This window comes from Schistocerca cancellata, chromosome 12 (assembly GCF_023864275.1).
Source record: "Schistocerca cancellata isolate TAMUIC-IGC-003103 chromosome 12, iqSchCanc2.1, whole genome shotgun sequence".
Lineage (NCBI taxonomy): Eukaryota > Metazoa > Arthropoda > Insecta > Orthoptera > Acrididae > Schistocerca > Schistocerca cancellata.
The window spans coordinates 121,849,921-122,138,278 of NC_064637.1; the positions used below are offsets into that span (position 1 = coordinate 121,849,921).

General features: G+C 40.2%; 3 protein-coding genes across 4 annotated transcripts in view; all 3 read right to left on the reverse strand.

Moving 5' to 3' along the window:
* Positions 1 to 1,416: 1,416 nt before the first annotated feature.
* LOC126109506 (serine-rich adhesin for platelets-like) lies at positions 1,417 to 163,138 on the reverse strand. The gene is made up of 7 exons (XM_049914528.1): positions 162,922 to 163,138; positions 145,604 to 145,845; positions 114,593 to 114,858; positions 92,788 to 93,634; positions 87,971 to 91,244; positions 61,818 to 62,564; positions 1,417 to 1,536 (listed from the first exon to the last, which is right to left on the reverse strand). The coding sequence occupies exons 1-7, from the start codon at positions 162,988 to 162,990 to the stop codon at positions 1,417 to 1,419; spliced, it is 5,565 nt and encodes a 1,854-aa protein (XP_049770485.1). The 5' UTR covers positions 162,991 to 163,138.
* On the reverse strand, positions 163,098 to 219,253 carry LOC126109507 (midasin-like). The gene is made up of 7 exons (XM_049914529.1): positions 219,195 to 219,253; positions 200,220 to 200,481; positions 192,853 to 193,122; positions 181,881 to 182,337; positions 173,970 to 174,421; positions 163,205 to 164,785; positions 163,098 to 163,136 (listed from the first exon to the last, which is right to left on the reverse strand). Exons 1-7 carry the CDS (start codon positions 219,251 to 219,253, stop codon positions 163,098 to 163,100), a joined length of 3,120 nt encoding a protein of 1,039 aa, XP_049770486.1.
* A 45,889-nt stretch (positions 219,254 to 265,142) lies between these two features.
* The window catches only part of LOC126109570 (cleavage and polyadenylation specificity factor subunit 6-like), an 84,357-nt gene continuing 61,141 nt past the window's right edge, over positions 265,143 to 288,358 (reverse strand). For both annotated transcript variants that reach the window (XM_049914591.1, XM_049914592.1), the window contains 3 exons: positions 279,116 to 279,345; positions 268,070 to 268,290; positions 265,143 to 265,413 (listed from right to left, as the gene is read on the reverse strand). In XM_049914591.1, the coding sequence (XP_049770548.1) occupies positions 265,401 to 265,413; positions 268,070 to 268,290; positions 279,116 to 279,345 (464 nt within the window). In that variant the 3' untranslated portion in view covers positions 265,143 to 265,400. The remainder of the gene's footprint in view (positions 265,414 to 268,069; positions 268,291 to 279,115; positions 279,346 to 288,358) is intronic.

The window sequence follows — 288,358 nt, forward strand, 5'->3', positions numbered from 1 at the left end:
TATTGGTGACTAGTTTAGAATACAGTGTTCGTGTGCAAACCATTACCTGTACTTTGATAATGAGGGTCATCTTGAAGTAATGCAACAAAAGTTATTAACAGTTCACTTTTGTGAGCTCTGTCTCTCTTGTCAGGTGGCCAGCTGCAGAAAAGCTCATAATGCTACATACATGAAACTTACAAATGTGAACAGTTCATAACTCTTCTATTCAGTTACTATGATCACACAATTAAGTCTCAGGTAATATCTGAAAATGACCATTTTATCCTCATATAGTCAACAATAAATTTGAATGCGAATGCAACTTTATCAGACAATGATTGCTATTCTTCCAATAATTATTACAAAAATAATTAATATAATGAAAGCATAGGCAATTATCTGGCATATAATACTAAATAAATACAAGAGGTTAAACAAATTAAAAAGGATCTTCACATGGAGAGTGATACACAGTGTCACACAGAAGCAGACAATGGGATGCAATATATTAGATTACAACTGAATTTGATTCCCTTGCAAATGACTACACTGTCAAGTACATAAAGGATCCCTTAAACTGTGGTTTTAACGCATTTGCTGGCCTGCTTTTTCCATACTTTCAACTTAACAAGAGGATATTGATTTTAGGCATATTTCTGTATATGGTGGTGCCTCTTTTCTCTTAAGGCTACCTCTGAGTGAGTGTGTGTGTGTGTGTGTGTGTGTGTAAAAGGAGGGGGGGGGGGGGGGGGGAAATCTGAAGAATCACTGTGTACATGAAAGACACACAATTTTTTATGCTTTTATGAATTCTTGTCTGCTGCTCACTGCCTCTTCTGCTTCGTGAGTAGAAATCCATTCTCATTTGCAAAGTGTTTAATGTTCCACTGATGATTAATGTTAATTTAGATACACAAATGCGTGATGTTTAAATTACTTTTTGTTATTAGCTATGAATAGTTCTGATCTTAGTCATCATGTTATTCTTTTTAAATAACAACATTGTGTTTTGAAAAGACTTAACCTATTGTTATACTCAATTCTAATGCATCTGAACAAACTAAATGAATAATTTGAACAGTACATCTAACATTGTTAATGATTAGGTGCATTTAATTTTTGTTTGCAGAATTCAGAATCCATGCAGCCTGCGAACTACTAAAGCTGCAAGAATGTAGACAGCTGGTATGGATATGTTGCTGAGCCATGCTCGGGAGAAATAGCCCAGGGCCTCCCAAAGTTGGAAACTAATTTTTTCCTCTCGTTTTTCTGTCAGTGTCGATTCAATCACCTTGTGCATCACCTTCGGTTGCCACATTAGATTTTTGTATTGCAGGGTTGTATTTGCCTCATACAGTTCTGCTGTCTCAAAGTATGACAGATGGCTGATGGGAACTGAATTTAGGAACACTGGTGAAAGGAAGTGTGCAATATTCAAACATGCAATGTTTTCTCTGACTGTACCGTCATCGTAGATGGTGGTGGCTCCTGAGGTGGTGGTGGAGGTGGAGGGGGAGGCAGTTCTGCTGGTACTACTTGTAACACATTGCCAACCTGAAAAAAAAAAAAAACATTTTTGTGACACCTACAACTACAATCCCATTACCAAATTGCTGTGGAAGGCCTCAAAATGTATTAAGATATATATATATATAATAGAAGGAAACATTCCACGAAGGAAAAATATACCTAAAAACAAAGATGATGTGACTTACCAAATGAAAGTGCTGGCAGGTCGACAGACACACAAACGAACACAAACATACACACAAAATTCAAGCTTTCGCAACAAACTGTTGCCTCATCAGGAAAGAGGGAAGGAGAGGGAAAGACGAAAGGATGTGGGTTTTAAGGGAGAGGGTAAGGAGTCATTCCAGTCTCGGGAGCGGAAAGACTTACCTTAGGGGGAAAAAAGGACGGGTATATACTTGCACACACACACATATCCATCCACACATATACAGACACAAGCAGACATATTTAAAGACAAAGAGTTTATGTGTGGATGGATATGTGTGTGTGTGCAAGTATATACCCGTCCTTTTTTCCCCCTAAGGTAAGTCTTTCCGCTCCCGGGACTGGAATGACTCCTTACCCTCTCCCTTAAAACCCACATCCTTTCGTCTTTCCCTCTCCTTCCCTCTTTCCTGATGAGGCAACAGTTTGTTGCGAAAGCTTGAATTTTGTGTGTATGTTTGTGTTCGTTTGTGTGTCTGTCGACCTGCCAGCACTTTCATTTGGTAAGTCACATCATCTTTGTTTTTGGATATATATATATATATATATATATATATATATATATATATATATATACACCTAAAAACAAAGATGATGTGACTTACCAAATGAAAGTGCTGGCAGGTCGACAGACACACAAACGAACACAAACATACACACAAAATTCAAGCTTTCGCAACAAACTGTTGCCTCATCAGGAAAGAGGGAAGGAGAGGGAAAGACGAAAGGATGTGGGTTTTAAGGGAGAGGGTAAGGAGTCATTCCAATCCCGGGAGCGGAAAGACTTACCTTAGGGGGAAAAAAGGACAGGTATACACTCGCACACACACACATATCCATCCGCATATACACAGACACAAGCAGACATTTGTAAAGGCAAAGAAATCCTCCCCACTCCACCAAGGTGTACACGATCAAAGGCAGAGCCACGTGTGAAAGCACCCACGTGATTTACCAACTGACCTGCCTACACTGTGAAGCGTTCTATGTGGGAATGACCAGCAACAAACTGTCCATTCGCATGAATGGACACAGGCAGACAGTGTTTGTTGGTAATGAGGATCACCCTGTGGCTAAACATGCCTTGGTGCACGGCCAGCACATCTTGGCACAGTGTTACACCGTCCGGGTTATCTGGATACTTCCCACTAACACCAACCTGTCTGAACTCCGGAGATGGGAACTTGCCCTTCAGCATATCCTCTCTTCTCGCTATCCGCCAGGCCTCAATCTCCGCTAATTTCTAATTTCTAATTTCAATCTGCCGCCGCTCATACCTCACCTGTCTTTCAACATCATCTTTGCCTCTGTACTTCCGTCCCGACTGACATCTCTGCCCAAACTCTTTGCCTTTACAAATGTCTGCTTGTGTCTGTGTATATGCGGATGGATATGTGTGTGTGTGCAAGTGTATACCTGTCCTTTTTTCCCCCTAAGGTAAGTCTTTCCGCTCCCGGGATTGGAATGACTCCTTACCCTCTCCCTTAAAACCCATATCCTTTTGTCTTTCCTTCTCCTTCCCTCTTTCCTGACGAGGCAACCGTTGGTTGCGAAAGCTAGATTTTTGTGTGTATGTTTGTGTGTCTATCGACCTGCCAGCGCTTTTGTTTGGTAAGTCTCATCATCTTTCTTTTTATATATATATATATATATATATATATATATATATATATGGTTATAATAGAAGGAAACATTCCACGAAGGAAAAATATACCTAAAAACAAAGACGATGTGACTTACCAAATGAAAGTGCTGGCAGGTCGACAGACACACAAACGAACACAAACATACACACAAAATTCAAGCTTTCTTTCCCTCTCCTTCCCTCTTACCTGATGAGGCAACAGTTTGTTGCGAAAGCTTGAATTTTGTGTGTATGTTTGTGTTCGTTTGTGTGTCTGTCGACCTGCCAGCACTTTCATTTGGTAAGTCACATCGTCTTTGTTTTTATATATATATATATTTAGAGAGAGAGAGAGAGAGAGAGAGAGAGAGAGAGAGAGAGGAGGAGAATACTGTTCACTGGTTCCAATATAAAAATATTAAAATTTATGTAATTAATGTAGGACATCATGCATTTCAGGAAATAATTCTCCTTCTCAAGTATACAGGGTGAGGTCACTAACTATTGCCTCCTAGAGTAACTCCGAAAGCATGATAGCAGCTGAAAAGTTTGTGGGACAAACATTGCATGGCACAATTGGGGCCATAATATGACGTTGGTTTTTTGTTGCTAGGTGGGATCACATCAGAGGTATGTAGGTCTAATTTTTTTTTTTTTTTTTTTTTTTTTTTTTTTTTTTTTTTTTTTTTTTAATGGGATGTTATAGTTTGGTACTTATTTTCTGATAGCAGCTATCGGAACGAATCCAATGATGTGTAACAGTAAGGTCTTTGAAGGTCAACAAAGGTCACAAAGGTGGCTTGAACGTCCATTTACAGAGGGTGTTCGAATTGATGACCATTGGTATCAATGCAGTGCTGCAATCTTCTTATCATGGACTGAGTGGTATTCCTTATCACTGCAGCATTTATCGAAGCAAATGCTCTGACAATTCTCTCTCATGTATTGTGCAAATAGTAAATATTTGCTGAATACAGTGCATCCATCTAACGTGCCATTCGACGGTTTCGCAATAGAACAATAATAGGAATGGTAAGACTAGTACTGTCAAATCAAACGAATGTGAATGATGTATTCTCTCGAAACACAAGTCGATATGCTTTTCATTTATGGAGAATGCCAACAAAATTCAATGAGAGTTAGAGCCTTATATGCTGAAAGATATCCTCAAATTATCCCCCCCTTACATGTCGTATATTTAAATATGTGTATGGTAAATTGAGAACAACTAGATCTTTAATGCATCGGAAACATATCCAGTGAAGGAAAGTTACTAATGAGGAAACAGAAATTCGTACTCTTGGCACTGTGGTTTGAGATCCTAGTGTTAGTTCACATCAAATTGGAAGAGAATCTGGCATGGGCCGGAGTAGTGTTGTTTGTGTTCTGCATTGCCACAAATATCATCCTTACCATATCAGTCTCCACCAAGAATTAACTGGTACGGATTGTATGCATCACACTGAATTCTGCCGATGGGCTCAACTTCAGATTCTGAGGGATGACACATTTATTAATTTGATTTTATTTACTGATGAGGCTACATTCATGAACCATAGAAATGTTAATTTGCATAACATGCATAATTGGGCAACTGAAAATCCATGTTGGCTGTGGCAAGTAGCACACCAAAAACTGTAATCATTGAATGTATGGTGTGGGATTCTCGAGGACAGAATTATAGGCCTCTAGTTCATCGAAGGAAATCTTAATGGTAGGAAGTACACCACATTCTTCCAAGAAACATTAGGTCTGTTAATGGAAGAAATACCTCTGGGTTTTTTCTTGTGGGGATTCATAAAAGACATTATTTATTAAGACTTTCCAACTACACCTGAAGATACACAATAGATAATTGTCAGAGCATGTGCATCAATAAGTGCTGATGTGATAAGCAATATCACTCAATCCATGATAAGAAGATTGGAGCACTGCATTGATGCCAATGGTCATCACTTGGAACACCTTCTGCAAATGGACGTTCATGCTGCCTTTGTGTCTTTCGCTGACCTTCAAAGACCATACTGTTACACATCATTGGATTCGTCTCGATACCCGCTATCAGAAAATGAGTACCAAACTATAACATTCCACTTAAAGGAACAAAGTTGAGCTTCGTATCTCTGAAGCGACCCCACCTATGAACAAAAAACCAACGTCATATCATGGCCCCTGTTGTCCCATGCAACTTTTGTCCCACAAACGTTTCAGCTTCTATCATACTTTTCGAGTTACTCTTGGTGGAAACAATTAGTGACTCACCCTGTATAAATTTATTACAATATGTGACAGGGGCCTGAAAAATCCTTACATAAAATGTGCTTGTACATTTCACAGTACATTAAGAAGAAGAAATGTCACAACAGCACAGAAATGTGTACTCTCAGTCAAGTTATGCATGATGCAGCATCTGACACATGCCATAAGAAAAAAGTGCTTGATAATGTAAGTTACTTTAAAAACACGCACAGACTATGCTTATCGTTTTAGGTAGAAATAGTGACAGTCTTGTATTTTATTTATTATAATTTTGTATTTCAGTCACAGGCCATATAGATGTTTTCGTTATACCTTTCAGTTATTACCAAGTATTCATCAGACAATCTGTTTAAAAAGAAGGAAAAACAGAGGGGATGGGGGGGGGGGATAGTAAAATACTAGGAAACTAAAGTACAAATCAGACTAACTCCTGTAAATTACTAGTTGATGAGTTACTACAGAATGTATTCAAGCAAATATAGCTGTGGACAGAAATTACCTTGATTTGTAGTTCAGTTTTACATTATTTTACCATCCACGTGTTTTTTAGTTCTTTTTAAACATCATCATATGATGATGACTTGATAGTATCTTGAAAGATATGCTGATAACACCTGTATGACTGGAGACAAATATATAATAAAAGGCTTCTAAAAAAAATGAGGAAACATACTGACCACAAAGCAAACTAAGTATATAAAAATCAAAATACTGGTTTCTGATTTAAAAAATGGACTCATCATAAATATGAAATTAAAAGGAAAGTATTCATTTTTATGCCACGTTAAAATAACACCACGCCTTTGTATCGTAATCAATATATTTGACAGCAAAAGAAAGCTGTAAAAAATTTTAAAAACCTAGAAAATTTCATTCCATTCAAAAGTGAAATTTCTGAAAGGGCAAAGGGAAAGGGAGAAGGTGCAACAGCTCCCAAATTTACTGCTGAACAACACTTAGATGCTTCAACATACAGCTGCAAAAAGCTGAGAGGAAAAAGTATAAGATGGGAAAATGACATTCATTCAAGTTGTAAACAGGTAGTGAGTGATCATGAAGTAGGAGAAATATCTTATGTTGTATTCCAATGAAAATAATAAATTTTTGAAAACATAATAATAGATAGATAGATACAATATATACTCACCAAGCGGTGGCAGCAGAACACACACATATGAAGTTTAAGGGAATTTGCAAGCTCTTGGGGCCAGTGGGACCTTCTTCTGGCAGGAGGATTGCAGGGGAAGGAAGAAAAAGGGGTGGGGGGGAAGAAAGAAAGAGAGAGAGAGAGAGAGAGAGAGAGAGAGAGAGAGAGAGAGAGAGGGAGAGAGAGAGAGAGAGAGAGAGAGAGAGAGAGAGAGAGAGAAAGGTCCAGTGAGGTTTAGGAAATGGTGAGCGTTTGGGAAAGTCACCCAGAACCATGGGTCGTGGGAGACTTACTGGATGGGATGAGAAGGGAAAACTGATTGTTGGGGGCTGCACTGAATGAGATCGGAAAACCTAAGAGCTTAGAGGTCGATGATAAGGTAATAAGCATGACAAAACACCGTATGATAGTTAGATCAGCAGTTCTGGCCTATGCAGAACAGTGTGTTACTATTTGCCCTCCTCCACATTCTGCAAAACATAATGTATTTCTTTGCTTTGTTCAGAAAAAATAAACACATCACTTTGTGTAGTAGATGTACTTCAAAAAACCAAAATTTAATTTGCCAACTTAAAAAAATATTAGCAGTAGCTTCCAACATCAATACAATGACTATTTATTTTGTGATTAACACATGAAGAATTAAGGATGGAATATTAGGGTTTAAAGTCCTATTGACAATGAAGTCTTTTGACATGGAACACGAGCTTGTAGTGTGTTCGAGATGGGCTATGAGATTGTATGTGTTCTAAAAGGATCATTTCGGCATTTGCCTGGAGTTTTTTTAGGGAAAGCACTGAAAATCCAAGGGGGTCGGATGAAGATGTGAATAATCATCCTCCCTAATGGGAGTCCAATGAGCTAAACACAGTGCCACCTTGCACAGTGACTAAGGTTTGTGTTATACTATACTGCACAACAACATCTACGTACATACTATGCAAGCAATCATATGGTGTGTAGCGGAGTGTACCCTGTACCACTAGTCATTTCCTTTCCTGTTCCACTTACAAACAGAGTGAGGGGACACAACTTTCTATAAAGATCCATGAAAGTCCTAATCTCTCTATTCTTATATTCATGTGCCTTACGTGAAATATATGTCAGTGGCAGTAAAATATCTCTGCAGTCAGCATCCAATGCTGGATCTCTAAATTTTCTCAATAATGTTCCTCATATAGAATGTCATGTGCCCTCCAGTAATTCCATTTGAGTCCCGATGTATCTCTGTAATACTTGCATGTTGTTCAAACCTACCAGTAACAAATTTACAAGGCCACCTCTGAATTGCTCCAATGACTTCCTTTAATCCAGTCTGGTGCAGAACCCAAATACTCAAACAGTACTCAACAATGGGTTGCACTAGTGTCCTATATGTGGTCTCTTTTACAGATGAGCCACTCTTCCCTTAAATTCTCCCAATAAACCTAAGTCAACCATTTGGCTTCCCTACTACAATCCTTACATTCTTATTCCATTTCACACTGCTTAGCAACAAAACATTTAGATATTTAACTGACGTGACTGTATCAAGCAACACAATACTAATTGTGTACTCAAGATTATGGGTTTGTTTTTTCTACTCATCTGCATTAACTTAAATTTTTTTACATTTACAGCTAGCTGCCAATCATCATTCTGACTGGAAATTCTGTCTACGTCATTTTGTATACTGCTACAGTCACTCAACTTTGACACCTTCCCATACACCACAGCATCACCAGCAAACAGCCGCATATTGCTGCCCGACCTGTCTGCCAGATCATTTATGTATATAGAAAATAACAGTGGTCCTATCACGTTTCTCTGGGGCACTCGTGACAATACCCTTGTCTCTGATGAACACCTGCTGTTGAAGACAACTGGGTTCTGCTACTTAAGAAGTCTTCAGGCCACTTACATACCTCAGATCCTATTCCACACACTTGGAACTTTGTTTACAGTCAGCAGTGTAGTATTGTGTCAAATGCTTTATGGAGATCTACAAATACAGAATCCCCCTGTTGCCCTTCATCCTTGGTTTGCAGGATCTCTTGTGAGAAATGGGCTGATCTGTATCCTTGAGTAGAGAATCTGACAAACTTCAGAAAGTCAATAACTTTGTTATGAAGGGTACCTTGAGTTTTGGGGGTCTATGCTATTACAGCTTGGTTTTTGCAGTTGTTGAAGAAGTTAAAGTTAAATGCATTAATTTCTTGCCTCAATTTTGTGTTGAGCGTGAAATTATAACCTAGCTGCTGCTACTACTGCTACTTTAAAGAACACTGCTTCTAATATCCAACGAACTTCGTCTTTCTCGACCATGACTGCAGTTGGATGATACACTTACTCGCCGTCGTCACAGTGGTGTGCCAGGTGGGGTTTCAGCGCTTGTCACTTTTTTCCACCATCAAAGGAAATACACAGGCCTACAGATGGTTACCAAAATAATAGAAGTGAGCAAGCTGACTCAGTTGTGAGGAGGATCAACAATCATTCACGAGGACAATGGTTCAAACATCAGTCTGGCCATCTAGACTTAAGTTTTCTGCAGTTTCCTTATGGAAAAGGCTGGGATGGTTCCTTCAAAAAAGACAAATTCAGTTGTCTTCCCCACATCAACATTGTGCTTTGTCTCTAATTCCCTCATCATCAATGTGCTGTTAAACCTTTTATCTTCCTTCCTTCCTTCAAAATAATGGAGACGATATGTTCCATAATACTGCATCATAAATCAACCAAACTTAAAGGCTGTCGATTCAACTAAACACCCAGGGATTACAAATAAGATCAACTTCAGTTATAGCTATCAGGCAGAAAATGTTAAGATGAAGACAAACCAAAGACTGCTTTTTATGGCGGAACACTTAGAAGGTTAGAAGGTATGACAAATATACTAAAAGAGTGTGACTGTACTACATTTGTCCATCCTCTTCTCAAGTATTCCTGCACAGTAGGAGATCCTCACTAGATAGGCTTGATGGATGGCATTGAAAAAGTTCAAAGAAGGCTGGCTTGTTTCGTATTATCACAAAATAGGGGGGAGATGGTTGTGGATACAATAACGGAGCTGGTACGGTGATCATTAGAGTAAAGACTTTTTAAACATTGCTAGAACTTTTCACAAAACTGCAGTCACCAACTTTCTCCTCCGAATGCCAAAACATTTTGTTGACTTTCTACAAAGGCAGAAATGAGAACTGTGAGATAAAATGAGAGAGATCCCAACTTGTATGGAAAAATTTAGGTATTCATTTTTCCCACGTACTATTTGAGAGTGGAACTTAGAAAAATAGTCTGAAAGTGGTTCTATGAACACATCTGTGTGAACTGCAGAGTAATGAGGTAGACATAGGGCTGCACGGCACGCAAATACTTATCAATCGTGTGCTGCAACTCCTTTTGTTATTCTAGTGTACTGTGCTTTGCTGATTTCACACTGTACATTCTGTACTTTTATTATTTTTAGTGTTGACTAGATACTAAACTACAATGCTCTTTTGCAAAAATATCCCAAGAAAGTCCCCAAGTCACATGTATCAGTGCCATAGTGAACTGTAAATGTACAGCAAACTGGTGCTGTATTTCAGTATGTTATTTTTAGTGTTTATCTTGCTCTGTTAACCATCTGTTCAGTGACACCTCTCACAGACTTGGTTATATAGTCGGAAAATTTCTACTTGAGTATTCAAGCCAAACTGAGCAACATCTGGATATTTATCAAATGCAAATAAACAATTATTTTACTGTTATTTGTTGGGGACTGTTAAGTCTTATAGAGTTTACACACCATACAGGTATAACACACTGAAGAACTCTGTGATGCAGCTCTGGCAAACTGTTCAGTGCCAACTGGCTACTGTGTCATCTGCTGCTGTGAGTCATCATTTGGATGCAATCTTCGGGAAAACCAAGTCAGCGCAGCACTTTCCTTCTACTCTCAGCTTCTAAAACTTGGAGCTGCTACTTCACTCGAGTGGCTCACCAATTGGCATCACACGGGAGTATGGGGACCTCAACCTGTGTCCTCCACGTGACAGTAACTGACCCCTCCACTATGGAGGCACACTTATGGGCTACACGTTATCTCAACATTGCCGAGCCAGTACACCCGCAGTGTTTTACTCTCAGTAACCTACACGTAGTGCCCTTCACAGTTTGTGTGGTACAAAAATTGCAGTGTTCACAAAGTACGCATAGTAAATTGCACATTACATATTTGTGAATAGAACCACTACAAATACTACAAAAATGAGATGATTCTACACATCTCCAGATGCATCTGCATCTGTAAATGGCTGCTCTTTGTTTCTGTCAGTTTTATTACCATTTCTGCACTTGGAGATATGTCGGTAGATTCCAAACTGGAAACAGTTCAAGAAAATAGGAACTTCATTGTATAAAACCCATTTGTATGTACTGAGGAACAATACTACTACATGAATGGTGCATGAAATGCAGAAATTCACGGACTTATTATTTGATGGTGGTCGATATTAACACAAAACAGCAGAGGTTAATAATGTAGGACAACGTAATGAATAGTAGATGCTTTGAGTTATCAACAGGAACATAAATAAAGCTGAAGACTTGATTGCTTTTAGAAGAATCCTTTTTCAAGCTATAACACACCTCTACACACACACACACACACACACACACACACACACACACACTCACTCACTCACTCACTCACTCTGTACAGCTACATTGTGCCAGCTGTATACACAATGCAGGTACTGAGGTACTGCAGTTTTATGTCTACATCAATACTCCTCAAGCCACCTGACAGCATGTGGCAGAGAGTATTTTTGGTACCACTAACTGACTTCCCCCCACCCCTCCCCCCTCTTCCATGTTCCACTCAAGAATGGCATGCAATAGGTCTCTGCCTTAAGTCTAATTTCTTGAATCTTCTCATTGTGGTCATTTCACGAGACATATGTGGGAGGAAATAGTAAATCTTTCTGCGATGCAAAATGCCTCTCTTGTAGCATCAGCCACTGGAGTTTGCTGAGCATCTCTGTTATACTCTCACACTGATTGAACAATCCTGTGACAAAATGTGCCACTCTTCGTTGGATCTTCTCTATCACTGTTATCAGTTCTACTTGGTAAGGGTCCCACAGTGATGAATGATATTCAAGAATCATTAGAACAACTACCTTGTATGCCATTTCTTTTATAGATAAGTCGTATTTTCTTAAAATTCTTCCTATGAATCACAGTATTTTCCTACTATTTATTTTATGTGATCATTCCACTTCAGATCACTCCAGATAGATACTCCTACATATTTTACAATAGTCATTGTTTTCAGCAATTTGTCATCAACAGTGTAGTTGCACAGTACTGGATTTCTTTTTCAATGTACGTGCCAGCTCCTGCACCCTCATCAATCCTCTGTAGATTCATCTGCAAATCGTTACTGTCTTTTGATGTCTTACAGATGACCGTATCATCTTTGAGCAGCATTAAAGAGCTTCTGACCATTCTACTAGGTCATTTATATACACAAACAGATCCTTTACATCTGTGAATTTTGTTCAGTTAAGAGTGACATGTTGAGTTCTACCTGCAAGGAAGTCTCAGATTCAGTTGCAAATCTGGTGCAATAGTTCATACTTTTTTTTCAGCTAAAAGCAGGGTGGGACAGTTTCAAATGCCTTCCTGAAGTCGAGAAACATGGCAGCAATCTGAGCACCAATGTCTACAGCACTGTGGATCTACATCTACATCTACATTTATACTCCAACGGTGTGTGGCAGAGTTTGGCAAGATCTCTGTTTTTGGCATCCTTGTTGATTTTTGTAGAGTTCTGCAGGTTTACTGTGGTGAGGGATTGTGTCGGATGTGGTGGGTGAGAGGAGAAAAGACAAGTGGAGCAGGAGGGAGGGTTGGGAAGGGTAGCTGATGACTCAGAGAAGGCAGAAGGTGTACAAGATACGAATGCATGAGAAGAGCTTACAGGAGTACAGGATAGGAATGTGACACACAGGTACCAGTACTGGTGAGTTAGTGCAGTACACAATGACGACAAGTTGGAGGACTGGATTAGGCGATGGAGGTGGGGAGAAGGAGAGAGGATAGAATAGAGGATCGGGAGATTGTTGGGGAGAGGATGTGGGTGCAGGATGAGTGAAATTACGGTCCGGGGGAAGAGATGGTGATGGGTGTAGTGCAGGATCTACCTGACACAGGTCAAAGGATTATGGGAACAAAGGATAAGTTGTTAGAACAGCTCCCATTTACACAATTTATGAAAGATGATGCTGACGGGAAAGATCCAGATGGCACAGGTTGTGAAGTAGCCACTGAAATCAAACACACTGCATTTGGCAGTTTGTTCTGTCACTATGTGGTCAACTCTGCTCTCGCCCACAATTTGGGGATGGCCATTCAATCTGGTGGACAGGCGATTAGTGGTTGTTCACACATAAAATGTCATGCAGCAGAGCTGGTGTATGACACAGCTGCCTTCATGGGCCTGCCTCTGGTGGGATAGGTTAAATTGGTGATGGGACTGGAGTAGGATGTGCCAGGTGTGAATTGAGCAGGTCTCAGACATGGATCTACCACAGGGATAAGGTCTGTGTGGCAAAAGGTTGGGAGTGAGAGTGATATAGGAATGGATCCAACAGCTCCAACCTTCTTAACCTGAAATACATGTGTAGAACTAGTATTTTCTACTGTGTTCATTTTAAAACTATAATCTTTTTCTATAAAAAAGCTAAACATGGATTTAATTAATTATTGATCGAATTAAGCTGCACAGTGAAACTACAAATGCTCTATTAAATTCCTCAGTCCAATTTCATAGAATGAACTGTCATTTGTTAAACTTGAAGGGAAATTTTACTTCGGGGTAACAGCTATTTTTGGAGATTATCAGTGTTGTAATTTGTGTTGGGGCCATCAGATTTATTGTAACAAAATCTGTTCAACTGCAATCACTTCAAAGAGATCAAAGAGATTGTGACTGCTTTTCTGCTAGGTGGCTACTAGGACCCGTATCTGCCCAACCTCTCCGGCACGACGTGTTCAGCAGTGTCGCGTCTGTTGTTTGACGTTGACTGGCTATTACTGGGGTAACCCAGTACTTGATGCAGATGTACAGTGCCCAAGAGATGAAGTGTAAACACGGCACATGAGCACTGAAAAGATTGCACAGTTTGAATTGGGCTACCTGCAGTCATATCACAGTGTGCCTTGCAATGATGTGAGGAGACATTGCATCACTGATATTTGAGAAGTGAGGAATCTTCACACTAAATAGTAGCATGTCACTCACTGAGGGTACATTGTGCTACTACTAATGCAATAAAGTCAGATGACAAAGTAAGTAGAGGAAGTTTATCATACGAGGCTAGAGCAATACAATCCCTATTTGGAGAAGTTGCCATTCATAAGATAATTAACACAACTACCGACCCAATATTGAGAAAAATTTTTGTGCATACAGGTTTCAGAACTTCAATGAGGAATTCTGGTAAGGGTTTTGCAACTGATGCAGGCGTTATAGCGATAAAGGCTGAAACATGTATACATCACAGAAAAGGGCAGTAAAAATGAGCTGCATGTTCCTTCTGTAGTGCGTTCCTGGAAGCAGACAGCCCTAGCTGCAATAAGATGTTTATCAGAAACTGTTTTATACATATGTGTCTCAAGAAGGCAATGAACTAATGGTGTGTTATTACTATCTCAAAGTTGTAAGTTGTAAGGCATTTCTGGTACTCCTCAGACACTCTCGTACTTATACAGCTACGTACATACTCCTCAGGAAAACGTACATGCATGGGAGAGAGGTCTTGGTATTATTACTAGTCATTCCTTATCTTGTTCCACTCATAAAAGCAGAGACGGGAAATTATATGCCTCTATATCTCTGTATGACCCCAAATGACACCTATTTTGTCCTCAGAATCCTTATGTGAAATGAGCTTTGGAGGTGGTAAATCATTCTGCAGACTTCTTCAATAGTGTTTCGTGCAAAGATCATTTTCTTCCTCACAAGGCTACTCATATAAGTTCACAGAGCATATCCATAAGGCTTCTGGGTCAATCAAATTGAATGGCTACAAGTCTAGCGGCATGCCTCTGAACTGCATCAATGTTTTCCTTTAATCTAACCGGGAGGGAATCCCAATGCATTGCAATTGAGAATGCATTGCACTTGTGTTCTATACACAGTCTTCTTTATAGATGACTTACACTTTCTTAAAATTCTCTCAATAACTAGAGGTAAACCGTTCATCTTCCCTGCAACTGGCCTTTCTTTCTCATTTCATTTCATGTCATTTCACAATGTTAAACCTAGATATTTAATTGATATGACTAGATCAAGAAGCATACCATTTTAATATGTGTTCAAATATTACAGGATTGTTTTCCTAATCACCTGCATTAACTTACATGCTTCCCACATTTAGAGCAAGCTGTCATTCATCAGACCAAATAAAAATTCTGTCCAAGTAAACCTGTAACCTCTTAGTCACTCAACGAAGACACTTTTTGTACACTACAGCATCATCAACATACAGTCACAGATCTCTGTCTACCCTATGACAGATGCTTTACGTGTACAAGAGTGATCCTATCACGCTCACACGGGGCAACCCTCATGCTACTCTTGTCTCTGATGAACACTCACTGTACAGCCAAAGTACTGGGTTCTATCACTCAAAAAGTCCTTTGAGTCAGTCACATATTTGAGAAATTATTCATTATGTTTGGACCTCTGTCAACAACATACATTGTGGGACAGTACTGAATGCTTATACTTGGTTGAAAAACTGTGTAATTAAAAGACCAACTCAAAAACTTCGTGCAGACAAAGGAAGCAATTGAAAGAATTTTCAGGTGTGCATGCAGAATAAGTAATATAACCACTACTTAACATTGTGCACTTTCACTCATTTGACCAGTTCTAAAGCATTGTTTGCAGCCTGCGATCATTTAAAGATGGATAATATCTAAACGTGTTAACCCTATGTGGACAGTAGAAATTTTTAACTAATACAATCTACCTGTAGCCATCCGATGCACAGAGCACAGTAAAACATAACAGTAAACAGCATTCACACTAGCTTTCGAGGACTAGCTCTTCTTCTAGCAATAGCTTCTTCTAGCGCACACACACACACACACACACACACACACACACACACTCCTGAGGCCACAGCAAAACTAATTACTGATAGTCGATTATTGAAATCAGTTCCCTGATCTGATGGAGGTGCGAAGGGGTTAGGTGGGGACCCAAGTAGAGTGCAGAGGGAAACAGGCAGTTCTTTCAACAGGAAGAAAGGCAAACCCACATTCATAGCATTTGTAGACTTAGGGAAATCTTCTGACAATATTGACTGGAATACTCTCTTTGAAATTCTTAAGGTAGCAAGGATAAAATACAGGAAGCAAAAGGCTATTTTAAATACTTTTACTGATGGCAGTTATAAGAGGCCAGGCGTGTGAAAGGGCAAGAAGGGTTGAGAAGGGAGTAAGACAGGATTGTAGCATATTGTCAATGTTACTCAATCTGTACATTCAGCAAGTAGTAAAGGAAACCAAGGAAAAATTTGGAGTAGGAATTAAAGTTCAGGAGAACGAAATAAAAATTTTTAGCTTTGCCAAAGGCATTGTAAATCCGTCAAGAGACAGCAAAGGACTTGGAAGAGCAGCTCAATGGAATGGACAGTGTCTTGAAAGGAGGATATAAGATGAGCATTAACAAATGCAAAACGAGGATAATGAAATGTAATCCAATTAAACCAGGCAATGCTGACGGAATGAGATCAAGAAATGAGGCACTAAAAGTAGTATATAAGTTTGCTATTTGGGCAGCAAAATAAATGACGATGGTCGATGTAGAGAGGATATAAAATGCACACCGGCAATGACAAAGAAAGCATTTCTGAAGAAGAGGAATTTGTTAACATTAAATATAGATTTAAGTGTTGGAAAGACTTTTCTGGAAATATTTGTATGGAATTTAGCAACATGTGGAAGTGAAAGATGGACGATAAACAGTTTAGATAAAAGAGAATAGAAGCTTTTGAAATGTGGTGCTACAAAAGAATGCTGGAAATCAGATGGGTAGATCGAGTCACTAACGAGGAGGTAGTGAAGAGAATTGGTGAGAAAAATTTTTTTTAGCACAATGTGACTAGAAGAAGGGATTGTTTGATAGGACACATTCTGAGTCCTCAAGGAATAACCAATTTATTATTGGAGGGAAGTGTAGGGGATAAAAATCATAGAGGGAGATCCAGAGACGAATACAGTAAGCAGATTTAGAAGGATGTAAGTTGTAGCAGTTACTCAGAGATGAAGTAGCCTGCACAGGTCGGTTAGGATGAAGAGCTGCATCACACCAGTCTTCCGACTGAAGACAACAACAACAACAACACACAGTACTTAATGAACGTCAAATTATAACATGTCTCTGGGATGATAGTACAAGCCTTTCTACAAACTCTGTGCATTTATGTTCAGAGTTGTGTGTGTGTGTGTGTGTGTGTGTGTGTGTGAGAGAGAGAGAGAGAGAGAGAGAGAGAGAGAGTTCAGAGTCCTGTTGTCACATCTTCTGTACATCATGACTCAGTAAAAAAAAAAAAAACAAGAAGAAAAAGAGGAAATGCAAATATTTGATGTTTAATGTTGCATCAACACGAAGATCATTTGTCTAATGATTTCAGGAAACAATGGAAAGCTAAATCTCCATCTCATTTTTCTTGAACATGCGCTGATTCTCTTTGGTGCATTTTTTGTTTGTTCTTCAATATAAGGAAAAGACAGATTGCTACTCACAGTAAAGATGAGATGTTGAGTTTCAGACAGGCACAACGAAAAGACACTTACTCATTAGCTTCTGGCCACTGCCTTCATCAGAAAAGGAAACACACACACACACACACACACACACACACACACACACACACACACACATCCACACAAGCAAGCACACCTCATACACCCATGACCACCATCACCAGCAGCTCGGACTGTAATACAACTGTCACGTAGAATGGAACAACTACCTTGGGGTGGGGAGGGGGGGGGGGGCAGAAAATGGAAGGGACAGGAAGATATGGTGGGGAAAGAGAAGAGCATTGTCTGGCAGAGCCTGCAGTTACTAGACTGCCAACAGGCGTTGCATTGGGAGGCTGTAGGGCAGGGAGGTGGGATGGGAAGGTGCACAAAAAGGGTGGGACATGAGAATAGGGAGGAGGTGATTAGACAAGAGCAGGTGGAAACCGTTGGGTGGAGGGTTTGGGGATAGTAAGTTAACTTAGGTTAACGCAAAGATAATTCCACCAAAATCCTTAGCCCCACAAAAGTTCTACTCCCACCAAAAGGTCCTTGTCAAAGACCTACACTTCTTCTTGCAATCACTGTAATGGAAACAGTTCTTTGCCACCAATCCCTGCAACCAAATTCAACCTAATCATAACATTGAACCCTGACTTCTTCAGTTCACACTGCCATCCAACCGTGATCCCCCCCTCTGTCTCCAACCTACCCACCCCCTGGAGACTTTCTGGGAATTCCATACCTCCAACTTGACCTCACCATCCTTCTCCATGTCCTCTCCTCAGAATATCAACCTTTCAGTAGAAGAAAGGATAGCCACATACAACCTCACAACAAATCCTGACCTAATCATACGAGGGTTGACTGAAAAGTAATGCCTCGGCCTTCGTAACTCTTCAACAGTTGGCAGCATTGGTATGTGGCAGGTACTGGCTTGTTGCATAGCCTCTTCTCTACAGCTCCAGATGGTGGGAAGATTGAACGGTAGTGTTGTTACAGTGTAGAATATGGAACCCTGCGCAGATGATCAGTCAATGCGATTTAAGCAGTGTGCAGTCTTTGGATTCTTGACAGCAGAAGGTGTCACCCCAAAATAGATTCATCAGAAAATGAAAGCAGTTTATGGTGTTTGTGTTGATGTGAGTACTGTGCATCATAGGGTGAGTAAGTTCAAAGATGTTGAGGTGGGAACATCTGACCTGCGTGACAAACAAAGAGTTAGACATCCTGTGACAGCAACCACTGAGTTTCACAAGCAAAATGTTGACAGATTGATTCAGGGCAATCGTCATACCACTCAGGGAGAAATTGCAGGCACACTCGGCATTTCCTGCAGTATGACAATGTCAACCACACATTTCACGTTCCACCACAGCAGAATTTCAGAGACTGAATCCCACCACCGGACGGCATCCTCCATATAGTCCACATTTAGCACCGTCTGACTTCCATCTCTTCCTGCCAATAAAGACGATCTGTGGGGACATCATTATGCTTCTGATGGAGATGTAGAGAAAACTGTGAGACTTTGGTTGCAGAAACAGAGTGTCAACTTCTTCCATGATGGCTTCAGAAAACTTGTTCATCGTTGGCAGAAATGTATCCAATTGGCTGGTGATTATGTGGAAAAGTGAATATTGGTAATTAAAGATCACATTCTAACAATTATTTCTGCATTTGATTCATTAAAATATTCCCATCCAAACCCAATTAACAAAGGTGGAGGCATTACTTTTCATTCAACCCTCGTACTATCAGCAGACAATGGTTCCACCACTTTTTTTATGAATCACAGTGACATCATAGTGGCTGCCTGGTAGAGGGCTCCACCAGTTGTCTGACTCGTCCACCTATAAACTCTGCCACAGTGATCCCATTGCCCAAATCCAACATAACCACCAATCACTGCTTAAAACCTTAGACTCTTCCCTGAATGAGGTTCCTCATCCCTACAATAACCCATACATTCACTTTCTACATGCTGCCCAAAATTCACAAACCAAACAATCCTGTACAACCCACTGTAGCTGGTTACTGTGCCCCCACAGAAAGAATTTTGGCCCTCACTGACCAACTCCTCCAACGAATTGCCTGCAACCTAGCCTCTCACATCAAAGATACTAGCCACTTTCTTCACTGACTCTCCACCATCCCCAACCCTTTACCTCCCGGCTCCCTACTCATCACTGTTCACACTACTTCCCTATAAACCAACATGCCTTGTTCCAATGGTCTTACTGCTATTGATACACATCCTTTACGAATGTCCTTCAGATTCAAAACCCACTAGCACATTCATCATACACCCCACTAACTTGATCCTAACTCACAGCCGCTTCTCCTTTGAAGGGAAGGTATACAAACAAATCTGCGGCACCTGCATGGCAACCTCCTACACCAGTCTGGTTATCGGCTATCTAGAGGAGACCTTTCTAGCCTCTCAAAATGCCAAACACCTAGTCTGGTTCAGGCTCATTCACTATACCTTCTTGATCTGGACTCAGGGCTAAGATATGCTATCTTCTCAACACCTTCCCTCCCATCCGCTTCACCTGGCACTCCTTAACCCAGCATGCCACCTTCCTGGAAGCTGACCACCTCTCTCTGATGGGTCACTCCATACACCTGTCCACATTAAACCCATCAACAGTACCTGCATTTTGATGGCTGTCATTCCTTCCACACCAAAAAATCCCTCTCAGACAGCTTGGCCACTCAGGGACAGCGTATCTGCAGTGATAAGAACTCTCTTGCTCAGTAGAGGCCGAGGCCTCACCAACATCTTCACAGACAAACACTATTCCCCAGACCTAGTCCACAAACATCTCTCCCGTACCCTTTCCCCTCACACTCCCAATACTCCCACCATCCCCACGAACCAATGACAAAGGGCGTGGCCCCTTCTGTCACCCATACCACCCCTGACTGGAATGAATGAACCACATCCTTATTCTCCCCATCCATCCTAAAGTGGTGTTCCGTTTCCCATCAAAGCTCCATGACATCATAGTACATCCCTAGGTCACTCCCTATCACAACCACTTGCCACAGGGATCATATTCCTGTGGAAGACCCATCTGCAAAACCTGCCCAGCCCACCCACCCAGCACTTCCTATTGCAATCCTGTCATGGGCATACCCTACCCTATCAGACGTTGAGCCACCTGCGAAAACAGCCATGTCAGATACCAGCTCTGCTGCAATCATTGCACAGCTTTCTATATTGGTATGTCTATCAACCAACTGTCTGCCAGGATGAAAGGCCACTGCCAAACTGTGGTCAAGAGCAAAGTGGACCACCCTGTGGCACAAAATGCAGCTGAACATAACACACTTGATTTCAATGGCTTCTTCGCTACCCGAGCCATCTGGATCCTTTCCTCCACCAACCAGCTTTTCTGAACTGCGCAGATGGAAGGTATCCTTTCAACACATTCTCTGCTCCTGTGATTGTCCTGACCTCAACCCACACCAACCTAATGTCCCCATACCCTCCACCCATCAGTTTCCATTCCCATGTTCGACAACGTTCCCCCAGCTCTTATCTCCAAACCTCTCTGCGTATCATATTCTGCCAATTCCTGACTTTCCTCTTTCCTGCTTCTCTCCTTTTTCGCTCACCAATTCCCTCCCCCATCTCTCTGCTGCACAGCTTCCCAACACTGCATCTGTTGGCATACTAGACCCTGAAGGCTCCACCAGACAGCACTCTTCTCTTCCCCCACCCATACCTGCTATTCCTTCCCCTTCCCCACCACCTTCAGACTGCTGCTTTCGTTCTGTGTGACAGGTGCATTCCCATTCAAGGTGACAGAAATGGCGGTCATGTATGCATGACATTTGCTTTCTTGTGTGTGTGTGTGTGTGTGTGTGTTTTCTTTTCTGACAAAGACTTTGGCTGAAAGCTAATGTGTAAGTGTCTTTTCACTGTGCCTGTCTGCAATGCCTCTTTTTTTACGGTGAGTAGCACTATGTTTTTCTTACATTGTCGACATTCCAACCTTGCATTTCCACTGTTTGTTCTTTAAATTTTTAATCCCTGACTATCAGGAATGCTGTCTCACTGCCTAAGCCTGTGTTCATACACTGTGATGTACTTTCAGACACTTTAGTTTGAATATGTGGTCACAACTTTTGCTGTTTCAGATGCTAACGATGTTTTCACATTTTCAGGGGCTCTTCCTTCAGCCACCATCCAATATTTCAGTCACATCATTCTGAAATTAACTATTCCTTTAGGTACTCACACTGCACAAACCTCAATGTTAATTCACTTGCCTCCTGGGAACTTTCTTTATAAATCAGCATTTACCCTTGCCAATCCAGTTCGAAAACTTCAACACTTCCCTTCCAGATGATTTGTCAACTTCTTGTGACCATCTGATAGACTTTACAGACTTCCTGGTTCAAAAAAGAAAGCTGCAATTTGCTGATGCAGCCAAATTGTGGTGGCATGTGTAGCATAATTAAAAAAGCCTGCATTCAGCAATTACAAAGATGGATGATGACAACCCGAAATGGAACGCTTAAATCAATTGAGTGGGACATTTAAAACAGAAATTAAGAGATGGGCTTTAGTCCAAGCTTGATACATTGACTCTGCCATGTCTTGATCATTGTGGTCAATATTTACATCCCCTCTTAACTTACCTTCTATGTAATTTATTTTTATATTGAAGCATTATCGCCTAGTCATTAGTATGAATCCATACATTGTAGGTGTTTGCGGGAATACTGAAGTAGTAAAGAAGGTGCCTCTTCTTCCACCAGCATACTACATGTGCCCTAGTGTGCCTGTATGACATGCGGTATAGATGCAAGTGTCGTGGCGGTTGTGACAACCCATCCCCAAAGAACATTATACTAGAAGCAGCAACCACCCCCCCCCCCCCAAATAACATGACTGTGTATCAATAGTTTGCACAAATGTGTTCACAATCGTTGAGCCAAGTGAAATAATGATGAAGGTGGATACACGTTTTGATTTTATGTTGTATAAATCACGAAACTTCAGGATTTGTTGCTATTGTACTCTTAGTTCTTAAATAAATTGCATGATACATGCACTTCTCACATTTTTGGAAGAATAGTTTTGAAATGATGTATTTTTCTGAATTTCAGTTTCTTGGAAGTTACACAAAACGATATACACTGACAGAAAATAAGGAAGAAAATAGCATCAACAAGGAGTTGTGTGACATAAACAAAGGTTAGTAGGCATGTTTCTACATCTGAAAGATGGTATCAATTCAAATTTTGCAACAGTTGCATAAGAGTGGCACTAGTAATGCAACTATGAGGGTGCAAATCAGGTTTGCTTTCAACACACACTATAACATTCATGAGTGTTAGTTACCTTTAAGATTGGATGTGGTGTGTTGATGTTAGTCAAGAAAGCCTTTAAGGTGACAAAGATTACGATCATCACCTCACTGAGTTTGAACACGGTCGTGTAATGGGGCTATGAGAAGACGGGTGTTCCTTCTGCGATACGGCAGAGGAACCTGGGAGGAATGTAGCCACAGTAACAGTACACGACTGCTGGGAGCGGCGATCACCAAAATGTACGGCCGCAAGAAGATTGGGCTCCAGATGGTCACGTGGCACTACAGAGAGTGAAGACCATCATGTTTGGCATATGTCTCTGGTGCATTGTACTGCTTCTGCAGCAGCAATCTGAGCAATAGTTGGCACCACAGTGACACAATAAACTGTTACAAAATGGTTACTTCAAGGACAGCTCTGCATTCCACTTATCCAAATCACCACCATTTGCGATTTGTTGTGCCAAGCGAGAGCTCATTGGAGGGCACGATGGAAGTCTGTTGTTTTCTGATGAAGCTGGTTCTGACCAAACGACAGTGATGGCCATGAGTTGGTTAGGAAGAGGCCACTTGAGGGCCTGCAACCGACCTGTCTGTGTGCTAGACAAACTGGACCTACACCTGAAGTTATTACCCAGCATGCAATTTCGTATACCGTAACACCAGGAGCACTCTTGTGGTTATCCTAGGCACCCTGACTGCAGAACAGTGCATCAGTCTAGTGATATGACCTTTCATCCTGTCATTCAACAGCAATCCAGGGGGTGTTTTCCAACAGGATAACATCTGCCCAAATGCCACTGTAGTAGCACAGTACACTCTACAGAGTGTCGACATGTTGCGTCAGCCTGCTTGGTCACGAGATCTGCCTCCAGTCGAACACATATTGGACAGCATTGGATGACAACCGCATCATCATCCACAATCAGCATTAACAGTTCCTGTATTGACTAAGTGCAACAGGCACGGAACTCCATCCCACAAACTGACATCTGACACCAGTACGACACAACACAAGCACTTGGCATGCTTGCATTCAACAGTCTGGCAGTTACACTGGTTATTAATGTACCAGTAATTCACATTTGCAATGGCTTATCTCACTCTTACATTAACCTGTGATCTTGCAATGTTGATCACTTAAATATGCTATCTAGACATATGTATTGTCAATATTTCATTACTCTACATTAATTATTTTTTGGTGTTGTGATTTTTTCCAATAGTATATTACATACCAATGTAAACACATTATTATAAGAATATTAAAACATTTTATACAGGTTATTGCTGTTATTAATAAGAACTTGCACATGTTAAAAGTACAAATGGACACCACTAAACTGTGGCCGAGAACAGAGTTGACTCCCTAGTGGTGGAACACGATGCCGAGTAGAATATGGTCAATTTCAATGGCTGCATCACAGTCTGTGCCATCTGGCGCCTCCTGCCCACCACCAGCTCTTATAAACGATGTTGTCCTCACAACACATTCTTCATTTCCTTAATACTGCTGGCCTCAATCTCTGCTAACACTCTGCCTCACACCCACCATCACATCTCAAGACCCTGACTTCACTTATCCCCCAACCACACCCTGTTCCCCCTTTCCCCTGTTCAGTCACCAACTCCCAATCTCCTCCAATTCATCTTCATTGCAAACTCACTAGTGCCGATGCCCTCGTGTCACATTCTGGTTCCATGGGCCTCAAGAAATGTAGATCCCGAGGATGGAAACAAAAAATAATACCTGAGAAATGGTTAAAAGTGAACATCATTCCTGTTTAGAAGAAGGATGACAGGAGTGAGTATGAAAATTTGGGAGTTACAGTTTGCTATACAATGCCTACAAAATATGCTCCAGAATAATAGGCTCGAGGACACAGCAGACACTATTGTCAGCGAAGAACAGCTGGGGTTTAGATGGGACCGCTCTATATTGGATGGCATTTTTGTAATGAAATAAATGATTGAGAAATGAAGTGAATTCAATTTGTAAACTCACGACGACTTCACTGATTTTCAAGAGGCATTTGACAGCCCGAATAGAGATATGCTCTGGGAAATTTTTATCAAAAAATCTTTAGCTGATATTATAGTAAAAATGATCAGAAGTCCATATCAAAATGCTACTGTCTTTACTGACACAGGGAAGCAGCTAAAAGCACCAGTAAAAACAAATAAAGTAGTTAGAAAAGGATACTGTCTCTCCCCAACACTTTTAATATCTATGTGGATGAGGTCATGAAGTCACAGTAAGGTGGGAACAAATTTTCAAGTGTGGTATAATGATGTTTAGATTAAATAGTAATTTATAAGCAAATGATGATGATCTCATGTGACAGACAGAAGGTAATTTAGAAAGGGGGCCATACAACTTAAGAAATATAGCAGAACAATATGGACTTCTAAATAGCTTCACATATATCAAAAGTTATAGTATTTCTGGGGAAAAACAGAAAAAGATATAAAACTGTGATAAATGGCAAAAATTTAACTAGCTCAGATGTGATCCCCAACAATAAATTGTGACATAAAAACAAAAACTTGCCAATTTAAACATGTATGTGGAGCAATTCACAGAATTCTGAAATATAAAATCACATAGGAAACTAAACTGATGCTTTATAAAACAATGTCGGTACCAATATTATTGTGTGAAAATGAGACATGGGTACTATCTTGAAAGACAGGAGGAAAATTACATCTGCTGATATGAAATTTCTCAGGGCTGTCCGAGGTTGCACGCTGATGGACACAACATAAAAAATAGAAATAAGACAAGAGCTACAGATTTTCATTTTGGAAAGCAACATTTAAAAAAATATATATATAAGGTCAACTGGTGTATCAATTTAGAAAGAATACAGCAAGATTGTCTGCCTAGAATCACCATGAACTCCAAGCCCACTGACAGCAGAGTGCCAAAGCAGGCTTTGCAGTCTGTTCCATGAAGTGGATGACGATGATGGCCGCTAAACTGAGAATTAATTTCATTTGTTGAGCACAGTATATGTGAGAAAATGGTACAGCTCTAAGACAGGCCACAAGTATACCACATGTAATTACTTCCCAGCTGGATAAGAACTGACGGCATAACTTTTCAGTGTATTTTATTGACACCCTATGCTGCTCTTGTAACATGTCATTTTTATGCAGCAAAGAAAAATTACAGTCAGTCTGCTAAATGCTACTTCTCAATACTTGCTGATGAAATCTGTTGCAGTCACAAAAACCTTTTTACTAATTAGCAGCTGAGTTCATAGAATCAAGAATAAATGTAAGTACAGAAATGGGTCACAACCTTTTCACGCAAATTGTGCCACCTGCCAATTTAATTCTTTTATCGAAGTCACAATCTACTGGCTCGCCATAGCATTTTTCCATAAGTTTAACAAATACAACAGGTACACACAACAGAGACTTTAGTCATTAATATTATGTTCTTCTTCACTATTTGCAACAGTCTGCCAATGCTGGGGAAACTTGTCGATGCCGCGACTGTAGAAATCACGTCTTTTGAGGCAAAGAATTTGTCGAGCCATGTTTGGAGTGCATTTTTATCTGGAAAGGAAGTTCCCTGAAGGTTGTCCGATAGACAGCGGAAAAGATGAAAATCTGAAAGCACAAGATCAGGTGCATAAGATGGGAGCACAATGACTTCCCAACCCAACTCCTGTATAGCAGTGCTTTTCGTCAGTCTAGCAGAATTCGGGCAGGTGTTATCATGGAGTAGCATCATTTCATATAGTCTTCTTGCTCACTGTTCTTGAACTGCATCTGCGAGACATTTCAGGTGTTGACAATAAATGTCAGCAGTGGTGGTAACACCTTGGGAAGCAATTTGTAGTACAGCACACCATTGCTGTTCCACCATATACATAGCATTATCTTTTGTGAGTGCACGCAGGTCTTTGTATGGGGGAATAGCTGCTTTGCTTGTGCTCAACCACGCCTTTTTTGCCCCTATGTTAGCATAAAGACACCATTTCTTGTCACCAGTAACAATACATGATAGAAACAGTTGGTGGTGTTTACAAGCAAACTGATTACAAGCAGGCAGAGAGGCACACCTGCAGATTTTTGTGATTTTGGCTTAGGGCATGCAGTACCTCCACAGATGATTTTTGAACCTTGCCACCACATGCAAATCTGGCATAATGATGGGATGATCACAGTTCATCACATTTGCCAGTTCTTGAGTACACTGACATGGCTCCTTGTGGATTAAAGTGTCTAAACGATCTTCATCAAAACCCAAGGTCTTCCTGAATGTGTATAGTCACTAATGTCAAAACAGTCCTCCTTAAAACAAGAAAACCATTTTCTTGGCATGGTCTGTCCAATGGTATTATCCCCACACATGGCACAAATGTTTCTGGCTGCTTCCACTGCTGTCACCCCTCTACTGAACTCATATAGAAGAATTTGTCATCCGAAATGTTCCGATTTCTCCATATGGCACTCCATTTTCTAGCATCCATGGCTCCACTTGCTCTCTTTAAATGTCGAAATGATTATATGTAAGCTCAAATAGCAACAGAGCTACAAATAAAAAAATGACAACTGACAAATACACCAATAGCAACTGGAATATCAACATACAAAACTAAAACACTACAAACTTTGCATCAACTTAATATTCCAGAATGTTTGGACATTGATTTGAGTTCATACAATCAATATTAAGAAGCAGTACACTCCTCCCATGTATAACATAGCTTCAAATGTCTGATTACTTTACAAATGAGTTAATGTGTTACATATTTGACATTAAGCGTGTAGGTAAGAAAAAGTTTTGTAAACATTTGAAATTACCTGTAAAATTTGTTGGAAGTCACTAAGTGCTATCAGTTTAAAATGCTGGATGAAAGAAGTCTGAGTATTTGCACATTGTCAGTCATGCAGCATCAACATGAACACAGTTTCTTACTGTAATACTTGACTTGGTGTGTTAAACTTTTAACATAAGTTTATACCTCCATTGAGCAGATTATGAGAGCAGTTTAAATTTTTAAATTCAGTTAATAAATACATGAAATATAGAAAATCAAATTTTTGTTGCCCTGGAAAGGTGTTACTACACAACTTCCGCATGGTACTTGGTGCTGGGATAGTCCACTAGTAATATAGGTTGGTATCAGTTACACAAATACTTGAAGTTGATTACTTTGGTTCTAAAAGGCACTATTCATTAGCATGCCTTTCCAATAGCATGCTAAGAAGTACAAGCAGTTTATAGATGCTAATGAAATAGAATTTAACAGTGTAAAGTATTAACTGGTGGGCAACTATTGCTGCTACTACATCAACTGGTCTGTTAACAGAACAAATGGATGTACACTGTCAATAATGTGGCACAATGTAATTTGACATAATAAACAACATCCGAGAACCTTAAACAGAAATTTATACTGCAAACTGTATTTTTATTAATATTTTAATCTCTGTTCTTTTGAGAACACTTGGCTACAACAGCCTAGGAATCATTTTATCGACTTCATCATTTATACGTTTATATGTTTATAACAATTATTTTATTTCCAGAATGAATCATGCACCCTACAGTGGAGGGCCTTTGTGTTTCGCGGCAAGTGTTCGACTGACTGGGTCATCCAAGCGCAACTCATGACCCATCCTCACAGCTGCGTTTCCATAGGTACCTCTCCCCTACCTCTCAAATTCAACAGATCTCCTATGCCTTGCAGGACTAGCAAGTCATGCTCAGACTGCTTGGTTAAAAAAAAGCACTACCCTTGATGGGTAAGATTGGGGTTCATGTCCTGGTCAAGTAAAACATGTTAATCTGTCAGGAAGTTTCAATTATTTTATTACTTTGTAAATGAAAGTGTTTTCCGCTATTTTTATCTTTACTCTGCCCATGAAGATCAGATACTTCAACCACAATCTGTGGAAAGAGCATCAAATCTAATTAGGTAATAATATTACAAAATTTTTTTCTGATAAATTTTGTCTTCACAAGGGTCTCCTACTTCAAGAAATTATCACTTAGTGTCCCATTAACAAAGAGGTCATTACAATAGGACCACTCCAAGAAGACTCTCATTGAAGTAGATAGTACAAGAAACTGAATAAACAGAAATCAAATGACACTGACCAGAGCTGTATGCATTCTAAGCACAACAAACATCAATTAGCACATAGAGTTTATTGCAGCTAACATGTCGATAAATAAATTATACTCAAATTCAATTATATGTAATAATCAACTGACTGTTTACTCTTCAAGTCACTTCTCTTCCCCAGATATAGGTGCTTTGAAAAGAGTATTATTTGTTGGTTACTGTTGGTAGAACTCAGTGGTCATTGTCATTCAATTTCTATCAATTCAGCCATCCATTGTACCAAGAGTTTTCTTGAAGTGCATGTATGGTAGAGATGAAGCACAAGCTCAGATTGGATATGGATGCAGAAGGAAACAGTCACTGACATTCTCGTATAACCACCTGAACATAGCCTCATTACTGTGTGTCTATAAAGGAATTAGGAACTCATGTATCTAATCCTAACTGTGATTACGAAGGAAACTGATAAGATGATGGAGCTGCACTATCTGATTGAAAGTATCTGGACACCCCTACGTAATACAGAACTGAGCACTAGATGTCAAGAGAGGTGGACCCACCAATATAAATGGAAGCGGCAAGTATTGTGTCATCAGTAGCAAACCAGTAACAGCAGAATAGGCTGGACAGGAAAACTCAGTGATTAAGAATGTGATCTAGTTACTGGAGGTCACTACAGCAATAAATCCATTACAGACTCTTGTAAAGCTGCCACAGTTGACTGTTCGTGAGGTGACTGTGAAGTGGAAATGCAAAGGAACAACCACAGCTAAATAGAAACCAGGTACACCTCATGTGCTGGCGGATAGGGGGCCGTCATGCACTGAAATCAGCAGAAGTAATCATTTGTGAGGTGAAAAGTGCTACCTGAAGACCAACCAGCACAATGACTGTGCATAGGGTATTAAAAAGAATGAGGTAGAATGGTTGAGCAGCTCCCCATAAACCACACATTTCTATTGGCAATGCCAAGCAACACTTGAAGTTGTGTAAGAAGTGATGCCACTGCTGACAGTGGACAACTGGAAACCAGTGATTTGGAGAGATGAATCATGCTATAACCTGTGGCAATTCCAATGAAAGGGGGATTGGTTTGGTGAATGCCTGGAGAAGCAGGATCAGTGCCAAAAGTGAAGTGTGGAGGTGGAGGTGTTACAATATGGGGATATTTTTCATGGTCAGGATGTGGTCCTCTTATTGTGCTCAGGAAAATGCTAAATGCAGAAGAATACAAAAACATTTTACAGCATTCTATACTGTGTACAATAAAGGAGGAGTTTAGAAATGATTACTGAATGTAATAGCATGACAATGCACCCTGTCATAATTCAGGATATCTGAGGCAATGGTGTGTGAAAATAACATTCTTGAAATGACTTGGACTGCCTGGAGACCCAACCTGAACCCAAACAGAACATTTTTGGGAAGAGTCAGCAAGTCAGCTTCGCTCCAGACCCCTATATTCAATGTCACTACTTTGTATGGTTTCAGCCCTTGAGAAAGGAATGCTGCCATTCCTCCATAGACACCCCCATGAAAGTGTCCTCAACAGAGTTCAATCAGTCTTAAAGATGTCCACTAACACATGTCCAGATACTTTGGATCAGATAGCGTACAAATAGTGAAGGCATCAAAGTTGATGACTAAACAAAGAACAAAGAATAAGCAAAGAATATGACATCACAGAGGGCAATAAGTTTAGTTAAAAGCATGCAGTAGTAGAATCATTTTGTGTCCAACATTAATCTCCTTTAATAATAACATGTCCTAACACTTCCAACTAAAAAGTCAAAAAAAGTTTTGCATACCTCAGTTCCAAGAGTTCTGAAAACTGTACAGAAAATTGGACTAGAGATCAACATAAACATTGTTTCCACCCTTTTTAGTGCTCACGAAAACCACACATTGTATGTTGTACCACAATACAGCGAGACCTTCGGAGGTGGTGGGCCAGATTGCTGTACAAACCAGTACCTCTAATACCCAGTAGCATGTCATCTTGCATTGATGCATTCCTGTATCTGTAGTGGCATACTATCCAACAAATTCATCAAGGCACTGTTTGGTCCAGATTGTACCACTCCTCAAGGGTGATTTGGTGTCGATCCCTCAGTGTGGTTGGTGGGTCACGTCACCCATAAACAGTCCTTTTCAATCTATCCCAGGTATGTTCGATAGGGTTCACATCTGGAGAACATGCTGGCCACTCTGGTCGAGCGACGTCATTATCCTGAAGGAAGTCATTCACAAGATGTGCACGATGGGGGCGCGAATTGTTGTCCATGAAGATGAATGCCTCACCAATATGTTGCCGATATGGTTGCACTATCGGTCGGAGGATGGCATTCACGTATTTTGCAGCCATTACTGCACCTTCCAGGACCACCAGCGGCGTATATAGGCCCTACATAATGCCACCCCAAAACGGCAGGGAACCTCCACTTTGCTGCAATTGCTGGACAGTGTGTCTAAGGCATTTAGCCTGACCGGTCTGACTCCAAACACATCTCCAATGATTGTCTGGTTGAAGGCATATGTGACACTCATCAGTGAAGAGAATATGATGCCAATCCAATTCGGCATGTTGCGCCATGGAAGTCGGGCACAAAGTTATGTATCGTGCAGCCTATTGCGCACAGTTTTAGTTGTAACACAATGTCCTGTGGCTGCACGAAAAGCATTATTCAACATGGTGGCATTGCTGTCAGGGTTTCTCCGAACCATAATCCGGTCATCCACTGCAGTAGTAGCCCTTGGGTGACCTGAGTAAGGCATGTCATCGACAGTTCCTGTCTCTCTGTATCTCCTCCAAGTACAAGCATCATCACTTTGGTTCATTCCAAGATGCCTGGACGCTTCAGTTGTTGGGAGCCCCTCCTGGCACAAAGTAACTATGCAGATGCGATCGAACCAAGGTATTGACCATCTAGGCATGTTTGAAGTACAGACAACACAAGCCGTGTACCTCCTTCCTCGTAGAATGACTGGAATTGATCGGCTGTCGGACCCCCTGCATGTAATAGGTGTTGCTCATGCACAGTTGTTTACATCTTTGGGCGGGTTTAGTGACATCTCTGAACAGTCAAAGGGACTGTGTCTGTGTTACAATATCCACAATCAACATCTATCTTCAGGAGTTCTGGGAATCGGGGCGATGAAAAACTTTTTTTGATGTGTGTATATGACATCCTTTGATGAGCTTATTGTTTCACTAAACTCAATTCTCTCCATATTTTGAAAAGGGGTGATACAGATAAAGAGTTGATATGAATGGACACGTAACATATTGTGCCAATTGGCACTGAGGGAAATGCCACAATGTGCTGGAAGACCCAAAGGACTATTACAGAGAGAGAAACTGCTGCCTGTATGACACTGGCAACAGCTACAGTACAGCAAAGAAGTTAAGTGAAAGAATATGCAGTGAGATGGGCAAAAATGACACTGTTCTTCACAGACAATAAAAACACTGAGGTCACCGCTATTTACACTGGTCTCCTGAACATTACAAATGGCACGATATGTTTTTTAATAGGACACATGGTCAACACGTATGGTAATGCACACTCAGCAGCATGCTCGTGTGCTGGCCACAAGGTTCGTAAGAAAGTGTCACGGTAGATCGTTCCATTCCTCCAACAGCTGGGCAGTTGTTAGCGCATGTCGACATTCTGTAATATGTCTCCCCAACCCATCCTGCAGATGTTCGATGTGACTTTTGGTTGGGGGAATGGGCAGGCGGGTCCATTTGCCAAATATCCTCTCGCTCCTAGAGATCCTCCAACTGAACCATTTGACACATTCGCATACTGTCATCCATGAAAACGACATGTGTATGGGGAAGGAGTAAAGTGCCATACTAATATTGGCCAGAGTGTGTACAATGTTCAAAGATTTGCAACTGTGTCAAGAGCATAGGTATTGAACCAAAAGGGAGTGTGTGCGTGTTCTCTTCCTGGGTGCAACCAGATTCCGTCCTGAATAGTGATTCTGGACATAATCTCAAATGGTGAGCGGTGGTAACACATAATGCATGCAAAAACATTGTCGGACATTAATGTGTTTGTTCTCCAGATGCTATGGTGTGAGGAGGCTGACCACCAAATCTTTGAATGTGGTTCATCACCAGTCAGTATTATTGTGACACTGTACTTCTTCCCCGTGTGTATGTTTTCAGAGCTACGTTACAGCCCAAGATAATTTTTATGAATGACACTGTGCAATCACATCAAACAACTAGTGTGGAGCAGCTCTTGGAATGAGAGGATACTTGGCGAATTAACCAGACTGCCCATTTCCCCAACCTAAGTCCCACTGAGCATGTGTGGGATGTGCAAGGGAGATATGCTGCAGCATGACCAAATGCACCAATGACCATCCCTTAGGTGTCATGTCAACAATTCTGGTGAAGGAATGGAATGCCTTACCAAAATAACTCCTTACCGACCTTGTGGGCAACAGGGGAGCACATTGCAAAGCATGCATAGTCATCATTAGTGATCACACACCCTATTAAGAGCAGTTGTCCTGCCATTTGTAATGTCCATGGGACCATCATGAATTGGGGTGACTTCTGTGTAATTATTGACTTTGAATAAAAATGTCATTTCTGTCCATCTGTTTGTGTATTCCTTTCAGTGACCTTCTGTAGTTGTTTCTACATATGGTCCACGTTTCATGGTGCTGAGTTACTTGGCAGTGACACATCATGCAAAAGTTACTTTTGTCCTTAGGTTTTGCACGCCAGTGTACTACGCGTGATTACATACAAAACAGGTGAAAAAAGCTAATAAGTTGTGCAGCTCATGCAAACTGGTAAAAATTCCCAGCAGAATATCTGGGTAGTATGTCAGCAGTAATGATATCAACTAACGGGTTATTTCCTCAACTGTCTCTCCAAGTCAATGTTTTAAAAGTACCATTGTTCATTAACTCAGCTTATAGTTCTACGTAATTGAGTTCGCAGAGGAGAAAAAGGGTTCTTATTTTATTTTTTAAATATTTTTCGTACCCTCAAATTAATTCTCAATTTTTTTTTACCAAAACTTCGCAGAGTTTCCAGAAAAACTTTATTACATTTAATAACATTCTAGTGTTACAGGTATCTGGAAAAGAACACACAGACACTCACACAGTTACGCAGAATTTACAGAACGTAAGTTTTAACAACAATGTTTCTTATTTCTTTTTGAACCGAGGATAACATTAAACATAACTGGAAGATAGTGTGTTAGGTACAAGTCGATTTATGTCTCGAAATTATCATCAATGATATTTCTACAAGTTCACATGTAATTGGTTACGTACACAGAAAGCCTAAAATCAACATTTTTGTGTTACACTGACACAAAAGCAAATGAAGAACAGCAGTAGATGTTGAAACAGCACATGCATATAAAAAGGTTACTCCCAGGTATTGTCCCATTTGCACTTCAACAACCTGACTGCACACATCACACACCAGTGTTAGTTTCCGTTCGACAGGAACTGTTAACGTGCGAGAAAAGCAGCTTAGTCTAGTCTCTTCAGCACAAGCCAAACACCTCCACCTGACTTTCAGCAGGATCACATCTACGGAAACAATTGTGACACTGTGAGAAACAGTTCAGAGAAATGAGGCATACACAAAGATTTATGCATAGTGCTAACACATCATGAAAAAAGAATAACTCATCTTTTAACACCTGTAGGAAAGCAAAACAGGCACAGAAACTTCTTTTTTGCTCAGTGTCATGCAATATGTCACACAAGATTTATAATATTCAATACAATTTATTATCCAAAGCCCTAATCTCACAAGGAACAAAAAATTGTGGTAGAATAGACAACAAAAACATTTCTGCTTTTAATTAAACACATGGATGCCAAAGGAGCAGGTTGATAATGTTTTGAACAAACATGTCAAAGGTAACACCTCCAAAATTTGGTCTCTAGGCATACTGGATATCTTTCATTTAATACTTTCATAAACTATGTAAATAGTTGTCTGATCAGAAAGTATCACCACTAAAGCTAACCAACCAGTAACAATAACAAAAACTTTCTCAGACTGATCTTACTGTATGCATAAATATGCCTCATTCACAATTCCAAACAAATAACTGATTATGCAGAATATTGTGTTATTTACTGATCACTCATCTTGCATAATGTTGTCTCAGTACAATGCTAACTGATAATGATGAGAGCAGGGAGGGATTTTTGATAGTATTGACAAATGAAAAAAACACAGTAGTAAATAAATTGGTAACAAAAATGAGTACCACTTTAAGAAGGTGATCAGAGAGATATCAATAACTAACAATCTGTTTCATTGCTGGCATCATTCTCCTTAGCAAATCACAGTTGGGCTTCAGAAGGATTGCTCTATTGAGGATGCCAATTATACATTCACTCACCAGATTTTACAAGCATTAAATAATAAAATAGTGCTAGTTGGTATTTTCTGCAATCTCTCCAAGGCATTCGACTATGTGAATCACAGTATTCTCCTAGATAAACTGGCGTTTTATGGCACTGATGCTATAGCCAACCACTGGATAATGTCATATCTAACCAAAAGAATGCAGAAAGTTGTACATGGTAATTCATGCAATATAGTCCAGGGGCTTAATTCTGACTGGAGAGAAATCACATATGGGGTTCCCCAGGCTCCAATCTTAGGTCCACTGCTGTTTCTCGTATATGTAAACCATCTTCCGTCTAGTACAAAATGAGTAGAGTTAGTTCTTTTTGCAGACGACACTAGTATTGTAATCAATCCAAGCATATGCATAGAAACAGAAGAAATGGTAAACAAAGTATCACTAACTGGTTTTCTGTGGATGCTCTCACCCTCAGTTTTAAAAGGCACAACATACTCAGTTCTGCATATCTACAGGTACTACACCACCAATACGTGTAACAAATGGCGAGGAAATAATAAATAGGGTGGAAAATTTAAAATTCTTAATGGTACATCTTGATGAGAATTTAAATTGGAAAAAATACATTTTGAATTCGTGAAACAACTTAGTTCAGCCACATTTGCACTCACAATCATTCAAATCTTGGGAAAGAGACAAATCAGTAAGTTGGCATATTTTGCATATTTTCATTCAATAATGTCATATGGAATAATGTTCTGGGATAACTCATATTTAAGAAAGAAAGCTTTCACTGTGCAAAAGTGAGCAGTAAAAATAATATGTGTTGCTCACTCATGATCATCTTGTAGACATCTGTTTAAGGAGTTGGGCATTCTGACTGCTGCTTCACAGTATATTTGGTCCCTCGTGAAGTTTGATGTAAATAATCTACTACAGTTCAAAAGGAACAATGAGATACATAATTACAATACTAGAAGGAAAATGACATCCACAACTCCACATGAAGGTTGTCTTTAGTAGAAAAAGAGGTGCGTAATGCTGAACAAAAATTTTTGATCACTTACCAGTGATATAAAATGTCTGAGAGATAGCAAAGTAAAATTTGACAGCAAACTGAGAAAGTTTCAGAATGTAACCATATGTACAAACTAATTTGCGATGTGAATGTAAAATGACACATTCCACATCATTACGATCGACAGTGCAAAATGATCCATGGAACACATAACTTGCCTATCTACATAACTAACTTTCATGAAGAAAGACGTTGAGACACAATACATAGTAGTGAGTGGTCTAAGACAGACAAATTTGGAGAGTACTATGCAATACAAGAACACTGTATTGTAAGAATATTGAAATTTTTAGCTCTGTAGTGATTGAAACAGAAGATCTTTCTATATGATTACAATACAATACAACACAACAATGTTGTATTGTGATCATAATTTTTTTAGCTCTGTAATATTGTAAACACAGGACTAGAGCCCAACTGCCATTCATTTTTAAACTGCTTGGGAGATCGGAAGATGGGCTATCCTTACCAAAAGCTGTCAGTTTGAAATAATAAAAAAAAGTGATCAACAGATGAGAAACATTTTACTTTCTACAAATGAGGAGGATTTGTCTGTGACAAATATGTCCAGTTTTGACATACTGTTAGTCTTGTTGCTATGCCTGTCAACCATTCAACAACCCATCCTCCCTGCAAGGCCAAATGGTTTCTTTAACACCTTCTCTCAGTTCTGTGTGGATGCAAGTTGAAATAGCTAGTTATTGTGCATTATGTGATTGTTTAAAATGAATTGTCCAACAGACTGTCTTGCTGAGTGCAAGATCAGAGGTCTTATCCAATTTTTGAATGCTCGGAAGGTGAAACATACAGAAATATATGATAAAATAAAGGATATGGACGATGACATAGTAACAACAAAAGGCATGTGAGAAAGTGGCATGAAATGTCCAACAATGGACAAATAAATGGGCATAATGCAGATATCCATCATTCGCCACAGACCTTTTGAAGAATCCAGTGAAGAACTAAACTGTGCAAGATACCGTTTCAAGGGGCTCTTGGAATCCCTGTGCAGGAAACATTTTAGAAGTTGTGCAGAGGTGAAGAATGTAGTGCACAAATGAGTCAATGGGCTGGCAGTGGTTGACAATGACACAGGAAATTCTAGAGCTCACTGACAGATATGGTAAGTGCTTAAACAATGGGTGTGATTATGTTGAGAAATAAAGACAGATTTGGTAGGGGATATATATATATATATATATATATATATATCCCCTAAGGTAAGTCTTTCCGCTCCCGGGACTGGAATGACTCCTTACCCTCTCCCTTAAAACCCACATCCTTTCGTCTTTCCCTCTCCTTCCCTCTTTCCTGATGAGGCAACAGTTTGTTGCGAAAGCTTGAATTTTGTGTGTATGTTTGTGTTCGTTTGTGTGTCTGTCGACCTGCCAGCACTTTCATTTGGTAAGTCACATCATCTTTGTTTTTAGATATATTTTTCCTTTGTGGAATGTTTCCTTCTATTATAACCATATATATATATATATATATACTTTTAAAGACAAAGAGTCTTTCTTTTAAAGACAAAGAGTTTCAAACTCTTTGTCTTTAAATATGTCTGCTTGTGTCTGTATATGTGTGGATGGATATATGTGTGTGTGCGAGTGTACACCCGTCCCTTTTTCCCCCTAAGGTAAGTCTTTCCGCTCCCGGGACTGGAATGACTCCTTACCCTCTCCCTTAAAACCCACATCCTTTCGTCTTTCCCTCTCCTTCCCTCTTTCCTGATGAGGCAACAGTTTGTTGCGAAAGCTTGAATTTTGTGTGTATGTTTGTGTTCGTTTGTGTGTCTGTCGACCTGCCAGCACTTTCATTTGGTAAGTCACATCATCTTAAAAAATCTGTTGTCCATCTTATGAAGAAAAAATGTCAGCACCAGTACTAACTTAATTTTTGCTTTGAAAAGGCTAAAAAAATAACTGACAGGGACCACTTAACTTGAATAACCTATTCTACAGACTAATTTTTGGACACCGTTATTGAGTAGTACATGACTTGTAAGATCTTCACAAGTATACTGAATGAAAGGATACAGAAGTGTGCATAAAGCATATTTGGGGAATGTCAGTGCGGTTGTAGACCAGACAGATGATGAAAATGTTCTAGGAACATAATATAGATCTGTACTTCCTATTTACAGATTTCAAATAAGCCTTTGACAGCATCAATCAGCAAGAAATGAAGCAGAGCATTGAGAGAAGTTAGTATGTGTGATTAACTAATATATCTGAATATAATAGAGGGAAACATTCCACATGGGAAAAATATATCTAAAATATATATATAACTAATATATCTAAAAACAAAGATGATGAGACTTACCAAACAAAAGCGCTGGCAGGCCGATAGACACACAGGGATTCCTAGAGCCCCTTGAAACGGTATCTTGCACAGTTTAGTTCTTCACTGGATTCTTCAAAAGGTCTGTGGTGAATGATGGATATCTGTGTGTTTGTTTGTGGTTGTGTTTGTTTGTGTGTCTATCGACCTGCCAGCTCTTTTGTTTGGTAAGTCTCATCATCTTTGTTTTTAGATATATTTTTCCTACGTGGAATGTTTCCCTCTATTATATTCATATAACTAATATATCTAATTGAAATGACACTGACAGAGACAAGAGCTAAAGAAAAAATATTTAACAGGGCAAGTGAAAGCTTTATCTTCAACAGAGGACTGAAGCAATGTGATAGAACCTCCACTGTCTTATTCAATATGGCCTTGCACAGTGTAGTAAGAAAGATAAATAGAAGAGGCACCAAATTTATGAAAACTAGCCAGATATATGCATGGGCCACAGATACTGAAATAGTAGGAAGACATGCCAACATAATTAAAGAAATACGCCTGGCAATGGAAACAGAAGCATTAAAAATTGGCCACATAGTACATGAAAAAACATATGGTAATGTCACACTCAAAGGCCAGAAGAACCCTTAAAAATCCAAACATAAGTGGGAAATGTTTCAAAAGAGCGTGCTCTTTTAGTTACTTGGGAGTCTTAATATCAAACGATAACAGCATTGGAAAGACCACAAAAGGATACAAGCAAATTTACAGCTCCTCAAAAACAGCCTTGTTACAAGAAGAATGGAACTCCTATATATAACTTCATAGTTTGACCTTTTTTCACACATTGTTCAGAAGTACGTGCTCTGACAGAAGATGACAAGAGAGTTCTAAGACCCTTTGAGCAAGAAGTACTATGTAAAATTTATGTTCCATGCTGCTAGATGGAAAGGGAGACCTAGAAGAAGGTGGACTGATGATGTAATAGAAGAAATCACCGGACTGATGATGTAATAGAAGATATCACCAGCATGGGAAGAAGAACTGACTAGTGCAGAGGTATGAAACTTCCTGGCAGATTAAAACTGTGTGCCGGACCGAGACTCGAACGCGGGACCTTTGCCTTTCGCGGGCAAGTGCTAGAGTCATTTGCCACACTGTCTTTATGTTATGTTAAGCAATCAAATAAACCTAAGCACCTATTCTCTGCTAACCTTCACCTAACCACCTCAGTCATAAATTTCATTTTAATTACAACACTTTTTTTAAACTGTACAACAACTTACCTCCTCTCCCTTTACATCTAAGCTCACTGTTTTATTTTAATGTGTTCTGCTGTTGTTCAAGGCTGCACTAAAGAAGATGACTTTTAATCTGTTATCTTCTTTCAAAGTTTTTTTTTACCAGCATGCTATGTTGTTGTCTTTGGCAAGACAAGACTTCACCACTAATACTGGATAAGAAAGCCTGCATTCCCATATTGAATATGGCGTATTTTTAGTGTAGTAATATGATATGTACGGTGTATAGATGCCGAATAAATAAGAAAAGATAAATTTCACTTATGCTATTTATTGACTGCAGGCTAGATTTTCACGTAGAATTTAATTTAAAAATGGATAAAATCCACCTGAGAGGAATTCTGCTGAAACTAAAATCTGTTAAGTTCAATTAGCCTTCACCCAAGAATTGGTGTACAAACAAGTTAGTGGGTTATTCACAATCAATAATTTCTATGTCCAAATGTGGTACCCCAATATTCACAATTTGTGTTTTTCGCTAGATGAAGCAGGTGAAAAGAAGAAGAAGAACATGCGAAATAAAACTAATGTTATATAACTTAGAAGCACTTCTTCAGAATCAGCAGAGCTGTCACTATAATCAGGAAACACCAGTTCGTATGAGACGCAGGTTCCCCACGCTTGGTGAGGTTGGAATGTTAAACTCAGTTGACAGGATCTTGAATTTTGGGACAGGGCTTAGTAGGTGGCATTTGAAATGTTAAACCTGATGGACACTAGTATCCACAAACACACAAATGACAGTTTTGTCACAATAATTTCTTTGTCAATGTTTCAGACAAGATGATAACTTTTGAATGACAACTTAGCCTAAAATCTAGATTGGACTCTGGCACCAGTTACTTCTGTGCTACTGCACTGCTCACAGGTTGAAAGTACGTGAGCTTCGTGTAGCAAATGGGAAGGGGCAGTAAATTTTTGTTTTGTTTTGGTAATTGTGGTATTTTTGGATGGCTTATTTTCCAATCATATTCTCTATTATTTTCATATTTCGCTGCTTTTCAGTCTTATGTTCAAACTGAATATATACCTATCCATTACATTACATTTATTGAAACAGCACAGCTAAACAAAAACTTCAAAAATAACCCACCAGAGAGCAAATAAACCTGCATATAATGTGCCCAAACAATGCTGAAAGTGTTTCAAAAGAAAGCATTCTCATTATTGGGGCATGGATTTTAATGACAAGTCATATTTTTGTCTTGAACTGTAGAGTAAATTTTACAACAATTTATGCACAAATCCAGGTGTTGTAGTGTCGAAGTATTTATTTTTATTGTGCATATAAAGTCACTTTTCTTTTCTTAATAGTATATCATATTTTGGCCAACCTTTGCCAAAAATGCATATATTTGTCGTATCTTACAGGACACAGACATAAAAACAAGAAAATGTTGCTCACAAGTGACGAAAATATATATATACAGGGCTATTACAAATGATTGAAGCAATTTCATAAATTCACTGTAGCTCCATTCATTGACATATGGTCACGACACACTACAGATACGTAGAAAAACTCATAAAGTTTTGTTCGGCTGATGCCGCACTTCAGGTTTCTGGCACCAGAGCGCTCGAGAGCGCAGTGAGACAAAATGGCGACAGGAGCCGAGAAAGCGTATGTCGTGCTTGAAATGCACTCACATCAGTCGGTCATAACAGTGCAACGACACTTCAGGACAAAGTTCAACAAAGATCCACCACCTGCTAACTCCATTCGGCGATGGTATGCGCAGTTTAAAGCTTCTGGATGCCTCTGTATGGGGAAATCAACGGGTCGGCCTGCAATGAGCGAAGAAACGGTTGAACGCGTGCGGCCAAGTTTCACGCGTAGCCCGCGGAAGCCGACAAATAAAGCAAGCAGGGAGCTAAACATACCACAGCCGACAGTTTGGAAAATCTTACGGAAAAGTCTAAAGCAGAAGCCTTACCGTTTACAATTGCTAAAAGTCCTGACACCCGATGACAAAGTCAAGCGCTTTGAATTTTCGGCGCGGTTGCAACAGCTCATGGAAGAGGATGCGTTCAGTGCGAAACTTGTTTTCAGTGATGAAGCAACATTTTTTCTTAATGGTGAAGTGAACAGACACAATGTGCGAATCTGCGCGGTAGAGAATCCTCACGCATTCATGCAGCAAATTCGCAATTCACCAAAAGTTAACGTGTTTTGTGCAATCTCATAGTTTAAAGTTTACGGCCCCTTCCTCTTTTGCGAAAAAAACGTTACAGGACACGTGTATCTGGACATGCTGGAAAATTGGCTCATGCCACAACTGGAGACCGACAGTGCCGACTTCATCTTTCAACAGGATGGTGCTCCACTGTACTTCCATCATGATGTTCGGCATTTCTTAAACAGGATATTGGAAAACCGATGGATCGGTCGTGGTGGAGATCATGATCAGCAATTCATGTCATGGCCTCCACGCTCTCCCGACTTAACCCCATGCGATTTCTTTCTGTGGGGTTATGTGAAAGATTCAGTGTTTAAACCTCCTCTACCAAGAAACGTGCCAGAACTGCGAGCTCACATCAACGATGCTTTCGAACTCATTGATGGGGACATGCTGCGCCGAGTGTGGGAGGAACTTGATTATCGGCTTGATGTCTGCCGAATCACTAAAGGGGCACATATCGAACATTTGTGAATGCCTAAAAACACTTTTGGAGTTTTTGTATGTGTGTGCAAAACACTGTGAAAATATCTCAAATAATAAAGTTATTGTAGAGCTGTGAAATCGCTTCAATCATTTGTAATAACCCTGTATATATTAGTACACGGCACTTTCTACAATGGCTAAATTTAGCATAGCTGTACGTTGCAGAGGCTGTCCTCCTGTTTGTTGGACATGCACTGAGCAAAGGGATCAATCCATACCAAGTGGTCCAAGAAAAAAATAATTGGTTGCTTGACTGTCTCAGAAAAATTTTATATTTGCTGGGTGAATTCCCCAATGTTTGGTAGTCACAAAAATATTTTTTTTTTTAAATTTTGTTGTTTATTATTTTGAAATGGTGGCCATATTTGTTCTAGGCCACATGTTTTTTTTTCTTTTTTTTTTTAGTTGCAAGCATCTACATTGTTTTACAATTATTCAGTAGTGGGCTGTCCTAAGCCTTTCAGATAAAATGCATTTAGTTCATCACACTTTGGGCTACAAATTAACGTCATCATCACTTAGCTGAATGTATTCTTTAATATATTTTTAATAGTTCATAGTTATCAGCCACAAATATAAAAAAACACAATTTTTTAACAGTAGTTTTCCGAAGAAAGATTAATATCTCCCCCCCCCCCCCCCCCCCAGCTTTAATATTTTTTCTGTTATTACACTGTATAGTATAGTTACTTTTTATGGAGTATCAACGGTAAGCAGCTTACACTTAAAAAATTACGCTATTTTAAAAATAGATTCTTTTTAATTGTTCCATTTTGTGGCCTGCAATATCTTTGTTTGGAGACAATCTGAAAATTTCACAGTTAATAAACCTTTATGATATCAAACTTCAGTATAAATTTCAACTCTAAGATTCAATTTGAAGTTATGGAAAAAAAATGACAAACATGAGTCAAAAAAACGTTTTTTAACATCTGCGATATCTAGGCTTATGGAATAAAATATATCCGACACAGCATATAATTTAATCATATCTATGGTTGGTTACTTTTTGTTTATTGAAAATAAGCCTACTAATTGCATCATATTGTTCTCTTGTTATTTGTGTTTAGTACATCGCTCATTGAACATTTGAGAAATCTGTTCACTCAGTTTGGGTGTCAGATTATAAGTTCGCCCAGTCACAGTTGTAAAATCCATAACAGACAGCTTCATCAGTACATTTTTAAGTGGCATCCAAACTTGATCCTTCTCAATTTTTTTAAAAGAAGTCCTTGGTCCTGGAGGGTGATAAAATACAACATGTACATCTTAGTTTTGACAGTCAGTATTACTGTTCATCGTAAAAACAAGCCACTATGTCTTTATTTTGAAGAAACAGTTGTAAAAGTTTTCCACACTGATAAAGTTCACTATCAGGCAAAGTTGATGTGATCTTACACTTCACTAAGCTGTGTGAATGGGGTACAAAACAATGAAAAGATCGAGTGCCTTTAATCTTCTGACAAGTGTTGTACCTTTCCTTCAAGACACTGTCATAGACTTCTTGTATTTCCTCACATTGTACAAAAACATAGGTAATTCCATTGATATGTTTTTTATGGAATTCAAACATTTCTTGAGGTGTTATGATATGATAGTCATCAGTCCACTTGAGACTTGCTTTTGTGACAGCTCGCTTTGTTGTACTCCCGACACCATCACAAGCATTCTTCCCACGGCATGAAGAGAAAAAGTGCCATTCTACATCAAACCCAAAATCTTCTTCATGAAAGGGGGTGTTAATAAAATCTTTTTTTGTTTTCATGTTGACTTGCTGCCCAATCCAAAAAGTAAGTCAGTTTTTTTTTATGTAAAGGTGGTGCTGTTTAATGTATTTTGTTAATTTTAGTAGAAAAATTTGCTCTGCTGTAGTGTTGTGTTCAAGGTAGTCACTTATGACACAAAAGCTGTGGCTCATGAGTTTATCTTCATATTTATAATAGGATACAAATAGATGAACTGTGTCCTGTTTGTACACCTAGTGGTGCCCTCGTACTTCATCTTGCACAACAAAGGAATAATTTTCCGAAAAGTCAGCAAGAACTAAGCATTCACAGTTGCCAAGGTTTGCTTTTTGTCTTTCAAAGATTTACTTTGAACTTTTGCAATAAAATGATGCATTTTCAGGATTTTGATTAAACTTATCCACTATCTCCCCCATGAACCATGGACCTTGCCGTTGGTGGGGAGGCTTGCGTGCCTCAGCGATACAGATGGCCGTACCGTAGGTACAACCACAACGGAGGGGTATCTGTTGAGAGGCCAGACAAACGTGTGGTTCCTGAAGAGGGGCAGCAGCCTTTTCAGTAGTTGCAAGGGCAACAGTCTGGATGATTGACTGATCTGGCCTTGTAACAATAACCAAAACGGCATTGCTGTGCTGGTACTGCGAACGGCTGAAAGCAAGGGGAAACTACGGCCGTAATTTTTCCCGAGGGCATGCAGCTTTACTGTATGATTAAATGATGATGGCGTCCTCTTGGGTAAAATATTCCGGAGGTAAAATAGTCCCCCATTCGGATCTCCGGGCGGGGACTACTCAAGAGGATGTCGTTATCAGGAGAAAGAAAACTGGCGTCCTACGGATCGGAGCGTGGAATGTCAGATCCCTTAATCGGACAGGTAGGTTAGAAAATTTAAAAAGGGAAATGGATAGGTTAAAGTTAGATATAGTGGGAATTAGTGAAGTTCGGTGGCAGGAGGAACAAGACTTCTGGTCAGGTGACTACAGGGTTATAAACACAAAGTCACATAGGGGCAATGCAGGAGTAGGTTTAATAATGAATAGGAAAATAGGAAAGCGGGTAAGCTACTACAAACAGCATAGTGAATGCATAATTGTGGCCAAGATAGACACGAAGCCCACACCTGCTACAGTAGTACAAGTTTATATGCCAACTAGCTCTGCAGATGACGAAGAAATTGAAGAAATGTATGATGATATAAAAGAAATTATTCAGATAGTGAAGAGAGACGAAAATTTAATAGTCATGGGTGACTGGAATTCGAGTGTAGGAAAAGGGAGAGAAGGAAACGTAGTAGGTGAATATGGACTGGGGCTAAGAAATGAAAGAGGAAGCCGCCTGGTAGAATTTTGCACAGAGCACAACTTAATTATAGCTAACACTTGGTTTAAGAATCATAAAAGAAGGTTGTATACATGGAAGAACCCTGGAGATACTAAAAGGTATCAGATAGATTATATAATGGTAAGACAGAGATTTAGGAACCAGGTTTTAAATTGTAAGACATTTCCAGGGGCAGATGTGGACTCTGACCACAATGTATTGGTTATGACCTGTAGATTAAAACTGAAGAAACTGCAAAAAGGTGAGAATTTAAGGAGATGGGACCTGGATAAACTGAAAGAACCAGAGGTTGTACAGAGTTTTAGGGAGAGCGTAAGGGAACAATTGACACGAATGGGGGAAAGAAATACAGTAGAAGAAGAATGGGTAGCTTTGAGGGATGAAGTAATGAAGGCAGCAGAGGATCAAGTAGGTAAAAAGACCAGGGCTCTTAGAAATCCTTGGGTAACAGAAGAAATATTGAATTTAATTGATGAAAGGAGAAAATATAAAAATGCAGTAAATGAAGCAGGCAAAAAGGAATACAAACGTCTCAAAAATGAGATCGACAGGAAGTGCAAAATGGCTAAGCAGGGATGGATAGAGGACAAATGTAAAAATGTAGAGGCTTATTTCACTAGGGATAAGATAGATACTGCCTACAGGAAAATTAAAGAGACCTTTGGAGATAAGAGAACCACTTGTATGAACATCAAGAGCTCAGATGGAAACCCAGTTCTAAGCAAAGAAGGGAAAGCAGAAAGGTGGAAGGAGTATATAGAGGGTCTATACAAGGGCGATGTACTTGAGGACAATATTATGGAATTGGAAGAGGATGTAGATGAAGATGAAATGGGAGATACGATACTGCGTGAAGAGTTTGACAGAGCACTGAAAGACCTGAGTCGAAACAAAGCCCCCGGAGTAGACAACATTCCGTTGGAACTACTGACGGCCTTGGGAGAGCCAGTACTGACAAAACTCTACCATCTGGTGAGCAAGATGTATGAAACAGGCGAAATACCCTCAGACTTCAAGAAGAATATAATAATTCCAATCCCAAAGAAAGCAGGTGTTGACAGATGTGAAAATTACCGAACAATCAGTTTAATAAGTCACAGCTGCAAAATACTAACACGAATTCTTTACAGACGAATGGAAAAACTAGTAGAAGCCGACCTCGGGGAAGATCAGTTTGGATTCCGTAGAAATACTGGAACACGTGAGGCAATACTGACCTTACGACTTATCTTAGAAGAAAGATTAAGGAAAGGCAAACCTACGTTTCTAGCATTTGTAGACTTAGAGAAAGCTTTTGACAATGTTGACTGGAATACTCTCTTTCAAATTCTAAAGGTGGCAGGGGTAAAATACAGGGAGCGAAAGGCTATTTACAATTTGTACAGAAACCAGATGGCAGTTATAAGAGTCGAGGGACATGAAAGGGAAGCAGTGGTTGGGAAGGGAGTAAGACAGGGTTGTAGCCTCTCCCCGATGTTATTCAATCTGTATATCGAGCAAGCAGTAAAGGAAACAAAAGAAAAATTCGGAGTAGGTATTAAAATCCATGGAGAAGAAATAAAAACCTTGAGGTTCGCCGATGACATTGTAATTCTGTCAGAGACAGCAAAGGACCTGGAAGTGCAGTTGAACGGAATGGACAGTGTCTTGAAAGGAGGATATAAGATGAACATCAACAAAAGCAAAACGAGGATAATGGAATGTAGTCGAATTAAGTCGGGTGATGCTGAGGGAATTAGATTAGGAAATGAGACACTTAAAGTAGTAAAGGAGTTTTGCTATTTGGGGAGCAAAATAACTGATGATGGTCGAAGTAGAGAGGACATAAAATGTAGACTGGCAATGGCAAGGAAAGCGTTTCAGAAGAAGAGAAATTTGTTAACATCGAGTATAGATTTAAGTGTCAGGAAGTCATTTCTGAAAGTATTTGTATGGAGTGTAGCCATGTATGGAAGTGAAACATGGACGGTAAATAGTTTGGACAAGAAGAGAATAGAAGCTTTTGAAATGTGGTGCTACAGAAGAATGCTGAAGATTAGATGGGTAGATCACATAACTAATGAGGAAGTATTGAATAGGATTGGGGAGAAGAGAAGTTTGTGGCACAACTTGACCAGAAGAAGGGATCGGTTAGTAGGACATGTTCTGAGGCATCAAGGGATCACCAATTTAGTATTGGAGGGCAGCGTGGAGGGTAAAAATCGTAGGGGGAGACCAAGAGATGAATACACTAAGCAGATTCAGAAGGATGTAGATTGCAGTAGGTACTGGGAGATGAAGAAGCTTGCACAGGATAGAGTAGCATGGAGAGCTGCATCAAACCAGTCTCAGGACTGAAGACCACAACAACAACATTATCCATTATGGATCTGTAAGAACCTGTGAATGCTTGTTCAATGTAAATACATGAAACTGGAACCAATCACTTTTTTGAAATAGTGATTTATTACAGGAGTCGGTTTTTGAACCCTTTCAGACTCATTTTCAGATGGTGTACAGGAAGTTACACAGCTATTTCAAAGCGTAATGCTAAGTGCTGGCTCTGTGACAAGAAGATGGAACATGCTTTAATGCATCATTACGAGTACTGTTTATGAGCCAATATGGATCAAAAATTTAGTTTTGTAGCTACTGTGTTAATAACCATCTGTCTGCTACCAATGTGATGGCCAATTGCCACCACACCTCCACTTTTACAGACTATCTATTCATACACACTGTGATAACGAAACTTTGCCAGCACCCAGTATATGCTGTACAACTGTTACTTGTTACAAAACTCTTCACAAAAAGGTATGACATAGGCCTACTTTACTCAAAGATACTATTTGTTTTTGTTTGTATGTATTAAAGTCAACGTATGGGCAAATACTTTAATCACAACTGGTGTTAATATGAAAGTCAAAATAAAATAAATAAATAAATAAATAAATTAGTACAAGAACAAACTTCCAAGCATTTGGTGTCTTATTTCTTCTTTTATATTAACATATAGTGCAGTCAGTTTATGAGCAACTACTTTAATCAAGATTAGCATTAACATGGATGCCCAGAATTATCAAATTCATAGTTATAGTATCTGCAATGAACTGCAGCTGTTTGTATGACCATGAATTTTATATTTAAAATTTAAAAACAAGAACAAAATTTCAAATGGACTGTTGACTTACTTCTGTTGTTACATTAACATGACCTGGAATATTAGTAAAGGCAGTTCTGTTTATTCCAGCTAATGGTAATTTTTCCTTCAGAATTTCAAAGGTTTTCTAGTCCAAGTCAGTTAATCAATCAACCAACCAACACTGCCCTCCCCCACCCCTCCTCAAATCCTCCTCCTCTTTACATTTTAAATACTTTGGTGTCAATGTAAATATCCTACCACAGAAAAAATGCTGTACTGTATGTCTAAATGTCAAACCCCTCTACTGCTAAAATAAATCAGTACTTTTACACATATTACTTTAAGCTGAAATAAACAGAATCTGCTCTTACTAATGTTCTAGATCATGTTAATATAACAGAAATAATTCAACAGTTTTTCTTTTTAAATTTTAAATATAAGATTCATGATTATACAAACAGCTGCACTGCACTGCATTGCAAATATTATAACTTTGTATTATTTTATTCCTGGATTTTCTTGTTAATGCCAGTCTTTATTAAAGTATTTATTCATAAATTGACTATATTATATGTTAATACGAGGGCAGTTCAATAAGTAATGCAACACATTTTTTTTCTCGGCCAATTTTGGTTGAAAAAACTGGAAATTTCTTGTGGAATATTTTCAAACATTCCCGCTTCGTCTCGTATAGTTTCATTGACTTCCGACAGGTGGCAGCGCTGTACGGAGCTGTTAAAATGGCGTCTGTAATGGATGTGCGTTGCAAACAACGAGCAGTGATCGAGTTTCTTTTGGCGGAAAACCAGGGCATCTCAGATATTCATAGGCGCCTGCAGAATGTCTACGGTGATCTGGCAGTGGACAAAAGCACGGTGAGTCATTGGGCAAAGCGTGTGTCATCATCGCCGCAAGGTCAAGCAAGACTGTCCGATCTCCCGCGTGCGGGTCGGCCGTGCACAGCTGTGACTCCTGCAATGGCGGAGCGTGCGAACACACTCGTTCGAGATGATCGACGGATCACCATCAAACAACTCAGTGCTCAACTTGACATCTCTGTTGGTAGTGCTGTCACAATTGTTCACCAGTTGGGATATTCAAAGGTTTGTTCCCGCTCGGTCCCTCGTTGTCTAACCGAACACCATAAAGAGCAAAGGAGAACCATCTGTGCGGAATTGCTTGCTCGTCATGTGGCTGAGGGTGACAATTTCTTGTCAAAGACTGTTACAGGCGGTGAAACATGGGTTCATCAGTTCGAACCTGAAACAAAACGGCAATCAATGGAGTGGTGCCACACCCACTCCCCTACCAAGAAAAAGTTTAAAGCCATACCCTCAGCCGGTAAAGTCATGGTTACAGTCTTCTGGGACGCTGAAGGGGTTATTCTGTTTGATGTCCTTCCCCATGGTCAAACGATCAACTCTGAAGTGTATTGTGCTACTCTTCAGAAATTGAAGAAATGACTTCAGCGTGTTCGTAAGCACAAAAATCTGAACGAACTTCTCCTTCTTCATGACAACGCAAGACCTCACACAAGTCTTCGCACCTGAGAGGAGCTCACAAAACTTCAGTGGACTGTTCTTCCTCATGCACCCTACAGCCCCGATCTCGCACCGTCGGATTTCCATATGTTTGGCCCAATGAAGGACGCGGATGATGAAGAAGTTATTGATGCAGTACGACGTTGGCTCCGACATTGACCAGTGGAATGGTACCGTGCAGGCATGCAGGCCCTCATTTCAAGGTGGCGTAAGGCCGTAGCATTGAATGGAGATTACGTTGAAAAACAGTGTTGTGTAGCTAAAAGATTGGGGAATGACCTGGTGTATTTCAATGCTGAATAAAACAACCCCTGTTTCAGAAAAAAAATGTGTTGCATTACTTATTGAACTGCCCTCGTATAAGAATAGAAATAAGATATCGATCCTTTGAGGTTTGTTCTTGTACTAATTTATTTATTTTGGCTTTCATGTTAAGGCCAGTTTTGATTTAAGGATTTCCGCATACATCGACTTTAATACTTGAAAACAAAAACAAATAATATCTCTGAGGAACGTAGGCCTATGTCATATCTCTGTGTGAAGATTTTTGTAACAAGTAACAGTTGTATAACACATACTGAATGCTGGCAAAGTTCCATTATTACAGTGTAATGACATATTCTGTAAATGAGAATGATGTGGTACCAACTGGCCATCACAATGGAAGTAGACAGATAGATATTAACAACAAAAGCCACCCATACTGTCACAGTAAGTACAAAACTAAATTTTGGATCAAAATTGGCATATAAACAATACTCAACATACTACATTAAAGCTTGTGCTATCTTCTTGTCACAAAGCCAGCACCCAACATTAGGCTTTGAAATAGCTATGTAACTTCCTGTGCACCATCTGAAGACGAGCCTGTAAAGTGGCTCATGGTTTTATGTATTTACAACCAGTTTTGGTTATATGGATTTTTCAATACCAGTGTAACTGGACTACTAAAACTGCTCAAAATAATTGGTTTCTGAAATAAATGATTTTCAGTTTTTTATTCTTACAATTTCCAGTAATAAATGTAGAAATCGAAAAAAGGTTTAAAAATTTTGACTCATTCAGTTTCAAGATATACAGAATCAAAATATTAAACTAATCAGGCAAATAAAGGAAAACTGGATCTGTCCACCATTTGCTACTTTTTGAGAAAAGTGGTATGTGGTCGAATACCACAAAAAATCACAAGTATTCTCCTATTAATCCTAATTTTTTGGAACTCTGCTAAAAAATTATGTTTTAATTGGGTATCATACCCTTTTTGAACATTGTGAATAGTCAGTGCTCAAAGGTGAAAGCAGAGGGTGAAGAGCTCCTTTTTTCGGATTGATTTGTCTGTTTTCAAGGGCTACAAGCATGTACATATGTACCATCAAATAGATGTCCCAGAAATGCTATATCAAGTCTTATGCTGCGTGCGTGTTGCTCGTTTCTGCTGTCATTGTTATTTTAACGACAGACTGCTTTTCCTATTTTATTTAATAACGCAATATTTCAAAGCAATACAAATTTTTCAAATAAAAATTACTCCTTCTTTTAAAAAGCTTCATTTAAAAATGAAAACTGTTAGCACTGCTGTTATGGCTACTTTTTTTTTTAACTCGGTTATTAGTAAAAAGCACACCTGTTGTAACTGAGATCAAACAAAAACCAAAAAATACCAGTTATTCAGAAATAAAATGCCAGTATCAGTTTTAACCAGTAGCTTTTTCTCATCCCTACTTCTGACGTCATAAACCTTGCATATGTGGTCACTCTCTTCAGTTTGAATACAAACTCAAGTCTGGTACAACATGTCAAAAATAAAGTGCTCCAACAGCTTGAAGTTGTGAGGTTTTGTTTTGTGATTTTGGAGAGAAGTCCTTACACACTGACAGAGAAATATTGTTTTTTTAAATTATTTGAAGTTAAAGTTGGTGGAGAAAAACACTGTAATATCACCAAACACAACAGTCGTGTGATGAGAAGTGCTAAAGATGACAACAGACAAACACTGTTATTTGAGCAACCAGGGCCATCTTCAACCGTGCAAGCACTCTTCAAGGACTTGTGTGAGATGATGGTGTCTTGCATCATCCCATTACAGAATCTGAAGAATACATGGCTCAGGTAGTTCTGGGAGAAGTACACAACACATTCAGTTCCGGATGAATCTATATTAAGAAAGAGCTATTTATCTGTGGCCTGTGATAAGATGCTCAACAAAATATAAATTTGTGTTACTGACCAAAAACTGTCTGGATGTCCATAGATGAAACCACTGATCTGGGTGAGCGTTATGTTCTGAATGACATTGTTGGTGTTCAAACAGCTGAAATGCCTGGAGAAATGTTTCTCCTATGTGAAGCTCTCAAGAGAGTAAACAAATCAACAACTGATGTTGTGTTTGACAACTCTATAACGCTACTGTGGCCAGATGGTGCGAGAAGAGACAATGTTTGCTGCGACTAACAGATGATGCTTCATACATGACTAAAGAAGCCAAGGGGCTTCAGACACTCTATCCCAGTATGAAGTACATCACTTGTCTTGCCCATGTGTTACACAGAATTGCAAAAGAGATGTGATCAAGTTACCCTGACGGGGACAAATTAATTTCTTGTTACAAGAAAATCTGTGTGAAAGTTTTGTTATGGGTGTACAAATTCAAAGAATAAGCACCTTCACTGTTCCTCCCCCCTCAACCTATTCTTACATGATGGGATTCTTGCTTATGTTGGGAGTATAACTGCACCAACTACACTAAAATAAAGGCAATCTTTTATGAGCTTGACAGCAATGAATCAAGAGGTGTTTACAGGTTCCTCTACTGTAAATCTTGTGCAAATCAAAGCCAACTTTTCAATGACATTAAAAACCATCACATGACTAGAAGCTGCTGGTACAAAGATGTTTACAGGTAACTCGACCGTAAATCTTGCACAAATCAACGCCAACGCCAACTTTTCAATTACATCAAAAACCATCATGTGACTAGAAACTGCAGGAACACAGCTGTGTGATGCCCTGTATATTGTGTAACATGTGCAGAAAGATTTGGGTTGAGCTTGTGGTTATAAGGTTGACAAAGTGAACAACATATTGAAAAACGTTCAGTGGAATCCTGGATATTCGACAATATGCAAAATTAGTGACAGTCATTCTGGGATTCCCACAACATTGAAAGCAATGAACCAAAGCTGGCCTGCAGTGACCTCTCCACCTTCAAATACACTTCTGTGGCATCCTGTAATGTAGGCAGGAGTTTTTTCTTATAAAAAATTATCCTCAGCAGTGACAATTGTAGCTCTTCGAATAAGGAAAACCAGAAAATGCACCTTATGATCCAGTGCAACTCTGCAGAAACTGAAGAGGGACACTGTGTGTTAACCAATTTGGCATACTTTACGCAACTGGCGAGCAGTAGAAAAAACACAGTTTTATTGTCTGGATAAGTGGTGGTGTTTTTACTATACTTTCTGCCTCCCCCCCTCCCCACTTTCAGCCTCCAGCAGATATCTCAAAAGTAAGTGCTAGCTGGTTCCAAACACTGCAAAAAGTAAGCACTATACACGCACCTTGTTCAGAAGTGAATTTTGTTTGACACAATATATAAAAAAAAAAAAAAAATAAATCAACAATAATGTTTTTAAATAAACTTGTATAAAGTCATATTTTATTTTTAAAAATCATATTTACATATGTTTTAGCCCACCAGTACTTGCATAGTTTGCTTTTTTAATTTTTTTAGGTCATTAAAATTCAGGCCCTACTCATAACCTCAAATTTCTGTTTGAAGACTATTTGCTGTCAACACTAATACAGGTTGCCTCACTTACCTTGAGCACCACAAGTAATATTTTGTGCAAAAGCAAATATGTTAAGCAAATATTGTTTAACTACCAAGGGAACATTAATCAACATGATTTCCTATTTTGTAGCTTTATTTCAAAGATATGAAAAGTGGTGCATTATTTTTAAGTAGCACAGCTGTCAAACTTGAGACTAGATTGTCAGTAATCACATGACAAATATGAAGGGGCATCCAGTTTCCAGGCAGAAAATTTTAAAAATTACAAGCTAATCCTGATATAGACCCTTAAATGGTATATTTTAGAGATTTTCTAACCCTAAATAAGGAAGATATATTTATTTTTATGTTCATACTAAAATTAATCCAATTATCATTTTCATTAGAGAACACTTCTTCAGACTCACTTCCAGTGAATGTGACAGGAGCATCTGCAATTGGCATCTGATGTTCCCTCTGACACATCCACATTTACTACTGACTGCTGCCTCATATAGACATTCATATCTGCCACATAGAAAGTATCACAATAACCCCCCCCCCCTTTCCCGCCCTTTCTGTTCTTTTGGAAGGTGGCAGCTCACTGAACATGATGACAAAAACTTTTTTCAGAGTCAGGTAACGAATCCTGTTGTTACTGCTGTTACTGCGGTATTGGGAAATGAGAGACTTAATTTTTTTATCTGGCATTGCTGTTGGTGCAAAGTAACACAGCACTTTTTTTTTAGGGAATCAATGCTTCTGTACAATATTTCAATAACTGTGAGTCCAAACAATACAGAGATATTTTTTTTGTCTCATAGAGAGTGACAAAATTCGTAAATTTTGCTTCTTGTCCACTTGTAAAAGAACACACATAAAAACAGCATGCTACACTACAGAACAAAAATAAACACTAGCACTGGGTAGCAGCATTTAGTGGTAGCAGGCCAGGAGTAATGTTAATCTGATTTGTACTGAGACACCCATGGAACCGGGTTTTGTGTTGCCAACACATTGCGAACATTGTCATCCAGTATTAGTCACAAACAATGTTGGGAACATTCGTTACATTCCGCCCAACACTGAAGATTGCGGACCTTGTGGGATCAGTTAAGGACAATCTGTTACTATGAAAGGCCGGGATTTACAAGATACCGTGCCAATGTGGTATGGCGTACATAGGTCAAACCACACGTACCGTGAAAGAACGCTGCACTGAACATCAACGTTACACCCGCCTTTTGCAGCCAAGCAAGTCCGCTATTGCTGAACATTGTATTTCTACTGGACATTCAATGGAGTATGAGAAAACAATGGTTTTCTCCACTGCGACGTCTTTCTGGGACTCCATTATTAAAGAATCCGTAGAAATACGCCTGGCAGAAAATCTGTTAAACCGTGACAGCGGTTGCCAGCTGGACAGTGCATGGAATCCCATCATCTCTACGATTTGCTCAAATTGAAGACGACAGAGTGCGTCGACGGGCGTGGCAAACAGCAACGCAGAGGGCGACTGAGTTCCGCTATTCCACCAGCGAGGGCACTGCCGGCAGGCAGTGTGGTTCATCTATCAAGTTTTTGATGCATGTGCAGCATAGTTACTGTAAGCTATATATTGTGGAAAGGAGGACGTTTTTGCCAGTCTGCGACAGCTCACCTAAAGATGACTGGCAGGTGCCCAGTTGAAATATTGTGCGAAGTATTGAACGACGAAGCCCGAAATTCATTTGAACAGTCAATTCGCCAGGAAAATTTTAAAATTCACAAGGTTGGGAACACGTTTTGAACTCAGTGTAAATGCACCTTTAGTACACCACAGTGACAAAATCAATCATAGACAGATTTACTGTGTACTGAGGAAGGAAATCATTACAATCTATAAAACATTTTAGTAGCATATGTTTAGCAAAATGCAAACAGTACCTTTTCCAATTTTTTTTTTAACATCAAACAGTAAAATGTCTATTTCCATAAATTTTAGTAACTCCTCTTAACTCTAATTAACGTGATGAATCTGCAACGATTATGGATAATCTGGAACAGTTAGCACGCATGAAATAGCGTCCTGTTATTCTTTATTAAATAGCCTCCTGTACTATTTATTCAGTAATCCACTTCCTCTCTTCAAGACTTGTTCAAAAACTTATCAGAGGGTACCATTCATGCAAAAATGATGTTATAAAAAAAGTAACACAAAACTGACTTCAGCTCTCCCGTACTAGCATACAATGAAAAAATGAGGGGTAACTTAAAGTGTCCACTCAATGGAGTCGATGGTAAATGAATGGAAACAGAAGGAAAATTCACACCAGTCACTCAGTCAACTGTCTTCAGTTGAAGGTTGTGCAAGTGCAATGAACACCAGTGAAGTGACTGTACAAATGCTACTCAACTATGGTAGAAGACAAGTTAGTGCAACAGTAATTGTAAAAAGGTGGGTGGTTATCAGCATATCTCTTTCTGTGAAGTTCTGCAGCTTGAGTAACATTGAGATTATCTTCAACCACAACAAAATATATAATGCTGATGCAATTTCTGATCAAGGGTTGCCGTAACTTTACACAACATATCATTTAAAAGTACTATAGTGCTAAACTACATGTACCCTTATTGTAAATAAGAAAACATTATTGTTTTGTTTAGTGTCAACTCCAACAGGTGGGAGAGTTACATTGCTTTGCATACTTCTGTACTGCGTTCCAGTACACAAGAGTTGAAGACAATTTTATGTTGTGTTTTCAACATCATGTTTATATGAATAGTACTTTGTGACGTGTTCCTCAACAGGTCTCAGGTAGAGGAAGGGATTACTAAGTAAAAAATATGGAATGTTTTTTTTTTTGTACTGCTTTTCAAACCTCCGTAGTGAACAAAGTTACAAGAAAGGCAATTGTGTTGGTTAATTAATAATGTGCTTCCATGTCTTCAGCAGACTTGTTTCGATTTTATGTGCAATATTTTGACAACCGACCTAACCATCTTCTTCAGGCACTACCAGTTTAGCAGTTACATGTACTCACTGCCTGAGTTCCAACCAGACTAAACTACTGTCGATTTCGAGCCACTATTTACAGCAGAGTTTGATGCCTTATGCTCTTGTTTTTCGGAGCTTGCACTGATATTATTTTTGAAATTCTAGTTATCTCAGTGTTTCCCAACTCTAGTGGATCTGACAGTTAATGAGATTTTAATAACTCTAGTGCTGGATCCCATTATTTAAATTGAACCATCTGTCCCTGTTTATTAGGTTTTCAGACATCTTTATTTCGATAGCCTCCTTAATTACACTGTCTCAGAAACTTTGCATTTGCACCACGATATATTCCAGTCAGTGCTAGGCAACAGTTCATTTACTTGGTTACTTGGGTATTTTATTGATGTTCCGTGCACATCTTTTTGACTGTTTCGATAGTTTATCCTGTGTAAGGCATGCTATATTCGTATAGAATGTGGTACATACGAAATTTTCACATACATTGTCTAGAAGGAATACTTTTTCTCTTAGCTGAAGGGAATAAAATACACTGGATGTCATAGATCACAAGGAGTCTGGAAGGTAGATAAGTGATTTTTGGATTCTCTTCCTCAGTCTCAGTCTCAACTGCTACACATTTCACAGAATATCAGGACAAGCTCTGAAAAACAAAAGAGCATCAAAAGGTGTGGTGGATGTCAGGAATGGCACTCAGCTATTAATAGCAGCATGAGACCGACAATAGTTCTAAGTCTGGTTTGAATCCAGGCAATGAGTACACTTTACAGCAAAACTAGTAGCACCTGAAGAAGATGGCTCAGTAAGTCATCAAAATATTGTGCACAAAATGGAAACACCACCTCAGCAGAACAACCAGAAAAACAATATTGATCTTCTGGGCTTGAAATTCTTCTAAATGGCTCATCATCAAAGAGTTGATTTTTAAATGAGAGCAAATGCTCTGCGATTTAAGAAATTCATTGACATTCTCGCACATAGTCCATCTTGCGTAAAAGGAAATTTTCTTTGAAAATAACACTTTTTGAACCACAATTCGCAATATTTCCCCACTACCTGTTAGAAATAGATTCATTTCAGCAGTTGCCAGAGAGCACCAGATTAGAGGCGTCACCGCGCTTGTGCAGCTACGGTGGCATAGGAAGCCCGTATGTTCGTACGTGTAGAACACTAAAAGATCTTACTTACATTATGTCATAAAAGAAACAACACATCAGAGGATACTCCAAGAGCATCGGAATTTCACGAACCATAATGAAATGCAAATTCGCCTTAAAGTGCACATTCGTATGCCTCGACCTAATATTAAGCTTTTCGGTGTGGTTTTTGGGACGTAAATTTTCTTGGAGTACCAGTACTGTATTATCTCATGTTTGGTTATTTATTATGGCATAATTCCATATGTGTTAGAAGATGAAAACGTGGACTCAAAACGCAGCGAACAGTTGAAACTAGCCAACAGTGTGGAATTAAACACCTCATTTCAAATAAATTTACTGTCTAAGCAGGAAAGCTTGATAAAAGCCAAATTTCCTTAGCAAACCAACAAAAATAACTTCATTGTTCTGCAAGTTAATTAATGCTTGACTGTCATAAAGATAGAAATAAAATAAAATCTGAAACTAGTAACACATTTTAGCCTTCTGTAATTATGTGAATGTATTTTAATTCACTTGATAGCTCCGAGCCACAGAAATCTGTCTTGTTTTCATTTGATGTGAGAGCAGTAAACAAAGAGGAAACAGAAAAATCACTAAATGTAAACACGGGTCATGTGGAGACTATACCCCCCCGCCCCCCACTATAACTCAGACTGCTCTGTGCATCAAAACGTTTAAAATTAAAAATTAAAAAAATAAAGAGAGAGAGAGAGTGAGAGAGAGAGAGAGAGAGAGAGAGAGAAGACGTTTCAAAAATAAGTTCTTTTGTAGTGCACATCTTTCAGATGAGTCTGATACATAAAACATATATCTTAGAGGAAATGTAAGAGATGTTATTTGGTCTTAAGTGCCCTGCCTCTTCAAACAACATTCTTATACTGCACGTAACTGTATTTCACTCTATGGAATTCAAAGGTATATATTTTGTAATGGATGCCATCAAACTATTTCAGGACAGCAGAAATTAAGAACTCTTCAGAAAATGAGGACTCTTTATTGCCTATTAGCCAATAACTTGCTCTTCTGTGTGACATAAAAGTAAATATAGGATACCTAAAACCAGTAAAGGCAAGAGACAGGCAAGACAGTACACATTTTTTCAATCCTTTGGTCCTCGCGATTTTTCTCTCTAATCTTGCTACAGCTTTATATGGCATGCTTTCCTTTCTGCGAAAGATTAAAAAAAGTTTGTCAAACGTTTTGCTACATGAAAAATCGAAATGTCGTCTAATACTGAAAAAGCTGTTAATACAAATAGTACCAAGACTGGTGTGGTTTCTCGATCTGACTATGTCTATTTTGTCACTGTGTCCTGGATAAAACAAAATAGGCATTTCTAATATTGCAGCAATTGCAACACACACCAAACAAGCGAGACTGTTTTGGCAATAATGATAATTTTTATAGTATGACAATATAATTCACACACATACCAATTTGAAATACCTATTTGGCCTACTTCAGTCAAAAAGCTTTATGTTTGGAAATAGTTCCACATTTTATTCATACGCTCCAGTTTCTCATGCATGAGACTGAAGAGTAGTAGAATAAATTTTTGTATAAATTTGGAATCGTCATACTCTTCCATAATTTGTGTGATGTCCCCGTTTCTTCTCCTTCCTCGTTCCTGCAAGCAATCTTGTCATCACTAATTCTGTAACTATTCCTACTACTGTCTCCATTTAACTTTACTAACCCTGCCACAATAACTGGTTTAGTTACCCAGCGATTATTCTCCGGTTAGGCGTTATTACGTGTTTGTACAATGCATTTTCCACGCTACTCCCAGAATGGAACTTAAGCGGCTGCTAGCTGGGGACTACAACTGGCCCTGTCTAATGTAGCGATATGGCCAAAAATTTCCTGTCAGAATTCTCTTTCTTGAATACACCGAGAAGATAATACATAATCATTCTTACCTGTTATTCCTGTTAGTCATTTATTTCCACTGTGGTAGTCTGAATCTATGGATTTCGTTAGAAATTATAACTACGCTGAACTTTTGTAAACCGAATCAACCACATAAACAAGCAGCAGGTGGCATTCACCAGTTCGGCTTTATTCCGCTCAGTTTGTATAGCCCCGTCGGTTTTGTCTGCAGGAATTCATGTCTAGATGCGACGAGGATTCCCCTGGCAGACACATCACATGCACTATGCACGTTTTCAAAAATAAACTTATAATTCATTCAGAAATCAACTTAGAATCTGTTCAAAAATGTCCAAAAACCAGGAGGGGTGCATTTCAAAATCATATGAATAATCGATAGACTGACGTGCGCTGGATGCTAGGTGCTTTGTAAAAGAAGGTTTTTTTTCCCCTCAAGAATATGAATTTGCCCCCTCGCCCCGAAATTGCTGCCTGGTTCAGATACCATGGTTTGCTGTCCCCCCTCCACTAGATCCGGGCCTGCTGTGCACATGTGAATCTGGCAGCTCGGGCGTGCCAGTAAAATTTTTCCGGATACCCCATATGGCTGGTTGCTGCTACTGCTACTTACACAGCCAACAGCCACATTTCTGTATATAGAAACAGGAGAAGGTATTACTCACATGCAACTCAACTGCAAGTGTGCATGGGCCTGCTCGGAACTGCTTAAATGAATCTAATGTAAACAGTTGTGACATCATGCTCATGGGAGGCAATTTGTTGTTATGTAGCATTGCACAGTCTTCCTAAAGCCTTTGACACATTTTGCTGTTGGCAGATGCTTGTATGTGCACTGTGTTATTTTATATGGTGCATTTCCTTTGAAATTTAAGTTTTATTTTAGTTTTTTTCTCTCGTTCGTGTATTAATGCTGCAGTATTATTCTGCAGTGGCGGGATACGGTATATGTTCTTACCACACAAAATCACAAAAATTTAACTGAAAACTAAAACAACAAAAAATTTCTGGAATTCTAAAAAATTGAAGAGTAGAAAATACATAAAACAGACTTGACAACTCAGCTGTACCCCTCTTGAAACTATACCGTTAAGCATTAAAATTGAACAAATTACTACATGAAGAGTGCTTAAACTGAACAAATTAAAATCATGATAAGGCCTTAAATAAATACCTGACTACCCTGAGCAGAGCCCTTAAACTGAACAAATTACTCTATAATAAGCCACTTGCACTAAGGTGTTCTTACACCAAAACTCTCAGTAAAGAAGCATGATGGTGGATTTAGAACTCATACTGTATATGTGATACACGTATTTGAGGCAAAATTAATGGGAAATATGAATATTCATTTGGTATCTGTTCTCACTGAAAACTGTGGATATCACTGCTGACCAAGTTATAACATTGGAAACAGAAGACTGAACAATGATAATTAATAATTTTAACAAACAGATAATAAATAATTTAAGTTATGATCAAAAAGCTTCAACAATACTGCCAAATAAGAATAAAGCAGTTCAAAGATATTAACAAAATTCAAGACGTACAAAATAATCATCGAGAACAAGAGGCATAATATTGCTAAAGTTAATACAGAAGATTTCCTCACCTGAACAACTCGCGAATTGTGAAAGTGCTGCTGTGGAGGTGTCTGCGGGGGTTGTACAGGAGGAGGAGGTTGTGCCGGAGGTGGAGGTTGCATAGGTGGGGGTTGTACTGGAGGTGGAGGTTGTACGGGAGGTGGGGGTTGTATGGGAGGTGGGGGTTGTGCAGGCGGTGGAGGTGGAGGAGGCGTGCCCCTCATAATGGCCGCCATGGCCTCTGGGCTCGTGTCCCACATCTCCATCCGTGGCCGGAAATGCGTAGGAGTAGGCAGCAATGGCGGCCTCTTATTCTGGATAGGCGGTGGCGGTGTGGTGTAGCGCACGATGGGTGGCGGGGGACAGGTGAACTGAGGACGCCCCTGGCAGTGCAGAGGGTTGAAGCCTTGCTGGAACAGAGGAGCCGGACTGGGAATTTGAGGAGTGTGGGGGCCATAGTAGTTGGGCGGGAATGGGAAATTGTATGGTCCCTGTTGTTGATGAAACTGTGGGACAGGGGCCGGTGACTGCGGTGGTGGAGGTGGCGGCGGCTGCTGCGGCTGCTGCTGCGGCTGCTGCTGCTGCTGCTGCTGCTGTGGTGGTGGTGGTGCTGCCTTGCGAACACCCAGTTCCATCTCAATGCGGTCATCCAGGGATGGGCGCTTGGGTGAAAATTTCAGTGACTTGCTCGCCGGCGGTGGAGATGGAGGCCTTTTTCCGCGTGTGGTCCTAGTTTCTGATCTTGAACTGAAGCTGTAGCCGGCTAAGTGTTCCAACTGCAAACAGAACATAAAATTTGAAAATTACTTAGAAAATTCTGAAACAGAGGAATTTTTCAGTATTATCTAGTAACTGTTAGGAATAATACGGGTCAATAATTATTTTGTAACATGAAACAAAATACCATTGTTGCTTCCCTATTGTAGTAACTACTAAAACATAAATTACTAAGACAGTCATACCATACGAGCTTTTTGTTCTCTTTTGTTTTGTTTTCAGCATCATTGGATTTATTCTGTACTTCGGATTGGAAATTTCTAGTAGTGCAGTTAGCAACACTGATGAGTCATCGGTGGTGGAAATAAGAGATGTTTTGTCACCTGTCAGCTCAGCAAAATTTGCGAATTCAGTTCAGTGGTTAATGAGAATTGTGTTCTCAAGTTCTCAAAAACAGTTTAGTTCTGTAATGGCTACATTAAATCAAAAACCGTCCAATAGATCACTGAATACATTTCATTATATTTGTCATTATTCTGTTTTGAAAGGCCAATAACAAAAGATATGAAAAGACGTATGAAAAGTGTATTTCTTACATTCTCAGTAAGGGTTACGTGATCAAGATAAACAGTGAACTCCACAAGTTTGTTGTGTACATGTGACAAACTCTAATAAGGTGCATGAATGGTAACAGAATTCGATGCCATTTTGCTGCACCTATGTTTTGGGGCGAGTCAATTAACCATTTTGATGACTGTTACTTTTACACAATGAGCACTGAAGGAGATTCCAAAAACCAAAAGAATAAAATTATCTATTTTAATGTGCCATTAGACAAGTTCCACAACACAAGCACATCCATTACAATGGGAAGATACTGAAGTCACAGGATGAAGTGACGACAGAGATTCAATTTAGGATGCTTCTTATAATAATTTTGATCCCATTTAGGAACCTGAAAACTCTAAGGAAGCCCATTTAATCTGGCAACTTAGGCATCTCGAAGCAGCAAGCTGAACTTCTTAGTTCCACTTTACAAGAACAGAATCTGTTATACGAAAATACCACCATAACATCCTTTAGGTAAAGAAATGTTCCTTTGTCAGCATTTGATAAGCAAGAAGGTAATGTCTGCAATTGTTTTGACATTAAAAGGTTACTGAAAGAGCTCAGATTAGATCATGACCAAGGCCGGAAAGCAAACCTAAGACTAAAATTACTTTCTTACTTATCATTTTGATTACAGAAGCTGACTTTGGACATAAAAGAAACACATTAAATACTGACACAAATTTATCATTACAATAGAAGGGTCACAAACATTTTTTTAAAAATCTGGTTTACTCCATCCCCACAGCCAACCAACTAATACCTATTTATTGTTTTGATTGTAACCAGTACATAAAAATATTGCATGTATTGATAATATTATTATTAAAAATAAATAACCAGGAAAATCATTGCACTTGGTTATAATAATACCGACATGTTTCTACTCAGCGTACACACCCACACCCATATGTATCTCTTCTGGAAATATCACTTTGCCACGAAGAAAAATAATCCAAATCCTACTCCTAATGATCCAACTCCCCAAGACACTATCCAAACGGAACCCTGCCTGGAACAGTTCCGTCCTTCATCACAGCGGGACCCACCTCCTCTTCCTCACAATCACCCTCTCCAAACCTTTCAGGAATTTCTCACTTCCAGCCTTGCCTCTCAATCCTTCTTGAAAAACCTTAATCCTACTCCCAACATCACCACAGCTGAAGCCCAGACTATCCGTGGTCTGAAGGCTGACCAATCCATCGTCATTCTTCCGGAGGACAAATGTTCTGTGACCGTGGTACTTGATCGTAGGGAGTATGTGGCTGAGGGACTGCGGCACATGGAATGTTTCCCTCTATTATATACACTCCTGGAAATGGAAAAAAGAACACATTGACACCGGTGTGTCAGACCCACCATACTTGCTCCGGACACTGCGAGAGGGCTGTACAAGCAATGATCACACGCATGGCACAGCGGACACACCAGGAACCGCGGTGTTGGCCGTCGAATGGCGCTAGCTGCGCAGCATTTGTGCGCCGCCGCCGCGACAGCGTGGACGTGAACCGTATGTGCAGTTGACGGACTTTGAGCGAGGGCGTATAGTGGGCATGCGGGAGGCCGGGTGGAAGTACCGCCGAATTGCTCAACACGTGGGGCGTGAGGTCTCCACAGTACATCGATGTTGTCGCCAGTGGTCGGCGGAAGGTGCACGTGCCCGTCGACCTGAGACCGGACCGCAGCGACGCACGGATGCACGCCAAGACCGTAGGATCCTACGCAGTGCCGTAGGGGACCGCACCGCCACTTCCCAGCAAATTAGGGACACTGTTGCTCCTGGGGTATCGGCGAGGACCATTCGCAACCGTCTCCATGAAGCTGGGCTACGGTCCCGCACACCGTTAGGCCGTCTTCCGCTCACGCCCCAACATCGTGCAGCCCGCCTCCAGTGGTGTCGCGACAGGCATGAATGGAGGGACGAATGGAGACGTGTCGTCTTCAGCGATGAGAGTCGCTTCTGTCTTGGTGCCAATGATGGTCGTATGCGTGTTTGGCGCCGTGCAGGTGAGCGCCACAATCAGGACTGCATACGACCGAGGCACACAGGGCCAACACCCGGCATCATGGTGTGGGGAGCGATCTCCTACACTGGCCGTACACCACTGGTGATCGTCGAGGGGACACTGAATAGTGCACGGTACATCCAAACCGTCATCGAACCCATCGTTCTACCATTCCTAGACCGGCAATGGAACTTGCTGTTCCAACAGGACAATGCACGTCCGCATGTATCCCGTGCCACCCAACGTGCTCTAGAAGGTGTAAGTCAACTACCCTGGCCAGCAAGATCTCCGGATCTGTCCCCCATTGAGCATGTTTGGGACTGGATGAAGCGTCGTCTCACGCGGTCTGCACGTCCAGCACGAACGCTGGTCCAACTGAGGCGCCAGGTGGAAATGGCATGGCAAGCCGTTCCACAGGACTACATCCAGCATCTCTACGATCGTCTCCATGGGAGAATAGCAGCCTGCACTGCTGCGAAAGGTGGATATACACTGTACTAGTGCCGACATTGTGCATGCTCTGTTGCCTGTGTCTATGTGCCTGTGGTTCTGTCAGTGTGATCATGTGATGTATCTGACCCCAGGAATGTGTCAATAAAGTTTCCCCTTCCTGGGACAGTGAATTCACGGTGTCCTTATTTCAATTTCCAGGAGTGTATAATATAGGGTGTTACAAAAAGGTATGGCCAAACTTTCAGGAAACATTCCTCACACACAAAGAAAGAAAATATGTTATGTGGACATGTGTCTGGAAACGCTTACTTTCCATTTTATTACTTCTCTTCAAATCACATTAATCATGGAATGGAAACACACAGCAACAGAATGTACCAGCGTGACTTCAAACACTTTGTTACAGGAAATGTTCAAAATGTCCTCCGTTAGCGAGGATACATGCATCCACCCTCCGTCGCATGGAATCCCTGATGCACTGATGCAGCCCTGGAGAATGGCGTATTGTATCACAGCCATCCACAATACAAGCACGAAGAGTCTCTACATTTGGTACCGGGGTTGCGTAGACACGAGCTTTCAAATGCCCCCATAAATGAAAGTCAAGAGGGTTGAGGTCAGGAGAGCGTGGAGGCCATGGAATTGGTCCGCCTCTACCAATCCATCGGTCACTGAATCTGTCGTTGAGAAGCGTACGAACACTTCGACTGGTGCAGGAACTCCATCGTGCATGAACCACATGTTGTGTCGTACTTGTAAAGGCACATGTTTTAGCAGCACAGGTAAAGTATCTCGTGTGAAATCATGATAACGTGCTCCACTGAGTGTAGGTGGAAGAACATGGGGCCCAATCAAGACATCACCAACAATGCCTGCCCAAATGTTCAGAAAAAATTTGTGTTGATGACGTGATTGCACAATTGCGTGCAGATTCTCGTCAGCCCACACATGTTGATTGTGAAAATTTACAATTTGATCATCAGAATCGAGGAATTACAGTACATACTGACGAAACTAAAATGAGCTCTAACATGGAAATTAAGCGTTTCCAGACACATGTCCACATAACATCTTTTCTTTATTTGTGTGTGAGAAATGTTTTCTGAAAGTTTGGCTGTACCTTTTTGTAACACCCTGTGTGTGTCTATATATAAAATAGAGGGAAACATTCCATGTGGGAAATATATATATATATATATATATAGTTATAATGGAAGGAAACATTCCATGAAGGAAAAATATACCTAAAAACAAAGATGATGTGACTTACCAAATGAAAGTTCTGGCAGGTCGACAGACACACAAACGAACACAAACACACACACAAAATTCAAGCTTTCACTGCTTGTGTCTGTATATGTGTGGATGGATATGTGTGTGTGTGTGCGAGTGTATACCCGTCCTTTTTTCCCCATAAGGTAAGTCTTTCCGCTCCCGGGACTGGAATGACTCCTTACCCTCTCCCTTAAAACCCAGATCCTTTCGTCTTTCCCCTCTCCTTCCCCCTTTTCTGAGAGGCAACAGTTTGTTGCGAAAGCTTGAATTTTGTGTGTATGTTTATGTTTGTTTGTGTGTCTATCGACCTGCCAGCGCTTTTGTTTGGTAAGTCTCATCATCTTTCTTTTTAAATATATTTTCCCCACGTGGAATGTTTCCCTCTATTATTATATATATATATATATATATATATATATATATATATATACAAAGATGATGTGACTTACCAAATGAAAGTGCTGGCAGGTCGACAGACACACAAACGGACACAAACATACACATTATAACTATATATATATATATATATATAGTTATAATGTGTATGTTTGTATGTGTATGTATATATATATATATATTTCGAAGGCCAGACATACCAACAATTAAAGGGAACAGCCATGGGTACCAGGATGGCCCCCTCGTACGCCAACCTATTCATGGGTCGCTTAGAGGAAGCCTTCTTGGTTACCCAGGCCTGCCAACCCAAAGTTTGGTACAGATTTATTGATGACATCTTCATGATCTGGACTCACAGTGAAGAAGAACTCCAGAATTTCCTCTCCAACCTCAACTCCTTTGGTTCCATCAGATTCACCTGGTCCTACTCCAAATCCCATGCCACTTTCCTTGATGTTGATCTTCACCTGTCCAATGGCCAGCTTCACACGTCCGTCCACATCAAACCCACCAACAAGCAACAGTACCTCCATTACGACAGCCGCCACCCATTCCACATCAAACGGTCCCTTCCCTACAGCCTAGGTCTTCGTGGCAAACGAATCTGCTCCAGTCTGGAATCCCTGAAGCATTACACCAACAACCTGACAACAGCTTTCGCATCCCGCAACTACCCTCCCGACCTGGTACAGAAGCAAATAACCAGAGCCACTTCCTCATCCTCTCAAACCCAGAACCTCCTACAGAAGAACCACAAAAGTGCCCCACTTGTGACAGGATACTTTCCGGGACTGGATCAGGTTCTGAATGTGGCTCTCCAGCAGGGATACGACTTCCTCAAATCCTGCCCTGAAATGAGATCCATCCTTCATGAAATCCTCCCCACTCCACCAAGAGTGTCTTTCCGCCGTCCACCTAACCTTCGTAACCTCTTAGTTCATCCCTATGAAATCCCCAAACCACCTTCCCTACCCTCTGGCTCCTACCCTTGTAACCGCCCCCGGTGTAAAACCTGTCCCATGCACCCTCCCACCACCACCTACTCCAGTCCTGTAACCCGGAAGGTGTACACAATCAAAGGCAGAGCCACGTGTGAAAGCACCCACGTGATCTACCAACTGACCTGCCTACACTGTGATGCATTCTATGTGGGAATGACCAGCAACAAACTGTCCATTTGCATGAATGGACACAGGCAGACAGTGTTTGTTGGTAATGAGGATCACCCTGTGGCTAAACATGCCTTGGTGCACGACCAGCACATCTTGGCGCAGTGTTACACCGTCCGGGTTATCTGGATACTTCCTACTAACACCAACCTGTCAGAACTCCGGAGATGGGAACTTGCTCTTCAATATATCCTCTCTTCCCGTTATCCACCAGGCCTCAATCTCCGCTAATTTCAAGTTGCCGCCACTCATACCTCACCTGTCATTCAACAACATCTTTGCCTCTGCACTTCTGCCTCGACTGACATCTCTGCCCAAACTCTTTGTCTTTAAATATGTCTGCTTGTGTCTGTATATGTGTGGATGGATGTGTGTGTGTGTGTGTGTGTGTGTGTGTGTGTGTGTGCGCGAGTGTATACCCGTCCTTTTTTCCCCATAAGGTAAGTCTTTCCGCTCCCGGGACTGGAATGACTCCTTACCCACTCCCTTAAAACCCACATCCTTTCGTCTCTCCCTCTCCTTCCCTCTTTCCTGATGAGGCAACAGTTTGTTGCGAAAGCTTGAATTTTGTGTGTATGTTTGTGTTCGTTTGTGTGTCTGTCGACCTGCCAGCACTTTCATTTGGTAAGTCACATCATCTTTGTTTTTAGGTATATTTTTCCTTCATGGAATGTTTCCTTCTATTATAACCATATATATATATATATATATATATATATATATATATATATATAGTTATAATAGAAGGAAACATTCCACGAAGGAAAAATATACCAAATTAATGATATGGTTATAATAGAAGGAAACATTCCACGAAGGAAAAATATACCTATATAGGCGGGATATATATATATATATACCTAAAAACAAAGATGATGTGACTTACCAAATGAAAGTGCTGGCAGGTCGATAGACACACAAACGAACACAAACATACACACAAAATCCAAGCTTTCGCAACAAACTGTTGCCTCATCAGGAAAAAGGGAAGGAGAGGGAAAGACAAAAGGATGTGGGTTTTAAGGGAGAGGGTAAGGAGTCATTCCAGTCCCGGGAGCGGAAAGACTTACCTTAGGGGGAAAAAAGGATATATTTTTCCTTCGTGGAATGTTTCCTTCTATTATAACCATATATATATATATATATATATATATATATATATATATATATATAAACAAAGATGCTGTGACTTACCAAACGAGAAAGTGCTGGTAGATAGACACAATAAAAACACACACACACACACACACACAAATTTGAAGCTTTCGTAACCCAAGGTTGCTTCATCAGGAAAGAGGGAAGGAGAGGGAAAGACGAAAGGATGTGGGTTTTAAGGGAGAGGGTAAGGAGTCATTCCAATAACGGGAGCGGAAAGACTTACTTTGGGGGGACAGCACACACACACACACACACACACACACACACACACACACACACACACATATTCATCCGCACATGTTCAGACACAGGCAGACATATGTAAATACATATGTCTGCCTGTGTCTGTATATGTGCGGATGGATATGGATCTACCAGCGCTTTCTTGTTTGGTAAGTCACAGCATCTTTGTTTTTTTATATATATTTTCCCCACATGGAATGTTTCTAATAGAGGGAAACATTCCACGTAGGAAAAATTTATCTATCTTTGTTGTTGTGTGTGTGTGTGTGTGTGTGTGTGTGTGTGTGTATACCTGTCCCTTTCCCCCTAAGGTAAGTCTTTCCGCTCCCGGGATTGGAATGACTCCTTACCCTCTCCCTTAAAACCCACATCCTTTCGTCTTTCTCTCTCCTTCCCTCTTTCCTGATGAAGCAACCGTGGTTTGTGAAAGCTTGAAATTTGTGTGTGTGTTTGTATGTTTTTTTTATTGTCTCCTATCAACATACCACCAACACTTTCGTTTGGTAAGTTACAGCTTCTTTGTTTTATAAAAGCTTCACAATGCAGCTGTACAGTCCCATTTTCAGAGTAATACTAACAAAATATTTACAACTTCTAATTTAGAAATGTAATGGGGAAAGTTGTATAGCTTTCTTTACAAAATAAAATCAGTAAGTTTCACTCTGTACTTGCTTCTTTGGGAAAGAAGGAGCTATAACACTACTTTTTAGCTATCAACTGCTTTTCTGCACCTTCTCTATGTTTTTAATTTTCTTGCCTTCTTGTTTCTTAACGTTTGTAGCACTTTCCATCAGTGCTTGGGCCGCACTAACTCCAATTAAGTCCTTTTTCTTGGCTGCTTCTTTTAAGCACTCATTTCAATCATCCAGTAATTTGTCGACAGTCCATTTTCCTCTTTTTCTTCTTCCTCCATCTTTTCAGTGCCTGTTCACCAACTGCAGTATTTAAGTTTTCTTTTTGAAACTCATTTGTTTATCACAATTTTTCTTTTTCCTGTTGTTCATTTTTCCTCAGTTTTTACTCACACACTCACTTCTCATCTTGACACTATTGCTTGTACCAGACGAGCACTGTACATGCCAGCTGAAGAAGTTTCTGAGTGATAATTTCAAAGTGAGCCATCACCTCTATAACAATGGAACACTCATAGATGGTCCAGAGGACACCAATTATAACAAGACAGTTCCAAGGGATTTGGTGAGGTCTAGGATTCTTTGTTGAGGAAGGATTCTGTGCGGCTGAAAACGGATCAATAATAGTTCACGATGACCTCTTTATTGAGGCTCGATTACAACTGTTAGTGGACAATGGCAGACTATCACTGTATCTACCCAGTGACGACGGCCTCTGGCTGCTGACTGCAAGTTACATTACTGTATTTTCAGGTTCTTGTGACAGTGCAGCCATCAGCTGGGGCTGTGAGGACGACAGGCTTCATTCTGTTCCAGGGCTTCCATTGGCACCCTGAAAAGGACACAGCTGTTTGCAGCCTCTCGTCCCACTCTCGGGACGGTGGCCAATCGCAGAGCTGCCCCTGGACTCAGATGCTTATGCAACAGGCAGTGGTTTGTGTCCCAACCAAGTCAGAAGCGTCTGCGTTCTAGATCAAGAGTAGCACATTACTGTCCACTTGCTCAATGATGAGGAGACTGCTTCTCTCTGCTGATGTGGTGGTAACATCAACGCTAGCGGCTTTTGCAGTAAGTTCTGGGCTGGAGCTGAGGACCTAGTTGTCATAATTGGGCTGCAATACCTCCGTGAAGGGTTACAGCATTTGCAGGCTGTTGACACATAGGTGGTTGTGAAGCTCCTGAACATGCAGTCCACTTGCCAGCACCAACTGACATTGGCAGTGGCTGGATTCCATCCTGGCATTGCTCTGCTGCTTCTAAGGCCCTTTTAACTTCTTCCCTTTACACTTCAAACACATTCAACACAGCATCTCTTCCAGTCAAATGAACATCCAACATTCTTTCACACACATTTGTGGTGTGTTCATTCGAGATGTTCCTCGACAATGAGAATCCCCTTCCTGCATCTGCACTGGCAAGTGAACATACAAGTGGAGCCCGCACACTTTTCGTAACAGTACACCATTTCTTTTCTCGAGAGGTATATGTTTTCTCAAAAAACTGACTCCAGTAAATGTTCACTGGGTTCTTGTCAACACCCGATTTTTCTGACGCCAACAGTTTCAGTTCTTCATCTAGCACATGTTCGTGTTACTCAACAGGAAGAACTACAGCTACATCTTTTGGGTGCGCTTAGCTTCTTGAGACGTTCACTTTGTATAGTGTTGAACACTATGTTTTTCCATGGCACGTAATACTTATCACAAAATACTTCCAGATTCAGTGGAGCAGCACTAACATAAAATTGATTCATGAGTGTTCTGACAAGGTTTGTAAGCTCATTAGGAATTAGAGGAATTAAAAGATCTCTCTTATGAAAGAAACAGACCTGAAACACAGTCATGAACCTTTCCTCCAGAAGCCTTAGCCCCACAAAAATATCAGTCCCCTCCTTCTCCCGGTCCCTACAGTGGAAACACTTTTTCGCCACCAACCCTACCAACCAAACTCGACCAAGACCAATGTTAAACCGAGCATAACTCAGTTCACTCCTCCATCTAACTGTGATCCACCCCTACTGCCCCCAAATCACCCCCTGTCAACTTTACAGAATTTCTTAAACTTGAACCTTGCCTCACCATCATTCCCCAAATCCCTGAACCAGCAAACTAACCTTACTTCGACCGAAAGAACTGCAGTCCACCATCTAAAAACTGATCCCAATCTTATAATTTTACCTGTGGATAAAGACTCTACCACTGTTGTTTTGAACTTCCCACCTATTTGCTTCACCTAGTCCTACTCAACCCAACAAGCCACCTTCCTAGATGTTGACCTCCACCTCAAAGACAGCTACATCTGTACCTCTATCCATATCAAACCTACTAAACCACCAGCAATACCTCCACTTTGACAGTTGCCATCCATTCCATACCAAGAAGTCCCTTCCATATGGTCTAGCCACATGTTGGTTGGGTTGTTCAGAGGAGGACGGTCTCATCGGATTAGGGAAGAACGGGGAAGGAAGTCAGCCACGCCCTTTCAAAGGAACCATTCCGGCATTTGCCTAGAGCGATTTAGGGAAATCACAGAAAACCTAAATCAGGATGGCTGTACGCAGGATTGAACCGTAGTCGTCCTGAATGCGAGTCCAGTGTGCTAGCCACTGCGCCACCTCACTCGGTCCTAGCCACCTATGGTCATTGCATCTGCAGTTATGAATGGTCCCTCTCAATGGTCTCACTGAAGCCTTCACAAACCGTAATTATCCTCCCAACTTTGTACAAAAACAAATCTCCCATGCATTATCATTCCAGTCTCCCACCACCTCACAAAGTCCCACCATCCAGCCACAGAGGAGCATTCCCCTCGTAACTCGGTACCACCCAGGACTGGAGCAACTGAATTACATTTTCCGTCAGGGTTTTGACTACCTCTCGTTGTACCCTGAAATGAGAAATGTTCTGCCCACTATCCTTCCCACACTGGTATTTCACCTTCCACCGAACCTACGCAATATACTCGTCCCTCCCTACACAACCCCTGCTCCGACCCCTTAACTCATGGTTCATACCCCGGTAATAGACCTAGATGCAAGACCTGTCCTATACATCCTCCCACCACCACCTACTCCAGTCCGGTAACAATTATCACCTATCCCATCAAAGGCAGGGCTACCTGTGAAGTCAGTCATGTGGTCTACAAGCTCAGCTGCAACCAGTGCTGCATCCTATGTGGGCATGACAACCAACAAGCTGTCTGTTCGCATGAATGGCCACTGACAAACTGTGGCCAAGAAGCAAGTGGACCACCCTGTTGCTGAGCATGTTGCCAAACATGACATTCTTCATTTCAGTGACTACTTTACTGCTTATGCCATATGAATCCTTCCCACCAATACCTGCTTTTCTGAATTGCACAGGTGGGAACTTTCCTTGCAGTGTATCCTATGTTCCTGTAACCCTCCTGGCCTTAATGATTGTTATCCAGTTTCCTCTCCCACCCAGCCCCTTCTCTGTTCCCATTCCATCACTACACAGCCCTCATTCCTCCATTGCACCAAGTCTTTTTACTTCCCTCCTAGTGAATCTTGAATACATACGAGCATTTGCACAAGCAAATATAATTTCTGCTTTGGTAGCATTGCCTTTTATAATAATATTCTTGTATTTCAAAAAACTCATCAACCTGATTTTGTATTGGGGTATGAACTGAAGAAAGTTTTTTTTAAAAGTTGAATTATTGTTCTGGAAGTTGCTCTCCAGCAGGTGCTGATGTCAGTAATCTAGAGGATACGTATTTTATAAACCAACAAGATCACATCCAAAGCATTTTCATCACAGTCCTGTGTTCTTTTTTGGAACGTATTATGGATGGGTGTACGTTACATGTGCCAACATTAATCAACTATTTCCTTCTTAACATGACCAGAGAATCATTCTTAAGATGATTCACAGATCTGTTAACATTGGGTCCACCACAACCTATCACCAATAACCCTGAACGAGAAAATTGGGCATTCTCCAAGGCTTCATTTACCTTGGAGTAAATATCATTAACAGTTGCTTTACCAGCAAAGAAAGTCTGCAGATGTCATATCATAATCATTTCTTTGGAATCTGACCAGTAAATTTAACTACAGTCTGATGCCTTTCTCTGAAGTTGCATGCACACTTTCATAAAAACAACAAGAAAAATGTTCCAAACGAAATCCATTGGAATTCGATTACTCAATAAATAGTACAATTCTCAAGGCTGTCAGTTCAACTAAGTACCTGGGTGTTAAAATTAAGAACAACTTCAGTTGGAAAGACCACATAGATAATATTGTGGGGAAGGAGAGCCAAAGGTTGCGTTTCATTGGCAGGACACTTAGAAGATGCAACAAGTCCACTAAAGAGACAGCTTACACTACACTCGTTTGTCCTCTGTTAGAATATTGCTGCGCTGTGTGGGATCCTTACCAGGTGGATTGACGGAGGACATCAAAAGCGTGCAAAAAAGGGCAGCTCGTTTTGTATTATCACGTAGTAGGGGAGAGAGTGTGGCAGATATGATACGCGAATTGGGATGGAAGTCATTACAGCAAAGACGTTTTTCGTCGCGGCAAGGTCTATTTACGAAATTTCAGTCACCAACTTTCTCTTCCGAATGTGAAAATATTTTGTTGAGCTCAACCTACATAGGTAGGAATGATCATCAAAAGAAAATAAGAGAAATCAGAGCTCGAACAGAAAGGTTTAGGTGTTCGGTTTTCCCGCGCGCTGTTCGGGAGTGGAATAGTAGAGAGATAGTATGATTGTGGTTCGACGAACCCTCTGCCAAGCACTTAAATGTGAATTGCAGAGTAGTCATGTAGATGTAGATGTAGATGTAGATATCATACAAATCTTAAAAATAAAATAAAATAAAAATTAAAAAAATAAAGAGACAGGCATAAAGTTGACTTTACGGAAAAAAAGACTTGAACTGACCAAACTGACAAATACTGAATTCTATTGATTTACTGACCATTTTCCATCGATGTTCATGACCCTACAGAATGGTGCCTCTTCCCTGATTCATCAAAAAGATGATGATGATGATGATGATGATGGTTTGTGGGACACTCAACATCATGGCTATCAGTGCCCATACAAGTTCCAAATCTTTCCAGTCTCGGCACTTCCTGTATGATGATGAGGACAACACAAACACCCAATCCTAGGTCCGAGAAAATCCCCAACCTGGCCAGGAATTGAAACTGGGACCCTGTGGTCCAGAACCAGCAATGCTAGCCACTAGACCATGAGCTGTAGACCCCTGATTCATCTAAATATAATGTAAAAGGAGTCAAAAACCATCCATAGAAGGCGCTCATTTAGTTTCAGTGAAAGAGAAATATGGTAATATTGTAATAATTTTATATGGAATGAAGTCTGATTAACTCAAGTGGCTAGTATGAGGGGATTTGAAGGTTGTAACTATTAGGTCTACAACTTTGCTTCTGCCGTTTCGCATGGGGGAAAGTAGTGGTGCAAGTCGTTCGTCATAAGTGTCATACAGTAAACTTAGGCATTTGAGAACATAACACCATCAAAATATCAGTCGATTTTTGATTGCATCATAAAGTTATTCTCGACTGAATACATCAACTTATGAGCCCAATTATTGTCATCTGTGGGAAGTTTTAATTTTCTGCTTTGATATGAAGAACTCTGAAGCTAAAGCTCATAAAAAGCTGGGTAAGACCTACGATGAGACATCTGCTAGTGACAGAACTTTGCAGAAAATGGTTTCCATGCTTCAAGAATGGTGATTTTGACGGCATGGTTGTGAAAGAGAGCACTAAAAGACAAACGGCCACACTACAGTGATAGACATGAAAAAAATGACTTTGCAGCATGACAGTGCACGACCCCATGTCAAAAATCCCATCAAAACATACTTGGAAATGTTGAAATGGGAAGTTCGACCCCAACCGCTGTATTATCCAGATATTCCTGCCTCTGACTGCCACCTTCCTCGATGCATGACACACCACCTAGCTGACTAGCACTTGCGGTCATATGAACAAGTGCAAAATTAGATTGATTTATGGCTACCCTCAAAAGATGCCCAGATTATACACTGCAGGATTCATATGCTGCCCTAAAGCTAGGAGAAAGCAGTGACCAATGATGGCCAATACCTTTTAATCTTAAATTTTTTGGAAGTTTTTTGCAATAAAGTCTCGAACTTCGAGAAAAAACGGCAGAAGCAAAGTTATAGACCTAGTATATGAGTCTGAGGGAAAAGTGGTTTACACAGTATTGTCATTTTTTATCCCTGTGGGACAGTAGAACAACAGAGTGACATTTTGTTAAGAAAGACTGGTAGAAAACAGCCTTGTGGATGTACACACACACACACACACACACACACACACACACACCTTACACATCCTTAGTTGATCACATCCTTAGTTGATCCAAAGACTACACTTCTTCCTCCACTTCATATAAAGCTTGGACTTATGAAAAACTTATTGTGAGCTATGGGTAAGGAAGGCAGAGGTTTTAAGTATCTGAGAGAACTGCATCCTAAAATGAGTAAAGGTAAACTGAAGGAAAGAATTTTCAGTGGACCTGATATGAAAAAAGTGATAAATGACTTGTAATTAGAGAATTAGCTAAATAAACATGAGTAGGTTGTGTGGAAGCATTTGTGGAGTGAGTGAACGGCTTTCTTAGCAAAAACAAGGGGAAAAATATCAATGTGTTGTCAAAACTCTTCTGAGGATATATCAACACCACTGGATGCCGAATGCCTTTGAGACTACACTACTTCTATTCACATGTGAACTATTAACCAGAAAACATAGAGGCAGTTAGTGACAAACAAGGTGAAAGATTCCACCAAGACATTAGAACATTGGAAACCAGATAAAGCCCCTGTTCATAATATTTTCAGTATTTATCAAAACACTCAAACTTCCTTGTATTTCAAAAACTGAATGTATCAAATGATTTTAAGTCTCATATTTGTATTTAAAAAGCCAAAAAACATATGAAATAAATTGGTATACATTACCGATAACTCATTTTTCTTTCTTTCTTTCAACAGTGAAATTTACACTGAAATATGTAGAAGCAGCCATTGCACACGACTGCTTTCTACATCGGACAGCCACTAGCCAGCATCACGGCGACACTGATATGACCTAGCAAAATCTTATATGAATGTTCACTGCATCAGAAACTAGAGCTACAATTACTTCAATACTGTTACTAAAAATGTATGTTCACTGCATCAAAAACTAGAGATACTATTACTTCAATACTATTACTAAAAAATGTATTTGTACTAACTAAAGTAATCTTCACACAGGAAGGAAAGATTATTAGCGTTTAGTGTATAACAGATAAAAGTTGCGATTGCACAGGAAATCAGCGATAGCTATTTCAAAGGAACTATGCCAGCATTCGTTAAAAACAATTTAGGGAAAGCACGGAAACTGAAACCTGCATGCCCAAACAGATATTTGATCTCATGATGCAAGCCCCCTGCCTTAACTACTGTGCCATGTTCTTAGATGTAATCCTTACTGTTAATACACAATGCAATGTATAAAGTTATTATCAATGACTCCATATCCACTGCTGGATAAAGGCATCCTCCAAACTTTCCATCCATTACGGTCTTCATTGGTCCATTTATGTACAGGGGGCAGTCAACTGAAACCAGGGCAGGTGGACAAACGTAAATAAACTGTTATAAAAATGGTAACTCCAGGTTGGAATATCGACAACATAAGGAAAAGATAGATTGTATTTACGGTAAAGATGACACATTTAATAGCAGACAGGTACGATGAAAAGATACATATGCACTAGCTTTCGGCTGAGCTGCCGAAGATGGCAGTCATCTGTGCATGAGGTGTGCTTGCTTGTGTGAATGAATGAGTGTGTGTGTGTGTGTGTGTGTGTGTGTGTGTGTGTGTGTGTTTTCCTTTTCTGATGAAGGGTTTGACTGAAAGCTAATGCGTCTTTTTGTTGTACCTATCTTCAACTCAATGTGTTATTTTTACAGTAAGTAATAAACTTATCCTTTCCTTATATTGTTAAGTAAACTGTCCACTACTTCAAAAGTAATCATCATAACTGTTAAAACATTTATGTCATTGCAAGAGAAGGCAGTCAGTGACATCATGGAAAATGTTTACATTTGCCTACAGAGCTGCAATTGTGCCCCACACACACCTCTTCAACCAAAGCAAATCGACGGCCACGAATTACTTTCTTCAGGACTCCATAAACATGGAAATGGCATGAGAGGAGATTGGGACCATATGGAGGATGTGTAAGGGCTTCCCAGCAAAACTTCTGCAGTGCAGTCAAAACAACCTTGTCAGTAGGTGAGTGGGCATTATCTTGCAACAGAATGATGCCATTATCCAACATTTCTGGTTGTTTCAATTTGATGGTGTGCTTCGATTTTTCCAAAGTGTTGTGCAAGTACTACTGTGCATTAATTGTTGTGTCGTGTTCCAGGTAGTCAATGAGCAGAGGGGCCTTTCAGCCAAAGGAGAAGCTCATCGTGACTTCATCAAAGCTGGTGTGCTACTGTTTTGACTAAGCTGCAGAACTTTCACTGGGAGGCTCTTATTATACAGTCTCCATACAATCATGATGTCTCCCCATGGGATTGCCACATTTTTGGACCCCTGAAGAACGACATTCATGATAGTTGATTTGGTTTGGAAGAAGAGGTACAACTATGTTTCTGTGGGAGACTGCACACATTTTTCCATGAAGGTATTGACTGCCTTGTCGCACAGTGGGATAAATGAATTAGCTGTTACGGCAATTACCTTTTAAGTAATAAACAGTTTACTTACTTTTCTGCCATCTATCTGGATTTCATTTGACTGCCCCGTGCGACAACAGTATTGCCTAGTCTACATTCCACAGCACAACAGCTTTCCTTAACTCTGCACCTCTCAGAAGAAACCTTTCCCTTAGCCCTCAGGTGCAAAAACAGTGTCATTTCATTGAAACAGCATAAAAAATAAAACTACTGAACAGGCGTCTATCACTAGCATGGTTTATGCAGCAACAGTGCACTTGGTTCACATGGTTGCTGCCTACCGTATTTACTGGAATCTAAGCCGCACTCGAATCTAAGCCGCACCTGAAAAATGAGACTCGAAATCAAGGAAAAAAAATTTTCCCAAATCTAAGCCGCACCTGAAATTTGAGACTCGAAATTCAAGGGGAGAGAAGTTTTAGGCCGCACCTCCAAATCGAAACAAAGTTGGTCTATTGTAATATGAGACACAATTTAGGTCAAATGAATGACGATACAGCTACAGTAGTTTCGTTCGAGTCGTAAGCTTAGCAGTTAAGCTTTACCAGGTAGCCATTGCTATGCGTCAGGCGCTCCGTCCGTATTTATACGAATACCCTTCCTTTTTCACGTGCTTCGTCTGGTTTGAAGCGGTTGCTTATTTTGCTTTGATTTGATAAGTGCCGTTCTCTTCGTTATAGGTGTTTACGTCACTCTAAGCTGAATATGCAATATTGTACTGTGTCATGCATTGTTTGTCGCATTCTGATAATGAGTGTTTACGGTTTACGACCTGTCGCCGCTCGCGGCATGGCTTGATTATGTACCACCGCCTAAAAAAAAACAATGGCAAGAGACTACTATTTGTTGTTACTTACACTGCTGCTTTCTTTGATAATGATCAACAAGAACCAAATCATAGACTGCGTATGATAGATATTCTGAACGAGAGTTTTGCTAAAAATTTTCTCCGTTTAAAAATCTTTGCAGACGCCTCTTTTGTACATTACATTCTGCACAGAAATTAGAATCATCTTAGATTTAAAAATCTTGTCAATTGCCGTGCTTCATTTCTGATTGTATCACTATTAGGCATAAGAATAATACGAATATAAACATGACATAATTTGTATATTCTTCCGCATTTGCTGTTGTCTCACACTAGTTTCGTAGGTTATTAGGCAGACAGGATTTAAATGAGATAGCAGCAAACACAAAAGAATACATGGCAAATTGTTTATATTCGTATTATTCTTATGGTGAGGAGAATACTGCATGTGATTCACAATTCATACAAGTTCCTATTAGCAACCATCTCTTCTTACAGGTAGGAAAAAATTCAGAACGTAGAGTTGGCCATATTGACAAATATCGCAAACAGTCTTGCCAGTCGGATTTTCGTAGTACATTGAAATGCTGCTATATTCGAACATGAACAATACGGAATTTGTATTTACTTCGTTGGATAATGTATGAAAATGCAGTGGTCGAAACTCGGGGCGGAGAAAAAAGCTCGTCTTCCACCTTTTTTTTTTAATTTATTTACTGACGCAGATGTTTTGGCGCCAGTATTTATCTTTGTGCCTGCAAAGCTTGCCTGTGTAGCGCTACATATATTCGATGGCAGAAGTTAGTTGTGGTGGCACCTACCAACATTTTTCAGAACTTCCGCTTACTTTGCACTCGATTCTAAGCCGCAGGCAGTTTTTTGGATTACAAAAACCGGAAAAAAAGTGCGGCTTAGATTCGAGTAAATATGGTACATAGCTTACTCATGTTTAACAATAGAGTTTCTGCTGCTACTTCATTATGGTACTATAGGATTTCACACATTGTATAATGTTATATATGCTATCCATGGGAGGAGACCTGTTGTCTAGGGGTAGTGTCTGATTACTAATCAAAACATCCTCTGTTCCAGGTCCGAACCCTGCCAACACTTAAATTTTGAATAAAGAACATCAGCATGGGTGGCCAAAGACTTCCAGCATAAGAAGCCACCCTCATTCTGCCAATGGCCTTCTCAAAGAGGGTGGAGGAGCAGACATTGGTTCAGGGCACTCTCTTGCCCTTGGGATGGGAAAGAGCCCCTAAAGGCAGAAGAATCAGCAACAATCAATGGAACGAGGCTGCAGAAGGCAATGGAAACCACTGCATTAAGAACATATAATGTGTATCCACAGGACATGTCACCTGTAATTGAAAAAGTGTCATAACAATCTCTCCATTGATTCTGGAACAGTGCCCAGTTCATATCTCCAGGAGTGGACTGCCATGGGGAAGGTGGCCGTGAGAAAAGCCAACCAAAGGATAATGTTCTACAAACTGGGGCATGGAATGTCAGCAGATTGAACATGGTACACAAGATAGAAAATCCGAAAGCGAAATGCAAATGCTCAGATTCAGTGAAGTGAAACGGAAAGAAGATAAGGATTGCTGTCAGATGAGCATAGGGTAATATCAACAGCATCAGAAAATGGTGTGAGGGGAGTAGGTCTCATTATGAAAAGGAAGGTAGGGCAGAGAGTGTGCTACTGTGATCAGTTCAGTGATATGGTTGTTCTTATCAGAATCAACAGCAAACCAACACCATCAATGACAGTTTGGGTATACATGCTGCTGTCTCAAGCTGAAGATGAAGAGAAAGGGAAAGTATGTGAGGATATTGAAAGGGCAATACTGTACATAAAAGGAGATGAAAATCTAATAGACAGAGGGGACTGGAATGTGGTTGTAGCAGAATGAGTTGAAGACAGGATTACGTTGGAATATGGGCTTGCTGCTAGGAATGAGATAAGAGAAAGACTAACTGAGTTCTGCAATAGATTTCAGCTAGTAATAGCAAATACTCCATTCAAGAATCACAAGAGGAGGAGGTATACTTGAGAACACAAGAAAAAAAAAAAGCTGTGAAGAAACTATGGGTTACAGAAGAAATACTTCAGTTGATTGATGAAAGAAAGAAGAACAAAAATGTTTAAGGAGACACAAGAATACAGAACTACAAGTCGCTTAGGAATGTAATAAATAGGAAGTGCAGGGAAGCAATGGCAAAATGGCTGCATGAGAAATGTGAAGAAATCGGAAAAAAAATGATTGCTGGAAGGACTGACTCAGCATACAGAAAAGTCAAAGCAACCTTTGGTGAAATTAAAAGCAAGGGTGGTAACATTATGAGTGCATGTAACATTAAGAGCACAATGGGAATATCACTGTTAAAATGCAAAGGAGAGAGCAGACAGGTGGAAAGAGTACACTGAAGGTCTCTGTGAGGGGAAAGACTTGAATGATGTGATAGAGAAAGAAACAGGAGTCTATATAGAATAGATGGGGGTCCACTATTAAAATCACAATTTAAAAGACCATTAGACAAATTAAGATCAAATAAGGCACAGAAATAGATAACATTCAAAAACGATTTCTAAAATTGTTGGGAGAAGTGGCAACAAAATGACTAATTCACATTAATGTGTAGAATGTGTGACCCTGGCGATATGCCATCTGACTTTCAGAAAAATATTATACACCCAATTCTGAAGACTGCAAGAGCTGAAAAGTGCAAGAATTATCATACAATCGGCTTACAGCTCATGCATCCAAGTTGCTGACAAGAATAATGTGGATGTTCTAAACGACAATCAGTTTGGCTTTAGGACAGGTAAAGGCACCAGAGAGGCAGTTCTGATGTTGCAGCTGATAATGAAAGCAAGACTAAAGAAAAATCAAGACATGTTCACAGGATTTATCAATCTGGAAAAAGCATTCAATGATGTCAAATGGTGCAAGATGTTCAAAATTCTGTGGAAAATAGGGGTTAGTTATAAGGCGAGAAGGATAATATACAACATATATAAGAGCCAAGAGGGAATAATAAGAGTGGTAGATCAAGAAAGAAGTGCTCAGATTACAAAGGATGTAAGACAGGGATGTAGTCTTTTCACTCCTACTTTTCAATCCATGGCTTGAACAAGCAATGATGGAAATAAAAGAAAGTTTCAAGAGTAGAATTAAAATTCTAAGTGAAAGGACATTGATGATAATATTTGCTGACGACACTGGAATCCTTGGTGAAAGTGAAGAATTACAGGATATGCACAATGGAATGAACAGTCTAATGGATACAGAATATGGCCTGAGAATAAATTGAAGAAAGACAAAAGTAATGAGAAGAAACAGAAATGAGAACAGCACGAAACTTAACATCAGGACTGATTGTAACGAAGTCGATGAAGTTAAGGAATTCTGCTACCTAGGCAGCAAAATAACCATTGATGGATGGAGGTTGGAGGGCAGTAAAAGAAGAATAGCACTGGCAAAAAAGGCATTTCTAGCTAAGAGAAGTCTACTAGTATCAAACATAGGCCTTAATTTGAGGAAGAAATTTCTGAGAATGTATGTTTTGACACAGCACTGCATGGTAGTGGAACATGGACTGCGGAAAAACTGGAACAGAAGAGAATTGAAGTATTTGAGATTTGATGCTACAGGCAAATGTTGAAAATTAGGTAGACTGGTACGGTAAGGAATGAGGACATTCTATACAGAACTGGAGAGGAAACGAATATGTGGAAAACACTGACAAGGGGAAGGGACAAGATGATACGACATCTGTTAAGATATCAGAAAATAACTTCATTGGTACTACAGCGAGCTGTAGAGGGTAAAAACTGCATAGGAACACAGAGATTGGAATACATTCAGCAAATAATTGAGGACATAAGTTGCAAGTACTACTCTGAGATGAACAGGTTGGCATGGGAGAGGAATTGATAGCGAGCTGCATCAAACCAGTAAGAAGACTGATGACAAAAAAAGGCAGCACCAACTACTATGCATGAAATACATTTATACACTGCCCCCATGTGACTTCATAATAAGATAAAGACTTAAATGAAGAATACCAATGGAAACATATTAATACTGTGATATGTGGCGAACTAATGTTTTCTGTTCCTCTAAGTAAAAATACATTTTGCAATCAAAATCATAATAAAACCTTTGGTCAGAGACTTTTCCTAAAGAGGCCAAACACAAACTACTTCTGTATATCTTTTGCTGTAAAACAAATGATATGGCATTTCATTTCTTCTAGCCATTCTGTGGCATCTTTTCCTGTTTGGCTGCCACAGAGCAAGCACATGTTTATATATACTTTGTCTTTAGATAAAATATAAGATTTATTTTCGAAATGTGTAAGTGTAATTTAATTATAGTATTGGACATGACAATAGATTAGATTAGATTAGTTTTTCGTTCCATAGATCAATCATGTGCAATCTAATAAGCATAACTTTGTATTAATATTTGCATCTTTCTTTTCAAAAGCCGTAAAGAAAGTACGAGCAACGAATTGTTTGACAGTAGAATGACAGAACATGTTGCATGTTCTTTCATTACCTATTCAATGTCGCTAAGCATAACCACCCTGTGATTGAGTTACCGATTTTTTTTCTCATTCCTCATGTACTTTTTTAATGTAAGAATCAGGTTAGTTTGATCAGTCAAATACCTTCGAAGTATGATGTTGGCAGATGCTTCAATGGTTTGATTTATAGTGCTTCACAGTATTGACAGATGGTACGCTCATAATTGTGTGATTTAAATCATTAATTTAATTTATCTATGTTCTTTGCTCAAGTTTGCCATCTATGAACGTTTCTCTCATCTGTCATGGAATTGCATAAGAATCAATATTTTTATTTTCCGTGATGTACATGGAAAGGTTTTCATAATAATTCCAGAAGGAAACGTTTCAGTTGGCAAGCGGGTGCTGAAGCAAATCTGATGTTTGACTCAATGCTTCTCAGTTTGTCGATTTCTGCCAGCTGACTGTGTGATCTGGAGTGTCTCAAAGTGTTTGACAGAATAGCAAATGAAATGGATAACAGATCATACATATACCACACCATTTCATATGAATTTAATTGCCTATATCACACCTTGAAAAATCTGCAGCTGAATAAGGTGCCAAATAAAGCAGCGATGCTGATACTATTACGATAGTGAAATAGTTGCTTCTACGTTCCAGGTGAAAGAACTAATGAAGAGCACTGACAGGACATGCCATTGCTTTTTTCAAAGTATGGAATAAGAAATGCTTATCCAAACATCAAAAAAGCTTTTTGGATATTTATGACAATGTGAGTGACTGAAGGGTCTTCTGAACACAGTTTCAGCACACTCAAGATGACCAAAAAATTACTTAAGGTCAAGCACAGGTGAAAACCATCTGCCAAGTTCAGTTGTTTTATCGACTGACTTTGACACAGCTGCTAAACTTTTCATCAAAGATACTGAGTTTGCTTCATTCAAAGCTAGGAAATGCCAAGAAAAATTAGAATAAAAACACAATTCCTGGACAGAGATATTTTCTCAACTCTTTAATTATGGCCCTTTTTCTTTTCTTTCTGATTAATAATTTATTCACTATTAATATTTTACAATGAGCAAATGTAATATGTTCTTTATTATAAAAAAAAACTAAACTCCTCCCGAACAGGCCATGAGGGCCCAACGGTGTTGACCGGCTGCCGTGTCATCCTCAGCCCACAGGCATGACTAATATGCATCATACCAAAACCAATGTACAGTAGCTGCCATAAAGTAAAATGTATAGATTTTGTTTTTAAATAAAGTTTATCATGATCTGTATTTCATTTACTATAATGATTAATTTACTTTGCTGTGCACAATATTTTTAATCAATATCATTAATTTAAGTAATATTATTCAACAATGCTTCATTTTTATTAAACTTGTTTACAAAATTTGCAAAATCTGCATACAATTTTTTGTAGTAAGGTAGTTTCAGTGTGAAGAGGCAAAGCTGTGACAGTTCTGCCAGGGGCACAAGACCACCTCAGTATGGCTCTGCTTGCGGTTAAATCCCATATTTATTGTTAAAGGAATGAACTGGTTTCTGTGACAAAGCATTTTTCGAAGTTTTTTCTGATTTGTTACAACATCTGTTTTCCCAATTTTTTGCATTTTTCTGTTTTCACTTCCTGCCATCTTGCACTTGTCTAACAGTGGCTTGATTTGGCAGTTCCCTCATAGTGGCTGCTTAGTATACAAATGGGAGCCCCAGAAATTAGTTTACTACTCACTGATTGTCCCTGCACTTCTATATAATCTACTCTGCTTCTATTGTTATGTCTAGCTTACCTACATTAGGACTTACATAATTATTCACCATTTAACACTTTTAGAAAGCTCTCTATCAAAGGCAATTTTACCCTGTGAATAATCTCAATTACATACACTCCTGGAAATGAAAAAAAGAACACATTGACACCGGTGTGTCGGACCCACCATACTTGCTCCGGACACTGCGAGAGGGCTGTACAAGCAATGATCACACGCACGGCACAGCGGACACACCAGGAACCGCGGTGTTGGCCGTCGAATGGCGCTAGCTGCGCAGCATTTGTGCACCGCCGCCGTCAGTGTCAGCCAGTTTGCCGTGGCATACGGAGCTGCATCGCAGTCTTTAACACTGGTAGCATGCCGCGACAGCGTGGACGTGAACCGTATGTGCAGTTGACGGACTTTGAGCGAGGGCGTATAGTGGGCATGCGGGAGGCTGGGTGGACGTACCGCCGAATTGCTCAACACGTGGGGCGTGAGGTCTCCACAGTACATCGATGTTGTCGCCAGTGGTCGGCGGAAGGTGCACGTGCCCGTCGACCTGGGACCGGACTGCAGCGACGCACGGATGCACGCCAAGACCGTAGGATCCTACGTAGTGCCGTAGGGGACCGCACCGCCACTTCCCAGCAAATTAGGGACACTGTTGCTCCTGGGGTATCGGCGAGGACCATTCGCAACCGTCTCCATGAAGCTGGGCTACGGTCCCGCACACCGTTAGGCCGTCTTCCGCTCACGCCCCAACATCGTGCAGCCCGCCTCCAGTGGTGTCGCGACAGGCGTGAATGAAGGGACGAATGGAGACGTGTCGTCTTCAGCGATGAGAGTCGCTTCTGCCTTGGTGCCAATGATGGTCGTATGTGTGTTTGGCGCCGTGCAGGTGAGCGCCACAATCAGGACTGCATACGACCGAGGCACACAGGGCCAACACCCGGCATCATGGTGTGGGGAGCGATCTCCTACACTGGCCGTACACCACTGGTGATCGTCGAGGGGACACTGAATAGTGCACGGTACATCCAAACCGTCATCGAACCCATCGTTCTACCATTCCTAGACCGGCAAGGGAACTTGCTGTTCCAAAAGGACAATGCACGTCCGCATGTATCCCGTGCCACACAACGTGCTCTAGAAGGTGTAAGTCAACTACCCTGGCCAGCAAGGTCTCCGGATCTGTCCCCCATTGAGCATGTTTGGGACTGGATGAAGCGTCGTCTCACGCGGTCTGCACGTCCAGCACGAACGCTGGTCCAACTGAGGCGCCAGGTGGAAATGGCATGGCAAGCCGTTCCACAGGACTACATCCAGCATCTCTACGATCGTCTCCATGGGAGAATAGCAGCCTGCATTGCTGCGAAAGGTGGATATACACTGTACTAGTGCCGACATTGTGCATGCTCTGTTGCCTGTGTCTATGTGCCTGTGGTTCTGTCAGTGTGATCATGTGATGTATCTGACCCCAGGAATGTGTCAATAAAGTTTCCCCTTCCTGGGACAATGAATTCACGGTGTTCTTATTTCAATTTCCAGGAGTGTATTTATGAATTAAAAACTACCATCTCCATTTCATTATGCAGTTGACTGCATTCTGCACTGTACGAAAAATATAATTCATGTTACATAAGAAACCAACCTGTGTAATATTAGCAGATGACAGCTTCGGGTCAACACCAGTGGAGAGTGTGGAGGAACGCTTCTGCCTTCCCTCCCGTGCCTCTGCGGCTGGCGGTGGCTCGTCGTCTGCCCTATATTGGGACCTCCGTTGCTGCCGCAGGGCTGCAGGCAGCGGGATGTCCTCCACACCTCTATGCCGGCGGTCGGGTGACCCGGAACCCCGGCGCTTCCTGGACGATAGGTAGTCCGCAGGACTGGCACTCCGGCTGCGGCTGTCACGCCGCCAGCTCCTCCGCTCTCTCTCCCTCCTGTCTCGTCTGTGTTCCTCTCCCCGCCTCCGATCTCTGTTTTCCCTCCTCTTGTCATCACTCCGATTCTGCCTGTCAGAGTCATCGTGGTGGCGGGAGCTCTTCCTGTGTTTCTCCTCCTGGGTCTTGTAGGAGTCTGGACTCCTCTCTCTCCTGCGTTCATCGTGCCGAGTGGCGGTAGCTGCCTCTCCACTCTTTTCACCCGAACTGTCAGCCTTAATGTCTGTCGAGAGCCCGTGGGTACTGCTCGGAGTGGCAGACTGTGGCTTATTGTGCTCCTCCCCATCGACACTACTAGGCTCCCGAACCCCACTACCACTAAAAGTCATTTCAGCCCTTGATTCAGTCGTGCGGGCCTTTTTCCTGGGAGAGGAGATACTGTCCTGCTCTTCGAAGTCGATGGCAGTGTCCTCTGTGTGGGCACCTTTGGCTTCTTGAGAATCTCTAGCCCTCTTTTGTGCAGGCGATGAGAGGGCATCATTAGACAACTTTTCGTCTGTGTCCTCTCTCTCGAGAATGTGTTGCAGGCTAAAGAGATTGTCAGAAAAACAAACAGGTAAAATCTCCTCATCATCAGACGAATGTGGGCTTCCAGCAGCCAACAGCTCCAACTCAGTACCTAGTGTAATTTCTCCCCTGTCTTTACATTCTATTAATTTACGAAATACATCAGTGACATTCGCAACTTCTTGAAGAGTTTTTTCTTCCTCTTCATCACAATCACTACCACCACCACCACCACCACTCAAACTGGGTTTTACTTCATCTTCCAGTAACCCACTGTCAGCTGCAGACAAATCTGGAGGATTATTAGTCTTGTTTTGTGTGTCTTTTGTATGAATGATGTATTCTTTTCTACAATTACTGATGACATCATCCTCATTTTGTTCATCAAATTTTATTTGGTCATTCTTACTTTCTTTCCACCTTTCAAGAGGAATGTATTCTCGTACTGTTGAACCATGCGATCTTTCATGACTGATCAACGCCTCCCTATTTTCGTGACAAGAGCTCCGATCTACCTCGAAGTCTCTCTCCTCTAGGGAATTGATCACTTCGGAAGGAGTGCTACTGACTTCAGTATTACAAAAAACTTTACCAAAGTGACTGTTGCCATCCACATGACTACCCTCAGCCTTTCCATTCCCATACTCAGAAGAAATCCAACTGTTCTCATCCTTCTGACGGGAGGCCGAGTTATCTCCCTCTTCTCGAGTGGTCTGGTCAAAATCTGATACCTGGGCTCCAGTATTCGAATGTTCACGTTCATGGCCCCAACTGAAATGTATACTCTCGTCATCCTTCTCATCCCAGTACAAACTGTGTGACTTTTTCACGAAGTCAGCATTCAAATTTGATTCCTCTGCAGTTTTTGTAACTGTTTCTTCTTTCTTTTCTCCTTCTGCTTCGGGCACTTTATCAATGTTTCCGTCTGCCAATTTTTTCTGACGCTCTTCGGTTCTTGCTTTCAGCTCCTGCACATTTCTCACTGCAATACGAAATTTCTCCTCCCAGCTGCTCACTGCAGAAATGTCAGACGTAAAATGTACAGGCATTTCACGGTGAAAGAGTCCCAAATTAATTGGAGCTGCACTGCTTCCGAGGGGTAGGCCTTCGGCGAGACACTCGTTGGTGCTTTTCCTATTTTCATGGGCAGAACTAGTGTTCCCCGACTTGGCGCAAGGTTTGCTCTCACTACTAGTGGATGTTTGTGCATTCAGTTGGTAACTATGGACCTGTTTCTCACTTCCACCTGGTTGCTCCAAATTGTTATTCTCTTTGTTACATGCACTCTGAACCACTGATGCACTTGGTGGTTCATCAGCAAACATATCATACATTTCAGGATAAGCATTTGCTTTTTGAGTAAGAGCAGAGGCCTTTTGCTGGGAGGATAGTGTCTGTGGTGGATGTTTATCCAGAAGAGGCACTTCTGCAAGTTGTGCCTCCAGTTGGTTGTTCTGAACAATTGAATTTTCGAGTTCAGCATTGTTACCAATTTCTTCTCTCACATGACTTTTTACAGGTGTGCCATCTTCCGAAGTGTCTTCAGCAGCTCTTCTTTGCGATATGGGACACTCATTTTCCATTCCTACCACTGTGTCCCTCAATTGGCCTCCAATTTCTGCATCATCTACTGTTCCATTCTGGGTCTGCGAGAGAACTGACTCATTCCTTTCTGACAGAGAGACTCTCTCCTGATCAACAGCCACAGCTGTGGCATTATGGCTCGGAGGGATAGCACTGGTTGATGCTTTGGCTGGGGCGTTATGGCTCAGAGGGATAGCACTGGTTGATGCTTTGGCTGGGGCGTTATGGCTCAGAGGGATAGCACTGGTTGATGCTTTGGCTGGGGCGTTATGGCTCAGAGGGATAGCACTGGTTGATGCTTTGGCTGGGGCGTTATGGCTCAGAGGGATAGCACTGGTTGATGCTTTGGCTGGGGCGTTATGGCTCAGAGGGATAGCACTGGTTGATGCTTTGGCTGGGGGGTTATGGCTCAGAAGGATAGCACTGGTTGATGCTTTGGCTGGGGCGTTATGGCTCAGAGGGATAGCACTGGTTGATGTTTTGTTAGCTACAGAACTTTTACCATGTCCCAAACCACTGTCAGAAGCCACCAGCTCAGATTTCTTACACACTTTCGAAGAGCCTGCCTGTTGCCACACTGTGCTGGGAGAGGCAGCTACAGAAGCAGCTGCTAAAGAAGGTTTCGACGGACCCGGCAAGTTCTCTGTTTCTGTGCTCGTGCGTGCACTATTACTCGACTCACTTATCTTTGACGTTCCTGGAGTCTGCTTACTGGAAGGTCCAGCACCCTCATACATAGACGATTTTGAAGTTGACGGGGCACAAAGAATGGGCTCAAGTTTCAGCTCAACTGAGGCCTCATCTTTCGATGTCTGTCTTTCTGCAGACTTATTGAAATTACTGTTCCTGGTTCTGATATGTTCTGGCAGCTCTTGCAGGATGACCAATTTCACACTGAAATTTTACAAACAAAAAGTAAATTTTACAGCGTACACTCTCAAAAATCTGAACAACTGAAAGTCAACAGTTTATAATGTGAATAAACTGATGGATGCAGTTAAAGAATCACTCAAAAAATAGATAAAAATTAGAAACTAGAAAATGGTACTGAAAGCATAAAAATATTTTAGAATTGATATTAAATAACACTGTTAAGTGCTGTTTAAATTATTCTTTAACATGTGGCCAGTTTCTGTTATAACGCAGTCCCTTGTGAAACGCACAGCAGTACTATCTTGTAAGACTCAACGTTGAAGGAACAGGACTACTCAGTACTGACTGTGAAGTAGCAACAAAGTGGTTAAAAAAGGTGACTAGAAATAAAAATACACAGACCAGGCACACTGCCTTAAGGAAACACAAGTGACCATCTTGTAAAAAAAAAAATATTTCACCTTCTGGCTGCACAAATGGTATACTTACCAGTTTTGATTTGTTACCAGTCCATCATCAGATGCTTTGTCAGATAATATGAACCTGTTACACAGTAATTTGTCAACCATATAACATATTCAAATCATTTGATGATGACTCAGTAGTATGTCGAAACTAATGATTATAGCAGGTTGGTTCAAATGGCTCTGAGCACTATGGGACTTAACTTCTGAGGTCATCAGTCCCCTAGAACTTAGAACGACTTAAACCTAACTAACCTAAGGAAATCACACACATCCAAGCCCGGGCAGTATTTGAACCTGCGACCGTAGCAGTTGCGCGGTTCCAGACTGTAGCGCCTAGAACCGTTCGGCCACTCCGGCTGGCATTGTAGCAGGCATGTGGTGCAAGGATGAAATATATAATTTAAAAAAGTTATGAACAAAAAAATGGGAAAAGTAATATGGAGGACATTCCATATTTTGTGTCTGTTCTAAAGTCGAGTTGGACCAGAAGCATTTTGCTTTTATTTAAAGTACCGTAAGCAGTATATGCAACAATTGGAGTTTTGCTTCCAAATCAGTTTACCAAGATCAGAAACAGTTGCCATGTTTAAAATTACTTTCATTACTCATATATTTTGGTTTCTATGTCATCTATATGTGGTCTTCTATAGGCAGGCATTTAAGTTTTAGCACAATGCACTGACATGCACAATATTTTTTTCATTTGGTCATTTTGTTTCAACTGCTGTGTTTGTGTGTGCAAATGAGGAAATATTGTGTGTCAGTGCAGTGTGCTAAAAATCAAATGTCCCTGTGTAGAAGAATGTACAGAGCAAATGTAGGAGCCAAAAAATGTGAGGGATAAAGGAAATTTTAAAAGTGCAAACTGTCTGTGATTTCATTAAAGCCATTTGTTGGCAAAACCACAATTGTTACAATGCCTACTGAAAAAGCTTTGGTTTAAAAAAAAGTGAAACGAGTCCACTTCAAATGAAAATTTGTTATAGCCATAAAAGATGGAATAACGCCCACACTATTCATAAAACAGCGACAGTGGAAGAGAGGCTTCTAAAATGACAGCACGACATTAACACGGTCAGTAAGACATGATTACAAACCCTTCCTTGCTGTCAAATGCCTCGTTCAGCGCGCGCAGGGATTCCGGGTCCCACACCTCTGACTCATCTTCGTCAGAGACTGCCTCCTTCTTGATGCGACTAGGTGACATAATTGACGACACTTCACTCTCATCACTGTCCTCCTCTCCATCTCTGTCCTCATCACCACCATTCTGATTGTCTTCACCATTTTGATTTTCATTGCCGTTTTCATTGTCTACATCATTTCCACTGTCATCATCGTTTTCATCATCTTCATCATCATAGTCATCGTCTGAAGATTCAGAATCTTCTGTATCGTCCTCATCGGCTTCGCCCTCAGCTCCCAAACCGGATGGGAAGAGGGCAGGGCGGGTGTCACCTGTGAGGTCCGCCAGCTCGTCACCATCGTCGCTGTCGCTGACATGCGGCACAGGCAGGTCACAGCTGCTGCTGCTACTGCTGCCAGCACGTGCTTCTGAACTGCTCGAGCTGCTCGTGCTGGGGGTGGAGCTGCTACTGGAGCTCGAACTACTGCTACTCGTGCTGCTACTGCTGGAACTGCTGCTGTCCGAAGCGTCTGAAGAAGAGCTGCTGCTGCCATTGCTGCTGGAACTGTCACTACTGCTCGAACTGCTCCTACTGCTACTGCTGCTGCTACTCCGGCTGCTGCTCGAAGTGACAGATGTTGAGCTGCTGCCAGAACTCGAGTTGCTGACACTCCTCTTCCTACGCACGGCCACAATGCGACTCCTCGAATGTCTGTGGTGCTCATCTTCCTCTTCTTCCCCCTCTCCGTCGGCCTCTTCTTCATCTTCCTCACCTTCAAAATGGGCAGACTTCGTCTTTTCTGAACACCTAGTGGCACCTGTCACAAAATTGTTAATATGGACACACTGAAATATAATAAAGATAAACTTATCTTTATGAAATGATGATAATATTTATTTATTTTTAAAACAAACAATGGGAACTCTATGAAGGGATATCAACAATGTACGAAAAAATATATTGCTAATTACTGTAAAGAAGACACATTAAGTTGCAGACAGGCACAATTGAAAGACACTTACACACTTGGCCACAGCCTTCATCAGCAGAAGAGAAACAGAGAAACACACACCATTCACATACACAAACCTGAGTTGCCAGAATTGGTGGGCATGTATACGTGAGGTGTGCGTTTCTCTGTTTCCCTTTTGCTGATGAAGGCTGTGGCCAATAGTTTTGTGTAAGTGTCTTGTAATTGTGCCTTTCTGCAACTCAGTGTGTCTTCTTTATGGTAAGTAGTGATCTATCTTTTCCTGCATTGTTGTTTATTTATTTATCTACCCATTTCCATGAGGGGTAACATATCACTTTGAAAAAGTGATGTGTTATTCCCTTTACATCTCTAACTGATGAAGGATAGTCATGATATGTAGTGAGAGCGAAAGTAGGTGAAGTGTATCTGGAAGGCAAGGGCAGTGGGCACCTGGATTTCCTGCACATGGAGACACCTGCTGACCAGGAAAGTTATTCCACAAGAACACCATCCTACCTCGGACATTCGCTGCAGACCGCACAACCTTGCCATGCAAGATGATGGTCATGACCTCACTTGTCAATGGAAGCTCATAGAAGGCAGATACAAGCTCTGTGTCTGTGTGTGTGTGTGTGTGTGTGTGTGTGTGTGTTGTGTTACTTTTTTGGGGTAACTTGTGACACTGTACCCAGTGGTCATGGGTTCCTTTCTCTATCGTGGCAAATCACATGTAAATTGTAACATTTTGTAAACAGAAAGCCATCATCCCTGAATGATCATGGCAGTTTCTTCTGAATGAGTCAATACTGTCAACAAAACAGATGGTAGAGCACTTGCCCGCGAAAGGCAAAGGTCCCGAGTTCGAGTCTCGGTCGGGTACACAGTTTTAATCTGCCAGGAAGTTTCATATCAGCGCACACTCCGCTGCAGAGTGAAAATCTCATTCTGGGAACAACAAATCCGTTACGGAATATACATACAGGGACAGCAGGTTACAATTCCTACACCCATGCATGAGGGCCTTCCCAAATTCGAGAGCTGACACTGCGGATCAGTCTCACTGCTCTTTTCTGGCTAAGAGTATTCCTGGTGAATGCACATAGTTCCCCCAAAATACAACAGCATATGAGATGATAATGTAAATGCAAGACTATGCATTTCAGTGTTACAGGCTGTTGTGATCATTCTTATAACAAAGACAGCAGCAGTTTCTGCACAAGCTCTTAAATGTGACAGTTCCAAGGAAGCCTTCCATCCACCATCAGTCCTAAGAATTTCAAATGGTCAAGTTCCCTGCTCTCTGACCATCTCGGGAGAATAAAATAAAACATTTTCTGGAGTCATATCCGTGCGGAACATTTGACAGATACTTTTGAAACATGACACAAAAAAATAACAAGAATGAAGTCTTATAAAGTAACAGCCATCCCCAAATTACCCTACAGAAGTGTGTCTTGGATTGTTAAAGAACAATGTGAAAATTAGATACAAGCAGCTGAAATGGGTTTTTTGGGGCTGTGAAGATTGTAACAAAGAATACAGGAACAGTGATATTAGTGAGGAATTAAACATATTTTAATGTAAGAAAGAAAAATGAAGACAACACAAGAAAATGGATTGAACATCTCAACAGAAATAACCAGGCAGACAATCTTAGGCCTAACTAATACTTGAAGTACAAAAGAAACCCACTCCTCATTCAAGGGAAAAAATTTAAAATACTTTCAGCAGAGGTTATGCAACTGACTGTCTACTTTTATTTACTTATACTGATAGAGGTCAGGCCTGCATTAGCTCGTTTATAGCATTGATAACTGCAGTAAACAACTACGGTAGCCATTAGTGAATATTTGTGTATTTCACTTTGCTTTGTGTTGTTGTTTCATTTTCTTACTTTGAAGTGAGTGTAGAGGTTACTCACAGTCCAACACCAGATTCGAGTACGAGTCCTGTGACCCTGGAGGGACTGGTGACTGCTATCACTGTTTGTAGCTTTTACTTTCAGCAAAGTACACAATGAGTGTGTAAGCTGCTATCCCTTGGAAGAGAGATGCAGTGCTTGTTCCCCTGCACTGTCCATCTTCTTTTGGCAACATAAATTCTCATTTGTTTATGATCACGGCCAAACACCACGTTAAAGTTTGTGCACTACACATTTTCATTACCCAGTGGTCACTGTCGGATGGTCAACAGATAAAAGGAGGAGACAAACAAAGGTTAAAAAATCTTGATTTATCATTATGTAGACAGGTACGTGGTAGATTTAGTAGATTCTATGATGATTTATTGTCTCCTCCTATTATTTAAAAACAGCTAATGAAAAATACAAGTGATACAAAAGAATCACATTGAGAAATGCCATACTAGAAGACACGTCTCAGGGAAATGCGATTCTTTGTAATTACTGTGAAGAAAGCCACCATTTTGGTTACTTGATACATTTTATTAGAATAAACAACTTCAACCTTACATAAAAGTCATTCTGAGATCATTTCATCCAATTACTGCAAAAAACAGCTTGTCAACAGAATGAATATCTACTTCCAAATGAATCCCTGTCCTGATGCCAAACTGTGCTTTATAGTAACTAGACATATCGTTCCTAGGATGACCTTTTTCAAAAGTCAAAACTGTTTATCCAGAAATTGTTAAATGTCTTTATGATTATGTCATGAGTGAATAAAAGACAACCTTCAAATAAATAACTGAAATTTGGCAATTGTTATCACATAAGACATGTAGTGAAACTAAAAAGTTTATCTGAGGAAGGATCACTAATCACTAAACAGAAGAAGTGCTGAGTTGCAAACAAGCTTGTAGGCATGCTAGTGAATTACTTGGCTTTCAGATACATTTCTTCTTCAGAGTTATCTCTCTCTCTCTCTCTCTCTCTCTCTCTCTCTCTCTCTCTCTCTCATTTGGCAGGCAGTTATTTACCCTCATAAAAAGTCATCATTCAGCCTAGTCACCCCTAAAAGTAGTGGCTCAGAGCCAAACATACCTGTGACTCTGAAAAAGGTTTACTTTTACATTATGTAAAAAAGAGACAACACTGATTAATATAATGGTTTCACTGTCACCAACAACCAAAGCCATAATTTCATTACTATATGTTACTGAGGGGTTGCTTCAGGCAAAGAGAATATGTTATAGAGAAATACTAAAATCACTTTTGCCACTAACAGCAGCTGAAGCTAATTAACCAGTCCCCCTGGAGGTTTAGCAACACAAGCACATAGAAGAGAACCAGAAATGGTTGAACCAAATTCTACATACATCAGACAAACTGATTTTTCAGACCCCATTTATGAGAGCACATTAATTTTTCTGGACAAAATAAACCCAACAAACCCACAAAGCAAATGTTCATCATATATGACAACCTATAAATACTCCATATGATAGAAAACTGGAAGAAAAGGAAATGGACATATACATCTATGACTTATACAATAATATAACTGAATGAAATGATGTTTCAAGCCTACACATTTCAACTTAATTTTAATTTGGTACCATTAATGTCAAAAGTTCATACCACACATCCTGTATATTTTATGTTAAAAACATACTCCATACTTTTAATATAAATAACAGAATCAAAACTTACATGATCATATTTCATAAATAATAAATAGTTCTATGTTCAACAACAAAGCAGTTACTAGAAGCATGGACTAGTAAGCTTTGCAGACATTGTCACACTGATTTGCCAGCTAATCCCAATATCGTATCTATTGTCTGTACAGTAATCCTTACACATTGATAACTATCACCAATCCTGAAATATCAACAGAGGGGTACAAATAAAGTTTTGTTTTGGTCTTCCATCTTAGTAAACTGCTAACAAAATACACACGATTTTTGTCAGAATCACCAAACAAAACAATGACAGTGTTCCAAGGAGAATAATGCCGTATAAGAATAGCTCTGACTCTGACAAACAAAGTGAGTGGAACCTTAAATTACTACAGACCATGTAGTGAACTAACACTATCTCAAAGAGATGTGTTTCTACTTCTCCCTGCACACATTATTCAGGCATTCATCAGCAGAAGCCACTAACATAAGTGTTACATAAACTAATGTAGGAATTGTTATCTAGTTATTTCCTTACCAAGATATGCTCTATTTTTCTGCAATTCTGACATGATCTGACACATAGGGTATTCTTTATTGTCCAGATAGGATCATGCCAGAAAAAGATATTTGATGATAGCTGAATGTCTTTTCCCATACATGAGAAGATTTTGAGATACAGACATAAAAAAAAAATAATTAAAACACTGAAGGAATGGAGGGATGGAGGGTCTGTGATATCCCTGGTAAAAGCTGCTGCACAAGCCTTCAACAAAGACAGCTCAGAAATGCCAGCAGCAATGCATGGGAATATGACATGAAGTCACAACTCTCATTTTGCCCTAGTCTTGCAAGGAGGAGGAAGAGTCATAGTAGAAGAAGCCTGATGAATCACTATTTAACACATTGTGGGCAGAACACAAGTAGGTCTCGTGGTGTAGCAGTTAGTCAGATATACAGCAACTGAGTCTCGTTCATGCAGTACATAAAATTCATAGCTGCCAATGCTCTTCCAGTCCTCTGTCAATAACAGTGTAGACTGAATGAAGGTAGGTCTCTGCACTATGCTACTGTGTGGTGTTTGAATTCTGCACAATCTGTGCTCCAAAACAGCACTTTGTATGTTACTGCTCTGTGTTGATAGCCATACTGCATGTGCTCTACATAGTTTTGAAGTGGCAAATTTCAATGAGAGAGATTTTTTCAATACCTTGAAAAAATAAATCAACAATTGCTGTTCAGAAGGAGAAGTTGATGATTCTGATATTGATCCATATTTGTTTGTGGTTGAGTGCTCATATGAGTAACAAATAACAGAAAATAATGTAGTGAAGCATACAAACATTCATAAAACAACTCTGGTTGTAAGAAGTATCGTAATTTGATAGTAGGTGATGAAACTGATGATGCACAGACTACTGATCAATCAACTTCTTCACCGCTATGCCAAAGAGACTCAAGACATAAAATGAGAAAACAGGATAGCATACAGCATCCTATATGTGGTCTCCTTTACAGATGAACCACACATTCCTAGAATCCTCCCAATAATCTGAAGTTGCCCATTCACCTTCCCTACCATAATCCTCACATGGTTGTTCCATTCATATTGCTTGCAAATTTATGCCCATACATTTAAACGACATGACTGTGTCAAGCAGGACACTACTAATGCTGTATCAGAATGTTACAGGTTCGTTTTTCCAGCTCATCCACATTAACTTACATTTTTATAAATTTAGAGCTAGCTGTCATTCATCACAACTACTACAAATTTTGTCTCAGTCATCCTGTATCCTCCTACGGCCACTCAGTTTCGACACCTTATCATAAGCCACAGACCTATCAACAAACAACCACAGATTGCTGACCACCCTGTCTGCCAAATCATTTATGTATACAGTGAGTAATAGCAATTCTATCACACTTCCCTGGGATACTCCTGGCAATACCCTTGTCTCTGATAAACACTAGCCTTCCAGAACAACATACTGTGTTCTACAACTTAAGAAGTCTTCGAGCCACTCGTATCTGCAAACCTAATCCATACACTCAAACCTTTTTTAACAGCACACAATGGGACACAAGTGTCAAATGCTTAGTGGAAATCATGAAATACTGAATCTGCCTGTTGCCTTTCACCCTAGTTTGTAGTAATCATGTGAGAAAAGGGAAAACTGAATTTTGCACAAATGATGCTTTCTACAATCACGCTGACTTGCACACATAAGTTATAGTCTAACTGAGATATGTTCAAAGATTTTCAGCAAACCGACATTCGGGATATTGGTCAATAATTTTGTGGGTCCATTCCTATGCCCTTCCTGAATACAAGAGTCATCTGCACTTTTTTCCAGTCATTTGGGTGGGACTTTGCACGGGATGGAAGATCCACAATAAATGCAACATAATAGGTAAGAAGCCAATACCATAGAATACTTTTTGAAAATCGGAATTGGGATTCCATCCGGACCCGGTGACTTATTTGTTTTCAACTCTTTCAGTTGTTTTTCTACACCAGGGATGCTTATTACTATGTCATCCTGTAACGCCGGAAATGCATATCCTCCTATTTCCATCTATTGCACTGCAAATTTTTTTCCTTATTTTGTCACCTGAAGATATGACATTTCTGTCTCTTTATATATTGTAATTGTTTTACTGTTTGTATATATATATATATATATATATATATATATATATATATATATATATATATATTTATGCATTTATGTTGGTTTGTTTTGTGAATATTATTTGTATTTATATGCTGCGTCTGGCCTAAGGAAAACTATGCTATCGACCGAATACATCGACAGGTCGTGTGGAGAACCAAAGTGTTTAGGATCTTTGGTAGTGTTAACTCTGTCGTGTGGAGCGCGGGCAGAGGGAGAGTCTGGCTGGGGTGGAGCAGTGGAGCAGGTGTGTTGTGTGACACTCCCGTGAGTTGCCGCGCCTTCGGGGTTGGACAGCATGTAATTGTGCTCGACTTGCTATGATAGTTTCTGACACGGTGTCGCGGACGGGAAGCATTAGCTGATGCACATCAAGAGCCAGTTTCGCCTGGTGACCGTGTCGAGAAGAAGGCGCGCCAACATCCAGCTTCTGCAACAGCGACGGCCGACAATGAGTGACTATCGCCACCTCCTCGATCGAAAGAAAGGAGAAAGAAAGGAGAAAGAAGAGGGGTGAAGGATATGGACTGAGAAGGTTCAAGGAAAGGGGTACAGTTTAGAAAAGTCACCCAAAATCCCGGTGAGAAGGAAAGACTGATTGTTGGGGACTGCACGGAAGAGATTTGAAAACCTGTGAGCTTAAAGGTGGAAGGCAGGGTAATATGTAAGACAGAAGTCACTACTGAAACATCGTGCATAAGTTAAAAACAGTGAAAAGCTAAGTGCATTGCATGTAACAAGGGTGGGAATGGAATGGCAAAAATAGAAAAATCAGAAAATGAAAGATGTAGGAAACAAATGGACTAAAGAAAGAAGTAGTTACTGTGAACAAATGCTGAGATAGAAGAAATTAACATAAATTAAGGCCAGGTGGGTGGTGAGAACGAAGGACATGTTGTAGTGCTAGTTCCCAACTGCAGAGTTCTGAAAAACTAGTGTCTGGGGGAAAAATCCAGATGGCACGTTTGGTGAAACAGGCACAGAGGTCGTGACTGTCATGTTGTACAGCATGTTCTGCAACAGGATATTTTGTGTCACCTGTATTCACCCTCTGTCTATGTCTATTCATCCTGACTGATAACTGGGTGGTAGTCATGATGATGTAAGAGGATATTTTTGCAGAAATACACCACCACTCCACCTTTTGGAACTATTCACTTCAGTACTGGCTGAATGTAATTATCCCAACAGCCTAATCCAAAAGAAAATTTCTCTGGCCATCACATCCAATCCTGGTACAACTTTAGGGCACACCACGTGTCACCCAGTATTATCCTGGTCTTGACTGTATCAATCAGCTATGTTGACAAGGCCATGATTTCCTAAACTCATGCTCTGAAAGGAGATCTATTCTGTCCGAGATTTTGACCACCATAGCTTTTTCTATGCACCCTCCTACGACCACCTATTACAGCAACTGGCAAAACATGTACTGTCAAAGGAAAAGCTACCCATGAAATGACACATGCCGTATAGCAGCTGTTATGTAAACACTGTTCAGCCTTTTACATGCATGACTACCCTTTTACATCATCATGACTACCACCCAGTTATCAGTCAGGATGAATGGACATAGACAGAGGGTGTATAAGGCAACACACAATATCCTATTGCAGAGCACGCTGTACAACATGACAGTCACGACCTCTGTGCCTATTTCACCACACATCATCTGGATTCTTCCCCCAGGCACCAGTTTTTCAGAACTCCACACTTGGGAACTAGCACTAAAACATGTCCTTTGTTCTCAACACCATCTGGCCTTAATTTATGTTAATTCCTTCCATCTCAGCATTTATTCACAGTAACTACTCCTTTCTTTAGTCCATTTGTTTTCTACATCTTTCATTTTTTGACTTGTCTACTTTTTGCCGTCCCCACTCTCACCTCTGTTACATACAATGCACTTAGCTTTTAACTGTTTTTAACTTATGCACGATGTTTCAGTAGTGACCTCTGTCTTACATATTACCCTGCTTTCCACCTTTAAGCTCACAGGTTTTCAAATCTCTTCCATGCAGTCCCAAACAATCAGTCTTTCCTTCTCACACGGCATTCTGGGTGACTTTTCTAAACTGTACCCCTTTCCTCACACCTTCTCAGTCCTTATCCTTCACCCCTCTTCTTTCCCCTTCAACTCTTCTACCAGAAAGAGGAGCCAGTGGCTCCAAAAGCTTGTGAAAGTCAAATCATTTTGTGCGTGCGTGCGTGCGTGTGTGTGTGTGTGTGTGTGTGTGTGTGTGTGTGTGTGTGTGTGTGTTGGTGTTCCCTTGCCGACACCTGGTGAGTAGATTTTTTAATCTGTCCATTTACATTATATTATCAATAATTGATTATTTTCACTGTTATAATATGTATCAAGAGATTTATCCTTTTTCAATTCTCGGACTGAGCAGATTTAATGGGCAACATTTTGCCGAAAAGGTACCACCTACTGAGACAAAAATTGCACCTGAAGTGTGTTCCAGTCAGTAAGAGCCAGAAGGAAAAAATGTGGAAAAAACCAACCTGTTGGTATCTAAATTGTAATTAGGCTCTCTGTATGTGATGAGTGTTTCAAACCATACCACACTCATGAAAATAATGTGTAAGAACAGTGTGTACATCTTTCTTTTCCTTCTACAACACAAACATGATTTAGTACAACATTTTGTACATCTGCTTATTTTAATATTTCACAGTAACATTTTTATGACTACATGAATCAGGTCCCATAATTTCAAATTTGAAATGTCCCCTCAAATTAAAATTGTATGCTAGGCTGGGAATCGAACTCGGATTCTCGGAGAATACTCTAGCTGCCAAGCTCTCTGGCACGACTCACGGCCCGCCCTCAACGCTTCACTTCTGCCTGTACCCCATCTCCTACTTCACAAAACTTTACAGATCTTCACCTGCAGACATAACAGGTCTAACACTGCTGTATGAAAGGGCATCACAGAGAAATGGTTCAGCCACAGCCACGGCAGATATGTGGGAGAACTCCTCTGAAGTTAGGAAACTATTGTTTTGTTTCGTTTTAGGGTGCAAAAACAAATAAGGTCATATGGACCCATGTCAGAACATTACAACACTAATACAAAAAAGGAGTTAAAAAGAACTACATGTTACGTCCAATCGATGGGAGGAAAGACAGGTAAGAACAAACACTTCACTTGGAGAAAGATCCGCAAAACTTGCTGTAGAGACAACAGAGGTTCAAAACTAGAAATTAAATGTTCTGCACCATACTGCTACAATGGATAAGAAGTAAAATGCAGTTGACAACCCGCATGTCATTTACTGGACCCATGTGTAATTTGCTAAAACGACCCATAACTTAGACAGAAAACACATATTAAAACGTAAGTGGTTAAAAAAAGGGTATTCTGTCAGGAAATGGTGAAAAGTCAAAGGTTGATGACAATGAGCACAAAGTCGTTGGGGGACCAACACCTAACAAATGGTGATGGCTAAAATGACAGTGTCCAGTATGCAACTCAACTAAAATGATCTCCTTGTGGCGAGAGGGCCCAGAGGAGGTAACCCAAGCCACTGGGAGAGGGTTAATTTCCTGCAGCTTGTTCCCATGAAGGGAAGGACAGTGATGATGCTAATGTGACACCACCTGCTGACAGATGGCAATGCGGAGATATTTGGAACAAATGGAAAAACTAGTGGCCGAGCTAGAAGGACTGCAGCCTTGGCAGCAGCCTCATTTCTCATCAAACTGACGTGACTAGGAACCCACATAAACATCACAGTAGCTCCCTCACGAGTGAGCAAGTGGAAGCTTTCTTGGACCTGTTGCACTAAGGGACACACTGTGTATAGCTAACAGAGGCTCTGAAGGGCACTGAGAGAATTGGAGCATGTGACACAATTGAGAAGCCTGTGTCACTGGATGTACTGCGTAGCCTGATACAGGTTGAAGAGCTCTGCTGTAAATCCTGCGCAGTGTTCCAGAAGCCGATCTGAAAATCATTGATGCCACTGATGGAGGCACATCTGACACCGTGGTCAGTCCAAAAACCATCAGTGTACACAAAGGTCGAGAAACTTACAGCGGTAGATCAAATAAGGAGTAGTTTCCTTAGAAAGTGAATGAAATCCAAGATGAACTAGGGCCACTGAATGAAGCCAGGGTGGTGAAGGGTTCACACTCATCAGGAAAGTGGCAGGTAGCATGCAGTTAAGCTGCCGGAGCAATAGCCGAAATTGAACACCAGGACATAACAGAGAAGATGGACATAACCCATACTGGCAGCTGCAAGAGTCATTGAAGGTGAAGGCATAGGATGGGTGGTCAGGCATGGCAGACAAATGGCATGAATATCCGGTGAACAGAATATCACGCCAGTATGACAGTGATAGTTCAACAGCTCCTGCATAGAGACTCGCAACCGCGCTAGTGTAAAAGGCTCCAGTGACCAAATGGTTTCCACAACATTGGATTGTATTTTGATGGCATGAGATGGATGAACTTGCAGTTGCATATACGAAACACGCATAGTCTAGTTTTGAACAGACAAGGGATCAGTACAAATGGAGGAGGCTGGTCTTATCTGCTCCCCAGGAAATACCCCTTAGGACACATGGGACATTAAGAGACCGGGTACAGCGGGTGGCCAGGTAAAACACATGGAGGACCAACAAAGTTTCCTATTGAGCATGAGTCCCAGGAATTTCATAGGTTCAGCAAATGGAAGAGCAAGAGACTCAATATGTAAAGACGGTGGAAGAAACCCACTGTGCTGCCAGAAATTCATACGAACAGTTTTGTCAGTGGAAGACCAAACCTACTGTCAATGCTCCATAAGTAATGATGATCAACACATTGCTGAAGATGCTGCTTAAGATGACAAGTTTGTGGAGAACTGCAATAGATCACAAAATCGGTAACAGAAACGGAGCCGGAGATGCCCCACGGGAGACAGGACGTAATGGTGTTAATGGCTGTAGCAAAGAGTTCGACCCTCAGGACAGAGCCCCGAGTCACCCCATTTTTCAGGATAAAGGTGCCAAAGGTGCCCGACAATGCATAACTCACACGTACTTTGAAAACTCAGTCTTTTAAAAAAATACTAAAGACAACGGAGCAGCCGACCACGGAAGCGTCATGTGCAGAGTTTATGCGGGATGCCTGTCCTCCAGCATGTGTAGTAGGCTTTCTCCAAATCAAACAACACAGACACGGTCTGGTATTTTCACAGAACATTTCATGACAAGGGTTGACAAAATGACGAGATTGTCAACTGCGGAAAGGCACTGTCAGAATCCACATTGTTTAGTAAATTGAAAGACTTGAGCTACCATACCAGCCAGGCATGAATCATACATTCCATCACCTTGCAAAAATAGCAGGTGAGGGAAATGGGGTGGTAGATAGAAGGAAGGTGTTTCTTCTTATCGGGCTTAGGTATGGGGATGACAGTGGCTTCACGTCAGCATCTGGCAAATGTGCCATTTGCCCAAATGCGATTGTACATATGAAGCAAAAAGTGTTTGCCCACAAGAGAAAAGTGCTGCACAACATCTGGATGTGGACATTGTCCAGCCTTGAGGTGGTAGATCGGGATGAAGTGAGAGTGTGATCTACTTCCCTCATAGCAAAGGCAGCACAGCAGCATTCACGATTCTCAGAGGGGAAGGGTATCAACTCGAGCCTTCCTCCACTCGTTTCTAAGGGAGGGAGGAAGGCAGGGTGATAGCGAATAGAGCTTGAAATCTCCACAAAATAGCAGCCTAAACTGTTGGAGGTAGCAATGGGCGCCCGCAATAAAATAATTTGCTATGGCCGGCCGGAAATCTGGGGATGGACCTTGGTTCCAGAGAGCTGCCCAAAGTTGGCCCATATGGCGGAATAGGGAGTGGAACTGTTAAAAGAACTAGAAATGGGGTGAGGGAGTTGACTGATAAGCTGGAAGAAATCTAGCTAACTTTCTTGGTATCCCAAAAGATGCAACAACACAGTGCATGCAACTGTTTATAACAAATACAGTTCATCATTGTAGGATGATGGTTAAAAACGTGCAAATCTTCATGCCTGAATTGTGTTGTGGCACAGGACATGGTGTGGTAAAGATGAAGTGCAAGGAATGGAATGTTCTGCAGCAATAAGGATAATATTTGTACGGTTTTCTACGTGTTCATCACAACTGGGAAAATAGGAACATGGGTGCTCCAGTGTTAAAGCAGATGAGGTCAGCCAAGAGGGCACCTCTCAGAAAGGTTCTTGAAGGGCTGCAGAGGGCATGGTGTGCATTAAAGTCACCAGGCAGCAAAATGGGGTGAGGGAGTTGACCAATAAGCTGGAAGAAGTCTTCCCTGGTGACAGTGAATGGCGGTGGGATATAGACATTACAAAGACAGAAGGTGAAGAGAGGAAGGAAAATGCAGCCTGCAATAGCATGTTTGACTACAAATGTCATCCTAGATGAGCAGCATGACTCCCTATGAAACGGAATTCCATCCTCAGGGGGAAGGTCAAAGCAGCTCTGAAAGAAATGCAACATGTCAAAGTGGTCACGAGGACACAGTTCTGTTTCCTGGAGGCAGAAAACAAGTGGACGTTGTGATTCCAAGAGTTGGTCAGCTGTTCAATCTAATGCAGTGAATTCTTTCTTGTTCAATCTAATGCCGCGATTGTTGCACTGAAGGAGTCATGACAGAGAAAGGGGAGGAGGGAAAAAATGAAGGGTTGTCGCCTTGGTAACTGGCGAGTACCAGCCTTCAAAGACTCAGTGCTACAGGGTGCAGTGGCTAGAGGATCCGTTTCGTGATATTTACAGAGGGCTCGGTTTTCTCACTGGGTCAGCTTGCACATTCCAGGGCAGAAAAACGGTTGGCGGTGCACATTAGTGAATTGGAGGTCAGCCGGGCGAGGGTATCACACAGTGACACCATTGATGAGGATCTCCGAGTTGGGAAAGTAGAAGACCGTTTGCCTTCATTTGATTTTGGAGCCTTTGAGGTTGGCAGATGAAGATCCAGATGTTTGTTGGCTGGAGGGGCATAAAAAATCTTTGTGGGAGTGTTCCTTCTACATCTATATTCTGCAAAACCATTGTAAGGCGCATGGCAGCAGGTATGTCCCATTGTAGCAGTTTCTTCCTGTTCCATATGGAGTGTGGGAAGAATGACTGTTTGAATATGCCTCTGTGCATGCAGTAATTATTCTACTCTTATCCTCACAATCCCTGTAGGAATGATACATATGGGATTGTCCTTTCTGGCTTGCCAATAGTGCAGTATGTGATTCTGCCACCAAAGATGAGGATTTGATGGCTTGTTGCACAGCTGGAGAAGGAGACTGGGATGCTATCATGACACTGAGCAATTTTACAATAGTGGTGCTGAATTTGAGGCCGCAAGTCTGTGTGGCTATGTCCTTCATGGAGGGAGGTGAAGCAAGAACAGTACTGTAAGTGCCAGATGGTAAAATGCAGGACATTCAACTAGCTAATAACTTAGAAGCAACAGGGTAAGGCACTTTTTCCTTCACCTGGATCTCCTGGACAGCCTGTTCATTGAGATACAAGGGACATTTTTGGATGAGGCTGTAGGGTCACAATTGCAACTGATATACAGGGGAGGAGGAGGCGAGCGATTGCCCTCATGAGCATCCCTACCACAAGTAACACATCTGGCTGTCTCGACAGGCATTCACATGTGGTTGTAGTGTTGACACTAGTAACAGTGTATTGGGTTTGTAATGTACGATTGGACCGTGATGACTTCATAGCCTGCTTTTACCATTAATGGAAGTGCTACTCTATGACACTTGAGAAAAAGAGTGCACGAGACACTACAGTTGCATCAACCTTTTGCATTATCCCATGGTGTGCAGTGACACTCTGATCAGAAAGGTAAGTTTGGATTTCTCCCATGGTCGGACCATTGGGCAACCTAGTGTAAATAACAGCACGTGAAGAATTGAGTGCTCGATGGGGCTCAACACGAACAGGATAGCCGAGAGGAGCAAAGTTGCAAACATTTATTGAGAATCACGATTAGTCGCCAATAGTAAAGTGCCATTATGTAAATGAGATCAGCAATTGCATCAACACCTTTCTGAATAATAAATGGATTACCAGTAGCAAAGGACTGACCTTCTTCAGTATATGATACCATGAGGAACTAAGTTGCAGCTGGGAGAGGAACCGATTTGTGAGTGTTAATGCCAAGCTTACTGTGAGTGGCGTGGCATTAAGATCTCTGTTAGTACTATAAATTACGACACGTGACTGATTTTGCTCTCTCTATTGTACAAGTACTTTTTAGTTAACCTCTCGAACTATCAGATTCTAACTTGTCAGACATTTTAGCTCTAGTGAGCTCTATTTCTTAATATTGTAATTATTATTTTTGTCTTATGATGTATTATTCATCGCAATTACAGCGATATTATCATTTCCCACAATGACTTGCTCTGTTGATGAGCATTCTAATTTCTAAACAGGAAATAAACTTTATTAACAATAACTAATTTTCTCCGTAAGTTGACAAATTCCATTGTGTTTACTTTGCAGGAGATTTCTGCCATGAAATTTGTAAGTGTACAAAATAATTTTTCTAAATAATAACCTGAATTGTAAAAAAAAGGGTTTTCAGAACATTATTTACAACCATGGACCTTGCTGTTGATGGGGAGGCTTCCGTGCCTCAGCGATACAGATAGCCGTACCGTAGGTGCAACCACAATGGAGGGGGGGGGGGGGGGGGGGGGTAATCTGTTGAGAGGCCAGACAAAGAGGGGCAGAAGCCTTTTTCAGTAATTGCAGGGGCAACGATCTGGCATTTTAACACTAACCAAAACAGCCTTGCTGTGCTCGTACTGTGAACAGCTGAAAGCAAGGGGAAACTAGAGCCGTAATTTTTCTCAAGGGCATGCTGCTTTACTGTATGATTCAATGATGATGGCGTCCTCTTGGGTGAAATATTCCAGAGGTAAAATAGTCCCCATTTGGATCTCCAGGCGGAGACTACTCAAGAGGACGTCGTTATCAGGAGAAAGAAAACTGGCATTCTATATTGAGCAAGCAGTAAAGGAAACAAAAGAAAAATTCGGAGTAGGTAATAAAATCCATGGAGAAGAAACAAAAACTTTAAGGTTCACCAATGACATTGTAATTCTGTCAGAGACAGCAAAGGGCTTGGAAGAGCAGTTGAACAGAATGGACAGTGTCTTGAAGGAGGATATAAGATGAACATAAAAACGAGGATAATGGAATGTAGTCGAATTAAACAGGATGATGCTGAGGGAATTAGATTAGGAAATGAGACGCTTAAAGTAGTAAAGGAGTTTTGCTATTTGGGGAGCAAAATAACTGATGATAGTCGAAGTAGAGAGGATATAAAATGTAGACCGGCAATGGCAAGGAAAGTGTTTTTGAAGAAGAGAAATTTGTTAACATCGAGTATAGATTTAAGTGTCAGGAAGTCGTTTCTGAAAGTATTTGTATGGAGTGTAGTCATGTATGGAAGTGAAACATGGACGATATATAGTTTGGACAAGAAGAGAATAGAAGCTTTCAAAATGTGCTGCTACAGAAAAATGCTGAAGATTTGATGGGTAGATTACATAACTAATGAGGAGGTATTGAATAGAATTGGGGAGAAGAGAAGATTGTGGCACAACTTGACAAGAAGAAGAGACCAGTTGGTAGGACATGTTCTGAGGCATCAAGGGATCACCAATTTAGTATTGGAGGGCAGCGTGGAGGGTAAAAATCATAGAGTGAGACCAAGAGATGAAGACACTACGCAGATTCAGAAGGATGTAGGCTGCAGTACGTGCTGGGAGATGAAGCAGCTTGCACAGGATAGAGTAGCATGGAGAGCTGCATCAAACCAGTCTTAGGACTGAAGACCACAACAACAGCAACAACAACAACAACAACATTTAGTAGTTACATTTCCAGAGTCTCAGATATTCCGTATTTCATCATCAGTCGACCCCACTTCTGGACACTAATAAGAAAAAATACTTTTCTCTGCAAAGTTTTACTTTGCTCTTTAAAAGCTACCCATCATGCAAACCAAAAACGATATATTTACTGCTGAATGACTTCTTCCAGAACTTCGCTACAGAAACTACAAAAGGTAAATGTCATGTTGCTAACTTAACTTATATAAGTTACTGTTTACTGTCAATAGAAGTCATCTCAATTATAAAACATTCTCTCTATTTAACTAGATTTAACATTCTTTCAAGTAATATAAATAGAAAGTTATATTTAAATGGAACCAAATGTGGAGCCATTATTTCTAATATGTCTTACAATTTTGTGAAAACCAAATTTCTTTATATCTGACACGAAAATTTTATTCTTTTTCATACTACAATCTGAAGTACTCCATTTCAAGCTGTTGTAATCATCAATTCCATGTATTCGAAGCAAAAATGCAACAAATAAGGTAAAATCACACAAATGAATTTTTATTTTTGCTCTTTCAAGTTAGTCGTTTCTTCTTCAGAAAAAATGTCCTTTGATGCTGAGTAGAAGTCAAATCGTAGTTAGAAGTAGTATTAATCAGTGAATTTTGGAAGGGAGTGCTACGCAAAATCAAAATTTTCAAAAGCGACGCAAGATTGTTGTTTCACGTGCAAAAGGGAACACGAAATGGCTGACTTGGTCAAGCACCGATAAATGAACGTCAAACCAAAGAAAATTAATTTATTCATTCTTGTGAATTATTATTGCCGTGATTATTTTGTGTTAATTTTAAGAGCAAATATCTGTGTGAAGATTTTTCTGACTTTGAATAATTTTTGGTAATGGTAAAAGTAGGAAAGAAAGTAATTTTCCCACTGAAATAATGGCTTCACCAGCTAATATTGATAATGAAGCACAAAATAATAATGATTCTTTAATGTATCTGAACTTTGAGCCATTAGAAAACCCACTACTTGATCCGAACATGGCAGTGAATTTAGAAAACACGCAGCCAAATGCTGACACTGATATAGGCACCGAGCAGAGTGAACGAGAGACAGAGAAAGACGCAATATCAGCAGTAACGGATGCAAGCATTTCGCTCGACTCGCTTACCGCTTTCTTACAAAAACTTGAAATGCGTGATCACAAGCAGGAAAAACATGATCACAAAATTAAAGCTGAACTAGGCACAATTAAATCTGAGCTAATTACAATGAAGGCAGCTTACGCTCCAATTTTAAATCAATTCACGAAACTTGAAACTGATGTGAGCTAGTTGAAAACCTCTCACGATGAAGTAAAGACGAATGTGGAATCTCCATTCAGATAAAAAGGACACCGATGAAGAAAATCCTGTGGAAGCAAGAGATAAACACCCACATAAGGAACCTGGAAAGGGTTATGTCAAGTGATACCAGCTCGGAAGATAATTTTCCATCACATTGTGAAAATCCTATCATTGACATTAAACCCACTTACGGCAATGAAAAATATTTCAATCATCCAATATAGCGCCTGTCCAAGCTAAACACAAAAATGATCCGTGTGCTAGCACCACCAAGACAGAACAAAGTTTGTTGAAACATCGTCATTTCCAAACTTTTTCTGAAGACAAGAAGTCAGTCCACCCCATTGTACCCGTACAAGCTTTCACGAACATCTTACCAAGATGTTGGACGGAATAGCAGAAGATACAGTTCTTTATGTCGCACATCACAGGTGATGCAGCTTTATGGGTGAGTGAAGCATCAGAAGAATGTGACAAATTATCAGATTTTGAAAGAGCATTTCTTTCTAAATACTAGTCCACGGGCATTCAGGTTCGACTGCTCAAAAAAGTGTATTCACCCGAATTGTACAACCCGCGTAAGGGAAGCTAGCGGAAATACTTCGAGAGATATATTGCGAAAATGAGGTATTGGTTGTAGCCAATCTCTCACAAAGAAGTGCTCCGCATACAAGGCAGAACTTCCTATCCATCTAAGAAATAAGTTGATTAATGTACCGGATGAGGACTTGGAACAGTTTCTGTCCGTGATCAACTCACTTGATCTCATCCAAGAAGACTCTAAGTCGTATCAGGCTTATTCTAACAACTGCAACAGCTATCACAACAGTGATAACACTAACATCAGTGACGGTAACAAACAACACCAGAGTGGAAAGAACCAGTACGCAAGAGTGAATGCAGCTGCATATAGTCAAAATAACCACTCAGCAAATAAACCAAACACGAATTACGGAAATAATAAGTGGAATCATACGAACGGTAATCTAGAAAATGGTTCCAATAGAAACTGGAAGGATGGTAACGGAAATGGTTACAATGATTTCAACCACGATAGGAAAACACCAGGGAAAAACCAATTGAGAAATTCCTGGAATAATAGCAGTAATGTACTGATCCAGCAAGGTGCAAATGACAGGAACAAAAGTAGTCAGTGAAATCCTAATCATGGAAAAGGTTGGCCTAACTGGTGGCCAATTTTATGGTTTGGGAATCCAACACAAAAGATGATACAAGCCATGCCTGTTATTTCAAACCCGCACAGTTGCAATAACAGTGACAACAGCTGCCCTATAACGAATCGTGTATGCGAAGTCGTAGAGCAAGATGCCAATCCACAACAGTTAAACTAGAACCGACCATTCTAAACAGCCTTCCTAGTGCGTTCATACTCCAAAGTGGAGGAAACTTGAAATCTGACCGGAACATACTGAGGCACAACAATGGTGTGGATATCAGGGAAGAACTTTTACAAGAGCCGAACACATGCAAACATACGGAAGATTATGTTTTGCAAGCTGCAACGAAAGTTTTGATAAGCAGTATCCGTGTGAAAGCTACAATAGACACAGGAGTAATAACCAGTGTCATGAATTATATATTATACAATGAAGTAAATCGCATAAGGAGTCTTCCTGTTTTGCCTGTGCAAAACTGCCGCATTTCTGGTGCATTAGGCGCATCTACACAGTGTGTGAAGCAACAGGTGCAGGCTGATTTGATAGTAGAAGACTAGCACATACAATGCCACTTCTTACTCATAAAAAATTTGTCAGTTTCCTGCATTCCTGGCTGGGATTTTCTGCACAGCAGGGACACAATAACCGACCTACAGGCAGGAAAATATGTAGTTACAAATGATGGTAAAAGAATTGCACTGCAGCTCATTAAAACACCGAGCATGCACAACAGATACTGTCATGAAATTGTTGTAAAATTAGTAGGTCCACGCATATTGCGGAACAATTTGAGAAGACAGAATTCCTGCACTCAAATGATTCAGAAGTAGCCATACTCAGTAATCTTGCCACTATCAAAGCTAAAGTATCAGAAACATGCTATCTGGAAAACATACCGAAGGAAGAGCGGGCGAATCTCATTCAGGAGTATGCTAATTTTTTTTGCAGATAAACCCAGCATAATAAAAACTTTGAGTATGACATGGAAGTTGCCCCACATGAGACATTTTGCAGAACATCTTACACTGTACCATGGGCTAAAAAGGAGGCTGTAAAGGCGGAAATTCGTCAAATGTTAAGAGTGGTGAATCATAGAGCCCTCATACTCACCATACAGCAGTCACATTCTAGCAATTTCTAAAATGGGGGGGAAATAAGATTAGTGCTAGATGCTCGCAACATCAACAAAATTATAATACCTGTAAAAACTAGGCCTGAAAACTTGGAAGAATTGCTTCAACGTTTTCATGGAGCTAAATATTTGTCAAGTATTGACCTCCTATTGTCTTACTGGCAAATTTTACTCAGTGAAAGGTCAAGGAAGATACTTCCTTTGTATTTGCTGGACGCAGTTATCAATTTCGAATGCTTCCATTCGGTTTGAATGTCAGCGCTGGAGTATTTATTTCCACTCTGGACAAGGTTTTAAAACCAGCGCTGTTAGATAAAGTCACAGTGTACGTGGATGATTTGTTAATTGCCACAGCTACGTGGGAGAACATGTTGATCTACTGTGTAGAATTTTCACAAAGTTTGCCAACACAGGAGTAACAGTAAACCTCACCAAGTCTAAATTTGGAAGTTCGGAGTTGAAATTTCATGGGCATATCATCTCACCCGACAGAACTGTTCCTGAGCCAGGACAGCTCGGTGCAATTGAACAATTTTTTGTGCCCATGACCAAGAAACAGTTAAAGTCTTTTCTTGGCCTAGCCTCATTTTTCAGATGTTTTGTTCCAAACCAGTTACTATATGATGAAAATCTTTTGTCCCTACTACACAAGAATAACACTTGAATCATGTCAGGAAGCATTCAAAGTCCGCCCTGGAAAATGCAAACTTGTTGCACCACCCAGTATGACGCAAGGCTTTTGTATTACTTTTTGTTGTGCCTGTTCACAACTCAACATCTCCTTCATAAGGTGAGTAGCAATCTATCCTTTTCATAATGCCATCTTCAATACTTAACTTTTACATCGCTCTTCTCGTAATATTTCTCAATAACTTTCTTTTATGCACATACTCTTTTTGTCTTTAGCCGCTAAAGTATGAAAACCCAACTGTAAGAGACTTAAGAGCCATAATTTTCATTCTGTAAGCCCTTCATTGTCGTTCCTGTTTTATTTTTGAGAGCATAAGTATTCAGACAGACAAGTGCCTACCTCTGGGCTTTGCAGACGCTGCCCCATCCCCAGCAGCAGCCACTACTGCTGCTGCCACTGCTTTGGGAGAGCCACCGCCTCTGACCCTCTTACGACTGCTGCCCTCATCACTGCCATTCTTCTGTCGCTCTCTGTTGGTCCCCCTGCCTCCTTCAGAACCTGATCTGCCACCACCTTCAGACGGGGCCTGTCGATCGGATGAGGCTGAAGTTGACGGGTGCTGATTCTGTCGACGCTTGGATGGAGCTGGCGACCGTTCAGGCGAACTGCAAATGGTGCAAAATTGTGACATTTGTTGTAAATTACACTTCTGAATTGTAAGTGATGCACAGGTGTTACTTATTGTACTATTACAAGCTGTTAAATAATAGGAACATGAAAAAGTGGATCTCCAATGGGACAGACCAAGTAACTCTTCCATTATTTTAGAGCAACATCTTACAGAAGTCTATTAAGCAGGATCTGACAGATAACAGAAAATAGGCTCAATTGCTCACAAGTTGATTTTCTTGATCCAAACCTATGGGCGGGCATTATTGACCAAGTAATGGATATCTAGCACCATTTTTCTTCTTCTTCTTCTTCTTCTTGACCTTTGCTATGTTGATATGGGTATGACAAAACGACAGGCCTGCATGAAGTGTCCTGTTAACACTATGTGCCACCTCATACAAAGCAATGTCAATCTGTCTTCCATGATCATAATTATTTCAAATGGAAGCTGTGGATGAACACAGAGCAAGGGCTGACATACAAACAGCAGTCATGTTGATAGGACACATTTTGAGGCATCAGGAAATGGTAAATTTCGTAATGTAGGGCAGTGAGGGGGATGCAAATGTTGGAGGGAGGCCAACGCTTGACTACAGAAAGCAGGTTCAAATGGATGTTGGATGCTGCAGTTATGATAAGATGAAGAGGAACACACACAGTACTTTCTAACATGGAAAGCTATGTCTTTTGATGCACACACCAACTCAGACTAAAGACCGCCACCACAATGACAACAATAATAGAGTGCATTCCTGTATAATATTTATGTTACCGTATTTACTCGAATCTAGGCCGCACTCGAATCTAAGCCGCACCTGAAAAATGAGACTCGAAATCAAGGAAAAAAATTTTCCCGAATCTAAGCCGCACCTGAAGTTTGAGACTCGAAATTCAAGAGGTGAGAAAAGTTTTAGGCCACACCTCCAAATCGAAACAAAGTTGGTCCATTGTAATATGAGAAACAATTTAGATCTAATAAATGCCGATACAGCTACAGTAGTTTGGTTCGAGTCGTAAGCTTAGCAGTTAAGCTGTACCAGGTAGCCATTGCTATGCGTCAGTCGCTCCGTCCGTATTTATACAGGTACCCTTCCTTTTTCACGTGCTTTGTCTGGTTTGAATTGATTGCTTATTTTTCTTTGATCTGATAAGTGCCGTTCTCTTCGTTATAGGTGTTTACGTCACTCTATGCTGAAAATGCATTACTGTACTGTCATGCATTGTTTGTCGCATTCTGATAATGAGTGTTTACGACCTGTCACAGTTCGCGGCAAAAAAAAAAAAAAAAAAAAAAAGAGGAATCGTCTAATTATCGAAACAATGGCAAGAGACTGCTTTTGTTGTTACTTACATTGCTGCTTTCTTTGATAATGATCAACAAGAACCAAATAATATGCTGCGTATGATAGAAGATGTTCTGAACGAGAGTTTAGCGAAAATTTTTCTCCGTTTGAAAATCTTTGCAGACGCCTCTTTAGTACATTATATTCTGCAAGGAAATTAGTCATCTTAGATTTAAAAATCTAGTCAATTGCCGTGCTTCAATTCTGACTGTATCACTATTAGACATAAGAATAATACGAATATAAACATTACATGATATGTATATTCTTCCGCGTTTGTTGTTGTCTCACTCTGGTTTCGTAGTTTATTAGGCATACAGGATTTAAATGAGATAGCAGCAAATACGAAAGAATGCATGGCAAAATGTTTATATTCGTATTATTCTTATGGTGAAGAGAATACTGCGTGTGATTCACAATTCATAAAAGTTCCTATTAGCAACCATCTCTTCTGACAGGTAGGAAAAAATTCAGAACGTTGAGTTGGCCATATCGACAAACATCCCAAACATTCTTGCCAGTCGGATTTTCGTAGTACATTGAAATGCTGCTACATTCGAAGATGAACAATACGGAATTTGTATTTACTTCGTCGGATAATGTACGGAAATGCAGTGGTCGAAACTCGTGGTGGAGAAAAAACCTCGTCTTCCACCTTTTTTTTTAATTTTTTTACTGACGCAGAGGTTGGCGCCAGTATTTATCTTTGTGCCTGCAAAGCATGCCCGTGTAGCGCTACACATATTCGAAGGCAGAAGTTAGTTGTGGCGGCACCTACCAACATTTTTCAGAACTTCCACTTACTTTGCACTCGATTCTAAGCCGCAGGCGGTTTTTTGGATTACAGAAACCGGAAAAAAAGTGCGGCTTAGATTCGAGTAAATACGGTACACACTTTAAAATTACATGCACAGCACAAAATCCCTAGTGACTGGAAAAAAGTGCACGTGACTACTGTACTTAGCAAGATACTGACTAATATCCTTACTATCAGTATACTGCAGAATCCTTAAACATGTTCTCAGTTCAAATCTAATAAATTTCCTCGAAAGGGAAAAGTTCTGTCCACAAATCAGCACATTTTTACAAAGCATCACTCATGCAATACTCAGCCTGACCTTTTCTCACATGATACACTGTGAACTATGGATGAGGAGCAACAAGCAGATTCCACACTCCTAGATTTCTGTTAAGCATTTGGCACGGTGTCCCACTGAAACTGTTGAAAAAGGTGCAAGCATACAGAATACGTCCCCAGATATGTGAGTGGCTCGAAGTTTTCTTAATTAACAGAATCCAGTGTGTTGTCCTCAACGGTGAGTGTTCATCAGAAACAAGAGTATTTTTAGGTTTGCCACACGAAAGTGTGATAGCGCCACTGTTATTTTCTATATAAATAAACCGTATGGCAAATAGAGTACACAGTACCCCGTGGCTGTTTGCTGGCGATGCTGTAGTATATGGGAAGGTGTTGTCATTGAATGACTGTAGGAGGATATAAGGTGATTTAGACAAAATTTTCAGCTGGTCAGATAATTGGCAGCTAACTCCAAATATAGGAAAATGTAAGTTAATGTTGACGAGTTGGAAAAACAAGCCCAAAATGTTCAAGTAGAGCATCAGTAGTACCGCACTTCCCACAGTCACACCATTTAAATTCTGAGAGTAATGATGCATGTGAGGCCTATGGTAGATAAGGTGAATGGTTGACTTCGATTTATGGGGGAGAGAGGGGGGGGGGGGGGGGGGAAGGTTTCGAGAAGGTGTGGTTTATCCATAAAGGAGGTCATACATAGGATGCCTCGAGTGACATGTTCTTGAGTATCTTTGTGACGCCGTACAATAATATGCCAATAGCTTCCACAGGATTTTGAGAAGAAACTTCAAGAATTTCAGCGATATGTTATCACACTTCGGAAAGAGAAGAATTTTTTGATGGGCCAAACAGGCAATGCTTATGAGACTCCAAATTGGTTTGATATGCCATGTAATTACACAATTGACGAGAAGGGTACAAAAGAATTTATCATAAAAACATCTGCGTGTGAAAAACAGTGCTTAACAGCAACACCGGTAATCACAGCAGATGAGAAAAAACTTCCCCCTATTTTAATCTTCAAGTGAAAAACAAGTCCCAAGACACCAAAAAATGAAAAGCTATTCCCTGGTGACATCATTGTTCGGAACCAACAGAAGGGATGGATGACTGAAACTTTAATGCTTGACTGGCTTAGAAATATGTGGGAAATCTGTCCTGGTGGGCTTTCCAAGCAACCATTAATAATTTGTCTTAATGCATTTCATGATCATCTCATTGACAATGTAAAAAAGAAGGTCCACAGTGTACGCAGTGAACTTGTTGTTATTCCTGGAGGAATGACTTCTGTATTACAACCCTTGGACATTAGTATAAATAAACCTTTCAAAGGTTATGTTCAGGAACAGTACGAAAAATGGTTTTCCGAACCAAATTGTGAACTAATTAAATGTTCTGCACCCTAAATTATTGCGCACTGGGTTTCGGTTGCCTGGAAATGCACTGAAGCTCCAACGATTATAATGTCACTCAAGAAATGCTATATTTCAAATACTCTGGATGGCAGTGAAGTTGATGTCCTCTGGAATGACACTGAGGATGGCAGGGAAGGAGGAAATGAACCTATTTCTGATGCACACTCTTCCGAGGATTCCAGTAATGATGAAATTAGTGAATAATGATGAGTAACGCCTGTAATTTACAGTATGTTTCTTTGTATGTCATGTAGGTATCAAGTTTGGCATTATTTTTTAATAATTAAAATGTCACTTATTACTGTAATGAGTAACTTAAAAATAAATTATTATTGTAACTCTTCAGGCTTTCCCAGCGATCTAATGACATCTTGGGTTGTCGGGTGTTCTGCCGGATATCAGCGTTGTACTTGCGCGATATTTCGGTCATGTAGCTCGTGGCCTTCATCAGGTGCGACCTGAAACTACTCCTCGAGTGGACCTGGTCCAGTATTTATGCCTATGGCCTTCCCCCTCCACCAACGGCTGCAGGCGCTTCCTCTGTGGTCCGTGCCCATTCCCTGCGACCTGCTGGAGCATTGCTGCTCCGTTTTCCGTCCGCTGCGATTCCTGACAGACTGCCAGGCGCACCAGACCGAAGATGGAACACCCAGAAGTGGGACTGGTGGGCGCGGACCGCAGAGGGAACATCCAGAGCCGCAGCGGACGAAAAACGGCGCAGCAACGCTCCAACAGGCCGTGGTGATCGGGCGCGGACCGCAGGGGGAACGCTTGGTACCCCAGACCGTAGATGAAACCCCCAGGAGCGGGTTTGGTGGGCGCGGACTGCAGAGGGAACACCTGGAATCGCAGCGGACGGAAAAAGGAGCAGCAACGCTCCAGCAGGTCGCAGGGAATGGGCGCGGACCACAGAGGAAGCGCCTGCAGCCGTTGGTGGAGGGGGAAGGCCATAGGCATAAATACTGGACCAGGTCCACTCGAGGAGTAGTCTCAGGTCGCACTTGATGAAGGCCACGAGCTACGTGACCGAAATATCATGCAAGTACGACGCTGATATCCGGCAGAACACCCGACAACCCAAGGTAAATTATTATTGTTTTTTATAGTTCATGTATACACTCACTATTGTTTGAAATAAAATTAGCATTGTAAAATAAAGTTCAACAATAAAAATACCCTACCAGCAATGTGCCAAAATTCCTTTTTTTAATTAATTTATATTTTAAAAATTGGGGTGCGCATTACATTCGCTGGTACATTACATTTGTGTAAATATGGTTTTACCAATCTGTGTATATGGTTCAGCCTGAGGACTATATAAATAATTACACGAGTCTTCAACTACTTGGGCAATTTTCTGGCTCTTGTTAGTTACTGGGCCATCTGAATTCTTAATTCATGAAACATGGTGCTCACTCAACAAAAATATCTGGTCTGTATTTTTCATATTCCTATTGCTTTCAATTGTTCCTCTTGTAATATATTCACTGTATTTCATCATATTGTTCAAAGATACACTTTATTGTTATGCCTGAAACTTTTGCCTTCACTAATTTTCTTTATTTTGCTTTCTTCATACGAACACTATATTTTGCTATTTGTATATGTACATTCGTTAAATGAGTGCTCCATTTACTTGTGCTGAATTTGTGCCTTAATTTAACTTAGAATACCTATCTCCTCTTTAGTCAATTCTCTTAATATCACTGAACGGGCGAAGACAGGAACATATGGAGAACACTAACCAATAAGATGGGACAGGATGTTAGGACATGGAACCAGGAAATATTTAAAAGAAAAAATTCAGGAAGTTGGGTGCGAGTGCTGCTCTGAGATGATGAGGTTGGCAGCACAGGAGAGGAATTTGTGGCTGGCTACATTCCTAACTTCATGCCAGAAGAATTTCTTTCTTCCTTTGTGTCTATTTTTACTCTGCATTTGGCTAGTGTATGATACTTGCAATCTGAAATTGATTTAGTAGTGTCACATCTTGCATGTCTTCTTCAGTGTTTGGTAAAAGATTTTAATTTTTAGTTCCATTTGGTTCTTGCAATTTTCAGTTACTATTTGTGTTTTTCTTTTTTCTTTTTTTTGTGGAATAATTTGTTAGGGATAAACAAGTTGTTGCCACTGGCAAATTCTTTTTATATTTGGATTTTATGTCACCAGTACCCACAACTCCTCAGAAAGGATCTTCTATCTCCTCATCAGAATGTTAGCATGTTGGGCACAGACGTGACTGATTTCTGTGGAACACCTTTTGTTTATTTTTTATAACAACTCTTGCTATTCTGGCTAAGGTTCCTTCAATATCTGTAACAGGGTTTTAATTTCTTACACTGGTGAGCTCAAGCAATTACTTTTTGCCTTACAGAATTGTTCAACACGGTAATGGAAAGCCCTTGGTGGAATAGAAATAATTTAAATAATACATGTAAGAATGCACCAAATACTTGCGGCACAGTGTCATTCCTTCCTTTCAGACGAATCCTCCTTCACAGCTATAGAGAACTTCCCCTTCCACCCCCTTCCCTCCCCCCACACACACACAACCTGCAAAGTTGCTGTGCCAAAATCATAGCTCAATTGAGGTGAAGGGTTGTGTTAGATTGAGTGGACAAGGGGAGAATAGGAATGAGGAACAGGAGACACTGTTGGGGAAGGATGGCCGATGGCTAAGAGGTAGGAGCAGCAGGTGCACAGAGTAAAAACGTGGTGCCAGTGAGCTCACTCTCTGGAGGAGGATTCATCTGAAAGCTAGAGACATTTTCAGTCTCATCTATATGACTAATGACAACTCAAAATTGTGCAATAGTTTGTCATCACTATATACATTCCAAAATGTACTAAGTTTGTACTGCATACTTGTGTTCTATACCACTGATGGATTCATGCACTACCTTCTAACAGGTCAAAACATGACTGTAACTGAATGCAATCACACAGCTGGACCATCTTGTTTTGAGTCATTCTTACATAGCCTCAAAAGTTGATTGTTACTCAGTAGTGAAATAGGGATTAAAAAAATGTTAAGATGTGCTATGATGAGCCCCACAGGCCACATGGATTTCTAGCAGCCACTAACACTTCCCTCAGTTTTCACACCTTGTCACACAGCTGAATGACATTTCTTGTGCTTCTTGTGCAGTAACGCTATGAGATATATTCTTAACTTATTTCTCTACTTCGTTACCAGGCACAGTTACACAAAAATGATTGCAGGTTGGTTGGTTGATATAGGCAAGGGACCAAACAGGGACATCAACAGTCCCACTGGATTAAGGAAGGATGGGGAGGGAAGTCGGCTGTGCCCTTTCTAAGGAACCATCGCGGCATTTGCCTGAAGCGATTTAGGGAAATCACAGAAAACCTATATCAGGATGGCCAGATGTGGGCTTGAACTGTCATCCTCCAGAATGTGAGTCCAGAGTGCTAACCACTGTGCCACCTCACTCGGTAATGGCTGCAGGAATTGGCTTGCATGAGGAGCTGTATGCTTTGATCAGAAAAAAGAAGGTGTAACAGATGGAAAATCTGATGTTGATGTGCCACCTTCAGATGTAATATGAGAAATCGACCTATTAGTCTGGGTTCTCCACAGTGAAAACACAGGATAGAACTAGCGTACCTGCTGCCCTGAGATCGGTAGAGTGCTGCGCCATTGAGTTTTCTGTTCTAGTCATTGTACAGCTGCTATGGTATCTGTACTTAGTCTGGTAGATCGTCAACTCCTAATCGCCACTACTCCTACCAAACACCAGTTCACAGCAACTACACTACATAACATTGGAAACAATTAACACTTTAATTTTAGCCACGCCATGCCCATTAAATTTCATAGTAAGTCCTTTGATATGCATTAAAAACTGCTTTCACATTTGAAAATTCTTCCCCACTGAGAATGATGTACTGACTTCCACCCGCTATAAACTTCTGAATACAAAGATGAAAGTTGTACAAAATAAGGTAATTGGATAAATAAAAGACTCTACTCACCAAGCGGCAACAGAACACATGCATAAAAGAGTATAACTTGAAGGGGAAGGAAGAGGGGTGAAGGAAAAGGACTGGAGAGATCTAGGAAAATAGGCAGATCTCGGGAAAGTCACAAGGGAGACATACCGGGCTGGATGAGAAGGAAAGACTGATTGTTGGGGACTGCACCAGATAAGATTTGAATACCTGAGAGCTTAAAGGTGGAAGAAAGGGTAATATGCAAGACAGAGATTACACCTTAAACATTGTGCAAGAGTCAATAAGGGCAAAAAGCTAAGCACATTGTATGTAACAGAGGAGGGTGAGGTGGAGGCGAAAAATAGACAGGTAAGAAAATGAAAGATGTAGACAACTAAAACAGAATGAAGAAATGAGTAGTTACTATGAAGAAAAGCTGAGGCAGAAGAAATTAACATAAATTAAGGCCAGATGCATGCTGAGAATCAAGGACACATTGTAATGCTGGTTCCCACATACAGAGTTCTGAGAAACTGTTGTTTGGGGGAAGAATCCAGATGGCGTGTGTGGTGAAACAGGCACTGAGGTCATGATTGTCATGTTGTACAGCATGCTCTGCAACAGGATACTGTGTAATGCCAGTGTACACCCACTATGCATCCTAACTGATAATTTGGTGGTAGTCATGCTGATGTAAAAGGCATAAAAACAGTTGGTATATGACGTGGCGTTTCACAGGTGGGTCTCCCTTTGATAGTGTATGTTTTGCCAGTTACAGGACTGGTATAGGTGCTGGTAGGAGGATGTATAGGTCAAGTCTTGCAGCAGGGATGGTCACAGGGGTAGGAGCCATATGGTAGGAAGATGGGTGCAGAAGGAGCATAGGATCTGACGAGAATATTGCGGAAATTGGGAGGGCAATGAAAAGCTGTCTGAGATTTTCCCCACCACACCTAGAATAACCCCCTCCCTCCTCTGGTACATACAATTCACATAGCTTTCCACTCTTATTAACTCGTGTATTATGTTTAAGTAATAATCGCTGTCTTGCATATTACCCTTTCTTCCCCCTTGTACTGGTTCGAGAATTTCGGTGTAAATTCTAAAACCACTCAGCCTTCTACTGTTTCACACACAAGATATTTTAGATGTGAGTGTAGGATGATAGAATCCTACCTGATGCACGTCACGTGTTTGTGTGTGCAGGTTTCAAATTCAGTCGCGAGAAGAATGTAGACGCGGCAGTCAAACTGCACTGACAAGTACCAACTGGGCAGTCCATGGGTGTTTAGTGAGTGCGTACGAGTGGTCCATGGAGTATTTATGTAACTCTGTGATAATGGTGTCAGTGGCTATTGTTAGTGAAAAAAAGAACTCTTAAAAAAAACTCTTAATCCAGACTTGCTAGAGGCAATACATGTTTATGATTTCAGTGTAATAGAGTCATGGTTATTAAACCAACTCTGTCATAAATGTAACTTAATTGTTTATAACATGAGATGACACGAGTGACTTCCAAGAAGTTGAATGTTTATGTGAGAAGTGTGGATTTTGTTCTTGGTGGAAGTTGAAATATACCGATAGTGAACTAAAAGTATTCTTTGAGTACCTCCTTATTTCACGAGTAAAAAGGAAGTCTTAGAGGTTCCTTTAATTAGCATTATCCTTCGGAAAATAAGTTTATAGAGATTCCAGCAGCCGCCTGACCAGCGAAGATCGGCTACACACTCCCAAGTATGTCAACTCATATAAAGGAGGTGGGAAGGTAGCATACATACACTTCACACATTCTTCTGTCATCAAAAGCGTTAGAATGTGGCTGCCTTGACAGGACGGTAGAAAAAAGGAATTTCAAGATGAAAACAAGGGAAAAAGCTATCAAGTGTTGCCATAGAAACTGAATATAACAAGATAAAAGAACCATTTTAAGAAATTGGATTCTGCCCAAATATACAATGAGAGAATTTGTGAATGTAAAAAAAGGAGAAGACTTGAGAGAGTCACAACGTTAAAAACTGGAGAGAAAATATCGACGTATTAAGACCAAGAAGAGATACGCCTAGAACGATTCAACTAAGATGATCCAGTGTGGGGAGTGTAGAGCTCTCACACACATCGCAGAGATGCAGATGCAGAAACCAACGTCCGATGCCGCCGGCACCAGTTGCTGTTCACTGGTGCTGACCTGCCTCCACATCCACTCACTGATGCATCACAAATTCTATGCTGAGTGAGCATAAAACAGTACTTTATTATTTTAATACAAAGTGGTACAAACTGTTGAGTGAACTTTATTAGTGCAGTTATTATACTTCAAGTTAATTTTTTAATGCTCACAAGGTCTAAAGCTTGTAAAAGTATGGATAACATACAGCAAGTTGGGGAAACTTCAGAACCAGCAATGGCTATGAAAGTTATCAAAGAAGTGTGACTGGTCTGAGTTAGTAAATCTACTTAAAGCTCAGAGTATACAATTACAAGCAACTCTAAGTGAAGAAATAGGCTGAGTAAACTCTCGATTAGCTGCCCAGAGTGAAACTCTGAATATGCAAGAGACAAATACCTAAGTTTGTTAAATACCAAAATTGATTCACAAAATAAAGAATTTAGTAACCTATGCAAAGGCATGGGGGCTTTGAACACTGAATTCAATGCCTTAAATAGTAAAGTAGAGAATTTTAAGATAGATCTCAAGAATGAATTGACAAGTTCTTAGACCAGTCATGTAAATCAAATGTTCACTGACCTTAGTAATAAACAGAATGATAATTTCCATAATTATCAAAAATGTTAGAATTTGACATTGAGGAAAGATAAAATACAGTAGAATCCGAAATTAATAAAAGTTAGGATCATTTGAAAATGTATGTAATAAAGTTTAATGCAGTAAAGCAGGGAATGAATACTTTAAAAGACAACGTGGTGGTTCATGGTGTGGGTTCCTGTAGTCATGTCCTAGTTCATGAACCACGGGCAATGTATGAGTGGCCAAGTAAGTGGTCCCGACAGTCAGGATACCAGTTACTTTGGAATAAGGCTGGGCATCTCGGACATATTCTGAGTCGTCATCACCTTTGTGCTCATACGGCAAAGACTACCAAATCCACCGGTTAGTCCCTCAGCCGTTAGGGGTAAAACCCAATGGGACTCGGGGCAAGTAAGGCTAGCAACCTGCTTCCATGGTACTTTAAATATGATGCTGGCAACAATCAGAGCAAAATATCTCGGACCTTAGGAGGTGACGGAGTCCCACCTCTAACTGACAAACCAGGGACTCCTAAGATACGACTTGGCAAACAAATGGTAATGAGATGGGGAGCTATTAATATCAATGGGGGCTACTCTGGGAAGAAGGTAGAACTGGCAGAGGCTGCAAGTAAGATGGGGCTGGACGTTTTAGCTGTTGGTGACATTCGGGTAAGGGGTGAGAAAGAAGAGGAAGTGGGAGAATACAAGGTCTACCTGTCAGGAGTCAAAGCAGGAATAGCACAATGGGGTGTCAGGCTTTACATCAGGAAAGAAATGGAACCCAGTGTAGTTGCAATAAGGTATGTAAACGAACGACTGATGTGGATAGATTTGACAGTGTCTAGCAAGAAAATTAGGATTGTGTCAGTATATTCGCATTGTGAAGGGACAGATCAAGATAAGATGGGTAGTTTTTATGAGGCACTCAGTGATGTAGGTGTTAGAGTAAAGGACAAGGACAGTGTTCTGCTCATGGGTGATTTTAATGCCAGGATTGGAAATCGAACAGAAGGGTATGAAAAGGTTATGGGTAAATTTGGAGAGGATATGGAGGCCAACAGGAACGGGAAACAACTCTTGGATTTCTGTGCCAGTATAGGCTTAGTAATCACAAACTCCTTTTTTAAACATAAGAACATTCAGCGGTATACTTGGGAAGGCAGGGGAACTAGATCTGTCATTGACTATACGAGGTGCGGCTAGAAAAAAACCGGACTGATGCTGGAAAAAACATTTATTTACAATTATTTACAATTTCATGTTATCTCCTTCAATGTACTCTCCTCCTCGATCTCTACACCGCTCCATACGAATTTTCCAGTGTTCATAGCAATGCTGCAGATCATTTTCGGTAAGTCCATACATTACTTCCGTCGCTTTTTCTTTTACTGCTTCAATAGTCTCAAATCTAGTTCCTTTCAAAGCTGACTTGACTTTAGGGAAAAGAAAATAGTCACAGGGGGCCAAATCAGGTGAGTAGGGTGGATGATCTAAGATGGGAATGTTGTGTTTTGCCAAAAACGTCTTCATTGACAACGCACTGTGAGCTGGGGCATTGTCTTGGTGAAGGATCCATGACTTTTTACTCCACAAATTGTTCCGTTTTCTCCGTACTCACTCATGTAGGGTAGCCAGGACGCTAATGTAGTAATGCTGATTCACTGTTTGTCCCTCTGGTACCCAATCAATGTGCACAATCCCTTTGATGTCAAAAAAAAAAAACAATCATCATTGCCTTGAATTTCGATTTTGACATTCGTGCTTTTTTTTGTCGTGGAGAACCAGGAGTTTTCCAATGCATTGATTGGCGTTTAGTTTTGGGATCGTAAGTAAAAAACCACGATTCATCGCAAGTAATAACATTTTGTAAGAAGGTGGGATCACTTTCAATGTTTTCCAGGATGTCAGAACAAATCATTCTTCAGCGTTCCTTCTGTTCAATTGTGAGACACTTTGGAACCATTTTTGAACACACTTTGTTCATGTTGAAACTTTCATGAAGAATCTGCCTAACACTTTCCTTGTCAACTCCTGTTAACTCAGACACTGCTTTGATTGTTAAACGGCGATCTTGTCGAACAAGTTTACCGATTTTTTCAATGTTTGCATCAGTTTTTGCTGACAATGGTCTGCCAGTGCGAGTGTCATCACTGGTGTCTTCGCGGCCATCTTTAAATCGTTTAAACCACTCAAACACTTGTGTTCGCGATAAACAATCATCGCCGTACACTTGTTGTAACATTACAAACGTTTCACTTGCAGATTTTCCTAGTTTGAAACAAAATTTGATGTTAACACGCTGTTCTTTCTGTACACTCAACATTTTCCGACGCACAGACAAAACGTCAACTACTTAAAACAGACGCCACGGGCAGACTGAGTGCAGGAGGCAGATGAAACTCGAGCAGTATGCGGAGCGAGAGTCACGTGACAGGCCACGCGACTTTCAGCCTTATTGCATTCGTTTTATTGTTTCACCAGTACTAGTCCGGTTTTTTTCTAGCCACACCTCGTATAATAACAGATCAGGAACTCAGGAAGGCTGTGAGGGACACACGTGTATTCAGGGGATTCTTTGATGACACTGATCATTATTTAATCTGCAGTGAAATTGGGATTGTGAGGCCGAAAGTGCAGGAGGTCAGGTCCATATGTAGGAGGATAAGAGTGGAGAAACTTCAGGATAAGGAAATCAGGCACAAGTACATAACAGCGATCTCAGAAAGGTACCAGTTAGTTGAATGTAGTCAATTACAGTTGTTGGAAAAGGAATGGACAAGGTACAGGGACTGGGACACAGTACTAGAAGTGGCTAAAGAATGTCTTGGAACAGTAGTGTGTAAAAGTAGGATGAAGCAAACAGCTTGGTGGAATGATACAATCAAGGCAGCCTGTAAAAGGAAAAAGAAGGCGTATCAAAAATGGCTACATGCCAGAACCCAGGTAGACAGAGAAAGTTATGTTCAAGAAAGAAACAAAGCCAAACAGATAATTGCAGCATCCAAGAAGAAATCGTGGGAAGACTTTGAAAACAGGTAGGAGACTATGGGTCAAGCTGCTGGAAAACCATTCTGGAGTGTAATTAGCAGTCTTCAAAAGGGAGGTAAGAAGGAAATGACAAGTATTTTGGACAGGTCAGGAAAACTGCTGGTGAATCCTGTGGATGCCTTGGGCAGATGGAGGGAATATTTTGAAGAGTTGCTCAATATAGGTGAAAATGCGATCAGTAATGTTTCAGATTTCGAGGTAGAATGGGATAGGAATGATGATGGAAATAGGATCACATTTGAGGAAGTGGAAAAAATGGTCAATAGATTCTATCTATCTATCTATATCCAAATCCCGCTCCAGCTACTGCCGGGTCTGGGTGCTGACGAGTCCTCTCCATTTGGCTCGGTCCTCCCACCACTTCTCTTCCTCCACTTGCTGCCAGGTCACACCTCTCCTTTCAACAGATATTCTCACTCCCATTTTCCACCGTGTTCTTGAGTGCCCTCTAGGTCTTTTCCCATCCATCTTTAGTTCATCCATAATTTTGGGGAGTCTCTGCCCATGCATCCTCTTAACATACCCATACCATCTTAATCTCTTTCTTTCAATTTCCTCTCTCATACTTCCTTGTTTGAGGTCCTTTCTAATCTCTACATTCCTTACTCTGTCCATTCTTTTTTTTCTCTTAACTGCTCTGAGAAATTTCATTTCCCCTGCTTGCAGTCTGCTCCATTCCCTTTCTGTCATTGTCCATGTTTCTCCACCATAGGTGACAATAGGGATGTAATAATTCTTGTACATGAGGAGTTTTGCTCTTTCTGAAACTTCATTGTTCCAAATCAGATGTTTTATTGTTTGGTAGCAATTGCCTCCCTTCTGTAACCTCCTATTAATTTCGTTAGTTATTCTTCCATCCCTAGATATTTCACTCCCTAAATAAGTGAAACTTTCTACCACTTTGAGGGATTCTCCATTAAAGGTAATATTTCCGTCGATTCCTTTCTCCCTTCCAAATACCATTATTTCACTCTTATCTTTATTTATTTTTAATCCATACCTTTTCATTATTTCCTTCCATGCATCAAGCTGTAACTGTACATCTACCTCCTTATCACCCCATATTACCATATCATCTGCAAACATCATCTTTTTGTCTTTTTCTTTTACTATATCTTTAACTGCCCTATTCATTCCCTCCATCACAACATTGAAAAAGCGCAGGAGATAGAATACTTCCTTGCTTAAGTCCTTGTCTTATTTCGAAGTATTCAGAGTTCCCCAATGGTGTTCTAATTCTACAATTGTGGCCTCTGTACATTGTCTTTATAACATTAATGTATCCATCTTCTATATCTATCTTCTTCAGTTCTTCCCAGAGTCTTTCCCTGTCAACTGAGTCATATGCCTTTTCTATGTCTATAAAAACCATTATCACCCTTTTGTTATACTCCCAACTTTTTCCACCAGTTGACGGATAGAAAATATCAGGTCGATCGTGCTCCTTCCTTTCCTAAACCCATGCTGTTCTTCACTCAGCTCTTTTTCTATCTTTTCACTTATTCGATTTAGTAAAATTCTTTCAAAAATTTTGGCTATATGACTCATGAGGGTTATTCCTCTGTAGTTTTTACAAAGTCTTTTATTGCCTTTCTTGAAGATGGGAACAATGTCTCCTGTTCTCCAGTCGTCAGGTATTTTACTATTTCTCCACATGCTTGATAGTAATCTATACAGCCACTGTATTCCCACTGGACCTGCTGCTCTTATCATGTCTACTGATACTTCATCAGGTCCTGGGGCTTTCCCCCCATTCATCTTCTTCACAGCTTTTTCTATTTCTTCCCGTGTAATTTGTCCTAATTCTGCTTCCCAACTTCTCTCAATTTCTTCATTACTTGTTGTTTCCTCATGTACCTGCTCCTCAGCGTGTAACAGCTTCTTAAAATGTTCTTTCCAGAGATCTTTTATATTCCCTGGATCTTCAATAATGGTACTGTCCTCTGTTTCCATCTTTACTGGTATTTCAGAAGCCTTCCTTTTATTTTTCATCATTTTATAGAACATTTTCTTATTGCTCTTCACATCTTCTTCAAGTTTTTTTGTAAACTCTTCCCATGCCTTTTTCTTTGCTGTTTCCACTATTTCTTTGCACTTCTTCTTTTCCTCTATATATCTTTTATGGTCGTCATCATTTTTAGTTTTCCACCATTTTCTCCATGCTCCATTTTTTCTTCTAACTGCTTGGATTGTGGTATCATCCCACCAACTTGTCTGTCTTATTTTTTCCTTTCCAGATGTTCTGCCACATACTTTTTGTGCTGCTTCGACTAAAGTGTCTTTGAATAAACACCATTCTTTTTCTACATTGCAGAAAACTTCTTTTGGAAATTTTTGTGTTATTAATTCCCTGTACTTCTCAGCACATTCACTCTCCTTCAATTTCCAATCCCGTATCCTCATCACTTTCTTCTGTTTTCTATTTTTCACACACTGATTCATTTTCCATTGTCCCACCAGTAATCTATCGTCTCCATCTGCACTCACACTTGGAATTACCTTCACATTTGTTACTTTCTCTCCCCATTCCCTATCTACTAGAATATAATCAATTACACTCTTCGTTCTTCCATCCCAACTGTATCTGGTGATAACATGACTTTCTCTCTTCATAAACCAGCTGTTTGCTATTTTCATTCCATTCCTCTGGCACAAATCCAGGAGTCTTTCCCCTTCTTCATTTCTGCCTCCATATCCAAAACATCCCAACACTTGCTCAAATCCCTTTCTGTCTTTGCCTACCTGTGCATTAAAATCTCCCATCACTATATTAGCACTCTCTATATGGTTTTCTAACACATTTTCAAAGTCCATCTTCTCTTCTTCGCTACATCCCACTTGAGGTGCATAAATATGGATTACTTTTAGTGTTTCTTTTTGGAATCTCAGGTTTAAGATTATGATCCTGTCTGATATATATCTCACATTTTCAATACAGCTTTGTACATTATTATTCACCATCACTGCCACACCATTTCTTCCATACCTGTTATTCAATAGATTGCAGTGCAATAAAGCGGCTGGGGTGGATGAAATTAAGTCGGAACTCATCAAATACAGTGGAATGTCAGGTCTTAAATGGTTACACAGGATAATTGAAATGGCCTGCGAGTCGGGACAGGTTCCATCAGACTGGACAAAAGCAGTAATCACACCAATCTTTAAACATGGAAACAGAAAAGATTGTAACAGCTACAGAGGTATCTCTTTAATCAGCGTTGTGGGTAAAATCTTCTCAGGTATTGTTGAAAGGAAAGTGCGAGTATTAGTTGAGGACCAATTGGATGAAAATCAGTGTGGGTTTAGGCCTCTTAGAGGTTGTCAGGACCAGATCTTTAGCTTACGGCAAATAATGGAGAAGTGTTGTGAGTGGAACAGGGAATTGTATCTATGCTTTATAGATCTAGAAAAGGCATATGACCGGGTTCCTAGGAGGAAGTTATTGTCTGTTCTACAAGATTATGGAATAGGAGGCAAACTTTTTCAAGCAATTAAAGGTCTTTACATGGATAGTCAGGCAGCAGTTAGAGTTGATGGTAAATTGAGTTCATGGTTCAGAGTAGTTTCAGGGGTAAGACAAGGCTGCAACCTGTCTCCACCGTTGTTCATATTATTTATGGATCATATGTTGAAAACAATAGACTGGCTGGGTGAGATTAAGATATGTGAACACAAAATAAGCAGTCTTGCATATGCGGATGACTTAGTTGTGATGGCAGATTCGATTGAAAGTTTGCAAAGTAATATTTCAGAGCTAGATCAGAAATGTAAGGACTATGGTATGAAGATTAGCATCTCCAAAACGAAAGTAATGTCAGTGGGAAAGAAATCTAAACGGATTGAGTGCCAAATAGGAGGAACAAAGTTAGAACAGGTGGACGGTTTCAAGTACTTAGAATGCATATTCTCACAGGATGGCAACACAGTGAAAGAACTGGAAGCGAGGTGTAGCAAAGCTAATGCAGTGAGCGCTCAGCTACGATCTACTCTCTTCTGCAAGAAGGAAGTCAGTACCAAGACTAAGTTATCTGTGCACCATTCAATCTTTCGACCAACTTTGTTGTATGGGAGCGAAAGCTGGGTGGATTCAGGTTACCTTATCAACAAGGTTGAGGTTACGGATATGAAAGTAGCTAGGATGATTGCAGGTACTAGTAGATGGGAACAATGGCAGGAGGGTGTCCACAATGAGGAAATCAAAGAAAAACTGGGAATGAACTCTATAGATGTAGCAGTCAGGGCGAACAGGCTTAGATGGTGGGGTCATGTTACACGCATGGGAGAAGCAAGGTTACCCAAGAGACTCATGGATTCAGCAGTAGAGGGTAGGAGGAGTCGGGGCAGACTGAGGAGAAGGTACCTGGATTTGGTTAAGAATGATTTTGAAGTAATAGGTTTAACATCAGAAGAGGCACCAATGTTAGCACTGAATAGGGGATCATGGAGGAACTGTATAAGGGGGGCTATGCTCCAGACTGAACGCTGAAAGGCATAATCAGTCTTAAATGATGATGATGATGATGATGATGATGACAACATCGATAAACATAATGAATTAATGCCTGTCAGTCAATCACAAATTACAGGTGTAGTACATGAGTGGATAATATATAGAAAAGTTTCCAAGAGAAGATAGCTAATTCTGATATTGTAAATATAAGTAGTTAGGAGAAACAATTTGAAGGGATTAGAGATCGAAAAGTCACTGAGAGAATAACATCAGGGGACACGTTGCCTATTGTTTCTTCTGAACTTTTAGATACCAGGAAGGGCATAGATGACCTGTTGAAAGAAGTCAAACTTATCCAGGACAAAGTGGAAAAACAGGTAGCTTCACCCAATGTTGTGTTAACTAGTAAAGTAGTTACAGATTTGCAATGGGGAGTGAATTCGGGGTTATCGAGACAATTCCCTAAATTCAAGTCCGACGGAGACGTGCACCTGACACATTTCTTGAAAAGATTAATCAAGCCTTGCCAAAAAATTGAGAAGATTCTAAAAAGATGGAATTTGCTGTGGGTTACCTTTTAGGGGAAGCCTCAGAATGGGGAACCGTAAATATTGAGAACTTTTCCTCTAGGGGTGATTTCCAAAAGAAGTTTAATGAGAAATATTGGTCTGCAAGAGCACAAGGAAAGTTAAAATCAGATCCATGGGACCTGGGCGGAGTCGTATGTCCCCCAGGGACTTTAACTTTATGACTTAACGGGTGGAGTGACAACCGTCGGACCCCGAGTTGTTTTAGGTGCTTCTTCCAAAATAGTTTTCCTGCACCAAATTCCCTTAAAATCTTAAACTATTCTGTCATCTATGCTTAACATCTATAACTATCCTGTAACTTTATTACTTAGAAAACCGGATATGACCATATAATAGAGACAGATTTAAGAGAATCTCCGAAAAGAAGTAATATCCAGACAATATAAAATTGAATAGATTATTATATTTATGAATAATATAATATGAGGTGACTAATGAAACAACTGTGATACCAGAGTGTATAAATTTTCTATTTTGTATATAGTATTTTATATATAGGAGACAATTAACACCGTACCTCCTCTGATGCCTCACTCAAGTACCTGAGGGGTAGGGATCCTGGGAAAGCAGGGTGGGAAGGGTTTCCTGTCTTTGGGGCAATCTTCTTTCTCTTCTTCGATCTTAGCAACCACGTCTATTTTTTTCCTTTCTTACTTCTTATCTGAGGACCTATCTAGTATTTCCCTCTTTCCATATTCACTAACTTCTATCACTGAAGTCCTTCCTTGTTTCCGTGGTTTCTAATAACCTACATCTTTTCTTTAGATAAGAAGGCCGAAGAATCAGACTACATGAGCCCACATCTGCATACACACAAAAATACATTTAGACACAAAAATTGAAAAGCCTGTCACAATGTCAGAATCGTCAGGTATTGTAGGGGAAAAAATTGTGCACACACAGGCTTCATAGTTCATTACCCTAGTATACATTCCTATGTATACTACACTTAAGTATTCTCTGGTAAAAATAAAAATCTATTTTACACTTTGCATTCACTTTTTACTGCATCATTTACTCCCTAGAGCCCTCCTCTACCTCTCAAATTCTGTACTCGTCATAGATAATATGTCTACATACACTATTTAAGTCCCACTATCCTACAATCCATCCATTCCTCAGAGTATTAATTACAAAGACTTTTCTTAAATGACTATTACAATTAATTCCGTTCTAGCTTACATTCTCTTTCTTATGTATGCTCGATGTAGAACCGTCATAGTTCTTATATACATATGACGATTCCACATTGCATATGTGTATAAGAACTACGATGGTTCTACATTGAGCATACATATGAAAGAGAATGTAAGCTGGAATTAATTGTAATAGTCATTTAAGAAAAGTCATTGTAATTAATACTCTGAGGAATGGATGGATTGTAGGATAGTGGGACTTAAATAGTGTATGTAGACATATTATCTATGGCGAGTACAGAATTTGAGAGGTAGAGGAGGGCTCTAGGGAGTAAATGATACAGTAAAAAGTGAATGCGCAAAGTGTAAAATAGATTTTTATTTTTACCAGAGGATACTTAGGTATAGCATACATAGGAATGTATACTAGGGTAATGAACTATGACGCCTATTCAGAAAGGATAAGGAGGGGGGGGGGGGGGGGGGGAATACCTGGCATTTGCGAGTATATAGGGCAGGCGTACCTACATGGAGATAGGATGACCTGTGGCCAAAAAATAGGAATGTTTTATAAAGGAGCGTACCAACCAAAATGGAAAGAAAGAGGAAGTGCTCTCATAAGGTCGACCCACAGGCAAGGTATAGGTACTGATCCTAGAAGGGGACAGTATCATGACAAAAGTAACAAAATTGTATAGAAATTATTGTGGAAAGTATGAATTCTATGCACAACTAGCATGATTATGTTTCATATAAATAAATGTCAAAAGAATACTTTCATTTTGCCCAGAGTTCCTCCAAGCTACAAAAAATAGTGAGAATAGTACATACCAAGGAAAGGTAGAACAAAAGATGAGAACAGAAGATAGATTACTTATGTTTCAGGAACACCTGGAATTTATGACTGGAAATAAAGGAGTCCTCACAATTTCTGAATACTAGTGAAGAGCTGACTAAAACCTCGAGTGAATGCTCATGGCTTAATATTAAAGTAGGATGAGAGAGAATAGTGAAGTAGTAAGCAAAAGATTATTCGCGGTTATCGAAAGAAAAGAAATGCATACTGTTAAAATATGAAATTGTTATTATGTGTAAAATTATTTACATAATGATTACATATCCGGGATATGTAGTGATTTGAGAATTTCAGTGTAAATTCTAGAACCATTCGGCCTTCTACCATCTTGAACACACGATATTTTAGATGTCAGTGTAGAATGATAAAATCCTCCCTTCCACACGTCACATGTTTGTGTATGGAGGTTTGAAATTCAGTCGCGAGAAGAATGTGGACGTGGTGGTTGAACTGCAATGAAGAGTAACTGTCGGGAAGTCCATGGGTGTTTAGTGAGTGCGTACGAGAGGACCATGGAGTATTTATGTAACTCTGTGATAACAGTGTCAGTGGCTATTGTTAGTGAAAAAAGGAACTTAAAAAAACTCGTAATCCAGACTTGCTAGAGGCAAGACAAGTTTATTATTTCAGTGTAATAGAGTCGTGGTTATTAAACCAACTCTGTTGTAAATGTAACTTAATTGTTTCTAATGTGAGACGACACGGGTGACTTACAAGAAGTTGAATGTTTATGTGAGAAGTGTGAATTTTGTTCTTTGTGGAAGTTGAAATATACCAATAGTGAACTAAAAGTATTCTTCTAGTACCTCCTTATTTCACGAGTAAAGAGGGAGTCTTAGAGGTTCCTTTAACTAGCATTATCCTTCGGAGGTGGAGTTTATAGAGATTCCAGCAGCTGCCTAACCAGCGAAGAAGATCGCCTGCGCTCTCTCAAGTAAGTCAACTTGTATAAAGGAGGTGCAAAGGTAGCATACATACACTTCACACATTCTTCTGTCGTCAAAAGCATTAGACGCTTTTTAGCTCTCAGGTTTCCACATCTCATCCAGTGCAGTCCCCAACAATCAGTCTTCCCTTCCCATCCTGTTCGGTAAGTCTCCCCTGACCCATGGTTCTGGGTAACTTTCCCAAAATCTGCCCCTTTTCCTAGGCCTTTCCAGTCATTTCCCTTCACCCCTCTTCCTTCCCCATCAACCTATCTGCCTGAAGATGGAGCCACTGGCTCAGAAAGATTGCCTAAATATAATCTTTTATGTGTGTGTTCTGCTGCTGCTTAGTGAGTAGTCTTTTTATCCATCCAGTTATTTTATTTTGTCAAAAATTGATTGTTTTTAGAATGGGGCGTGAGTCTTGCTTGGGTAGCTCAGTTGGTAGAGCACTTGCAAAGGTACCAAGTTCGAGTCTCGGTCCGGCATACAGTTTTAATCTGCCAGGAAGTTTTGATTGTTTTTGTTGTCATAAAACTTGTACAGTATTATGTATGATCGCGTCGTGAACACTAGGTGACAATAAGAAATGTCCATTTCCAAAAAATATGTAAACTTAAGATTTATATACTGATTATGTAGGACAGAGTCAAATTTGGTGGAAAAAAAGGAGAGAGAATGCGACACTTTCTTAAGCTTATACATAACAAACACCAAGCAATAATCAACTCTGCAAAGACCTGTTGCCAAGCTAGGAATTTTAGTAATCAAGGGAAAAAAGTTTTCAGTGGGGTTTTTAAGTATATATGTTTTTCAGCTGTATCTCAAACAGAAAAATTTCAACCATTTAAAAATTAAATAATAATATAATAAACTAACAATAGTTTATTTCTTTTTCTTTTAAATCTGCTAATAGAGTATACACAATTGTGAATGCACATGCCCCCATAAATGAAGACAATAGGAAAAATAAGGAAAAGGTGGAACGTTTTTGGGAACAACTAGATGACGCGGTGCAAAAGATCCCAGACAAACACAACATCATACTTACGGGGGACTTCAATGCTCAAGTAGGAAAAGAGAAGAAATACAAAAATATTGTTGGAAACTACCCAGCGCACAATAGAACTAACCAAAATGGAGTCAGATTAGTAGAACTCTGCCAAGCGCATGGCTTGATCCTGAAATCCACAGCCTTTAAGAGACTACCCAGAAAACAGAAGACATGGACCTCACCAAACCCACACTTGGGTGAATTTCAACTTGATCATGTGGCGATAAAATGGAAACACCATACAGAAATACAAAATGTCAAAGTACTCAGAGGAGCAAACTTGGATTCTGATCACTATCTTTCTAAAATAAAACTCAAAATTATCCCCAATAGGAAAGATAGAAACAGTAAACCCAAAAGCAGAAGATACGATCCAGAAAAGATAATGAATTTGAAGGAGTTTCCCCTCGCGACTCTAAGATATAAGGAACCAAAATTGGGATCAAATGAAGGAAAGCCTACTAACCAAAGCTGAACAAATAGCACCTATAACCAAAATCAAAAAACACGCATGGTGGACAGAGGAATGTGACAAACTTATTGAACAAAGAAAGAAAGCATGGCAACAGATGCAATCTCAGAAAAATGAATGTAATAGGCAAAATTTCCTGAGTGTAAGAAAACTAGTGAGTAAAAACCTCAAAAGAATTAAAAAAGCACAAGAAGATCAACTCCTTTTGCAGATCAACGAAGACTTCAAGAAAAACAAGACTAGGAGCTTTTACAGAACTTTTAAACAAAAAATAACCAAGTACAGCCCACCGACACTCCAATTACAAGATAAAAATGGTAATATTGCACACAACAACAGGGATAATTGCAAAATTTTGAGGGAATATTTCAGAAACCTTCTCAACTGTAAAGAACCAATTGAAAAAATGGATTTCAGCAACTCAACTTCAACAAGTCCTAACTCAGAACCACCCACCGTCGAGGAACTACAATCAATCATTTTGAATCTCAAAAACTATAAGGCTTCGGGAGAGAACCAAATTACAGCTGAACTGTGGAAAAATGTCAATAGAAATGCCATAGAATCTCTCCAAAACATATTTGAAGAAATATGGAAAACAGAAAGAATTCCGGATGAATGGAAGATGGCCCTCATTCACCCAATTCATAAGAGGGGATCCAGAACAGACCCCAACAATTACAGAGGGATTTCGCTCCTTGACGTAACATACAAAATACTGTCTAAAGTCCTTTTGAACAGAGCAGAACCCCAGCTAGACTGTCAACTTGGAGAATACCAGGCAGGCTTCAGAAAGGGAAGATCCTGCCCAGAACAAATTCTAAACCTCAAAAATCTTATGGCCTATCAAAAATCGAGAGCAAAAGCGTATGTCATCACATTCATTGACTTTCAAAAGGCGTACGACTCCATAGACAGGGAATCTCTAATCTCCATATTAAAAGAATTGAACCTAGACAATAAAACTACAAACCTAATTAGAGAAACCATCACCAACACATACTCCAAAATTAAATTTATGGGAGAACTCTCAGACCTATTTGAGATAAAAACTGGAGTACGACAAGGTGATGGACTCTCTCCATTGTTATTTAACTGTGCCCTAGAAAAAATAGTAAGAGAATGGAACAAGAAAATCAATAGTGGAATCCGACTAGGAACAAAAAACAAAGGCATCAAGGTTAATTGCCTAGCATTTGCAGATGATATGGCCCTACTAGCTGAAACATGGGAAGAAGCCAAAGAACAGATCCTCGAATTACAGAAACAAGCAGAGAAAATGGCCTTAAAATTTCTTTTGAAAAAACCAAAATAATCACAAATATAAAAAAGCCAATGAAATATCTTAAAGTAAGAGACCAAAAGATCGAAATTGTTAAAGAATTCAAATATCTTGGTGAATGGATTAGCTGGAACGCCCTTGAGAAAATAGCAATAGAATTAAGAAGAAACAAAGTTGAACTAGCCTTTCAGCTTACTAAAAATACTTATAATAAAAAGTCCCTCTCATGGAATTCAAAAATAAAACATTACAACACTGTCATTAAACCAGAAGCACTATATGCAGCTGAGACATTATCTATCACTAACCATGGCCCAATTGAAAGGCTAGAGATCAAAGAAAGAAAAATATTGAGAAAAATTTTAGGCCCCAAATTTCATAAGGACAAACTAATTCATACCAAAAATGAAACACTCTACAAAACCACAGAAAAACTTTCGGATACAATGAGGAAAAGAAGAATTGAGTTTTATGGGCACATTCTCAGAATGAACCCAAATAGACTTACAAAAAGAATGTTTGACTACTTCAGGAATAAAAAATCCAAACCAAATTGGTTTATCCAAACAGAGAAAGACTTAAGAGAACTACACATCACAGAAAAAATGCTCACAGACAGGACCGCAAAAATGATAAGCAAAGACAGAAAAGAGGGATTCCAGCTCCAAAATAGAAAGAAAAGAACGATTGTCATCTCTGATGAGGAAAGAAAAGCAAGATCAGAAAGAATGAAACAGTACTGGGCGAAAAGAAAGGCACAGAACACACAGAAGTGATTGATTCAACGTACCCCAAAGTTGGGTGAAACGAAGAAGAAGAAGAAACTAACAATAATAATATGCATTCTTGAAACATAAACTGTAAACAGTTATAGTATGGTTGGTAATAGTACTACCAGTTTCAGTTTCACAATGTTGAAGTGGCATCTTCAGGTACATCTAATAAAGAAGAATAGCACATGTGGATATAGTATCACTTCATAACGGGTAATGCAGACTGTGACATATACGTAAATAATGAATGCTGCGATGGCTAGAGGGATATTTTCCAGTAATAATGTTCTGTTTATTTACCACTAAAATACTGTACAAGGGTCTATTCGGTGGAGCACGACTGTATTTTAATTGTTTAGTGGAACATTGTGAGGCAAAAGCAACAGAGAAACTCTCACTTGTAAATAGCCTGCATTATCGTTTTCGCCTGCGAGAGCGCAGCATTGTAAATAACTTAATTGGCTTGTTTGTGTTCCGTGAATTTTAACAAACCTGAGTATTCTGTGACTTTACCAATGATTTTTTTTTCTGATAGTAGACTTGACTAAGGAAGGACGTATTTTCATAGGAGGTATTTCTATAGTTAAAAATGGAAATGACAGCCGCCATTTCTGCGAGATATTAGAAAATATTAATTTTTGTCAATATACGCTCTTGTAAAAAGCTGAATATATACTGTAATAGTTGAGCAGTGAGAAGAACATTTTTATGAAATAGTAATTGTTATCTTAAAAGGTAAAATTTTTCTAATTTCTGAAGTGGATATTATGCTCATCTTTCCCCTCCTAGTAATTACGATATAAAGTGCAAGCAAACGGAAGACGTAGGATTTTGAATGCTTGGTAGTACTGTGAAATCTCTGTTTAATAACATGGTCTTTTGGAATGAACAGATTCTCTTTTGTGAAAAGCGAAAATTTGTGGAACTTGCCCTATCGACACAGACTATCATAGTTGTTCAGAATCATATTCGTCTGACTGTTTTCAATAACAGCATCAAGAATTTTTTAGAGCTACATTACAATGCAGATCTTGAAAAGTTGTTTCTCACGCTGGTTGCTAAGAAGAACTTTAACCTTAGGTGCATTCGATTGCACTCCGCAGATGCCACGCATTACTGCAAAATTAATAATTTACTCTTTTTCAGCCAAGAAGACAGTAATTAAGATCCACAGCACTAAATATTTCATTTTTGATGAAAAGGTCAATTTCAATTTTCATATTCAACAGTAACGCCAAAGGACAGGTTTATTTAAATCATTTAATACTAGGAAGGAAAGAGGACTTGGTAAGAGTACGGAACAGTAGTTATAAATTATTTAGCAGCGGAAAGTTTTGAGGCTGCCTGTCTGTTTGTTCTTTTTGCTCTTATCAAGAATACTTAATAATTTCTCTAGTTGCCAAGGAAGGTTCATTAGAGGGAATTAAAATTATAATATTTTTTTTAAAGATGGCAAGAATCTAAGAAGAAGAATTATAGCATAATGTGCAAAACTATGTAATTGATAAAAGCAAATTTAAATATAATAGTCAACTTATTTATTTTCAGAGAAGTTTAGTGCACTGGGCATCTCATCACTCCCACTCAGGTTATAATGAATTCGTCAAATAGTGATGACAGTCAAAATTTAAAAGAGGTGGAATGAAGAAGATGGCCTTTAAAGAAGGTCAGCTCTAAAAACAAAGACGAAGTTGTAAAACCAGGAAAATGGACTTGAAGATGAACAGGAGTATTAAATAGCAGTCACGATCAAAAGACAGGACGTAGTGAAAAGCACCAAAAGTGGGCCACAGAATAAAGTTAAAATGAATAAAAGAAGAGCAAAGGAGTACAAAAGAAATAAAATGTGTGTTACAAGAATGGATCAGGTGCGCATCGACAGGAACAGTCACGAGCAGCAGCCAGCACAAGTGACAAGTAAACAACAGGTGCGGCTTACTCATAAGAGACAGACAGCATGTGAAGTAGCAAATAACATGAATGACAATCTTGGGAGTCATCCTTATGATAGAGATATATGAGATCTGTTCAAAAAATAACAGAACTTTGTCCACAAAATTTTTCTACACTTACCTTTTATTTCACATGGTTTCCTTCAAAACCCTCTCCTCAACAACTGATACTTCGCTCCCAATGCCCTTTTCCCCTTCTGGAAGCAGTCTCGGTACGCCTTTCATTGGATTGTGAGAAGCGCCATTTGTGAATTTTCTTTTATCTCATCTGCCATTGTCGATCTTTGTTCTTTCAACGGGATTTTCAACTTTGAAATAAAAAAAAAATGTCTGCAGGGGCCAGGAGGATGAAGTAGCACAGTGATATCGTTTTTTTGTGCAATAGTCACGCACTAACAGGGATGAATGTACAGGTGTGTTATCATGATGTGTGAGCCATGAACTGTCTCACCACACTTCAGGCCATTCTCACAGGCATCGCAACACGCCACGATAACAGTTTTTCTCTGTGGCTCAAATTCATGATGAACTAATCCTTCAAAGTGAAAGAAAACTATCAGTACGGCTATGACATTTTACCTGACCTGATGAGCTTTTTTGGGTCTTGGAGAAACTTTCCCAACCCACTGTGAAGATTGTGAAGACTGAACCTTGGTCTCAAAATCATAATCATACACCTATGTCTCATCATCAGTTATGAAGCTCTTCACAAATATGCGAGGTGAAGGTCTGTCCAGTCTCGACTCACAAGCCGTGGGATGAACTTGGTGGCAACACTATGCATTCCAAGATGCTGTGTCAGGATTTCATGACATGATCCAACTGAAAAGCTACATCCTTCTGCAGCCTCTCACACAGTCAGTCTTCGATTGGCGCGCACAATTTCAATGATGTTCCTGACATGAGTGTTGTTGATAGATGTTGAAGGGCGTCCTGAAAGAGTGTCACCTTTAACTTCTGTCCGGCCATTTTTAAACTGTGTGAACCATTTGTAACACTGAGTTCAGCTTTAGTACTCATCGCTGCAGGATTCCTGCATCATTTGATATGTCTCTGTAAAGGTTTTCTCTAGTTTCATGCAAAATTTAATACAGACACATTTCTCCTCTAACTGCCATGTCAACATTCGCAAACTGTGCTACGCAACGTTCTACTCAATACACCACTGAACAGTAACTAACAAACATACAACAATGAAACTTCTGCCAGTTACACATTAAACACAGTTGTATGCAGGAATGCCAATAGCATTTCGCTCCAATACACCATTGGCGCAAATTACTACTGCAATATAATGAGGATCTATCTTTTACACTGCAGACAATCAAAATTGGGGAGTATATTATAATGTTTCAACTTCATTCAGCTATTTAGTATACCTTCTGTATGACAACTAATATTTCACATAGTGTAAGTCTCTTCCAATGTATTAAAAGTATGGCCTTTCACAAATTCCAAGTCAGCATTAAGTACCTACTTATGAGAACAAAACCATACCGCAACTGATTTGTTAAATAACTTAAAAATTTTACATCGTCAGACCACAAGCCACACTTTAAATATATTGGAAGAGATTGAAATTATGTGAAACTGAAGTTGTCATACAGAATGTACACTAAATAGCCAAACTAAATTGAAGCATTATAATATACTTGTCAATTTTGATTGTCTACAATGTATCTCTATCATAAGGACGACTCCCCAAAATTCTTATGCAAACTATTTACAATTTCATGCAGCATCTGTCTCTTCCAGGTAAGTAAGCTGCACCTGCTGTTTACTTATCACTCATGCACACATTCAGCATTCTGTTGGCTGCCACCCGTCACCATTCTTACTGACAAGCATCAGATCCATCCAGTAAGATATGTTTGATTACTTTTGCATTCCTTTACCCATTTTAAAAAAAAATTAATTCTGATTTTATTCTTTGGCCCGTTCCTGGTGCTATTTAACATGTCCTGCCTTTCGATTGTGAGTACTATGAAATACCACTGTTCATTTTCTGGGTTTTTACAACTTTATCCTTCTTTTTAGAGCTGAACGTCTATAAGAGCTGTCCTTCTCCATTCCACGTATTTTAAATTTTGACTTCTGTCACTATTCAATGAATTTATTATATAACCTAATAGGAAATGATGGGACATCCAATGCTCTCAACTTTGTCCCATAAATGATCTGAAAATAAATAAGTTGGTTATTATATTTAAATTTGCTTTTGTCAGTTACGTATTTTGTACATCTTGTTACAATTCTCCTTTATAGATTCTTGCTATCTCTCTAAAAAAATTATATATCATATATATATATATATATATATATATATATATATATATATATATATATATATATATAAAAAGAAAGATGATGAGACTTACCCAACAAAAGCGCTGGCAGGTCGATAGACACACAAATAAACACAAACATACACACAAAACTCTAGCTTTCGCAACCAACGGTTGCCTCGTCAGGAAAGAGGGAAGGAGAAGGAAAGACAAAAGGATTGGGTTTTAAGGGAGAGGGTAAGGAGTCATTCCAATCCCGGGAGCGGAAAGACTTACCTTAGGGGGAAAAAAGGACAGGTTTACACTCGCACACACACACATATCCATCCACACATACACAGACACAAGCAGACATTTGTAAAGGCAAAGAGTTTCCACGTGGAATGTTTCCCTCTATTATATATATATATATATATATATATATAATAGAGGGAAACATTCCACGTGGGAAAAATATATTTAAAAAGAAAGATGATGAGACTTACCCAACAAAAGCGCTGGCAGGTCGATATATATATATATATATATATATATATATATATATATATATATATATATATATATATATATAATTATTAAAAGACCATACGGCTGCTGTTTGTGGTTTATTTTTCAAGAATCAACTCGCAAACATTCAAGAACCAGCTTTAAGTGATGAATCTAGTATACTAAAATTCCCTATGTACTGCAACCATACAGATTGTGAAGACAAGATTAGACTTTTTGTAGTACACGGAGAAGCACCTCCCACACTCCATATGCAAATGGAATGGGAAAAAGCCCTAATAACTGATACAATGGGAAATTCCCTCAGCCATATAATTCACAATGATTCGCAGAGCATGGACGTACATGTAGAACTTATTTTATCAAAACACTATTGTTTTTCTACTGTCACTGACCTATGTACCACAAATTGCACATCCACCTAACTGATGATTGATGAGCTTCTTTCTCTTCTTTTTATAATCTCTAATATATTACATTTACTACATTTCTTTCAGTTGACTACCCTTTGCCAATATTTCCTCATTCCAGTCTTCCAAAAGCAAAACATTCCTTGCACACACCTTGCTCCAAAAATGGCCTTCTTTGACGTATTTATGTGGCTTTGTTGTAGTGCTGGTTCCATATTGAGACCTTTATTTCAAACCTTAATTCCTCAGATATGTTCTTTTCCCTAGAACACTTTCAGACTCACTGTTATAATTTTCTGTACGAGGTTATCTTCAAGAGTATGTAAAATAGGGCAGATTTCCTACTGTGCTCAAAGACTTTGTAGTATTGTATCTTATTAGCTCTAGGAAGTACAGTTAACAACCACTGAAGTATAATTTCAAGCAATACTTCTCACTTACCTGGAAGGCGAGCGCCGTCGCTTCTTATGCGGTGGTTCAGGCATCGACGAAGATCGACGCCGCCCCTTCCGTTCATCTCCGTCCTCTCGTGTGTCCGAATCTCTGTCGCCACTCTCATCACTTTCGGAGTCACTGTCCAGTATGGCGAGTGTGTCGTCGAGTCTGTTTCTTTTCCTTTTTCTTCTTTTTACCCCGAGATCGACTTTTGTGTTTTGCTTTTGCAGCACTCTTGTTTTTCTTACCTGTGAAATTAAATTGTATCCTTTCACAAGGCACAATGATAGCTCTCAAATAGTATGAATGAGAGTTCAATATGGATTACATTAGATACACCATTTGTCCAAAAAGTTCAGAGACTGATTTTATTCCTGACATATAAGTAGCATCACCGCTGTAACTATGGTGGCAGCTTGAACTACCAACTGTACATGACAAATGTACATTCAACCACTCAGTTGTGAGCAAGCTGTGTTAAGTAGTGTGTCGATGTTGTTGTGTCACTAATCACAATGGAGCAACATCTCTAAATTATGTGTCCAAGACATTCTCCAGAATATTCTGAAGAAGAGAAAAGTGTGTGCAAATTTTGTAACACATACCTTGACTCCCAAACAAAAAATGATGAAGGTTGGATGCCTACAGTAGTACGACTGAAATGAAAAATGCAGACAATTTTTTTCTGGAAAAAAAAAAAAATAAATTACAAGTGATGAGACTTGCTGTTAATAATATAAACCTACCACAAAATGACAGCACAAATTTACGTGAAGTGCCAATGCTTTGACAATATAACTGACATTTGCACGCATGTGACATGCAAGTTGAACAATGTCCAAAAGAAGGAATTATTTTGATGGTTTAGCACAGTTATATCAAAATTCTGTGCACTGTCAATTCGCAGGAGACTATGAAGAACACCTGAAGCACTAAAGCTACCATCTTAACTTTTCTCTATTTTTTTTTTTATTCCCACCTTGAAACTTTTTGGACTGATTGGCTATACCCACTCTTCCGCAGATCCATATTAAGGGGACCTTCCTCTACGTAGAACATCTCAATAAACATAAAACTAAATATATATTCTACACTAAACTCCATCCGAACAGGCCTTGGAAAGCACAATGGTACCGACCGGCCCTGTGTCTTCCTCATTCCACAGGCGTCACTGGATGCAGATAAGGAGGGGCATGTGGTCATCACACCGCTCTCCTGGCTGTGTGTCAGTTTACAGGACTGGAGCCGCTACTTCTCAATCAAATAGCTCCTCAGTTTGCCTCACAAGAGCTGAGAACTCCCCGCTTGGCAACAATGCGCTGCATACTGGATGGTCACCCATCCATATGCTAGCCCAGCCCGACAGTGCTTAAGTTTGGTGATCTGATGAGAACTGATGTTACAACTCTGGGAAGGCTGTTGACAAATATATATTCTACACTAAATTAATAAGCTTGGCTGTAGGCTTTATTTTTTATATGCATAATGAGGTGGCCCTCAAGGATGTAGTAATAGTAGTTGTTGTTGTTGTTGTTGTGGTCAGAAGCAATTAAAATATCACAATCACAACTTATTTTCATTCACAGAGTAATGTAATAGTTCCCTCTCTCTTTCACACGCCCACGCGCACGCCCCCCCCCCCCCCCCCCCCACACACACTACCTAAACATAAAAAATAAATTTACATTGTTCATATGAACAGATAACCTTACTGAACTCAAGAGGTGAGCTATTCAAATATTACGTAACACTTCTATTGAGCGATATGATCAACACCACCACTGGAAAAAGAAGCAACACTATCAGGGACTTCGTTCACTGGTACCAGCGAATAGTAGGTACATAACTGAGAGGTTGTAGTGTTAGTGATTCATTTGTCATGGTCACTGGTCATCAGATGGCACTCAGTAGGCCTCTGTTTTGATTCTGCAGGCAGTAACTGTGCTGAGTTCAGAAGTGAAGAGGGGTTTCAACATTAATTCTGGGGTACAATTGACCAGTATGTTCTCCTATTGAACAACTTCAGCCATTTGAATTAGATCAAATTGTTGGCTTGCAGGAAGCTGAATGGAGGTATCAATCGATTGCTGCACATGTTGCACACTATGTACTGGTCGTGTGTCATTGCTTTCAGCAGGGGTCTGTGGAACATGCTCATATGCGTAGATCAAGTTCTGGATATCTGCATAATACAGGCACATCAAGACTGACATATTATGAGCGCAGCAGTTGCCGATCAAACATCATTCAAGGAAGAAATCTGGACATATGTTGCACCTGTTGTGTTACCAGAATGGGTGGGAACTGACACCACAACATCACAAAGCACAGCTATAGACCAGTTAACGAATGCTTAAAAAGGTTGATTACGAGGAAAAAAACACGTAGTTGCAAATTTTTTTCAGAGTGCTAGTAAGGAGTGTCCTGAAAAATATACAAAAAACCCTGATGGATGAGAGTGAGCGCTGCAATGAGGGTGAGGGTGGGTGTTTCTACGGTCACTTTTCTATGTTTTTCTTTAATAACTCGAAAACCGTAGTTTCTAGCAGGATTGTTACTGAATACAAAATTAAACTACAGTAAATTTCCTAGAAAAAGGGTGCTATTAGTTTTCTTTCTGTGGGACTAATAGTTTTTACAGTGCAGATTATTAAAAATATTTTGTAACAGTATAAAATTACTGCTTATATTGAAATGAAGTGGGTTAAAAACAAATATTAAATTTGTGTACCATATTAAGAAATAAATTGTATTCTGGAAGTATAACAGGGTGAACGGGTGGATGTGCGGAATAGAAGTGTGTGATACAGTAAGGTTACTGGATTCTGTACACACATCTTCGTCCTTCATAGGTCCACAAACTGAAGATCGAGCAGATGACTCCCCACTCTATCCACACCACTAGATTACAAAAAGGAACTGTTTCAAAAAATTATGCTAATTCTCCACAGCACACACGAATCTCTGCCAAAGCAGAACACAAATGTGCCCAGGAGGGGTGGGTGGGTTTATTTTTTACACAATGTATGAACACTTGGAATGCCAATACGACTTTCTAATAACACTATCCCAAGAAACAGATATGGACAATAAGCTACGTAAACCTCTGCACAATGTACCACATTGTCTGAGGGGAAACAGATTCTGTCCTCCTGTACGACAGCTGTGGCATTCTTCTGGGAGGCCAACTCCCCCCTCATGGGTGCTGTTCACTTTTCAGCTTACTGACTAACTATGCCTCACCAGCATGAGAGTAGACAAAATAATTTCACTGAGCTTGTGTTTATATGGTGCAGTTATTTTCAGTTTAAGATGTCAGTATTTGTTTTGGAGTTGTTAAGTGAGCTATTACGTAAAAAAGCCCAACAGCTGGAGCTGTCAGCTTTCTACAACAATGAAGATCCTCTCCCAAATGTAATACGCATTTAATACATATTTGTCAATGTCAATTTTGTTGTTTCCACGACCATTGTGTGGAATATTTTTCACAGCTCGGAGGCATCAAATGCGTCACCCCAGCCTCAGCTTTCCCAGCATTTGAAGAGACCAGAGGCTTAAACTGCCTCCCTCTACTACAGAGGTAAGTCACCTATGTGTTACAAAACTTCAGATATTTCAACTTAAGTCAACCAGTGCATTACAGCAGCTTACTTTGGTTGTGCGGTAAAGTGTATCCAGACAATGTAGCACACTCGACAAGTTTCAGAAACTCCAAAATGGAAAAGATATGCATCCTATTAGTACCACAGTTAATGCCTGGAGAAGTGAAGTAACTTTTATGGTCATTCACTAATTCACCACCACGTGACAACAACACAATTACATGTCTTTACAATATACTGTCAATGACAGACAGAAGCAAGGTGTCACATTTACTAACCCATCCCTTTTCCATCAACAGTAAATAGGTCACAGACAACATCACACTTACAAATTAAATACTTCTCAGCCTTTGTCTACAGGAACATATTTTTAGATTACAGCTCACTTAACACCCACAAAAAGCATCCGTTTAATAAACCGAAAATAACTCCACTACATAAACATGAGCTCAATGAAGTTATTTCATCTACATAAGAGAACTGGACAGGAAATGTTGTTGAGGCACAGTGTGTCTGCAAAGTGGAATGTGAGTAGCACTTGTAGTGGTGGAATTTGCCTTTCTTGGAAGAGTGCTACAGCTGCCATATAGAATAATTAACAATCAATTTCCTTACCAGTGTAGACAGTGTGTAGAGATTTCGTGTGTGTTTCTCACTTTAGCTTTATCAGCATATAATGTACTTTGTGGAAAATACCCCCCACCCCCGTCATGTCTGTGTACCAATTTGCCAGTGATTAATGAGGTGCGCTGTGAAGAGTCAGCATATTTTTCTGGAACGCCCTGTAGTTGCTTCTTGTGATGTAATGTGGTCACAGATTGGGAATCATCTGCTCGATCTTCAGTTTGCAGCCCTACGTAGGATGGAACTCCATGCACATAATCCGGTGACCTTCCTTCCCTCGTGCTTCTACTCCACACATCCCCTCCTTCACTCTGTTTCACCGTGTGGACACAATTTATCCCTTCATACGGTTCTACTGCACATAGGCGTGTTATATATACTGAATATTTGTTTTTAACTCACTTCATTTAAACACTAATTTTATACAACTAAAGATTTTTAAAATCTATAACTTCTACATCCCCGTCTTATGGATATAAAATGAATGGGACCTATTTGTAGAAAATTTATTGTGGTTCCATTTTGTACTCAGAAATGTTTTCGCCACCAAGCCACAGTTTTTGAGTTATTCGAGAAAAACATAAAGAAGTGAACTTCCAACCCCCCTACACCCCACCGATCAGGATTTTTATCATATTGTTCGAGACAGTCCCTAGCACTTTGCAAAAATTTCTGACTATGCAATTTTTCCCCTTAATTCTCCTTAATCGACTGGACTACTATTCCGGTGTTACAAAAGAGTTGACAGGAGAGTAGAGTGCATTCTGTGTGTATGCAAGTGTTGGACGTACATGTGTACAGCATAGACTGAGTGAGTGGCCTATTTCAGACTGCAGCCACCCACGACACAATAGGTCCTGTCCCAGGCTTCATGGTGTTGAGGGCCACCAGTTACAGCTTGCGGTCATATCTGGTGTTTCTGCAGGATGAATTAATCAGTGCCCACTGCAGTGGACAGATTGTTATTCCCATGTTACTGCCACTTGTTTGACAGGAAGGTGATGTGCGTTTCCAGCAGGACAATCCACATCCATGTGCAGCTGCTGCAATGCAACATGATCTTTGTGGTGTACTGCAGCTACCCAGGACATATATACTGAGATGGAGCAGTACTTCCAGACAAGCACCTTTGTACACCTGTGCAGCTTTTGGAGACACCTCATGTTTCTTGATGTTTTCAATCATTATTATTTTTATGACAATTTGAATGGTTGTTGAGTGTTTTTTATTGTTATTCACAATATAAAAAAGAAAAAGAAACAACCCAAAGATGGGACCTCAGGGGAAACTACACAGTTGCTCCTCAATCAAGTAATGACTCTCAGCTTAATTTTGGGATATTTCATACTGACACCCTTTCTCTCCCATTAGAGAGATATGAATTCAACAGATGTCATAATATTCAAATTTACTGAAAAAGGATGTAATAACTCATCCAGCTGAATTACTTTTAGATGTCACAAAGAAGACTAGCAGCTTATAATTTATTATCTAATGAATGAGGCACATTCTTACTGTGTGTGTGAAGAGCTTTCCAATATTGATAACCTTCAGAAACTTAACCTTTGCTGTGGACCATACATTATTAGTGGCTGCATGCTTAGGAAACCACTTTGGTATTTTCTAAAATTTTGAACAATTATGGTAAAATTTAAACCAAATGGATGTTCCTCTTTTTTATGTTATTCTGGTACAGAGTTATCTTAAGCATATATAATCCAGTCACTAAACATTCATTGAATAAATGACTAGTAGTGTACATTGCATACCATGACCCCACAAAGAACTCTAATAGACTTCATAACAACAAAAGTGCACAGACATTAAAGACTTTCCATCACAGATTACTTTTTCTGGTGAACTGAGTGCTATATTGGCATAACCACAGTAAAACCCCTATTATGCGGTCCAGACTTAGAAAATGAAAAACTGAGGAAAATGCAGAATCGAAGAAAATGTTAAATCCCCCCTCCCCCCAAAATATGAGCAAAAATGTATGTAACTGGCATCTTCTCCAATACTTTGCATAAAATCTATCTAAGTGAAGGAAATTAAAAGTACAACACAATGTTTATGCAATAACTTGTGGTAATGAATTTCAACAGTTATTTAAAAAATCACAGATAGTAACAACAAGTAAAAAATCATAAAAAAATTGAAACTGATATCCGAGTACAAGGTAATCGATCAGTTTTATACTTTCAATACACGTTTTTTTGAGAGATCATCCTCTGTGCTCGCCAAGAAAAAAGCAAAAATTAATGAGCATGTTGAATTAAAGCAAAAACATCACAGCAGTGAAGTAATTAAACCATAAGCATAAATGCGGACATTTGCATCTTGAAAAACGTTGCTACCATTAGTGTTACTGTTTAATGCTTTCCTTATGAGCCACACTTCACTTCATACACTCACCACCGATAAAGTGTTATTTTAGGCTCAATGAGAGAACAGAGACATGAAAAAATGAATTTATTTCCCCAATTGATGTTACAAGCTTATCAGAGCTCAGCCCAGAGAATTTCTGTACGCTGTGTAAGATGTAAATTTGAGAGAAAGCTTAGGTGCTACAGTTTTGCTTCATGCCCTCTATCACTGCTACCAATCTTTATGCTCTACAGTGTGTGGTGCAAAGTACACACACGAGTAGCGTATATAGTTGCTGCAACTGTATCATGTCACATTTGAACACAAAAGTCTTTAAATGTACTATCACAAAACTCTTGTTCTATTTCCCTGCGATGTCTCTGTCATAGCACATCATCTGCACGAAAAGTATATTTTCAGCAGTTAAAAAAAGATGCTTTCACCCCCTACCGGAACTCTTGTCATTGAAAGGCCATCTCTCTCTCCACACATCCAGTAGGAAACTTCATTTTACGGGTTTTACTGTGGTGCAATGACTGTGCTGCCTATTGGGTGACTTAACAAGTTGCCAGCCAATAAGCGTTCACTAGCCGGAAATGGGTGATGTTTCCTTGATCACGATTGAACATATTCTTCGAGACTCAGTATTTTAATTTACAAGGAAGGCGATTGATATCGTTGCTAAATACAGTACATCAGAAATACATTCAAAAAGATATGACTGAGTTAAAGTGGCACAAGAAAAGGTGGTGGCTGGGTCCCTTCATCACATACTGGGTCGGTCCGGAACACTTTGTATCAACTGTCATCTTTTTATCGCTGCAACCTAGCAGTAGTTGTATCATAATTGCACAGGAAAGCTAAATGTTGCAAGTAGGGTTGGCAACACTGATTGTGGATCATGTCAGCATCTTCTCTCACACATCTCCCTTCTCCACAATGGCCTCAAATATCCCCTTAACTCTGCTACCATCTGTGGTGTGAACTGTCTGTCTTTTGTGCCAGTTATAACTCATTCAGTCACATCAAATGTCAATAGGAAGAAACTGGGATGACATCAAGCGAGACATCGAGTAAGAACTTAGAATCGAGGTCAACCTTACTAGGAAGAAATGTAAAATTGGGAAATTTTCAGAATTAATCTTAGGGGGTTTTTCACAGGGGATACAAATTTATGGTGTAGAATCACAAAAAAATGTAAAATCGGAGAATGTAAAAATCAGAGATCCACTGTAAAACTATCTCTAAAAGCTGGCCACAATATTTTTGGGTACTCATTACTGAACCTGAGAATTACACATTATCAGCAATAAATTTGAAGTAGTTAAAGTTTAGTTAGTAGGAAGTTTAGGTAAAAATACCAACTACAAAGTTCCATATCTTAAACAGTGATTTAATGACAAGTTATTCTATCCAGACATCGAACAACAATAAAGGTAACCAAGCAGAAATTGTGAAAGTACTGACAAGAAAAAGAGTAGACATTTTACAATGTGGTGCTATAAGAAGAATGCTGAAATTAAATGGGTAGATCGAGTAACTAATGAAGAGAAACTGAACTGTACAGGGGAGAAAAGAAATTTGCAGCACAATTTGACTAAAAGGAGGAATAGTATGGAAAATACATCCTGAGGCATCAAGGAATAATTAATTATTTCAGAAATAAGGGTAATGTGGAAAGAAAAGGGAGGGGTTGGGGGGGGGGTGGAATCTAAAGGGAGACCAAGGATTAAATAGCATAAACAAATTCAAGTGGATGTAGGCTGCAGTAGCTATGTAGAGATGGAGAGGCCTGCACAGGACAGACTAATGTGGGAGGTGTATTGTATCATTCTTTGGAATGGTAACTGCAACAAAAATATAATTTATAAAACTATATTATAGTGCAGATAGTCAAGTTATAAGTGAATTAACTTGTCTGAGAGAACCTTAATGGTGGGGCCAATGGGCACTAACGCCATGAGATGCAAAGGGTGAGAGAGAGGAGTTATACGCAGAGAGTAACGTGGAATACCAGAATTCCGGCTTGACACATAGCTTCTTATCACGTAAGTGAAGACTCTGTATAGCATCCAATTACAAGGATTACCAGCAGAGAATAATTGTGGTCCTGGGACACTGTGCGAGCGCTTGGATGCATAGACATATCTATGTAATACAAGCACAGGTAGTTTATAGGGTGCACACAGAATATCTCTTCTGCTGATGGAAAGTCAGTTAAGGCATTTCAGGTAATGGGATATGTCCACTTGATCGCAAGATGCTGAGAAAGTCGGCAATGTAGTAGTTGAAGAAAGATGTAGCAATGTACTGGCTGAAAAAAGACAATTGTTGTGAAGTGCAGAATTTTATAGGAATATGGCCACAATTAAGACGATTCAAAATTATATCTTCTTCCTACAGCAGAAATGATGAGGCAACCCTCAAACAGCAAGACGTGCCTACAATTTTCTCCTGAGTATATAAGGGAAACTGGGAATGAGGCACCCAAATCTTTCAAATTCTTCATGGGAGCCGACACACAGGGTCGCAGGCCTTACATCACCTAGTGGCATCAATTTGGGTGAAGACAAACCTCTTTATGCCTGTGGTAGAGAAGGCCCATCAGAACATACTACCTAGGGATGTCTGCATTATTGCTGATATTGACAGCAACTGAACCAGCATGCAGATTCAATCTTGGGGAGATGCTGTGTTGCAAAACAACATGACAGATTCTGGACGAGACTGCACACACTATATTAAGAACAGTTTGGGTAGCACATCAGCTCATCAATCAACCATCATCTGTTGCATTATGGGAAGCTGTCATGGAGATCGAAAGTAAAAGCAGAGCTGTGGGTCATGTCTTGCCACCCAACAATATGTAAATGAGATGCCTGGTGCCAGCATTTGGTTGTCCTCCTCACCAACAACAAAGATATCCTTCCTCAGAATGGGGAAGTCATCCTTGCAAACAGGAAGCTGGCAGACAACAGAAGAGGCAGATTCCACCACAGCACCCTCCACAGGGCCCAAGTAATTGGCATGATGTGCCTATGGAGCAGGGACTGATGGGAGTGCCTTGTGGTATGTGCCGCAAAATAACTGGTGTTATTACTGTTTATAATCTATGAGGGGCTTTCACTAAACAAAGCACACTTCCCCCCCCCCCCCCCCCCCCAGCCAATTTCAGTTCAAAAAACGCAGAATTTCTTGTGAACATCGTGAACTATTCCTGCTTCAGCCTCCATACTATTGTTAAGTTCTGACACATGGCAACCCTATACACAGCCTTTAAAATGGCATCTGTACTGGAGCTGCATTCCAAGCAGAAGCTGTCATTAAGTTTCTTTTGATAGAAAAACAGAATTGCAGATATTCATAGGTGCTTGCAGAATGTCTACAGAGATCTGGCAGTGAACAAATACACAGTGAGTCTTTGGGCAAGGCCTCTGTCATCAAACACAAACACGCAAACCTGTCCGATCTCCCACATGCTGGCTGGCCATTCACAGCTGTGACTCCTGCAAGTTGGAACGTGTGGACACTCTCATTTGAGGTGATCGACAGATCACAAATAAATATCTTGATGCTCAACTGGATGTATTTGTTGGCAGTGGTGATACACTCTTCCAGGGTACTCATGGTGAGTGCCTGCTGGGGTCCTCACCACCTAATGGAAGACGATAAAGAACAATGAAGGACCACCTGTGCAGAAATGCTTGCATCTTGCAAGGCTCATTGTGACAATTTTTTGTCGAACAACATCACAGGTGAGGAAACAGGGATTCATTACACTGAACTGGAAACAAAATGGTAATCCACGTAGTGGTGCCACACCACCTCTCCTCTGAAGAAAAGGTTCAAAGCCGCACCCTCTCCCAGTAAAGTAATGGTGACGGTCTTCTAAAGCAATAGTGACGGTCCTCTGGGACTCTGAAGTGGTTATTCTGCGTCATGTCCTCCCTCACAGTGCAACGATTAACTGTGAATTGTATTATGCTATCCTGAGGAAAATGAAGAAACAATGTCAGCATGTTCATCACCACAAAAATGCAAATGAACTTCTCTTTCTCCACAATAATGCAAGGTCTCACATGTGTCAGATTTAGTAAAACATACAAGCATTCATATACGCACCATTCACACAAGTCTGTGCACCTGAGAGGAACTCACAAAACTTCACTGAACATTTCTTCCTAGCCCACCATACAGTCCGGATCTTGCACATTCTGACTTCCGTCTGTTTGGCCCAATGAAGGACACACATTGCATGAAGGAGCACATGGATGATGGGGAGGTTACTGATGCAGCAAGATGCTGGCTCCAATGTCGACCAGTGGAATGGTTCTATGCAGTCATACTGCCCCCACCCCAGTATAAGGATGGGAAGGAGATTACGTTGAAAAACAGGGTTCACACAGATGCTGCTTTACAGTTGGGCTTCAACACCCAGAGACGTCAGGGGCCACGAGCGCCCTCTGTGTGTGAGTCGAGCATGTATGAACGTGTATACATTTTTCTAAATCTTTTTAACAACTCTATGTATTAGCTTAGTCAACTTTAGTCAACTATATGGCACTCAATGCTCCTACTATACGGTAAGCAGCAATCTATCCAAATTATGATGCTGTTAATCAAACCTGGGTTTTCCACTGTTTTATAAAGGACAAGAACACCCAACAATGCTTTGCAATTGCTAAATATGTATAAGGAATAGTAAATACATCCTAAATTCCTTGCCCTCCCCCCTCTCCCCACGCATCTTCTCATCCCCGCCCCCTTTTCCCATACATCTCCTTCCCCATCTCTCTGTGCATAATCTCCCCTCCCCCCCACCTCTGTCCATCTGCTCCTCCCCCTCTCTACATCCATTTACATCTGAATGTACAGAATAGTATTGTGTAAAAATTTGAAGTAAACCAGCCAAGAACTTTTTTGAGATTTTCAGTAACAGTTTCCCCATCATATATTACATATCTATTGATATATTAAAAGTATAATTGTAAAACTGATTTTTTATATGCGAACAGCGACAGCAAAACTTTCAATGATCTTTCACAACTGATTTCAATTTCTAACTTTACTGGTGGATTTTTCAAAAATTTTCCTTCATACAAACCTTGTCTTGACAATAATGAACACAGGGGATGGGGGGGGGGGGGGGGGGGGGGACGATCTTTCATACATTTTTATTTATACACATACCTTCAACTAATTTATGAGACAGCTTACATGACTGTATTAATATTGGTGGAAATATGATAATACGACACTTGGTGGAAGTACACGATAATAGAAGAAAAAAGATTTCACTGTACAGAAATCTGCAAACCAGCCATTTCCGAGAAAATTGCAAATGTATGGTTATGAGCTGCCACTGGCTTCAATAATAAATATGTTCCTAATTAGTATAAGTAAACTGCTTAAGGCCCCACCTAACTGACCTCAAATTTCACGTATGGTCACAGTTGAGGAAGGTAGTAAATGCACAATGACACATTTTACTGCTGATGTAAGATGATATCTAATGTGCCAATATGGTCCGTGCAGGGCCTGTATCTCAACCTCCGAAACTGGACATCAATCCTTGGGTTTTTCTGTCTGAGGTTGTCTCAAAAGTGAAGTGTACAGCACTGTCACTGATACAGCTGAAGAATTGGAGAAGTAAACTGTACAGTCTTCTCAAGATTTATGAGATCAAAAACCAGGAGAAAAGCCCTAAGTTAATGCTTCTACCACTGAAAAGATAAGTGAAACCAGTATTCGTGTCAGCAATGTTGAGAAACAGTTGAAATCGTTGACACTGAATGAAGCTCTAGTGCCCAATGGAACTCCTGTTAGAGTCTACACAGAATCTGCAGGTGAGTTAGCCCCTCTTCTAACTACAATCTATCATATGTCCCTCGAACAAAAAACCGCACCCAGTTCTCAGAAAAAAGCAAATGTCACACTCATCTACAAGAAGAGTAATAGAAGGGATCCACAAAACGTCCTTCCCATACCCTCGACATCGATTTGTTGTAAATCTTAGACCATATTTTGAGTTTAAACATAATGAGGTATCTTGAACAAAATGACCTCCTTCATGCCAACCAGCACGGATTTTGAAAACATCGATCACGTGAAACCCAATTCATACTTTTCTCACATGACATACTAAAAGCTTTAGACTGAGGCAGTCAAATAGATGCATAATTTTTTTGATTACCGAAAACCATTTGACTACCACAATGAGTACCACACGTAGGCTTATTGTCAAAAGTTCAATCATCTGGGATATCAAATGAAATTTGTGGCTGGATTCAGGACTTCTTGGTAGGGAGGACACAGGGTGTTAACTTGGATGGAGAGTCATTATCAGATGTAGAAGTAATTTTGGGTGTACCCCAGGGAAGTGTGTTGGGATCTTTGCTGTTGATCTCATATATTAATAACCTTGTGGACAAGATTAATAGTAGCCTCAGATGATGTAGTAATCTACAATGAAGTTCCATCTGAAAGAAGCTGCATAACTATTCAGTCAGATCTTCATAAGATTTCAAAGTGGTGCAAAGATTGGCAGCTTGCTTTAAATGTTGTTGTTGTTGTGGTCTTCAGTCCTGAGACTGGTTTGATGCAGCTCTCCATGCTACTCTATCCTGTGCAAGCTTCTTCATCACCCAGTACTTACTGCAGCCTACATCCTTCTGAATCTGCTTAGTGTATTCATCTCTTGGTCTTCCTCTACGATTTTTACCCTCCACGCTGCCCTCCAATGCTAAATTTGTGATCCCTTGATGCCTCAGAACATGTCCTACCAACCGATCCCTTCTTCTGGTCAAGTTGTGCCACAAGCTTCTCTTCTCCCCAATCCTATTCAATACTTCCTCATTAGTTATGTGGTCTACCCATCTAATCTTCAGCATTCTTCTGTAGTACCACATTTCGAAAGCTTCTATTCTCTTCTTGTCCAAACTATTTACTGTCCATGTTTCACTTCCATACATGACTACACTCCATACAAATACTTTCAGAAATGACTTCCAGACACTTAAATCTATATTCGATGTTAACAAATTTCTCTTCTTCAGAAACGCTTTCCTTGCCATTGCCAGTCTACATTTTATATCCTCTCTACTTCGACCATCATCAGTTATTTTGCTCCCCAAATAGCAAAACTCCTTTACTACGTTAAGTGTCTCATTTCTTAATCTAATTCCCTCAGCATCACCCGACTTAATTCGACTACATTCCATTATCCTCGTTTTGCTTTTGTTGATGTTCATCTTATATCCTCCCTTCAAGACACCATCCATTCCGTTCAACTGCTCTTCCAAGTCCTTTGCTGTCTCTGACAGAATTACAATGTCATCGGCGAACCTCAAAGTTTTTATTTCTTCTCCATGGATTTTAATACCTACTCCAAATTTTTCTTTTGTGTCCTTTACTGCTTGCTCAATATACAGATTGAATAACATCGAGGAGAGGCTACAACCCTGTCTTACTCCCTTCCCAACCACTGCTTCTTTTTCATGTCACTCGACAATTATAACTGCCATCTGGTTTCTGTACAAATTGTAAATAGCCTTTCGCTCCCTGTATTTTACCCCTGCCACCTTTAGAATTTGAAAGAGAGTATTCCAGTCAACATTGTCAAAAGCTTTCTCTAAGTCTACAAATGCTAGAAACATAGGTTTGCCTTTCCTTAATCTTTCTTCTAAGGTAAGTCGTAAGGTCTGTACTGCCTCACGTGTTCCAGTATTTCTACGGAAACCAAGCTGATCTTCCCCGAGGTCGGCTTCTACCAGTTTTTCCATTCGTCTGTAAAGAATTCGTGTTAGTATTTTGCAGCTGTGGCTTATTAAACTGATTGTTCGGTAATTTTCACATCTGTCAACACCTGCTTTCTTTGGGATTGGAATTATTATATTCTTCTTGAAGTCTGAGGGTATTTCGCCTGTTTCATACATCTTGCTCACCAGATGGTAGAGTTTTGTCAGGACTGGCTCTCCCAAGGCCGTCAGTAGTTCCAATGGAATGTTGTCTACTCCGGGGGCCTTAAATGTTTAGAAATATAAAATTGTGCACTCCACAGAATAACACACACACACACACACACACACACACACACACACACACACACACACACACACACACACACGAGTCAGTATCCGATGACTACAATATCGATGAGTCACAGCTGAAACCAGCCAACTTATACAGCTGTAACTTATCGATATTGTAGTCATCGGATACTAACTCTGTGTGTGTGTGTGTGTGTGTGTTTTGCTGTGTAGTGCCAATACCTGGGAGCAACACTTTGCACGGACATGAAACATAATGGTCACAGAGACTCAGCTGTGGATAAACCAAGTGGTAGACTTCGGTTTACTGGTAGAATACTGGGGAAGTGCAATAAGGAGATTGCTTATAAATAACTCACGTAACACATTCTAGAATGTTGCTCAGGTGTGCAGGACCTGTACCAAATAGGACTAATGGGGGATATTGAATGTATACAGAGAAGGGCAGCTTGAATGAATACAAGTTTGTCTGACTTGTGGGAGAGTGTTACAGTTATGCTGAAGAAACTAAACTGGCAGACTCTTGAAGATAGATGTAAACTATCCTGAGAAAGTCTACTAACAAAGTTTCAAGACCTGGCTTTAAATGACAGTTCTAGGAATATACTAAAATCCCCCACATACCGCACACATACAGATCGTGAAGACACCATTAGAATAATTACAGCACGCGTAGAGGCTTCCATACAATCATTCTTCCCATTGTCCATAAGTGAATGGAATAGGATTGGTTGGTTGTTTTGGGGAAGGAGACCAGACAGCGAGGTCATCGGTCTCATCGGATTAGGGAAGGACGGGGAAGGAAGTCGGCCGTGCCCTTTGAAAGGAACCATCCCGGCATTTGCCTGGAGCGATTTAGGGAAATCACGGAAAACCTAAATCAGGATGGCCGGACGCGGGATTGAACCGTCGATGGAATAGGAATAAAACCTAATAACTGATATAATGGGAGGTACGCTTCGCCATGCACTTCAAGGTGGTTTGCAGGGTATGGATGTAGATGTAAATGTAGATGCACATGCACGTGTGAATGACCCAGTGGCTTTGAAGGAATCTGTAATAACTGTAGAGACATGTAATATCACATCCCAAATGTGAGGACGTCCCATCAAACATCTCTTTTAACATGTAAAAGTGTGTATTAAATATTAACATAAAATGTCTTGAATTAGTATTGTATCAGCATACCCCTGATTCTTTAAAGAATCGAACCTCCAAGTAGAACTTATGATTGAATTTTGTTAGAAGTAGTTAAGTGCTCTCGTTGTGAAACAGAATTATTTTCACTACATTTTATGCAAAAACTAGTTTTTCGGGCATCTCATCACCCCTGCATTGTGTCTCATACAATGGTATAATTTTGGAAGTATATTCAGAGGTGTATGTAGATACTGTATTCAAAGTGTGTTGCAAACAGAGTTAATGGTAAGTGGCTGCCATTTTACTTCATGAACAGCAGAGATGTAGTAAATGATATTTTTTTTTCCTTTCATCATTTTGCGTATGTGGGTAGTGGGAGTGTCAAGTGAGAAAGTTTCGAAATGTTTGAAATTACATGTAGAGTCTGGTAGAAATTGCTAAGTGCTCTCATTCTCAAATACTGGAGGAATGTACTGTGAGCATTTGCTTGTTGTGAGTCATGTTGCCTCGAGACAAACACACAATTTGTAACTGTAATACCTGTCTTATTATGTCAAACTCTTTAACCTAACAGCATTTTAAATTTTTAAATTCATAATGTATGCAACTTTGGAAAGCCCTGTTGCTGAGCAAGGAATTTTGATGATCAGTGGAAAAAGTATTTAGGTGAGTTTTTAAGTTTTTGAGATATGATGATATGTTTTTCAATTGTTTCTCAGATGGAAAAAGATTCAAACATAAAAAAAGGTGAAATATTGCCCCCGGAAGCTGTTAGATAGTCAATCTGGAAATGGTTCATGGTCACTTAGTAATACAGATTTCTACTTACAGTAGGCCATGGGTGACATTTTTGCCCAATCACATGGCACCCTCTTTTTTATGTTATAATCAAATCTTACTTCTGACAGAGGACAATGAAACAGACTTGACTTTTTTTTATAATTTACGATGAGAAAGGTTGAAATAAACAAGATGATTGTTAAATCAGTTCTCAAATGATCACTCCGTCATTAGCCACATATGTACCTGCATCCACAACACCTGTACTATCAAATATCACCAAGCAAGAAGAAAGACTGCTTCCATAATTGTGGGAACATTACACACCCCACACGAACTGGCACAGCAGTCTATGTAAATGCCACAGAGAGAGTGAGGGCCCACAATGTGGAAAATAACATTAAATTTATATTAGAAGAGGCAAATTAAGAGTAAAAAAATCCCATTAAATGATGGGCTCTCTGGCGTGTCCCAAAATTTCTCTAGAAGCACAGAAACAGGAAAATAATTTTGGGAACAAAGTGTCATTTTTATGTCGACAAACTCCTGAAAGGACACCACGTTATTTATATCATTTACAACCAAAATAAGTTGCTTTCCTGACAGCACTCATAAGTTGACCACAATTACACATCTAATGCCATCAAGTTGTTAAAAAAATATCTGTAGTTTTTTTTTAAGTAAAATAAACAATTTTATAAAGAAAAGCAAAACTAGAATGCCTCACAGTAAGAACCTGATTACTGAACCATTTGTATATTACCTGTTTCAGCTGCTTTCGAAGGAAGGTGGGAGTTAACAGCCAACTCTGGAACAAATCCCAGCACCTCATTAGTCTTTCCACCAGTAGGCTCAGTCACACCTCCAGCAGTGACAGGAAGCTCCGGAAGCAACAGTGCGGCAACACCATCATCCGAATCGCTCGAACTGTGCTTTTTACTATGACTCCGTTGCTGCTTCTTCTTCTTCTTTTTCTTCCTCTTTTTCAATTTCTTCTTCTTTTCTTTATGGCGCTTCCCATGTGACTTGTCCTTTGCTTTTTTTGCCTTGGACCTGGAGCGTGTCGACTTCTGCCCCTTATCCTTCCGTGTGCGGGATGGAGATCTTTCATCACCTGTGTCCTCACCTTCGCTGCCGGCCTCGACCTGCTGTGCGTGTCCCTTCCGTTTCTTCCTGCTGCGTGCCGACACCTTTTGCTTGGCCTCACTGGATTCCGAAGAGCTTTCATCATCTGACGAACTGCTGCTATCTGAAGAAGATGACGAACTTGTAGCCGACCGTTTCTTCTGCTTGCTTTTTGACTTTTTATGTGAGTGGTGTCGTTTCTTCTTCTTGTGTTTCTTCTTCTTTTTCTTCTTCTTGGAAGCCTTCTTCGAGTGCCTGCTCTTGCGATGGTGCTTTTCGTCTGAATCTGAAGATGAAGAGCTTTCCGAACTACTGGAAGAACTACTGCTGCGAGAATTATTCTGCTTTACCGACAGATCACTGCATGCACTTTCAGCAACAGCTAAGAAAGCACTGACCGACTCTGGTACACTCAATTTTGGACCAAGATTCACCGTTACAGGCTGTTTCACACTCGACTCACCATTTTCTTTCAACAGCTCGTTTCCCTCTGCGACTTTGTCATTTCTGTTACATTCTGAATCATTATTTCTGCTGCTTTGCTGTTTCTCCTTCTCTGAAGAACTATGAGACCAAGTTGTGTCTTCCATTTCAACACGAGAAGCTTCATTGTGAGTGTCAGATCTATTGCTAATTTTGTTTGTAGTACCAGGATCTGGATGAATTTTTTTGGGGCTATCAGGATCCATCCGAATTTTTCCAAAACTTTCAGGATCCGGGCAAATTTTTTCAGGGTTGTCTGGATCAGGACAAATTTTTTTGGGACTGCCAGGATCTGGGCGAATTTTTTCAGAGCTGTCAGGAACCAGACGAACTGTTTTAGGACTGTCAGGCTCTGGTCGAATTTTTTCGGGACTGTCATTAATTGGCCGAATTTTATCAGGACTGTCAGGATAAGGGCGAATTTTTTCTGGGCTGGCAGCATCTGGCTGAATTTTTTCAGGACTGTCAGGACCCGGCTGTATTTTTTTGGTACTCCCAGGCTCCAGCTGAATTTTTATGGGACTGTCAGACTCTGGCTGAATTTTTTTGGGGCTATCAGACTCCTTTTTTTTGGGACTGTCCTGCTCCGGGGTACCACCATCAATTTCCATCTGCTCATCACCTTGCATGGTGTCATCCCCAGTGGCTTCGAAACTGACAGCCTTCATGAATTCTTCATACTCTGACGCGAGTTTTGTACTATCTGAAGGTTCCCCTTGACTGTTTTCCTCCTGCATGAACTGAGACAGTGGCTGTGGACCAATTAAGGCTGCATTCGCACTACTTGATTTCTCAGTCAATGCCTCATTTTGCATCACTTTGTCCAAAGCTCCAGAAATTGAATCATTTATGTTTACATTCTGTATATAATGGGAAGGCAGGGATTCTTCATCATCCTGAGTGTGGGACCCATTAACTGGAGTGTGTAGTATGCTGTCAGTCTTGTGGGAGTGGCTGCCAGATGTCAGCGACCTGTCTTCCACGTCGGCATCTTCGGCAGATGTGCTGTCACTTGGTTCCTGCAACAATTAAAAAAAAAACACCTGAGTAAATGGGTCTGGTTGGAGGCGGGCTGCTGTATTTGTTACTGGTAGGTTCAAACAACACGCAAGTTTTACGGACATACTCCAGGAACTCAAAAGAGAAAGCCTAAGAGGACACGAAGATAGGATATGAAAAATTAGGGCTCATTTGGAGGCATAAAGACAGTCATTTTTCTGTTGCTCTGGAACAAGAAAGCAAATGGCTAGTAGTGGTACGGTGTCCCCTCCACCATGTGCTGTATGGTGGGTTGTGGGGTATCTATATACATGTAGAGCTTAACAAACTAAACCAGTGGTTTGCAGCCTTTCTTACCCCATTATCCCTTACTCCAATCAGATATTAGCTAGTCTCCACCCTCCCCATTATCACTACCAACTTTAGCACCTAACTAAACTTCAGAATGAAAAAGAATTTTCTTCAAACACTTATTTTTAAAATGATGAAAGAAAATTTATATTTGGTTTTTGTGTGTGTATTGTTAACCCACAAACTAATGAGTCAATGAGACAATTGGTACTCTTTACGTCAAACAACATTTTTTATATCTGAGTTGTTCTCAGTCAGGGCACGCACGCACGCACACCAAAAAAAAAATTTAAAAAAATAAATATAAAAAAGAAATCATGCTCCAACTCTATACAGTTACATGTTTTAACAACAATATTGCTATTCCAGCTTGGACTTCCCAGTTACTTGTCTTTATTTTCATTGGCATCATAGTCAAAATCTACTTTCACAGCTCTAAATAAATCTTGGATTCTGTATCATTGTGTGTGTGTGTGTGTGTGTGTGTGTGTGTGTGTGTGTGTGTGAGAGAGAGAGAGAGAGAGAGAGAGAGAGAGAGAGAGAGAGAGAGAGAGAGAGAGAGAGAGAGAGAGAGAGGGGGGGGGGAGGGGGGGGGGGGGGGGCAATCCACAGTGCTCTGCGAGAGCTTCCTAGCACTGCTTCTCTGGTAAGAGAGCTAACTATCCCCAGTGAGGGTAGATATCTGTTACAGGTCGTGCTTCTCCTGCCCCACCACTCACCCTAGCAGCATTTGCTTCACCTACAACACCCATTTAAAATGAACTAGCTATTATTATTATTTGTACATCACTTGACAGCTCCACTCCTTACTTATGAACAACAGAAGCTGGAAAACTTCTGGCTCTTAATGCTTTGTGTTTGGCCACTCTGATAATAATTAGGGATGATGATGATGATGATGATCTTCATAAGATATTTCACATTTGTTACCCCATGAACCATGGACCTTACCGTTCGTGGGGAGGCATGCGTGCCTCAGCGATACAGATAGCCGTACCGTAGGTACAACCACAACGGAGGGGTATTTGTTGAGAGGCCAGACAAACGTGTGGTTCCTGAAGAGGGGACTTGTAACAATAACCAAAACGGCCTTGCTGTGCAGGTACTGCGAATGGCTGAAAGCAAGGGGAAACTACAGCCGTAATTTTTCCTGAGGGCATGCAGCTTTACTGTATGATTAAATGATGATGGTGTCCTCTTGGGTAAAATATTCCGGAGTTAAAATAGTCCCCCATTCGGATCTCCGGGCGGGGACTACTCAAGAGGATGTCGTTATCAGGAGAAAGAAAACTGGCGTTCCATGGATCAGAGCGTGGAATGTCAGATCCCTTAATCGGGCAGGTAGGTTAGAAAATTTAAAAAGGGAAATGGATAGGTTAAAGTTAGATATAGTGGGAATTAGTGAATTTCGGTGGCAGCAGGAACATGACTTCTGGTCAGGTGACTACAGGGTTATCAACACAAAATCAAATAGGGGTAATGCAGGAGTAGGTTTAATAATGAATAGGAAAATAGGAATGCGGGTAAGCTACTACAAACAGCACAGCGAACGCATTGTTTTGGCCAAGATAGATACGAAGCCCACACCTACTACAAGTTTATATGCCAACTAACTCTGCAGATGACGAAGAAATTGAAGAAATGTATGATGAAATAAAAGAAATTATTCAGATAGTGAAGGGAGACGAAAATTTAATAGTCATGGGTGACTGGAATTCGAGTGTAGGAAAAGGGAGAGAAGGAAACATAGTAGGTGAATATGGATTGGGGCTAAGAAATGAAAGAGGAAGCCGCCTGTTAGAATTTTGCACAGAGCACAACTTAATCATAGCTAACACAGATGTGGACTCTGACCACAATCTATTGGTTATGACCTGTAGATTAAAACTGAAGAAACTGCAAAGAGGTGGGAATTTAAGGAGATGGGACCTGGATAAACTGAAAGAACCACAGGTTGCACAGAGTTTCAGGGAGAGGACAAGGGAACAATTGACAGGAATGGGGGAAAGAAATACAGTAGACGAAGAATGGGTAGCTTTGAGGGATGAAGTAGTGTAGGGAGCAGAGGATCGAGTAGGTAAAAAGACGAGGGCTAGTAGAAATCCTTGGCTAACAGAAGAAATATTGAATTTAATTGATGAAAGGAGAAAATATAAAAATGCAGTAAATGAAGCAGGCAAAAAGGAATACAAACGTCTCAAAAATGAGATCGACAGGAAGTGCAAAATGGCTAAGCAGGGATGGCTAGAGGACAAATGTAAGGATGTAGAGGCTTATCTCACTAGGGGTAAGATAGATACTGCCTACAGGAAAATTAAAGAGACCTTTGGAGAAAAGAGAGCCACTTGTATGAACATCAAGAGCTCAGATGGAAACCCAGATCTAAGCAAAGAAGGGAAAGCAGAAAGGTGGAAGGAGTATATAGAGGGTCTATACAAGGGCGATGTACTTGAGGACAATATTATGGAAATGGGAGAGGATGTAGATGAAGATGAAATGGGAGATATGATACTGCGTGAAGAGTTTGACAGAGCACTGAAAGACCTGAGTCGGAACAAGGCCCCCAGAGTAGACAAAATTCCATTAGAACTACTGACGGCCTTGGGAAAGCCAGTCCTGTGAAAACTCTACCATCTGGTGAGCAAGATGTATGAAATACCCTCAGACTTAAAGAAGAATATAATAATTCCAATCCCAAAGAAAGCAGGTGTTGACAGATGTGAAAATTACCGAACAATCAGTTTAATAAGTCACAGCTGCAAAATACTAACACGAATTCTTTACAGACGAATGGAAAAACTGGTAGAAGCCGACCTCGGGGAAGATCAGTTTGGATTCCGTAGAAATACTGGAACACGTGAGGCAATACTGACCTTACGACTTATCTTAGAAGCAAGATTAAGGAAAGGCAAACCTATGTTTCTAGCATTTGTAGACTTAGAGAAAGCTTTTGACAATGTTGACTGGAATACTCTCTTTCAAATTCTAAAGGTGACAGGGGTAAAATACAGGGAGCGAAAGGCTATTTACAATTTGTACAGAAACCAGATGGCCGTTATAAGAGTCGAGGGACATGAAAGGGAAGCAGTGGTTGGGAAGGGAGTAAGACAGGGTTGTAGCCTCTCCTCGATGTTATTCAATCTGTATATTGAGCAAGCTGTAAAGGAAACAAAAGAAAAATTTGGAGTAGGTATTAAAATCCATGGAGAAGAAATAAAAACTTTGAGGTTCGCCGATGACACTGTAATTCTGTCAAGAGACAGTAAAAGTCTTGGATGAGCAGTTGAATGGTATGGACAGTGTCTTGAAAGGAGGATATAAGATGAACATCAACAAAAGCAAAATGAGGATAATGGAATGTAGTCGAATTAAGTCGGGTGATGCTGAGGGTATTAGATTAGAAAATGAGACACTTAAAGTAGCAAAGGAGTGTTGATATTTGAGGAGCAAAATAACTGATGATGGTCGAAGTAGAGAGGATATAAAATGTAGACTGGCAATGGCAAGGTAAGTGTTTCTGAAGAAGAGAAATTTGTTAACATCGAGTATAGATTTAAGTGTCAGGAAGTCATTTCTGAAAGTATTTGTATGGAGTGTAGCCATGTATGGAAGTGAAACATGGACGATAAATAGTTTGGACAAGAAGAGAATAGAAGCTTTCGAAATGTGGTGCTACAGAAGAATGCTGAAGATTATATGGGTAGATCACATAACTAATGAGGAAGTATTGAATAGGATTGGGGAGAGGAGAAGCTTGTGGCACAAATTGACCAGAAGAAGGGATCGGTTGGTAGGACATGTTCTGAGGCATCAAGGGATCACCAATTTAGTATTGGAGGGCAGCGTGGAGGGTAAAAATCATAGAGGGAGACCAAGAGATGAATACACTAAGCAGATTCAGAAGGATGTAGGTTGCAGTAGGTACTGGGAGATGATGAAGCTTGCACAGGATAGAGTAACATTGAGAGCTGCATCAAACCAGTCTCAGGACTGAAGACCACAACAACAACAACAACAACAAGAAGTATATGTCTCTTTTTTTTTCTTTTTTAAGTGACCAAACAGCGAGGTCATCGATCTCATCGGATTAGGGAAGGATGGGGAAGGAAGTCGGTCAGCCCCGTTCAAAGGAACCATCCCGGCATTTGCCTGGAGCGATTTAGGGAAATCACGGAAAACCTAAATCAGGATGCCCAGATGCGGGATTGAACCGTTGTCCTCCCAAATCAGAGTCCAGTCTGCTAACCACTGCGCCACCTCGCTCGGTGTCTCATTTTTACCACCACTGATGTATTTTACAAAGCACGTTTGTAGTGAGTGGACTATGTGTAGGAACCTGTAGCTCCACACCACGTTACGTATTAATGCAAGCAGTTGAGAAATAAGTAAATATTGATCAGCTGTAGAGTCAATATTAGAGCCTTATAAAATTGTGAAAGTAGTAATGACCCTTTAAAAAATAATTTAGTTCCAGGACCGAAACCTAATTAGACAGTTTCGGTTTTCACCCCTAAAAAAATTTCATGTTCCCCCTCAGGAGTAATTCCTCCAGTAGATGTTTTATACTTGCAAATGGTATGTAACATCAAGTTATTTGAGAAACGCTTAATATGTCACGTTAATTACTTTTAGAACGTGCCACCGAACTACATTTTAACAACGTATGGCCAACACAACTTCTGACTGTCAACCAAAATATGTCTGTTCAATAAAACCTTGAAAATGGCTTCACAGCTGAAACTGTGCAGTACTGAAACAGACAAGAGTCAGATAAGACAGACATCGGTCTTCACGCATTCTACAAAATGTGCAGAATCAATGGAGAAGTCCGTTTTCTTCTCGTCAAGTACAAAGTGTTTTTTTTAAAGTACAATTTTATGTGCCATTTCATAAGAGCACTCCCAAATTGGTCTAGAGTAGCATTCAGTTTAATGACAGAGAGACAGCCTGACACAAAAAATACTCAGTAGTCCAGCAGTAACCGATCATCACTGCCGCACGGCAGACTGTGGGATGAGGGAAGCATACAAGGTGAAATGGGCTGAGGCAGGCACGGAAGACAAGGCAAAGAAATGTTTACCAATCTTTCAAAATCTACTGTTTTTATGGACTGCATTAAAGACTGACTGAGAGCAAATCGTACATTAACAATACCGACACAGCTCCCTATAGTTATCACCTTTGAGACAATTTCACAGAACTGCTAAGTATTTCAGTTTCCATACTCCTCAACACTAACATCTACTATATTTTGCTGTGATTTGGGATTTAACCACACAACCAACTCCAACACCCAGCATTTGTTCACCACATCTTCCTTTCCTGGCTCGCACTGTCTCCCGTGCCGACCTACAATGTCGGTCTGCTACCACTGTGCGGCAGTAGTGACCATATGTTGCCGAAGTAATAATTCTTCTTCACATTTTGCTGTCGCATTTAAAACAGTTAGTTATTTGCATGTTCTGTGGATAATTGTTGGAATCTTTCAGTATGATGTGGAATGAGTCAGTTTTACAATTATTGCACACTTTCTCAGCAACAATAGTATGACAACATTTTCAGCATTTACGTGATTTTTTGAGTGACTTCCACCCTCCTTATCTCTCTCTCGACCCCTCCCCCCACGCCCTCCGTGGCAGCTGCTTACCGCAAATAAGACATGTCAAGTTGCAGACAGGCACAATTAAAAGATACTTCCATAAAGCTTCAGCCACGGCCTTCATCAGTAAAAGAGAGACACAGCATTCACACACACATGCAAGCACACCTCACACACGCACGCACGCACGCACACACACACGCACACACACACACACACACACACTCGCACACACACACACACACACACACACACACACACACACTCGCACACACAACCACCATCTCCAGCATCTTGGGCTGGAATGCAACTATCATGAGGGATGCAAGTAGATATCTGGAAGGGGCAAGGAAGGGGAGGAAGGGATAGTAGTGTACCGGTGGGAAGTGAGACAAACACTGTCTGGTGGAGTGTGCAGGGACTACACTGCCAGCATGCACAGCATCAGAAAGTTGTGGGGCAGGGAGGTGGGGGGAAAAATGAGCACAAAAGGAGAGGAACAGGGAAAGATGGGTGGATGTATTGAAAGATGGCTGCAAATAAACAGGATGGGAAATGAGAATGGGGAGGAGATGATCAGACAGAGAGGGTAGAAATTGTGGGGTGGAGGGTGGGGGGAAGTATGTTACCATAGATTCAGGCCAGGATAATTACGGGAGTGGAGAATGTGTTGTAAGGATAACTCCCATCTGCACAATTCAGAACAGCTGCCCGTCGAGGGGCGGATCCAGATGGCTCAGGCAGTGAAGCAGCCAGTGAAATCAAGTGTGTTGTGTTCAGCTACATGTTGTGCCACATGAATGTCTACTTTGCTCTTGGCCACATTTTTCCAGTGACCATTCATCTTGGTTGACAGCTGATGCAATGATAGCAGCAGATCCGATAAATGACATGGACGCTTTCACAGGTGGCCTGGCCCCTGATGGGGTGGGATAAAACTGCGACAGGACTGTAATAGGAAGTGCTGGCTGGGTGGACTGGGCAGGTTTTGCACCTGGGTCTTCCACAGGGATATGATCCTTGTGGCAAGGGGCTGGGATTGTGAGTGGCATATGGATCGAATAGGATGTTGTGGAGGTTGGGTTGGCAATGGAACACCTCTTTAGGCGGGGTGGGAAGCATCTGGAGTACGATGTCCCTCATTTCAGGGCACGATGATAGGTAACAGAAGCCCTGACGAAGTGGTACAGTTGTTCCAGTCTGTGGTGGTACTGGGTCATGGATGGGATATTACTTTGTGGTTGGTTCTTGGGGGTGATGGGAGGATTGGGGGTGTGCAGCGAAATGGCATGGGAGATCTGTTTGCAGACTGGGTCTGGGGGATAGTGCCTGCCTGTGAAGGCCTTGGTGACACCCTCAGCATACTGAGCAAGGGAGTTTTTGTGCTGTAGAGACACCACCCCCGGGTGGCCAGGCTATATGGGGAGATTTTTGGGTGTGAAATGGATGACAGTTGTCAAAATGCAGTTACTGTTGGTGGATGGCCGAGAGCAAAATAGACCAGCCTGTGGCACAACATGCAGCTGAACACAACACTCTCGATTTCAATGGCTGACGAGCCATCTGGGTCCTTCCCTCGACCGACAGCTTTTCTGAACTGCACATATGGGAGTTATCCTTACGACATATTTTCCACTTCTTTAATTACCCCGGTCTCAACCTACAGAAACATACTCCCCAAACCCTCCACTCAACAGTTTCCACCGTCTCTGTCCTATCATCTCCTCTCCATTCTCATCTCCACCCTGTTTATTTACAGCCCTCTGCCGAGGCATCCACCCGTCTTTCTCCACTCCTCCCCTTTTCTGCTCACTTTTTCCCCACCTCCCTGCCCTATAACCTCCTACCACTGTGCCTGTTGGCAGTACTTCCCTGCACACTCAACCAGACAGAGTTCATCTCTCTCCCCATTCATTCACTAGTATCACATCCTTGCTGCTTTCATCCCACGTGCCAGTTGCATTCAGTTCCGAGGAGCTTAATGGTGGTCATGTGTGTGTGTCAGGGGGTGCTTACTTGTGTGTGTGAATGGTGTGTGTCTCTCTTTTACTGATGAAGGCTGTGGCCTGTGTGAAACTTGACATTTCTTCTTTATGATAAGTAGCAATCTGTCTTTCCTTAAATTGTTGATATTCCTACCTGGAGTTTCCACTGCATTCTTTACATCACAAGGTCAAATAATTTTATGACTAAACACCTCACTCCTTTCAGTCTCTCCTTCCATCCTGCCTGATAAGTCTCCCCTGATCTGGGGCTCTGGGCAACTTTTCGAAAACACTCCCTACTTCCAAAACCTCACCAGTTCTTTTCCTTCAGCCTTCTTGCTTCCCCTTCCACCTTTCTGATAGAAGGAGCCACTAGCTCTGAAAGCTCGCAAATTTCCTTGACCTTGTGTGTGTGTGTGTGTGTGTGTGTGTGTGTGTGTGTGTGTGTGTGTGTGTGTGTTTTCCTTTCTGTGTCACATTAAGCCTGAGAGATGGATAGCGTAAATTAGTTCTCCTTCTAGCATTATATTTATTAATACTACTGTTGTTTTAAAACTGTGATTGTCTGTTGACAACAAACTTTGTAAGTGAATAAATAAACCATATTTTGATGCTTTTATCAGTATACCCTACTGTTTCAAGAGCTGCCTAGATGATGTTCTACAGTGGACACATAAACTATCTATATTACAACATATAGACAACGCAGTTTCCTATACGAGGCATTATCCCCAAATATGATGCCAAAAGACATTAGTGGATGAAAATAGGAACTGTCAACTTTTTTGACAGTTCCATATCCAAAAAATCTGGTATTATGCAGAAGTTGCAGAGTTTAGATATTTACCAACATCTATAACGTGTGACTCCCAGTTCAGTTCTGATCAATATAATATTCTGTTAAATTTCCTGATTTACCCTCATGTATTATTTCTAATGCTATGATAAGGTCTTTTGCAGTCTCAGTTGCGTGTATTGTGATTTATCTGAAATCTGTGACAAGTTTAAATCTAATAATGCTCTAGATTAATTTGGGTCAAATCTGTTGAGTCAGTATGGCTGCTTTATAAAAAAAAATTGATTGTGAAGAGCAACAAACTGATGTTTCCCATTGACACCGGGCATCGCATAAAACAAGCAATCAGCAGTATTTGTTTAAGCTGACCATATCTACATACTACACACACACACACACAGAGAGAGAGAGAGAGAGAGAGAGAGAGAGATAAATGTTTGAGCAAAGATGTGTGAGAAAGAGATTGTAATTACATGCGGTTCAATAATTCCAGGCTGGGAATCCTCTTCAACTTCCATCTCAACTTCTTCTATCTTGTCTTCCTCTCCCTCCTTCTCCTTCATCTTCACATTCATCTTTATCTTCTTCTTCTCCTTCTCCTCGTTCTCATACTGCTGCTCCTTCTCCTTGGCCCCCTCCTCCTCCTCGTCCTCTTCCTCTTCATCCCCCTCTTCGTCCTCATCATCATCCTCATCCTCATCATCCTCTTCAGTCTCAACACGCTCAAAGGGTCGGCGTTCGTCTTCACGTTCGTTGTCACCACTGTAGCCTTCTTCATGCTTTGCCCTCTCCTTTTTTTCATCTTCCTCTTCTGAAGCATCTTTGTGTGAGCGTCTGTCCGAGCCTTTGCCATTGTGATACTCGAAGCTGCTCCCATCCAGTCCACGGCTGCTGGAAGAATCGTGTTGTGTGGCACCTCTATCATCTGTGGGCACCACAACAAATATTTCAATTTAAACAGAAATGAGCTAAAAAATCATTGAAGATTATCAAAAGGGGGAGGGATAAAAAGAGCTAATGCAAATAGGAAGAGAAAATAATTAATGATTATTTTAAACACAATTATTTTTGCTTTTACACTAAATTGTGGAAGTTTAATTCATTCATTAATTCAGACAGTGTGTTCTTTAAAGACCACCATGAAGAAGAGCATTCACAGATGTGGAATGAGTCGAGCTAACATTAATGGGCAGCAGCAGGCACTGCAGCCTACTTCTGTGTAGTATACTCTAAACCAATACATAAAATATGCAGGCTATTTATTTCCATTGAATTATGAAAAAAATTACAACAGCAAATCACGATTGGGGAGGTTCATGAAAAAACATGAAAACAGATGAAAGCTTAAAGACAGGGCAAATAGACACAGGAAGTCATCGAAGAAAACGGAATCTACTATATTTGGGAAATAAAACAATGCAGGGGATTGCAGTAACAGTCAATCAGTAGAGTCTGGTGAAAACCAAACACACTATTGCATAGAAGCAATGTGAATTGTGAGAAGAAAAGTGGTGCCAATTTTGCAGATAAATCAATGACAGAAAATCATGTGAATGGTCCTGCAGGGTAGAGTGAACCACAAACAAACTGTTATAAGAAAATTGATACTTAACAATAGACCTAAGTACATCGAAATCAGTACTAGAAAAGATAGAAGCGTAAGATGATGGTTAATAATAGCTGCTACAAATTATTAAAAAAAAAAAAAAAAAACCTAACAAACTAGCACAAAAGTTTGAAAACAGATGAATTAAATAGCAATTACAAAGACTGACAGTGAGATAACATAAGAAAAAATGATGGCCACAAGGGCTAATATAGCAATGAAAATAACCAATGTTTGGAAAAATTATAGGATATGAACTGATAAAAAATACTCACCATGTGGCAGTAGGAGAAAACACACATAAAAGATATGTAAACGTGCAAGCCTTCAGAGCCAGTCCAGTGGCTCGGTATTGTGGCAGAAGGGTTGAACAGAAAGGATGAGGGATGAAGGGAAAGGACTGGTTAGGTTTAGGAAATGGCAAGAGTTATGAAAAAGTTGCTCACAGCCCTAGATCAGGGGATGCTTACTGGACAAGAAGAGAAGGAAAGATTTCCCTAATCCAAGGGTCCAGGAAACTTTTCCATAAACCTCCCCCTTTTTTTTATCTTGCCAGTCCTTTCCCTTCATCACTCTTCCTTTTCCTTCAAGCCTAATATTTCAAACAAACATTTACAAGTTAGTTATGAAGAAGACACAATATGCTTTAAAAAGTAATCTATATCTGTAATGGCCACAAGATTTAAAGTGTTAAACAGAAAGAAATTTTCCATTTGTTCAAGTATACCTTTGCTACAAATGTATGATGGAATATTTAACACTAGAGACCTGGTATTGCCATAGGGTTAAGAGGCATTCCTTATAAATACATTTAAAACAATGCAGACTGCTATAATGGAAATTCCTGGATGGAAAATACATAAAATAAAGGAAAGGAAGCTGCTTACCTATAGAATAGAGGAATAGTGTCTGGTGCACAGAACCACATAACAGAAAACATTTAACACTAGCTTTCGAGCTCTTGCTCTTTCTCTATTAAGGATACAGCTCTTTTTCCGTTAACAATATACACATTCAGACACACAACCACACAGACATCAAATCATCCAGGTCTGTGGCAATGGCGAGACAAGATTACTGAATATTGATTAATGAAAACAGTTGTCTGTGTAGGTGGAGGTGGGGAGGAGGGTTGGATAGGATGAGCAAGGCAAGAAATAGATAATAGATAGAGAGAGGGACAGGTGGGGGAGGAGGGGAAGGAAGGGTGAGGGAGGTAGTGATGGTAAGGGTGACAGGGAGGGAATAGAGAGAGAATGCACCTGCATCAAGTGTGTGTTTGTGTGTGTGTGTGTGGGGGGGGGGAGGGTAGTGTAGTAGTGGGGGAGGTGGGGGGGGGTAGTGTGGGAGAGGGGTAGGAGGGGGGGAGGAGTGTGGTGGAAGAAGGCAGTCTGAATACGGAAAATGTAACAAATCTTTACCAACTTTCTGGCCAGCATGGGAGCATGTTAGCACACTGCAGAGTATCCAGTATTGTTCACAGTAATCTCACACCCTATGAACCCTTTGACTGCTGGGGACGAGTTAACTCATCATGCCTCGCCATTCACCTGGCACGCAGCACTGGACATGTTGACACATACTGCACCACCAGCCTTTGACACATACTGCGCCACCGGCCTTTTCACCGCTAGGGATGTGTTTAGGCATGCTGAGCCACAGCTAGCCGAGCACAACAGACATGTAAACACGTAGAGCTGCCATTCCGTCCTGCTCATCCAGTAGCTGTTCAGAGGTCTGACTGTATACTTCGAGAGTGTGTATACGTTTGTTGCTGTGTTCCCTCTCTGCAGAATTTGACTTTGCTTCCTGTAATTTCATCAATTTTCTTGTCTTCTATGGGAGAAATGACAGATCGCTGTGGTTGCACAAACGTAGAGATCCAGGATATGCTCAATAGCAACAGTGAGTGTGACTTATCTGATGTTGCTAACAGTGACGAGTCTTCAACAGAATCTCGAAGCTGTAGTCCTCAGCCATTTACATCAGGGGGGAGAGCAAGAATTACAATCAGCAGTTCCTCTGAATCCGAGGAATCAGAAAGTGACAGTGAAACGGTTCACAAAAGAGCGTGATTAAGTGACACGTTTTACTGGAAAGAAACCGATTTCCAGCCGTTAAACCTTTACTTTGATGACTTGAGTTCAGGACACAAATGTCAACTAGATACTGACCCAAGTATTCGTTCATTTCTTGTGATATTTATTTTGGAAGAGCTGTTGTAATTTATTGCAGACGAAACAAATTGTTTTTGAATTTACACTGGATAAAATACTACAGAATCTGTGAATTCTCGACTGGCAAAGTGGAAAGACACTGGACTTGAGAAAATGTATTGTTTTTTTTTGCTATTTGCCTTCTAATGGCCCAAGTTAAGAAGTTCAAATTAAGTGATTATGGGCCCAGGGATACACTTCTGAACACACCCGTTTTCAGCAAAATTATGACCTGACAATGTTTTTATCTACTTCTCAGAATGCTACACTTCAGTGATAACCCTGTGAGTACTGGAGGCGACAAGTCATTTAAAATTAGGACGATTGTTGACAAATTTCGTAAGACATATCGTAATTCATTTTGTCCACATCACTTTTTTTTTTTTTTTTTTTTTTTTGGCCAGCTATGGACCGCATACAACTTAAGACTTAACACTCTTTTTCTTCCATTCTTCCCAGTACTTCTTCGTTTTCTCGTCTACTGCTCATCTGTGCTCATCTGTCCACACTCTCTTGGGTCGAGGTTTTGGTGCATCTTCTTCATAGTTTGCGTTTTCTATAAGTAGCCTAAAGTTATTCCTGTCACGTATTATTTCTTCTGTAACACCTATTTTGTTGGCGTCTTTCTTTACTGCTTCTATCCATGCTACAGTGTTTTTCAGCTTACTAACGTAATTAAAAATTTTCTTTGTAATCCGTGTTTCTTCCATTCTTTTTAAATGTCCATAAAATTTTAGCCGTCTCTTCCTCATTGTATCTATGATCTTTTCTGTATTTTTGTATAGGTCTTCATTTCTCCTTTTAATCCACCTATTTTCCTTGTTTTTCTGAGGACCTAGAATTTTTCTTAATATTTTTCTCTCTCTTTTTTCTAGTTCTCTTAATTTGCCTTTCTTATTCAATGTTAGGCACTCTGATCCATATGTTGCTTGTGTCCTAAAAACTGAATTATAATGTTTAATCTTTGCTTGTATGGATATTGATTTCTTATTGTAGTAGTTTTGTGTTAATTTATATGCAAATTCCAACTTTTTTATTCTTTCTTTATTTGTTGTGTTATCCAGTCCATTGGCTTGGATCCACTCCCCAAGGTATTTGAATCTATCAACTCTCTTAATTTTTCCATACTTTCTTTTCATAAACTTTTCTGTATTATGTTTGTGTTCTGTATACTCGGTTTTTTCGTAGGATATTTTTAGCCCAGTCTTTTCAGCAATCTCGTGTAACATATCAAGCATAACTGTTGCCCAGGGATACACTTCTGAACACACCCGTTTTCAGCAAAATTATGTCCCGACAATGTTTTTATCTACTTCTGAGAATGCTACACTTCAGTGATAACTCTGTGAGTACTGGAGGCGACAAGTCACTTAAAATTAGGACGATTGTTGACAAATTTCGTAAGACATATCGTAATTCATTTTTTCCACATCACAAGCTTTGTATATATGAGAGTCTCTTGCTGTTCAAAGGACTATTATCTTTTAAGCAAATTGTTCCAACCAACCGAAGTAGATTCGGAATAAAAACATTTGTACAGTGTGACTGTCAAAGTTGATATACTTTGAATTTTATTGTATATACAGGCACAACAACAGAAATTTGGTTTCAAAATTTAGGGAAAAGTGGCGACGTAGTGTCAAGTCTTACGGGACCATATTTGGAACAGGGTCATATTCTATATGCCGATAATTGATACTCCAGCCTGGATTTGTTCCTCTGGCTTCACAACCATGGAACAACCACATGTGGCACTGTTGGTAAGAATAAGCACAACATGCCAAAACTGCAGAAGCAATTAAAACGAGGAGAAGCTGAGTTTCAGTCCACTGACAAGATCCTCGCTATCAAGTAGTGCGATAAGAGAGAGGTGTGCATTTTGACCACAAGTCACACAACACAAATGGTTGAAACAGAGAAGACTAACAGAAATATTGGTGAAAAAATAAAGAAACCGTAATGTATTGTTGATTACAATTCGAGTATGGATGCAGTTGACTGTCGTGATATGTTCCTGAGCTCAGTGGGACCAGTGCGTAAGACTGTGAAATAATACAAGAAATATTTTTTCCACATTCTGGATTTGTGCATTCTAAATGCTCATGCTCACCACCAGTCGGTAACAGGACAAAAAATGACACTCGCAAAGTTTCACCTTTCTCTACTAAGGGAGATTGTAGAAAAATATGCTACAGAACGGAAAAAATCTGGTATAGGAAGGTGCTACGATGACGAGAATCCTCTGCGATTTACAGGGAGACATTTTCCGGCCATTATTGTGAATGAATATTCGCAGAAAAGTACGCTGATGCAAGGTTTGCATGAAACAGAAAGTTTGCTGGGAAATTAAATACCAATGCCAAACTCACAACTTTCCATTACGTGTTGTACCCTGCTTTGAGAGTTTTCATACAAAGAAGCAATACTAATCAGTGGGAACTAAACCTGATAAAATTTATTGACACTTCTGAATGAATTTAAAAAAGGGCAAAAAGTGTAAAAAATATGTAAACCTATTTTTAATTTTGTCAGTGCCAGTCCAAAAGACCGAATCGAAAAGAAGGATGGGAAATAGATGTAACAGGTGTAAAATTATTCAAACAATGCCTTCTTCTTCTGTAGCAGTTTTCTGGCAAATGAATGGACTTTGTGACTGAGATGGTGCAATATCTGTACCGTGGCAAATGTAATTATGCTGAGTGCATTGCACCAGTATAACAAAACCCATATATTAATCAATGTACGACACATTTAAATTTTAACATGTATCACAGACAGTTATATTTTTTTCTTCTCATGAGTACAAGTACAGGGTGTACATAAGTCCGGGAACACTTTCAATTATTTATTGCACAAGGACCAGCCATTGTACAGATATCGTACATATGTCATTTTCAAGAGAAAACCTGAAAGCTTTTTTTCATGTATACCGCCACAGCGCAGTTTGGTAATTTGCTGATAGTCAGCACTAGTCGCAAACATGGCACGTTCAGGTGCAGAGCGAGCTTTCTGTGTGCTGAAGTTCGACAAAAACAAGTGTGCTACACCTGTTCAACAGATGTTTAGAACCAAGTACAGTACGAAGCCACCAACAAGGAAGGCCATTTACCACTGGCACAACAAATTCATTACGATGGATTGCTTGTGCCCAGCAAAGAGAAGCAGATGTTCTAAAGTGAGTGAAGTGACTGTGGAGCCATGTTTGTGACTAGCAGTGACTATCGGCAAATTACCGAACTATACGGTGGGGGTATACATTGGGGGGAGGGGGAAACTTTCAGGGTTTCTCTTCAAAATGCAACATGTATGACATCTGTACAAGGTTTAGTTCTTGTGCAATAAATAACTGAAAGTGTTACCAGGCTTTATGTACACCCTCTATAGATCACATTCGGTCTACTTGTACAAAACCTGTTTTCCATAAATGATTTCAAATGCCTTTTATCAACGAGAAATAACATGCCAAAGTTAAAACTCTGTTCTCAGTGCGATTTTTCTTGCTGCTTTGCTTCTGTTATTAGCCAATATTGGAAATTACATTCACTGTTTTGGGGAGGGTGGGGGGCTTCAAATTGGTTGTTTGAATGAGACTGGCTTTGAAGCATTAATTTTAACGGTATTTGTGAAAGAGGTATCGAATATACTGTGCTTTCATCTTTTCATAAAAATCAACATCTTTTTGACTAATTTGTAGATTACTGGAAAAAGCAGGGGAATAAAAATTTTGATTCCATATCTTTGCACTATCAATCTATTGCACTCTAAATTTCATTTTCGTCATGCGTTCACTCTACTAGATATGCAAATCTTAAGTTTACACTGTTTTCAGGCCTGATTTTCCCACCCAACTTTCATTCCAATTATTCAGCTCGGAATCCCAAGATATTACAGCTCAAAGTCACCAAAAATTCACACTGGCTCTGCGTGAGTCTGGTCCCACAGGTGGCTCCGAGGGACAGGCACTGAGCGCAGGTAGCCTGATTACACCACAGGCCGCGGTGCCTCAGTGCATCAAGCAGATGGTGTGGCTCCAGCACTCAAAGGGTTAAGAACAATGTCTGACTTTTCATATATCCAGGGGACCACAATGAATCACAGTGACTTCTATGTAATTATTGTCTTTGAATAAAAGTGTCATTTGTGTTTGTCACAATGCATATTTCTTTCAGTTACCTTCTGCACTATATTGCAACAGTTTCTTCTATGTATTGTCCAAGTTTCACTTAGCTGTGTTACTCGACAGTGACATATCATGTGAAAGTTACTTTCGTCCTAAGTCTTGCACACCACTGTATGTTTAATACACGTAAAGGCAAAAATACTATAACAAACTTCTGACCAGTGCCAGACAGTGGCCCTTATAGACTGAAACTAGTAGCAACTTAATATAGTTTTTACAGCACCTGACGTAGCTACAAGAACTGGTTTTTAATTAAAGAATATATTGGTACTGACATGATCAAAAACTGTGAAACAGGCCTGTCTTCTTGCAAATTCACAATTTCCCAATTTATAATTTTCTGAACTGAACTTTTCTCTTGAAGATTTAAAATCATACATACCATCAGGCTCACTTTTATCTGCTGCAGTAGTCGAATAATCGAAGTCATCACTCCAGCTGCCCCGCGTCCTCCGTGGCGACACCGACAGTGCCGTCTCTGCCCTGTCAAATCTATTTCTCTGTTCACGCTCTTCCCCATACTCTCCATTTGCTTCCTCTTCCTCTTCCTCTTCTTCGTAGTCACTGTCCCAACGGGAGCGTACGGTGATGCGTTCAGCCCTCGGCGACACCATCGGCACGCTCCCCACACGAGAAGAGCTCTCTTCACGGCGAGACTCAGACCGCACCCTGAATCTCCTGTGCGAGACCTCCGGCGAAGTGCTGAAGTCACGCTCCTTGTCACGGTCATGGTCGCGGTCTCGATCTGATGCACTGCCCCTCATCGTAGGGGGCTCCCTCTGGCTGCCGGATGTGGTAGCCACGGCAGATGCAGAGTCTCCTGACCAGAGCTCCCTAATCTGTGTGACAGGCCAATGGGAGAGTCTCAAACTAAGCATTAAATTAATCCACAAAGTGATATCCTCTTGCCAGTATTATAGTTCAAGCCTTAATAAGCCAATGTGAGAAACCCTGTCCAATGATGGTCATAACCTGATTCTACAAAAGGACCAAAGAACTTAAATACTTGGGAGCAATTTTCAAGAAACATACACCAAGTATTTCCCTGAGTTTTCCATGTGGATAGAATATTCCATCACTTTTTGGGTGTGTATCTAGGACAGCAATATTTCTGTTTCCCATAACCAAACTGCCTTCTTGGAAGTGAGTACTTGGTGACTGAATTTAGGTCCCCTTGACACAATGATACACTGCGGAGTAAGTAAGCGTGCATTACAGGGAGTACAGGTGGAGCAAGAGTCACACATAAAACTTTGTGTATCTAAGAACTATAGCAAATGCTGAGGCAGAAAATCCACATTGTTCATGTACTATGTAGTTAATTACTAAAATCATGACACATGTTATGTCAGGCAATGAAGATTAGAACAATATATTCTCTGAGAATGTGGATGTAAACTGGGCTGAATCAACTCTAGCTATGTTTTATTCTTAAATGCATTACATTTTATCTATTAGTGACACTCTCGTGCTGACTGTCATATCTGATGCAAGTGCATTTACTCCACAGTATATCACTGTGTCAAACGGTTTTCATTCAGTCTCAAACTCACCTCAAAGATAGCTGCACAGTTATCAGCCGAAATAAAGCTGTCACAAATGCACACTAAAAAGATTATGGAATAACACACATAGTATCGCGCAGTGATCAGCAAACAAACTTAGGTTATGAGCCAGAAATCAGGAATGAGGTAACTGCTGCAGTCGAACACAACTGTTAAATAGCACATTCTGTTGAGAAAATTCAGACATATAATTTACAAGGTGCTGATCAAACTATTGGTATTATACGGATGTAGGCTCTGGTGTAGCAGGAAAGAAAAATTTTTTGTTATATCTTCTGGTCTCGGGTCGCACGAGTGTTATCAACACAAGTTTCTACTTGTTACGAAGTCATCATCACATGTTATATAAAGTGGTATCATTGTTACTATGTAATAAATTCGAATTGTCTGGCAACAAGTTGAAACTGGTAATGATATCACTTGTGTGAGCTGAGGCTGAAAACAATATATATACTACAAAAAAAAGTGTGTGTGTGTGTGTGTGTGTGTGTGTGTGTGTGTGTGTGTGTGTGTGTGTGTTCCACTTCGCCTTCAAAACCACTGGATCATTTTAATCAACATTACTACACATACTACTTAATGTCTCAGAAGTAGCACTTTGGAATGTAAAAACCACACACTTCCCACTGGAGTAGAGGTGGGGTTGAAATTGGGGCAACAGAGGAGATGAATGGAGAGAGAAGGGTGGAGGAAATGGACAGAGAGAGCAAGTAGTAGGAGGGAGGAAAAAGAGGAAAGTGACAGGGAGGAGGAGGACATAGTAAGAGAGAGGGAGGAGGAGTGGATGGAAACAGGCAGGGAAGAGGATGAGGTGGAGAGGGAGGGAGAGAGAGAGAGAGAGAGAGAGAGAGAGAGAGAGAGAGAGAGAGAGGAGATGGAAAGAGAGAGAGAGAGAGAGAGAGAGAGAGAGAGAGAGAGAGAGAGGAGATGGAAAGAGAGAGAGAGAGAGAGAGAGAGAGAGAGAGAGAGAGAGGAGATGGAAAGAGAGAGAGAGAGAGAGAGAGAGAGAGGAGATGGAAAGGGAAAGGGAGAGGGAGGAGATGGAAAGGGAAAGGGAGAGGGAGTAGATGGAAAGGGAGAGGGAGGAGATGGAAAGGGAGAGGGAGGAGATGGAAAGGGAGAGGGAGGAGATGGAAAGGGAGAGGGAGGAGATGGAAAGGGAGAGGGAGGAGATGGAAAGGGAGAGGGAGGAGGAGATGAACAGAGAGAAAGGAAGAGGAGATGGACAGAAACAGTGGGGGAATGAGAGGAGCGTGTAGGAGGCATGTGGAAGGTGGAGAGTGGTAGTGTGGGGGTGGAAAAAGAAGAGGATGTTAAGCGGCAGGTGGAAGAGGGAGACGGCCTGATGCAGAACAGAGACAGATTATAAGGAGGCAGGTGGACAATGGACAGGTTGTGAGGAGGCAAATGGAAGGAGGACAGACTGTAATGACCGGAAGAGGCACAGGTCGTGAGCAAGCATGTGGAAGAGGTACAGGCTTTGAGGAGGGAGGTGGAAGAGGGACATTTTATGAGGATCCAGGTGGAAGAAGCACAAGTTGTGAGAAGGCAGCTGGTAGATGTACCGAGTGCGAAGAGGCAGGTGGAAGATGTACAAGGTGTGAGGAGGCAGGTGAAAGACATACAGGTTGTGAGGAGGTATGTGAATGATGTAGGGGTGTGAGGAGGCAGGTGAACTACATACTGGGTGTGACAAGGCATGTGGATGAGGCACAGGGTGTGGGGAGGCAGATGGAAAAGGCACAGGTTGTGATGATCCACCTCGAAGAAGCATGTGTTGTGATGAGGCAGCTCAAAGAGGCTGTCAACCATGTCACGAGAATGAGCTCTGCAGTGAGCCAATATTTTTCTCAATGTATTTCAGGACCAAAGACCAGGCCAGATGGCCAAGTACCAAAAATTAATTTAACATTCTTTCTGGAGTCATAAGATGGAAAAAACACATACACTGAGATGACAAAAGCCATGGGATACCCCTTAATGTTGTGTCAGACCTCCTCCTGCCTGACATAGTGCAGCAACTTCATGTGGCACAGACACAACAAATTGTTGGACATCCCCTGCAGAAACGTTGAGCCATGCTGCTTCTATAGCCATCCATAACTGCAAAAGTGTTGCCTGTGCCCGATTTAGTGCACAAACTCACCTCTCGATTATGTTCCCTAAATGTTCCATGGGACATGTAGGGCAATTTGGGTGGTCAAATCATTTGCTCAATTTGTCCAGAATGTTCTTCAAACCAATTGCAAACAATTGTGGCTAATGAATGGCTGCAAACTGTCTCCGAGTAGCTGAACACAACCATTTCCCGTCAATGATCGGTCCAGCTGGACCAGAGGACCCATTCCATTCCGTGTAAACACAGTCCTCTCCATTATGGAGCCACCACCAGCTTACACACTGCCTTGTCGACAACTTAGGTCTGTGGTTTTGTGCGGTCTGCACCACACTAGAACCTACCATCAGCTATTACCAACTGAAATGGGTGACTCCTCTGACCAGGCCAAGGTGTTCCAGGCATATAGGATCCAACTGATAATGGTCATGAGCCCAGGAGAGGCATTGCAGGCAATATCGTGCTGTTACCAAAGGCACTTGCATTGGTTGTCTGCTGTCATATCCCATTAATGTCAGATTTAGCTACACTGTCCTAATGGATAAGTTCATCATACATGTTGTTTTGTACCTGTTAGCACTGGCTATTCTACTCAAATACTGCTTCTCTCAGTTGTTAAGTGAAGGACGCTGGCCACTGCACTGTCTGTGGTGAGAGATAATGCCTGAAATTTGTTGTTCTCAGCACACTCTTTAACACTGTGGATCTCAGAATTCCCTAACAATTTCTGAAAAGGATGTCCCATGCAACTAGTTCCAACAATCACTCTGCATTCAATGCCTGTTATTTCTCATCGTGCGGCCATAATTGTGTCAGAAACATTGTCATACGAATCACCTGAGTACAAATGACAGCTCCACCAATGCACTGTCTTTTTATACCTTCTGTAGTGATACTACCATCACCTGTATATGTGCATACCTCTATTCCATGACTTTCGTCACCTTAGTGCATATTTGTTGAATATATGTGACATACACCTATGTGGACGAACGTACAGGTATAAGTTAGTACACAATAGAAAAAAAATAGTAAGATGGGCACCGTGTTTTTTTAAGGCAGTATGCATTGCCTATATAAGCAAGACTTTAATAATATCCAGTTAAAAAAAGTGATGTCTTGAAGAAATATCTTATTTACAGTAAATGGCACAGGTAATGCAGAACAATAAATTAAGTACAATCAAAAACGGAATTAAAATCTTATAAGTGAAATGAAAAGCACGTGTCTTTCGTGGGTAGTTTATGCTGTTCAAATGAACAACTACTGTTACCTTGTAGAATTTTTTATTTTGTTCCCAGTTGAAAAGACCACTAGGCAGTCCAAAACAAAAACAGCAACAACAACAACAACAAACCGAACAACAGATTCCATGAGGGCTAGATAAGATCAGCAGACGGAATAACTGGTGAGAGAGAGACTGAGGATGGTCACCCAATCGAGGACACCACTTACAGGCATAAGCAGTTTCCCTAGACCCAATTGTGATATAATATGGTAATAGTAGCACAACTCATCTGACATGTGGTCTACACAAAAATAAACAACCTTTGAAATGGAATGTTACCTAAATTAGTATCATCTATCCACTGCAGTATTTATTTCCCATATCTTTGAGTGCCTGCTATTGGTGAACATACATAGTCAAGCTGCAGACTTGCAATAGCAAGTAAAACTTCTCTGAAAATTACACCTTTGATAACACTGAATATAAATCTTAGTGTTAGGGAGTCTTTCCTGAGTGTACTTGTCTGCTGTGCAGCCTTATATGAAAGTGAAACATGGATGATAAACAGTTCAGATAAAAAGAAAAGACTTCTGAAATATCGTGTTAAATAAGAACGTTGAAGGCTGGGATGGGTGGACTGGGTTAACACTGAAGGGGTACTGACTTGAGTTTGGGAGACAAGAGACACGGCACAACTGCCCAAAGCAGCAATCAGTTGACAGGGCACTTCCTGATGCCTCAACAGATGGTAAATTTGATAACAGATGGAAGTATATGGGGTTAAAACTGTAGAAGGAAACCCAGGATTTACTATAGAAAGCAGATGTGAGATGATGCAACCAGGAGAGATGATGAGGGTTAGTATGGTAAGACTAGCATGGAAAAGTACATTAAACCATCTTCACACAACAACAATAACAAGATAGATTCACGGAGGTAAGTAGGCATGGCGGTGGATAGTGCTTAACTAATCAAGTAACACTAGTGTTCTTTGGTATGCTTCACTTATTTTACAGATGCACCATCCGGTAATTACTAGTTCATGGCCTTAACTAGAAAGGCATCTTCAGACAATTTAGGAAAATTACAAAACCACAAAACCCAGTAACAAATCTAATGGCCACATACAAAAATTCTTAAACAACAAAACCATTTAAAAATTCTTTACGCCAACAACATAAAAGTTACAGGTCCTAAATTGATTTGGTGTGTGTGTGTGAGGGGGGGGGGGGGGGGGGGGGGGGCGCGGGTGCGCGCACACGTACGCGGGTGTTGGGGTCTGGGGGTGGTGGTGCAGGGGGGATGTGGGGGGGGGGGGGAGGGTGGATGGTAGCAACAGAGTGCACTAGCTTCCCTAGTATGAAATACAAAATTTAACACTTGCCGAACAATGGGTAAACAATTATCTCCTGAAATGAGGAGTCAAACACATAACATTCACCCAGAAAAGAATAGGCTGAATACACATAAAATAGTAAAATAAGGAACAATGCTGACGGTTGCAATCGGTACCTAAAACAAGAATGACATTAGGTCGTATACAGGATTATTAGCAATAGAAATACAAACCTATAATGTTTTTACAGCATTAGTAGTGTACTGCTTTACACAGTCACATCGATTAAATATCTACGCATAACATTGCAAAGCAATATGAAATGGATTGTGCATATAAGGAATGCAGTAGAGAATGGAAGTGGTCAACTTTGATTTATTGGGAGAACTTTGAGAAAGTGTGGTTCATCTGTAAAGGAGACCATACTACTGCCAGTCAGGCAGTAGTAGCCAGCTGAGACACAAGCAGCAACAGGGAATTAACCAATTTTGTGACTTTTACGAGTTCCTAACCAGGAGCGAATTTTATTACATCATCTGTGTGCTTTAATAGTTTAGTTTCTTGAGATTGTACATGTTAATTTACTATCTACTAGCCACAGTTCTCGCATTTTCATTTGTGTTGGAAAGTAAACCGATTTTGTGACATATTACAACTTCCCAATCAGGGGCAAATTATTTAGTTTCACCTGAGTGCTTCGGTAGTTAGGTTTTTGAATCTCTGTGTATTAATCTAATTTATTAGACACAGTTCCTGCATGTACATAAGCGTCTACAGCAGAGTTGCGCAGCAAGTGCCGATAGTCCGTTTATCTGCACAGTTTAGTTTTCCGCGGTCTTTAGGACAGGCAGGGACTGCGATTGTTGTGTGCGGATGAGAGCTGAGTTGGTGACACTTAGCTCTCAGCTTCAGGCTGTGATAGCTTCAGTTACACAGCTTGAGGCTGCAGTCGATGGGCACCACTGTTGTGTGTCGGCCGTGGGGATCCATCGAACATCCAGCACGTCCAAGTCCTCCGATCGGTCCTTACTGGTGACCAGCCCAGTTACTGCTCGCACCGTGGTTGAGTGGGAGGCCACCCTGGGGTGTAGCAGGCAGCAAAAGACTTCCCAGGCAGCTGCACATAAGACCTCTCCAGTTTGTCTGACAAACAGGTTCTAGATGCTGTCTGTGGTTGACACTGGTGCTGAGCCAGAAGCTGTCACCTATCCTGTTTCAGAGGAAACCCCTCAGCCTGCAAGATCCGGACAATCACAGAGGGTGGGAATATTTGACAGTTGGGAGCTCCAATAGTAGGCGTGCTATGGGGCCCCTTAGGGACATGGCTGCCAAGAAGGGAAAGAAAACCAACGTGCACTCTGTGTGCATACTGGGTGGAGTCATACCAGATGCAGAATGGGTCCTTCCGGATGCCATGAAGAGCACAGGGTGCACCCAACTGCAGGTGGTTGCTCACTTCTGTACCAATGATGTGTGTTACTTTGGATCAGAAGAGATTCTCTCTGGTTTTGAGCAGCTAACGGAAGTGGTAAAGGCTGCCAATCTTGCTTGCAAGATGAAAGCAGAGCTGACCAGCTGCAGCATAGTTGACAGGACCGATTGCGGACCTCTGGTACAGAGCCAAGTTGAGGGTGTGAATGAAAGGCTCAGACGGTTCTGCGAACTTGTAGGCTGCAGATTCCTTGACTTGCGCCAAAGGGTGGTTGGGTTTCGGGTTCCGCTGAATAGGTCAGGTGTCCACTATATGCAGGAGGTGGCTACATTGGTAGCAGGGGCTGTATGGCGTGGACTTGGCAGTTTTTTCGGTTAGAGGGTCTCGGGAAAACACAATAAGGGCTTCAGTCACAAAGGGTTCAGGCCGAAAACAGGAAGAATGTAGATACAGGACCCATTGGTATAACAGTTGTAAATTGTCATAGCTGTATGGGTAAGTACCAGAGCTCCAAGCGCTAATAGAAAGCACTGTTGCTCAAACCGTTAAAGGCACTGAAAGCTGGCTAAAGCTGGATAGAAGTTCAGCCAAAATTTTTGCGAAGAACCTAATGGTGTTCCGAAAGGATAGGCTAAACACGGTTGGCAGTGATGTGTTTGTTGCTGTTAGAAGTAGTTTACCTTGTCGCAAAATTGAAGTGGATACTTCCTGTGAGTTAGTATGGGCAGAGGTCACTGTCAGCAACCAGAATAAAATAATAATTGGATACTTTTACCAACCTTCCAATTCAGATGATACAGTTGCTGAAAGGTTCAAAGAAAACTTGAGTTTGATTTCAAACATGTACCCAACTCATACAATTATAGTTGGTGGTGACTTTAATTTACCTTCGATATGTTGGCGAAAATACATGTTTAATTCCAGAGGTACGCATAAAAAAATCATCCAAAATTGTGCTAAACGCATTCTCTGAAAATTATTTCGAGCAGTTAGTTCATAAGCCCATGCGAATAGTAATTGGTTGTGAAAACACACCTGACCTCTTAGCAACAAATAATCCTGAGTTGAAAAACGAGCATCAAAACTGATGTGGACACACGGTTGTCATAGTGAGACTAAATATTGTAACCCCCAAACCCCCAAAAATAAACGAGAAAAGCAGATAAAAATTCACTTGACACCTTCCTGAGAGACAATCTCCACTCATTCCAAATTAATAATATAAGTGCAGACCAGATGTGGTTTGAATTCAAAGAAATAGTATCAGCAGCAATTGAGAGATTTATACCAAATAAATTAACAAACAACGGAGGTGATCCTCCTTGGTGCACAAAACGGGTTAGAACACTGTTGCAGAAAGAATGAAACACGACATGCCAAATTTAAACAGACACAAAATCGCCAAGACTGGCGATCTTTTACAGAAGCTCAAAATTTAGTGCAGACTTCAATGCGATATGCTTATAACAGTTTCTATAACAAAACTTTGTCTCAAAACCTGGCATAAAATCCAAAGAGATTCTGGTCGTATGTGAAGTATTTTAGTGGAAAGAAGCAATCAATGCCTTCTCTGTGCGACAGCTAAGGAGATACTATCGAAAACAGTGCTGCCAAAGCAGAGTTACTAAACACAGCCTTTGAAATGCCTACACAAAAGATGACAGAGTAAATCTTCCCAAATTCGAATCAAGAACAGCTGCCAACACGAGTAACGTCAAAGTAAATATCCTCGGAATAGTGAAGAAACTTAAATCACTTAATAAAAGCAAGTCTTCTGGTCCAGACTCTATACCAACTACGTTCCTTTGAGAGTATGCTGATGCATTAGCTCCATACTTAACAATAATATACAACCATTCACTCGATGAAAGATCCGTACCCAAAGACTGGAAAGTTGCACAGGTCACTCGAATATTCAAAAAGGGTAGTAGAAGCAATCCACTTAATTGCAGGCCTATATTGTTAATGTTGATATACAGGACAACTTTGGAACATATATTGTGTTTGGACATTATGAATCTTGAAGAAAATGATCTATTGACACACCGTCAACATGGGTTTAGAAAACATTGTTCTTGTGAAACACAACTAGCTCTTTATTCGCATGAAGTGTTGAGTGCTACTGACAAGGTATTTTAGATTGATTATGTATTTCTGGATTTCCGGAAGGTTCTTGACAATGTACCACACAAGCAGCTTGTAGTGAAATTGCATGCCTATGGAATATTATCTCAGTTATGTGACTGGATTTGTGATTTCCTGTCAGAGAGGTCACAGTTCATAGTAATTGACGGAAAGTCATCGAGCAAAACAGAAGTGATTTCTGGCATTCCCCGAGGTAGTGTTATAGGCCCTTTGCTATTCCTTATCTATATAAATGATTTGGGAGACAATCTGAGCAGCTGTCTTAGGTTGTTTGCAGATGACACTGTCATTTATCAACTAATAAAGTCATCAGAAGATCAAAACAAATTGAAAAACGATTTAGAAAAGATATCTGAATGGGCGAAAATTGGCAGCTGACGCTAAATAATGAAAAGTGTAAGGTCATCCACACGAGTGCTAAAAGGAATTCGTTAAACTTTGGTTACACGATAAATCAGTCTAATCTAAAGGCCACAAATTCAACTAAATACCTAGGAATTACAATTGTGGACAACTTAAATTGGAAGGAACACAAAGAAAATGTTGTGGGGAAGGCTAACCTGAGACTGTGTTTTATTGGCAAGACACGTGGAAAATGAAACACATCTACTAAGGAACTGCCTATACTATGCTTGTCCATTCTCTTTTAGAATACTGCTGTGCAGCGTGGTATCCTTACCAGATAGGACTGATGGAGCACATCGAAAAAGTTCACAGAAGGGTAGCAAGTTTTTTATTATTGCGAAATATGGGAGAGAGTGTCACTGAAATGATACAGGATTTGGACAAGACATCAATAAAATGAAGGCATTTTTCGTTGCGATGGAATTTCATGAGAAGATTCCGATCACCAACTTTCTCCTCTGAACGCGAAAATATTTTATTGACACTGACCTACAAAGGGAGAAACGATCACCACGATAAAATAAGGGATATCAGAGCTCCTACGGAAAGATATAGGTGATTTGACAAGTATCCATGTAGATGTAGGACACTAGAAAACGCATCAATGAGAACTGTTAGAGTATTAGGGATCTGCACCAGGTCAGATTAAAGGAAGTGCTTGGAGGAATTCAGAGGGGGGCTTCTAGATTTGTTAGTGGTAGGTTCACACAACACGAAAGTATTACAGAGATACTTCAGGAACTCAAATGGGAATCACTGCAGGGAAGGTAACTTTCTTTTCGATGAGACCATTGAGAAAATTTAGAAAACCAGCATTTGAGGCTGACTGCAGAATGATTTTACTGCTGCCAATGTACATTTCGCGTGAGGACTACAAAGATACGATTAGAGCTCGTAAGGAAGCATACAGACAGTCGTTTTGGAACAGGAAAGGAAATGATTAGTGGTGGTACAGGGTACCCTACACAATGTACCATGCAGTGGCTTCCAAAATTATATATGTAGATGCAGATGCAAATCTGTTGATGATTCTTCATCCAAAGTGATATGACTTTGCCTAATATATTTGAAAAGGCTGCAGACCTCAGATACGATAAATTATCAAGACCAGAATGCGAGACACTTACCACACTGAAAGTAAGATACCAAGATCTCTCCTTTGGTTTGATGAGGTCATCAGAGGCGGCATCATCCACTTCATTCTCATCATACGACACCTGCAATGCAGCTAGGCTGCTGGACAGATTGGCATCGGTGGAAGAGCCCGCCACGTCTGCTGCGGCTGCTGCTGACCGCTGCTTGGAACTAGTAAGAGCCCGCGTGTCTGCACTGGCCCATGACCCCTCCATTACGACTCTCATCAGTTCAGCAACACGTGGATGTGCATCATTTAACACCTGTGACAAAATCACATCTTACTCAAAGTGTTATAACTTTACAAGCATATCATGCAGTATACCGAAGATACAAGTAATTATTTGCGTTAGGTTCAGCATATACTGTAAATGACGAAAAAGATTACGTCAATTTGCTATACATAATGGAAATCTACCAAATGCAACATTTAAACCATTATATTTACACACAATACAACTTTATCAAATTTTGCAATCCTACTTTCACTGTCTTGTTTAACATGTAGACTAGTAAAAAAAAATGATTTCTCCGTTCATGAGTTGTTTTACATGAATGGCGTTTGTTAATCAGCTGATCCATTTTTATCAATACGGTAAAGTGAGGATGTCAGGAACTTCAAATTATATTTTTCTGAAAAAGGGAAGAGTGTGATTTTCTTAGTAGACATCAATGAACTTGTAAGAAGGAGACTGTTCAAAAAGAAATGTGTAAAAATTATTATCCAGGCAATAAATGTGTGCTGAATTGTGTTATTATGTCTGTGTAGATCAGGCATGTTGAGGGAAAAAGGTGCAAAATGGTCAATGATGGAAAGTTATTGTACTCCAATAGTTTGGACACTTAGGATGACTAAAGGCTTTTGCACACATCAAGATATTGCTGTAGAAATTTCAACGCTACTTCCAAACTGTAGTGACACAAGTACTGCTGGTAACGTTGCAGAGAATGTTTTGTCACCAGCCAATGATTGTTTATGGTGAGTGAATTTACAAATTAGCCAGTTATGCAGAATGTAGGATTGTTGCCAAGCAGTTCAAATAGTCTAATTCAGCAAATATAATGCATTTACATATATCTCTCCACATGGTATGTGCTAATCTCACATTAAATGAAGGAAATAAATAACTACCTGATTACTCCAACACTATTATTTTTCCTTCACTCTACACAAAATCACTTCAGCCTCATTAATCAAATTTTTACAAAGAAATCAGCAATCTAATAAGCCAATCATGATTCAAATGTGGTACAGTGTTTGTAAGTAGCAAAAATAGACTATGGAAGCTGAAATCTGGCATTCAAATCCATATTTCCAGAATTGGTACATGACAACCAGGAAAGGGCATTGGGAAACGGGAAATTGGTTAACAAAAGACTGGATTTCGGAGGATGTGTAATCATATTATATTATATTCTCTCTCTCTCTCTTTGTGTGTGTGTGTGTGTGTGTGTGTGTGTGTGTGTGTGTGTGTGTGTGTGTGTGTGTTTTGCCTAAACAGGACCTTCTTCAGGTGTAAAGGCCCCATAAATGATCAGACAATTTGTCAGATTTTACTGTTTGCCATGTATACTGCTGGCTGACAGCATATCTTTCATGAAACATGACTTTCTTACAATTTACCCCACTGTATCACGAGTTTCCACAATATGGAAACTACAATCAGAGGGGGGAAAAGCACTGTCAATTACCAAAACGGTAGAATTGTAAAATCTTTCTAAGGTCATATATTATACAGGAAGAGGTTAAGAACAAAATCAATATCCCACGCACAATATAAAGGTGGGAGTGAAATAAAATTAAAAAATAAAAGTTCTCAAGTTCTTACGTCGATGATGTCACGTAAATGTTATCACAGTGTGGTACTTCAATGAACTGCCATTAGAGGACCTAGTAGAAGAGAATAAATTTTCGTATACTTGTTTTCTTTTTCAATGTGAGGACAAAGTACCTCTAAACAAGTTATTTAAACTTTCCCTGACCATTTGTAGAAAGTTGATGTAATCCTCAGGTTCCAAGTGCAAAATTTCCTGTAACAGATTTCCATTTGTATATTTCTCACCCTGGACCAGCATCTCAATTTCCTCTTCTTTAAACACAGTGCCAGATTCAATTTTAGAAAAGCTTATTTGTAGCCATTCCAACAAAGTGTCAAAATATAGCATACATGAACAGCTTCTGTTTTAAAAGTGATGTTAAATTGCCAAGCTTTGTTGGTACACGTACGGTATTGTTTCACTCATCCATGGTTATGTAAGAGCAAATTTGACATCTATTCGCGAAACGCAAGAAACAGCACATAGCAGACAGAGACAGACGGAAGAGACACCTACGGGATATGAGAAGAACTTCAACGGAGACATCGGTGTGGGTAGCTTTCTGGAAAAAGCAAAAAAAGAAATAAGACGGAAATGGGAGAACTGAGGCATAAAGTGGAGGAGATAACTGATTTCCTAAAAAACCAACTAGGGATATTAATACAAGAGCAAATAAAGAAAACTCTAGAAAAGGAAAGCCACCTAGACGCAGAGGAAACCAAAACAGATGGAAACAACATACGAACTAAATACAACAACAAAGTTAAACCAGAGGGAATGACAATATACAGAAATCCTCTGCTCCAGCAACGAAATCAGTTACAAGTCCAAATCAATGCACATGAGCAACATAATAAAACCCGAAATCAGGTTAATGAACTAGAAGAACCGACTTGGAGTACTGTGGCGGGGACGAGCTGGTACAGAAGAAACCAGAGTAATTGTAAAACCATAATGGGTATCAAAAAAGGCGAAGAAATGCAAGCAGCAGAAACAACAGCGTGGCTATACATCGGTAACTTAAAGGGAACCACCACAACTGCTACAGTAGTGAAATACCTTAACAAGAACGGAATACTGGGACAACTAGAATGTGAAGAACTGCGCACACTGGGCGACAAAAAAGCTTTCAAAGTAGGCATTTCGTTTGAAAAACTACAAATCACACAAGAACCAGAATTCTGGCCAGAAAACATAAAAGTACGTCGATTTCGTTTCCCAAGAAGATCAATGGAAGAGGGAGCAGAGCTCAACTAAACTAAGAAGAAAACCAGAAGAGCAAGAAATAAAAGCATTCTTGTGGAATACAGAGGGAGTAAAAAGTGCTCTTAACCTAACACCAACAGACATTCTGCAAAATTCGGATCTTGTAATTCTAACAGAAACCTTCCTGATAGACAGCTGGCAACATAAAGATTTCTATAATTATCACCTAATGGCAAAGAAGGGAGAAAGAGGACGACCCATGGGAGGAATATCTATCCTACTGAAACCCTGGATGACGCCCACCAAAAAAATCATAAAACAAGAAAATAGTATGCTAATAGAAGCGGCAAACATATATATAATTGCAGCCTATTTTAAACCGCACACAAATGCTGTAGAAATAATTGACGAAATAGTCACACTCATCAAACAATGCGACAGCAAACCCACCATTATTGCAGGCGATCTCAACTGCAGAATAGACACAGAAAACTATAAAACAAAACTAGTCGTTGAAACCCTAGAAGAAGATGGTTTCACCCTACTTAACGATAGGCAGATACCTACATACATATGCCACAATGGGAAGAGCACCATTGATATCGCATTAACAAGAGGAGACATAGAAGGAAGTATTCAACCAATATGGCATGACTCCATTACTCCTGTACAAAAGCACATTCCAATGAAGATAAAAATAAATATCGTCACATCACCGCCAGCAAGAAAGACCCACCAAATCACACAAAGAAAAATTGATATAGAAAAATTAACAAACGAGCAAGAACAATTAACAGAAATAGAAACTTTCATAGAGGAAGGAGACCTTGAAAAAGCAACAGACCAAATAGAAGACGTCCTAAAAAATTCAGTGATATAAACAATCCCCAAAACAAGGACAGCCAAAAGATGGTTCGATGCTGAATGCTACAGCAAAAGGAACACTGTTCTAAGAATCCTCCACAGACTAAGAAACCAGCATGACGAGGAAACATACAAACTGTACGCAGAAGAGAGGAGAATCTACAAAAAACTAATAGAAGAGAAGAAAAAAGAATACATAGAAAGTGAGGCAAAAAGAGAAGCGGATGAAGCAGAGAAAGACCTATACATAGCAGCAAGACCAAGAAAAATGGCTCATACACCAAATATAGACCTGAAGGAATGGGAAGACCACTTCAGTAAGATACTGAACAAACAATGACTCAAAACACCCCCAAAGAAAGAGAAACAACACCAAACTAATGAAAAAGACAATACATGGGAACCCCTAAATGAAGATGATGTGAAAGAAGTAATAAAAGCACTGAAGAACAAGAAAGCAGCAGGACCTGATAATATATACAATGAACACATAAAAGATGCAAAAGAGACCCTCCAACACATATGGACCAAACTGTTTAACAAATGCCTGGAACTTGGAAGAATTCCGACACAATGGAGACACTCGACAATAAAAGTTCTCTACAAAGGTAGAGGAGACCCAATGGACCCAAACAAGTACAGAGGCATAGCCCTGGAAAATACTCAATTCAAGATGTTTTCAAAGATAATAATACAAAAAATCCAAGCCTCTGTGGACAGTCATCTCCCAGAACGACAAATGGGTTTCAGATCTGGAAGATCAACACTTACGGCAGTCAGGCTTCTTCTAAACAACATTGATGATGCGCTACAAAAGAAACAAATGTTCTACACAGTGTTCATAGACTTCACCAAAGCCTTTGACCTATTGGAAAGAGAGCTCATAGTCCGAAAACTGGAAAACACAATGGGAGAAGATAGCGTATGGGCAAGAATAATCAAATCAATCCTCGAATACAATTTAATTACAATATCAGACAACCTCTCTTTTTCGAACCCCATTCTGCAATCGAACGGAGTCTTACAGGGTGACCCAATGAGCCCTTTGCTATACATTCTTGCCACTGAAGAAGTACTCCGAATTGGAGAAAATGAAGAAGATGTGTATGTATATGCATACGTTGACGACATAGCTGTAGGTTCAACAGATATACAGAAGCTGCAGAGAATCATTGAGAAAATAGACAGATGGTGCAGTGAACACGAACTACACATAAACATAGCAAAGACAGAAATGGTAATTTTCACAAAAGGAGGCAAAACACCCAAGAATGCGGAAATCAGTATCAGAGGACAAAAAATAAAAATCTCATCAGACTTTAAATACCTAGGAGTGACATTGCAACCAACAGCCAAATGCTTCACAAAACATACAACAGAACGTGCAGCCCAAGCAATAATAGCAATACAGGACATCAAAAACATCCGCCTACTCAGTCTAGAAACGGCCATGAAATTATTCAATGCAAAAATCTTGCCAATCCTGGCCTATGGGATGGAGGTTATATGGGACCACCTGACAGAAAAAAATCTAGAAACACTAGAAAAGGTAAAATCAACCTATCTAAAAAGAGCACTAGGTCTCTCAAAGACAACAAGATCTAGACTAGTGTACCTGCTAACGAGAGAGACATTCCTAATTGAAGACATCAGACTTCGATATATGATGCACACACCAGGGCTTCCAGAAAGCAATTGAAGATCATGGAGGACAAACGAGAAAAAATATGGCCGGAGTTTTACGGCACCGAAGCAATGATGAACCGTTCATGGACAGCACCAAACTTCGAGCAGCGACATGTTGTAACTAGACTTTCTACTCATGGCTTTCATCATCTAATCTGCAAAAACAAAACTTATCATGACCCAACCGCAACATGTGTATGTGAACTGTGTAACGAAGCCTGTGAACGATATCACATAGAACTGTGCAGTAAAAGAGTGAAATCGATAAACGAATACGCAAAAATGTAAAATGTTAAGCAAAGTAACTGGCTGCAATTTTATTAAATAAAATAAAATTTGACAAACCATTTAGAAGGGCCATAAGAGAAGATGGAAACAGGTAAAAGTAACATCAGGACTATAGCACAGGTCAAAAACCTTCCAGCACAACTCTTATTAAAGGCAAACCTTGGTCTCCCTCTAAAATTCCCCCCCCCCCCCCCCCCCCCCCCCCCCCACTCTCTCAACCAAAACACTCCTCTTTACAAAACTGACTACTCCTTGAGGCCTACTATTCATTGTGTGCTGTCAATCAATACCTTCTTTTAGTTAACCTATTTCAGTAGCTTCCAATCAGTTACCCAACCTATCCATGTAACATTCAGCGCTTTCCTGTAACACCACATTTCAGAAGCCTCTCTTTCCTGCCTTGTCTGAACTGTCTATGCCCCACGTTTCAATTCTGGACAAGGCTATCCTCCCCTAAATATCATCACAAAATACTTCTTAACATTTAAATACAGAAAAAAAACTGTCACAAATAAAGTCAAAAACAGACGACACACACACACACACACACACACACACACACAAATGCAACTCATCCACACTTGACTGCAGTCTCAGACAACTGAGGCCACACTGCTAGCAGCAGCACCAGTGCATGATGGGAGTGGTGACTAGGTGGCGGTACGGAGGAGGCTGGGACAGGGAGGGGGAAGGATAGTAGGGTAGGGTGGCAGACAGTGAAGAGCTAGTGGTCAGACAGTGCGCAGGCAAGAGGTGGGGTGGGGAGGTGGTAGCGGAAAAGGAGAGAAGCAAAAAGACTGGGTGTGATTATGGAATGATGGCTGTGTAGTGCTGGAATGGGAACACGGAAGGAGTTTGATGTGTGAGGATAACGACTAATGAAGGTTGAGGACACACACACACACACACACACACACACACACACACACACACACACACACAAAATCAATGTCTGGTTACATGCTGCATGCTGTACTACTGACACCAATGCGATGCCATATGACTGCATTTGTTGGTGTACTGGATTTTATGCTATTGCATGTATACTGTGCACAGCTATTCCATCTGACAATGTTAATTTTCCTGCAGATATCCATGCCTTTATATTGATTTCCACTATTGTATGTGAGGCTGGAATGAAATACACGAATATCAGCATCATAGTGCTGTTTACAAACTGCTTGTTAAAAATTTTTGGTGAAGGGTGTTGTCTTATAACATTTTCCTCACTTCTAACTTTTTTATGATCTGGGACAAAGTGTCTTAAATTTCCGTGAGATTTATTTATTTTGTGATGATCCTGGGAAATAACTGTTAAGGTAGGTATCACCACCCTGTTCACAGTTTGGATGGAGTGCAAACAGCAAGGAATGTTACATATACTCGACCACAAACCCGAAGACTTTCAAATCATATTACAAACCTACTGAGAAGTGCTCTCTCAGTTTCAACCTCTAAATCTGACAGCTCATACTCGCTATTCACAAATCAAACTCACCTCAGACCTGGTGCGAAACATAGCTGTCGAGGCAGTGGGATTCTCACAGAATGTGATGGGTGGCTTTGTCCTCGTGCAGCGCATCAGACCACAGGGGTACTCTGTGTGTGGTTGCAGAACACCCGTCGCTATGTAAGGCAGCCTCAGCTGCGGAGTTCCCTCAAATGGACGGTAAAGGTAGTCCGTAGGATCCGGTATTCCCAGCCGCTCCTTCTCCCTTTCCTGTGTTGCAGACTTGTGTCTGTGTTTGCGGTCGTGAGACCTGTAAGATGAGATCTCCTGTAAATCTGCTATATGTTGGAAAATAACAAGTCTTTGAAGGAAGCAACAACTTCTGCCACTGCATCTTCCAACAAATAGTGAGGACAGCTACAGGTTTTTTGTATGCAATTACTGAAACAAGTCAAACACTAATTAATATTGACACACTGCAATGTCACAGAATTGTTGACACTAGCATTCAAGCTTCTACCACTGGTGCAATCATAGGTAATGTACAATTCAGCTACACTTTGTTTTAATGGACTTAATATATTTAATTTTTCTTTCACAAGGGTTTAGTTCTGGTTTTTTTCTTTTATTTCACATGATGTGATCAAGCACTGTGGCCAACTTGGGTTCATTAGTCGTGAGATGTAGACTAGGTGCTGCTGTGCCTGCTGGGAGGGACAAAGATGCTGAGAGGCTGAGCTCCACAATGCCACGTAATAGAAGCTGTCTTTTTTAACAATTATTATTGTTAATTTTTATCTGGATTGACTGGAGAAAGTTATCAAGAAAAGGAATAAAGCATGTTAATTAGCTCCACTGAGAAACATTTCACATCAATTTTACAAAAATATGTTACACATCAGCAAAAATATCTGGACTATTTTTATGTAGGGGGAAAAAAAAAAGAAAAAAAAAGGGGTGCAATTACATCTTTTTCGGAGATTGCGCATTTTCTAAGAACGAACTGAAACTGCTATTCAGGAAAAGTTAGATAAAGAAAACCACTATAGCTCAGTGGTGGTCTCTGAATGATATTTATACAGAATCTCTATAAGTATTCCACATTTAAACCCTTCTCATGGTCAATCTGTGTTTGCGAGGGCACCCCACAAATCCCATATATTTTTCTAAAAACACTTCCGAAAGACATGTTCCCTTTTTAAAAGCAGTTGATTTATCCACTACTGGCTTGCTAGGCCTATCGCAGCTTCACCAGAGCCCCGTTAGCCGTCGCTTTTGGGTAATGCACAAAAGCGACAAAAGTAGAATACAGGCTAGCGAAATGAAGTTCCAGAGGAGCAGGTTGGGTGTAACAAGACGAGACAGATTGCGAAATGAGTATGTGAGGGAAAGACTAAAGGAGGAACCAGTACAGGACAGGATAGAAAAATCAAGACTGCAGTGGTATGGACACATGAAGAGAATGGATGAGGGAAGAATTCCTAAGAGGATGTTTGATCTGCAACTGGAGGGGAAGAGGCCCAGAGGAAGACCAAGAGATAGATGGGTGAAGGGAGTGAAGGAATGTGTGACGAGAAGAGGAGAGAACTGGACGAAGGTGGAAGAGGGGGAATGGTGGAAAGACAGAACACGATGGAGAGGCTTGTGTTCCCGACAGACCCAGCCAGTGGCTGGAAACTGTCCAAGATGATGATGATGATGACTTCCGAAAGAAAAGAGAAACATGTTTCGGCAATAATTCACCATATTCACAAGTTTTTTTTTTCTTTTTTCAATTTTTTTAAAATTTTAAAACACATTAAATGTACACTGTTACATAACGAAAAATGAAAATTAAGGTTTTCTATTCTGTAACAACATAAAGTCCATGTGGTTTAGATTAAAATAGCTAATCACAATCACAACTTATGTCTGAAATTAGTTTACGGTAAATAAACCAAGAACTCGCATCAAGGTGGACTCGCTACTCTCACAGAGCAGTGACATTCTGACCAGGTAAATATGGAATAACAACTTTGTTCATGCAACGAAAAAAGAAAATTATTAAATTGGAATTTTTTTCTCGCCAGAAATGAAGCCTTAGCCAGGAGGATTACAACAATAAGTAATAATAAATAAGCTTATAAATACAGAAAGACAAATACTAGTAAGTGTAGAGAAATAATGTGCATTTTCACTGTCATCCCAACAGTCGCATTAAGTACAGGACATCGTAATAACAAACTTTGTTTCTTCCTGTTTTCCTCTGACAAGTTTCCATGGGTTTTACTGAAACGTGAAGTATGCAAATAGCCTAAAATATGTGCTGTTTGAGGCTTTCCCGGCGCTGCATCTGCCTGATAGGTTCCCAGGAATTACGCCGGATAATACTGTAGAAACCGCACAATATTTCAGCGAGACAACTGCCCGCCATCTTCAGGTGCTACTGTCGCATCGCTGAGAAGCTCGCCAATTTATATGCTGGCTTTCTAGAACAGCACAGGTGCCAGCGGGGCACAACGTCATCGAAGACCAATCATAGACAGCGTTGAATACCAGAGCCCTCTGCTGGAGAAACGGGTCGCAGTCTGCGGAAGCACGCCACGGGGCGGGAAAATGCGGCACCTGAAGATGGCGGGCAGTTGTCTCGCTGAAATATTGTGCGGTTTCTACAATATTATCCGGCGTAATTCCCGGGAACCTATCAAGCAGCCTAAAATATTATTACAGAAGCAGCTTGAAAGTTTACTTAAACAGACAAGGGAGGAAAGAACTTATGAAGCCAACAACAGTCACCATCAGGTCCTCCTCTTGAAACATTTGTGAACAATGGCAGATTTACCACTTCTGTGGTGTCACTGTAAGAGCTTCCAAGTACATACTATAATATACAATCGAACTAGGTGACTTCTGAATATGACATAAAACAAACCAACTATAATAAAATAGAAATGAGAAAACTATTACATTACCAGACAGGATTACTTGCTTCAGGAGGCAAAATATCAGCATCACTGATAGGCACAATAAAAACGCACAACAGTAACATAGCTTTAGGAATTCATAGTTCCTTCCTTGGGGAGCAGAGAGTAACAGGTTGTGGAAGTTTAAAAAGGTAAGGCAGGCTCAGACCCCATGATGAGACAGACTCACCTGTAGGGCAGATGAGGGGAGAGACAGAAATAGGGGGAGGGGGGATGTGGGAGGGGGGGGGGGGGTGAATGATACTCATAAGAGAGAATAGGAGGTCAAAAACAGAACATTGGTAAGCCTGCCGCCACCCTCCCCCCTCTCTCTCTAAATTTTTACTTTTCATTATTTCTGTACAGAAAAGCTGGCACAGTGCTTACCAATGTAGTATCTTTGATCTCCCACTGTCTCTGATGCTGCTCTCCCACTCTTTCCTTCATCTTTGTCTTCCCTTGTCCTCACAACTGGTAGGTCCCATTCATCCTGAGGTCTGTGTGACCTGCCATCTCACTCCCCGCCCCCTCCCTTTTTCTTCTGTATTCTGACTGATGTGGTCTGCCAAAATTTCCTCTCTTGTGCCGACTTCTACATCTCAGAGTAGCACTTACATCCTACATCCTCAATTAATTGTTGGATACTTTCCAATCTCTGTCTTCCCCTATAGGTTTCACCATCTACAGCCCCTCAACTAAAACCTGTTATTCCCCTGATGTCTTAACAGATGTCCCATCAACCTCATCCCTCACATAGTCAGTATCTCCTCTCCTTACAGATTCTGCGCACAACTGCTAGTATCTTTACCTTATCAGTTCAGCTAATTTTCAACATACTTCTATAGCAATACCTCGACTCTCTCTGTTTCCAGTTTTCACACATTTGATGATTCACTACTATACAGTGCTGCACTCCAAATGAAATTTCTCAGAAATATCTTCCTCAAATTAAGGCCATTGTTTGATGCTGTAATGAGCAGTCAAACGAAAACAAGAAGCTGGAAAAAAAAGAAAGTCAACTATTTATTATTTCAAAAGTAATCACCATGGCTCAACAGTAGCCAACAATTTGGCTCATAAGCTGTGCCACTGTGTGTTGTAGTGCCTGGCCTGGCTGCACATTTCCCCATTGCCATGGCATGCTGTCGGAGCATGAGGAGGGAAAACCTGTGACTGTGCCACATTTAACTGGCATTACAGCTGTGATGCATACGACCTAGTTTTATATTTCACATTTCTCAAAAATAAAGGTCACAAGCAAAAGAAATTTTCAGTATTATATATTTTTTTTGCACAATGAAGACGGACCTTGTGGCCAGACACGTCATTCTGTGCTGGCTGAACTCTTTATGGCATTGCCGCCAGCCATAGTATTGTCTGCGCTCCTCTCTACACCGCCTAGTGCAGAGAAGCCGTCCTGAGAGTCTGTGTTCCTCCATAGACCTTTGCAAGATCCATGCTAGTACTTGTCTTCCTGCGAACAAGCTCCTTTCCTGACTCAACGTATGATGGCGTGCCAAAAAGTAATGTCTCCGAATTTTTTACTGTGTTCTCAATATTGGTTGAGATATTACATGTCACGTACACTACGTGATCAAAAGTATGCGGACACCTGGCTGAAAATGACTTACAAGTTCATGACACCCTCCACTGGTATTGCTGGAATTCAGTATGGTGTTGACCCACCCTGAGCCTTGATGATAGCTTCCACTCTCACAGGCATACATTCAATCAAGTGCTGGGAGGTTTCTTGGGGAATGGCAGACCATTCCTCACAGAGTAATGCACTGAGGAGAGGTATTGATGTCGGTCAGTGAGGCCTGGCACGTAGTCGGCATTCGAAAACATCACAAAGGTGTTCTATAGGATTCAGGCCACTCCATTACAGGGATGTTATTGTCGTGTAACCACTATGCCACAGGCTGTGCATTATGAACAGATGTTTGATCGTGTTGAAATATGCAAGTGCCATTCCCGAATTGCTCTTCAACAGTGGGAAGCAAGAAGGTGCTTAAAATATCAATTTAGGCTTGTGCTGTGATAGCGCCATGCAAAACAACAAGGGGTGCATGTCTACAAATTAAGCATGAAGTGTTTCTTGATGTACAGAACAATGAATCCCGTCTGTCAACGGGTGTAATTTTTTGCTCTTTCACTGTCAACTAAGTTTTTAAATTCTTTCAGTACAGCACTGTAATGTTGTTCCAAAGAAAATATGCAGTACCCATCGATTATGCAACTGCATAATAGATATTTAGAATTCTCATCCCTGCCTTTCTATCATTTCCATTCAGTTTTAATCCTTTAACATCTCTGGACATGTTAACGCGCGCGTCTTTGTACCTGTCCCTGTGTGCTCTGAACGTGTTTATGCGCGCAACCAGTCCTTCTACATAGTACTCTGAATACTCTGAACATGTCTACACTTAGACACGTTCAGTGTACCAGGTAGAAGAACTGGTGGCGCACGTAAACATGTTCAGAGCACACAGGGACAGGTACTAAGGCGCACGTGTTAACGCGTCCAGAGCAGTTAAAGTGTTAAAGGCTTGTGACAATAGATCACTACTTTGCTTCTTTTCATGCAAACAGCTGCTGGACCTTTGAATGTCCTCCTTACCATGACCAAATAGCAAAGGGTAAACAGCGAACTGAAGAGAACTGTGCTGACTGAAAAATGTAACACTGCAACACTAAACGAATGTTGCTTGGTACTGCATACTTTTGAGAAGCACGAGTGAAGCCGAAACAGACAGAGCATTGGCCCATGCACAACACAGGCATCTGGCTCGCTTGAGGTTTGGCACACCGTTGTCATCCCTGCTGTAACAGAGTATGTATCTCAGTGTGAGACAGGACGGTCAAAGGTTTCCTGGAAAAATGCTTGCGGTTGCCTATGGAACCATGATTGTATCCGAGCATTTCTCTCTTCGTACAAAGGAAAGTGTGCCCACATATTGCCAAGGTTGGTTCAAGTACACTGTAGAAGTTTCGCTGGGGAGCCTTTACACATCGTCCACACAGTCCCAATCTCTCCTCACACGATTTCCATATATTTGGGACACTGTGACTGTCAATTTGCTGTGGATGAAGAAATGCACACCTCAGTACAGTCATAGTTCCATAGGCAACAGCAAAGATTTTTTCCATGAAGGCAACGACTGTCTTCTCTCGCAGTGAGATACATGTATTAACATGTTATGGTATTAGTTTTGAAGTAATAAAGAGTTTATTTACTTTTGTCCAGATGCCCCATCTTCATTTGACTGCATTTTATAATATGCTTTGTCTGCACAATTTTGTAAACTGACCCAATTGTAAATAATGAAGTTTTTCAACTATCTTTTTACTAGACGACAAAAACAAATTTAATTTCACCCTTAGATTTTCTAGTTTCTCATGCTGATGAAGACAGTATGGCGTATCTTGCAAATAACAGTTTCGTTCTGCCATACATTCACTAACCAATCTAATTCTGCTCACAGCTGCCAGTATGGTGTATCTTGCAAATAACAGTTTCGTTCTGCCATACATTCACTAACCAATCTAATTCTGCTCACAGCTGCCATTCATATACAAAGCATAGTATAATCACATGTCATGTCTGAACATTGACTATTTATAGTACTGGAGAAAACATAATAAAACTACTGTTTATCTTTTGTGTTGAGAATCTGCCTTAAAGAAAAGACTTCCACATATATACTCAGATGTGCATCACTAATGTAAATACTTAGGTTTCTGCAGCCGCTGTGTGTTTAACATTTGAAGCATTTTATAAGATGATCTGGCAGTAAACTCAAATATTTTAATGAGACCTGATATGATCTTATAAATTATAATGTAGACATAACATGACAAAGAGAAGTTAGCAGTTATGTAAAACTGAAAATTTGACAGGCACCAGAAATGAAAAAAAATCAAACCATTCTCTGTTTTTTCCAACAAAGTGCAGAAATTTTAATGCTGGACTGCTGGGAGACGACAACAAAGAGAATACTACTGATGGTGCTTCAGAGGTATAATATTTTGGAAATAAGTAAATTATTTGCCTAAATGTAATAACTTTTCACGAAAAATGGCATTGCTATATGGAAGCAAAATAGTGCTGTAAGTGTGATCTGTTCTGCAAAATTCATTAAACCATTTTGCAAAAAAGAGCCTCACCCACAGAAATAAGCAATATATGTCTAAAAATGTAATTAATTTCAAGTTTAGTAAATCTGTTAGCATTTTAGAACTTTCATTTGTCAACTGTTCATATATCGAAAGGAAAATTCGTGAGACAAAAATATAATATTTTAATATGTTTAAATATTATTTACACAAAGCTACTATTCCTTCCTTGGGGAGGTAAGAGGGATGGGTTGGAGAAGGTTAGAAAAGAAGGGTCATCTCTCTCATTCTGGGGGCTGAGTGACCTGCCATTGTCTAATTGTGTCCTACGAATTTCTCCTCTTGAAGGTAAGTACTGGATGCTAGCTCTGGATCATAAATTTATAACTGTTCAAGATTGGTGGTTTGTTTCTGTAGAATTTGGTCCAACAAGATATCCAGCTTCCTCACAGAACACCTGGATCTGGAAAATCGGTGTGAAAATAGTCTATTACAGAATATGACTTGCTTTTGTTTTTGCTCACTAATGTAACAACTTGTTGTTGCGGTCTTCAGTCCAGAGAGTGGTTTGATGCAGCTCTCCATGTTACTCTATCCTGTGTAAGCCTCTTCATCTCTGAATAACTACTGCAACCTACATCCTTCTGGCCTCCCTCTACGAGTTTTACCCTCCACACTTCCCTCCAATACTAAATTGGTGATCTCTTGATGCCTCGGAATGTGTCCTACCAACCGACCCCTTCTTCTAGTCACGTTACGCCACAAATTCCTCTTCTCCCCAATTCTATTCTGTACCTCCTCTTTAGTTACACATTTCAAAAGCTTCTATTCTCTTCTCTTCCAAACTATTTATCGTCCATGCTTCAACTTCCACACATGTCTATGCTTTAAGAAAAGACTACCTGGCATTTAAATCTATATTCAGTGTTAACGAATTTTTCTTCTTCAGAAATGCTTTCCTTGCCATAGCCAGTCTACTTTTATGTCCTCTCTACTTCGACCATCATCAGTTATTTTGCTCTCCAAATACCAAAACTCACCTACTGCTTTAAGTGTCTCATTTCCTTAGCATCACGTGATTTGATTCAACTACATTCCATTATCCTCATTTTGCTTTTGTTAATGTTCATCTTATACCCTCCTTTGAAGTCATTGTCCATTCCATTCAGCTACTCTTCCAGATCTTTTGCCATCTCTGACAGAATTACAATGTCATCAGCAAACCTCGAAGTTTTTATTTCTTCTCCATGGATTTTAATTCCTAGTCCAAATTTTTCTTTTGTTTCCTTTACTGATTGCTCAACATACAGATTGAGTAACATTGTGGATATGCTACAACCCCATCTCATTCCCTTTTCAACCACTAGTTCACTTTCATGCCCCTTTGACTCTTATGACTGCATCTGGTTTCTGTACAAATTGTACATATGGGGTGAAGAAAAATACCACAATATTGTGACTGGTAGCAGATATTTTTCTACACCCCATAAAGGAACAGTCACGGAGTTTGACAGCATCCGCTATGGATAAAATTCAATAAATTGTAAATAGCCTTTTGCTCCTTGTATTTTACCCATGCCACGTTCAGAATTTGAAAGAGGGTATTCCAGTCAACATTGTCAAAAGCTGTCTCTAAGTCTATGTAGTTAAATTAAATCAGGTGATGCTGAGGGAATTAGATTAGGAAATGAGTCACTTATAGTAGTAGATGAGTTTTGCTATTTGGGGAGCAAAATAACTAAGGATGGTCAAAGCACAGAGGATATAAAATGTAGACTGGCTATGGCAAGGAAACCATTTCTGAAGAAGAGAAATTTGTTAACACTGAGTATAGATTTAAGTGCCAGGAAGTGAATGTATTTGTATGGATTGTAGCCATGTATGAACATGAAGCATGGACTATAAATAGTTTGATCAAGAAGAAATAGAAGCTTTTGAAATGTGGTGCTATGGAAGAATGCTGAAGATTAGATTAGTAGATCACGTAACTAAAGAGGAGGTACTGAATAGAAATGGGGAGAAGAGGTATTTGTGGCACAACTTGACTGGAAGAAGGGGTCAGTTGGTAGGACACATTCTGAGGCATCGAGAGATCACCAATTTAATATTGGAGGGAAGCGTGGAGGGTAAAACTCGTAGAGGGAGGCCAGAAGGATGTAGGTTACAGCAGTTATTTGGAGATGAAGAGGCTTGCACAGGACAGAGTAACATGGAGAGCTGCATCAAACCAGTCTCTGGACTGAATACCACAACAACAACAACAACAACAACAAGTCTAAGTAACTTATCGAAAGACTATAACCAAGTTGCTGCACCACCTGATTGTATCTCTCTCCTACTAAGTTTCCATCAGCTTGTACCTCTCTCCTCCTTTCCAAACATATCTAGAGCTAAACCGAAAACTTGTAGATTCATTTGGGAACACACGACTATGTGCTTTTCTTGAAAGTAGAGAGCTGGTTGTAGTATTCTACGGGCACACCACTCTCTCAACTTTGAAGAGGACGTCCATCATCATACTCAAGAGAACTTGAGGCCAAGTACTCGAAACATTGCCCATGTCATGTGCTCCTACAGCTTACAGGTCAGAGCTCACTGTCTCCACTATGAACTTACTGTGAAGACGAGATCTGAAAGTGATCCGATCCTCAAACTGAATTTACATCCAAACGGTACATTTCCAGACATGGGTTCCTCATCAAAACTTGATTTATGAAGTCCCCTCTACAACCCACATAAGCCTATAACAGGAATTTTGAATCACCCTGTGCAGACAGCTACTAGAGGTCTGAGTAAAGCAGAAGGAGCATTGGCTTTTTACAAAGTAACTATTTTTCTCCTAACATTCATATATAAAGCAGTCTAGAAGTGAATACCATTACCATCATTTTGAACAGTTTAGCACTAGCCATAATTTATTGTCAGTATTTTTTTACAGAAGTAGCCAGCTATGGTTTCTTCTGCCTGTCAATATACAACTTTTTTGTTCCACATCCTTGGAGGCTCTCCTTCATGATGAGATTCACAGAATATAATGTGTGAAGTAATTAATTAATGCAATCCTCCACTATGAACACACTGGCTCTGACCACACTAAGTCTGCTGCTGGGCTGTGGAGCTGCAACCTGAGATGTAGCATTACAAGAATAATTTCCTCAGGCAGTCATTTATTTGTTGCTAAGAACAGCAATGTCAGTACTAACAAAAGCAAATCAAATTAATTCTGAGCTCTGGAATACTATCTGCTGCAACTGCTATACTGTTCAGGTAGGGACGTGTGCTGTCATGTAACTGAGATACATTATTGTTATTAGGTGATGGCTGAAGAGTAAACTCTGTAGATGTTGTTTTAACAGTACAACAAAATCTTGGTAATTTGAGCCCAAGCAATCTGAGCATCCATTTAATCCGACGTGGATGATGAATGACTACTAAGTAAATTAAAAGGAAAAAATTCAAAAGAATATCATCGATAAAAGCGAAAATATGCAAGGAACATGAGTATGATCAGCATCTGACATGCATCGTCATACACTGTTTACAATTGTGCCTGCTTCAGCCGCCACTTTTGTTTCTCCAGCCACAGTCAGCCAGTGTCTACTCAGGTCAAGTGTGGTGTGTACATGTAGTCGGGTTGTGTTACACATTTACCATTGTTTTTCACCTTTTTCGTCAATGTGAGTGCTTATTCTTCAAAATAGAAGAGGAAATTTATTCTTTTGGAGACAAAAGTTTTAACACAAAATGTATTTGACAGTGGAGAGCCCCCCCCCCCCCAATAAAAAAAATAAATAAATAAATAAATAAAAATAAAAAAAAATTGGTGTGGTTGAGGCTGAGATGGGCACAGCCGAAGTAACAGTAGGTGACAGGCGATGAAAGAGAACCACACTAGAGAAGTGATAATCTAGCAAAGTATCTTTTTTCTTCTTCTTCTAAAACAACATCAAAATTCCAAACCATGAGAACATAGATTACAGAAAGACCAGGGAAGCCCTTTCTTCGTGTCTTACTCAACAGCAAGCTAAAGGAAGTTCAATAAGCGGTCTGATGAGTCAAGTTAACGCACTTTTATTTCAAAAAGAATTAGAACAAAGTTTTTTGGCTAGTTCTGGCTGATTGGATATGTGGAAGAGAAGATAGTGGTGCACTAACTTGAAATCTGCTGACAGTGGAATTGTCAAAGTAAAGAAAAAAATTTAAAAAATATGGTAAATCAGGAAAATCTGACACGACCAAGTTCAAATTGTGCTGAGACAGGACTCAATTACAATATGCTTACGACTAAAACTCTAGGAGCTAGAAATGAACCTTCCACTCAAGGTTATGCTTCCACAAATATGGTGGGACTATGTTAGGAAGAACAAAGAATAGGCATTCTTCACAAAAAAACTACTGATTCTTTTTTAGGAAAAAAATGCATAGTTGTAACAGTTGTACTGTAGTTTGTGTAATATTGTAGGTGTTTAAAGAGAACAATTTTTGGGTTTCTACTAGAACATTATTTCCAGAACAAAATCTAAGTAATACATTAACTGATGAAATAACTGTTTACTGTCATAATACTATGAACATAAAGTTCTTAATCTATTTTTAAATAAAAGGTCTCTAAAATTGTCACACTTCATTTAATTCAAGTTGTTGCAAATTTGAGCTCTAGGCAGCCCCAATTACCTCAAATTACTGAGGTTTTACTGCACTTGACCCATATTTACAATGGGAGGAGTAATTACATAACCAGTCATCAAAGTTGAGTAGTTCAGCTGTCAACATGTACAAAAACAAGAATGAAATTGTCCCTAAGCTTTCAGAAGTCTTTCCTTGGAAGTAATAGATGCTCTCTCTCTCTCTCTCTCTCTCTCTCTCTCTCTCTCTCACACACACACACACACACACACACACACACACACACACACACGTGCTACTGCAACTACAATGTTCCAACAATGGATAAAATGGTACAGAGGTTATGGCACTGTCCCATATTTTGCAAGGGAGGAGTGATCTAATGTCTGTTTGGCTATTATCACTTAAGAATTGTGCTGTTTCTCTCAATCACTTCAGTTCTATGCCAGGATAGTTTCTGTTTCAGAAATATGCCACAATCAGGCAGGCATCATTATCACAAATCCTCTTCTTTTTATCTGTCTTTATTTCAAGAATTACTCCCCATCACATTGTTGTTTTAAAGGGTATAAATCTGGTTGTTAGTTTTGGTATAGTCAATACCTGTCAGACAGATGCCAACATTTAGACAGAATGGACCTGAATATAACAGCGTACCTGCTACTTGTCTTCAAGCAGTGGGATATGACACACATACATCAATGTGAAGACTATTTCATAGACCAGCCCACATGCATGGACCAATTATGTGTCCATAGCATTCCACACTCATTCTTTACTAAACATGAGTACACATTACAGTTCGTTCTCATTCATAAATATTTTCACGACTTCTGGAAGACATTCGATACAGTTCTGCACTGTCATTTAGCGAACAAAATACAAGTATACCAAGTATCGGGCACGATTTATGACTGGATTCCGGACCTTCTAAGAGACAGAGCTCAATATGTTATTCTTAGTGGGATAAAATCGACAGATGTAAAGGTAATTTCAGGAGTACCCCCCATAGGAATAATATAGGATCATTACCGTTTAAAAATTAAATAAATGATATAGCGGATAATGTTGGACGCTCTATAAAGCTTTTTGCTTACTTGTGACTCATTTCTGTTGGATGTCACAGGGCACACACAAAGTAAAATGTTTATGTAGCTTAAACAAAATCAGATGTCAACATGTTCCTAGCCTTCATACAATCTGTGTGTGTGTATTTCAGAAACAGTAAAAGAAATACTCCACTGAGGACGCAACATCTGGGGGTGATACATGTCTGAGAACTAAACAAAACAAAAAACTGTGTTCTTGCAAGATGGCGAACCTCCTTTAATTCATTATTATTTTCTGCAAGCACGCATATAGAACTTAAAATTCCATTATGACAACTACTGTCCCTATTCTCTCTTCTGCAATACCTCTCTAGCCTCTGCCATACTCTAGCTAAACTACCTGGGGGGGGGGGGGGGGGGGGGGACCTGGGTTATTTAACATCTTCTTCTGCATTACCAGGCAAAGGGTGTACCAATGATTGGACTTGAAATGATAGTCTACAAATTCTTCTATTAATAAACAGCCAATCTGTTGGTGTAGCCCTCCAACTGAGCAAATATACCACTCCCAGTAACATTATTTTGACAGGATATTTAACTCTAACCTCCTTTATTTCTTGTATTCTGGTGTTCTTCTTAATGATAAAAGTTTCTCTAAAACCTAAATAAGGTCTTTTCTGATACTCAAAAACAGCACTTGAACAGATAGCTTCTTCTACACACATTAGAACGAAATGAAGGGGGACCGTTGGCGTTTGATATTTTGATGGGAGAAGCGTCATTACAGCTGTGAATATACCATGATCTTATTGCAAGAACTGTACAGGCATTCACTTTGAATGACACAGGGCAACTAAGGAAAACCTGAAACAGATTGACCAAATAAGTATTGGAACCCTGTCCAGTGCCTCATCCATTACAGCAAACTTCTCAGTACACGACAGATGACTGGCAATGTATTGTATTTCCAGGTGGAGTCAGTTTAAATTGGACCACAATGAAGAGTGGTTAGGCACAAAATGAAGCTATACATACTCTCATATTCCAGCGTATTATTAAAACAATCAGAAGGACTGTACGTACAGTGTGTCTCTGATGTCATCTGAACAACACTAAAGTACACTCCGCCTTGACAGATAAAGCACGGGCGCTGTGACGGCCATAGTCACTATCATTTTGATCTATTTTTCAAACAAGACAATGCCCCTTATGATGGCTAGAATGTTGCAGCTTTCTTCACTGCCCAATACACTTTTAATCAAATTTGTGTGGGAAGTTATCAGGATCAGTAGCAGACTGGGCTACAGCTTGTAAATGCTTTTTTGCTACATTTAAACTGGTTAGTAAACAAATATAAAGTTTTGATAAATAAGATGATTTATTCTTTTTAGCAATAAAAACTTCCTGGGTTTCTTGTCACATGAGATCACAGTGTGAGTAAAATGTGTTCTGAAAAGGTACTATCTCTTTATTATGCCTGGTGAAGTGCCGGCGTACCACAGTCCACCTCTTATGCAGGTATCGGTACCAAGCATTTAAATCTCATAACAACTGCTCAACAACAGTTTTAACAGCAGCCTGGCTGATTGTCTACATAGCTGACAACTAGTGTCCGCTATCCACCATTGTCCTATGCACTGAAAAATGCTGTCTCTCTCGTCTCGTTTCTTGAAAGGCTGTTTGCCAAGCTGCATTGAAGGCAAAACCCTTATCTCAATTAACAATATACACGGCCACTAGTATCTTGATTGCACCCTTAATAATTATTTCCCAGGAATCATTAGCTGAGCAGATGACATACGTTTGAAACTGAACACATGTTCTTCCATTAAGCAGTGTTCAGTCAGTGCAGGTTTCTTTTACTTGCTTGAGTAAGGATGAAAATAAATCTGCATTGGCAAGGCACAGCTTAACAGAAAAGCACATGTTCAATTTTCCATAACTGAATCATGGAAATTTTGCTGTCATTGTTCCAGTCTTCATACACGAAGGTTGATGCAACTCACCATGCAATTATATCATGCGCAAGCTGCTTCATCTCTGTGCAGTTACCGCAACCTACCTATATCTGAGCCTGCTTACTGTATTCAAACCTTTGTCTGCTCCTACAACCTTTACTCCCCACACTCTCTCTCATTACAAAATTAATGATTCCTTAATGTCTCAAGACATCCAATCAACCAATCCCTTCTTTTGTCAAACTGTGCATTTCTTTTCTTCTCCAATACATTAGTTACCTCTTCGTTAGTTGTTTAATCTAACTTATCTGAATTTCAACATTCTTTTCTTGTCTAAACCGCTTGGTGCCCATGTTTCACTCCAACTGAAGGCTGTATTTTACTCTATAGGTTATACAATTATGTGCCTAAACTAATGTTGTATTCGTACTAATGGCATTTCATTAACAATCAAAATAAGATTGGGATAAGTAAATAATCAGACAAATCACTGTAAGCAACTTGAGAGGACTACCAGGGAGGGCCTCTTTCTGATAGAATTCCAGTTTAATAGATCATTTTAGGGGGAGTGCTCCATGAATAAACAGTGACATGTACAAAAGTTTCTTGGTTAAAATTTGAACAATGTAGGAAAAGACAAAAGAAGACACATTAAGTTGCAGACAGGCAAAATTAAAAGATGCTTACATAAGCTTTCAGGTCATAGCCTTCATCATTGAGAGAGAGAACATACCATTCACACACACAAGCAAATACACCTCATGAACACATGACAATCAACACCAGCATCTCAGGCCAGAATGCAACAATCATGTGGGATGTAACCCACAGTCTGAGGGGGCAGGTTCTGTACCTGGGTGTTCCACAGGGATATGATCCTTTTGGCAAGAGGTTGGTATTGGAAATGGCATAGGGATGGACTAGGGTGTGGTGGAGGTTGGGTGTGTGATGGATCACCACTTTAAGAGGGGTGGGAAGTATGTCGGGTAGGATGCCCCTCATTACAGGGTATGATGGTAGGTAATCAAAGCCCTAGCAAAGGATGCAGTTCAGTTATTCTAGTCTGGAGTGGTATTGGGTGACGAAGGAGACGCTCCTTTGTGGCTGTTTCTTGGGGGTGGTGGGAGGATTGGGGTGAGGGAAAATGGCACGAGAGATCTGTTTGTAGAGTAGGATACTGCCTGTCTGTGGAGGCCTTGGTGAGACCCTCAGCATACTGAGCAAGTGAATTTTTGTCACTGCAGATATGCTGCCTCCAAGTGGCCAAACTGCATGGGAGAGATTTTTTGGTGTAAAAGGCATGACATCTGTCAAAATGCAGGTACTGTTGGTGGGTATAATGTGGACAAAGATGTGGATGAAGCCATCAGACAGGAGGTGGTCATTTAGGAATGTGGCACGCTGGGTTCAAGAGGATCACGTGAAGTGGATGGGAGAGAAAGTGTTGAAGCTGTGAAGGAATGAAGATAGGATGTCTCGGTCCTGAGCCCAGATCATGAAGATATCACCAATGAACCTGAACCAGACTAGGGGTTTGGTGTTTTGGAAGGCTACATAGCCCATAAAAAGGTTGGCATAGAAGGGTGCCATGTGGGTTAAGAGGATCAAATTAGTAATGTGTATGAGGAATGAGGTAGTAAGTTTGGATTCTGAAAGACACTGGGAAAGGTAGTGTTCAGTAGCGATATGACCACAGGCACAAGGGATATCGGTGCACAAAGGGGCGGCGTCAACAGTGACAAGTAGGGATCCAGGATATAAAGGTGTGGGGATAGTAGAGAGTTGGTGAAGGAAGTGGTTGAAGTCTTTGGTGTGAGGGGCTATATTACGGACAACTGGTTGAAGGTGTAAGTCAATGAGGGCCAAAATTCTTTCAGTGGGGCCACAATAAACAGCCAGGATTGTTGGGGTTTGTGGATTTTGGGGGGATGTAGAAGGCGGGTGTGCAGAGTGTCATAGGGGTGAGGAGGGAAATGGATTCAAGGAACATGTTCTGGGAATGGCCTAAGGATTTAAGTAGGGATTGGAGGTTGTGTTGGTCTTCTGGGATGGGATAACTCTGGCAGAGTTTTATTCGTGCCTGTCTGCAACTTAACGCGCCTTCTTTATGGTATGTAGCGATCTGTCTTTTCTTACATTGTTGATATTCCTACCTGGAGGTTCCATCATTTAATTTTGTTAAAATTTGTATTTATGATGAAAATGAAATAGCGCCTGGAAAATACTGGCATTGTCAAACATCTCCACAGTCACAGAAAGGGTGAAAGAAAAAATACAGTAGATCCTGTCATAAGTCAATAATGCAACATTGCAGAAGCACAAAATTAGAACCGAGTGAGATGGCGGAGTGCTTAGAACACTGGACTCACATTTGGGAGGACGACAGTTCAAACCCGCATCCGGCCATCTTGATTTAGGTTTTCTGTGATTTCCCTAAATCACTTCAGGCAAATGCTGGGATGGTTCCTTTGAAAGAGCATGGTTGACTTCCCCACTCATCCTTCCCTAATCTGATAGAATCGATGACCTCACTGTTTGGTTCCCTCCCCCAAGTTAGCCAACCAACCTCACAAAACTATAGTCCAAACTAAATAAGGAGTAGATTTGAAGAATGAAAGGGAAAGGGAGGTAGTTACAGACAAAATGTTAGCTCATTTAAAAAGGGAATGATTCTTCAAAGGAAACACTCTAACATTTGCCTGAAGGGAGTTACGAAAACCACAGAAAGTTTTAGTCTGAATAAACAGATAGAGCTTCACCCTCCTCTTCTCTCAAATGAAAGTCTAGTGCTTCAATCACTGTTTCATCTTACTCTGTGCAATACACAACCATAAAAGGAAAATTTTCAGTCTGAATGGAATGCAATGATGTCTCAATTAGCAGATAAAATTTATTTCAGTAATTGTGAATAAGAGGAGGTATTTCTTCAATGAAGAAACTTTACCTGTAACATACACTGTGAAATTTGCAATGAGACACGCCTTTCTGCCTACATAATGCTAATTCCATTCAATTGATAATTGTTTCAGATGATCACAGGATGTCAGCTTGTGACTATAACATACAGCAGCATCCTCACAGTCTGTAAACCTAATGAAACTGGGGCAGACATGGAAACAATGGCTATTTTTCTTTTTAGGCTGACACAGAACAAGCAACTTATTTCCTTTCAGGCAAAGGCATGATTGGTCAAACTACAAACTCTAATAAAAAAAAGTCTCTAGCACTGAGAGACACAGACACTTTGTGGTGTCACCGCCAGACACCACACTTGCTAGGTGGTAGCTTTAAATCGGCCGCGGTCCATTAGTACATGTCGGACCCGCGTGTCGCCACTGTCAGTACTTGCAGACCTAGCGCCACCACATGGCAGGTCTAGAGAGGCGGACTAGCACTCGCCCCAGTTGTACGACGACTTTGCTAGCGACTACACTGACGAAGCCTTACTCTCAATTGCCGAGAGACAGTTAGAATAGCCTTCAGCTAAGTCCATGACTACGACCTAGCAAGGCGCCATTAGCCTTACATAGCAATTGATAATTATCGTCCAAAGCATGTCTCAACAAGAACGATGTATACCACAAGGATAATAAAGTTAAGTAAACCGACATTACGTTCTTTTCTTATTAGCATTCATTGAGCGTCCTGTTTCAGACTTCACGATATTTTGGGTGAGCTTATAGCGTGCCTATTCGGCCCCCTCAAAATAACACTGTGTCGGCCACTCTGTCGACACATCACACTTTATATGCTTTAATGATTATAATTGATTTATTGTTTCATTAAGACCATAACATGCTTGATTGCTTGCCCAGCCTAATAAATCTTTTCTTCTGTAAATTACGTGAATATCACATAATAAGTAGTAATAATTCAATAATATAGTGAATGCAGTCCATTTGGTTCACTTAAAAAATGCAGCTGTCACATTTAGAAGACTGAAGAATGCCTCTGTGTATGAAAGCATGTTTAGGGAATAAACAACATTCCTAAGAACCCACTAAGAACTAAAGCGTGATAAGCAGGTGGAAGAGAACACTTCAAACCAGAAAGACAAGGGAGTCATTTGACAAAGATGATACAAAACTGTAACCATCAGAACCAAACAACTATCTTTTATCACGTGCAAGTTTGCAGCAAATGCCTTTAAATATGGAATATTAAATCAAGCATATGCAACTGGCTCGACAACAAAACAGCATGGGGTTTTCAGAGAATGAAACCTAACATACCAACAAATATTCCTTCGGCATATCTCAGTGGGCTAGGAGTTTTAGTAATTTTGGCTGTCCACAAACAAGCAATATCTCTATGACAATTTACAAATCTAACTTTGCTTGCACAAAATCACCAACACTGGCTATAAATATTTTTATCCTACAGCCAGCCATGTTGTTAGAGGTAGAGTAGCACTTCAGATATTTTTGAGTCCTCTGTCCCCGAGTGGTTTGTTGTGGACTGCAACGAATTCCTCTTTTGTGCCAATGTCTTCATCTCAGAGTAGCAATTGCAACCTACATACTGAATTGTTTGTTGGATGTATTCCAGTCTCTGTATTCGTTAATAATTTTTGCCCTCTAGTACCATGGAAGTTAGTTCCTTATGTCTTGACTCATGTTGTATCATCCTGTCTCTTTTTCTTGTCAGTTTTCCACACATTCCTTTCTTCGTGATTCTGCAGAAAACCACCTCATTCCATGCCTTATCAGTCAATTTAATTTTCAACATTCTTCTGTAGCACCATGTCCCAAATGCTTCAATTCCCTTCTGTTCCATACAATGGTGTGCTCCAGCTGTACAAACAACTGACAGAGTTGAAAACAAATAAATCGCCAGTGATGTGAAAGATATAGAAGACAACGCAGTCTGTGGGTGCGCCATTCTGTACGTCGTCTTTCTGCTGTAAGCGTGTGCTGTTCACAACGTGCAAGTGTGCTGTAGACAACTTGGTTTATTCCTTAGAACAGAGGATTTTTCTGGTGTTGGAATTCCACCACCTAGAACACAGTGTTGTTGCAACAAGACGAAGTTTTCAACGGAGGTTTAATGTAACCAAAGGACCGAAAAGCGATACAATAAAGGATCTGTTTGAAAAATTTCAACGGACTGGCAACGTGACGGATGAACGTGCTGGAAAGGTAGGGCGACCGCGTACGGCAACCACAGAGGGCAACGCGCAGCTAGTGCAGCAGGTGATCCGACAGCGGCCTCGGGTTTCCGTTCGCCGTGTTGCAGCTGCGGTCCAAATGACGCCAACGTCCACGTATCGTCTCATGCGCCAGAGTTTACACCTCTATCCATACAAAATTCAAACGCGGCAACCCCTCAGCGCCGCTACCATTGCTCCACGAGAGACATTCGCTAACGATATAGTGCACAGGATTGATGACGGCGATATAGATGTGGGCAGCATTTGGTTTACTGACGAAGCTTATTTTTACCTGGACGGCTTCGTCAATAAACAGAACTGGCGCATATGGGGAACCGAAAAGCCCCATGTTGCAGTCCCATCGTCCCTGCATCCTCAAAAAGTACTGGTCTGGGCCGCCATTTCTTCCAAAGGAATCATTGGCCCATTTTTCAGATCCGAAACGATTACTGCATCACGCTATCTGGACATTCTTCGTGAATTTGTGGCAGTACAAACTGCCTTAGACGACACTGCGAACACCTCGTGGTTTATGCAAGATGGTGCCCGGCCACATCGCACGGCCGACATCTTTAATTTCCTGAATGAATATTTCGATGATCGTGTGATTGCTTTGGGCTATCCGAAACATACAGGAGGGGGCGTGGATTGGCCTCCCTATTCACCAGACATGAACCCCTGTGACTTCTTTCTGTGGGGACACTTGAAAGACCAGGTGTACCGCCAGAATCCAGAAACAATTGAACAGCTGAAGCAGTACATCTCATCTGCATGTGAAGCCATTCCGCCAGACACGTTGTCAAAGGTTTCGGGTAATTTCATTCAGAGACTACGCCATATTATTGTTACGCATGGTGGATATGTGGGAAATATCGTACTATAGAGTTTCCCAGACCGCAGCGCCATCTGTTGTTGAAAATTGTAACTACTGTAATTTCGAAAGTTTGTCTGCCTGAAAATGTACTGTTGTCCCACGCATATTGCAACAAACGGTGTATTTCTATCGCTGCTCATTTAGTTTTTATTGCCGTTTCAAATATACCGGTCATTTTTGAAACACCATGTGCTAATAATAATAATAATCTCATGTGCAGTTTACATTCATTATAGCCCCACATGGGGGCGGGGGGGGGGGGGGGGGGAGAGGCAGGGGTGGAAGAAAATAGAAAGCTCCTATCAATAACATAATAGGGAAAATTTGATACCAGTGAACATATGAAGTTGATGTCATTATTACATTTTGCACAGAGACATACTTCAAATGAAATATTTTGTTACAGAAACAGTAATTGTTCCTTAACTTGGTGCCACGGAGGTATCATGGTGACTTAATATGCACTATGTACAGCATGGGATACGACATGATTGTGCCACTTCTACTTTTTTTTTCTTCTAATGGAGAGAAACAATCTGAAATCTAAAGTGATGTGCCAAAACATCATGACTACTGGTCAAGGCAGTGTTGAACTCTGCCTGGTGCTGTTTGAGGCACAAAACACAATAAGGAAAATATACAAGTGGAGCAGAGAGAAATGGGGAATAATTCTAGGAATGATACAGGCCACAAATGAGTTACCATTCTAACAATGATACAGGAATTTTATTACAAATGGGTTTCCATTACAATAACAGTATGTGCCAAAAATGGGGAATTTCTCTAACACGAAGAACTTTGACAAAGAGCAGATTATTATGTACTGGCACCTGGTCGACTGAACACGTGCTGCTGTCATGAGTATCTGTGGGAAGTGGTTGACAGGTGGAACCCACGAGTAGGCGACAGGTGGTGGATGCCACACCACCTCAGAGGCTAGGACCATGAATTGATGGAAATGTGTCACCTTGTAGGAGGAATCATATTTCCTGATACAACAGACTGATGGATATGTGCAGATATGCCATCATCCAGGTGAATGGGTGTTCAAAACATGCAACACATCACAGATGCAGCCTGTGGGAGACAATTTACACTAGGGGGGACATTCACCTAGGTTTCCTTGTAACCTGTGGTAGTAATCAAAGCCACTATGACAGCTGTGCACTATACTGAACAAGGTGACACAGTGGTTAGCAGACTGACAAACCTGCGTCCGACCATAGATTTAAGTTTTCTGTGATTTCCCTAAAGCGCTCCAGCCAATTTCCATCCCCATCCAAGCTTGTGCTGAGTCTCTAATGACCTTGATGGTGATGGGACATCAAACCCAATTTTTCTTCTTTTTTTTTAGGTGCAGGCTATGTGAACATCAATGTGGACTACCTGCATTCCTTCAAGCTTGGTGACTTCATTGATGGTGAAGACACCTTCCATCACAGTAACTATCCATATCACTACATCCGACACATACTACAGCAGTTTGAGGAGCAAGACAGTAAACACATGTCGACGTCTTGGCATCTTTTTTGATTTAACTAAGGTGTCTGATTGTGTTGACCACAAAATGTGTGCCAACTCCACAGATTTCAACACATGTCACAGATCTGCACACAATATCATCCATTCTTACCTTCAATACAGGAAAACATTAAACTAAAGGCACTGAGGTGGCCACCCAATGGTTATAAATGGGCACAGCAGACAATGTCTCAGTAGCTCAATAGGATTTGGAATGTTATGTGCATGAAAATGATGCTTTGTTTGAACAAACTAAGACAGAGACAGGACCTAGGTCTATTACAGACCACAGTTTATATGAGAATCAAAGGAGTGAAGGCACTCCATTTCACTGGTCGAGAGGGGGAGGGGGCAGGGGAGGGGGCAGGGGGGGAGGGAGGGAGGGAGGGAGGGAGAACATTCATATATCCATCCATTGAGAAAGCCTTGCTGATGATAATTTGGTGTGTGCAAGGCAATGTACTTGTGCATTTACTGATTCAAGAGTTACCAGGACACTTCATACAGCTGATACAGGTACAAGCTTTATTTACACTGAGACCTCCTAATATCGTGTCGGACCCCCTTTTGCCTAGCATAATACAGCAACTCGATGTGGCATGGACTCCACAATTTGTTGGAAGTCCCCAGTAGAAATATAAATTTTTAACTGCAAACACGGCCAATATAAGGAGCTGCAAATCAAAATATGGAGGAATATCTAGCATTGCTGCCTCTACAGCCATTCATAATTGAGACAGTGTTACCAGTGCAAGATTTTGTGCACAAACTGACCTCTCGATTATGTCCAGCAAAAGTCTGACGGGATTCATGTCACATGATCTGCATGGCCATATCATTCATTTGAACTGTCCAGAATGTTCTTCAAACCAATTACGGACATTATGGCCTGGTGACATGTCGCATTTTGATCCATAAACATTGCATCGTAGTCTGCAAACGGGAAGTACATGAATGGCTGCAAATGGTCTCCAAGGGGCTGAACATAACCATTTCCAGTCAATGATCAGTTCAGGTGGCCCAAAGGACCCATCCATGTAAAAACAGCCCACACCATTATGGAGCAACCGCCAGCTTGCACAGTGCCTTGTTGGCAACTTAGGTCTATGTCTTCATGGGGTCTGCACCATACTCTAACCCTACCATCAACTCTTACCAACTGAATTCAGGACTGACCAGGCCACAGTTTTCTAGTCATCTACAGTCCAATCAATATCGTCAAAAGCCCAGAGAGGCACTGCGCTGCAGGCAATGTTATGCTGTGAGCAAAGCCACTCACTCGCACTGGTCATCTGCCACCCTAGCCCACTCATGCCAAACTTTACCACACTGTCTGAATGGATATGTACATTGTACATCTCACATTGGTTTCTGAGATTATTTTACATAGTGTTGTTTCTCTATTGGCACTGATGCGTTTGGTCGGTAAGTGAGGGCCATCGGCCACTGCGTTGTCCTTGGTGACACGTAATGCCTGAAATCTGGTGTTGGAGTGTCCCACATGTCTACTTCCAACTACCACTCCGCGTTCAAAGTGTATCAATTGCCGTCATGCAGCCATAATCACATCAGAAAAATTTTCACATGAGTCACCCGAGTACAACTGACAGCTCCTCCAATGCACTGCCCTTTTATACCTTGTGTACGTTGTACTACCACCATCGGTACATGTGCATATCGTTATCCCCCAACTTTTGTCACCTCAGCGCATAATGGATATGTACACGAGTCAATAGTGCATAATGGATATGTACACGAGTCAATGGTGCATAACAGATATGTACATGAGTCAATAAAGATAACAATGTTAGCACCTCAAAGAGTAATACATCAGTGAACATCAGAAAAGGCTTCCTAATCCTGTGTACAGTATTTTGAAGTAATAATCATGCAGCAAGGCAAAATTGCTAGTGTTGCTTTCCATCAATTCCAAACTTCAGATGTGTGTTTTAAAGAAAAATAAAGCTGTCATCAAACTGAAGTCTGGATTGAACACCACAATGCTTTATTAGGTGCGGTGCTATTGGAAGCAGCATGCTGTTACTTTCCTCAACCCTTTGAACTGACGTATCCGGCCAGTTATAGGAAGACCTACTCTTTAGTAAGGACTGTGAATCATGGTGCAACTCTGTATTGCCAAATTAACAAACATTCCCAAAGGTGAAAAAAGTGATAACTGACAGATAAAAATTACATTCGGGCACTACCATTGAGCCACACTTCTGTTTATACAGTTAGAGTTTTGGCAATGAACAGGAATTTATTTTTCATACTCCAGCTTCGCAATTACGCTTATCATCTTTCTCAGAGCACATTTCTTCCTGACTTGAGGCACTGCATTTCTTAGGTTTCTGTGCTAGCAAATTGGTTGGCTAAGTACCATTCTTCTGTGTTGTTGGATTCACTAGAAGTCTAGTTTTCTTTTTCCTCCAGCACATTTTATGAATTCAGTTACTTCATTATTTATGGTGCAAATCAAAAATTTGCTGTAGTATCCTGGAAACTGTTGTAAAGCAAGGAGATTCTGAACTGAAATCAGCTATTACAGACAAATGATACAGGTGCAAATTACTGCTTTTCTGCTCACATTTTTTTTTTTAGTAAGAGATTATATCAATAGCAACAGACAGCACAATAAATCTCAATACTGAACATGCCAACACACCAGAATTGGAGCATTCAAGCACAGTAACAAATCAGAATGGATTGGATGAACAAGCTTGGCACATTTAGCCCGATACAAATGCTAAGTAAACAGCATTCAGTTAGTTTTGGCTATGTGTTTACCAAAACATTGCAGGACTATTGAACAGAGATTGCAGAATGCTACTCCAATTACACAGTATTCTCCTTTACATTTTCATAAGACCTACAAATTTTAATCATGAAACTTTTGTAAGTGTGACTATTTAGTGATAGAACACTCACTCCAGGAACCAAGATAAAAAGGTTGGATATCTCACTACTTCCATAAGTTTCCACAGTGTGGCTCTTTTCACATAGTCTTAAGCTTTTTAAAGTATATAAATGCAACATTAGTTCTTAGTTGGTGTTCCCTCCTCTTTTCAATCAACTGTTGAAGAATAAACCCAGAACATTTGCAGGTGTGCCCAGCTCAAAAACCACAATGTTGTTCTGTCAAAATTTAACCCTTTTTTCTTTCTCTCTTTTTTTTTTCAGTTCATTACGAATATCAAAGTGGGTCAAAGGTTCATTAAGAATAGCAAGGTGGGGCAAAGATTGAGTATTTCAGTGCTGTGATTAATTTTACCAATATAAGCAGCAAACCAAAACCAACAAAAATACGAGGGCTATCCACAAAGTACATTACGTTTTGGAATTAAAAATAAATAAAGTATTGGAAATTTTTTTCATTATATACAGATGAAAGCCGCACTTAAATACTACTTTTCTACATAGTTGCCATTTTAATTGAGCACTTATCGTAGCGATGGACGAGCTTGGAAATTCCTTCGTCGTAAAATTCGGCCGCCTGCGCCTTCAACCACCTAATGACTGTCTTTTGGGACAGAAAAGGTGTGATTTTTGTGGATTTCCTGGAAAGAGGCACTACAATAAAATCTCAAAGGTACTGCCAAACTCTGCACAACCTCAGAAGAGCAATACAAAACAAGCGCAGGGGAAAGTTGGGCTCAAAGATCTTGCTGATTCACGACAACGCCCAGACCCACACGGCAAATGCCACTCGTGAAGTTCTCGAATCTTTTTTAAGTGGGAGTTGTTTCCTCATCCACCGTACAGTCCCGACCTGGCACCGAGCGACTTCCACTTATTCCCAGCAATGAAGAAGTGGTTGGCTATGCAGCGTTTTGATGACGACGCACAGCTTCAAGAAGAGGTAACCACATGGTTGAAGGCGCAGGCGGCCGAATTTTACGATGAAGGAATTTCCAAGGTCGTCCATCGCTATAATAAGTGCCTTAATTTAAATGGCAACTAATTAGAAAAGTAGTATTTAAGTGCGGCTTTCATCTGTATATAATAAAAAAAATTTCCAATACTTTATTTATTTTTAATTCCAAAACGTAATGTACTTTGTGGATAGCCCTCGTAGTTCAGGTATAGACCCCAATGCCACAAGCAAAGGATGAGATGGAGGGGCCCACCCCCATCCGTATACTGCTATTCCTTTCCCTTCCCCACCCCCTCCAGATTGCTGCTTCCATTTCATGTGACAGTCGCATTCTGTCCCAAACTGCCAACATTGATGGTCATGTGGGTGTGAGGTGCTCCTACTTGTGGGAATGAATGCATATGTGTTTCTCTTTCTTTTTCTAATGAAGGCTGTGACCGAAAGCTAATGTGTAAATGTCTAAATGTGCCTGTCTGCGACTTAATGCGTCATCTTTAAGGTAAGCAGCAAAATATTTTGTCCTTACATTGTTGACATTGTCACAGAAGAAGCTGAGCAGAAACGTGGAGTAGTGGTTATGATACTAAACTGTTGCATGGAGGGCCGTGAGTTCAAAACTCACCTGGACTGTACAATGGATAGATGGCGCTGTAATAGTCACAAACGTATAAGGATGTGATATCACGTAACATTCTACCAGTGCGGACAGTATTTGCTTCGTGATACATTACCCGTGTTAAAATGGACCATTTACCAATTGCGGAAAAGGTCGATATTGTGTTGATGTATGGCTATTGTGATCAAAATACCCAAAGGGCGTGTGCTATGTGTGCTGCTCGGTATCCTCGACGACATCATCGAAGTGTCCGGACTGTTCGCCGGATAGTTACGTTATTTAAGGAAACAGGAAGTGTTCAGCCACATGTGAAAGGTCAACCACAACCTGTTAAAATTGATGATGCCCAAGTTTGTGTTTTAGCTGCTGTCGCGACTAATCCGCACATCAGTAGCAGACAAATTGTGTGAGAATCGGGAATCTCAAAAACATCAGTGTTGAGAATGCTACATCAACATCGATTGCACCCGTACCACATTTCTATGCACCAGGAATTGCATGGTGATGACTTTGAATGTCACGTACAGTTCTGCCACTGGGCACATGAGAAATTATGGGACGAGGACAGATTTTTTGCATGTGTGCTACTTAGCGACGAAGCGTCATTCACCAACAGTGGTAACGTAAACTGGCATAATATGCACTATTGGGCAACGGAAAATCCACAACGGCTGCAACAAGTGGAACATCAGTGACCTTGGCGGGTTAATGTATGGTGCTGCATTATGGGAGAAAGGATAATTGGCTTCCATTTTATCGATGGCAATCTAAATGGTGGAATGTATGCTGATTCCCTACGTAATGTTCTACTGATGTTACTACAAGGTGTTTCACTGCATGATAGCATTTCGATGTACTTCCAACATGATGGATGTCCGGCACACAGCTCGCGTGCAGTTGCAGCGGTATTGAATAGTATATTTCATGACAGGTGGATTGGTCATCGAAGCATCATACCACGGCCCGCACATTCACTGTGTCTGAAGTCCCCAGATTTCTTTCTGTGGGGAAAGTTGAAGGATATTTGCTATCGTGATTCACTGACAAGGTCTGACAACATGCGTCAGTGCATTGTCAATGCATGTGCGAACATTACGGAAGGCAGACTACTCGCTGTTGAGAGGAATATCATGACACCTATTGCCAAATGCATTGAGGTTGACGGACATCATTTTGAGCACTTATTGCATTAATGTGGTATTTACAGGTAATCACGCTGTAATAGCATGCATTCTGAGAAATGATAAGTTCACAAAGGTACATGTATCACATTGGAACAACCGAAATAAAATGATTAAACGTACCTATGTTCTGTATTTTAATTTAAAAAACCTACCTGTTACCATCTGTTCTTCTAAAATTGTGAGCCATATGTTTGTGACTATTACAGCGCCATCTGTCACAAAGTGAAAAAAGTGGTCCAACTAAAACATTCATGTTTATTTACGTACTACACGAATATGTAATAAAAAATGGGGTTTCCTATTTTTTAAAAAACACTGACCTATGGCAGCGCCATCTAGTGGACCAACCATAACGCCATCTGGTTTCCCGCTTCAAGCTAGACAAGTTTCGTTCTTTGTATTTTTTTCTTTTGACGCTTATTTCGTGAGATATTTGGCCTCGTCATGATCAATGGACCACCCTGTATATACTGTATGTGTTCTGGCCAGAGGCAGTTTGCTCCATATTCTTGTATGTGCAAGTGCTGAATAAACCTTCGTAAGCGAAGTTAGTGTTCGCATTCATCTAATTACACCTTCTTCTATGTGACACTATTCTGGTGGAGACGCACGGTATCAGAACTTGTGATAGCACACATTGTTGATGACACAGAGGCTCCCATCAGGCCACGACAGAGCTGCCGTTTACGTGGTGAGAAAACCCGAGTTCAAGCTATATTCAACAAATCACAGTTTATTGGAAACAGAACGAGAAGAGGACGTAATGATGACAGCAACTGTGTGCCACCGCATGAGACATCCTTCCGGGTTCTCTGGTGACAATGGCCAAGATCCAAACAAGTGGCTGAAGGTATATTAGCATATAGCCAAATTTATCAAATGGGATGACATTGTGTGTTTGGCTAACATATTCTTCTACTTGGAGGGCACTGCCAAGCAATGGTATGAGAACAACAAGGACAAGTTCACAAACTGGGAAGTATTCCAGGCGGAACTGCACAAGTATTTCGGTGACACACAATGACAGAATTGCAAGGCTGAAGATAAATTAAAGTGCAGGGCACAGCATCCAGGAGAAACTACAGCATCCTAGATTTAAGACGTCATGGAGCTGTGTAAAATAGTGGATCCTAGAATGAAGAAGGAAGATAAGGTTGCAAATCTCATGAAGGGTGTTGCTGATGACATGTATCGAGCCCTACTCCTAAAGGTGGTTTCGACAGCAGACGACTTCATAAAATGGTGCCAGTATATCGAGACAACGCATTAAAAAAGAATTACACGCAAGAAGTTTGAACAGCTTCCAAATGTCCTATTGGTGTCTGTGATGGAGGAAGCAACTGATTTCACAAGCGTCCTTCGTCAGATAGTGAGAGAGGAAGTTCAGAAGGCACTTGGATAGCACGGTGAGCAAAAACCCCGAGACGCTTCAAGAGGTCATAAGGGAGGAAGTGGAACAAACGTTGAACCCAATCACTCATTGTTCATTTCCCTTTAAAACGGTGAAAAAGTCGAGACCCAGGTGGAGTTACATTCCTACAATGCCGCACGAGGAACCTGTTTGAGCACCAAGGAAGACTGACTTCTGGAGGACCCAGGATAACCAACCAGTATGTTTCCACTGTGGATGACCAGGACATGTGGTGTGCTATTGACGAGAAGGCGGCGGATATTTGATGACACCCACGCCAGAAGACAGCAGACCGATCTTAGCCAACACCAACTCCGGGACAACGAAGATGAAGAAGACGATGTGGGTGTGGGATAAAGTAGGTCACCATCCTCACAAGCTAGTCGCTGGAGAGGATGCTCCACAACAAGCCGATCAAGGTCTCCATGGCTGTTTAGTAGCTCCAGTTGAACACCTAGCTGCCGCAACCTGGAAAACTAAAGGGTGCGACCTTCCTTGGAGGTGAGACTGCCGAAGAGAAAAATCCTCCGCCATTGATCACTACAAAAATGACAGGAAACTACGTTGATATCCTCATGGATGGCCGACCAGCACAAGCTCTAGTGGACTCTGGAGCATCATATTCAGTCATTTCGGAGAAGTACCGTCGCCAGTTGCAGAAAACCGTATTCGTTGACAACAAAACATCTCTGCTGAACGTGGCTAATGGGAAATATGTAAAACCTACAGGAAGATGTACTATTCGTGTGGGTATAAGTGGCCATACACAGCCCTTAGAATTCATCATCTTACAAGAGTGTAGTCATGATGTCATTCTTGGATGGGACTTTTTGAAAGCTTCTCAGGCAGTTATAGATTGTGGTCACTCGAAAATTATGCTAGACGAGATGAGATACTGTGGACAGGAAGATGTGCATCCAAGTGTGTGGAGACTGTGTGTGCTGGAAGAAGTGATCACTGCTGCAGCAGTGCTAGAAAGGTAACTGTCGTGTGTCATGCCATGCATCAACCAATGGATCTTGCAGTGGAATCTGAGAGAAGCATACCACTGAAGAATAACTTGGTCATCCCAGCCTATCTCATCTCATTTAAGAACCAATTCAGTGAATTGTGGATAGTTAACTGTCGCCGAGAACCACAGATCCTACCAAGACGCATGTGCATTGTGGTGTCACCGCCAGACACCAGCCCGCATCTCGTGGTCGTGCGGTAGCGTTCTCGCTTCCCACGCCCGGGTTCGATTCCCGGCGGGGTCAGGGATTTTCTCTGCCTCGTGATGGCTGGGTGTTGTGTGCTGTCCTTAGGTTAGTTAGGTTTAAGTAGTTCTAAGTTCTAGGGGACTTCTGACCACAGCAGTTGAGTCCCATAGTACTCAGAGCCATTTGAGCCAGAGCCAGACACCACACTTGCTAGGTGGTAGCCTTTAAATCGGCCGCGGTCCGCTAGTATATGTCGGACCTGCGTGTCGCCACTGTCAGTAATGGCAGACCGAGCGCCGCCACACGGCAGGTCTAGTGAGACTTACTAGCACTCGCCCCAGTTGTACAGCCGACTTTTCTAGCGAACCTACATTGACAAATACGCTGTCATTTGCTGAAACGATAGTTAGCATAGCCTTCAGCTACATCATTTGCTATGACCTAGCAAGGCGCCATAGCATTTGATAATTATTATTGTGAAGCCTGTACAGTAACGAGAGATGTTCCCCAATTGTGGATTAAAGTTAAGTATTCTACCAGTTACTCTTGTTTTGCTAGTCTTATTTCTCTGACCTGTTCCAGACCTCACGCCAGCCTGCGTGAGCTTAATCGCGTGCCTTTCGGCTTCCTCCAAACTCAGTGAATTGGCTCCTGCCAAATCACAACATGCATAGCAAACACTGAGCCGTTAATTGAAGAACAGCTGAGTGTCATAGAAACCTCCTATGCCGAGTCTGCGGGCAAAATTAGCGCTACCACTACGAGACAAGTTCTTCTAGCTCAACTATCACCAGATCTCACTAAGGAACAACAGAAGAAGCTACTTGCCTTTCTTCAAGAGTTCTCTGAATGCTTCAATCTACAGGTGAAGAGCAAATTAGATAAATCGATGGTGAAGCACCGGATTAGCACTGGAGACCATCGACCAATAAGCCAGAGAGCATGCCGTGTGTCAGCAACGGAATGTTGAATAATTCACAACGAGATAGAGCAAATGATGAAGAATGACATCATTCAGCCTTCGCAGAGCCCATGGTCATCACCAGTGGTCCTTGTCAGGAAGAAGGATGGCAGTTGGCGCTCTGTGTTGATTACAGGAAGCTTAATAAGATAACTAAAAAGGGCATTTACCCTCTTCCACGAATTGACGATGCACTAGATGGTCTGAAGGGGTAAGTTTTTCTCAACCATGGACAAGTACTCGGGATACTAGGAAATCAAAGTAGATGAGGCTGATCGTGAGAAAACTGCATTCATTACCCCTGAGGGCCTGTATGAGTTTGGTTTGTGTAATGCACCAGCAACTTTTGAACGAATTATGGATAATCTTCTAAGTCACCTGAAGTGGATGATGTATCTTTGTTATTTAGATGACATTATAGTGTCCTCAGAGACATTTGATGAATATGTAAAAAGACTGAGGGCCGTTCTTAAGTGTCTCCAACAAGGGGGACTGAAACTTAATCCAAGAAAGTGTTTCTTTGTAGCAAAAGAAATCAAAATACTTGGACATCTTGTGTCAAATGAAGGTGTGAGGCCACACCCAGAAAAGGTGAGATTTATAACGGAATTTCCTATTCCTAAAAGTATTAGAGACGTGAGAAGGTTCCTCAGATTATGTTCTCATTACTGTCATTGTATCAAAGACTTTTTGTATCAAAGCCAGGCCTCTCCAAGAGTTGCCAAAAACTGATGCTAAATTTATCTGGGGTGGTGCTCAACAAGATTCTTTCGATGTGCTGCGAAAAGCTCTGACGACTGACCCTGTACTTGGTCTGTATGATGAGAGAGCACCTACAGAACTATGCAGATGCCAGCGGGTATGGGATCGGTGCTGTTCTGGTGCAAATTTCGGACAGAAAAGAGAAGGTTATAGCCTATGCTTATAGGACACTTACTAAAACTGAGAGAAACTACTCAACTACAGAAAGAGAATGTCTTGCTGTGATCTGGGACATGTGCAAATTTCGACAGTATCTCTATGGAAGGCCATTCACAGTTGTTACAGACCATCATTCACTTTGTTGGTCAACAGGTCTTAAGGATCCAACAGGACGACTCACCAGGTGGGCACTACGTCTTCAGGAGTGTGACATTACCATAAGGTACAAGAGTTGAAGAAAATACGAAGATGAAACTGTCTCTCAAGAAACCCTGTGCAAGACCATCAAGACTTTGATGAAGATAGTGGCTGTCTCAATGCACTCCAGGATCTCTCTGCTGAGCAGAATAAGGATGTCAAGATATCTCAAATTCTGCTTGCCTTAAATCGGTCAGAAGATGTGAAAGGACAATTTAAGGTGGTTAATGAATTACTTTGCAAGAAAAACTTTGATCCGTTTGGAAAGAGATGGCTACCAGTGATTCCTAAACACATGCACTTAGATGTTCTACAGAAATTCCATGACACACCGGAGGCTGGACATTTAGGATTTATTAAGACATATGATAGAATCCGCAAGAGATCTTTCTGGCCAAGTTTATTTAGGAGTGTCCGTCACTATGTGTCACACTGTCGAGAGTGCCAGAGGAGAAAGGCAGTTCTTCACAAACCACCTGGCCGATTCATACCAATTCCACCAACCGAAACACCTTTCCAGCATGTTGGGATTGACCGACCTCCTTGGACGATTTCCAACATCTGCTTGTGGCAATAGATGGATTATTGTTTGCACTGATTATCTGACACGCTATACCATTTCAAAGGCCGTGAAAACAACCGAAGGATCCGAGGTAGCCAAATTCATCGTGGAAGACGTTGTATTAAAACACAGTGTCACAAGGTTGTTAATCACGGATCAAGGGAAAGTTTTTCATTCGAATCTTGTGACAGAGATAAACCGTTGACGAAACATTACTCATCACATGACAACTGCCTACCACCCACAAACTAATGGGCTTACTGAACGCTTTAATAAGGCCTTGGCCGACATAGTATCAATGTTCATCAATGTTGAGCAGAGCAACTCGGATGAGGTGCTACCTTTCATGACGTTTGCCTGTAACACCACCGAACAAGACACCCCAGGATTTATGCCATTTTTCCTGGTGCATGGATGTGAGGCGACTGCAACGATGGACAGTGTGTTTCTGTTACATCCTGATGATGTGGACGATGACTGCATCAGCCAGGTGTTAACCACAGCTGAGGAAGCTTGGCAGTTAGCTCAACTCTGCACGCTGCAGGCTCAAGAAAACGATTGCTGAATGTATGACGCGAGCCACTGCCCTGTTGTCTACCAGCCTGGTGACCTCGTCTGGATCTTCACGCCTGTTCCGAAGGTTGGTCTCTCTGAGAAGCTCCTCAGGAGCTACTTTGGACCTTATAAGGTTGTAAGACAGTTGTCTGATGTTACTTACTAAGCTGAAGATTTTGACCCCAACACAAGACGACGAAAGATCAGAGATATGGTCTACGTCCTTCGAATGAAGCCCAATAATGATCCTGCAACCCAGGGTAAATTCGAAGCTCCAGAGACAGGCAACAAGCAGAAAGGTGATGAAGAGCATAACGGCAAAAGAAGTTCTAAGAAGATCACTGCCAGGGTGAGAATCAGTCATCAGGATTCGGAGTATGCAGGACCAATGACTCGTTCCCGGACTAGGACGACGTAACACCGAGACACTGTTCTCTTAAGGAGAGAGCAATGTCACAGAAGAAGCTGAGTAGCACTGTGGAGTAGTGGTTATGATACTAAACTGTTGCATGAAGGGTTGTGAGTTCAAAACTCACCTGGACTGTTAAATTTTATTTTCTATATTCGGTTCGAGAACATTCTAGAAGTATCCACAAATGTCAAGAATCATTGCACTGGAACATTCTGTACCTGTATATATACTGAATGTGTTCTGGCTGGAGGTAGTTCGCTCTGTGCTCTTGTATGTGCAAGTGCTGAATAAACCTTCGTAAGTGAAGTCAGTGTTCGTCATTCATCTAATTTCACCTTCTTCTACGTGACATTATTCCACCCTGGAGATTCCATTTTTTGTAATGAAGGAAAAGATATGTAAGCAGATTACAGGCATGTAAAATGGAGTTCCTCAGTAGTAGAATAGGAGTGACCAGGAGTGAGAGGATAACGAATGAAAGGATAAGGGGAACAGTAAAAGAGGGCACAACAGAAACATCAGGTTAACTTCTAAGATGATACGGGCACTTAAAGAGAATGAAAACAATAGAATGCACCAGGAGATACATCAAATGGAGATGCGAGGGAAATGACCAAGAAGAAGACTAAGGGATAGCTGGTTGAAAGGGAGGAGGAGTGTGTTGAAGAAAGAAAAAGGGGGTGAAGACTGGACCAGTGTGCGTACAGAAAGATGGTGGGAAAACAGGACTAGACGGTGAGGCTTATGTTTCAAACAGATGCAGCCTGGAACTGGAAACTGTTCAAGGTGGTGATGGTGAAAGGAAGAATCTAGATACAAAGCTGTGGGACACAAAAGTACTGAAGTAGGATGAAGTTTGAAATTCTCTGATGCTGCATATAGTGTGGTACTGAATATCACAGTAGGTGGTTCAGTTATGGAGGAATGACTGTCTCTAAAAGGCGCATCACAGAAGGTGGGCAGACAAATAGATATATAAGAAAGGAACTTTCAAATGATCTGTGGGTGACAGAAGTAATACATTAATTAATCAACGAAAGAGGGAAATACAAAAATGGAGGAAAAAGCAATGTAAATCACTTGAAAATTAAATCAATAGAAATTCAAGAAAATTAAAGCAAAATTGCTGCAAAAAATGTGATGAAATCAAAAAATAAATGGTCATCTTAAGGACAGATTCAGAATGTAGAAAAGACAAAATAATTTTTTGAGTATTTAAAGGCAAAGGTATAAACATTAAGAGATATGGAGGAATTCCACTATTAAGTACCAAAGAGAAAGTGGACTAATGGAAAGAGTACTGCCTCAACAAGGGGGAGGAACAGTCTGCTAACATAACTGAAGAAGGAATAGGCATCTAGTTGAAAGACATAGTATAGACATATATATTTGTGCATAAGTGTCACAGTTTGACAGATCTACAGAGGACCAACAATCTACGAAGGTGGATGTGACACTTAATATTCCTCCAGAACTTTTCGAATCATTTGGAGAAGTGGCAACCACATAATTCTTCAAATTACTGTGCATACTTAATGAGGTTGGAAATAAAACTGAAAACTTACATGGTAAATAGATATGTCAGAACTATCACACAATCAGTTTCAAAAGTTCATGCACCCAAGTTGCTTAAAATAATAATATACAGGAGAAAGGAAAAGAAATCGAGGAACCATTAGATAACAGCAGTTTGGTTTTACAAAAGGTAAAAACACCAGAGAGGCAGTTCTGGTACTCTTAACAATGGAAACAAGACATTTTTATAAAATTTGTTGACCCAGAGAGAAAGTGTGTCAAAGTGATGCAAGACATAAGAAAAATCTTCAGAAAAATAAGTGTACTACAGGGAAAGATGGATAAAGTATCACATGTACAAGAACCAAGAATAAACTATAACAAGGGAAGACCAAGAGGGAAAAACTCAAAAAGGATATGAGGCTGTCTTTCGAGTCTACTGCTCAATCCATACATTACAGAACCAATGATAGGAATAAAAGAATGCTTCAGAAGTGGAATTAGGAAAGTTCAGCATGAAAGGATGTAATTTATAATATTATAATATTCCCAAATGACACTGTTATTGTCTGTTACAGTGAGGACGAATTACAGGGCCTGTTAAACTGAATGAGCTGTCTAATGAGTACAGAAGATGGACTGAAATTTAATTGAGTACTGAGCAGTGATAAAATAATAAATCAGCAGAATCAGCGACAAAAGCTACATGGTGGACGTATTACTAGAAGAAAGGACAGGGTTATATCTTCAAGGAATACCATCCACAACACAGACAGAGAAAAAAAAAACTGAAATGGGAGGGAGAGATAGGGGAATACATACAGTAAATAAAAGTAATTTAAGACATAGGCTGTACGACAGGCAAGGTGGATCTCACCAAACATCAGAAACAGAGATATCGAAAGATGACTAAAGCATTCTGGAAGACTGGAAACACATACAAGAGATAAAGCCTATTACATAATGTGAAGGTGAGATCTTACAACACTCATCAAGCAAAAAACCTCATACACATAAGAAATGTTGGTGACTGATCAGAAAGATATACTTGAAAATATCAAGAAACTAGAGGGAAGAATCATCAGTAAAACCCTGGGACTCACTAAAAAGAAGACTATACAGTCTGCACAGCAAGCAAGAGACCAAATAGATATTTAACACAGTAAATGGCATAAAGAAACACTGACTGAAGTTTTACAGGCATACCAAGAGAACACTGCACAAATGACAAACTAAATAGATCTTAAAGTACATTAAAAGCATTATGAATATTAAGTGGATCACCAATGTCCGAAAAGAGCTGAGGGGTGTTGGAATAATGGAATGAGTATACAAGACAGACAAATATTTAACAACAAAAGTACTTGAAGTGGAACGTGAGCCTACAGGCCAAGAAATCCAAGACAGGAACTACCAGGTTAGAAAAATATGCATAGTTAGAAGATGAATTAAGTTTGGTCCCCAAGAAAACCTCACAACAAGTATGTGATCTGTGTGGTCCTCTGGCAGCAAATGTATACTGTACACGATTTGTAAATTGCACAGCTGGATTACCCAATGTATTTGCTTTTAGAGTGCCAATGAATGTTACTACTTTCAGAGAACACTGAGGATATGTCTGTCCCTAATTGTGATTGGGATTCTTGAATGGTCAGAAAAACAGTTTTTATGCCTTGCTTGTACTCCCCTTTTGTGGACAATGCTAACTTGGGTGTCACGATACCAGTAGCCACTCCTCCAGAACAAGTGCTTTAGGTGTCTAACCTCAGAATCAAAATTATTCTTGTCAGAAAAAAACTTTTAGCTTTGTGCATCTATATAAACTCTAAGACCAAAAAAATAAGCACCCCAAAGGAATTATCTGAATAGGGTGGAAATCAGTAGATGTGATGACATGTACACACAAACAAATGATTATGGTTTAGAAAAATTGGACGATTTCTTCAAGAGAAAGTTCTTCGAGAGAAAGAGCTTCACAAATTGAGCAACTCAATAATGCGTTGGTCCACTTCTGGCCCTTATGCAACCAGTTATTCAGCTTGGCACTGATTGACACGAGTTGTCGGATGTCCTCTTGAGGAATATTGTGCCAAAAACTCTCCAAATGGCATGTTATATCAACAAAATCCTGAGCTGGTTGGAGGGCCCTGCCCATAATGCTTCAAATGTTTTAATTGGAGAGAGATCCGATGACCTTACTGGTCAAGACAGTGTTTGACAAGCATGAATGCTAGCTGTAGAAACTCTTGCCATGCGCAGACTGGAATTATCTTGTTGAAATATACGACCAGATTGGCTTGCTATGAAGCGCAACAAAACATTGCGTAGAATATCATCGACATACTGCTATACTGTAAGGGTGCTGCAGATGACAACCACAGGGGGACCTGCTATGAAAAGAAATGGCACCCTAGACCATCACTCCTGATTGTCAGGTCATGTGGCTAGTGACAAATCAGGTTGGTATCACACGTTTTTGCAGGCATCTCCAGGCACATCACTGCTGGTCACTTGGGCTCAATTTGAAACAGGAATCATCACTGGAGACAATTCTACTCCACTCAATGAGATTCCTGGCCGAAGTCATGTCTGGAGATGCAGTGGGATACCAACTTGCCTGTTGCCCCCATACAGCCTGACAACCATGAGTGATGGTCTGCGGCACCATTTCTTTTCATAGCAGGACCACCTTAGTTATCATACACAGGACCCTTATAGCATAGAGGTATGTCGGCAACACCCTACGTCGCGTTTTGTTGTCCTTCAGGCAAATCATCCTGGACATGGACAGGAAGGTCACTGGATTTCTCCCCAATTAAGAATGTATGGAGCATTACGGGCACGATCCTCCAAGCAGCTCAGGATTTTGATGATCTAACACATCAATGGAATAGAATTTGGCACAATATACCTTAGAAGAAAATCCAATAACTATTACTGAACTCCAGGCCAAATAACTGCTTGCACATGGGCCAGAGATGAATCAACATGTTACTGACTTGCTCCATGTGTGAAGTCCTTTCTCTCGAATAAATCATCCAATTTTTCTGAAACGGTGATCATTTGTTTGTGTACAGATGCACGTCACATCTAACGATTTCTGTCCAATTCAGATAATTCCTACATGGTGTATCATTGTTTGAATTAGAGGGTATTCAAACTCATTTTCTTCTGGCCAGGTTTGTGGAAGCTCTGCATGGTGAGATATAGGTCAGTGTGTGTTGGCTTAGGATAAACCAAATATACGAGCCACCCACCTTATTTGGATTCTTCAGAAACACTTCAAAATTCTCTCTCTCTCTCTCTCTCTCTCTCTCTCTCTCTCTCTCTCTCTCTCATTCTCTCTGCATCTTGACAACTGAATGTCAATGTAATATGGTGCCACTAGTATCCAGCATGACATCAGGTAGCAAGATGACAAGTTGAAATAGGCTGACCAATTGCAGTCAGTTACCAAAGGATGTTACAGCAGCAGTTAGTCTGTTGTAAATAACGAGGACATTGTCAAAAGTTACAGTTTCTAATTCAACCTGAGCAGCAAAATGATTCGGAGCATTTTTTGCAACACCTCAGGAACCCGTACATGCAGTTAGTAAGCAAGATGACAGGAGTAAGCGCTATTAAGAGCACACGAGGTGCCACACAACTGCTGCTGCCACTACACACACAAAACTGGGCCCTCAGAAGACACATAATTGTCTGCAAAATGGCATCATAATGCCAAGATCCAATTTACATCCCTGAGAGAGGAGTTGACAATGTGCGAATGTGGTGTAGAACAGACTATAAACCTAGAGCAGTTTGTGCCCAGCTATGTACTTTCCCAAGACCTGAGCAAAGCTACAGTGAACTCAATGCCACCAAATATTCATCACGAAAAAACTTAATTCTAAGCAATACTCCCTCTTCAGCCATTTCAGATGTATTTCTATGAAATTATAGCTGTTGTATATACGAGGGCTGCCCAGAAAGTAATGCACCGCATGTTTTTTCTCAGCCAAAAACAATGCTACGAATGCGAAACATTACGCACGTATTATTTGAAGTCTCCTGAGTGAGCACACCAAGTTTTTGTCACTTCCGACAGATAGCGTAGCTGCAGGACAGTCCCAAAATGGCGTCTGTAGGTGATAGACATTACAAGCAATGTGCCATCACCAAATTTCTCACTGCAGAGAAAGAAACTGTGGGGAATATTCACAAATGCTTGTGCAAAGTCGACAGAGCATCTGCTATTGATGGAAGTACAGTTAGTCGCTGGGCACGGAGGATGAGGTCATCAGAAGGTGGTTCGGCGGAGCTCCACGATTTTCAGCAGTCGGAGAGACCATGCACAGCTGTCACACCTGACATATTGCAGTGAGCTGATGTTGTCATTCAAGGAAGCTCAGACAATGAAGCACTGGCTCTGCCACCAGGACAAGGATTTGTACCGACAGAGAATACACGTCGTCGTTTCGCGCTGGATGAAGGCCGTACCACGGAATGGAGATTAAGTGGAAAAATAGGGTGTGTAAATAAAACAACATTCTTTGGTATGTGTAATTCCCATTATGTTCAATAAAGAATTGTTGAAGAAAAAATTTGGTGGATTATTTTTTGGGCAACCCTCGTATTGTGTCATACAGTCCCTGTAGAAAGTGGTTAGAATAATGTGTGGGGTTCATAGTTGCACATCTTGTAGGCATCTTTCTAAAAGATTGGGAATTCTTAGAACAGCCTCACAGTAGATTTACTCACTAATGAAATTTGTTCTTAACAACACGGACCAGTTTAAAAACAACAGTGACATTCATGGTTACAATACCAGAAAAAAGAAGGACTTACACTATCCTTTACTCAACCTATATTCGGCACAGAAAGGGGTAAAATATGCTGCTATAAAAATTTATGACAATTTACCAGATGAAATAAAATATCTGACAGACAGCAGTAATAGCTTCAAAAATAAATTGAAATCACATCTTCTTGACTTGACAACTCCTTCTATACCATAGATGAATTTTTGAATAGGAACAAATAAATGTATAAATATAGTATATGCATTTTGTGCCATTTAAGGTAATTGGGTAAGTAATAGAAATATTCATCCTTAACTCCGTATTATAAAATATAAAAAAATCTTGTTTCATATGTGCATTTCTTGTGCACTTGACACATTCCACATCATAATGGCTACCGTACTGTGCGATTGATCAATGGAACACGCAACCAACCAACCAACTAACTACATTACACAAGTTTTTCTGAATCAAGAAATAAATAGCTTCCTTCCACTGACATATCTCGCAAAATACCCACAATAGTGAAGACTGAGAAGATTAAGCTCGTACTGAGGCTTACTAACAGCCATTCTTCCTGTGAACTATTCGTGAATGAAGTTTGTGGGTAATGGGAGGGAGAGTGGAAAAGATGAGTTGATGGGAGGGGATGTGGATGATATACGATGTATCCTCATCGCATATCAGGAGGTGCCTTGCGGAGAGTACCTGTAGATGCGAATGCAGATGTGAAGTTGAGTTCTCTCAAGCAGAACTTATTTTCCTCTGAATCTCTCGTCATCTGTTCACTGTTCACCTTATAAAGTTCTGTCTACTGTGTTCCTTGTCAATTGGGCTTTCAGGAAATTTGTGGCTTTCAAGTAGAGTTCCAAATTTTGTCCTACCTTGACAGATTTCTGCAACTGTACCAATTTTCTTAAGGTCTTCATTAATTTCTTCTTATTCTTGGCTTTTAAGGGAATCTAAAGCCCCATGCTGATCTCACATGTTGCTTCCAAATGCTGCTACTTTTTGATGGTTCCCACCAGTTACTTACGCACACACTCTGCATATTGTTTTAATAGGTTTTTCGATTAGTCTCTTACCAAATGACTTCTCCACGAGTATTCTTGAAACTACTTGTTCCTCTTTCTCTTTCCTTCTCATCACATGGACTCCCACTGAACTCTTCTATTAATTTAATTTAGCATATTATTTGGGCTCTTTATCAACAATGCTACATTCAGAGTTTTATTTGCATGCCAAGCCTGTTGCTATTCACTCTGATTAAGGGGCCACAAAACTGTAATCACTACTTTCTGACTGTATCAGTGATTTTTTTAACTACATAGATTTACTTTAGTTTCTTCTTCATTCAAATCCCTTTTTCGGATATTGGTCCTTGGATTTTTCTCTGTATCTTTCTTTTCTCTTTTTAATGTTTTTGAATCAAGCTGTCACCTGTTACTATTTTAATTGCATAAAATACTCCCGTTTTAGCAATCATTATAATGCCATAGTTTCTACAGCTCCTATGTGTGTCAATGAGTTTATATGCTCTTTGTAACTTTGCTATTTCTTCTTTGCCAGTTCTGTAAATAAAGTAAAAACTTTTTTTGTTGCTTATAAAACTGTTTTACTCTTTGTTAGTGTGATCTGCTCCAGGATAGTAGGACAATGTTGTCAGGGAACTAACACCCAAACCTCCTGATGTCAGATACTCAGATCAGTACCAAACATTGTATGTCAATAGAGTATGAACCAAAACACCAGCTTAGTTTGTGCTATGTGCTGTTGTCCAGTAGACCATGCATAAACAATAATTAAAAGTATCATCAGAGCTATGGAGTGAGAAGGTAGCATGGGTGAGAAGGTAGAGTATTCCGTCGGTGTACCAAAGGTTCTGCATTCAAACCCCACTGATAACAATTTTTTTTTAACTTTTTATGCCTGAACATTTTCCTGACATCTAAATGGGAGCTGTAGCAATGTTCTTTTGACAGTCTGATTTTGCTTCGTTAGTTGAACGTTATGTACTTATTACTGACCTTATTATTTTGTTTACTACTACTACTACTACTACTACTACTATTGCCTCGCCACGTGTGATGTAAGTGTTTCTTTATTTTTCTGTTCTGACTGTTTGTTCTGTGAAACTAAATATGTACTCTATAGGTTTACTACTTTCAAAGCAACAAAGCGAAAGCAGACTGCCAAGAGACATTACTGTAAACTTCAAACAGCCCTATTACATGTCATGCACACATTGTCCCATATAACACTTTCACGCACAATGCAGTAAAAAAACAACACCACTTGTCACCATTGGGGTTTGAACCCAGGAACTTTGGTATGAGAATCTAATGCTCTATCAACTTCCCCACAGAAGCAACATGTGTTATGTACTCACGTGTTACTGCTTGTGATGTGCTCCATGGTTCTGGTGTTATTTTTAAGTAAGTTTACACCCGTTCTACTGGATGACAGCACATAATACAAACTAAATCAGAGTTTCGGCTGATACTCTATCGACATGCAACGTTTGGTACCGATCTGACTGACTGAAATCTGGAGGTTTGGGTGTAAGCACTGGCACTGCATCACATACCTTCCCATGCCATATTTCAGCAAAATAAATCCCAAGTACACGAGGAGAGGAATGGGTACGTCTTCTTACACCAACTCACACTGCCTATTTGGCTGGACATTTACCTGTCGCAGCACCCACCAAATAAACTTGAAGAACAGTCAGAAACCTGTCACGGTCTTCTGGCAACCACTGTTGTGGTTTTGTGGACTTGCGTACACAACATATGAAGGAAAATTTCCCGGGAACATGTCCACTATCACTTAGATTCTACATTTAGAGATTCCCCGAGTTTGTCACAGTGGGCTTCCACAGCTGATTTCATAATACTAATCATTTTTGTATTGTCATTAAGTTAATCAGTCTGCACCTACATCTACATGATTTCTCTGCTATTCTCAATGAAGTGCCTGACAGGGGGTTCAATGAACCAGCTTCAAGCTGTCTCTCTACCATTCCACTATCAAACGACGTGCTGGAAAAACAAGCAATTAAATTTTTCTGTGCGAGCCTTGATTTTTCTTATTTTATCGTGATGATCATTTCTCCCCATACAGGTGGGTGCCAGCAGAATGTTTTCGCAATCAGAGGATAAAACTGGTGATTGAAATTTCATGAGAAGATCCTGTCGCAATGAAAAATGCCTTTGTTTTAATGATTGCCACTCCAATTCACGCATCATGTCTGTGGCACTATCGCCCCTATTTTACAATAATACAAAACAAGCTGCCCTTTTTTGTACTTTTTCGATGTCACCTATCAGTTCCACCTGATGTGGATCCCACACTGCACAGAAATACTCCAGTATACGGCAGACAAGTGTAGTGTAAGCAGTCTCTCTAGTAAACCTGTTGCACCTTCTAAGTGTTCTACCAATGGTTTGCTCTACCCACAACATTATCTACGTGACCGTTCCAATTTAGGTTATTTGTAATCCCTAAGTATTTAGTTGAATTTACAGCCTTTAGATTTGTGTGACTTATCACATAATGAAAATTTAGTGGATTTCTTTTAGTACTCATGTGAATAACTTCATACTTATCTTTATTCAGGGTCAATTGCCACTTTTCGCACCACACAGATATATCTAAATCATTTCGCAATTCATATTGGTCATCTGATGACTTTACAAGATGGTAAATGACAGGATCATCTGCAAACAATCTATGACGGCTACTGAGATTGTCACCTATGTCTTTAATATAGATCAGGAACAATAGAGGGCCTATTAACACTTCCTTGGGGAACACTATATTACTTCTGTTTTACTCTATGAGTTTCCGTTTATTACTATGAACTGTGACCCTTCTGACAGGAAATCACGAATCCAGTCGCACAACTGAGGCAATATTCCATAGGCACGCAGTTTGGTGAGAAGACGCTTGTGAGGAATGGTGTTGAAAGCCTTCTGGAAATCTAAAAATATGGAATCAATTTGACATCCCCTGTTGTGTTTCACAAGAACTATATTTTCTGAATCTGTGCTGATTGTGTGTCAATAAATCGTTTTCTTCGAGGTACTTTATAATGTTCGAATACAGTATATGTCCCATAACCCTACTGCAAATCAACGTTAGTGATATGGGCCTGCAATTCAATGGATTACTCCTACTGCTCTTTTCGGGTATTGGTGTGATTACCAATTTTCCAGTCTTTAGGAACAGATCTTTCTGTGGGTGAGCAGTTGTATACAATTGCTAAATATGGAGCCATTGTATCAGCATCCTCTGAGAGGGACCTGACTGGTAAACAATCTGGACCGGGAGCCTTGCCTTTATTGGGTGATTTAAGCTGCTTTGCAACACTGACAATATCTACTTCTATGTTTCTCATCTTGGCAGTTGTTCTTGATTGGAATTCAGGAATATTTACTTCATCTTCTTAGGTGAAGGAGTTTCGTAAAACTGTGTTTAATAACTCTGCTTTAGTGGCAATGTCATCAGTGACTTCACCGTTGTTATTGCGCAAAGAAAGTATTGATTGCATCTTGCCACTGGTGTGCTTTGTGCATGATCGGGATCTCTTTGGGTTTTCTGCGAGATTTCAAGACAGAGTTTTGTTGTGGAAATTATTCAAAGGATCTCACATTGAAGTACATGCTATATTTCGAACTTCTGCAAAACTTTGGCAGTCTTGGGGATTTTGTGTTCTTTTAAATTTGGCGTGGTTTTTTTTGCTGCTTCTGCAACAATGATCTGACCCATTTTGTGTACCATGGGGGATCAGTACCATCACTTATTAATTTATGTGGTATACATCTCTCAATTGTTGTTGATACTATCTCTATGAAATCATTCCACACCTTTTCTATGCTTACCTGATCAGTTCGGAAAGAGTGAAAACTGTCTTTTAATATAGCGTTAAGAGAATTTTTATCAGCTTTTTTAAATAGACATACTTTGCGTTTCTTTTTGATGGTTGTAGGCGTTATGGTATTCAGCCTAGCAGCAACTGCCTTGTGGTCGTTAATCCCTGTATTCATCACGATATTCCCTATTTGTCCAGGATTATTTGTTGCTAAGAGCTCAAGTATGCTTTCGTAACCATTTACGCTTCGAGTGGGCTCGTGAAGTAACTGTTCAAATAATTTTCTGAGAAAGCATTCAGTACAATTTCGGATGATGTTTTATGCCTGTCACTGGCTTTAAATGTATAATTTTTCCAGCATATTGAGGGTAGATTGAAGTCACCAACGACTACAATTTTATGAGTGGTGTACCTATTTGAATTGAGACTCAAGTTTTCTCTGAACTGTTCAGTAACTGTATCTTCTGAGTAGGGGGGGGGGGGGGGGGGGGTATGTAAAACTATCCAGTTAATAGTTTCGTCTGACTGTCAAGTATAACCTCTTCCCATACTATTTCGCAGGAACTATTTACTTCAATTTCATTTCAAGGCAAACTACTTCTGACAGCAATAAATACATCACCAACTGTATTTAATCTATCCTTTCTGAACACTGTTAGATCGTTTGAAAAAAATTCAGTTGAACACAGTGTGCACACTGGCTTATCTCCGCTCTTGTGCACCCATGTTCCTAAGGGGGCACCATTACGCTCCTAATGTTGGAGGACTCAACTACCTGCAAACACACCCTCTGTGAATGCCCAGACATTGCGGGCCAAGAAGCTTCCTCTGGGACAGGGTGGACGACTGCATCCGGCTTAGAAACATTGTCAGCCACAGATAACGCCCGAAAGTGATGTTAAGTTGAAATTTTTGGAATATGTAAAATATTTTGTTATCTACGAAGTACGGTAATGAAAAACAGAAACTGAAAGGGAGAAATAAAACACGGGTAAAAAAGCTTACGGAAGATTGAAATTTTTGTTGACAGCTAGAACAACGCCAACAGAATTTAAAAAGATATTAGCAATGTGTTTTAACTGGAATTTAGAAATATATTGTAGAGAACTGATGACAACTGAAGAGGAAGAAAAATATTTTGGTGGTTTTTGAAAGTGATTTTTGAGAAAAATGCTTAACCCTTTCACTACTGTCAAATGTATACATGTCCTGCCACTCTGTTCCCTACATGTTGTGGATATGTGTATGCACACTGCTTGGATTTTTCTACACTGCTATGAACATCTGTATGTGTCCTGAGCCACAGACCTTTCACTGCTGCGGTTGAGCTACTTCCATGTGTCAGTGAATAAAATATGTTTCAAGTATTTATCATACTACTTGTATTTCTCATTGCTTGCTATCATTTGCAGACAGCCTCGTTTCAATATCTTTAATCATTTTTGAGATATGACAATTGTTAAGGCCACATGATTTGCGATGAGCTAGAACACAAATTGGCATGCAGCTGTCCTTCGGATATAAAACCCAGTAACTACTGAACGAAATATCCGTCTGCTTTCAATTTTAAAATGAAATTTCAATACCTTGTCTACATTTCATTTAATGCAATGCGTGAGCTAAAATCAACCATTTGCAAAATTTACACAATGTGTTTCTACCTCTGCAAAGTCTTTAAAATTTCATGCAGTGTTTTACTTAATTAAATGCCGCACCGTAACTACACTCCTGGAAATGGAAAAAAGAACACATTGACACCGGTGTGTCAGACCCACCATACTTGCTCCGGACACTGCGTGAGGGCTGTACAAGCAATGATCACACGCACGGCACAGCGGACACACCAGGAACCGCGGTGTTGGCCGTCGAATGGCGCTAGCTGCGCAGCGTTTGTGCACCGCCGCCGTCAGTGTCAGCCAGTTTGCCGTGGCATACGGAGCTCCATCGCAGTCTTTAACACTGGTAGCATGCCGTGACAGCGTGGACTTGAACCGTATGTGCAGTTGACGGACTTTGAGCGAGGGCGTATAGTGGGCATGCGGGAAACCGGGTGGACGTACCGCCGAATTGCTCAACACGTGGGGCGTGAGGTCTCCACAGTACATCGATGTTGTCGCCAGTGGTCGGCGGAAGGTGCACATGCCCGTCGACCTGGGACCGGACCGCAGTGACGCACGGATGCACGCCAAGACCGTAGGATCCTACGCAGTGCCGTAGGGGACCGCACCGCCACTTGCCAGCAAATTAGGGACACTGTTGCTCCTGGGGTATCGGCGAGGACCATTCGCAACCGTCTCCATGAAGGTGGGCTACGGTCCCGCACACCGTTAAGCCGTCTTCCGCTAACGCCCCAACATCGTGCAGCCCGCCTCCAGTGGTGTCGCGACAGGCGTGAATGGAGGGACGAATGGAGACGTGTCGTCTTCAGCGATGAGAGTCGCTTCTGCCTTGGTGCCAATGATGGTCGTATGCGTGTTTGGCGCCGTGCAGGTGAGCGCCACAATCAGGACTGCATACGACCGAGGCACACAGGGCCAACACCCGGCATCATGGTGTGGGGAACGATCTCCTACACTGGCCGTACACCACTGGTGATCGTCGAGGGGACACTGAATAGTGCACGGTACATCGAAACCGTCATCGAACCCATCGTTCTACCATTCCTAGACCGGCAAGGGAACTTGCTGTTCCAACAGGACAATGCACGTCCGCATGTATCCCGTGCCACCCAACGTGCTCTAGAAGGTGTAAGTCAACTACCCTGGCCAGCAAGATCTCCGGATCTGTCCCCCATTGAGCATGTTTGGGACTGGATGAAGCGTCGTCTCACGCGGTCTGCACGTCCAGCACGAACGCTGGTCCAACTGAGGCGCCAGGTGGAAATGGCATGGCAAGCCGTTCCACAGGACTACATCCAGCATCTCTACGATCGTCTCCATGGGAGAATAGCAGCCTGCATTGCTGCGAAAGGTGGATATACACTGTACTAGTGCCAACATTGTGCATGCTTTGTTGCCTGTGTCTATGTGCCTGTGGTTCTGTCAGTGTGATCATGTGATGTATCTGACCCCAGGAATGTGTCAATAAAGTTTCCCCTTCCTGGGACAATGTATTCACGGTGTTCTTATTTCAATTTCCAGGAGTGTATGTCAGTCCTTTACCAAGCGAAGTTATCAGACTGTAAGGTGAGCAAAAACCAAATTTTTTCACCTAATATTTTTCAAAACAATTTGTTGATAAGTATTTCATATCAGCCGAAACACAGTATCTCTAGCACAGGCACCCACAGTTAGCGAGCAGTACATGTGAGCAGTACATCCACAACGAAAGCCACCTCAGCACACTATGCAAAGAGCTTGTTTGTAGCAACAAAAGGATTAAAGTGAAATGGATTGACAAAATAAGAAATGTTTTAAAAAATGACCAAGGGAAGACGACTAGTTGAAATAAAAACAAGTGAAACATCACTGGTGGGGTACAGCACACATCTCTCTTAAGAGTTGTCAGTCGCAATTTCTCTGGTGTTCTACGTCATATTTTCAAATTCTTTTTTACGTATGTAGTCATCGCACACAAATAATACTCACATGGTTCAAATGAGGCCCTACGTCAATATAAAACATCAGTGTTTCTTGAAAAACAAAAAATTTCTGGAGAATAACCGCAACTCCAGTATATGCTGGGTAGCACAGCTACACAGCTACACAGCTGTAGCAGACAGCACACTACAAGCCTAACAATTATTCCCTGATTTGACAAGCACCATGGGACATACTGTTAAACCAAACATTACACCAGACTAATTTGGAATCCTATTGAATGGAAACATAAAGTTTCCACTTTAAATAAATTCTAATCGATATTGGAAATTGCATGTAACATAACAAAATGTGATGGGCAAATACTTGATTAGCCTGACTCCACCTACAGTTTGCAAAAATGAAATTGCCACTATCTGGCAAAACATCATTAAAAAATGCACAGCATGGCTCACGAGACACACTTGGTATAGTGCAAAAATATTGCCTGCAATGAAGAGCTGCCTAAGAAAGCAATGCAGGAAAGAGGAGAGGAACAGGAATGCTTGGAGAGCTGTGAGAGGAAAAAAAAGCTACATACTGGGGCAGATTAATGAAGGGGTGCAGGACAGATGAAAGACTGTACACAATCTACAACAGATCTAGCAAAGAAGAAAAAGGGAATAAAAATCAGCTGTGTCTTTTCAAACAAAAGATAGCAAAATTTATCTTATACAACTTAAAACTCTGAAAATATAAACCCGAATGGTGAGATGTGGATTTAAAATGTGCTCCTCATATATGAGAGTCATGTGCATTAATTACAGTGCCATTCATTCAGTACATGTTATATACTTGAATTAAGCTTCAGTCTTCAGTACATCGACCTCACATAATCTAGTTGTACGTACTGAGTAACTTCAAAAATGGGCAGTACAATGGTGAAATTAAATGGCTGTTTTAAAATTTAAATGTAAAGCATTTCTACTTTACAACCATTTCAGTATAGCCTAAAATTTAAGCAATATATCTTAAAAACAATGCCTAAAAGATGCAACAATGGAATATGATACTAACACTGCCAAGAGAAACAACATGATTTTAGCAGCAGCAGCAGCAGCAGCATCAGCTATAATGGTGATGGTTCTTTCAATGACTTAGTTCCTAGAAGAATTACCCTAAGAGAGAATGACATGATTGTTGTTTTTTTTTTTGTTATTTCTGTATTATGAACCTTATGAGACCAATGGCCAATTGCTTTTCTATCAGTTTAATACACTAATTTTATTTTAAAACTGAAATTTGTTATTTGTTTGAGGATAAATTTTTAAAGTTGCTAAAATTTCTTCCTTTACATCCTGCAGTGTAGTGTTACGTGTAATCTCCAACTTTTCAGTATAACAGAGTATGTAATATGCAATGGCTAATCACCATAAAAAGACTGCAATGATTTCTAATTGCATTTTAACACTTATCATATTTGTGTTACAATTATTCTTGTTATCATATATAATAAAAATGATTTCCTATTTTATATCTTAAGTGAAAGTCCAAGTTCATGTAGGCAATGAACTGCTTGAACAAGCTGATAAATTTACTTATCTGGGCAGTAATATTACCAAGGATGGAAGGAGCAAGGCAGAAGTGAGAAGTAGAATTGCTCAAGCAAAGGCTGTTTTTAACAAGAAGAAAAACATCTTAACATCTAAGAGCATCAGCCTTGAAAGCAGGAAAAGATTTTTGAAATCATATGTGTGGAGTGTGGCATGCTATGGGTGTGAAACATGAACTCTCGGGACAGAGGAAGACTAGAAGCTAAATTCTTTTGAAATGTGGTGCTATAGACGCATGCTCAAAATAAAATGTATCGACAATGTCACAAACGAAGTGGTTCTGGAAAGAGCAGGTGAGAAGAGAAGCTTCCGGAGTTTCATTGTTAAAAGAAGAGTGCAATTTACAGGCCATCTATTAAGACATAAAGGACTCCTGAACACAATCATAGAGGGATATGTCGAGGGAAAAAGACCAAGAGGAAGACCACGACTGAGGTACATGGATCAAATTGTGAAAGATGTGGGATGTAACACCTATAAAGAAATGAAGAGAAAATCTGAAAGACGCACAGAATGGAGACAAGCTGTCATTGTAACTGATGCAAACCAATCCTTGGGTTGACCACTACAGAGAGAGAGAGAGAGAGAGAGAGAGAGAGAGAGAGAGAGAGAGAGTGAGAGAGAGAGAGAGAGAGAGAGTGAAGTGTTTATTTGTTATATTCTCCCCCAACATTCTCTGGCAAATTAGGTAAATTGCAAAAAGGTTCTGACAGACTAACATTGTTACTAACAAACATTTTTCCTTGTAGTATACTATTAAAACTGACATATTATTAATTTTTTGCTTAAAGATCTTATTTTTTGGTGACGGTAACAAAATCCACCACAGTTGCAAAATCCTTATATTGATCAAAGTCTTAGGTGACAGAAGTCACAATACACTACCACAGTTTTGGGGTCTTAGCCCCATCGTCAGGTGTATCTGAACCCTAGAGTAAAACAATAGTTGTAACCTACATCTTTAAACAATTAAAAAATTTAAAAAAATTTAGAAACTAAAAAAATCAGATGAAATGTTAAACAATAGCCTACCTCAAAGTAGAAGGACATGTCTGTGCCCAAACAACCAGTACGTGAACACGTATTGCACTTGGGCCGCCATAATAGCATCCCAAACTGTGGTCGCAAAGAGCCCCAACTTTTAAGCATGGCCTGGGAAAATGCTTCTTGTCCCAAAATTGCCACTAGTAATACATGCAGCCTACATAAATGAAGTCACCATAGGGCATTGCTCTAGCTTGTGACTTCCACCTAAAGTTAAACTAAGTAGCGATCCTGCACTGCAAAAATTAAATCAACTTTAGGCCCGATATGGTGAACCACAAGAAACAATGGTAGCCTTTGAGACCAACACTTAATGAACAGTAATACAGCACACCTGTGAGACCCGTGTGGCTGTAAGCTGTACGTATTGTGAACTCTGTGAAGGGGGTACATAACATGGCATGAAGACAAACTACAGTACAAGTACATTTGAATGCTGAAAAAAGAATACATAGAAATACAGGTATACCTAAAGCAATAGCAGTCCAGTACGAGAGATATTCACCTTAACAAGCAAATTGGAAAAAGCAGCATAGCTAACAACAGAAGATGTGCAACAAAGCAACAGACACATGACACAGAATGCACGAATAATAGCAGAAGTCAAAGGGCAAAATACATACAAAATTCCATGATCTGCCAGCAATACCACAGTAGCCCAAACATAACAAATGACACGTTGTGAACTGGAGAAATTAAAAGGTAAAACATCTGAAAGATTTTTTAAAAACCAAGCAATTTAAAAAATTAAAATTGTTACAATAACGAACCATCGGATGTTATTACAATAAAGAAGGATACAGGATGCAGGTTAAGGGGCTGTGGCATGTTCAAGAAATAGGAACAGAGAAGACAGCAAGTACATCCAAAACAGAGTACTGAAAGCATTGAACAAAGTTATTCAAGATATTTTTATGCTTTAACTCAAGTTTATAGCCAAGGACATTGTCGGGACTGTTAAATCTAGATTTGAAAATCTCAAATGTTTAAAGTCAAGCCCTTGATATAGACATGAAGTTTAGAGAGACCCTCCTTAATATTCCATAGTTTATTATTATTTAATGCTAAGTACATTGACATTGGTGACTTCGGCTTGTTAATGTTATACAGCTCCTTAAACCTAGTCTGAAGCTATCTGCCACTTTCTCCAATGTGGCAGCACTCACACTGCGGAACAGAATAAATGCCTGTTCTACTATGTGGTTTAGGTTCTCTGTATTAGCGGTAAGACGTTGCTCATTATTATGAGGAACAAAGAAAGCAGGAAAAAAATGTAAGCCTTCAACCACTTTCTCACTTAGTGACAGTATTTCTGGTTGAGGATGCTAGTTGTGAATTGGCTAGATACCTTAACAGCATCCTCTGTTACCCTCATCATTATATGGTGAATAATCTAAAGGAAATTATACAAATATTGCAAGCAACCAGTGTTCCTCAGGGAGCTACGTTAGCTTCTTTCAATCTCAAGAGCATGTATACTAATATCCCTATACACGATGTTTTGGACTTTATTGAAAATAACCTATTTTTAATAACTTAGAGGAACAGTCTGTCAAACAGTTTATGAAGTTGCTCATACTACTATCTGAATATAACTATTTCAAGTTGGGGAGGAAGTGTCAGCAGAATGCACATTTGGCAATGGGCTCTCCATTAGCCACTATGATGGATAAACTGGTAGAGTTTTCAGACTCGGTGTAAGGAGCACAGTAACATTAACAAGCCCAAATCACTGATGTCTATGCACTTAGCATAAACTAGGTAAAATGAAGGAGGATCTCTGTATACTTCATGTCTACTCCAAGGGCTTGACTTTAAACATTTTGGAAGATTGATATTTTCAAACTTCAACTGAACAATTCTGACACTTCTTTTGACCATCAAGTTGAGCTCAGGCATAAAACTCTCTTGAACAGCTTTATACAATGCTTTCAATAGTCTGTTTTGTATATAGTTTCCCATCTTCTCTGTTCCTATTTCTTAAATCTGCCACAGTCCCTAAACCTGCATCATGTGTCCCATTTTATTCTAGTAACATTTGATAGATAATTATTGTAAAACAATATTTTTTAATTTTTTAAAAAGTGTTTGTTTTACCTTTTGATTTTACTGGTTCACAAACTGTCATTTGTTATGTTTGGGCTTTTCTGCTATTGGATGCAGATTTTGGGATTTTTTTTATGTATTTCAGCTTTTGGCTTCTGCTATTATTTATGCATTGTATGTTGGTTGTCTGTTGCTTTGTCGCACTTTTGTTACAACTCATGCTGCTTTTTCCTATTTGCTTGTTAAGCCACTAATTTCAGTTATTACCTATATTTCTTCTCGATTCTTTTTTTTTTTTCCCCCCCCAAGTTCGTATGTACCAGTACTTCACTTCCTGTCCAAGCCATGTTACTGCTGCTCAGTCCCCTTGCCATAGACACATGGGTCACACAGGCACAATGTATCAGTGCTTGTTAAGTGTTGCCCTCAAACATTACTGCCGTTTTCTTGTGATTCGCAATATCAGTTTTTTAAAGTTGCTTTGCCATTTGCAAAACAGGATCATTACTTAGTTTAACAGTGGTCTAGTGTGTGATCTCCACCTGATGTCCTAGGGTGGCTTTGTTTTTGTATACTGCATGCATTCTTGGTAGAGTTTTGTGATGAGCCATTTTCTTGGGCTGCACTTGAAAGTTGGAGTTCTTTGCAACCACAGCTAGAGATGCTATGACGACAGACAAATATACAACAGATGTTTGCCTACGAGTTTCATCACGGACATGATATCTTACTACTGCTAGGTAGGTTGTTTTTCTAATCATTTCATCTAATTTTTTAGTTCTAAATTTTTCAAGTGTTAAAAGGAGTAGGTTACAACTATTGTTTTACTTTAGGTTTCAAATGCACCTGATTATTGGGCAAGACCCCAAAACCTTGGTAGTGCATAGCAACTTCTTTCACATAAAACATTGGTCAATAAAAGCATTTTATAACGTGACAGATTTGGTTGAAAAACATGTTGCAAAACAGTTGTAGATGTCCCACAAATAAAACTTTATCTAACTGTTGTAGGATTTCAAATTTCTTTATACAACACTTCATTAACTTCTCCATCCTTGTAACTACCTGTTTGTCTTACAAGGCAGCTGGTCCCTTTGTCATTCCACGGAAGATAACAGGCGTTCTTTATCATAAACACACTTTTCCTTTTGTTATGTTCATATTTAGCACAGTCTGAATTGTAATGAGGATGCTCCACCACTATCAATGAAGTATTTGCATCAAAATACTTCACTAACCTCGGAAGCAAGTATTTAGGGCACAGTTGGATTTTCAAACCACTGAAACTTGAATTCCGAGCTTTGCAGACTACTATTTACTAGTATTTCCACTTCATTATCTGTTAGCTTTTTGAGATGGTCCAACATTGCATTTTCATAGCCCAACATTTCATTTTCAACCATTATTACAACCTTCTGGCGTTATTAAACATCATATTGCCTGCTTTTTTGTTCCGCACAGGAACAGCCAAAATGAACAAGAATTTACTACCCAAATGTAATAATGTGAAACTAGTTTGTATAATGGAACAGAAGATCGCAAATTTGTGGGCTTCTTGATGCTAGATATGTTCTTTGCTGACATTTCATGATGGAACAATCAGTATACTTCTAACATTGCAATATTTATGAATTCAGTTCCCTCAGCAAATTAAGTCTCAACAATTAATTGGCACAAAAAGTCTCAGTATCAAATTATGTAACATTCTATTTCTGATTAATAGCATACTGAATCAGTGACACATGCATAAGGAATAAACATCTAGAACTTGACCCAATAGTTGTAACACAGCTTTCAGTGTCTCAACACGAGCAAATGTCTATTAGTGATATGAATATAATAGAGGGAAACATTCCACGTGGGAAAAATATATCTAAAAGGAAAGATGATGAGACTTACCAAACAAAAGCGCTGGCAGGTCGATAGACACACAAACAAACACAAACATACACACAAAATTCTAGCTTTCGCAACCAACGGTTGCCTCGTCAGGAAAGAAGGAAGGAGAGGGAAAGACAAAAGGATTTGGGTTTTAAGGGAGAGGGTAAGGAGTCATTCCAATCCCGGGAGCGGAAAGACTTACCTTAGGGGGAAAAAAGGACAGGTATACACTCGCACACACACACATATCCATCCGCATATACACAGACACAAGCAGACATTTTCAATGTCTGCTTGTGTCTGTGTATATGCGGATGGAGACGAGGCAACCGTTGGTTGCGAAAGCTAGAATTTTGTGTGTATGTTTGTGTTTGTGTGTCTATCGACCTGCCAGCGCTTTTGCTTGGTAAGTCTCATCATCTTTCCTTTTAGATACAAATGTCTATTAGATTTGAAATAACTAATTAATTGCACTGAAGCAAAACGTTACGGCAAAGTTCGAGTAAGGGCTGGAGCCATGCTCAGGCGGCATAGTGATAAGAGCGACTCCTTGCAATAAGTAGGAATTTCAGGTTTCAGTCCCAATTTTTAATTGTTGTTGCATTTGTAACTGTTGTGTTATAACGATAATTTTCTTAGTACATTTTGATTCAGATTCAAATATCCACATCCAGTGAACCATACAATGAATTTGAATGAAATATGTATCATTTAGAAGTAGTCACTGTCAAAAAATACCACTCAAGTGTAGATGAAGTTTCAAAGTACTGCAGTTATATTGCTCTTAGGGCATAGCAGCTTCTATTGAGATGAAAATAGCTACTAATGATCAACAGTTTTTCTTTTTAATTTGCTTAAACGAGTTTAGTAAAAATGCACCGCGCATTTTGTTGCCAATTCAGCATTCGATCTCCAATCTCCATGCGATGTTGGAAGAAACACTTTGATCAAACTGGCTCTGTGTGCAAAAGTATAAAGCCCAACTAGACCTTGCTTATCAGATGGGAAAGTCAACAGCTGTTGATATTCCAATTTGAACTTTCTATGAAGAAAATGTCACACATTTTTGGTGTCTGGTTCTAAGAAATCAAACAACATAAGAAGTGCAGAACCGACTGCTACAAAACACCACCTACAGTTCAGTTGGCACAAGTTGATCTGCGACAGCTGCAGTGGGCTGGACGCGGTAGCTCCATGTGTTTACTCAACCAATAATGTAACAATTTTGAAATCGTCTCTCCGGCAATGCCTCAGGGTTCTCAGATGTCTATAGACTGCTACTGTTTTTGCCTGTAGCCATTTGCGATTCACAGTTGAAAGCTGCACTGTGATCTGTCAGACATCACCCTACGCTGGCTGAACTATAGCATGTGTCAATTCGCTATTCAAACCATCTGCACTGCACCTTGCACACACACTACACACAAAAAGGATGGCAAATGATATAAAATTTTGCGAACATGTGCTTCAAAACATGGGGAAAAATGACAGTTTTCTGCCAGTCGTAATCTTTGGCAGTGAGGCAACGTTCAATCGAAGACAGAGAATCAACACCTAGTATCTCCAAAAGGGGACTGCAAAACTCACATACAGCACTGCAACACAAAAGGGACTCTCGAAAAATGAATTTGTTTTATGCTGTATTACTAGCAGAGATTTACAGACGTCTTTTTGATGAAAGTGTCCTTTATCAAAATGATTAATATTTACAGAACTTCAGGTTTCCATAGGACAGGGCTCCACACCATTGGAACAGAGACTTTAATTATTTCCAAGGAATCTCTACCTCAACAATGGATACGTCAAAGGTGGTAAGTAGACTAAACACTTCAGTCTGGACTATCAAACTTTCTTGATACTGCACTCTGTGATTTTCTTTTCTTATGAGCTTTCATTAAATAAGCTGTTTGCATATCACATCCATCAACAATGTGGGATGAACTAAAAATCATGTCGCAGCAGAAGTTAGCTCAATTATTTACAACAATCTTTATCAGGTGTGGGATGTCATGGTTTTATTTGTGCAGCCACAGGAAATGTTATTGGCATCTACTGTCTTTATAATCAAATTTAAATTTCATCTTCATATATAATGTATGATTTGTTGAGTACAAAACTGTGAACTACAGTCCATTTTAGATCAACAAGTACACACTCATCTGTTACAACAACATCCCACAATTTGCTGTATTCACAAGTCAGCACTTTTGTAAAATCTCAATTTTAGAGGTACTCTCAGATTTTTCTATCTCATTAACATAACAAGGAGTGTTAGTCACATCATTATATCAGTACAGCCAGCTGAAAATATTGAGGGCTGTTTTGGGCAAGCCTTCCAGTGTTTTTGCAGGTGCCTCTCCAGTGCTTCAGTTTATGATGGCTGCTGTCTTTGTAGTGGCACAGATGTCAACATGGTAGTCAACAGTACAGTTAAGAAAGCTGTAAAAGGTGTATTACAGCTTTTGTGCCAACCCATTTATAAAAGCAAATGGCTTCTCTACTATTTAAATTTCAAAAACCTTGTTTTCAGTGTTGCTGTATCACGCAGACACACAAAAACAAAGATTAACACACTAGAAGAATTATGACAGTCTCATTTTCACCACATGCTTCCTAGGCACGCAGCATTAGGTTTGGAATACTGCTCACTGTATTCCACAGAAATAACAGACTTTGGTAGCTTGTTCAGTCCTCATTATTTGTCCAAATAACTTCAAACAGATGTAAGCAGCCAGATGACAAACAACCACAAATGACGACGACGATCACAATAATATTTTTTTCCAATTAAGTTTACCTGGTGCAGAGAACTTTTGCAATCTTCATTGACGATGTCCTCCGAGCCGCTGCTAGCTATTAATGCCATTCCTCCATGTGAATCTCATACATGAATAAACTACAAGACTGCCCTGGTATAAATACTTCATTTCCAGAGGTTTCCCTGACTTTTCTGCAAAACACTGACATTGTCTTGTTTACCCCATGGACTGTAACATTTGCAGGACCTTCCAAATCACCATTTAATTTGTTGTTGTGTTATGTTAACCTACCATTATTGTGGAGCTTGCAAACTTCTCACAAGTGTACACTGTGTGTGTTCTTGATTGTTACCTCTATGCGAGTTTCTCACAACTCCGTGAACACACACACACACACACACACACACACACACACACACACACACAACGTACAGCATCATAAGCTAAGTAGCATAACGGGAACTGCATTATCTATCCAGTGAATAAGATATTATTTGAAAAACCTTTTCAACCAGGTGGCAGCAAACAAAGGCCTTCAGCATTGTGATGAGCACAGAAGTTGATCTAATGAGCTATGGAAACATGTAACACTATCCGTTTTGTCTTGTTTTAGAAGGTTCCTTGCCACAGGAGGTATTCACATTTGGAGAACATCATCACTCAGTAGGACAATCTTGACTTCTTCCGACTTAAGCACTGTGGAGGATCCACAATGAATTAGGTAGTCATATAATAATTTGCAAGTATCCTACAGTCACTGTGAAAGGAAACACAATGGAAGTGAAATTTTTTAGATGATGATAGTGAATAATACTCCTACGCAGATGGCAATAAACATCCAAATCCGTTTTGAGAGAATGGGAATGAATATGTATTTTTCAGCCTTTACAACAACTGGACTTTAATATTATTGGACCATTGTGGTCCATACTGGGTCAAATCAAAGCCCATTAACCACATGGAACAGTTGATTTGTGAGGAACACTAAGACTCCATTAACGTTCGTTCATGATTTATATGCATCTATTGTTAGAAGATTTCAGAGCATTTCTGGTGGCACAGTTGACCTATACTATTTTAGTCATATTAAGAGGGACTGATTCAATCCTTATATTGTGCTACCTTGACCTCCACCACATCCGAACTTGCTACACATCCACCGGAAGTGTGACAAATTGTGAATCAGCAACGTCAACAAGCCAATGAGTATTCTGTTCCTCAATTCATACCACCCAAGAATTTTTTTAACATTATCCAGAATGCCCCACAATTTGCCTGATTCCCCTTCCCATCCTCAATGGCTGTTTTTACAAACAGCCACAATCCTCCATCATCCATGATAGGACACTGATACATTTATGTGAAAAAAATTATGAGCAATATCTGAAGACTATATATACAAAGATACACACTAGTAAATGGTATATCAGGCAAGCTGTTTATATTGTAACTTAAAACAGAATATAATCTAAATGTGAGAAGCCAAGTGAAACCTCATTAATGCCATCCCATTTCGAGGAACTTCTCATATGAAACTATATAGTATCTCCCATTTAAAGAGCTCATCGCCCACGTAAACTCAGAGACATTTTTGGTAAGCTCTGGGAGACACAAAACTCTGACAGCAGTTGAGAGACAATTTATGAGGTAACACCAAGAGTAAGGATGAGCTGTTGTTAATACAGGAACACAGGAAACTTCTGTTCTAGCTGCATTCCCGGCTTCTGGCTGGCAATCACATTCTTCACAATGGTGAAGCTGACTTAATCACTCACAAAATGGTGACAAAACGTGTAATCAGGTAACAATGTTTTCATTTAGATATAATAAAGTGTTTCAGGTTTTGTGTAATGGCTAAATACAGAAGAAAGAAGTTTCAGTGCAAGGCAGGAGGAGTTCAGGAGAATACGAATCTCTAGGGATGCTGTGTCCAACGTTGTGAATACTGTGGACACACCAAGCTGTGTTATATTCATCCAAGTGGACCAGTTATCCAAGCAAATGTATTTTTTAATAGAAAATTCTGGTGCATATACAGATTAACTTTATAGGTTTTAGGGGTGTGGTAGAATTTAGCAAAGAATTGAGGTGAGACAAAATCTGTGAACCAAGATGGTACAACTATCTGGAAAAATGGTGTCTTGGCATGTCTGATGGCATAGTATGGAACGTGTGGCCTATTTAAGGCAGATCAATTTGCACTGTTTCTCAAACTTGTGCCTGACAATTCTTAAACAGTAAAAACCTTGCCTGGTGTGCCAAGGGAGAGCTCAGCAGAGATATATTGTACAAGCTCACACCAAAGCTGACGGGATGGAGCTACTGAAGTTGCTTGTCATCAGGAAAGCTGAAAATCCTCGTTGCTTCAAAAACTTGCTTAAATTGTGATTGTATTACACAAATGAGCCTGGGTGACAAGTGTACCATTTGTCATATGACTAAAAGCATTACATTAAAAACCTGCAAAACTGTTTCTTGTACAAGGTGTACAACTTTGCTTCTGCTATTTTTTTTCCCCAACATTTGACGCTTTAATGAAACAAATTGGTTACACATGTATCATTCAAAGTACTTTCCATTTCTAGCCACTACTTTTTCCCCATCTTTCGAGCAGTGTACGAATGCTGTGTCGAAAAAATTGTTCATGTTTTGAAGCGATCCACGAATCGATCCAATTTGTGACTTCTTCATGAGATTGGAAATGTTGGTCAGCCTGGCCATGTGCCATTGATCTAAACAGGTGATAGTCCGAGGAAGCAATATCTGGAGATCGGGGTAGGAATTTTAACGTTTCCAAGTACGTTTTGAACTCTTTTGCAACGTGGGGTCGAGCATTGTCGTACTGCAAAATCGCTCATATCTTGCCTCTCGCTGGATTGCGTCCGTTTGTCTTTTAATGCTCTGCTCAAACGCATTAATTGTCTTTGATAACGAGCACCTGTGATAGTTTCACTTGGTTTTAACACCTCATAGTACACGACACCGAGCTGGTTCCACCAAATGCAGAGCATGATCTTGAAGCCATGAATATTCGATTTGGCTGTCGACGTGGAAGCATGGCTGGGATACACCCATGATTTTTTGCGTTTAGGGTTATTGTAATGAACCCATTTTTCGTTCCCGGTCACAATGTGATGCAAAAATCCCTTCCGTTTTTGCCTCTGAAGCACCTGTTCACAAACACACAAACGCCTTTCAACGTCTCTTGGTTTCAGCTCACATGGGACCCAAGTTCCTTCTTTCTGAATCACGTCCACAGCCTTGAGATGTTTTGAAATGGCTCGCTGTGTCACTCCCAGTAATCGTGCTAATCTTCTTGAGTTTGACGCGAGTATTCACTCAGTAATGTCTCCAATTCTGCATCTGCGAAAACATTCTCTCTTCCACCATTATGCTGGACTACGATGTTAAAATCACCGTTCCTGAAGTGTCGAAACCACTCACGACATGTTCTTTCACTAATAGTGTCCTTGCCATACGTAATTGAGAGCTTTCAATGAGACTCAGCCACTGTTTTCTTCATACTGAAACAAAACAGTAACACGTCCTGCAAATGACGAGAATTAGGCTCGTAAACTGACATTTTCAATCAAGAACAACTTTATGATGCAGACACAAATCAACTAATGTTTGAATGAGGTTATGTTGACCGACATCTAAGCTAATTGCCTGACGTCTCCGATCTGTTTCTTTCGGCCGCTACTTACTGTTGTCGCCACCTATTGGCTAATGGCGGAAGCAAAGTTGTACACCTTATAGATATCTGTACTCCCTGTATCATATTGCTGCTATACATTTACACCCCCCCCCCCCCCCAAATACATGGTTAATGTATGAATCTGCTCTGTTCAACTCTACTTTCTTAACTTTCAGAAACTTCCATTCTGCTTATATTTGAACCTCTGCTTGCACTTCTTTGTTTCTGTTACCCCTCGCCTCTCATCTACTACAAAAAACACTGTGGAGCTTAAGAGTTCCAAATGAACCTCAAAAATTTACATTTGCATGACGCATGTTGACTGATACAAGCAGAGAAAAACATCTTTAATAATAAAAGACAATACTGTCTAATCTCAATTTCATTTTCCCCTTCGCTGCACCATGAAATTCTTACCCTAATTAGAAACTATACCAGCAACAATTTTAGTAGCTATTTTGATACATTCAGAATGATGACTTCCTTCCCCTTATTGACACTAATGGTAAAAAGAGTGTGACATGTGAATCAAATATGTGGACTGTTGCTCATAATTGCTCTGTTTCTAGGCCAAAAACAGGTAATGAGATTCCGGAACTGAATTTATGAACCCAATTGACAAGCAATGTCTGTTGTCCTACTGCAGGCAACAGTTCTGCTCTCTGTTCCACTCTGTGTATACAGCCTTTGTTTCACTGAGGGCATAAGAAACCTATACTATTCCTTCTCTCAAACTGGTCTGTAGTTACGTTAATTTTCATTTGAAATTCAAAATTGAAGTACATTCAGAAAGATCAGCAGCACTCGCAACCAACAAAACTATCTCGAACATATGAAGTCAGATGTTAAGGAATTCTGGAAAATCAATTCTTTTTTCTGAAGTGTTGTGAATCTTTGCTCCCTCCCCATTTCTCTCCAGTAATGGTTAACAAGTACCACAATTCCTTGTGCACTGATAATTGAATAAATGAGATTTCTATAGTCAGAAACAAGCCACTAACAGAAACTCACCAGTTACACCAACAAGGGCACTTCACTAAATCTCCCCCCCCCCCCATCTGAAAACAAATGACATAATATGAATAATTTCACCAACAAAAGACACCATAAAGGAGTACCTAGTGACAGTTGCTATGTGTGCAATGGAAGTGCCTGTATTACATGTGTAAGTCATGTCAAAGCCATACAGGCAGCACATGCAGAGCACAGCTTCAGAAAAAATAGCCCATAACATGGTACAAACATAAGAACTGGTGGAGAAAAAGGCTAAAACAAAACAAATGAAGGAGAATAAGGAGACTGCAGAAAATTTCCAAATGGCACTGCATAATATCACACTCGTTTTGAGACTAATCAGTATTGGGGAAGGTACGACAAAAACCTTTCCAACATTTGCCTAAATGAGTGAAATTGCAGAAAATCTAAATCAGAGGATTGGACAGAAACTTTGAAGCCTGTTCCTTCACTGCTGGGAAGTCTAGTATTTCCAGCACCCTATCACCTTGAGAAGCACTAACACGATATTCACTGTAACCAGTGGAACAGAAGCTAGTCTTAATGTTTTGTTCAGCAGCCCTATCAACTATTTTAGGCTGTGCCAGCTTGACAGCTTTCAGGGGTGAATGCTAGAACATGTGCAGAATGAGGCATGAAATGCTGCACAGTGCGACAACCTGGTGGAATCATACCCAGTATTGCCTGTCTGAAAGCAGGTTGACGGGTGTCGCTGGGTGTCCATGCCTGTGATGCACTGTCCTTCGTTAACACTTTAGAGACGGGGACAGAGTTTCCAGACATGATTTTATTTGATACTTCTTTACCACACACTATTTGCAACATATTTTGCAGGTACTATCCACACATACTACTGAATATACCTGCAAAAGTGTATCACTGAATAGCACAATGTCTATGGTTACAGTTTAGTGCTCAATGTGACTCAGGCCAGTCTCAAAAGTGTTAATAAAGTCTTCAAATTCCAGAAATTGATTGTGAAGCACACTGGAGGAAGTGATCAATCACTGAATAACGTATTTGATATTGCAACAGCGTTAATTAGTACTGGTCATTTAACTGTCAAAATTTGAATATTCTATTTCTGCTGGTGGTGGTGGTGGTTGGGGGGGGGGGGGGGGGGGGGGGGTGTTACAGAGAGGAACTAATTGTTCCACATCTATCTTCAAAACCTATCGTAAAGTGGAATCAGTATCACATGTGCAATCAATTTTTATGTGCTCTGTGCATTACTCTTTTAACCTGCATCTTCTACATACGAGGCTTCACTTTAAAATGCCAGAGATATCTCACATGCTTACGGCTCAGATGTGGCTCCACTTCTAAATCACAGTCTGATGCCATTTTAGTTTTTAATGACATTGCAGATAAACATGTTTCAGAACAAGGTAATTATGTTGGTGGCTGACAGAAACGTATGACATGCTAAGCACAAAAAACGTTGAATAAATTAAGCTTGGAAACATTTTGAAGCACCACCATAAACTTGTTCAATACATTTTCATTACAACTTCTGTAAAGTGTGGCAACATTTCTTAACACATTTATACTAAAGTGCATTTGATATCACTGTGTATGTACCAGGGGTGACATACTGTGTCCATACTATAGTGGAAACTTGGCTTGAATTGTTGAAAGAATACTGAATGTCAAAGATGCCTCAACATTAATTCATATATTCAATATATCTAATATTTTTAAGTACTGAACACAATGCTAGTTTATCAACAGGATTGCACTTACTACTGAAATATTAAAATAAATATGACAATCATGAACTTAAGTGACTTAAGGAAACAGTGTGGTAGAAGTTGCATTATGAAGTAACTCATTTTATTGGACAAAGCAAATGAAATCAAGAGAAGACTGCCAATCTGGAACAACACAACTGAAAAAATTTATACCCCACGTGTTTTATGCAGACTAATCAACTACTAGTGTGAAACAATAAATGATATTACCTAATCTAATATAACTGTAATCAAAGGGTAAAACTTGAGTCTATCAGACTTATGTACATTATCAAACTGTTTTTTTTTTTTTAACTTTGTCATATCAAGGGTATATGTTATAGCAATAATTACATACAATGCAAGACGAACTTATAACAAAAAGTATAAAAATTTATTTTTCTTTATTTTTACAATAGATTGTCAATAAGTGTGTCTGTAACTCTCAACAAAAAAATCAGTGTTTCCATTTGTGGAAAAGCAATCTCCTGCAGCATGCCAGTGCTGGTGGTCCGTGTACAGAATCTTCTGAGACCCCCGAGACTAGAATCGGACATCGGAGCTCAGAAATGATATGCTTTCTCTCTTTGTCTCTCGAACAGCACAGCTGCTCTCGTGCACTTGCCTCGTTTATCGTTCAACGCTAAAAGCATCAACCAATATACATTGGTTACAGTTTCACAGTTCAAATAGCTATGTTATGCACACACACATACACAAACACACACACCATCATCATTATTTCACCAGAAACAAAATAATCCTACAAAATATTGTGTTTTATGAAATCAAGAAACTAATTATAAACAAATTAAAGGAAAATATAGTTGCCTCAAACTGTCTATGAAGGATTAAAGAAATAATTCACGATTTATACAAAATACTGACACAAATAAAAGGCAACAACCACTAAGCTTCATTTAATGTTAAAGAAAATGTGTTACAATTCCTTGATACCAAGCGTGTTCCTTCCTTTGGTGTGTGCTGCTTCAGGCAGAAAGAGAATAACTTAAATCCATCTCCACAGGAGAAATAGTCTTGCTGATGCCATTAGCATGATAGGGGAACTGGAAAAGGAGAGTAACTGAACATTTTAACACAAAGGGAACAAACAGGAAAGCTCAGCTACCCCATTCTCAACGGAGGACACACCTAAAGTTGTGTTCATATCTTTCTGATAATGAGTGTCACCTCATACACTCCCTCAAGTGAACACACGAATCGCTGTACGCATAACCTCTTTGCGGACAACAAGATGAAGTAAATGTGACCCATTAAAATTACAACAAACAGTTATATGCTCATTTTTGAGTGCTCATCTTTTCAAGTATGATGATTACCATCTACTCTACTTCCTTCCTTTTAGTAGTTTGTTACAGCACAAAACCGATAATCCTACAGTAAATCGAATGACAGTATAACTTCAGACTTAATGAATTATATCAGATATAAAAAATGAATGATTCCCATAGAAATCTGTACATTTTAGAATCGCACGAGTTCTACTATTTGTTCAATGCCTTAGATACATTATTTCTAATTCCCTTGTCCACATATCAATAGAGAGGGGAGTGGTGGTGGGGTGAGGGCAGGTTGGAGAAAAAGTTGTTTCTCTTTGATACTGTTATAGAAAGATACACGATAACTCTTACTTCATTTGGCTCAACAATTTGTGTACTGGGAAATTGGTTAAATCATTTCCAATTGCACAAGAATCAAAATGGGCTAAAGTTTTAAAAAAGTATAGAGTACTCGCCTCTGATGATACAGAAGTAAAAAATTTGGACAGGCAAGTCTTGGGGGGAGGAGGGGGGGATGAAAAGCAGAAAACATTGTTCTCCCTTGCTACATTCAAAGTGCCAGGGAATCTAATCTTTCCTTTACTTCTAGTTTTCAATGCCCCTTCCTCCATCTCTCTGCTTTAAAGATGGAACTTCCTATTTCAAAAATTAAATTCACGCCAAATCTGAAACCCATTCATTTTACAGTGAACTGTGCTTTTCCTTGTCTTCAACTTGTTAGGTCTGAAGTTTGTATTTCTTAGCTTTTCTTCAAGTGGTAACTGTAGAGTCCAAGCACTATGAATAGGTAATGCTGGATAGTCAAATAAAAAATTAGTTACGATATTAAGGTATTCATGAAGTTGAAATGGTGCAAATACCAGTACCGGCAAATTTTAAAATTCTTTTCCCATATTCAACTGATAACTAAATACCATACACCAAAATCATTAACATAATCAAAATATTTTTCAAAATGATATCCATGTTGAAGAGTATACACAATGAAATTGAAAGAAAATTTTGCAAACATAAAATGACTGTAACCAAAAGGTAAGCAAATTACATGGTATACATATTTGATGTCCAATTTATTCCACTTGTGGCATAAACTGAACCACCATTACAGCTGTCTAATGAAAGATTGTCATCTCAAACACAAATGAGAAGAATTAAAGAAGTATATTATTTAACTGTTTTAGTCTTCAAGCTCGTCCTGATACTATACAAGAAGTGGTAAGTGATCCAATACACACATTAAAAAACATGCCACGATACCTTAATCACCATATAAATTACCTGCAAAGAATCTGTGAAAACAGAAAAAGGCTATCTTCCCACATCCTGATGACTCACGTAAATATTTATCTACAGCCTGTAGCATAAACCAGACATTTGGTCTATGTGGTAAAGGCTAAATACATACCAATGAAGCACGAATAAGAAATGTAACTATTCTCCTTCACAAAAATGTATTCCTCCTAAGTGTGTACAACAGTGCAGTACATTGGTCTCTGGAGATACCAGCGTAACACATGATCAAGTATGCGCAGAACATAACAAATAATCTAGGATTTTGGAAGCAACAAAGTTAAAAGATTGTAACAATAAAATAGAAGTGACAACCTCTTGCCCCAGACCGTTACACAGTACAAAAATGGAATCTCTGTCCTCTAGGATTAAAAAAAAATTACAGTACAATTCCCTTGTGTTTCCAACATATTATTACAAAAAGAGACACAAACTTCTTTATGAGAGACATGCCATGTATAGATTTCTGACACAGGACATTTTTCTGATGCTGTCATATTCACCTAGCAGAGGTAGTAAATTATCAAAGTATAATTCAGTTTGTTAGCAGCTCCTCATTTGTACTTCAAATGGAGGAAATGTTGAAAGCAAATAAAATGATCTGTGTGACTAGCAGTAATGTAGCCCAACATATGACAATAACTATCACACCTTAACAGAAAATCTAAACACTTAACAGAAAGACACACCATAAAACTAAGAACTCACCTCGATCGGCGGCGCCGGCTGTGATGGTCACGAGAACCTGCCGGGGCTCCCGTCACTTTGGTGCGCTCCAACTTCAGCTTTAGTCTCCGCATCTCGTCAATCCGGTATCCGCCAGCATGAAATTCTTTCCAGTCGGACGGCAGCTCATCACCATGTCGTGAAGACCGACGGCGACTCGACCGTCGACTCTCACGTTTCCGCTCTCTCTCACGTTCACGTTCCTTCAGATAGTTCACAAATGTACTGGATGGCTGTTACTGAATTTGAGAACCAGTTTGAAATGTATATTTTGTCTACACGGTAGCCAAACAACTGTGATTTGGCTTTAACTGCCTCAGTACAGAGAGCAGGACGATGAATATTAACTAGAGTTTTCTTCAAATTATCGATGAAAACTTATTAGCAGAGTGCAAAAGTAGGATGTGTATTAATTATAATATGTAACACAGCTTAAACAGATTGAGAAAAGAAGAGGACAATGGAATGTTACTTTCTAGCCTGTGAAATAATTGTTCTAATACACAATCAACTGAAAAAACAAGTTTGCCAAAGAAATAAAAGCAAATTTATAAAGGAGGAACAAATAGATCACTATAGTGTATGCAAACATTAGCTTAACTTTAAATTTCTATGAGTAACATTGCATAAAAGCTGATTTAATGTTATAGGATGTTATGTTTATTTCAAAATTTGACTTTTAACTCATATTTATATAAAAGAATTAATGAAATCAATCTTGAAGCAAATATAGCTTGAAACTATTTAAGGTTCCTTACAGCAATGAGTTCACATTGGGTTTACTTTTCAAGCCGAAATATCTTTACTGGATAAAACTAGGGAAAGAAGCACGACAAAACTGCTGTCAGTCTCCTAGCCTTTTCAATCCATACCTAAAATATGACTGACCACTTTCCCATGAGGTGACAAGAGGAAGAACATGATGTTTGATGTTCACAGAGAGGATGAACCTTTTAGCAACAGATGAAAAAGAATTACAAAATATAATGGATGCCACTGAAGCTAAAAGAAAGATTTATGCACTGAAAATCAACACAAAGAAAACAAAAGGAGGAAATAAAAGGATAAAGACAATGCTGAATGGAGAAATATGAGAACACCTCTGAAGTTGGATATAAACCAAATGGAAGAGTAGAACAGAAATTAAAACCACAATAGCAATGGTGAAAAGGGCATTTTATAAGGAAAGAAGAAGGAATGGCTTATAAAAACAGTCTTAGAGGGGTGTGTGGAAGGGAAGAGGAGGCAAGGAAGGAAGAGATTTCAAAATCTGGATGATACGATGGACGGCAGTACATACGCAGCATTAAGGAGGTTGCATGGATCACAGATTATGGAGACACAAATGATCTAATATAACAAAAAACTGATGATGATGAAGATGATGATGATGATGATGATGATGATGACTCCAATGACAAGGTTGGATTGGGAAAGGATGGAAAGGAAATTTGTCATTAGAGCACCTAACTCGCCCTGTGAAATGCCCGTAATGCGGCTAGAGAACAATTAACACACTAAAAATATGCAAACCTCAGTTTTGATCTAAGGAGATCTTAAAGATTGGCAATCTTTGATTTTATTCATGTTTATCGGATCTGAAGATGAGAGCCAGGACATTAATTTCATAAAGTAGTATGATGCACGTTTTGTTATATGAAAAATATAAATAACACTGTTTTCAATACAGTTTTTGAATTTATTCAAAACTTCTAGAGACAGAATACACGTTTTAGTTTCAATCCGATGTTTTGTAGCTTTACACGAAATTTTAATTTATTATAAATCTCATTTTCATACAATTAGTAAAGAAAAATAAATTTTTTTTGTTAATTAGCAGCTTAATCTCATAATAAATACTGAATTCAAATAAATGTAAAAAATGTTACATCTAGCAAGAACCAAACCATGTGGTTTTGAGAGCTGCATCTTAATGCTTTACGAAATTAATTTCCATGCACTGAACTTAAAGAATTTGATGTAGGAAAAGAATGTATGTGGGCCAGTCTGTAATGTCCTCTTATTAATACTTTCAGTTGCTTATTTATTACCTGCACTAAAATTCAACATTTTGTTGTTGTGTGAATGTCCAGCCTGCTGTGCTCTTAAGTGCCCTGCAAACGGTCAAACATTTTGTCAAATTTAACTATGCTTGTCAAATACTTGATCGTGTACGATGTTGTTTGATGGGTTTGTCAAGCATAGACTGTGTTTGACGTGTGTACAAAAAGTTCCGATTGACAGAAAGTTTGACAAGATGGTGGATATTGTTTATGTCAATGTTTTGCCACACATGTTTAGTGAATAATGGTTTTATTACAATTTATCTCCCTGTATCACGAGTTTCAACTATGAAAACTACAATCAAGTTTAAAAACAAAATAGCACAATTACCAAAATGGTAGACAAAACACATCTTATCCAGCCGTGTATTATGCAGGAAGAGGTTATGAACAAAATCACTATTTTATGCTTAACATACAAGCAGGAGTGCAACGAAATGAAAGAAATCTAAATTCTCTAGTTCACCCTCAGACCATGCGGGCTACATTATGGTATTTTGAAGAAATTTCATTACGTGAGCAAGTACAAGAGAATAAATTTTCACATACATGTGTATTATTTTCAGTGTGAGGGTGAAGTAACTCTTAACAAGTTAAACATTTCACTGTCCACCTGCAGAAAGCTGATGTGATCAGGTTCTGAGAGCAATATTTTCTTTAGCTGATTTTCATGGGTAAATCTCTCATTTTCAGCCATTACATGGACCAGCATCTTGTTTACTTCTCTGCCTTTAAATGCAATACCAAAGTCAATGTCCAGACTGCTTTGTCTACATCTATGGCCATTCTCACTACTGTCAAAATATGAACACTAACGGTGTCTTCTTGAAAGTGGGGTTAAACTGACAAACTTTGTTTGTACATGTACGAGTTTGACACATCTGCAGCTAGACAAGGGCTCATTTGGCAAACAAGTTTGTTTGTTTACAGTGGCCTTTACATGTACAGTTAATAAACTGTTAGTACTACCTTACTCTGAGTGAATAATTATCTCACCACAACAGAGATAAGAACTAGTTCTTACAATAATAATACAAATAACCTGCAACTCAACCTTTTGTTTGTGTATCCATCTACTTTTCGGCTGTTTTAATGTTTAATGGTTACTTTTACTGGTGCTAACTTACACTTACACTCTTCTTTAAGTAATTATTTGTTGTTGTTTTCCAAAACCTGCTCCCTTGAGTGTGGAAAGAAGGTTGGAGTAACCTGAGCACCCTCTACATGAGGTTTTCAAATTCTTTGCTCTAATTAAGTAACACTAAAAATATCAGTTTATGTAACATAACCACAAAGACACTAAAAAATCAAAGTTCATCAGTAATAAAGTAGTTCATAAAACAAAAATGAAGAAATAAATTTTAGGAATTTCATTTTATTAATTAGTTATTTTCATTTCAATTTATTTCTAACAAAGTATTTATGAATAATGGAAAATTCAGGATGAAATAACGAGGACACCCTACCCACATTCCTCCAGAATCTCAACACCTTCTCCCCCATTTGATTCACCTGCTACTCCTCAACCCAACAAGCCACCTACTTGATGTTGACCTACACCTCAAAGATGGCTACATCAGTACCTCTGTCTATATCAAACCACCAGCAATACCTCCACTTCAACAGCTGTCACCCATTCCATACCAAGAAGTCCCTTCCATACAGCCTAGCCACCTGTGGCCATTGCATCTGTAGTGATCAGCAGTCAATTTTGAAATACACCAAGGGTCTCACTGAGGCCTTCACAGACCATAATTACCTTCACAACCTTGTACAAAAACAGATCGCGCATGCCTTATCTCTTCAGTCATCACCATCTCTCAAAGTTCCACCATCTGGCCACAGAGGAGCATTCCCCTTGTGATTCAGCACCATCCAAGATTGGAGCAATTGAATCACATTCTCTGCCAGGGTTTCCAGTACCTTTCTCCATGCCCTGGAATGAACAACATCCTATCCATTATCCTCCCCACACCTCCCACAGTTGTACTCTGACACCCATTTTTGTCCATACCTACACAAACCCTGCTCCCAACCCCTTGCCTCATGGCTCACAGCCCTGTAATAGGCCTATATGCGAGATCTGTCTCATACGTCCTCCCACCACAACCTACTCCAGTCCAGTCACATCCATCATCTATCGCATCGAAGTCAGGACTACCTGTGAAACCAGTCATGTGATCTACGAGATAAGTCGTAATCACTGTGCTTCGTTCTATGTGGGCGTGACAGCCAACAAGCAGTCTGTCCACATGAATTTCCACCAACAAATTGTGGCCAAGAAACAGCTGGACCATCCAGTTGCTGAGCATGCTACCCAACACAACTGTCTTCATTTTAATGACTGCTTCACAGATTATTCCATCTGAATGCTTACTACCAACACCACGTTTCCTGAACTGCACAGTCAGGAACTATCTCTGCAATTTATCCTACATTCCCGTAACCTTCCTGGCCTCCATATTTCCATCTTTGTTAGTCATTGTCCACTGCACAGCCTTCTATTTGACCAACACACCCACCGTCTTTTTGCCTTCCTCTCTCTCTCTCTCTCTCTCTCTCTCTCTCTCTCTCTCTCTCTCTCTCTCTCTCTCTCTCTCCCCCCCCCCCCCTCATTTCTCTAACCTCCCGACTGCACCTAGCTGCCTTACCCTCTCCCCACATCATCCCTGTACACTCACACAAGCAGCATTTTACTGCCCCCCACCCCTACTCTGTTATGCCTCCCCTCCCAGTGTCCTCTTCACCCCACCACCGCACGAACCAAATTGCTTCTCCCATCATATCCAGTTGCTCATCGTCTGCTTCGGTAGCCAGAGACAGTGGTCACACGTGTGAGCTGCGTTTGTGTGAATGTGTACGTGTATGTTATCTTTTCAGAATAAGGCCTCCTGGCCGAAAACTTGTGTGTTTAGCATTCTTTCTGTTGTGCCTGTCTGTGACTTAACATCTCTGCTATATGGTGAGAAGCAATCTATCCTTTTCATAATATTGAAAGTATTTTTTTAAGTTATGTTGTATCGTATAAAGTGCTAACGTTGGTACTGACCAGCAAACCACTCACGTTCAGTTCTGTAAAGAATCTGATCTCCCATGTATGCAACAGCTCCAAGTGTGTGAATACTTTACAAATGAGTTAATATGTTAAACCAAACAATGGAAACTTCAGGCTGAAAATTTGAGATTAACCATGTTAGTGAGAAAAATATTATTATTGTTATTTTTGTGGCTCAGATGTCTGGTGCAAGCCTTTTGATTGGTTGCCACTTCCGCAACTCTTGTGTCCTTAACCTACCTCTTTTCCAAACAGGAAAAGGGGACCTACAGTTTGATGTGGAATCCAAACCACATGTCATTTCAGGTAACTCCTCACATTGTTGCCGGGTGAAGGCCGTATTAGAATGCAGACTGAAAAATATGAGGTTATGACAGCATTTGAAATTTGTAGATTTGGTCAATAACTCTATGAAATACTGACAATCAAATTTTTGTTGCTCCTAGAAGCCGTTAGGTATGCAACCTGCAGCTGGGACTGTGTGAACATGCACCAGATTAGCTGTTTAGCAATATAGATTCTCTAACAAGGAACATTCACTTGAGGAAAGTATAGAACTACAAACAGGAGGGCAAGTCAGTCACATTCCAACACCTATGAGAGACTGTGGCCCCCTTCATCTTTGTCTCCCCTCTACCTCATTACTTGCGGCTCCCTCTCATCCTAGGATTTGTTTGACCTGTTAGTTTTTTCTTACCTGTGCCAACACATCCCTATCTCCTCCCTGAGGTACGAATAGTTCCAAAAGCTAACATTAGTTTTATTTGTGCCTATCGGCAGTACTAGTATTTCCCCTCCCCCCCCCCCCCTTTCTTTATCAAGAGTGACTTTTCATTGTTTTCTACAGACATATGTGATGTTATTTCCAGGCAGAGAGCACAACAAAAGTGATGAATTATTTGCTGCAGATTTTGGCACATCGATTACAAGGTTTTTGCAACTAAAAAGTCCCCCTTTTAATGAGCCATCACCTGCACGAGCAACTTTGTCTGTCTTTTACGTGAAATGACAAAGTTCTCGCACAAAACCAGACTACCTGGCTTTGTACACAGCATTTTTGGGGTTTACTAGAAGCTCTGTCTTTACGTCAGCTAAGAATTTCTCTATAGTATTACCTATTGACAGCATCTTCTCTAAACATTTACCTGAAATAAACTTTCTAATAAATTTTTGATCCACTTCAGTAATTCATGTGCAGATTTTACAAAACGGAACCAGCTTCACACACTGCTCAACTTTAGCCGTTTTCTCTCCCTCCTTCAGTTAACAAAAAACCTGACAGCCTTTTCTTTGATACTGAAAGCTATTATCGTGCTTGTTTTCTTTGGGTTAGGAAGACACTGTGTTTTGATCTGGACTTTAATTAGCACGACAATCACAGTCCAAACTACAATTCGCAGTCATCAACTATTTCCTGTTCCTTCTAATGTTTCCACAATTTCTAATGCAACGTCAGCATCATACAAATACATGTACATGAAACTAAGTAATAAATAGCACATATGTAAGTCTTCAGAAAAAATAGATGATTTCGAGTGCATACCACATTCTTCGTGTTTTTATCTTCGCCCAGTTGAAAACATTAATTGGATTTCAGATTACTGTGAACTCTCAAACCTTTGTAAAGGCAAATTCTACTAGCTAGCATATACCATGAAAACACACAGAAAATTAATTAAGTCGTACCTCCATTGTTAACACTTAGTGAAACCGCAAAAAGACAACTGCTACGTATTACGGAAGGTGAAAATAAATTGCTAATTCCAGCAAACAGTTGTTAAAAAAACATGTCTACAGAAACTGGAATTTACCTTACAAATTATGACTACATTGTTGCATGTTATCTGTTTACCAATTTGCAGTCAACAAAGGCTATGCACACATTGTGTTGCACATGCAGTCTGCTGCAGCTACTGCAGGAGCATAGATTCCTTCAGCCACCTGCCAACCTATGAATTTAACAATTTTAAACTCTTTAAAAAACACTTGCAGTGAGTATTTGCAACTAAAATTCTGACCTTGTGTTTCTTTCAGTGTATTCTTCCTGTACAAAAAATTTCTGGTCAGGTTTCGACACATCATATTGGATAGTTCCTTTGTTAAGAGTGGCTGCTAGTTCAAAGTTTTGCAGCAGGTCTACTGCTGACACACGTTGTTGTTTGTACTGCTTGTTTCCATATACATTCAATATCCTTTGTTGGTTCTATATGGTACAGGTACCAAGATCTTGTCAATGTTCTCAAATGTACAAGTGATTTGTAAGCGATCTCCTTTGTAGATTGGCTGCATCTTCATGGTTTCCTACAACTGAACAAAAGTCTGCCGTTGTTTTACCTACAACTGAGCCTATGTGATCAAACCATTTGACATCCCAACGAACTGTCATGCCCTGGTACTTGTAGGAGCTGACTGATTCCAATTTTGACTGACTGACATTTTAGTCATACGTTATTACTGTTCTGCAGTTTATATGTACATTTAAAATAAGTTGCCAATTTTTGTTTGAAGATCTGCATATTTATTTGTGCAAGAAAGAAAGAACGAAAGAAAGAAGAAGAGACGGTCACAAGTTTCGCTTAACACCCTATGCAATTATACTTTCACTAATGAATGTTGGTTTGGTTGTCTTATGTTTCTTGTAAGTCAAGAAATACTTTAGTAATTTAATCTTCTTGCTAGTGTATGGGCCATTCATTGTGTCTTTTTGCGTCATGTTTCGTGACATCATTTGAGCCAATAATTTTTTAAAAAGAATGTTAAATTATATAGAGGAAATTCAATTCATCGCATGATCTGTAATGACACACATAGCAGCTTTCAGAAAGCCATAAATAAAATTCTTTTATCACTTTGACTGGCCAAAACTGTGCCGTCAGTGGCTCTTGTATGACAAGATCTGGCAAATAGTCTGAGAACACACACCACATTTGTCCCCTTAAGAGCAAACACTTGATCCATAGATCAACAATTTCTGGAGCTCCAATACCAGAGCAGTATCGACATATGATGTGTTTAGAGAAGCAAAAGAACATCTTCCTTCCTGTAGTAATACTGTGCAGTTGCATTCTGAGCATTCTCAGGCATAATTTTGCTCAGGATGATCAAATATATTAATACACTTATTACTTCAGTTTACTAAATAAAAAATTAACAGACCAGTGCAGAACACTACTGCAAGGAACTCATCATACCCAGTGTCTGAAGTTACTTAGGACACCACAAGTGCTCATAACCTTGTACAAAAACCTCTTACTTAGTACCCTGGTTACTGATGGTAACACAGCAAAAATGTTTAGGGCACTCAGCTGGAATCACAATCAGTAATTCTTTACTGTGGCCAAAAACCATCCAGTTGTCTCAAGAAATTGAATTTACAAAATAACAATTTTGCATACACAAAATTTGAACAGATGCATTTACTACTTCACTGCAGATCTATCCTGTGCAATCCATCCCCCCTTAATAACATACTCTAAATTACTACTGATGTGTGCTCAAACGTGTATGCTATTAAATTATACATCCTTCTAATCCTACATAAAATTACCTTACAGACTCAATGAAAGACGCAGAGAAGATTTACATAATTGTCTTTCAAAACCCTTTAATCTTAATATTGTTATTCTGCTCTTCTTTCGAAGATGGTATGAAGTACGACAGTTATACAGGGCGAGCTACCTGGTCCCTAACTCGTAAGTATTTCAGAATCATTAAAAGATAGAACACTAATGTCTTAAGCCCTTACATAAAGAGAGATACAATTTCCTGGACTGCTTGTGATGTACCTTCACTCATGATGATGATGATGATGAGTCCCATACTTCTTTATAGAGCGTAGGGGAGCAACGCGGGAGACCCACTCCGCCTTACTAGGCAAGGCCCTAGTGGAGGTGGTTTGCCATTGCCTTCCTCCGACCGTAATGGGGATGAAAGATGATGATGATGAAGACGACAAGTACAATTTCAGAGATTGCACATCCATACAGTTCACAGGCCTGAGCACATCTGGGTTGACCACTTTGTGCGCTCTGGTGAGCCGCCAAAGAAACAATACAATCTAAACGATCATAAACAAGTTCTCAGCCCATTTTGCAACCTCGATTTTGTTGTCCTGTCAATGTGTTCAGTGCTACGCAAAATCTCTATTTCACTGTACCTTACATGTTGCTCTATGAAGTACTATGTTCCAAAGATTGTGTTTGTTCTTGCTATAGCAGCCTGTGTAGCACATTATCATCCCCTTTCCGTTGCAATCTAAACAATGATTTTTTTTTTTTTTTTTTTTTTTTTTTTTGTACAGTCTCAGCTTCCATACTTGTTGATTTCCATTCCTCTTTACAAAGTGAGAAAAAAATTACATACATCCACCCTTGGTAATTATCAGAAATCTTACAATGATTCCAATATATCTATAAACATCTGAAATTAACGGCTTAAATTATTAACCAAAGTAATGTATGATAACTCTCAGCACAACTTTCATTTCCAAACATTTCATACGCAACACAGAAATAGTACATGCAGTACGAAATTAGACACAGTGAATGCATAAAAAAACGTTTCTTCAGATTTTATACAGTGAAATCCCGCTTTTACACTTTTCAAGGGACTTCAAAAAATTGTGTAAAATGCGGGAAAATATAAAATGTGTGAAATAACGTTCTACGCTGTAAAAGTTACTTTGTAGGATACCCCCTTGCATTTTCGCACTTTATGTGTGGTATATTTACACAACAGGCATCAAAAGACATGCCAGGGACTTGTTTATTAACTAATAAAGGTTTATTATCTAATGAAAACCACTGATGTAACTGGAACTGATAACTATCTGGAAAGTGGAAAGTTTACTGTTTCATAGGTCATAATCGATGGTTTTGAAAGCCTGCAGCTGTCATTCATTATTTAAATAATGAAATACTGCACTAGTTACGTATTTTTCATGCTTAGCATGAAGCATTTTGAGAATTTTTTCTCGTTGTCAAGTGCACGTATGCAGATATGTATTTTGTGAGGTGTTTGAATTCATATTATTCTGCAGCTCTTACACTGTAGTGATCTTTTTGAGGTTATCAAGTACTGTGCCGCCTCAGTTTTGTGGGAAACCACACAAACACAAACTATTACTCACACTGTTTGTTTGCATAACATTACACAAAATGCATAAGTAAATACTGAACTTTACAACGAGAATAAATTCTCGAAACATGTTTTGTTCAGCACGAAAACAATACATATCCAGTGCAGTGTTTTAATTAAAACGCAACACAAAGAGAATGACAGTGTCAACTAGCACTACAAATGGCCAAACGCTGAAACACGCTAAATATGGTTCAACAAAGGTGTCATGATGATCACAACAATCGCGAAACCGTGTTTGCATAATAGACACAGTTTGGAGATGGTCATGATTGGTCATGATATCGTTATTCGAACAAACCTAGTTACTCCCATCAGCCACCACACCAAGTAGAGCTTGGCAGTGACGAGAGATATGGCACGAATTGTACCAACTTTTACACATTTTCATGTTCATATCCAATGAGTAGAGTGCTCTGGTGTCAAGAAACTTAACCACGTAATATTTGTAGAGGGCCAAAGTCATTTTTTCATCCAAAACAATTTTTTCATAGCTAAATCAGGTGCAAAATAACATTGTGGACACAGGAAATGTGACAGGAACAAAAAATGTTGTAAAAGGCAGGAAAATGTTAATTTCGGGAACGTAAAAGCTGGGTCATACAGTATGAGACATCAATAACCATTTCCTTCTCATGAATTTACAATAGTTTACGCAATGGAAAATGAGTGTTAAGCTGCTACAAAACTGATAACTATTCATCATTTTCAGTTTCACTGTAATTTCATGCAACTGCACAATGAAACAATATGAGGCAAAGTGATGGAGCCTACCTTTGAGCTCCGTCTCTCTTCCCGTTCAGCATGGCGACTCGATCGACTGTGCTGACGCTGACTTTTCTCCGAAGGTCGCTTCTCGTGGCTGCCTGACCCACCCTCTGCAGGAGTCTTCAGGGAGTCCTGTGCTATCAGAAGGCTGTCCACCATCGAATTAATGGCACCCTTCTGCTCCCTCGAAAGAGGTATCTGTCTGTTCAACTCTGGCTCTTTCCTTGGTTCAGCTACTGTTTCATAAAATATAATTACAAATGTAAAAAATAACAGTAACAGAATACAGTGGAATGAAATAAGCTGCACAACAAAAGAACAGCACAGTATATACACAGAAGGAAAATAATATTTTACATGGAGAAATAAACACTTTGCTACCCAAAATTAACTGTCAAAACAGAACAATACAAACACTGGTTTGTCAATCATCAGCCTCTCCCTATGATTTCTAAGCACAAAGTAAGCAATTAATTACAATAACCAGAAGAAATAACAGCCTGAAAAATTTTTACCTGGGAAGACCTTTACTAATGAAATGAATTGGCACAATGATCCAGGTTCAAGGTATTCATTCTGTTTGATTCAAGCTTTCTAATACACATTCTGTTCGATTCAAACTAGAAAGATTTTTATTCACAGTAATATTTTACTACAGATCTATTTTACTCATCCACATAAATGCCATTCAAATATAGACACTTTCTGTAAGACTGTACCAGCTTCTTTAACCTCACTGCGTAGAAATCTGGCACCTGGTAACTGAACCATCCAGCCCCTTTTTCAAATGCAAGAAGAGGAAATAGTCCCTTAGTGCAAGGTCACGACTGTACAAAGAGTGCACAAAAAGTTCCCCATGAAAATCTTGAATGTTCTCTTTGATTTTGGCGGCTACATGAGGGTTTGCGTTGTCATGGAGGAGGGTTATGCCAGCCAAAAGTTTTCCGTAGTGTCAATTTTGAATCGCACATCTCAGTTTGGTTACATTTCACAGTATAAGTCAGGCATAATTGTTAACCCATGGTCCACTAAATCAATCAAAATAAAGCCCTTTTCCTCCCAATAAACAGTACCCACATTTTCTGATTTTAGAATGGAGATTGCTTAAACTTTTTTGACTTGGGTGAACCAATATTGGTCGCCTGTAACAATGGGGAAAAGTCTCCATTTGTCCATAGCACTCCAAAAACTGTCATGCAATATGTGTTCTTTGCTCTTTGTGCTGATCAGTGAGCATTTCTGTAACCCATCTCACACACAGTTTGCAATAGCACAATCCTGTAATATGAGGTTCAAGCAACATTCTGGAATTCATTAGCTAGACCACTAATCATCAATCACATCCAAGTTTTTGGTTCACTTTATCAACACTGTCATTGGTCCAAATACTTGGCCTGCCACTCTCCTGTTCATCGTGACATTGTGTGTGTACCTTGAAATTCCCGACAATGTTTTTTCACTTGTTTGTCACTCATTATTTCAGGTGCATACACTAGGCATAACTCATGATGGATTTCAGCAGGTCATAATCCTTTTTCCAGTAAAAATCTAACCACAATGCACACTTCACTTCACAACAGGCAGGATCTACAATTGCCTCGACCATCATGATCTCTCATCGACCATCATGATCTTCTCTCACAGATTGGTAAACGACTACTGAATCAAACCAAAACTGCAGTAGCTTCCTAAGAGTCAGTAGACAGTGCTGCGTATGTGGAACTTCATTCAGGCCAAGCAACATTTAAATACTGGTCAGCGGACCTTACTTTTGAAATACGCCTTGTATTACAATATTTGAAAACTACAACAGTAATAACTAAATGTTGATCACATGTGTGGAAAGTATGGAAGTTTAAGAACACATACATCATGTTGTATCTGAGCAAGTGATCATAAACTTTTAACACAACCTAACCACAGGTCTGTAATAACACTACTTGCGATGGGCAACGTTTTGGGTTTGAGTGTCTATCCGGGACAGTTTTAATCTGGCCAGACATTTGAAAACAGTGCACACTCCACTGCCAAGTGTAAATTCTTTCTGGAATCAATCTCCACATCATCAGCTTTCTCAGGAGTGCTAATCACACTAAGCATGCTGGAAAATTTCGGAAATATCGAAGCCAGGAGAGAGGTACTTGCCCTATATAAAAGAAACAGAACGGAAACATTGAAAAATGTGCCGAAAATATTCTCAGAGAACACCAATGAGGTCTCTGGCCAAATAGGGGCACTTCTGACCAGTTTGTTTGTTGACAGACAAATAATGGAAAACTTTTATGGATACGACATAGACCTTCACTTCCTGTGTCGAGCTTAAGCAAGGTTTTGATACTGTTAACAAGACAGCATTGTATGAAGCACTAAGAGAATGAAGCATCTATGACAAGCTAAGAAGGTTAGTCAAGTTGACAATGAAAGACACAGAGGCAAATGTAAAGGTGAACAACAAAATGACCAGAAGCTCAACTTTTCAGATGGAGTGGAACAGGTTGATAGTCCATCTGCAGTCCTCTTTAATTTACCACTGCAAAGTCAGATACAAAAAATTAACAAGAGAAGTACAAAGGTGATGAAATCCTGTCAGTTACATGCATAAGCACATCCCGCCACCGTGGAGAGAGATGTACAAAAAAATGGAAGCCGAAGGAGCAAAAATGTGATTTACTGTACACAAAAACAAAACAAAATACACAGCATTGTTCAATCCTAAGGCTAGAAAAACACCACACGACCTGAAGGCCAGTCAGCTGATTCCATTATCTACACCTGCATGCATACTCTGCGAATCACACTTTAGTGCCTGGCAGAGGGTTCATCGAACTACCTTCACAATAATTCTCTATTATTCCAATACCGAACAATACTTTCCGTGCAAGCTCCAATTTCCCTTATTTTATTAGGATGATCCTTTCTCCCTATGCAGGTCGGTGTCAACAAAATATTTTCACATTTGGAGGAGAAAGCTGGTGATTGAAATTTGGTGATTGAAATTTCGTGACAAGATTCCGCCACAACGACAATGCCTCCATTTTAACGATGTCCACCCAAAATCCTGCATTGTGTCTAGTGACACTCTCTCCCCTATTTTGCGATAATACAAAACGTGCTGCTCTTCTCTGAACTTTTTCAATATAGTCCATTAATCCTATCTGGTAAGGGTCCCAAACCATGCAGCAGTACTCCAGAAGAGGTCAGACAAGCATATTGTAGGCAGTCTCGTCAGTAGATCTGTTTTATTCTTTCTTCTAATTTCCAAATCCTCCCATTCTACTAGAAGCCTCAGACAATACTGTTAAGATGAAACTGATTATGGAATGCGAGAATACAGAGGAGAATTAGTTGCAGTTGAAAACTGTTACACTTGTGCGCAAGTTGGCGGCAAGCAGAAGAGAGCATACTGACCAGCTACTATACTTTTAGCTTAACAGAACCAGAAATCCAAAGAGAATCACCAGGCCAATTCAAAAGTTCTCTTTCTACAGTTCTGTAAAACACTACACCAGTCACAACGCAGTCCCAATGTGACTGCTGTTCTCTCGGGACGAGTTGGTTTTGATGTTCATAAGCAGCTGGAAATCACAATGACTGCTGTCAAATGGCTGGAAGCTGCAAAGAATACGTATGCTGGGAGAGCTCCTGAGTGTCATGTACCAGAGGTAGTGAATCTTCCCCAATTACTATCCTTTCCCATGGATCCTGTCTCATCTACAGGAAGTGCAGGATCTACCACTAGACATTTACTTGACTGCGAGTAGTGTGTCAGTAGTAGGTCCACGTGTCCTGCAGCCTGTAAAGGGTATGGGCACATTAATTGTCAGCACTTCAAACATCCAGTGAACACTGGTACCCGTCACGGAAATGGCATACATGTTCAAACAAACAATGCCTGGATCTGGGCACTGCGTTCATGCTCGGATCATTCCACTGACTCGCAGACAGCGATAAGAAGACCAGTCTTGCTCACGGGGCTTCAATGAAATTCACTTTCTGCAGGATTGACCACAGGTCTGATTGTAGCCTCCTGGTTCAGAGTCGGGCGGAAGGACTGGAAGACAGACTTTCTGCAACAACTTAAGACTGCAACTTCCTGGACTTGTGCCATAGGTTTGAAAACTGTGTGGTCCCCCTAAATGGGTCATGTGTGCACTACATGTCAGAGGTTGCTATCTAGTTAGCTACCTGGCTGGTTTAGTGGGGGTACACACAGTGTTCTTGTAGGTTATGCAACTCTGCATCAGTACAAATAACAAAAGCTCTAGGGGATGCAAAGTTTCAGTATAAGAGCAAGAGAAATGCCTCTCCAGGTGACAAAAAGATAGCCTAATAGTAAAAAGAGATGGTGTAATTGTCGCAGCCCCCCCCCCCCTCCCCCCATGAACCATGGACCTTGCCGTTGGTGGGGAGGCTTGCGTGCCACAGCGATACAGATGGCCGTACCACAGGTGCAACCACAACAGAGGGGTATTTGTTGAGAGGCCAGACAAACGTGTGGTTCCTGAAGAGGGGCAGCAGCATTTTCAGTAGTTGCAGGGGGCAACAGTCTGGATGATTGACTGATCTGGCCTTGTAACACTAACCAAAATGGCCTTGCTGTGCTGGTACTGCGAACGGCTGAAAGCAACGGGAAACTACAGCCGTAATTTTTCCCAAGGTCATGCAGCTTTACTGTATGGTTAAATGATGATGGCGTCCTCTTGGGTAAAATATTCCGGAGGTAAAATAGTCCCCCATTTGGATCTTCCAGGCGGAGACTACTCAAGAAGATGTCGTTATCAGGAGAAAGAAAACTGGCGTTCTACGGATTGGAGCGTGGAATGTCAGATGCCTTAATCAGGCAGGTAGGTTAGAAAATTTAAAAAGGGAAATGGATAGGTTACAGTTAGATATAGTGGGAATTACTTAAGTTCGGTGGCAGGAGGAACAAGCCTTCTCATCAGGTGAATACAGGGTTATAAATACACAATCAAATAGGGGTAATGCAGGAGTAGGTTTAATCATGAATAATAAAAAAAAAAAAAAAAAAAAAAAAATACGAGTGCGGGTAAGCTACTGCGAACAGGATACTGAACACTTTATTGTGGCCAAGATAGACACGAAGCCCATGCCTACTACAGTAGTACAAATTTATATGCCAACTAGCTCTGCAGGTGATGAAGAAATTGATGAAATGTATGATGAGATAAAAGAAATTATTCAGGTAGTGAAGGGAGACGAAAATTTAATAGTCATGGGTGACTGGAATTCGAGAGTAGGAAAAGGGAGAGAAGGAAACATAGTAGGTGAATATGGATTGGGGCTAAGAAATGAAAGAGGAAGCCGTCTGTTAGAATTTTGAACAGAGCATAACTTAATCATAGCTAACACTAGGTTCAAGAATCATAAAAGAAGGTTGTATACATGGAAGAATCCTGGAGATACTAGAAGGTATCAGATACATTACATAATGTTAAGACAGACATTTAGGAAACAGGTTTTAAATTTTAAGACATTTCCAGGGGCAGATGTGGATTGACCACAATCTATTGGTTATGAACTGTAGATTAAAACTGAAGAAACTGCAAAAAAGTGGGAATTTAAGGAGATGGGACCTGGATAGCCTGACTAAACCAGAGGTTGTACAGAGTTTCAGGAAGAGCATAAGGGAACAATTGACAGGAATGGGGAAAAGAAATACAGTAGAAGAAGAATGGGTAGCTCTGAGATATGAAGTAGTGAAGGCAGAAGAGGATCAAGTAGGTAAAAAGACGAGGGCTAGTAGAAATCTTTGGGTAACAAAAGAAACATTGAATTTAATTTATGAAAGGAGAAAATATAAAAATGCAGTAAATGAAGCAGGCAAAAAGGAATAAAAACGTCTCAAAAATGAGATCGACAGGAAGTGCAAAATGGCTAAGCAGGGATGGCTAGAGTACAAATGTAAGGATGTAGAGGCTTATCTCACTAGGGGCAAGATAGATACTGCCTACAGGAAAATTAAAGAGACCTTTGGAGAAAAAAGAGCCACGTGTATGAATATCAATAGCTGCTCAGATGGAAACCCAGTTCTAAGTAAAGAAGGGAAAGCAGAAAGGTGGAAGGAGTATATAGAGGGTCTATACAAGGGCGATGCACTTGAGGACAATATTATGGAAATGGAAGAGGGCGTAGATGAAGATGAAATGGGAGATATGATACTGCGTGAAGAGTTTGACAGAGCACTGAAAGACCTGAGTTGGAACAAGGCCCCCAGAGTAGACAACATTCCATTAGAACTACTGACAGCCTTAGAAGAGCCAGTCCTGACAAAACTCTACCATCTGGTGAGCAAGATGTATGAAACAGGCGAAATACCCTCAGACTTCAAGAAGAATATAATAATTCCAATCCCAAAGAAAGCAGGTGTTGACAGATGTGAAAATTACCGAACTATCAGTTTAATAAGTCACAGTTGCAAAATACTAACGCGAATTCTTTACAGACGAATGGAAAAACTGATAGAAGCCGACCTCAGGGAAGACCAGTTTGGATTCCATAGAAATGTTGGAACACGTGAGGCAATACTGACCTTATGACTTATCTTAGAAGAAAGATTAAGGAAAGGCAAACCTATGTTTCTAGCATTTGTAGACTTAGAGAAAGCTTTTGACGATGTTGACTGGAATAATCTATTTGAAATTCTAAAGGTGGCAGGGGTAAAATACAGGGAGCGAAAGGCTATTTACAATTTGTACAGAAACCAGATGGCAGTTATAAGAGTCGAGTGACATGAAAAGGAAGCAGTGGTTGGGAAGGGAGTGAAACAGGGTTGTAGTCTCTCCCCGATGTTATTCAATCTGTATATTGAGCAAGCAGTAAAGGAAACAAAAGAAAAATTTGGTGTAGGTATTAAAATCCATGGAGAAGAAATAAAAACTTTGAGGTTTGCCGATAACATTGTAATTCTGTCAAGAGACAGTAAAAGTCTTGGAAGAGCAGTTGAATGGAATGGACAGTGTCTTGAAAGGAGGATATAAGATGAACATTAACAAAAGCATAACGAGGATAATGGAATGTAGTCGAATTAAGTCGGGTGATGCTGAGGGAATTAGATTAGGAAATGAGACACTTAATGTAGTAAAGGAGTTTTGTTATTTGGGGAGCAAAATAACTGATGATGGTCGAAGTAGAGAGGATATAAAATGTAGACTCGCAATGGCAAGGAAAGCATTTCTGAAGAAGAGAAATTTGTTAATATCGAGTATAGATTTAAGTGTCAGGAAGTCATTTCTGAAAGTATTTGTATGGAGTGTAGCCATGTGTGGAAGTGAAACATGGACGATAAATAGTTTGGACAAGGAGAGAATAGAAGCTTTTGAAATGTGGTGCTACAGAAGAATGCTGAAGATTAGATGGGTAGATCATGTAATTAATGAGGAGGTATTGAATAGAATTGGGGAGAAGAGGAGTTTGTGGCACAACTTGACAAGAAGAAGGGACCGGTTGGTAGGACATGTTCTGAGGCAACAAGGGATCACAAATTTAGCATTGGAGGGCAGCGTGGAGGGTAAAAATCGTAGAAGAAGACCAAGAGATGAATACACTAAGCAGATTCAGAAGGATGTAGGCTGCAGTAAGTACTGGGAGATGAAGAAGCTTGCACAGGATAGAGTAGCATGGAGAGCTGCATCAAACCAGTCTCAGGACTGAAGACAACAACAACCACACACACACACACACACACACACACACACACACACACACACACAAGACAATTAAATACAGCTAGACAGACATTAAAACTGCATGCTATACTGTTATTAAGGGTGGTCATAAACTCACAATCAAATCCTTCTACTGATCACCAGACTCCCCTCCAGATATAACAAAAAATTCAGAAAAACCTAAGTTCACTAGTACGTTAGTTCCCCCAATCATAGTGCCATTATTAGAGGAGACTTTACTCCAACTATCGTCAACTGGGGAAACTACAGTTTTGTAAGTGGTGGGAGTGAAAAGACATTCCTTGAAACTTTTCTGGTTGTTTTCAGAGAAAACTACCTACAACTGATTTTTCAGTACCCCTCTCATGGCTGAAATACACTGTCTAGTCACATTAATGTGACTACAGGCTATGTTCAACTTCACAGTGCAATAACCACTCACAGTCAGTAGGTGACAGTGCTAGTAGTGGTTGTTATATATAAAAAGTCAGGAGGACATAGTTAACAGTGCAGTTATTGTTGTTATGCAGAAACAGAGCAATTTATATGATGTCCAAAAGGACATCATCATTGAAAACATTTCCGAAACAGCAAAGTTCGTTAACTGTTCTGTGCCGCCACAGTTAAAAGTATACTGTGCACAGCAAAACAGTGCTATCCAAAATGGGTGTTGAGGCAACTGTGGTGCACCATGGGCCACAGATGACACGGATGAACAACGGCTGAGAACATGTGTGCTGACAAGTAGATGTGCAACTATCGAGCAACTGACCACATTGATGACCTAATGGGCTACCAACAATGTCTCCTCAATTACTGTTCAGCAAATAACTGAATATGGGCTCGGGCTTCCCCTGAAGGTTCCGGGTTCATACATCCATGCTGACGGCTAGTCGTCATTGACAAAGCGTGGAATTTACGGTCTGAAAGCAAACACCCTGCAACAATCATCAGAAAGGTGCAGGTCAGAGGAGGGAGTGTCATGGTCTTGAGAATGTTTCGTGGCATCTCATGGGTAATCTTGTCATTCTGGAATGCACAACAAATCAACACAAGCACACATCTATCCTTGGGGATCATGTCCAACCCTATATGCAGTTTAAATATACCTTCATTATAACCTATATGCAGTTTGTTTTTCCTTAGCATCATGGCATCTACCAGTAGGACAATGCAATGAGTTGCACAGTTCGCAGTGTACGTGTGTGGTTTGAAGAGCACCAGGATGAGTTTACCATAATCTTTGTGGAGCCATCTCGACCAGGGTGTATGCACCACGGATTCTCAACCAAGAAACATAGTGCAGCTGGCTAAGTCAGCTGAGTCGGCATGGCGCCACAGCCCTGTCAATACCTTCCAGAACCTCACATACTCTCTTCCTGCGTATCTCACAATGGTTCACACCAGAAAAGGTGGTTATTCAAGCTTTTGACAGGTGGTCACATCAGTGTGACTGGATAGTGTATATTGGATCTAAAAGCAACAAACAGACCTGATCTGCGAGTTTGACCACACTGAAACTGGTATCACTGACGTTAATACAGCTGTAGCAACAGTGAATACT

What these genes read in the sequence shown, in the direction of transcription:
- LOC126109507 (XM_049914529.1), bottom strand. Translation starts at nt 219,253, where the DNA reads ATGGCTGGCTGTAGGATAAAAATATTTATAGCCAGTGTTGGTGATTTT. An exon ending in TGTTTCGCACCAGGTCTGAG is followed by an intron (nt 193,123 to 200,219) that starts GTGAGTTTGATT and finishes ATTTTGTCACAG; the next exon opens with GTGTTAAATGATGCACATCC. An exon ending in CGACACGCTCCAGGTCCAAG is followed by an intron (nt 163,137 to 163,204) that starts GCAAAAAAAGCA and finishes ATTGAAAAAGAG; the next exon opens with GAAGAAAAAGAAGAAGAAGA.
- LOC126109506 (XM_049914528.1), bottom strand. Translation starts at nt 162,990, where the DNA reads ATGAGGTGCTGGGATTTGTTCCAGAGTTGGCTGTTAACTCCCACCTTC. An exon ending in AGCGTCTGCAAAGCCCAGAG is followed by an intron (nt 93,635 to 114,592) that starts GTAGGCACTTGT and finishes ATTTTGTGACAG; the next exon opens with GTGCCACTAGGTGTTCAGAA. An exon ending in ACAATTCGCGAGTTGTTCAG is followed by an intron (nt 1,537 to 61,817) that starts GTGAGGAAATCT and finishes TTTTTTTTTCAG; the next exon opens with GTTGGCAATGTGTTACAAGT.